This window comes from Schistocerca nitens, chromosome 2, assembly GCF_023898315.1.
Source record: "Schistocerca nitens isolate TAMUIC-IGC-003100 chromosome 2, iqSchNite1.1, whole genome shotgun sequence".
NCBI lineage: Eukaryota > Metazoa > Arthropoda > Insecta > Orthoptera > Acrididae > Schistocerca > Schistocerca nitens.
Window position 1 is genome coordinate 865,750,385 of NC_064615.1, and position 288,358 is coordinate 866,038,742.

Below are 288,358 nucleotides of genomic sequence, written 5' to 3' on the forward strand. Positions count from 1 at the left end.
TTCTCTTACAACACGGCATTAATAAAAGTTTTAACGGTGATTTTTCTAATGGAAGAAGATCAGTAGGCGATAAAACCAGATATTTGAACAAAAAGTATTTTTACCGTAAACTTTTAAATGGTAAATTAACTTTTCGTGTTTTTCTAGTATACTCCTGTAGCACCAGTGCTGTTTTTTGTACACTATGTAAATTGTTCGGAGGCCGCGATTGCTACTAATGGTATTGAAGATTGGAAACATATTTCAAATATTTTATCTCATCATGAGAATTCACACAAACACAAAAATTCTGAGTTACTACTCTTAACAAGAAAAAAAGTTACTTGGAACAATAGATAACCAATTGAGTCATACGTTGAGACAGAAAAAATGTAGTGGTGCAGTGTGTTGAAAAGCGTGTTTGCAGTAGTGAAGAACCTAACAAGTCGTGGATACAGACACGTTGAAAGATTCCATTCATTACAAAATGGTCAATTTATGATGTCTCTTGAACTTATAGCCGAGTTTGATTCTTTTCTCGCAGAGCACATTGAACGATTTGGAAATCCAGGGCAGGGACATACAAGTTATCTTTCTTCAACAATCTGCGATGAAATAATAGAACTTCTTTCTGAACAAATAAAAGAATCAAAATAAGTGAAATAAAACAGGCCATATATTTCTCTATAAAAGTAGAATCTACTGTAGACATTTCACACATTGATCAATTATCTTTCATATTAAGATACGTGAACGAGAATGTTGAACCTGTTGAACGTTTCCTTCTGTTTTTACCCAAACCTGGGACACAAGTGCGAAAACTTAGCTGAGGCCATACTAAAAGCCCTGTCTACAAATTCCATTGATATTACTGACTGTAGAGGCCAGTCATATGACAACGCAGGCAATGTCAGGAGCCTACACTGGTTTGCAGGCAGACATTGAAGTACAAAATCCGAAAGCGCATTATGTGCCTTGTGCAGCACATTCTTAGAATTTACTCAGCACTGGTGCTGTAAACTTTTGTCGGGAAGCATGTTGAATTTTCAATGCAGTGCAAAACCTTTATAATTTTTTTCTCTGCTTCTACACTGTGCTGGGATAAACTTCTTTCTTTCATGAAACCAGGAAGCAAAACGATAAAAAGTTTATCAAAAACACGTTGGTCAGCAAGAAAGGAAGCGTGTGTAAGTCTATATGAAAACTGGGAGGGCGTTATCAATGCCCTCATACATATTGCCAATAATACGTTTGAAAAACCACTTGTGCGAAATGAAGCTTCAGCTTTATTGAATCAACTCAGTACACTATGACAGTTTGGAAGGACATATTCAAAATATTTAATAGCGTAAATGTGAAACTGCAAAGTGTAAATATTGATACTAAAATAGTGCATGATTTACATGAATCACTTGTAGGACTTATTGCATCTATTCGTGGCATGTTCGACTATTATGACAGCAAATCGATGGAGATTGTGACTGATATAGACTATGAATGCACATATAAAGGATCACGAAAACGCAAACTTCATGATGACGAAGAAGCGGACTCTGAAGAAGTTTTTCTGACTGGAAGAGAAAAATTTAGAGTCGAAATATTTCTCTCGGTACTCGACAACTTGTACGCCAAAATAATGAGGAGGAAGGAAAGCTACTGTTGGTCTCCTTCACAGTTTTCAGTAAGAGCAGTTGGTGTGCCTATGGGCGCAAAATTTTTAAATCCGCCACTGTGTGTCTCTATCAACTGCCTGCGTAATGTTGAGACACTCCCAATGGCAACAAGTCCCTAAATCTATTCCAAACAGAACATCTTTGGGACCAGCTTAGACATCAAGTCTGTCCCAGTACAACTGTCCAGGATATCAAGAACTCTCTCCCAGTGCCAGTATCTGGCATATCAATGACCAGTTGTGGGCAAGCTCGCCTCAGGAGAGGCTAAAAACGTTTATGAAGCTCTTCCTAACTGAATTGGTGTATGTACCTGGGCTAGAGAGGACGTGCAACAACATACTGACTGTTGTGCTCATGCTACCTAGTTGTTTGTAGATTTCATTTCATTCTGTAATCACCGAAATGACATCATATACCCTCTTGGATTAAGAAGGGTGTAAGTTGCACTAGTTATTTGGAGGTGAAGAGGCTTGCTCTGGATGGAGTAGCTTGGCAAGCTGAATCAAATCAGTCTCTGAACTGAAGACAACAACAATAACAATCAATAACAACATCCCTCTCAAGCTGTGAAGTTTCATTTCATTTCCTCCTCACCAATTGGGTGTTTCACTTTTTTTTGTCACGCAGTGTACCATTTCAGCACAGATGTACGAGTACTAGCCACTGTTTGTAGTGAACCATATTACATGATCTCCCATCCCCTGACAATCTCATTGTCTCAAAGCGAAGAAACATTATAGTCATCAAAAATATTCTATCCTCCGCAACATTAAAAATTAATTGTAAGAAGTGGTTTGGTTTCATCTGTCTGATGTGGAAGCCCTTGTGAAACAGTTGCAATAAATGGCAAATGTAAGGCACAGGTGGAATTCCATTAAGAGTCATGAATGATGCATTGTCAATACTACTTGCTACCACTAAGTTCATAAATCCTTCCCAAGAAAATATTGGTACATAATTGGTACATAGATAGGAGCTGTCAAGAACTGCAAGCGAAGTATGAGGTACATACGGAGCCGGTTTAACTCCAACAAATTTGCTGACTCTAAATGTTCCAAAAAACAACTTCATTTCTTTAAGGAAAACAGTCATACTAAATATTTGTTCTTAGTCTTAATAGCTACCAAACAGAGTGGCTATGTACCACCAAATTTTTTGGTTTGCTTCTAGATGAAAACTATAACTAGAACGCCCATACTGTACATCTCACAAATAGCCTGAACTCAATTTGTTTCATTTTACTTCTACTCTCAAACATGCACAGCATAGAATATGCCAAGAGTTGAATTTTTTCATGTTTTTACTCCACAGTTGCATACTGGATCACATTTGGAGACGTGGTAAAACAAATCTCAAAACAATTTTCACCTTGCAATAGTGAAGTGCGAAAATATTTGTAAAACATTCCGAATTACACTTTTCAAACAACCATTTCTGCAACTAAATTAATTTTCGTAGCCATGTCTCTCCATCCAAAAAGGGTAATCAGCTTGACAAGCTGCCTGTTAGTACATATCTGGTGTGCATGATTGCGTTGGTTAATGAGGGATTGGGAGCTGCTTAATTTTACATAATCCCATATATGATCATTTATTGTTGATTTTTGTTATATGAGATCCCATTAGCTCATCAGATACTTTTACTTATCGTATCACAGGAGCATTCTATGTTATTTTATGCTATTTCATATTTGGCGTGTACTGCTTAGTGAAAAATTGATGACTATGAATGCTGGGTTACTCTGTTTGCTTTTCTCGATTAGGACATGACTTGATTTTATTGCACCTGATGATGCAGCTAAAATGCTGTGAAACTGATCATGCCTATAAATAAAGGACCGACAGTCAATCGGTCTTATCTTCAGAATGATAAATGCAGGCTGTGACTGCCTTGATTAAAAAGTCTGCTGCATAGGTATCTTTCAGTTAACCAGTTTCAATTATAGTGAGTCGCCATTAACATTAAAAAACTAGAAAAGACAAAAATGCAAAATTACTGTCAAACTTAAACAATTACAAAAATACTATAACTTTTGGTAGAATATCATCAGTAATAGTATTTTGTCTGTTTGGTCCACTTTGTTTAAAATGAATAATTTGGTTTTATGTATGTTTACTTTTAAGTTGCCTCTTTCAAAGTGAGCTCTTGCCTTTTTGTTAAAGTTTTCTCTCTTCAACTAGGCTGGGCTCACTGTCAGCATAGCAGTCACCAGATGTATCATCTGCATATGTAGTGATCAATTTGCTTATTTTCAAGAGAAATTGGGAAATTATTTACATAGCATATGAATAGGACTGGACCTAAAATGAAGCCCTGAGGAACACTAAAATTTATCTTCCTTATACTTGACGTTTTCCTCTCCAGTATTTCTATATTAGTGTGTATAGTCTCTGTGCACTGCTGTCTACCCTTTAAATATATTTCTAGCAATTGCATGAGTTCTCCAGTGACACCACTCTTTGCAATTTCTGATAAGAGCATGTAATGATGTGCTGTATCAAAAGCCCTTGAGAGGTCCAGTAATACTCCTGCTGCTTGGGATTTTTCATTAATTTTTTTTTGAGTACATGATGGACAGACTGTACTGCTGCTGACATAGTACTTTGATCTCTTCTGAAACCATGCTGGAAATCACTTAATGTGTCAACATTGTTGTAATGTTCCAAGATTTTTTAAATATTTCCTCTGTCAGTTTGCTGAAAGTTGAGATTAGGGCAATGCGCCCTTAGTTCTGCACATGCTTTATTTCCCCCTTTTTGTGTATTGGTTTAACTACAGCCAGTTTCAACTTTTCAGGGAACACACTTTATTTGAGAACACAGTTTATTAGATGTACTAGTGATTTCATTAGTTCATGTTTGCATTTCTTCAATAGATGTGGAGAAATTTCATTTCATCCTGCTGATATTTTGTTTCTGGGGCTATCAATAAGCTGCTGAATGTCATATGCGTTTACTGTGGATAGTATACTGCAGTTCTGATTGTTACTGGTCCCAAATGTGTGCCGTATATCCTGTTTCTTAAAGACATAATTTTCGACACTATCTATGAAGCAATTATTAAAAATATTGTTTACTGGAAGGGGATCAGAGATATCTTCATTATTCACAGTTAATTGTACTTTATTGATTTTAGTTTCTGTTTCATTGTTTCTGATTTTATTTACAACTGACCAGCAAGTCTTTGAAACATTATCTGAACCTCGTATCAGTTGACTGATTCTTTCTGATTTTATTCTCCTGACTTCTTTGCGGACTTATATTTGTACTGCTTGTAGAGTTCTTTATTTGACTCTGAGTTAATCAGTCTGTGTAAACTATACGTTTTCCATTTTTTCTTTCAGATCTTTTGTTTTAAAATCTAATGGCACGGGTTTTGAAGGTTGATTTTCCTGGATACTCAGTTTTTTAAATTCCATGGCTCCATTTAAGTGCTGTCAGAATTTCTGTGAACATGTTCCATTTATTGTTGACCCGAATGGTAGTTGTAACTGATTCCCATGGTTCCTGGCTTAAAGTACGTCATAGTGTAGCAATGTTTTTTTTTTTCAGATAGTATTCGTCTGTGATTGTACATTTTTGGTTTGTTTGAATTTTGTATTACCTTTTAGCACTAGTGTTTGGACTAAATGATCTGAGAGGTGATCATTTATGATGTCTGTTGAGATGATGTGGTCATAATTTGTGATAACATGATCACTTGAACTACTGTGTGTGTTAGCTATTCTGGTGGGTAATAGTCCAAGAAGATCTTTAGCCCCATACTTCTACAACCTGGCATTAATTTACAGGGTGTCCCACTAAAACCTCCCTGATTTCAAGGACCCAGGAGAGAAAACCCACAGTAGATACGACAATGAAAAATGCACCACATTGTAGATCATCTCAAAGAATTTATATTCCCGCATTAGAAGTGCCAAATATCATCGCCAGAGCGTAGCATGGTCGTGTGAAGTGAAAATGGAGACTCCACTGCAGCGCGAGCAAGCATAGTGTGGTTTGCAGAAACAAAATCGCCGATTACTGTACAAAGAAATTGTCGTCTTGTGTATGAATGTGATAAACCTGATGTGGAAACAATTAAGGAGTGGTATAGGAAGTTTCTGGCAACAGGAAGTGTTCAGAAACATTCTGGCGGTGCACATTACGGAGTTTCAGAAGGGACAGTGAACATCTGACAAACATTTCTCAGAAGCCCACAGAAGTCAATTTGTCAAGCATCTAGGCAAACTGATTTACCTCGATCAACACTGCATGGTGTAGTTCACCAGTGTCTTCATGTGTGTGCTTACAAAGTGCAAATTCTGCAACATCAGACGCCGAATGACAAACCACGCTGACAACAATTGGCTGTGGATATGCTGCAGCATATTGATATGGATGCCAGCTTCCTGGAAAGATGTTTATTCTCAGATGAGGCAACCTTTCATCTATCAGGAATGGTTAATAGGCATAATGTTTGGATCTGGGGTTCACAAAATCCGCACGTTGTCATTGGATATGTTCGTGATAGCCCTAAACTAAATGTCAGGTTCGGGCTAATGCATGACAGGATTGTTGGACCATTCTTTTTTGCAGAACAAACAGTGAATGGGTCAGTGTATCTGGACATGTTGGAGCAGTTTGTGTACCCTCAGATACAAGACTTGCAGCCCAACAACATTTTTCAACAAGATGGAGCTCCGCCACATTGGTCAACGGCTGTTCGCAAGTTCCTGGATAGGAAATTTCCCAATAGTTGGTTGGAATGTGGAGGACCCATTGCCTGGCCACCACGTTTATCTGACATTACACCGCCTGATTTCTTCATGTGGGAATTCGTGAAAGACCGCGTGCATGCGAGCAAAGTGGACGATATTCCTAAGTTGGGACATCGTATCACTAATGTGATTGCAACAATAACAAAGGAAATGTTACAAAGAACTTGGCAAGAAATTGAATATAGACTTGATATTCTTCGTACTACAAATGGTTCACATGGAGAGGTGTATTGATGATAAATAAATAAATTCTTTGAGATGCTCTACAATGTGGTGCATTTTTCATTTTCGTATCTACTGTGATTTTTTCCCCCCTGGGTCTTTGAAATCACGTAGTTTTGAGAGGGACACCCTATACATAAAACTCCATCAAGTGATTTCAGAAAAGCATCAAAATTTCCACAGGTGGATCTATATACACTTATGACATAGAAAGGAACAGTGCAAAATATTGCAATTTCAAAATTTTTGCAACACAGAAATTGTTCCCCATGGCACTTTTTCCGTGGTGGTTATCAACTTAAATTTTTTTTAGCAGATGGTAACACCACCGCCTTTATTGTGTGTTCTACAGTAGAATATAGCTAGGTTGTAGCCTTCTAATTTGCAATATTGAACATTGTTCACTTTTTTCTGGTGTTCTGTAACTATTATTACATGTGTAGATAGTACTGTAATAAATGATTCAGAACCATCTATTCTGTCTCCTAAACCCTGAACATTATAATGCAAAAGTGATAAACTATTCTCATGTGGAATGAAGCCTGTTTGAGGCACATATGAAACACATACACCTGCATCTGGTGTTTGGTTTTTTGTCCTAAAAAAACATAGCTCTTGTCCAGCTGATGTATTGTTTTACTGACCTGGGAGTTCGTGGTTGATTCTCCCAAGTATTCATTAGTTTTGTCCTTGAGAGGGATGGCCTCTGTAGCACAACACTGCACATTCAATTTGCTGTTCACTACATCTTGGATCCTTGTTATATTTAAGTCCTCCCCATACTAGTCTGTTGAGATGTAAGCCATGGGAAATGTGGAATCTTCTTCCTACGCAGCTTATGGTCACAAAATGTAACATTTTTTAATCTTGCACATATATTTATGATCTTCGCACTTGTTTGTTTACACACAACCAGATTGGCAAGTCATGTAGCCCTCTTTTGAGTGAGATCACTAGGTCTTTCGTTTCATTTGTTCCCGCTAAGAACACGAAGATGTCTTTATTTGTTGTTGCTGTTTTCATGTCGTGGTTCATGGAAGTCGCTGCCTGAAATTTTGCGCTTGGTTTCACTACATTAGTTATTTTGTGATTGCTTCTAGACTGAAATTCGGGTAATTTCCAAAATTATTTGTATATCGAAGCTGCAGGCTCCAAACGATAGGTATCGAAAGTGTGATTCTAAATCGATCACGAAACATTATTGTGAAGTTCTTGTCAACATTGTTACACAATTCTGTAAATAATGAAGTCTAACAATGTCATTTTAATTATTCTGCAGCTACAATGCAACAAGGTTCTTTAATATGAAGTACCAAAGTTTAAAAGCTCAAAATTTCTGATTTATTTGATAGTCTGTCCAATAAATCGTGGCTTCATCCATGACCGATATGGTCATTTACTTTCATATTGCATTTTAGTTATGCTCTTTTGTATCTTCTGATCTTTCTTCACCCTCACTAAGTTCGCAGAACCAATTTAGTTACGCACTCTGTCTTCAGGCCATGAGTGGCCTACCGGTACCGTCCGACCGCCGTGTCATCCTCAGTGGAGGATGTGGATAGGAGGGGCGTTGGGTCAGCACACCGCTCTCCCGGTCGTAAGATGGTATTCTTGACTGAAGCCGCTACTATTCGGTCGAGCAGCTCCTCAATTGGCATCACGAGGCTGAATGCACCCCGAAAATGGCAACAGCACATGGCAGCTTGGATGGTCACCCATCCAAGTGCCGAATACGCCCGACAGCGCTTAACTTTGGTGATCTCACGGGAACCGGTGTATCCACTGTGGCAAGACCGTTGCCAATTTAGTTATGAGATTGTTACAACCAACATAAAAATTATTAAATGTGTGACTAAAATTTCGTAGGAACAAAATACAATGTGTGTTTAAACAATAAGGAAACAATTAGGTCAGTCACCACAAAATTAATTTTTTCGTTAATATTGTAAAAACAGAAAGTAATGAAAAGGTAGGAGGGAGGTCACAGGGGAACTAGGGCCTGGTTTGTCTTTTAATTTGTGTCCCTCCCCTGGCCAGCAATAGCACTTGCAAGAGATGAAATTATATTTTAACTAAGAGCTTATGTAAGATGAACATCAATAAAAGCAAACCAAGGATAATGGAGTGTAATTGAACTAAATCAGGTGATAGTGAGGAAACCATTAGGAAATGAGACACTAAAAGTAGCAGATGAGTTTTGTTATACGGGCAGGAAAATAACTGATTACAGTCGAAGTAGAAAGGATATAAAATGTAGACAGCCAATGTCAAGAAAAGCATTTCCTAAGAAGAGAAATTTGTTAACATCAAATATATAGACTATGTGTTAGGAAGTCTTTCCTAAAGGTATTTGTCTGGATTGTGGCATGTACAGAAGTGAAACTCTGATGATAAACAGGTTAGACAAGAAGAGAATAGAAGCTTCTGAAATGTGGTGCTACAGAAGAATGCTGTAGATTAGATGAGTAGATCACATAACTAATGAGGTGTTGAACACAATTTGGGAGAAAAAAAAATTGTGGCACAACTTGATTAAAAGAAATCAAGGAATCATCAATTTAGTATTTGAGGGAAGTGTGGGGGGTAAAATCACAGAGTGAGACCAGGAGATGAATACAGTAAGCTGATTCAGAATGATGTAGGTTGCAGTGAAGATGAAGCAGTTGCACAGAATAGAGTAGCATGGAGAGCAGCATCAAAACAGTCTTTGGACTGAATACCACAACAAAAACAACAACAACAACAACAACAACAGCAACAGCAGCTCAAGGAAGGCATTACACAAAGAATGTATAAATTTCTACATTTTGGCATGGGGCATTACTTGCAACAGATTTTCAAGATCTGCTGGGAGAAAAGGTCTCGTATCAAATTCTGAAAGACTTAATCTTAGTTGATCCTTTGTTAGAGCTTCAACTTCAACAAATCTAACTTTGTTTGCGTAAACAGATACTTTCACATGCAGTTACTTCCTAGACACTTTATGGATAAATTCGGGGTAAAAAATAAAACATTTTCATTTATGTCAATATTAACCATTTTATATATATATTTATAATGTATAAAAACACAAAACATAACATCTTTCTTTATATTAAAGTATAAAATTATGAGAGCTAAAAATTTACAGGTTAGCTTTTTTCTTTTTTACAAAAGAGAACACTGGGAAAACCTTACAATACATTACATTGTTACCTTACACACTTGTAATCAAACTTCATTCTTGTAATGTACATAAGTCATTTGTAAATACATTTGCATTTCTGCTCAACATTTGTACTTAAGACAATGGTCTTGTAAAATTAAAAGTAATTACTATTCTACATAGGTAATCACACTATACAAAACAAGAACAAATAATTTCACACACAACAGTACACAGAAATGTGAGTTGAATTTCACAGCCTTCGGATTGGTACAAAGTCATTAAAAATTTGACAAACATAAAACGAACATTTCTTGCTAATAGCAAATGTTATTCTTTGCTTCTGATAACAATTGCTCATTCAGCATAAGAAAATACATGACACGTTCCACTTTGGCACACAGAAATATGAAATCGGTTTCTCTGGAGACAAAAAAATTCCTCTTGTGATGTAAGGAAACTAAATCTTCCTCCACAGTACAACATGTCAATGAAAATACTGTGCAAACTAATATACAACACTTCTGACACTACTTATGAAAGTGAAATAAATAAACTTAATAAATGTAGCTAGGAAAACACTGATTATCCCTTGCGTGCGCGCGCACACACACACACACACACACACACACACACACACACACACACACACACACAACACTCAATTAAACATTACTTTAAACAATAAACACCTTTAATATCTAAAGAGGAAGCCAGTACATGAACCTCAATGGTTTAAACAGAGAGAGCATATTAAGATACCGCAAAGTTTGGAAATGGGATACAGTGCAGCATCAGAGCTTGTGACACATGTATGAGAAATTACCTCTTGAATTTTCACAATCAGAACAATGCAAATATAATGTCCTTCAATTGATACTTTGGTTGTTTATAATTACATATTTGACAAAGTGTAATGTCACAATTTTATATGATACATGAATGTTAGACAATCATTGTGTCCCACAATGTATAAGATGTGTAAAAATTAATTATTAATTTTGGAGTTAATGAAGGCCACTGAAGCAAGCCATGACTATGACTTACAATACTACACGATATCAGCATTAGAATCTCATCAGTTCAAACATAACAATTATTATTTGTGTAATTTATGTACTACCCAACCGCGATATTATTGCACTTGGCCTCCTGTGATGACCTTTATCAGAAATATACTGTGACGTTGCAGTAAACAAACAGTATCAACATTTCTTTTTACTGTTGTATACAATGTGGAGTCTGAATAGCTTCAAGAACAAGTCGTCTGGTTGTCAGAAAAGCAGAGCATATTCTGAAGGACTTCAAGTGCAAAAGTAAACTCATGAGCTGACTGAAATGCCCTCACACTCAGGTGCAATAACATTGTGGTTGACTTGTAGACCATACAGTTTACTTTCTTCTACTGAGGCTGCACTGTTTCACAGTACCATTCAAGCTGATAAGGGTTCTCTGAAGCACAGATGGCAAATTTGTGTTAAATATTAAAAATAAATTTTTGTTTACTTGTAGCTAAACTATTGCACTCTGTGTTTGACCAGTCAGAGAACTGTTTTAAGGACTCTGTAGCAGCTAATGAGGTAATGTAAGTAACTAATATATTTAAGTTCAGAGCAGTATTCCTTTTATGAATCACTATGGAAGTCAGGAAATTATCATCAACATACGACGAAAGTGGTAATGACAGATTTTGTTACCATTCAGTAAAACTCAATAGTAAAGAAAGCTTGTAGTTGGACTGTTCCCCATTTGTTGGGCACAAATTTACTCTGTGCCAAGAGTGTACACGTGGTGTTACATGAATAAACTCTTCAATGGAAAACTCACACTGAAGTTCAGAACATGATCAGTTCAAGAGAAGTCAGTGTGAAGAGAATAGTAACTTATTTGTGAGTGTAGAGACAGTTTTGCTGTAACTCCATAAAATTTGAGAGACAGCATTGATGTCAGTGTAGCTGAAGTCGTTTGGGAAATGACCATATCCTCCTTGGAATTTACTGAGGGTGTGATGCCCAACTACAATCAATCAATCACATCTAATTAAAGTTCGTTTTGGAATGCATACTTGTAAGAGAAAACAGTGCTAGGAATTTTTAAATATTGACATGATCTCTCTATATTCAGGTGAATGTTCTCTATAAATAATGCACTTGAAAGTACTATGGAAGGAGGCATGTGAAAATTTTGTGTTATGTAATGAATAATTTGTGATCTGTTCTTCAAACATTATCAGCATTTGTGGATTATAATATTAGCTGTCAACAACTCAGGGAATATATTTATAATAGCACCTATTGTTACAGAAATGAAAACCTTTGCATGCAATACAATTTATAAAATAATTTATGAGTCACATTTCATAAAGCAATGAATTAGTGAGTAGTAAAACACTTTTGTTGTGTGTGGTGTGCAAGTCTTACACAATGGAATGAGAGTTAAAACAAAAGTAAGTGATTGATACAGAACAATGTCAATATGACTAAATGCTTCCAGTTACCCAATCACACAATACTCTTACAAATGAGATTTCTTATCATATAACAGCACCAAACTTTGCATTTAAAAATGTCCAACAGCATAATGAGAACATATCATCTATCAGTCCCTACAAATGCCCTTTTCTTATTGTACCTTACAGTTTTTGCAACTATAAATATACAGCAGTAACGTGGTGTCCATTTTGTGTTATCACAAATGCACTTTTATTTCTAGCAGAAATTTTATGTTCTAGTCAGTATCTAGTTGGCTGTTTTATTGCACTTGCCATGTGCACTCCTATGCATATGGATGTTTGCATGCAAGAACATATGCATATTGTACAATAAAAAATTCTACAAAAAAAAATTAATCTCAACTCTACCTTTTTGAACACTGCCACTGTGATTTCTGTCTTCTCAGAACCTCACAATTACACTTTTCTGATATTAAACATGTAATTTCACATGCTTAATTTTAAAGAACTGAAAAAATAAAAAATACCACTGATGTACCAGCTCTGTAATTTTACCACTTAATCTTCTTAAACATCAACTTCACAGCACCAAATAAGCTCTAGTTGGAGCAACAGTCTCCTGCAAATTGTTAAGGAAAAAATTAATATTATATTAGAAATTGAGGGCAATATCTAATTTAATGGAATTGAATTTAAAGTTGAATACAGCAGATTAAAAGAAAAGACAGAGTTTCAGATCAAAAGTGTCATGAAAAATTCACAGAAGTAGAGATGAAAGATAGAGATATTTCTAAATGAAAACCAATGAAGACTTCATACACATATTAATGTCCCATTCTACCAGACTGCCATGCCCCTTTTAACAGTGAAATCTATGAAATGTTTCCTTTCTGCTGCTCCATTTACGCTAAAATTACGTGCTTCATAAAGAATAACCAAAAGAAATGAAAGAGAACTGCATCTAACAATCATACTCTTAATCAAATTCAGAGCAAGAAATTTGCTGTAGAAAGTTTTTGTATGGTATTTTTATAGCTCCTAATAATGGTATCTATGACTTGGATGGGAAAAAAAGAGAACTACTCGCCAGACAGCAGCAGAACAAAATACAAAGAAAGATGTCGATTTGTCTGATTTCACAGCTAGTGCTCTTCTTCAGGCTTAAGAGTAGAGAGGAGGAAAAGGGTCTGGAAAGTCTTAGTGATATAGTAAAAGTCACGCAGGACATTAAGTTAAAGACGACTTATCAAACAGAATGAGAGGAAAAAATAGACCACTGGTATAGAACACCATCTTTATAAAACTTCCTGGCAGATTAAAACTGTGTGCCCGACCGAGACTCGAACTCGGGACCTTTGCCTTTCGCGGGCAAGTGCTCAACCAACTGAGCTACCGAAGCACGACTCACGCCCGGTACTCACAGCTTTACTTCTGCCAGTACCTCGTCTCCTACCTTCCAAACTTTACAGAAGCTCTCCTGCGAACCAAGCAGAACTAGCACTCCTGAAAGAAAGGATATTGCGGAGACATGGCTTAGCCACAGCCTGGGGGATGTTTCCAGAATGAGATTTTCACTCTGCAGCGGAGTGTGCGCTGATATGAAACTTCCTGGCAGATTAAGGCAAAGGTCCCGAGTTCGAGTCTCGGTCGGGCACACAGTTTTAATCTGCCAGGAAGTTTCATATCAGCGCACACTCCGCTGCAGAGTGAAAATCTCATTCTGGAACCATCTTTATATTTTGTGGCAGAGATTTCATAAGCTGCCACAGCCAGACTGCACAAATTTCAAATGCTATCCTGTATCAATAATCCACTTCTCCCTCTCATCCTCTCCAGTAAGTCTCCCTTAACTTGGAATTCCGGATGACTTTTCCTATTTCACTAAACTCCTCTCAACCACACGCAGTGGTTAGCACACTGGACTCGCATTCGGGGGGACGACGGTTCAATCCCGTCTCCAGCCATCCTGATTTAGGTTTTCTGTGATTTCCCTAAATCGTTTCAGGCAAATGCCGGGATGGTTCCCTTGAAAGGGCACGGCTGACTTCCTTCCCAATCCTTCCCTAACCTTGACTGAGTCTTCTGAATCTTATTATAACTTCAGTGTATTGAAGGGTTGTTACTAATGATAATTGAAACAGATTTGTTTCCATCTTAAGTTGATGAAAAATTTCAACATTTGCTCAAAGATGCTGAATAGGAAAATATGCAAACAAGTTGCTCCATACATGAGAGTAAAATGGGATAAGTGTGGGGGAATCGGAAGCACATGGAAGCTGACTAGGAAGCTAACAACAATGGAAGAGAGGGAATGAAGAAAAGAAATAAAGAAGAGATGGAAGGAAGAACAGAAGGCATATTTAAAACATGCCATTGTTGAAATAATTGGAGATGAAGCATACAACACAAACTCCTCAAATTCATATGTGTATAGGTTAGGAGAGGTAATGACACTGTCCAGCATTCACTTGGAGAGGTTTAAGGAAACCAAGGACAACTTGTCTCAGGTCGGTGAGATGGGAATTTCAGCTCTGTTGTTCTTGAATATCAGTCCAATCCATTAACTACTGAGCAGCCTCACTTGGTTAAGAAGGTAACAGGGCTCTGAAAAGTGTGGATCTTAACCCTTTAGCTGCTTCTGACACATATATCGGTAACATACTTGCACGCTCTTTTTGCTGACAATGTGTGTATGCGGCAGCAGTCGACAGTGGCATGAGCATGAATGTTGGATGTGTGTGTTTCAATGTTTTATTGCAACATACATACACAAGTTGAACTACAGCACATCACGTTTGTTAGTCGTACTAATAACTTCATAATACTGCTCTCAGATGTCAAAAGATGCTATTCTTATTTGCCTTTTGCAACTTTTGGTGATATTATAGAGTTTAAATGTGTACTAAACACTTAGAAAATGTGCAAATGTGGGCTGTCGAAGGCGGAAGTAGAAAGGTTGCTTATGAACAGTGGCAGTAAGACTGAAATCAATTTTATTTCATCTTCTAATGAGGATTTTGACCCTTAGCAACTCAGGGCTGAGAAAATTGTTTTTCATGTTTGATGTGTTCGCCTTCCATAAAAGAAACTATGATTATGACAAAGGACAGATGACAGCACAGAGCAGTCCCCTTCAGTGAAAAGAAAAGGCAAGTCTTTGGACAATTTTCAATGGCAGAGAAAGGAAATGTGTCTTGTGATACATAAGTCTGACTCATTAGATTCGGGTGTAAAACTTGCACTTGCAGGCAGTTGTAGTGTCTTGGAAATTTTCGATAAATCTATTTGTGTCTAATACAGTTTCACTTATACTACTACACAACACGAACAAGTATCATAAATACCCTGTGTAGAACATTATTATTCATGGGAATAGTTGTGTAAATGCTTCGAGAGATGTGTGTGTGGATGAAATGTACTGTTTACTGGTAGTAACCCTGATTCTGTCACACAATGACAAGTTGAACATGTCAAAATACTGGTCATGAGCTGCTCTTCATACTTTAATTTTTTGCAAAATAATGTTTCAAGTCAGGTATTAGCTGTTGGTCCATATGCTTCATTTTTGTGACAGTAACATTTCTTCTCAGGGTGACAGACTGTTCACAATATGGTCTGTAATAGTGTATGTGAAAGAAGAGTTTGGATTTACTCTCACACCATTTCAAAATGTGTGTGCTGACGAAAGCCTTCTCCTGTTCAAAGCGTGCCTCTTTTTCAAACAGTACATTCCGTCAAAAAGAAGACTTCTGGAATAAAAATGTTTGCTCTGTGTGACTGTGAAACTGGATTTCTTAGTTTCCACTGGTGCAACAAATGAAATAGAAACTAGCAAAGATTATTTGGGAAAATCAGGCAATATAGTGACAATGCTTCTGGAACCTCATCTGGGAAGAGGGCACCCATTTTTTGTTGACAACTGATACACAAGTCCAGTATTTGCATGACAGAAGAATTAATGCATTAGATACAGTTCGTATGTATAGAAAGAACATGCAAAATCTTGAACAAAAAAGGAGAAATGGAAGTAAAGTTGACGAGCACGCTACTGGTAATGAAATGGTGTGACAGGAGAGATGTATGCTTGTTGACTACATCATACAGCTGAAATGGCATCAACAGCAAAAAGGAACTATCAAAAAGATCTCGAAGAACTCAAACCAAAATCCATGTTGGATTATAATCAATCAATACGAGCAGTAGAAAAGTGTGACATGATACTAAGTACAACTGAATGTGTACGAAAAACCAATTCTCTTTTCACTTTCTAGACTTTTACTAAATTCCCAGGTTTCGTACAAAGCTCACACATGGAAAAATCTGTCAATGCTGAAGTTTAATGCGAGTCATATTCAAGAATTTTTAGAAACATACTATCACAAAACAACAAAATCTGGAGGCTGCTGATGAGAAGAGGAAAACCCCCTTGTGACTACAAGGAAGACACATTCCAAGCACACTGCCGAATCATCTCAAAAAGGAAGGCACCACATGAGAAGATGTGTTGTTTGCAGTAAGAGAAACAAGTGAAGGGATTCATGGAATTGTTGCAAAAGATGTGATGTTGGACTGTATTTTGTTCCATGCTTCGAAATGTATTGCACCAGAAAGAATTTATGAAATGTATTGTTACCTTCATATTTATTATTACCCTATATATATATATATAATAGAGGGAAACATTCCACATGGGAAAAATATATCTAAAAACAAAGATGATGTGACTTACCGAACGAAAGTGCTGGCAGGTCGATAGACACACAAACAAACACAAACACACACACAAAATTCAAGCTTTCGCAACAAACTGTTGCCTCATCAGGAAAGAGGGAAGGAGAGGGAAAGACGAAAGGATGTGGGTTTTAGGGGAGAGGGTACGGAGTCATTCCAATCCCGGGAGCGGAAAGACTTACCTTAGGGGGAAAAAAGGACAGGTATACACTCACACACACACACATATCCATCCACACATATACAGACACAAGCAGACATATAAAACCCACATCCTTTCGTCTTTCCGTCTCCTTCCCTCTTTCCTGATGAGGCAACAGTTTGTTGCGAAAGCTTGAATTTTGTGTGTGTGTTTGTGTTTGTTTGTGTGTCTATCGACCTGCCAGCACTTTCGTTCGGTAAGTCACATCATCTTTGTAGACACACACACAAAAGTGTGGCACTGCCTGTCATGCTTTCCTTGTACACTGTTTATGTAGTTCTACTCGGAACTTGTCAATGGAATTTGGAATACATGTCGCTGTTTCTGAAAACTGTGTTCTCATGAAAACTTGTTAATTACATATATCAATTTCAAACCAGCAAATGGTAATTACAAGGTTCAAATGTGTTGGCAGCACTGAGTGAAATTACTTCCCTGCACCATTTCTCATCTCACAGTGGTCACAATGCTCCTTCAACAGTAACAGCAATATCAATGTGGCACTAAAGGCGAGCCACACTGCATGCCAAAAAGGTCTTGCACAGCCACGAATGCTGCGAGACGTCCAGCTGTGCATGCAAGCTGTCGCGCTACTGCAAAGAGCTCTGCAGTGAATGGGTTAAATATGTTCCTTACATGAATATATTATTCTAACTTAATAATTATGACACCACCAACTACACAGACTAAGAGATTAACAGTAGAGAGGTATATAAAAAGTAGAGATTATTGTAGATTATGTATCAGAACCGCATTATTCATTTGTGATATTTTGACTTTCTACACTTTTCACCCCATGAACCATGGACCTTGCCGTTGGTGGGGAGGCTTGCGTGCCTCAGCGATACAGATGGCCATACCGTAGGTGCAACCACAACGGAGGGGTATCTGTTGAGAGGCCAGACAAACGTGTGGTTCCTGAAGAGGGGCAGCAGCCTTTTCAGTAGTTGCAGGGGCAACAGTCTGGATGATTGACTTATCTGGCCTTGTAACATTAACCAAAACAGCCTTGCTGTGCTGGTACTGCGAACGGCTGAAAGCAAGGGGAAACTACAGCCGTAATTTTTCCCGAGGGCATGCAGCTTTACTGTATGATTAAATGATGATGACGTCCTCTTGGGTAAAATATTCCGGAGGTAAAATAGTCCCCCATTCGGATCTCCGGGTGGGGACTACTCAGGAGGACGTCGTTATCAGGAGAAAGAAAACTGGCGTTCTACTGATCGGAGCGTGCAATGTCAGATGCCTTAATCGGGCAGGTAGGTTAGAAAATTTAAAAAGGGAAATGGATAGGTTAAAGTTAGATATAGTGGGAATTAGTGAAGTTTGGTGGCAGGAGGAACAAGACTTTTGGTCAGGTGAATACAGGGTTATAAATACAAAATCAAATAGGGGTAATGCAGGAGTAGGTTTAATAATGAATAAAAAAATAGGAGTTCGGGTAAGCTACTACAAACAGTATAGTGAACACATTATTGTGGCCAAGATAGACACAAAGCCCGCGCCTACTACAGTAGTACAAGTTTATATGCCAACTAGCTCTGCAGATGATGAAGAAACAGATGAAATGTATGATGAGATAAAAGAAATTATTCAGGTACTGAAGGGAGACGAAAATTTAATAGTCATGGGTGACTGGAACTCGTCAGTAGGAAAAGGGAGAGAAGGAAACATAGTAGGAGAATATGGATTGGGGGGAAGAACTGAAAGAGGAAGCTGTCTGGTAGAATTTTGCACAGAGCATAACTTAATCATAGCTAACACTTGGTTCAAGAATCATAAAAGAAGGTTGTATACATGGAAGAATCCTGGAGATACTAAAAGGTATCAGATAGATTATATAATGGTAAGACAGAGATTTAGGAACCAGGTCTTAAACTGTAAGACATTTCCAGGGGCAGATGTGGATTCTGACCACAATCTATTGGTTATGAACTGTAGATTAAAACTGAAGAAACTACAAAAAGGTGCTAATTTAAGGAGATGGGACCGGGATAAACTGACTAAACCAGAGGTTGTAGAGAGTTTCAGGGAGAGCATAAGGGAACAATTGACAGGAATGGGGTACAGAAATACAGTAGAAGAAGAATGGGTAGCTCTGAGGGATTAAGTAGTGAAGGCAGCAGACGATCAAGTAGGTAAAAAGACGAGGGCTAATAGAAATCCTTGGGCAACAGAAGAAATATTGAATTTAATTGATGAAAGGAGAAAAATAAAAATGCAGTAAATGAAGCAGGCAAAAAGGAATACAAACGTCTCAAAAATGAGATCGACAGTAAGTGCAAAATGGCTAAGCAGGGATGGCTAGAAGACAAATGTAAGGATGTAGAGGCTTATCTCACTAGGGGTAAGATAGATACTGCCTACAGGAAAATTAAAGAGACCTTTGGAGAGAAGAGAACCACTTGTATGAATATCAAGAGCTCAGATGGAAACCCAGTTCTAAGCAAAGAAGGGAAGGCAGAAAGGTGGAAGGAGTATATATAGAGGGTTTATACAAGGGCGATGTACTTGAGGACAATATTATGGAAATGGAAGAGGATGGAGATGAAGACGAAATGGGAGATAAGATACTGCGTGAAGAGTTTGACAGAGCACTGAAAGACCTGAGTCGAAACAAGGCCCCGGTAGTAGACAACATTCCATTAGAACTAATGACAGCCTTGGGAGAGCCAGTGATGACAAAACTCTACCATCTGGTGGGCAAGATGTATGAGACAGGCGAAATACCCACAGACTTCAAGAAGAATATAATAATTCCAATCCCAAAGAAAGCAGGTGTTGACAGATGTGAAAATTACCGAACTATCAGTTTAATAAGTCACAGCTGCAAAATACTAACGTGAATTCTTTACAGACGAATGGAAAAACTGGTAGAAGCGGACCTCGGTGAAGATCAGTTTGGATTCTGTAGAAATGTTGGAACACGTGAGGCAATACTAACCTTACGACTTATCTTAGAAGAAAGATTAAGAAAAGGCAAACCTCCGTTTCTAGCATTTGTAGACTTAGAGAAAGCTTTTGACAATGTTAACTGGAATACTCTCTTTCAAATTCTGAAGGTGGCAGGGGTAAAATACAAGGAGCGAAAGGCTATTTACAATTTGTACAGAAACCAGATGGCAGTTATAAGAGTGGAGGAGCATGAAAGGGAAGCAGTGGTTGCGAAGGGAGTGAGACAGGGTTGTAGCCTCTCCCCAATGTTATTCAATCTGTATATTGAGCAAGCAGTAAAGGAAACAAAAGAAAAATTCGGAGTAGGTATTAAAATAAATGGAGAAGAAATAAAAACATTAAGGTTCGCCGATGTCATTGTAATTCGGTCAGAGACATCAAAAGGACTTGGAAGAGCAGTTGAACGGAATGGACAGTGTCTTGAAAGGAGGATACAAGATGAACATCAACAAAAGCAAAACGAGGATAATGGAATGTAATCAAATTAAATCGGGTGATGCGGAGGGAATTAGATTAGGAAAAGAGACACTTAAAGTAGTAAAGGAGTTTTGCTATTTAGGGAGTAAAATAACTGATGATGGTCGAAGTAGAGAGGATATAAGAAGTAGATTGGCAATGGGAAGGAAAGCGTTTCTGAAGAAGAGAAATTTGTTAACATCGAGTATAGATTTAAGTGTCAGGAAGTTGTTTCTGAAAGTATTTGTATGGAATGTAGCCATGTATGGAAATGAAACATGGACGATAAATAGTTTGGACAAGAAGAGAATAGAAGCTTTCGAAATGTGGTGCTACAGAAGAATGCTGAAGATTAGATGGGTAGATCACATAACTAATGAGGAGGTATTAAACAGAATTGGGGAGAAGAGGAGTTTGTGGCACAACTTGACAAAAAGAAGGGACCGGTTCGTAGGACATGTTTTGAGGCATCAAAAGATCACAAATTTAGCATTGGAGGGCAGCGTGGAGGGTAAAAATCGTAGAGGGAGACCAAGAGATGAATACACTAAGCAGATTCAGAAGGATGTAGGTTGCAGTAAGTACTGGGAGATGAAGAAGCTTGCACAGGATAGAGTAGCATGGAGAGCTGCATCAAACCAGTCTCAGGACTGAAGACCACAACAACAACAATACTTTTCACTCTTTTTTTCTGCCCTGCCTCTTTGAATTATGCGTTTCCCTTTCAATTTTATTATAATTGGATTAACACTTTTGCTCCAGCACCTTGTACTTTGGGTTTAATAGGAATTTACAATAGAAAAGCAGCCTCCTGCTAATAAGTTACATACCCATACTTCACAGAAGATGAAAGAAGTAATTGTCAGTTAGGTATACTGCAAGTCTTTCTTAAGATACTGTTGTCCATACGTCCAAAACTAGCAGCAAGTAACAGGTAGTTGTCATCGCCAATTGGTGCTTGCCTAGAAAAACAAAGCCCAAAATTTACTGTGGTGTGCGCAAGCAGCAACATTTCAAATGATCAACATAAAAATATAAATCAAAATAAGTATTGAATGAATAAAGTGAATATGTAAGGGTATATCTGAAATGGCAAACAAAATGCTTGAAATATCAGATAGGAAATAAATACTAAATTCAGGAATTCCACATATGTGCTTCTCCAGGGGCAAACAACTTGGAGAAAATTCTACTCAAAACAGAATTTTTAGGTTTTTGAATTACTGCAATCTCTAATATTTTCTTTATCATCTTATCTTTTTATCTGAGAAATAATGGACTTCTTCCAAATAGTTTCTACGTATAGTGTCCAAACAGTACACAAGTAACGAGTGCAAAACAGTTATCAACTTACTTGCTCCCATACTTAGTTTCACGAGCCAAAGATCTTAAGTAATTTCGATGTTCTTGTTCCAATTCATAAGCAGCTTCACAGATTTGTGTCAGTGTCTTGAAACATGACTGGACATCTTCAATAACAAAATTTGGCAAGAAACACAGATCACCAGTATATACAGCTTGACATTCACAGGACTCTGTAACAAAAGCAGTCCAAGTTTAACCAAAAGACTCCAAGTGCATAAATACCCAAAACAAATGGGGTGTATATTGTGCTAAAGCAAACACAAATAAAAAGAAAGCTGTGTATGTATTTCAATTCCCCATCTGGTTAGTGCAGACTCTTAACACGAATCAGACTGAACAATTACTGCAAATTATGTTTGAAAACCAAGAGTAACAAAAAATTATTTTTAGTATGTGTATGTACCAGTAACACATTAAACAAATACACATTACTCCCAACCAGGAAAAAAACTTTTATATATCAACAGCAAAAGTACAGATAAGGCGGGGAGAAATATGGAACACTAAAGTTTCTGTAAGATACCAAGTGAAAAACCTATCAAGTGAAAGCAATACTGAACGTCAGCTAATGGGATGGTAACCTGAAAACAGTGTTGAGATGTAAGGCAGGAAAACAACACAGCAGCGCAGTTTATTTTATGAAATCCTTAATATTTATCGATAAACTATGAAGGCTGAAGACAATTTCATTAGTGTACTGGAAAAGCTATTCATTTTTGCAGTTTATATTCCATGGCATACCTGCACTCTTTACCTGTCTTTTTAAACAAATTTATGTACAAATTCGACGTCAAATTTTTATATAGATATAATACTTGACTCTGCATAAAGTTTAGTACTTCTGAAGTATTATCGAAAGAACTGAATTAAAAGAATGTTTCCAAGTGTTTGGGAATTGAAGGGTACAGGGAAAAAGAAAGAGTGTCCAAAAAATTTAAAATAAGATATTAGTATACTGCTTGCTTCTCAGTCCACTGTTGCATCTTGCTATATAGTACAAGGGAAAAACACAACATTGACCAAGTTACAGATGATTAAAGAATTCATGTACAATGGATCACATGACAAGAGTCAATCTGTATTACGGCAATAAAGAACACTGTCCGTTAAGGTACAATTGGCGCATGTGCGCACTGTGTTCCGATTCAGGGTCTACCGTCAGTATGTTTGAGGTTACAGCTTCTGATTAATTTGATTCACAATGTGTTATTGTGTTTCTTGGTTAATAGTTTTTCATTCATTGCAGCTTGGATTCTTTCTGCAATAATGTTGGGTGATGAATTTCAACTTCCTTTAATTGAAGGAAGTAACAAACATGTAACTGCTAATGATGAAAAAAAAAAATTGTAAAGACACAGTCGCCTCAGTAATGTTGGAAAAAAGCTACGCACCTCTTCATTTGAGACTGGAGCTCATGTTGACAATATGAATGCCAAGTATTTTTCTAGTAATGAATGGCATTACCTATTAACACAAAATGATCTTGGGTGTGATGCTGTTACTGATGCACAAAACAGTTATTAATCAAGCTTTATATCAGTGCATCTTGTAGCACATCACAGACCCAGGCAGAATGAAGATGCTAGGTTAAATGACAGCTCCAACAGCTAGCAAGTTAGGGTGACAAGGGACAGTGAAGCAGTAGAGGTACCAGTTTGTTTCAAAGCATTCCAGTCACTCTTTAGGATTAAACTTTCCACTTACACACAATTAAATCATCTTTAAGAAAAACTGGCAAGTCACCAGCTGATGGACGAGGAAAGCACACTAACTGACATCATAAGCTTGCCGAACAGACTTGTGAAGCAGTAATGTAATTTTTTAGTGCCTTAGAAGGAATTTACCACATTACAGCTTAAAACTCTCCCAAAAAGTGTATCTTCGAGAAGAATCTCCTTAACATTTTTCTGACCAAATATCCAGACATTCATATTTTTTTATAAAACATTCAGACACATTTTTGTCTCAAACTTCAACATCACTTTCAGCTGCCCTTAAACCGAAGCATGTAGATGGTGAGAGCAGAAAGCTAAAATAATTGAGATACAGAACCTCAAGAAAGCTGACTGGTTCTACAGAAAGGAAAGAGTGCCAAAAAGAAGGTAAACATCTACTGAGGCCACTGCAACAGACTGTGGTAAAAACCTCCTACAATGAATACAGCCTCTAGTGAGGTGAACTTCACATAGATTTCTTTCTGCATTTTCAATGTCCATATTTATCAACTAGCTCATCAAATATGTACATCCATAAGCAAACCATGGCATCAATTATGTACATCTATGACCAGCCTGTGGTGAAGAAGGGATCACATGCTGCTGAAACAATGCTCTGTAATTTTTCCTACAATTACCTGAACAGAAAGGTTCATGTCTTCACTGACTCGTGTGGGGGGCAAAATGAAAACATCCATTATTCCATTACTGCACTACATGACCGTTGAATTAATGCATTCTGAGAAGATGACTTTTACATATCCAGTCTGTGACCATTCTTTCATGGAGCCAGATAAAAATATGGCACAGATTCCCAAGTGTGCAAAGGTTGAAACTCCTGACAGCCAGAGAGAAGGGATTGTAGGGGCAGAGTCAAGTGATATCCATTTATTGCTCTCTCATGTGAATGGAGCATGAAAGCTGGAGTAAATTTCTTTCTTCCAAGTCAGACAGGAAAAGCTTTCTTATGCTGTTAGGCCAGTGAAGCAGTTATGATTCCTTCAAGCAAAATTAAAAATCATTGAAAAAAGAGACATTTATTCTTTGTAGCATGGACAAAGCATCAACGGAAGAAGCAGACCATTCTACAACATTTTCAGGACCCTGAGCAGCTCTACCATGCACCTATTATTCTGCCAAATAAAAGTCCAAGGACTTGCAGATCCAATAAAATTGTGTGAAGACAAGGAGTCCTGAGAGTACTATAGGTTGGATTACCATCTGAACAAGATACCTACTTGCAGATCCAATAAAATTGTGTGAAGACAAGGAGTCCTGAGAGTACTATAGGTTGGATTACCATCTGAACAAGATACCTACATCGATGAAAGCAATTTTTAAGGGGAATGTCATTTTATTACACACATTTCCTGAACTTTGATTATAACAGGTCAAAATCTTTATAAACATAAATATTTGTTGTCAACAAAAAAACAACACTCATAAATAGTGTTATAAGAAGATCTGATTTGTTTACTGCAAACTTCAGAGGAAACACCAACACAGTCCAGTCATTATTTACTTATGTAACTAATTATGGTGGTAAAATATACTTTCAGGGATAAACAAGAAAGAATTCAACTCAAGTTTAAAAGTACTGTTGAATGAAGAGGTCCAAATGTAACTGAGTTTAGCTCTTGAAAGTCATGTCTCTTGTCCTGAAAAATTTCAGTTTTTGAGCTCTATTGTTTTTTTCCCCCTGGCTCTTCAACTGTAATTAAGTTGTCTATGGACATAATGGCATGTGTACATTTTGCATGGTAATATTTTGTCAGCTGTGGAAGGTCCACATTTGTCCCTTCTTTCACCATCATTTTTGAAATATTAACCCTTCTCCTACAAACCAGTCATAGGCAGTCACCCCTACAAAGCCTGTATTGCCAAGCCAAAATCTGATGCAAAGTTGGATCACATTGCTTTTCTCTGAACTTTTACTGGTAACTGTGAAGTTTCTCTCAACAACCACAAGTTATGAGTTTTGATAAAGTCCCAAGTTACGAGTTTTGATGAGGTCATAGGATGGAATTGGCTTCTCTTCCTTTTATAATGAATCACCCTGGCAAGCACGTGGACTTACTTGTAAAAACAAATGTTGAAATGGCACGAGGAACATAAAAAAAAACAAAAACACAAGGATAAACTACATCACACCTGAGAACAGGCAATGAGAAGAAGTAGATCAGCTGAGCCGGTAAAATAATTTCACATATTTCTGGTAGATTAAATGAACTAGCCATTTCCTACAGAATTATGGTCTAAATCACAATACTTTTTAATACTTTAGAAGGAAGTCATAATCACGCACAGGAAATACATAAGTAATGACAACCACTGTCTTGAAGACAGGGGCATGCTAGTTATACATTTTTCTACACGGCACTGTTACTTAATAACCCTGTGGATCAAATAACCAAGTATTTTCTGCAAGAGAATTCAATGTGATTTTATTTGTTAGGACAGTGTTCTGCTCATGGGTGATTTTAATGCCAGGATGTGAAATCGAACAGAAGGGTATGAAAAGGTTATGGGTAAATTTGGAGACGATATGGAAGCCAACAGGAACGGGAAAAACCTCTTTGATTTCTGTGCCAGTATGGGCTTAGTAATCACTAACTCCTTTTTTAAACATAAGAACATTCACCGGTATACTTGGGAAGGCAGGGGAACCAGATCTGTCACTGACTATATAATAACAGATTAATTCAGGAAGGCTGTGAGGGACACACATGTATTCAGGGGATTCTTTGATGACACTGATCACTATTTAATCTGCAGTGAAATTGGTATTGTGAGGCCGAAAGTGCAGAAGGTCAGGTCCATTTGTAGGAGGATAAGAGTGGAGAAACTTCAGGATAAGGAAATCAGGCACAAGTACATTACAGTGATCTCAGAAAGGTACCAGTTAGTTGAATGTAGTCAATTACAGTCATTGGAAAAGGAATGGACAAGTACAGGGACACAGTACTAGAAGTGGCTAAAGAATGTATTGGAACAGTAGTGTGTAAAGGTAGGATGAAGCAAACAACTTGGTGGAATGACACAGTCAAGGCAGCCTGTAAAAGGAAAAAGAAGGCGTATCAAAAATGGCTACATACTAGAACTCAGGTAGACAGAGAAAGTTATGTTGAAGAAAGAAACAAAGCCAAGCAGATAATTGCAGCATCCAAGAAGAAATCTTGGGAAGACTTTGGAAAAAGGTTCCAGACTTTGGGTCAAGCTGCTGGAAAACCATTCTGGAGTGTAATTAGCAGTCTTCGAAAGGGAGGTAAGAAGGAAATGACAAGTATTTTGGACAGGTCAGGAAAACTGCTGGTGAATCCTGTTGATGCCTTGGGCAGATGGAGGGAATATTTTGAAGAGTTGCTCAATGTAGGTGAAAATACGATCAGTAATGTTTCAGATTTTGATGTACAATGGGATAGGAATGATGATGGAAATAGGATCACATTTGAGGAAGTGGAGAAAATGGTCAATAGATTGCAGTGCAATAAAGCGGCTGGGGTGGATGAAATTAAGTAGGAACTCATCAAACACAGTGGAATGTCAGGTCTTAATTGGCTACACAGGATAACTGAAATGGCATGGGAGTCGGGACAAGTTCCATCAGACTGGACGAAAGCAGTAATCACACCAATCTTTAAACATGGATACAGAGAAGATTGTAACAACTACAGAGGTATCTCTTTAATCAGCGTTGTGGGTAAAATCTTCTCAGATATTGTTGAAAGGAAAGTGCGAGTATTAGTTGAGAACAAATTGGGTGAAAATCAGTGTGGGTTTAAGCCTCTTAGAGGTTGTCAGGACCAGATCTTTAGCTTATGGCAAATAATGGAGAAGTGTTACGAGTGGAACAGGAAATTGTATCTATGCTTTATAGATCTAGAAAAGGCATGGAATAGGAGGCAAACTTTTGCAAGCAATTAAAGGTCTTTACATAGATAGTCAGGCAGCAGTTAGAGTTGACAGTAAATTGAGTTCATGGTTCAGAGTAGTTTCAGGGGTAAGACAAGGTTGCAACCTGTCTCCACTGTTGTTCATATTATTTATGGGTCATATGTTGAAAACAATAGACTGGCTGGATGAGATTAAGATATATGAACACTAAATAAGCAGCTCTCATATGCGGATGACTTAGTTGTGATGGCAGATTCGACTGAAAGTTTGCAAAGTAATATTTCAGAGCTAGATCAGAAATGTAAGGACTATGGTATGAAGATTAGCATCTCCAAAACGAAAGTAATGTCAGTGGGAAAGAGATATAAACGGACTGAGTGCCAAATAGGCGGAACAAAGTTAGAACAGGTGGACGGTTTCAAGTACGTAGGATGCATATTCTCACAGGATGGCAACATAGTGAAAGAACTGGAAGCGAGGTGTAGCAAAGCTAATGCAGTGAGCGCTCAGCTACGATCTACTCTCTTCTGCAAAAAGGGAGTCAGTACCAAGACTAAGTTATCTGTGCACCATTCAACCTTTCGACCAACTTTGTTGTATGGGAGCGAAAGGTGGGTGGATTTAGGTTACCTTATCAATAAGGGTGAAGGTACGGATAGGAAAGTAGCTAGGATGATTGCAGGTACTAGTAGATGGGAACAATGGCAGGAGGGTGTCCACAATGAGGAAATCAAAGAAAAACTGGGAATGAACTCTATAGATGTAGCTGTCAGGGCGAACAGGCTTAGATGGTGGGGTCATGTTACACGCATGGGAGAAGCAAGGTTACCCAAGATACTCATGGGTTCAGCAGTAGAGGGTAGGAGGAGTCAGGGTAGACCAAGGAGAAGGTACCTGGATTCAGTTAAGAATGATTTTGAAGTAATAGGCTTAACATCAGAAGAGGCACCAATGTTAGCACTGAATAGGGGATCATGGAGGAATTTTATAAGGGGAACTATGCTCCATACTGAACACTGAAAGGCATAATCAGGCTTAAATGATGATGATTTATTTGTTAGTCTGTTTTGTGTATTTACAGTTTGGCAAATCAATAGCAAAAATCACCAGTCTTTTGAAGACATATAAAAAAGAAACTGAGTCAACCACGAACTTACAAGTGATCCTCTCTCATTCTAAAAGTGGTTAATTATTGACTTAAGATGTACATATTGTGATCAGATCTATATAGAACTGAATCAGAGTATCTTTGAAGAATTTTTCTGAATGTGTCTGACAAATGTTACCAGAAAAATCGGAACTGAAATATATCCCAGAAAATGTCATCCTACGAGTACATTCCAGTTACCGAAGAGACGCGACAAAACCTGGAAGAATAGAAATAAATATGGGGATTTTCTCAAAAATCAAAAGAGGCAACAAATCATGATTTTGTGGATATGACCTAAGAATCAAGCAACAATTTCACCACTGAAAGACCGTTCTGCCATGAAGACAGAAAAAAGTAAGGAAGGTTCAATTAAACATGAAAATATGGTTGGTTCGCCTCTCAAAAACTAGGAAACTGTCCACAGTGTGCTCCACTATACCACTGTTAACCAACATAACTACCTTTGTGTGCCGAAACAAGTGCTGAGCCAGTGAGGAGAAACCTGCCTGCATTGTTGCAGTCTGGGGACTGGCTGCCACACCATGAGACTGGTTTTTCACCCACCCTTATAATTCCACCAGTCGCCCTGTGATTTCTTTCTGTTTTGTAGAATGGAAAGAAACCTGAAAGGGAAGTATTTCAGGTTTTAGAAAAGACAAAAAGAAAAAAACAATCGTGGAAAGTACTAGACAGCAAAATGTCTGAAGAGTTCAAACTGTATCTGGCACTGGGTAAAATGTTTGGACACTTATACAACTTCTGACAATATACGAAAATAACTATATGTTTGATATGTGATGCCCTATACAAAACTCGTAATGAAATAATTGTAATTACTTTCAGGTAACCTCAAGAAGTACCCAATCACTAACCAAAAGCAGTGCATACGACTGTATAATACAAAAAATCATGTTACTGCGGTTAGAAAGATTTGTACTGTAGTAGTAAAAAATAGAATGTAAGAAAGCAACTAAATACACACCTTTCAGACTTTCCACTTTAGCCATATGTGTAATAAATAAAGAATGAATTCTCTGTAATTCTCGGTCAGGATCTAAATTCATCTGAAGACCTGCTTCGGAACCTGGTGAGACATCCTTGCATCCTGGTTCAAATTCATTTGATGACCTACAGCTGCACAGGAGAAAAAAATTAGTGAAGCAGATCCTATAGAGCTATGTTATTATTGATAATTAATATTGTTTGTTGTAATTTCAAGACCATGAAGTTGCAGATTACAAAAAAGGTACATCAAGACAACATTTCTGAATTAAGATATGGAGATGACTATACTCCCCGCCACTTTTTTGCACTATTGCTGGTCCCATTAACACATGCACTTAAAAATTAGCAAAAGTGTGCCTTAGGCAGTGAAATTTAATAACATATATTTGGTTAATATAAGCCAAAGTGTATCTTACAGTACTTTCAAATATTATTAACACAATTTACGGTATAGTTCTGTGAACCTGTATAGTTTTAACATGAATGGGAAGAGGTGGCGTAGGGCAAAGGTAAAGGATAGGATGCAAGATATAAGAGCAATCAAACTGATGATTATATTTTATGTGTAGTTACCAAGTTGAAGATTGGTTTGAACACCCCAGAGCACTGATAGGGCTGTGGGTGAAGATATGCCTTGCCATCCTAAGGTCTATAAATTAACTCACCCAGCATTTATTGGTGCTCTACAGTTAACAATGTAATACACACTGAACTGCAACTACACTTTCTTCATATGTATAAACTGATCAATAGAAGTTTTGTATCTATTATCTGCACACCTATGAGCAGGTATGAGCTTAGATTCAAGGACAGCTGGGAGATAAGGAATAAGCCCAACAATATTCAGAAAGGCAACTTTGCTTAAGATAAGAACAAAATAACTAACAAAACAATAGGCAGCAATGAGAGAGATTGACGTCTGTACGTGATACGCTAGTCCCGCACTTTATCTTGGTCCCTCTGTGATTGGTGGAAGTCTGCTGACTTCTTGCCGCTCCGGAATATCACCGTGTTGCTGACCTTAGCTATGTAACAATACTGTGTACCACAGCAATAAGCAGCCACTGTAAATATAGTGTTGAGCTACATGTGGTGTCATGCATAGTGATTGTTAATATTAGTTACAGAAATGAGTGAAGAGGCCACATCTGGTGCTTATAGTGACTTGCCATTAAACCATTACGTGTTTGTTTCTTTTATAAGCTAGCTGCTCTGGGAGGAGAAGGCAGGGTTTGTCTCTGCAGCTAATGTGTTACACGCTGATCACAAGCTTCTGATCCCAGCATCCTCTGCTCAAGGGCCAGGTAAAAGTGTGTAATCAGTAGGCCCAAAAGATGAATGACCCTCTCCGCTAGTTAAATCATGGGACTGTGTGGCTGAGACATGCATTTATACCTGGCCACTGTGATAATTATCAGGCATCAGACAAATGGTGCATTTGTGTACTTATCCAGATTCAATTCAAGTGTTCCCTTGCTCACCTTCCAAACACATTATGGTGCTGCGGGGGGGGGGGGTTTGCACTGATGATACTTAAAAAGGCCAAATTGATCATGTAGAGATGATTGTGTACTGCCTGTGATAACACTGCTCTCCCAGTTGCCTCCAAAAAGGCAGCACAAAATCAATTGGGTTCTGTTCAGAGTATGTATAAGCCATAATTTGAAAATAGTGTTGTCAGCCACTGGTGTTAAACGTGGGCGAGCACAAAAGGGGCAGGTATACAATGTTTCGTGTATCACAATAGTGGGTGAATGGTCAAATGATTGTTGCTGTGGTGTGGATACAAAACTCTTTTCGAGCAGTTTATAACACTTTTAGAGGTCACAGTATTATCACAAAATGCAAAGACTGAAAATGAACTAACTCCCAAAACTCTGGATTTGTAGTGACACAGAAGATACAAAACTACACTTACTATCAATGACAAACATGAAATAAAGCCAAAAGAAGCCAATATAGACAACAGTACAACTATTAACAACAGTGTTACTGACAGTTTCATGCTGTTTGGTATTGAGAACAAGATAATGTCAACTGAATTGCAGATAAAGAAACCATGTGGAGTACATCAAAATAAAATGCTCATACATATGCACTGGCTCTTATATATAATTAGTATTATGAAATGTCATATTTGAATTATGCGTACAACATGAGAGTGTTTACTACAGTTCAAGTTATATTTCATTTATTTAGTGCCACAGGCTGTTCCAGCTTAAGCGCTCGCCTGTGGGCAGAGGGGGGCACAGGGGAGGGCAAACAGCTCATGTGAATGCAATCAAGAAATGTGCTATAGCTTGTGTGATTGTGTGCTTGAGCTAGGCTGGGGTGGGTAAATTGCTCGTGCATGCCACAGAACAAGCTGTGAGCATGGAGTAATAGGGTTCCTTGCAGGTGGTGCATACTATCTGTGCTTGCCTGCAAGCACCAGAGTCCCATGGAGTAGTGTTAGAACAGTCTACCCTGTTAATACTAGGATTTTTCTTCTTCTTTCAATTATTGCTTCTTCCAATTCTGACAACAATTTATGTAAGTGAAAAATGCCAAGATACACTGTGATTCACAGTTAAACATTTAAGCAAATGGCCCTTAGTGTGTCATGGGATTAGAATGCTCAGATGCTGTAAGACTTTACGAGGTGCGGCTACAAAAAAACCGGACTGATGCTGGAAAAAACATTTATTTACAATTATTTACAATTTCATGTTATATCCTTCAATGTACTCTCCTCCTCGGTCTCTACACCGCTCCATGCGAATTTTCCACTGTTCATAGCAATGCTGCAGATCATTTTCGGTAAGTCCATACATTACTTCCGTCGCTTTTTCTTTTACTACTTCAACAGTCTCAAATCTAGTTCCTTTCAAAGCTGACTTGACTTTAGGGAAAAGAAAAAAGTCACAGGGGGCCAAATCAGGTGAGTAGGGTGGATGATCTAAGATGGGAATGTTGTGTTTTGCCAAAAACGTCTTCACTGACAACGCACTGTGAGCTGGGGCATTGTCTTGGTGAAGGATCCATGACTTTTTTCTCCACAAATCGTTCCGTTTTCTCCGTACTCGCTCACGTAGGGTAGCCAGGATGCTAATGTAGTAATGCTGATTCACTGTTTGTCCCTCTGGTACCCAATCAATGTGCACAATCCCTTTGATGTCAAAAAAAACAATCATCAGTGCCTTGAATTTCGATTTTGACATTCGTGCTTTTTTTTGTCGTGGAGAACCAGGAGTTTTCCAATGCATTGATTGGCGTTTAGTTTCGGGATCGTAAGTAAAAAACCACGATTCATCGCAAGTAATAACATTTTGTAAGAAGGTGGGATCACTTTCAATGTTTTCCAGGATGTCAGAACAAATCATTCTTCGGCGTTCCTTCTGTTCAATTGTGAGACACTTTGGAACCATTTTTGAACACACTTTGTTGATGTTGAAACTTTCATGAAGAATCTGCCTAACACTTTCCTTGTCAACTCCTGTTAACTCAGACAGTGCTCTGATTGTTAAACGGCGATCTTGTCGAACAAGTTTACCGATTTTTTCAATGTTTGCATCAGTTTTTGCTGACAATGGTCTGCCAGTGCGAGTGTCATCACTGGTGTCTTCGCGGCCACCTTTAAATCGTTTAAACCACTCAAACACTTGTGTTCGCGATAAACAATCATCGCCGTACACTTGTTGTAACATCACAAACGTTTCACTTGCAGATTTTCCTAGTTTGAAACAAAATTTGATGTTAACACGCTATTCTTTCTGTACACTCAACATTTTCCGACGCACAGACAAAACATCAACTACTTAAAACAGACGCCACGGGCAGACTGAGTGCAGGAGGCAGATGAAACTCGAGCAGTAGGCGGAGCGAGAGTCACGTGACAGGCCACGCGACTTTCAGCCTTATTGCATTCGTTTTATTGTTTCGCCAGTACTAGTCCGGTTTTTTTCTAGCCACATCTCGTATACTGACTATCGGTACAGCAATTCAGCACTTGATGGGAAAGATATGACATACTGGAAAGTTTGAGCGAGCAAGACCACATAACTGCTGCCTAACACATGGCACTCTCAATATCTGAGATCTTGCAAGCATTGGGATTTTCATATGCTACCATGCAAAGGGTTTACTGCAAGCACTATTTGGGGAAATCTCCTGCTGCCCAAGAGTAATGCCATGGACACCAAAGTTTTGATGACAGGAGTTGCTATAGATTGTCTCAGAGTGTAACAATGAATGGGAAGGCAGCAGTGTAGCTTGTAATTTTAATGCTGAAAAACCTCAATAAATGTGTAAAAATACATGGTGGTGGTGACAATATTGATAATAATGGTGGTGTTTGTGATATTGTTTGTTGTGGTCTTCAGTCCTGAGACTGGTTTGATGCAGCTCTCCATGCTACTCTATCCTGTGCAAGCTTCTTCATCTCCCAGTACCTACTGCAACCTACATCCTTCTGAATCTGCTTAGTGTATTCATCTCTTGGTCTCCCTCTACGATTTTTACCCTCCACGCTGCTCTCCAATGCTAAATTTGTGATCCCTTGATGCCTCAAAACATGTCCTACCAACCGATCCCTTCTTCTAGTCAAGCTGTGCCACAAACTTCTCTTCTCCCCAATCCTATTCAATACCTCCTCATTAGTTACGTGCTCTACCCACCTTATCTTCAGCATTCTTCTGTAGCACCACATTTCGAAAGCTTCTATTCTCTTCTTGTCCAAACTATTTATCGTCCATGTTTCACTTCCATACATGGCTACACTCCATACAAATACTTTCAGAAATGACTTCCTGACACTTAAATCTATACTCGATGTTAACAAATTTCTCTTCTTCAGAAACGCTTTCCTTGCCATTGCCAGTCTACATTTTATATCCTCTCTACTTCGACCATCATCAGTTATTTTACTCCCTAAATAGCAAAACTCCTTTACTACTTTAAGTGTCTCATTTCCTAATCTAATCGCCTCAGCATCACCCGATTTAATTCGACTACATTCCATTATCCTCGTTTTGCTTTTGTTGATGTTCATCTTATATCCTCCTTTCAAGACACTGTCCATTCCATTCAACTGCTCTTCCAAGTCCTTTGCTGTCTCTGACAGAATTACAATGTCATCGGCGAACCTCAAAGTTTTTACTTCTTCTCCATGAATTTTAATACCTACTCCGAATTTTTCTTTTGTTTCCTTTACTGCTTGCTCAATATACAGATTGAATAACATCGGGGAGAGGCTACAACCCTGTCTCACTCCTTTCCCAACCACTGCTTCCCTTTCATTCCTCTCAACTCTTATAACTGCCATCTGGTTTCTGTACAAATTGTAAATAGCCTTTCGCTCCTTGTATTTTACCCCTGCCACCTTCAGAATTTGAAAGAGAGTATTCCAGTTAACATTGTCAAAAGCTTTCTCTAAGTCTACAAATGCTAGAAACGGAGGTTTGCCTTTTCTTAATCTTTCTTCTAAGATAAGTCGTAAGGTTAGTATTGCCTCACGTGTTCCAACATTTCTACGGAATCCAAACTGATCTTCACCGAGGTCCGCTTCTACCAGTTTTTCCATTCGTCTGTAAAGAATTCACGTTAGTATTTTGCAGCTGTGACTTATTAAACTGATAGTTCGGTAATTTTCACATCTGTCAACACCTGCTTTCTTTGGGATTGGAATTATTATATTCTTCTTGAAGTCTGTGGGTATTTCGCCTGTCTCATACATCTTGCTCACCAGATGGTAGAGTTTTGTCATCACTGGCTCTCCCAAGGCCATCAGTAGTTCTAATGGAATGTTGTCTACTCCCGGGGCCTTGTTTCGACTCAGGTCTTTCAGTGCTCTGTCAAACTCTTCACGCAGTATCTTATCTCCCACTTCATCTTCATCTACATCCTCTTCCATTTCCATAATATTGTCCTCAAGTACATCGCCCTCGTATAAACCCTCTATATACTCCTTCCAACTTTCTGCTTTCCCTTCTTTGCTTAGAACTGGGTTGCCATCTGAGCTCTTGATATTCATACAAGTGGTTCTCTTCTCTCCAAAGGTCTCTTTAATTTTCCTGTAGGCAGTATCTATCTTATCCCTAGTGAGACAAGCCTCTACATCCTTACATTTGTCCTCTAGCCATCCCTGCTTAGCCATTTTGCACTTACTGTCGATCTCATTTTTGAGACGTTTGTATTCCTTTTTGCCTGCTTCATTTACTGAATTCTTATTTTTCTCCTTTCATCAATTAAATTCAATATTTCTTCTGTTACCCAAGGATTTCTATTAGCCCTCGTCTTTTTACCTACTTGATCGTCTGCTGCCTTCACTACTTCATCCCTCAGAGCTACCCATTCTTCTTCTACTGTATTTCTTTCCCCCATCCTGTCAATTGTTCCCTTATGCTCTCCCTGAAACTCTCTAAAACCTCTGGTTCTTTCAGTTTACCCAGGTCCCATCTCCTTAAATTCCCACCTTTTTGCAGTTTCTTCAGTTTCAATCTGCAGTTCATAACCAATAGATTGTGGTCAGAATCCACATCTGCCCCTGGAAATGTCTTACAATTTAAAACCTGGTTCCTAAATCTCTGTCTTACCATTATATAATCTATCTGATACCTTTTAGTATCTCCAGGATTCTTCCATGTATACAACCTTCTTTTATGATTCTTGAACCAAGTGTTAGCTATGATTAAGTTATGCTCTGTGCAAAATTCTACCAGGCGGCTTCCTCTTTCATTTCTTCCCCCCAATCCATATTCTCCTACTATGTTTCCTTCTCTCCCTTTTCCTACTGACGAATTCCAGTCACCCATGACTATTAAATTTTCGTCTCCCTTCACTACCTGAATAATTTCTTTTATCTCATCATACATTTCATCAATTTCTTCATCATCTGCAGAGCTAGTTGGCATATAAACTTGTACTACTGTAGTGGGCATGGGCTTTGTGTCTATCTTGGCCACAATAATGCATTCACTATGCTGTTTGTAGTAGCTAACCCGCACTCCTATTTTTTTATTCATTATTAAACCTACTCCTGCATTGCCCCTATCTGATTTTGTATTTATAACCCTGTAATCACCTGACCAAAAGTCTTGTTCCTCCTGCCACCGAACTTCACTAATTCCCACTATATCTAACTTTAACCTATCCATTTCCATTTTTAAATTGTTTGTGATAATGGTTATGTTATACTGATTTGGGTACGTGACAGCAAGATCTTTAGAGTCTGTACTAAAATTGCTAACCAGATGAGCGTGGTTAAAAGTAACAAAAATAATTAAAACAGTAATCGAGTATTGGAAAATAAAAATTCCCTAAAATCCACGTGTGCACATAATGAGTGTACATTAGAGAGCCCGATCACACAAAAAAAGCTGCTATAATACAGGGTGCTACAAAAAGGTACGGCCAAACTTTCAGGAAACATTCCTCACACACAAAGAAAGAAAATATGTTATGTGGACTTGCATTCGGAAACGCTTACTTTCCACGTTAGAGCTCATTTTATTACTTCTCTTCAAATCACATTAATCATGGGATGGATACACACAGCAACAGAACGTACCAGTGTGACTTCAAACACTTTGTTACAGGAAATGTTCAAAATGTCCTCCGTCAGCGAGGATACATGCATCCACCCTTAGTCACATGGAATCCCTGATGCGCTAATGCAGCCCTGGAGAATGGCGTATTGTATCACAGCCGTCCACAATACGAGCACAAAGAGTCTCTACATTTGGTACCGGGGTTGGGTAGACAAGAGCTTTCAAATGCCCCCATAAATGAAAGTCCAGAGGGTTGAGGTCAGGAGAGCGTGGAGGCCACGTAATTGGTCCGCCTCTACCAATCCATCGGTCACCGAATCTGTTGTTGAGAAGCGTATGGACACTTCGACTGAAATGTGCAGGAGCTCCATCGTGCATGAACCACATGTTGTGTCGTACTTGTACAGGCACATATTCTAGCAGCACAGGCAGAGTATCCCGTATGAAATCATGATAATGTGCTCCATTGAGCGTAAGTGGAAGAACATGAGCTCTAACATGGAAATTAAGCGTTTCTGGACACTTTTTGTAACACCCTGTATAGTATTCCCAGAAGTGGCTGGTAGGTCACTCAAAGAAAATGAATTCTTAACACACTTTAATTTTGGTCCCAAGAGAACAGAAGGAAAAATAACAGAATGTTCCATGTTTCCTTTTTACTGTTTTGTATGCCCTTTCAAAGAGAAGAACAGAGCTCATTGCATAACATTGTTATTACTAAATTAATTTTATAAAAATGATTCTATCTTAAATCGAACATTTGCTTACCACAGCCAAGTTCCATTGATATAGGCGGAGGGATGGTATCGTTTCAGTCGATTGCTGTTCCTCTGGCATATCTTTGTCAAAATATCAATCCATTCTTTTTCTTCAACACAGTTATTTGCCTAAAAATAAATGGAATTACTGTATACAGTGCTATTTTTTTCAAATAATGAAGACACTTTACTAAATCAAGGAAAAGTCAAACACTAAAGCTAAATTATGAAAAATAATGTGATTTTTAGTTCCAACAAATAAAAATGAATAATGGTGTGCGCAACTTCACAATCGCACATTCTGTTCTCAAAATGTATGTTCCATTAATTAGACTCCTAACTGTGCAAAGCAGACCAACACTTGCAGGTATCCAAATTTTACATTTCTCAGTTTTTGGAAGTAGTTCGGAAAGGGAGTAGGGTTCCATTGTGGTTGCTGGTCACTCAGAAACATGCTATAGTTCCATTCTTTTATCTTGCCGGTTCGCACATGCCCGCCCAGACGCGGGAGATTGCTGCGTTGTCAGTTGTATGCGCCAAGAGAAGCAGCGCCATAGTATAGTTTGCAAACTTACGTTTAGGGGGGAGCATGCAGTTTATGAAGTAAAGCCACCACAGCCACATTAACCCTTTCGCTGCTACAGAGATGTGCTCCCCGCTTTCCGCGATGTGCGCGATTTTGTCATCATTGCACTGCTCGCACATGGTGTGTCGACTGCTTCGACACACTTTATCATTCGATTTCACAAAAAATATTTGGCGCAAAAATTTGATTTTTACACATCTTCTTGACTGATACCTTCCCCCCCATACATGACTTAATTTTGTTTCGAAGTTCAAGGGGTAAAAGTCCATAGCGTATCGAATAAAATTCATGAAGTAAGACACTTCGATATTGTTTTTAAATAAAGAAAATATTAAGCACCAAATAAGGTTTGAACACGGAACCTTTCGCTTAGCAGCCATACACTTTAACAATTACACTAACAAAGCTCATCATTCAATATGTCTCCCGGAGAACTTTAAACTATCACGCAAAATACCGACAAACACTGTTGGTATGACTATGAATTACTCACGCTTCGTCGAAGTACAATAGGAAATAAACAATTACCGCTGTTCTTTATTGCGAAAAAGCGGTTAGTGAGAATGATACAAACACCTTTCCTTGCTATCGTCTGAATTAGGAGGCTTATTGCTTGTTTAATTAATAGAATATGAAGCAATTGGTATGAAGAATGCTTTTCCCAAACTTTCTATAAAAGGAAGTCTGCTATCAAGACACTGCTTTTGTTCAATTACTTTATTTATGACTGAATGTTTCTAAAACTGAAGACACTCGTCCGTGCTCTGCACTGCAGTCGAGCTCTGGCAACGTCGTTCTCTGTTCATTGGCTGACTGTCTTTTGTGACATCAGATGCGCAGAACGAACCTAAACTCGGCCACCATCATAAATGACGCACACTTTAGTACATCACATGGAACATAATTTGCTACCACAGTTGTTTACAAAAATAGACATTCATAAAACTGTTACAGTAGCTCTGTTAGAACACAAATTTGCTGCCTTTTTCAATATGCTAGCCACGTTCTCCTGTCTGTAGTATACCTCAATATCCATGAACATGATACAATGCAAAAAGAAAAGTTTCATGTATGGTCTGTAAGGACATCAGCTTTTAAAACTACCATTACAATTAATGTGGCAAAAATTTACAGTTTACCTCTTCTTCTTCACACGATCTTGGCAGACAACTTTCCCCAAGCCCCTGTCCTCCTTATTTTGTTCAACACAGTCCACAATGTTGGGCGTTGTGCTGCATAATATGTCATACGAAAGGTCACATTGCAACTGTGTGCAACACTTGATCACTTCTGCTGTGCCTTCCACTTCCATGGGCATTAATGTTGTTAGTCATGTATGTGGAGAGACTGCAACTCTTTCTAATAAACTGTTCATCAATGTGCATGTTAACATGACCTCGTTATGCCAAAATATGGATATGGGTGCAGTGACCTAACTTTGGAATTCAAATACTTATCCACATCTTAGTTCCCCTCCACTGTTGCCTCCTTCACACTATGATAGACAGCAGATTCCTATTCTCGGCCAGTTTACTGTAGAAACAACATACAAGGTATTGGTTTGACCTATTACCTTTCTGTGGTAGTGGACAGTACATTTGTAGAAAATTTGTTTGGTTTGGACACTTTCTAGGATTTTGGATTTATGGTCTCTGATTCTGTTCATTTAGCACTGTATCTTGTGCCCTATCAAGTGTTAAACAATTTGTACAATGAATATTTGGCCCTTTTTTCATAAGGACTTTGAAAGCTACTGACTACATAGCGCACATAACTTCATCACTCTCAAATCTTTGGTGCGACCTTATTTTTTCTGTGCCAGGCCTGCTCCACTTGCACTTCGTGCTCCAGTGAAGGAAGAACTGGACAGATTAACAGCTTTAGGTGTCATGGAACCCATTTCGTCCAGTCAGTGGTGTATATGATTGCTCTTTAACAGGAAACTGAGGGGCAAACTCTATCTTCATGGTGACTTTGAGGTGACAGTTAATTCACAGTCCATGGCTGATACGTTTCCCATTCCTCAACTGAATGAATTTATGATGAAACTGATGTGCAGTAAATATTTCTCAGAACTTGATTTGTCAGAAGCGCACTTACAGATGCCACTTGATGGAAAATCACGCCAGCTTCTTGTTGTCACTACACTGTATGGCCACTAGAGATGCAACAGATTGGTTTTGGCACTGCAAGCATCCCTGACATTTTTCAATGTTACATGGAACAGCTTACTCAATGCTTACTGTGTTCTATCAATTACTCAATGACACTGTTATTACTGGTTCCACCACTGAGGGCCATTTCCTCAATCTATGTCTTTTGTTTCAGACCTTGGGTGATGCAGGTCTTGATTGCAATTTCGAAAAGTCACATTTCTTCCAACCCTCTACAGAATGCTTGGGACATGTTATTTCTCATTGGAGTAATCAGCAGACTGACAGCCACACAACAGTTACTGCGACCCTCTTGAACCCTTCGAATATGACGACGTTCCAAGCGTTCTTGGGCAAAGTCGCTTATCACTGCAAGTTCCTTTCATACCCAGCTTTGTTTTTCTATCCTTTCAATCAGCTGCTTAATAAAGGTGCAATGCTGAAGTGGGCACCTGCCTTTGACCATGCATTCAAGACTTCAAAAGACAGTTTGCATTCTGCTCTGTGATTGGCCACCTATCATCTGTGACTTCAGCTTAAGGTTGCAATGGAACATCACAGTATGGCATGGGTGTCATATTGTCTCAATATTGTGCTGATGATTCAGAACAACTCATCACTTTTGCATCAAAGATGCTTAATGAAGCACATGAGAATTGCTCTCAAGTAGAGAAGGAGACTCCTCCCATTACAGGGTGTATACGTGGACAAGGAAAAAAAATTCCCGGTTAAAAATACACTTTCTCCCGGGTGAAAATACACTTTTTGGCATTAAGTGACAGTATACTCTTCCTCGGCACAGTAAAACTCATCAATTCTTTGAATGTTTATGGTTTTATATACCGGAGTAGAATTTCCTGGCACTTTAGAAAACCCAGGGGGAAAAACAAGTTTTGAAAGACCTTTGATGTGCAGTAACATGTACACTACATATTTTCATATTACAAAGGTATAAATTTTAATTCCACTAAACACCGCATGTTACTTTCCGAAACATTGAAATCGAGATTGCGATGCACTTTTGTAAGACAGTCATAGCTCATGTAACGTGATCTCGCCAGCTGATGGCAGCATAGGACACGTGATGTAGTAACCCAATAGCAAGATCACTCTTCAGTAGCGCGAACACACGAATAAGAAAAGTTAATGGTTTAAATTAACATACATAGCATTCACATATAATATTGGTCTCCAAGATTAATAAGCTGGAAGAGAAGCTAAGCTTCCACATATAATGCTGATCTTTTTGCGCGTGTTACATTTTACGATACATCACACAAATGTGCCAGTAAAATTTTTAATAACGACGTAAATGTCTGATCTTCTGGGCTTGACATTCTTCTAAATGGTCGTCCTCAAAGAGTTGATTTTTAAATGAGAGTCAAACGCTTTGTGATTTAAGGAATTCATCGTACATTCTCGCACACAGTTCATCTTGCGTAAAAGGAAATCTGCTTTGAATGTAACGCTTTTCAAACCACCATTTGCAATATTTCCCCGCGACCTGTTAGAAATAGGTTTGTTTCAGCAAGAGAGCACCACATAACAGGCGTCATCGCGCTTACGCAGCTACGATGACGCAGGAAGCCCAATGTTCGTACGTGTAAAACATTAAAAGATCTTACATATGTCATAAAAGAAACAAGACATCAGACGATACTTCAAGAGCATCAGAATTTCGTGAACTATACTAAAGCGCATAATTCGGCTTAAAATGCACATTCGTATGTAAATTTTCTTGGAGCACCCGTCTGTATTATCTAATGTTTGGTTTTTTATTATGGCATAATTCCATACGTGCACTTGAAATGCAGCGAACAGTTGAAACTAGCCAATAGTGTGAAATTAAACACTTCGATTCACATAAATTGATTGCCTCAGCAGAAAAGATTAGTTTTGAGCCAAATCTCTTTAGCAAACCGGCAAAAATAACTTGATTGTTCTGTAAGGCGATTAATGCTTGACTGTCAAAAAGGTGGAGATAAAATCTGAAACTAATGACATATTTTAGCCTTCTGTAATTATGCAGACGTATTTTAATTCATTTGATAGCTCCCGGCCACAAAAATCCGTTTTGTTATCATTTAACATGAGAGCAATAAATGAATAGGAAACAAAAAAATCACTGAACATAAACACAGGTCACGTGGAGACTCCCCACCTCAACTCAGACTGCTTTGTGCATCAGCCCCAGATTTACTGTATTTCCGAACCGGGGCAATATTAAGTAGTGGCGTCCAGCCACACTTCTGTAACCAGAAGCGGGAGAATGTATTACTCATACGCGACTCAACTGTGCATGCTCAAGAGCCCGCCCACAACAGCTCAAACGAATCTAATTTAAACAGCTGTCACGTCACGCTCATCGGAGCAATTTGTTATAAAGCATTGCATAGTCTTCTTAAAGCCTTTGACACACATCGCTGTTGGCAGACGCTTGTATGAGCACTGTTTTGTTGTTCTATATGGCGCGTTTCCTTTGCAACTTAAGTTTTATTTTCGCCCCCCCCCCAATCGTTCATGTTGTGTTGTTGCAGTATTATTCTGCAGTAGCCGGATACAGTAATATCCTTGGTTAGAGTATTGGTTCTTACCAGTCAAAATCACAAAAATTTAACTAAAAACCAAAACAATGAAAAATTCCCGGGTTTTTCCCGGTTTTCTCCCGGATGAAAAAATTCCCGGGTTTTCCCCGGATCTCCTGGTTGTCCCGGGTTGTATATACCATGCATTATCTGTGCTATAAAGAAGCTTCATTTCATATGTTTCTATACAGTCTTAAGTTTCATTTGGAGACTGATCACAGACCATTAGCGAGTGTCTCTTTTTAGTACCATGGTACACTTCCCAGACAAGACAACCCATCGGCGTCAGTGGTGTGCCCTGTTCCTTAGTATGTATATTTATGAGATTCATTTCCACCCTTTGGCCCAGTACTCAAATGCAGATGCTCTTTCATGTTTGCTAATGGAACCTCACCCTTGTTTTGATCAAGATGAAGTACTTTGTTTTTACTTTGACAAGAAAACTTACTGGACAGCTCCCTTATTACTAAATCTCGCATCACACAAGCCATTGCCTCCAACCATGTTCTTCGTCAAGTGCGACAATATGTTCTAGTAAAGGTGGCCTGAAAAACCTCCTGCTCCTGTATTGGATCCCGTTCATAATTTTTTTTTATGTGATGAAGACTAATACTCGTCAATGATGTTCTCTTGTTGTTCACAAAAAACGCTGTTCCAATGGTGGTTGTTCCACCCGTTCTCAGGCTTGACATTCTTCATCTTCTATACCAAGATCATCTGGACATCTCGCACACAAAGGAGCTGGCTCGCTGCCTGTCTACAGGCTCAAAATCAATTGTGAGACTGAACATTTAACCGCTGCTTGCTCTAAATGAGCAGGTCATCAGGCCTCACTCCGGCAGTGTTTTTCACCATTGCCTTAGCTCTCACAGCCATGGGAGCAGGCCCATTTCAATCTCATCAGCCCCTTCTTGGATGCTTATTGGTTGGCGGTCACCAATGCCTCTCCCAGCTTCTGTACGTAGTCACCTGCCACTCCACCACAGTGGTGCAACGGCGCGGGCTCTCACTTGCATCTTTTCCATCAAAGGCATGCCCCACACCCTGGTAACTGACAATGGTCCTACATCCAACTCTCAAACTTTTCATGATTTTTACATGTACCATGGTACTCAACATGTTCATGCAGCAGAATGCCCCATCTACACTTTTAAGACAAAAATGAAGAAGTATACTGGTGACAGTTATGCAGATGAGGCACACAGGTGCTTTCTTAGCTAATACAGATTCACTCCCATTGAGGAGAAGAGCCTGATGGAGCTCTTGCATAGCTGCCAGCCATGCACGGTATCTAATCTCATGCTTCTCGCACTCAGGTTGTCGAAGGTCCCTCTTATGGGGCATTTCACACCTGCGACTCCGGTCTGGGATTGTGCGTTCGCTCTCCACAAGCACTGGATCCCAAAAGTCGTCTGCAGGCAGCATTTTTTCACACTGCAGACAGCATACAGGCTGGTGACCTGCCACCACAATCAACTCTACCCTAAGTAGAGAACTGGCCTCTGCTGCCTCTCCCACACTTTCCAGATAGTCCACTCTTCCCATGCCTGGTTCTCTTTGCTCACCTCCATTCTTGATGACCTTTCAACTGATTTTGCCCCATATGACAGTGTGCCTTGCTCACCCTCTGCTGTTCTCATTTCGAGCCTTCTGCCAGTTCATCAGAGCCCAGATGTGGAAGGCCATACATTACAGAGAAAGGCACTGCAGAGACAGTAGGTTCCGCTTCCACTGGAGGCATGTTCTGGCCCATGCCCCAAGTTGTCTCCATGGATCCAGTGCAAGCGTTGTGCCACCAGGCCGCAGCAATGCCATCACTGTCTGGATCACTTTTGGCCCTATACTCCAGTGCAGAGCAACAAGGGAGCTCTTTAGGACAGAGTGGGCATCCACCAACAGCCTTCCTGAGCACCAAGCACCATCCCACACGATGGGGAAGGGACACAGTTTACAGGAACCTTGATATGAGGACGACACTGTGGTAACCTGTAGTTACCACATCAATCGCACCAGCGCTTACCGTCCATCGAAGTTCAATAACTGATAGGAGATGGCACCTTCAGACAGTATGGAGAGTCACGCTTCCCCAGTGGCGTGCACCGACACCGTTCGGCACCATCAGGTGTTTTTCTATTTTACACTGGAACGGAGTGCTGCCATTCTCATTTTGTAATGTTCCGTGTGATAAATAGCTTCACTCCACTCATGGATTGCTCTTTTTTAAACTGGTACTGAGCTGGCAATGTAGATGGATAATGTATTGAACGTGTTTGTGGTCTAAACATTAAAGTGACTGTATTTTTACTGGCATTCTGTACTGTGTGTGTTGATACAATATCTACAACTGAATTTTACTTTCTGTATGTCTTTACTATGATGAAAATGATAAACTCTTTGTACAGATCCTATGCTTTACAAAGTGGTTAAGACATCCTTTACAAAGTGGTTAACACATCACATTCTCTTAAAGATTACAATATTATGAAGTAGAAACAGGGGAGGCAAAGCTGCAGATGCACCCATTTTGGTTATGGAACTTAACATTCAGTTCCAGAACGTACAAGAAAATTTCACTGAAGCCAAAATAATAATGTGTGTGAGCAATACCTCACTGGTTTACAAAGTACAGAAATATTTACCTGTATGTATAAAGCTCTCTCTGGCTGAACAATCTGAAACATATTCTTCATCTTGAATGAGTCTTCCTGTAGTCGTTCTACAGCCAGTATTTTGTCCAGTGGAATAGAACAAAGTGGTTCCTTTCCTATTATGAAACAGGAAAAGCATATTAAACATGTACTTGATTTCATGCCTTATAAATAACAATAAATTATGTATTCAACTTAAGTTACATGTATAACAGACAGAAACTTAGCTTTCCTTGTAACACTGTGTTTGTAAGATATAAATTTTTGCCCATCATTTAAACATATCTGAACAAAACATACTAACACTGTTTTTCAGTGTGAAACTTAGTCAACCAAGTGACAACTCCCTCCTGTGTGTGTACACGGACTGCAGCCAAGTGCCAAAATCACCAAGAACCTAAATCGCTAGTGTCAGTTGTGTCATAGATTGTGTAGAGATGTTGATGTGGAATAGAGAGAGAGAGAGAGAGAGAGAGAGAGAGAGAGAGAGAGAGAGAAACTGCAATTCAGAGTCTCAGTGTAATTTTTCTTTCTAGTGGATTATAACTTCTACATGTACATACATACACTGTAAGCCACCATTTAGTGAATGGCGGTGGGTGCCTGGTGGTTTAGTAGTGAATGCCAATGCCTCTAGATAGCCATGTCCCAGGTTCAATTCACAGCAGGGCTGTATATTTTCTTCATTTGAGGACTAGATGTTTTGTGTTGTCCTAAACATTTCAGCTCATTTTCATCAAGCACCTGAAGTGGCATCCAATGGAAAGACCTGCACCAGGTGGCCGAACAACCCTAGACAGTCTCCCAGCCAATAATTTCATTTCACTGCATCTAGCCATACGTTTTCCTATTTCAGTGTAAATGGAGCAAGGGAAAGTGACTGCATGCATCTGTAATAGCCTTTATTTTTCATATGCACACCACAAAGGTCCTTACTTTAAGTGTATGTTGGTAGCAGTACAACCGTTCTGCAGTTTGTCAGAAATGTCTGTTCTCTGAACTTTCTCAACAGCATTTCTCAAAAAAGGGCGTCTTCTTTCCTCCAAGGATTCACATCTGTGTTCACAGGGAATTTCTGTGATACTCTTGAGTAGTTCAAACCTACCGGAAACAAAACTTGCCTCTGAATTGCTTCTCTGTTTTCCTTTAATCTGACCTGGTGTGAATCCAAACACTCACGCAGTACTCAACAATGGGTCACAGAAGTGTTCTGTATGTAGTTTTTATGTTTACACCAGAGAAAATACTACAGAATCTGTGAATTCTCGACTGTCAAAGTGTAAAGACACTGGATTTGAGGAAATGTATTGTTTTGTTGCTGTTTGCCTTCTAATGGTGCAAGTTAAGAAGTTAAAATTAAGTGATTATTAGTCCAGAGATACAGTTTGAACACACCAGTTTTCAGCAAAATTATGTCCCGAGACCATTTTTGTCTACTTCTGAGAATGTTACACTTCAGTGATAACTCTGCGAGTAATGGAGGCGACAGTCTATTTAAAATTAGGATGATTGTTGGCAAAGTTTGTAAGACGTTTCGTAATTCATATTTGCCTACATCACAAGCTTTGTATAGACGAAAGCCTCTTGTTGTTCAAAGGACAATTATCTTTTAAGCAATTTATTCCAACCAAGCAAAGTAGATTCGGAATAAAGACGTTTGTACTGTGTGACTGTCAGAGTGGGTATATTTTAGATTTCATTGTATATACAGGTGCAACAACAGAAATTGGGTTCCACAATTTGGGCGACACAGTGGCAACTCTTATGGGACCATATTTGGAACAGGGTCATATTCTGTATGTCGATAACTGGTACTCCAGCCCGGACCTGTTCCCCTGGCTTCACAACCATGGAACAGCCGCATGTGGCACTGTCTGTAAGAACAGGCGCAACATGCCAAAACTGCAGAAGAAATTAAAACAAGGAGAAACTGAGTTAAGGTCCACTAACAAGGTCCTTGCTATCAAGTGGTGCAATAAGAGAGAGGTGTACATGTTGACCAAAAGTCACACAACACAAATAGTTGAAACAGAGAAGACTGGCAGAAATACTGGCAAAAAAATAAAGAAACTGGAATGTATTGTAGATTACAATTTGAGTATGGATGCAGTTGACCGTTGTGACATGTTACTGAGCTCAGTGGGATCATTGCGTATGACTGTGAAATGCTATAAGATTTTTTTTTTTTTTTTTTTTTTTTTTTTTTTGCATTCTGGATTTGTGCTTTCTAAATGCTCATGCTCTCCACCGGTCAGTAACAGGGTGAAAAATGGCACTCACAGAGTTTTGCCTTCTCTCGTACGAGAGATTGTAGCAAAACATGGTGCAGAATTCAAAAAAGCTGGTAGGGGAAGGCGCTACGATGACAAGAATCCTCTGCGATTCACAGGGAGACATTTTCCGGCTGTTATCGTGAGTGAACATTCGCAGAAAAATGCGCAGATACGTGGTTTGCATGAAACAGAAAGTGTGCTGGGAAACTAGATACCAATGCAAAACTTGCAATGTTCCATTATGTGTTGCACCCTGCTTTGAGACTTATCATACAAAGAAGCATTACTAATCACTGGAAACGAAATCTGAGAAGAGTTATTGATGCATCTGAATGAATTACTAAAAAAAGGCAAATATGTAAAAAAAAAAATTATAAATGTAATGGCCAGTGCCAGTCCAAAGCCCGGATTGAAAACAGGTGTAAAATTATTCAAACGAAGCCCGACTACTTCATATGTAGCAGTTTACTGGCAAATGAACGGACTTGGTAATTGAGATGGCGCAATATCTGTACTGTGGCAAATGTAATTACGCCAAGTACACTGTGGTAGTATAACAAAACCCATACATTAATCTGTGTACGATACATTTAAATTATTAAAACATAACATGGACAGTTATATTCTTTTATTTTTAGTAGTACAAATGTAGATCACACTCAGTTTACTTGCACAAAACATGTTCTCCATAACTGATTTAAACGCCTTTGATCAATGAGAGACAATATGGCAAAGCTAAAACTCTTTCCTCAGTGCGATTTTTCTTGCTACTTTGTCTCTGTTGATAGCCAATAATGAAAATTAAACTCACTGTTCTGGGGACGGTGGGTGGATTAAAATTTTGTTGTTCGAATGAGACTGGCTTTGGAGCATGAATAGAAAATGGTATTTGAAAAAGAAGTATTGAATACACCCTGCTTTCATCTTTTCATAAATATCAACATCTTTTTGACTAATTTGTAGATAGTTGGAAAATAGTAGTGGGAATAAAAATTTTTATTCCTTATCATTGTGCAGTCAATCTATTGCACTCGAAATCTCATTTTAATCATGCATTCACACTACTAGACATGCTAACCAGAAGTTTACATTGTTTTTGGGCCTAGTTTTCGTGGTCAATTATCATTCCACTTGTACAACTTGGTATGTTTCATAGAGCATAGTTTTTTAGCAAAATCGGAACAAAAATACCGCATTTTTGATGTTTTTACAAAATCTTCCATTTTGTGCTTAATTCATTCAGTACTGAAAACTGATATGGAAATGAATCTTTATATTTAAGAACCTTGTGCTGTTAGGTTACTACATGCCAAGTTCCACATTTGTCATAGCATTAGTTCAGGAGATGCAAGAAGCCAAACTTCGAAATTTTTTCGGGCGCCTATTTTTTTGGCTGATTTACCTACAATTTTCTGGTTCAATATGGCTTGTAAAATTCTTTCCATTATTATTCTTAAGAGAATGCGTAAAGTTGTACAAGATGGCCAAATTTTATTTCTTTACAAAAACTATTGCCTGAGATATTACAGCTCAAAGTTGCCAAAAATTTATGCTGCTCTGCACAAGCCGTATTCAGCCGAGAAATATTCAGCACAGGGCAGGTTGAGCAGCGTGGGCTGATCCGGTCCTGGCGGCAGCTTCAAGAGACAGGCACGCAGCACAGGTAGACTGATTACACCGCAGGCTGCAGCACCTCAGCGTGCCAAGCAGGTGGCGTGCCTTCAGCAGTCAAAGGGTTAAGAATACTATTTATAATTTTTGTGTGTATGTTCTTTTACCCTTCTTATTCACAGGAGTATTTTACCCATTTGCTAGGGCTATTGCTTGGGACTTTGTGTTATGCAAGGCATTTGCAGTATATTCAAGCAAAGTGATGGGCCAATGCCAAAGAGTACTCTCTGAAAACCAAAGTGGGATTCCATCTGAAATGTACCACATCAGCTTAGATAGCATACTGAACACTTTAATACCACATTTTTGAGCTCATTCGGGACTAAGCAACCACCCACATTCCATTTAACAAGGTAGTTAAAATGTCATTACCAGTAATCACTACACTGTGGATAATACAGGGCGATTCAAAAAGAATACCACAACTTTAAAAATGTGTATTTAATGAAAGAAACATAATATAAGCTTCTGTTATACATCATTACAAAGAGTATTTAAAAAGGTTTTTTTTTCACTCAAAAACAAGTTCAGAGATGTTCAATATGGCCCCCTCCAGACACTCGAGCAATATCAACCCGATACTCCAACTCGTTCCACACTCTCTGTAGCATATCAGGCGTAACAGTTTGGATAGCTGCTGTTATTTCTCGTTTCAAATCATCAATGGTGGCTGGGAGAGGTGGCCGAAACACCATATCCTTAACATACCCCCATAAGAAAAAATCGCAGGGGGTAAGATCAGAGCTTCTTGGAGGCCAGTGATGAAGTGCTCTGTCACGGGCTGCCTGGCGGCCGATCCATCGCCTCGGGTAGTTGACGTTCAGGTAGTTACGGACAGATAAGTGCCAATGTGGTGGTGCTCCATCCTGCTGAAATATGAATTGTTGTGCTTCTTGTTCGAGCTGAGGGAACAGCCAATTCTCTAACATCTCCAGATACTGTAGTCCAGTTACAGTAGCACCTTCGAAGAAAAAAGGACCAAAAACTTTATTGGCTGAAATGGCACAGAAAACGTTCACCTTAGGCGAGTCACGTTCATACTGAGTTGTTTCCCGCGGATTCTCAGTGCCCCATATACAGACATTGTGACGGTTGACTTTCCCGTTAGTGTGGAAAGTTGCTTCATCACTAAACATCTGTTGAGCGGTCGCCATCTTAGCATCAACTGACGCTGACGCCTAGTCAACAGCGCCTCAAGCGAACAAATGTACAACTAAATGAAACTTTATAGCTCCCTTAATTCGCCGACAGATAGTGCTTAGCTCTGCCTTTTGTCGTTGCAGAGTTTTAAATTCCTAAAGTTGTGGTATTCTTTTTGAATCACCCTGTATAGTATGCAAATGATGTACCTTACTGACATATCAAAGTTATAAAGCTTAGTCAACTGGTAGGGACATCTGAAACTGTCACATTCTGTTGTAATTAGAATATAATGAAATCACATTTCAATGAGTTGCTCACTTTCAGTTATCAGCCAAAATACTTCAGATGAAGTTTAGCTTGTATTGTGTACAGCTATTATTCATCAGTATGATCTACGAATCTAACTACATTCACTAATTCTTGTAATACCGTAATTATGAAATTTTATAATGACTGCCAATCAAAAACAATATAAACAAATGACTCAAGTTACTTTCTGTTTAAATGTTAAAAACATCCGTTAATAATGATAAAAAGGTCTGTTTAATTAAATGCTGAAAACATGATAGGAATGCCTTACTCCATTTATTTATTATGAAATTAGGAAAACAGAAAAAAACTGTGTGTTGCATATTAGATGTAAATGCCTGCGATAACTTTTTTTCAGACTGAATTGTGTGTATTGATCAAACAATAGCAATTGTAATTTTTCCAAATTTTTGTTAAATTAACAAGATGTTATGATTTTTAATTGTAACAACAATGTTATGACTGTCATGAAATATATAAGCGAGTGAGTTTTGGAACATTGGGTTCACCGTTGATCCAACATCCATAATGTAAGACCTATGTTGCATTATGGAATAAAATGTTATAAAAAGTTTCTCGGTGTATCTTGAATTCCTTATTTACATACACAGTACTTGACAACAAATACCAGGACATCAAGTAAGGAAGAAGTTATTTATCTGAGCCACATCACCCGTCAATACTGAGTACACATTGTCAAGTTTTAATCACAGTAAGTAACAACAATCTTATTTTTAAAAGAAGCATTACATTGCACATCTGGACCTAGCGACTTGTTTATTTTCAACTCTTTCAGTTGGTTTTCAATGCCAGGGATACCTATTTCTGTGTCTTCCATAAAGGGCTTTGTATGGCAGTTGAATAATGGTGTGTATGTGTGATCCTCCTGCATGAAAGAATTTTTAAGTGTAAAATTTCACATTCCAACCTTCCTTCTGCTATGTCCTATTGACACACTCTAGACTGCTGATAAGTGACTGGATAGAAGCTTTTGACCGCCTTAGTTATTTCACATAGGACCAGAATTTTCTAGAATTCTCTGCAAGATCTTTTGCTATCACACAACGGTGGAAATTATTGTATGGTTCACGCATCAAACTTTTAATTCCTCCACGTCCATCAAATTACTTCAGGGATGTTTTTTCAGTAGTTGGAGAGAACTGTCAGCATTACTTGCACATTCAGATGATTTATAGGAGGAAACTCCAATCCCAAAGACACTATCTGTTAAAGTTGACCTTGTGGTAATTAAAGAAAATGATGCTGCAGTGCAGAAAATAGAAAAGAAGCCTGTACCTGCTATTTATGTTCTGCAAGCCTACATTAATTCAAAGTAGTTTCACTCTGCAGCAGCACACCACTCTTTCTGTTGCAATGAAATGCCCAGAATGTGTGTGTGATGGACTCCACTAAGTTAACAACATTCTAACAAGTGTTTGTAGTTATGATCATCCAACAAAACTGCAAAACAAATTGTGGGATTTTGAAGGTGCTAATTTTGCAGTCCAAAATCACAGTGAATACAGTATAAGAATGACAGCTGTTTTTTTTATTGTGACAATGGTTATGATGAAATGTATGGTTTACAACTGTCACTATACAGTCACTGGTATGTGTTACGTGGAAGAATGTCTGCAAGTCACCGAGGCTCTGGGACCCTCTTAATATGAGAGACCTGACAGCTGATTTTTTTCAACTTGGAGTTAAACAATGTTAATCAAAGGCTGATCCAACACTGTGACTGTAGCAAGTTCCAAAGACATTGAGAGTGTCCTGTAAAACATTGAGAGTGTCCTGTAAAACACATGATATTCCACACAACACAAATGAAGACCCTGCTGAAAGAATAACAACTTTCTATGGATTAAGACTAGCTATAATAATGATGAAAATTGATATTCCAATAGCCAAAAAATAATTTGTGGGGAAACTGGTCAATGGATATTTTGCAAACAATTATCTCAACCTATTTGTAATTGGACGCATACAGCAGCCTGTCTTCTTCCTCTTCCACATCCTCTGCCATCCATCGTTACCTAGTACCCAAAGACGATGATCTCCATCTATCTACTGTCTTCACTCCTAGCAGTGTCATTTTCTAACTACATCCTCATTGTTAAATGGATCTATAACTCAGCTGTTCTGTCCAAATTAACAAGCTAAGTAAGTTTATTCATTTTTATTGCTGGATGCATAGTGGTAGCAGTGCTTGTTTCAACTTACATTTTACCCACTGTTTATTAGCAGCACAATCGTGTAAATTTTGATTTGGAACAATGAAACATCAGAAATAATGAAATACTTTACTTGCAAGCACAATAACTTTGCTATCAAACTTGACAAACAAGTTGCTGGAAAAAATTTCAACTATGCAGTGTTTGGCAACTATAAAGGTATCTATTAAATCAATAAAGTAATTATATACAGACTAGGCATACTGCCTTAGGGAAACACAGTGGTGGCCTTGTAAACTATTCTTGTTATGTGTTTCAACCTCAAGCAACACAAATGTTATCACCAATGTTAATGATATCTTTTGTGTCATCTGAGAATGAAATATATAAAAAAAGGAAAATAATTATAGACACATATCCACTATGTCTGTCTGCTGACCACTCACTCAAGAATCTGAATAACAACATTAACAGAAGAGCTATGTCTTTAAAGATATAGTAAGAAAAATACAAGTAGTTTACCATTTGTCACATGACACCATCTGTAACACATACCTTTGGTTTTTGAATATGTGAGATCTTGAGTAGTCAGTCTAAAGTACCGCTGCTTGAAGTTCTTACGCCCGAACCTTTTCCGACCTTGGGCCCGCTTTATCATAACTCTATAAGAAATAAAAAGAAACCACACAGTTGAAAGGCCTTTTCTTTTTTACATGGAAATGAAAGTATACATTTGGATTTATATATAATGTACATTGTGGCAAACAGTGCTTCATGCACAATTCTGGACAGTAATTATGTGTCTATCAGTGTATCTTCTTTATACAATTGTCAGTGGTTGCTGAAAAACTTAAACCCTTAACATTGTTTCCAAAGAGTACCCCTTAACAATGGAGTGCATTGATGTAAATCTCTCATAGCTAGGTGCTTCCAGAAGTACCAGATATGTGGGTTTGGGTCTCAGCCAACAACCGCTCTTATCCATCAATGAAGTTCGTATCAATATGTATTATGCAGTTTAGTAACTGAGTGCATCTAGGCATTAACTATGCTGTCGATGCATCACTGTCTACTGTGTTATTCTCCTTATGGGTACAAGTCCCACATGCTTTACATATATGTAAAACAAATTACTAACTTGGCTGTTTACACCTTTAAAATTCTCATTACATACTTTAAATAATTAAATGTGAAGAAAGGAAAAAAAAAAAGCCTTAGCTACCTAATGTCAACTAGCAACATATATCTCATAGCTACACATTTCAAATACCTTTCCTGCTCAACTTTCGTGTTTTGCAAAACTGCACATGACAAAATCTATTCACCAATTCTGACACAAAATATCCTAGCTCTAGAACTAAGGTTGCTAATGCACACTAACATGATGACATGTAATCACGGCAGAATAAGGATGTGCAAAATAACTTCATCAGCATTTGTCTGCCAAAGGGACAAGAGAAAGGAAAAGTTTTGGTTTATTAATTTCCTACTGGCAACACAGTATTTACATGCAGAGCACAGGCCCAAAACATAAAAGAATGGGGAAGGAAATCAGCCATCCCCTTTTCAAAGCAAGCATCTCTTTAAGCAAACTGGAATGCCAAGGAAAACCTAAATCTGGTGGCCGGGACAGATTTGAATCTTGGTCTTCCTGAAAGGGAGTCTAATCTCTTACCATAGCATCACCTTGCTCAGTACGACGACAGAATGGGATGCACAGATCCTGAACACCAGACAATGTAGTAATGTCCTGGGTTAAAAGTTATGCCATTTCATTATGTATCATGGAATGAGTGTATGTGACAACACTGTTGTTCAATAGATAGAGATGTAAACATTTTTGGGGCTCATGGCACAATTTGACAGGAGTGGGTTATGTGCCGACACTACGTTTCACACTCTCCCTTTCTTTCATTCCATTCTAAACCATGCAAAACACTACACAGCCCTGTACAAGCAACCACCAATCATCCACATGATAAAGACCTACAATTGATTTTTTATAAAAACTCAGAGAAAAACAAAAGCTAGGCACTATCTTTTCTATAACCCCTATGAGTGCATGTTCTTTCTGTATTATGATTCCTACTTGGCAAATAACTAGCCAAAAACATACTGCTGCAATGTATTTTATTCGTGATGCATATTTGACTCTCAAACTGTGTTAATTAATCCAATTTGGGCCACCAGTTGGACAACTGACCTAGCCATCTTCTTCAGGTGCTGTGAATAATGGTTCTATGTTTACTTGAAAGCCTGGTCTATAGTGATGGTAAATGTTTTGAGTGTCAAGCCCCAACTTACAGCATGGAGGCAAACTATTAGTGCTAACCGTATTTCACATTCTGCTCACAACTCAGGTAGGTAGCAATCAAAAGCCAGCTAGTTATACCACATTAAGAAGTTCACTCGAGCCTATTTAGTGGAGATAGTACAGATATGAACACCATCTATATACTGAAGTATTTTAGTCAATGTGGGAAGAGCTGTTTCTAGAGCCACGATGTACACAGCGCACAGGGTGTAACAAAAATGCACAGCACAAATTGCTGGACACATTCTTCACATGTGGCGATGAAATTATGTTATACGAACTTGGGCCTGGAAATGCTTTGTTTCCATGTTACAACTCATTTTCTTTAACTCATTAATCATGGGAAGCACACAAGCACAGAAAGTCAGAATCATGGGGAACATGCACTCTTGGTGACATCTCGTTACGTTGTGCACTGCCAGTGTTTTGTTTTGTGTGTCCCTTTTGCCAAGCGATGTATGTCATTGTTAGTTTACAGGTGACATCTACTGTCTCAGCCATCAGCATGACCATTGGAGCACAGGGGTAACTACATAGAGTTAATCACATACTTGGCTCGTGCAATGGCAATGTATACAAACGCAGAGATGGCAGATGCCCATTTGATGTATGGATTAGCTGACACAATGGTGCTCGTGCTCAACGCTTGTACCGGGAGAGACTTCCAGGGTGAAGGTGTCCTGACAGGAGAACATTTGAAGCCATTTATCATAATCTTGGGGAACATGGGGCTTTTAAGCCTGATACTTGCGACCGGGGAAGGCCTAGAAAGATGAGGACGACACCACAACAGGAAGCGGCAATTCTTCATGCTGTTGATGACCGACAAGACAAGTAATTGCAACACTAAATGTTGACAAGGATATCTGGTGAGTGTTACACAAAAACCAACTGCATCCGTACAATTGACACTGTGTGCAGGCACTATCAGCAGCTGATATTTCTGCACAGGTACTCTTCTGCGAATGGTTTATTCAATGAAGTTTGAACCCTAATGTGAGCGCAACAGTGCTGTTCACAAATGAAGCGTCGTTTCAATGAGATCAGATAGAAAATTTTCATTTTCATAATATGCTTGTATGGGCAGACATCAGTCCTCAAACAACTGTTGAAACAAGTCCTCAAAAACTTTCAGTCAATGCTTGGGCCAGTGTTGTTGGTGGCTGTTTGGTAGGGCCTCATTTTCTTCCACCCACACTTGACAGTAATTTCATAGAGAATGTTCAACCTGATTTGTTAGCAGATGTGCCTTTAGCTCTGTGACATAACATACTTTGTGCATGATGGAGCACCTCATTTTGGTGTTAATGTACAATGGTTTCTAAGTAACAGATACGGTGAGAGATGGATAGGTAGAGGTGGACCAATCGCTTGGCCTCCATGCTCTCTGGGCATAAACCCACTGGACTTCTATTTGCGGGGGCATTTGAAAGCTCTTGTGTATGGAGCCCCAGTACAAGATGTTCAGAGTCTCCTTGCCTGTATTATGTATCTGCTGTGAGAAAAAGTTGCCTATGGTATGCTGGTGCATTTTGTTTGTGTGTGTTTCCCATGGTTATTGAATTGGAGAAAACGAGTTGTAACATGGAAACAAAATGTTTCCAGATGCATGTTCATATGACATAATTTATTCGTTTACATGTGAGGAATGTGTCCTGCAGTTTGTGCCATACACTTTTATTACTACCTGTATAGTAAAGGACTGAGAACTGCCCCTTGTTGGAAGCCAGTTGAGACACTGCAGGGGCACATCATTTTACCTGGGAACTTTAAGAACATCTTCCATTTCAAAATCATACACTACTCCATAAATCATTTTTTGCAGGTCACCTACAGCTCTCAGTTTATGGAGCAAAAAATCTATGTTTACACTGCCATAAAAACTCCCTTGATGTCCTGGAACATAGCTGTGGACTTTCCATTCTTCAAAAAGACTGTCAACTTATGTATTGACAAAAGAGTAATAATGTCAATTGTGTCTTTTCCCCTTATAAACCCAAACTGGGAAGTAGCCAGGAGGTTGTGTGACTCCTGCGATCACCACTAAAATCGGTGTTTAACTAATCGTTCCAGTGTTTTCCCAATTCTACCTAACCACGATATTACTTCATATGACCTCATGTGGCCATTATTGCAAACAAGGGGTGATGTTACAGTTATAAAGTAAAGTGGTGCTTACGGAAGGCGCATCACATTGTGAATGATTTCATCAAAGTTGTGAATATACTATCAAGTGGTCCAGCATAACTAATGATAAGCCAACTGAAGTACTCTCATCCCACCTGCAGTAATACTGTGGTCAACTAATACAAGAGGAAAGAGCAATGAGTCTGTATGAAGTTGTCTGACAACTATCTTTGCCTCTTTTCAAGACTGAGACAATTGTGTGTGTTCTACAAACTTCAATCAAGTCTTTAGAATCCCGAAGTTGATTATAAAAATACAAGAGGAGTGGTAGCGCATTGGACAGCATGTTACGTATCATAGTGTAGTGTATATTATCGATCCCTGGAGAGCTGTCTGTGGCTGAGTGATTTGCTCTCTTCAGTTCTTCTACGTTAAACAGACACAACAAGCAGTCATCACTGTGGCGGAGGCCTGGTGCACAAGTGAGCGGTTGAGGATATAATGAAGGGGCAATGTTTGATCAGTGAATTCATCTAACCAAGGTGCTTCAATTGGAGATTGGTCAGATGCTTGTTCCTGAACTTATCAATTTTGTGCCATAATTCTGTGTTACTACTTTCTTTAGTTAACTCATTGTAGAGCAATGTAAATTATCTCCTCATTTTCAAAAATTCGTATCTTTGTTTACAGTCAGAAATCAGTGCTGAAATTTTTACAGTACTTTGCTATCATACAGGTGTACAAACTGCAAAAATCATATTTTTATATTCAGTCCCATCTGAGATAACTAACCCCAAACTTTGCAAAATATGAAAATTTTCAAATTTCAAAAATTCATAAAAAATTAATGAAACATTTGTAAGTGTGTTTGCTGTATATGAGGCTAGTAGTGTATGATATCTAACTATAGGAAAAAAATAGACTCTCATAAATCACTCCTTGTTTGTTATTTTTGGGCTTAAAAATTGGATTTTTGAAAATTTGGATACCAGACTTTGGAGGTCATATTGCCTGGTTATTTTTGAATTTAGGGTATTTTGTGTCATAGACAATGTTGTAGAAGGCACTTTTCTAAAAACAGTTATGTCAATTGCAATGTTGTAACTTAACCCAGTGCAGAGACATTAATATTTTTGCTAACATCTCTAAACTGAAACACTGCCGTGCACTTACAAACAAAAATGGCCACTATTCAGTAAAGGTGAAAGGTAAAATTTTTTAAAAAACTTTTTTGGAACTTCTCAATTGTAGGATAATCAAATATAAAAAAATTAAAATATTTAAAAATGGTCAAGCAACCAACTTAATTTTTATTGGACCACTTCATTTAGATTGACCCTATTAATGGTGCAGCACTCTTTGAAGAGGAAACTCGTTTCAAGGGTTTGCTAAAAGCAAAAGATTATTTTTTTAAAAATTTCATTATTATTATTATTATTTTGCAGCTCTTTCCCTTAGTTCTTGGTAAATGTTTGGAAATACATAGCTCCAAACATGATTCTGGCTCCAACAATTATTCAGAACATTAAATCCCAACACATTGTCTCAGGGAATCTTGTCAGTAATGAACAAGAAAACCACATAACAACTGTGCTGGTGAAATATTTAAATAGTGCATTCATATGGTTATTAATGACAAATACTTATTACTACTGACTCTTAAGCCACTAACATTAATAAACTGTACATAGTTATTGTCATGAGGAACCGGCATGATGGTATCACACTTAACTAACATCTGCCTTCTACATTGACATAACTACCACCAAATGATCAATTTGGATGAATGGGCATAGGCAGAGGGTGTATACTGGCATCTCGCAATATCCTGTTGCAGAGCATGCTCTACAACATAAAATTTGTGACCCGAGTGCCTGTTTCACCACATGTGCTATCTGGAATCTTCCCCCAGACACCAGTTTCTCAGAACTCCGCAGGTCAGAACTAGCACTACAAAATGTCCTTGGTTCTCACCACCCACCTGGCCTTTTTCTTCCATCACAGCATTTCTTTACTGTAACTACTCTTTGCTTCACTCTGTTTTAGTTTTCTACATCTTTCATTGTTTTTCCCATCTATTTTTTTCACCATTCCCTCTCACCCCCACATAAATGCACTAAGCTTCTCACCATTATTAACTCATGCATGATGTTTAAGCAGTAATCTATGTCCACACATTACCCTGTCTTCCACCTTTAAGCTATCAGGTTTTCAAATCTCGTCCGATGCAGTCCCCAACAATGTCTCTCCTTCTCATTCCATATGGCAAGTCTCCCCTGACCTACGGTTCTGGATGACTTCCCCGAAATCTACCCCTTTTCCTAGACCTCTCCAGTCCTTTTCCTTCACCCCTCTTCCTTCCCATTCAACCCTTCTGCCTGAAGGAGCCACTGGCTCTGAAAGCTTGACAATTATAACCATCTTTTATGTGTATGTTCTACCGCTGGTTGGTGAGAAATTTTTTTATCTATTCAATTAAATAATCACCTGAAGGTAGGCATATTAAAAAGAAAAAAAAAAAACTGATATCAGGTGACATGGACAGGGCACACACAACTAACTTAATGTCCACAGATTGTTCCTCCATCCACCCAAACACCATTTGGCACGATATGGTGGTGGCATTGTCTTGGATCCGAGTGTAACAGTATGGGAAAAGGAGGGGAGGGGTCCGCATGACAAACTATTGTCAACGAGTCAATTCTTCAGTTACTAATGTTAGTTCTACAAACTGATATTGCTTTGTGTCACCTAATTAATGCTTTTCATGGTAAATTAATTTTCTAAGATTTTTACACTGAAGAGAAATGACGATTAAATGAGACTTACATTCCTTTTAATAGTTTAAGTGATGAACATGGTCAACTAAGTATGAAAAATGACTTTTCTTGGGACTGATACAACTTTATGATGATTGTCATTTTCGGATGAAGTTTAAACTGACATCAACTTGTGACTCTTTTAGTCACATGTTTTCACCAAAGCATCAATGTCTTCTACCAGTTTCTGAGCACTGCTAATTTGAAGATAAACTTTTAAGTTGAAGTGTGCCAGTGAGCTTCTGTGGTTTGATTTTATTCTCTTCACTGAGGAAGAAAGTTACTTGCAGAAGTATGTAGGTCCAAACATCGACATAATCGTAGCTACAAACATATAACATTGTGGAAAGTTATGTTGAGGAAAATGTTTATCCAAGTCTATGAGAATTTATTGCACAACTGCCTGTGACACTGTAAGTCTATAAGTTCTAACCATAGCTGGCATTCTGCACTGGCATCTCATAAACTGATGTTGGTGTTTCTGAACTTTGCCTGCCATCATGGTGCTTTTCATTGATTTTAAAATGAACTGCTCTACACTAAGCACCGCACCATAAGAATACATGTTTTTGGGTAAGGCTAAGGCAAAACTTCTCTGAAGACACTGCTCAGTTTGTGCTTCCCTGCACTACATAATGATGTCCAACAGCCTCATTTTAATGGGGGCACTCATTACGCAGGCGGCAACCTAGAGCAAATGCTCATACTCGTCCAGCCACCTCCTGGACAGGCCTGCTGTAGGAAAACAAAATGACATACATTATCAAGCAGTATGTTGCTGTGTTATTCACCAGTGAGAGACCATAGCACATGTAAAATGGACCTCATGTCATCTCATTGAAACATTCCCCACGTAATAAGATCTCCGCTATATGCCTCACTGAAGCCCTACTGGCAAGCAGGAGGATGGTTTGCAACACATTCACATTCTGCAATCAGCATTAGCAATGTTTACTGCTACCGATCAGTGTGAATGATATTTTTCTGTCCTTATCCAACTTTGGTGTTCCTGTGTGCGCACGCCCACGTGCACATTAACCTCTTTACTTTTGACATTCAATGCAGAGGTACATGTATGGAGCACGTTTGTGTACATAACAGTGAAAGACGGTTCTGGATGATATGGCTGCTCCCTGCCTCATGATGATCGGCATTGAAACAGTGATTAGCTACATGGAGGCTCATGTCTCCATTGTTACAATATGTGACAGAATGGTGAACACTTTCAACATGTGATTGTTGTCCATGGCAGATTACTTTAGTTGCAATGAAATTTTATCCATTAAAAAACTCCAATTACAACCTCAATAAGGTGGGACATGAAAACCCCTCTGCGTGTACAATCAGAGAGATGGAATGACCCGTGCATAGGACTCATTTAATCTGGTCGCAACAAAATGTGCTGAAATTACATGTATGAACAATGGAAAATCCAGGGCACAATAATGACAATATTACAAAAAGGATACATTGCTACTCACTATATAGTAGATATGTTGAGTCACCGACAGGCCCACACACATTCATGCAAATGCAGCTCACACAACTGCCTCCAGCTGCTGAAGCCATGAGCTGCATTTGCGTGAATGTGTGTGTGTGTGTCAGTTTGTATTACAGAAGAAGGCCTTCTGTATGAAAGCTTATCTCTTTTGTAGTCTGGTTGTTGTGCCTGCTGTGACTCAACATCTCCACTACATGGCGAGTCTATCCTTTTCATAATGTTGAAATCACTTGTATCGTCATCCTGCATTGAACTGTCGTGTTGATGGCCAGCACAATGTCTGATAACTATCCAGTCACATGACACATCTGTTCCATTCATTGTTATGGTACAGTGCCCCCCCCCCCCCCCCCGACACTGCAGCTATCTAGCTATCTCTAGTTCAATTGCTTGTGAGTGCTACGAAATTTAATATGTATGGCCCATTCTTAAGATCATAATGCACTACACTTAAGTGTTACATCAAGCTGTATCTCACATGAGCATGCAGTTTTGTGAAGACACGAGAGGAACTGGTGTAGCTACAAGGGATTTATATGCTTTCTCTAACTTAAGCTACTGTATAAATACAGCTTTGTAACTAAACTAATACCAGCTTCTGTCTTACTAAATAAAGGTTCAGTAGTTCACATCTAAAAATATCATGACAGGAAGTCCAAGATTCCCAAATAAGATTGCCAAGTGGTGAATAAACTCAACAGATTTCAAGATAAAAGTACACAAATATTCATTATTATTAAAAATTCCTGATAAAAAATTTAAATATATTTGATAACAACAGAAAAGGTACAGAAAACGAAAATATTAGTTTCAAAAATGATCAAAATTTTTTTTCAGACTGTCAACAGCATCGATATACTTCGAAAAATGCACGATACACACAGTGTCTTACAATATATCGGGTGGTTCTAATTAAACTTTCCCTATTTAACATGTTATAACACAGAAACTAATTACTGTACGAGTACCAAACTTGGTGGCATTAATGTCAAGGGCATGGGGAAGAGAAATAATGCACAATAAATTCAATTGAAACACTTTTAATGTGCTGCTATGGTACATCATACCATTACAAACCGGAACCATTATTGCTACAAAAGGGGCTCAATACGGTGCCCATTAGTATCTAGAAGAGTCTGAAAGTGCAGGATTGCATTCTGCACAGCAGCATCAAGCATGTCCATAGGTATTCAGGCTACCTCTCGTGATATGCTGTGCCCTAGATCAGCACATGTGCGAATGTCCCTCTGGTAAACACTGTCCTTCAGGTAGTCCCACAACTAAACTTACAGGGTGTGTGATAAGGTGATCATGCCAGCTAAGCACCAGGAAAATATCAGCTGACAATTTGATCGTTTCCAAATGTGTTTCGAAGAAGCAGGTGAATTTCTTGAGCGTTGTGCAGTAGGGGTCCCATAAAAATTGTTGAGTTCAATGCTTCTCTCTCATGTAGAGAAGTTATTACATGCTGGCAAAGCGTATTGCAGTAACGCTGGCCAGTCACACTGAAAATCTTTGGTCCTTGAACACCAACCTGTTCAAAAAAGAATCAGCCAATAATGAACATAACCATGAAGCCACATGACACGGTGTCACGTGCACTATACAGAGGAACTTCATGCACAGTGGCTGGAGGTGAAGACCCTCACTCTCGGTAATTCTGTATGTTCACCTCACCTGCCAGAGAAAAATGATCTTCGTCTGTCCATAGGACGTTGAGAATGGTTCGAAGCACCTTCTGTACAGTGGACCATGCGATGTTCAACTGTTGTGACACAGTACACACACTGTCTGACGATTGGGAACTGTGCACAGTGTTCTCTGCCATGGCAACAGCAATTTCATCAACCACCTGTAGTGCACTGATCATCAGCCTCTTCCTGGAGCAATGCCCAGTTCTCCAGTTGATTCAAACATCTTCATCAGGCTCCGCATAGCAGGTGGAGAATAACGATCGTTCCATAATCCTTTCAGCTGCCGATGTTCTCGAAGTGCAGCTGCAGCATTACTGTTCTTTTCATAGTAGAACTTCACCAATAATGTCCTGCTCCTTTTATCCAATCTGGTGGGGTGTGAGAGACTATGAATGACAATGACTGATCATGGCACTTGGTGGCCACAGTTGGAACTGGATGATGGCACTGTGATGAATGGAAATCATGCATCCAATACTCTGGACATTAATGCTATTAAGTTTGATACTCATATGGTAATTAGTTTCCGTTATAAAATGTTAAATAGGGAAAGTTTTTGTAACCACCCGGTATTTATTCACAACCAATTTCAATCATCGATCATCTTCACAGTACTGGCACAAAAATGGAAACAAAATGAAAACTGTGAATATCAACACAAATTACCTTTTCATGAGAATTATTAGTCAGAAGAATTAACTGTACTTTCAAAAAATATCCACTGTGCCAACTTCACATGTCACACACACTATGTAACCAGAAAAGTGTACAATCTAGCTGACTTGCAAACATCAGAGTACGATACTTAATGCCGTAATATCAGCTTAAGCAAGCAGAAAACATACAGAGATGCACAGCACCATTGTTCAGGCACAACACCCAGCAGGTTAACACACAAGTGTTGATCAAAGAAGCTACAACCCAAAGTCAAAGAACAAGTTCCAAACTATGTGTACACTATAGTTTGGTCCCAGAGAGATACATATGCACTAAAATCACAATAAAAGAAATACAATAAAACATATCAAATTTATAAAAAAAATTCCTCCCTCTTTTTTGCATTTTTATTTATTTATTTTTCCTTTTTTATCTTTTCACTTCATTTCAATACAATAATATTGAATACAGTAGTCACATGATACTGTTACATGATATAATGCCACATGATAAAAACAAACCAACCATTTGGTGAAAACCACCACGTAACAAAATACAGTCATGTACAATAAAATGCAATACAACAGTCACAAGATGCTACTGCAATGTCACATGATGCTACTGCAATGTCACATGATGCTACTGCAATGTCACATGATGCTATTGCAATGTCACATGATGCTACTACAATGTCACATGATAAAAACAGACCGACTATTTATTAAGACCTACAGCATATGAAATGGTATGTGACATTGAAACAATCATATTAGGCAATCCGACTACCATAAATCATTCAGACTGGCAGCAGCAAATGACTAAAATGTGAAATCCACGTCAGAAGTGTGAGGATACGAATAGTGTAACCACATGAGGAGCTGCATAGTGTGTACACTATGATGTAATATAATAATCACATGATACCATTAAAAAAAAATCCAGTGGTATTACAATGTCACATAACAAATGAAATATTTGGTGAGAACACAACCACAATAAAAAAATGTACATAGACATATAATGTTAGAACATTATGAGAAGCAATAACCACAAAAAAAGAGTGCATAAAAACCAAACAACAACCAAAACAATTTCAGTGTCAAGTTCGTAGCAGAAGTTCTGGACAAAATCTAATGTAACCAATGGAGATGCCAAGGCTAAAATAACTTAACGGTGTCATACAGAAATTTAATCAATCATATAATTACAACACTCTATTACATAACATTGTGTTGAAATGAAGTGAAGTGAAAAAGAAAAACAGGAAAAATTAAACACACAAAAAAATCAAATGGAAAAATAGGGAGGAGAGAAAGAAATGTACTGAGAGGGAGAAAAAAAAATATTTATCCATTTGATTTGCTTTTATTGTATTTCTTTTTTGTAATTTTAGTGCATATGTATCTCTCTGGGACCACACTACAGTGTACACATAGTTTGGAACTTGTTCTTTCAATCTGGCTTGTAGCTTCTTGATCAACACTTGTGTGTTAAACTACTGGGTGTTGTTGTGCCTGAGCAATGGTGCTGTGCGCTTACTGCAGAGTTTATGTTTTCTGCTTGCTTAAGCTGGTATTATGGTGTGAAGTGTCTTTTTCTGACATCTGTAAGTCAGCTATATACTTTTCTTGTTAAATAGCATGTATGACATGCAAAGTTGCCACAACAGATAGTGCACTTAATTTTTCTGACTAATAAGTCTCATGAAAATGTAATTTTTGTTCATATTCACAGTTTTCACTTTGTTTTCATTTGTCTGCCTGCATTGTGAAGATGATCGATGGTCGAAACTGGTTGTGAATAAATATATTATATGACAGCACAGTGTGTATCACGAGTTTTTTTTTAAATTGACATGAACCAATAAATGAACAGCATTTGACTACACAGTCCAAACAATGAAGTTGTATTTCCAAAACTGAACTTCATACTGAAGTTTGTGTCTACTAATTGACAATATTTCACACTCTTTTTTTCTCTCTTTAGAAATACAAATTCTTACCTAACAAACTCATACAATGGTACCTCAATGTATTGGTGTTTCCTCAAGATCACACAACTGCAAGGACAGGTTTGTAATGGGACAGGTCTGGAAGGAATTTCACACATTTTCAAAATATTTTACTATGTGGTGAGTAGGAAGTTTTGATGGAAAATGATTTTTCTCAAATATGTTAGAAATATTCATTAAGAATTTACAAAGCTTTCAGATGGGTAAATTATATGAAATGAAACACAATAAGTAAGTCTGTCAATATGACATACATACCACTCTTGAATGTATAATTGCATTTTCACAATTAAAATATTGTTTTTGAGTTAATACATCTTAAATTTGAAACATACAGCAAATCATGTTAACAGCTGAAGACAAATTTATTACTAATGAATCTACGTTATGTGAACACACATGCAATGGTGCAGGTACAAACACAAGAAATAAAGAAAGCTGGACGAGGAGTGTAAGCAATAAATCAAGCTCTTCAAAACACACCCCTGAGAAACGCACGTACGCACGCATGCACGCACACGCACACGCACACGCACACACACACACACACACACACACACACACACACACACACACAAAGTGAGAAAAGAACTGTAAACATAAATCTGAACCACCCTAAACACAAAGCTTAAAAATAGACACTATATTAAAAGGTTTTCAGAGATATAACATATATATGACCCCTACAAGCATGCCATCCATTGACTGTCACCACTGCAACTACTAACATCGCACAAAATTGTACTGAAGATCGACTGTGTGACAGAAGAATAACAACTTCAATGATTTATCAATTTGGATAATATTTCTACCATTTTCTGACCACACCCAACCAGGGAAGTCTCATAAGAGGACTTTTATACTTCAATATATATTGATGTCCTACTGTGAATTTCTGATCCTTTTTTAATGCTGTTCTGTAAGCTGGCTTAAACTAAGGGGATAAGTCAATTATTATCTGCAAAGTAGTTATAAAATTTTATTGTAATCAAATAGGAAACTTACAGGAACATCATTTTTCGACATAGTCTCCTTGCGTTTCAACGCACTTGTCCATCCTGATGCTCTCAAAAAAGAAGGTTCTTGGCTGAGCTGCGAGCCATGAATGCACCGCTTCTTTCACTGCTTCGTCCAAGGCAAATCGATAGCTCCTTAATGCCTGTTTGGGTGGACCAAACAAGTGATAGTCAAAATGGGCACAATCGGGACTATATGGAGGATGATCCAGTACTTCAATTTGAGTTTCTGGAGCATTTCAGCAGTGTGGGCAGCAGTATGCGGATGGGCATTGTCGTGCAACAGCACACCACCTTTTGACAGCAATCCTCAGCGTTTGCTTCGAATTGCAGGCTTTAGCCTGGTAGTAAGCATCTCACGGTAACGTACACTTTTTACTGCTGTGCCCTGTTCCCCAAAATGTTCCAGTACTGGACCTTATGCATCCCAAAAAACCGTAAGCGTCAATTTTCGTGCGGATGGTTGGGTCTTCAACTTTTTCTTGCAGTGCAAAATTGGATGTTTCCATTCCATACTGTGCCATTTACTCTCCGGCTCGTAATGATGGATCCATGTTTCTTTCACCAGTAATGATCCTGTCTAAGGTGTTGTCCCCTTCGTTACATACAAATGTTTTTTTTTTGCAGATGTCCAAGAGCGTTTGTTTATGCAACTGTGTGAGTTGTTTTGGGACCCATCTTGCACAAAATTTATGAAACCCAAGTCTGTTGTGGATGATTTCGCAGGCTGAACCACGACTTATTTGCAGACGATATGCCACTTCATCAACAGTTAATCGTCTGTCTAAGAGAGTCATTTCACATGAACGTTCAATGGTTTCTTCATTTGTGGTGGTAAACAGTCATTCGGCTCCTTGATTATGTGTAACACTTGTGTGACCGTTTCGGAATTTTTCAATCCATTCGTAGACACTCCATTGTGGCAAAACACTGTTCTTCGATGAATTTCAGTCCCAGATACGCCTTCTGACCAGAAAAAATTGGATCACTGAACATTGCTCTTCTTTGGTGCAAATAGACAGTGGAGCAGCCATGATCAACAGCATGGCAGTGATAACGAAACTAACCTAGCAGCTTGAAAATTGCAATGATATAACAACAAATAAACAAAGCATGCGTCATCAACATAAAATGACAGTACTACCAAAATAAACAAATATATACCTAAATTGCGGATAACGATTGACTTACCCTCGTACATACATGTGAAAGTTTTACTTTGTAAATAAAAAAGAATATATATAATGCTAATTTCCAATACTACACTTCCTACCAAAGTTAGTTTGTACCAACAAACAATTTAGCACCATTTTCCTGTTATTTTTTCTTGAAATTACAAGTGCTTGTGCTAATCAGTTTAATCTTCAACCATTTATAAAGCATCTACACAACATTTGTAAATATATAATACACATTTTGCTATCCGCTTTAAAATGCCTCATTTTCTTCTCCTGGCTTGCTCAACTGTCTTCATGCCTATTGATCCTACCATTATCTAGGCTGTTTTTTCTGCTCATCATCATCATCATCATCATCATCATCTTCTTTCCAACACTATTTCTCCTGGCCCTAGGTATGCAATTATTTTATCTCAATTTATTTCTCTGAATTTGCAGCTCTGGTTAGGCAGTTACAGCCACACACTGGTGCTCAACATTATACCTCACGCAAAATCAATTGCTCCACCTCATGCAAAATCAGTTACTGGTTTTTGTGTTACTTTCTGTTCAGCTCTTAATGAAAAAACCTTCAAGCGATTGATAAGAAATCAAGTAAACTAACTGCCAAGTCATAGCAAGTTCTGATGAGTTTATTTTTTTAATCATAGATATTGCATTAGGACACCTGTTATGACAAAAGACACATTTTATGAGCAAATACAAATGCAGACAACAGTACAAGGAATTTGTAAACCTTTTTCACTTTAAAAAAGTGAACAATCTGAGATGGAATATATACTTATTTTTACTTTTTATCTTAAGAAACAACTGCAATTAATGCCTTGGTATAAATTTTAAGAAAAATTTGGTTATAGTACATTAGGATGTCTTTTTACAGAGACAGTTCTCATGAACTGTAGGACGCAACAGTGTAAATATTCATAAATGTTGCATACTGTTATGAGTTTGAAAGTAAGCAATCTCATAAAAGTTAGTGTTTGTACTGTTCTGCTAATACAGCAGCACTCAGTCTGAAGGCAGGCAAAGAAATTTTCATTGTCAATATTTCACAAAGAAGAATGGAAAACTGTGGTTTCGAGATTATGATCACCATACTTTGCATCAAAAGCTATTGTTATATCCCGAACTTCTTTACAGAGTCTTGTACAGCTGAGGGCATGCGACACTACTACTACTGTTGTTGTTCTTGTTATTGTTATGGTTTGGATGAAATATTATACCAGGTGGCCCCCCATGAGCTTATCCAAGAAAAGTAGGCTGCCGGCTGGTATCAGGTTTCACTCTTTCTATTCTCTATTATCACCACCACCATCAATATCCCAAAAACAACACTTAAACAGTACACTCACAACAAGCATCTACAAATGCACTGGTGACAACAGTCATATTTTGTTAAGGACATATGCTGCCAAGCACAATCATAAAAAAGCAATTCCAATTTCGTAACTGAAATTATCACTCTAATTCTACCAGATAGCAATGCCACATGACTGACCTCTTTTCTTGAAACTTATTACTATGTGTGTGTACTTACAGGACACAACCACATATATCCCAAAACTCTTCACCCACTAGAGATGCACAGGTTCTTACACATTAAACTGCTTCATATTAAACCTTATTTATATCATTTGCACCCACATCCATTAGTCTTTCAGACACAAAAGTATTTACTATATCAATCACTAATTAAGATCTTTGTAACATGCAAAGCACAATTTCTTTACTGACCAACTGTAATTACAAGGCTGGATTTTAATACTGCCAAGAAAAATTTCCCATTAAATACATGAGAACAAAATGTTTAAACCACTTACCTCCTCCTATACATCCAAATAAAGGAGCAAAAAGAACACACAGACAGAAAATTAATACTTTTTATACTATTACAGGGATAACTGTTCATCAAGTGTATTTATTAGAAATATATTTCCTATTCCCAGTAGGTTTGAAAATCCTTTGCAAATTTTTCACGTTTGTCCAAAACTTACAACTCACTTGCAATGGGTCAGCTGACAGTAACTATCAAGCGCTATTGTTGCCAAAAATCTACCATTATTTCATTATAAATGGAAGCTTTCAAATTGAAAATTGATATATACACAAATCATAAAAATTGTTTTACCAGATATAAAGCACCCCAGTTTAAACACACATAAGCTGACACACAACAATGCTAGGACAGAGTGACAGCACGGAAACTGGAAATAGCAAAGGTCACCAGTCTGTCTTGATGACGAACCATCCACCGCATCAGGGAAAGTCATTCAGTAATGGGAGTATGTGACAAAATGTTTTAAAAAATTTCAACAGGTATTAGAGAAGGGAGAGTATAAGGAGAAAATTTTCCACATGGCTGTATTTTTGGATAGCAAACGCATTTTTTTTTATGAAGCTGTATGTTTAACTTTTCAATGAGAATGTGCTTCAACCATGGGACGCGTTTCTGGAAGCTATGAAAAATACCCTTCCACAACCGTCATAACATCTTCAGTGGATTCTAAATTTTTTCAGCCACAAATTTCTTTATAGAAGGTGATTCCATGACAATGTTACAGATTTTCAGATGTGGTGGAAAACTGTGAATGTATCAATTTGAGGTAAAGGACCCTGGTCCAGAAACTATTGAATCTAAAGTTATATGGGAAAAATGTTCTGATGCTTCTGACAGTTGAATACACTTATTAATACAGTTGTTGCTAAAACTGCAAGGTAGTGATTTTTGGAGGTGGTGTTATGGACCAAAACAAGAAAAAAAGTTCAGTAAATATATTCTCTAAAATACATATCTTAAGAACTTTGAGCATTACTTACTCTTCACTATTGCAAAACACACCTCTTTTACTGACAAGCGCTCTTATGGTATGCATTTTATAGCCCATATTTAGTGGACTTTTTTTCTTGTTTTGGTCTGTACTATCACCTCTGAAAGTTGTCTACCCTACAATCCTACTAATAACAATACCAGTACATGTATTCCATTGTCAGAGATATCTTAAATATTTTCACTTACAATTTTTGACTCTGTTGTTTCCAGACCAGGGATCCTTACTTCAAACTGATACATTTATCCTTCTCCATCATCCATCGAAGTTTGTAATCCTGTATGCGGGTGTACATGGACATGAAAAGGTGCCTAATTTGCTGAATATTGTGTGTTTCAAAAATTTGTACTGAAATTTCCTTTGTTTTCCCACTGACAGCGTTTTAATGTGCATGTGTATTGGTCAGATGAAAAATAAAATTTTAATTTCTTTGCAAATTCAGCCTAAATCTCTGCTAGCCCCCTTGTGGCAGCCAACTGATGCCGAAGAGTTACACAGTATTTGCCAGGTTTCATTTTACACTGGTAAAGTAATCAATTAGAAACATTTTCTGAAGCACCGGTCACAACTTTACAATAGGTGAAACTGACTTAGCGTTCTTTTGGTGCAGGGTCACTGTGTTCCAGTCTCTAGTGGCACACCCATGTCTGATCTATCATCACATATTGATCCACAAAATCAGTTGTATTTTATTTAAATGGTCAAAATACTGCTGAAAAATTAGTTTTACTATATATCAGTATTTAACAATACAGTACCTCTCAGTGTACCATAATTGTTGTTCTGATGTGCTAGCAGTATAACCTATTTTGTACACTCGTCGCTGCCGACAGTCCAGTATAACACTGTACACATTCCTGTTTTCATTTCTGACTGCAGTTTTGCTATGTCCTTCACTTGGGCCACCTTTAGGTAAAACACGAGTATGTTTAAATCCACCACCAATTACTTAGCCATTGGAAATGAAAGAGAAAACTTCTTGCAAAACTCTGTGAACTTTGGATCAATTTTGTTTGGCTGTAAACCATACAACGAGCAGAATGTATGATGGCATACTATTCCAGTTTATACATTCAGCGGAGGGGCAGGAGAAGAAACACACATTGACAAAATGTTCATCTCTAACCTTCCTTCCTCCGTTTTGAACTAAACATCCAATCAGTTTAGAAAGCTGTATACACTAAGACATTTTGTGATCAAGTTAACACAAGAATTGTATCATCACACAATATGTATCAACATAGTCAGAACAAAATTTTACTGAAACCAATGATATGTACATCAGGCTAAGAACTTGTTACCTGGCCCTCTTCGATAAGACCTTCAACTAAAACTGCACCATCACCTCTATCTCCCGTGTATCCAAGAAAATTCTGATGATGTGTGTGCAGGTATGAAGCCAGAGTTCAAACCTGCACAATAAGTTGACTGCTCAGAACATCATGTATCCATTGCTTGTACAATCATATTGTATATCAGATACTGGCATGATGCAGTACTGTTTTTGAAAAGGAGATTATACAGCACTTTGGATGTAATGCAGGCCAATATCCATTGAGTAGAAGACCTCGCCTACTAAAACCATTAAAGTTTGATATTTGACTGCATAGTGCACAAATAACACTCTCTGGATGTGCTAATGTTAACTTCCCACACTGAAGTAAATTGAATATTTATTGGGCTCCAAGCAACGGGTGATTCTATCACTTCATTTCTCTATGTTGTTCACCACCACCACCACCACCACCACCACCACCACCACCACCACCACCACCTGCTGCAGCTTCTCCTCTGACACAAATTAATTTACATCAATACCTATATAATTAATTTCTATGCACTTTCTTCAGTGCGAGAGAGTAGGGGAGGGGAAGAAAACGGAATGAGATTTAAACTGTTGGCTCTACGCTACAATATTATTCTGTGAATTACAGAAACTTTCACTCTTTCTGAAAAGAAAAATTATCTAAGGCTTTGTGGCTTTCCCACAGTCACAGTAACAACTGAAAAACCATGTGTAAAGCATTCACTATGTGCTATAAACTATGTCACAGCAAAACCATTACACTGTATATTCAAATTTTCACTTTCCATTCCAAAATAAGATTTTTCGGTGTTCATTTTTTAAGTTAGTTAAAAAATACCTTTCCTGAATGACTTTTCCTGATAGAATGCTAACTGTTTAATATAACTTACTTGAATGAATACCCCAACTTCTATAACAAATTGAAATCATTCCTAATGAATGATAAACCAATAATAATGTCACAAGGCAATAGAAAATGGCTTGTTTATTTGATGTGTTTATTAGGAATGGACTCAATTTTTCTTTTTAATGAAACTAAGTTCTGTTACTCACCCTTCCTTGAGAACAACAGGAGAGTCTAAACTTCTATGACCTGGGTTGGACGAAGCTGAGATTATTTCCAAGAACTGTTAAGGAGAAAATAAATAAATAAATAAGTTAGGCTTAAAAAAATGAAAAACATGCATTTCTGGAAAAATCTTAACTAATATTGTTATTATTTTCTTAGAATTACCTTCACTAAATAGTTGGTTTCACATATGGGCTGGCAAAGATAGAAATTAAGTGCACTGAAGCAGTTGGATAATGTATGAGTTACAAATATCAATATATCTTTAACAGCTCACAAACTGAAAACATTTACCCTGATGAAAGGAGGAAGATAGTTGTAAGGGAGACAGCCATTTCTAGTGTGGGTCATTGCAGGACAGTGGGTAGAGATGTAAGAGGAAGGCTATGTTATTTAACCCAGTTGTCAAGAAACATTGAAAACAATTACACAATGTCAATTAAGATCACAGGAGATAGGCAATTGGACTGAGGATTTCCCAACAATTAAATTATTTTATTTCCAATGTTGGGTTATCAGAGAATAAAATAAAAGAGGACATGCTTCGGGAAAATATTACAGTATTGTTGCTGTTCACAGCATATATTAACAACAAATTAAATAAAATTATCAGCTCTCTCAGGTTGTTCACACATAAGATTGTCCTCCATGACACCTGTTAAAAATATGGGAAAAATGGTTAATTATTAATGCCTCGGTGTTTTCATTTGCAGTCAGCTCTAAAACAGATAAATATGATCTTGAATACCGCCTTCTTGTACCATCTGTCTTCTGACTGATTTGATGTGGCCATCACAAATTCCTCTCCTATGCCAACCTCTTCATCTCAAATTAGCACTTGGTACTGAGGGAATTAGATTAGGAAACGAGACACTTAAAGTAGTAAAGGAGTTTTGCTATTTGCGGAGCAAAATAACTGATGATGGTCGAAGTAGAGAGGATATAAAATGTAGACTGGCAATGGCAAGGAAAGCGTTTCTGTAGAAGAAAAATTTGTTAACATCGAGTACAGATTTAAATGTCAGTATTTGAATGGAGTGTTGCCATGTATGGAAATGAAACGTGGACGATACATAGTTTAGACAAGAAGAGAATAGAAGCATTCGAAATGTGGTGCTACAGAAGAATGCTGAAGATTAAATGGGTAGATCGCATAACTAATGAGGAGGTATTGAATAGAATTGGGGAGAAGAGGAGCTTGTGGCACAATTTGACTAGAAGAAGGGAGCGGTTGGTAGGACATGTTCTGAGACATCAAGGAATCACCAATTTAGTATTGGAGGGCAGCGTGGAGGGTAAAAATCGTAGAGGGAGACCAAGAGATGAATACACTAAGCAGATTCAGAAGGATGTAGGCTGCAGTAGGTACTGGGAGATGAAGAAGCTTGCACAGGATAGAGTAGCATGGAGAGCTGCATCAAACCAGTCTCAGGACTGAAGACCACAACAACAACTCTTTATTTGATGGATATATTCTAATATCTGTCTCCCTTTACAAGTTTTACCCTCAACAACTCCCTATAGCATCATGGAAGTTATTCACCAATGTCCTATCATCTTGTCCCTCCTTCTTGTCACTGTTTTCCATATGTTCCTTTCTTTGCCGATTCTGTGGAGACCTTCCTCATGCCGTATTTTATCAGTTCACGTAATTTTCAACATTCTTCTGTACAATCATGTCTCAAATGCTTTGATTCTCTTCTTTTCTGGTTTTCCCACTGTCCATGATTCACTATCATGAAATACTGTGCTCCAAATGCACATTCTCAGAAATTTCTCCCTCAGATTAAGGCTGATGTCTGATACTAACAGACTTTTATTGGTCAGGAATGCCCTCTTTGCCTGTGCTAATATGCTTTTTATGTCCTCCTTGCTTTGTCCATCATGGGTTATTTTGCTTCCAATGTAACAGAATTCCTCAAACTTGTCTACTTCATGATCATGAATTTTAATGTTAAGCTTCTCACTATTTTCATTTCTGTTACTTCTCATTACTTCCATCTTTCTTCAGTTTACACTAAATCTATATTCTGTGCTCATTATAATGTTCATTGCATTCAACATATTCTGTAATTTTTACTTCTCCTTTACTGAGGATACCACTGTCATCAGCGAATCTTATCATTGATAACCTCACTCCTCACCCTTTCTTTCACTTCCATCATTGATTCTTTGATGTATAGACTGAACAGTAGGGGTGAAAGACTTCATCTCTGTGTCTCACCTTTTTTAATCTGGCACTTTTTTCTTGGCCTTACATTATTATTGTTCCTTCTGAATGGTTGTGGGGAATGCTAACCAAAAACTGCTTTTTATTGGCAGGACACTTAGAAAATGTAACAGACCTACTAAGGAGACTGCCTACACTACGCTTGTCCGTCCTCTTTTAGCATACTGCTGTGCGGTGTGGAATCCTTACCAGATAGGACTGATGGAGTACATCGAAAAAGTTCAAAGAAAGGCAGCACGTTTTGTATTATCGCACGAAATATGGGAGAGAGTGTCACAGAAATGATACAGGATTTATATTTTGTTGACACCGACCTACATAGGGAAGAACGATCACCATGATAAAATAAGAGAAATCAGAGCTTGTACGGAAAGATATAGGTGTTCATTCTTTCTGCACGCTATACGATATTGGAATAATAGATAATAGTGAAGGTGGTTCGATGTACCCTCTGCCAGACATTTAAATGTGATTTGCAGAGTATCCATGTAGATGTAGATAGACATGTAGATGTAGACGATTAGTGATGTACATGATTTTTTGTTAAAACTGAATGTGGGAAAGAAAATGCTGTTACGTGAAAACACGCACTTGGTTTTAATAGAAAATGGCTTACAATAAGAATACTACTATGGAATCTGAATCGTTTGAAACATTGTAATCCTACCTATTTGCACATTAAAACTATGCTAAATACTGTCACTGAACCCTGCTATATTCACAGATCCAGCAGCAGGAGAGGTCTCTCATAGCCCATATAGCAAAGATCAGTGACTTCAATTTCCAAGTAAGGTTTCGTTGGGAACACAGATAAAGATGAGCAAGTGAACTTGAATGTTTTCTTGTACAGTCCCTTGGCATAACAACGGAATGCAGGATGAGCACGATTCATGATGACAGCAATCTGACTGTGGTCAGATTACAGTGCCCAACATATGAGATACTTCATTGCCAAGGTGATGCAAGCATTGGGCTTTTATGCACCGCTGTGTCGAGTGTGTACTCTATGTCTTGTATTGGGGAAAACTTACTGGCAGGAGGAGGAGGAGGAGGAGATTAGTGTTTAATGTCCAGCCAACAACGAGGTCATTAGAGACAGATCACAAGCTTAAATCAGGAAAGGATGGAGAACGAAAGCAGCCGTGTCCTTTTCGAAGGAAGTATCCCAGCATTTGCCTTAATGATTTAGGGAAATCACAGTATCTTGGCTCAGAGAAGAGGGGCATGCAACTAAGAGAATGGGTGTGCCATAACACTGGTGCTTATGTCAGACAAGAAAAGAAGAAGATTCATTCTATATGTCAGATTCATTCTATATGTCAGATTCAAACAGAACTGTTGTTAGTACTGTTAGATTGAGTTTATGTTAACATCAGATCATATGTATGAACATTAATTGTAAATATGGTGTTCCTTTGTATCATCAGTTGTAACTGAAGCCATACCGTAATATATCTGTTATCAGATGGTACGTGATGCTTGATAAAATGTATCAAACACAAGACATTGTTATGAAATTAAAATCTAAGTATTACGTTTAGAACACTAGGACAATCTCATATGCGCAGTGACCTCCTGGCTGCTATGTGCCTTAAATTTACCATGTTAAATGAACAGACTCATTTGAAAGATTTGCAAATTCTGGGCACTTTGTTCACACACTGCATCACATATCAGTTCTCTGTGGGAGAGTCTAAAATATTTCTTGTGCACTGAAACAAATCTTTTCTGCTGTGAACTTCATTAGCACATGCACACTCCATCACTTCCAGGCTATTCTAGATGAAATTTATTCTAGATTCTGCGACTCGCCATATCACACAGCAGTCAACTGGCCCAGATGCAATAAAGTCCTGTTTCGTTTTTACAAGTTCCCAAATGAAATAGATATTTTTCTCACTGAATACAGAGCTGGTCACAGCTGTCTGATCCTATCTGGCTCTCAAAGTTGTAATTTTTGGTTGACATAACATCCCATACAAATGAACTGAATTTGAAACATTAGCGAAATTATAACCTTACCTGTGACATGGTGTATACGCAGGGAAAAGAAGAAACAAATTTTCCTGGATTTTCCAGTTAAAAATACACTTTTTCTTGATTGCAAATACACTTTTTCCCAGGGGAAAATTCACTTTTTCTTGCGTGAAAGTAATTTTTTTCTGTGGTAAGTAACATAAGTAACAATATACTTTCCCTTAAAGCTGTAAAACTCATCAATCCTTTGAGCAGTGGATGTTTTATACACCGGCACAGAGCTCCCCAGCAATTTAGGAACCACAACCCAGTAAAAAACAATATGTTTTGTTCAAATGGATCAAATGGCTCTGAGCACTATGGGACTTAACTGCTGAGGTCATCAGCCCCCTAGAACTTAGAACTACGTACACCTAACTAACCTAAGGACATCACACACATCCATGCCCGAGGCAGGATTCTAACCTGCGACCGTAGTGGTCGCACGGTTCCAGACTGAAGCGCGTAGAACAGCTCGGCCACTCCGGTCGGCAACATATTTTTGTATTACAAAAGTATGAACGCCAATTCCACCAAATATAGCACTGAAATCTAGATTACAACATGCTTTTGTCCCTCAATTGTTGTTCATGTTATGCAATCTCGTTAGCCAATGACAAAAAACATTCAGAGTATAGGCACAAGTGATCTAGTCAGCCAATAGCAGCATCATGGTTATTTTGTGCAGACACAAAAATAAGAAAAGTTAATGATTGATTAATTGAGAGTGGTTATGGGACCAAACGGCACGGTCACCAGTCCTGCAATTCTGAAGTTAGTCACAGAAGAAAGAGGGTCTACTAAAAGTGGATGGGTCCAGTCAGGGGAGCCAATTATAAAATAACAAACATTAAAGACACACAGCAAAAGGCATAAAAGGTGACACCAAATCCAAAAACTGGAAAAAGGGGCAGTCATGGAGTCACAGACCGAGAAAATTGGAAAAGAGGTCCCAACTACAACCAACCTGTCCCTGCTCCAAGGCTAAAGTAGAATCTTATACCTGGAAATAAAAACTACTTTCATGGAGGAAACTGAGGACCAGTTCAACCATCCGTGAATCATCTGCTAATATTAAATGTAAGGAGTTGGGAAGACAATACTTAGCACAAGGGGCCAAAAGACAGGGAAATCCACCAATATGTGGGATACTGTCATATGAAACAACCACATTGAAGGGGTGGATCATTACATAGGAGGAAACAATGGGTGAGCCTGGTATGACCAATGTGTAGACAGCATAAGACAGTGGACTCCTTCTGAGAGGAATGGAAGGAAGAGCGCCAAACTGCAGTAGACTCCTTGATAGTGCAGAGTTTATTACTACGAGCAGTAGTGCACCAGATGTCATTCCATTTTTGGGCAGAGAGAGATTTGACATAGATTCGCATATCCACAGCTGGAATCATGACAGGAAATGGGGTAAGTATCTGCTTCTCTAGCCAAACGGTCAGCCAGTTCATTCCCTGGGAAGCCCACGACTTCGGGCCCAGAGAAAGACAACTGAACAGGTAGTACACCCAAGGGCAGAGGGAAGGTCATGGATAGCAGAGACCAAAGGGTGATGAGAGTTGCATTGGTCGATAGCCTTCAGGCTGCTCATTGAGCCTGAACAAATTAAAACACTGTGGAGGGAGGCCTGGGAAACAAAAAGGAGGGATCTGTGAATGGCTAGAAGCTCTGCTGTGAACACACTACATGATCCCAGCAATAAATGGTGTTCTAAGCTAGTAGATGACGTGAAAGCATATTCCGCCTTATCAATGGCCTTGAACCATCAGTGTAAAATATGGTGACACCCTGGAACTCTGTGAGGATCGCACATACAAGATGCCAGAAAACCATAGGAGCAACAGAGATCTTAGGACCCTGGAATATACTGGTCCTAATTCGTTGTCTAGGCAACATCCAAGGGGGCTATGGGAGGAAAGACACAGGGTGCATTCCAGTGAGTGGAAATGGAGATACCGACAGAGGGAAGTTAGGTGCATCTCAACCGGCAATCCCACCTGTGGGCGGGTGTTAGGAGGGACACATCCCTCTCTGACAAAGAGCACAGGGTACATGGGATAATCAGGGAAATTGCAAATGCATAAGAAACCAGGAGTTGGTTCTGTCGTATATGTAGAGGGGGAATGCCTGCTTCTGTGAGGAGATGGGACTACTGCGAAAGGCACCAATAGCCAGACACACCACTCACTGGTGAACAGGGACAAGCAGTTTCAAGGTGGAAGGAGCTTCTGAGCCTTAAAGCTGGCTACCATAATCTAGTCTGGACAAGACCAGAGCATGGTAATGGTGGAGAAGAGTGAAACAGTCCGCCCCCCCCCCCCCTCCAAGATCTGTTGGCCAGGAGGTGGAGAGCATTAAGCTTCCACATATATGTAGTCTTTAGTTGGCGAATGTGGGGCAGTCATGTCAGCTTGTTATCAAAAATAAGGCCCAAGAAACGGGACTGTGCTACAACATAGAGGAACTGCTCAACTAAAAGTTCTGGATTGGGGTGTACTGTGGGTTGAGGACAAAAATGTATAATCCGCATTTTGAGGGGAGAGAACTTGAAGCCTTGGGAGGTTCCTTCTCTAAATCCTCGCACGAACGAAAAAATGGCTGACATCGAAATAAGTGTCCAAGGAATAGAAAAGCAACTGAAATCACTCAACAGAGGAAAGTCCACTGGACCTGACAGGATACCAATTCGATTCTACACAGAATATGCGAAAGAACTTGCCCCCCTTCTAACAGCTGTGTACCGCAAGTCTCTAGAGGAACGGAAGGTTCCAAATTATTGGAAAAAAATACAGGTAGTCCCAGTTTTCAAGAAGAGTCGTCGAGCAGATGCGCAAAACTATAGGCCTATATCTCTGACATCGATATGTTGTAGAATTTTAGAACATGTTTTTGCTCGTGCATCGTGTCATTTCTGGAAACCCAGAAGCTACTCTGTAGGAATCAACATGGATTCGGAAACAGTGATCGTGTGAGAGCCAACTCACTTTATTTGTTCATGAGACCCAGAAAACATTAGATACAGGCTCCCAGGTAGATGCCATTTTCCTTGACTTCCGGAAGGCATTCAATACAGTTCCTTACTGTCGCCTGATAAACAAAGTAAGAGCCTACGGAATATCGGACCAGCTGTGTGGCTGGATTGAAGAGTTTTTAGCAAACAGAACACAGCATGTTGTTCTCAATGGAGATACGTCTACAGACGTTAAAGTAACCTCTGGCGTGCCACAGGGGAGTATTATGGGACCATTGCTTTTCACAATATATATAAATGACCTAGTAGATAGTGTCGAAAGTTCCATGCGGCTCTTCGTGGATGATGCTGTAGTATACAGAGGAGTTGCAGCATTAGAAAATTGCAGCAAAATGCAGGAAGATCTGCAGCGGATATGCACTTGGTGCAGGGAGTAGCCACTGACCCTTAACATAGACAAATGTAATGTATTGCGAATACATAGAAAGAAGGATCCTTTATTGTACGATTATATGATAGTGGAACAAACACTGGTAGCAGTTACTTCTGTAAAATATCTGGGAGTATGCGTACGGAACGATTTGAAGTGGAATGATCATATAAAATTAATTGTTTGTAAGGCGGGTGCCAGGTTGAGATTCATTGGGAGAGTCCTTAGAAAATGTAGTTCATCAACAAAGGAGGTGGCTTACAAAACACTTGTTCAGCCTATACTTGAGTATTGCTCATCAGTTTGGGATGCGTACCAGGCCGGGTTGATAAAGAAGATCCAAAGAAGACGGCGCGTTTCGTCACAGGGTTATTTGGTAAGCGTGACAGCGTTATGGAGATGTTTAGCAAACTCAAGTGGCAGACTCTGCAAGAGAGGCACTCTGCATCGCGGTGTAGCTTGCTGTCCAGGTTTTGAGGGGGTGCGTTTCTGGATGAGGCATCGAATATATGGCTTCCCCCTACTTATAACTCCCGAGGAGATCACGAATGTAAAATTAGAGAGATTTGAGCGCGCGCGGAGGGTTTCCGGCAGTCGTTCTTCCTGCGAACCATATGCGACTGGAACAGGAAAGGGAGGTAATGACAGTGGCACGTAAAGTGCCCTCCACCACACACCGTTGTGTGGCTTGTGGAGTATAAATGTAGATGTAGATGTGGTCCACACAGCGGCCCATCGGATGGCGCCTTGGAGCTGGCACTCAGCAGACGCTACCGAGTGGGAGCTACACCAGATGCAAAAATCGTCGACATACAATGCCAGGGTAACCAGAGGCCCAACAGAGGTCACAAGCAAATCGAAGGCAATGAGGAAGAGTGTGACACTTAGCACAGAACCCTGTGGGATACTGTTCTGAATCTGAGGGGTGCTGAGCGAAGTGCCAACTTGAAACCGGAAGGGCCAGTGAGATAAAAACTCGTGGATAAAAATAGGAAGTGGACGGAGGGTAACTAAAATGTGATGGCGCCAAGCCATGTCGCATGCCTTCAGCAGGTCAAAGAAGACTGTGCAAAGATGCCGGCAGTGAGTAACAGCCTGATGGCTGGCTGATTCTAATTGGAGTAAATGGTCAATTGGAGGATTGTCCTGTCCAGAAGCCACACTGATATGGGGACAAAAGGCCCTGAGATTCGAGTACCCAACATAATCTGAATCTGAACATTCTCTCGAGCAGTTTAAGAAGTACATTCGTCAGACTAGTTGGGCGGCAGCTGTCTAGATATGCTGGGTTCTTCCGAGGCTTAAAGAAGGGGATAACAATACTTTCTCGCCATTTTGACAGAAAAGCACCCATGAGCCAAATGTGGTTGATGACCCTGAGGAGATGTTCCCTCTGGGGAACGTCCAAATGTTGGATCATATGGTTGTGGATGGAGCCCAGGCCTGGGGCCATGTCTCACGAAGAGGTAAGAGCCTGCAAGAATTCCCATTTGGTGAAGGGTTTGTCATAGGGCTCAGCATGGTGTGGGATGGAACAGAGGGAGGTCTGTTCAACTCTGTGTTTCTGCAAGAGAAAGGTAATAGGATAGACAGTGGGTGCTGATGCCGTTGCAAAGCGTATCGTAAGGTGTTTTGCGAAGACCAATGGATCAGTGTACAGAGCACCTTGGAAGTGAAGATCATGGACAGTTGACCATCGCTGGTGGCCCAGAAGGATACGGAGCTTAACCTAAACCTGTGATGAAGAGGCATATGTCCCCAGGGAGGAAGGAAATATAGCACTCCCAGCATTCCTTTTTACTCTGATTAATGAGGTAATGAGCCTTAGCACAGAGACGCTTAAAAGCGAGGAGGTTGGTCTGTGAAGGTTGTCACTTAAATCACTGCACGGCCCGTCGGCAGTCCTGGACAGCGAATGCATCATCCTTGGTCCACCATGGTACTGGTCGACGATGAGGGGGATCTGTGGATGGGGGGACAGCAGTGCCAGAAGCATGAAGAATAGTGGCAGAGACACCTTGCATGACTACGTCAATGGAATTCGAGAAGGTGGTGCACAGCAGACGTATATAAAGGTCAACTGGCCCTGCGGAATGCCCAATGTGGTGGCCTGTCTGCCGCCTGATAAAATCACTGGAAAGTGTTCACTGTCACAAAGGTCATCATGGGATGACAAATGTAGGGAAGCCACGAGGGCAGGGGAGGAGATCATGAGATCGATAGCAGATTAGGTGCCATGAGCTGCACTGAAGTGGGTAGGGGAACCATCACTGAGGGGAGACAAATCGAGGTCCGTGATAAGTTGGTCAATTAGGAGACCCTTACCCATTAAAGTGACACTCCCCCACAGTGGATGGTGGACACTGAAGTCCATAAGGAGACAGTGCAACGCAAGTAAGTGGCCTACCTGGAGGGAGGTAGACAATCTAAATGGTGATTGCCAGAGTCGTCTACACTCAAACCACTATTGCTTCAAAGTTGGTCACTAATGACATAAGAGCGAACCAAAGTGCAGAACCCACCAGATGCTAACCCAGGGCCAGCACTGTCCCGACAGAATGCCCAATAACCATAAAACATTGGAGAGTGATTATCACAGAAATAGGTTTCTTGAAGAACAAGAGAGAACGTAGAATAGAAGGAGACTAGACGTTGCATTTCTCGATGGTGCCAATAGTATCTGTTGCAACTGCACTGGATGATCATGTGGCGAGAGTCCAGGTTAGGCGTAAAGAAGCCAAAAGGAGGTCATGTCATCAGTCAATAGTCGCCACTGACAAGGATGGGGTGACATCCATAAATAAGATGACAGACTCAGGTTGCAAGGTGGGAGATGGCACCTCTGGGGGGGCATGGGAGGGGGGGGGGGTGCTTTGTCATGGGATTTATATTTCTTCTTCTCCTCTTTCAGATGTGGAGGGGGGCTAGGGCACAGAGGGAGTACAGGAGTCTGCAAGATCTGGAACCGAAAGAGAGCGGGCAACCAGTCTGCCAGCCTGAGAGATGCTGGGGAGAGGGATCCTGGGAGCAACGGATGCAAAAGTTGAAGATAGTAACACTGTATGAATTCTCTCATACTTTTGGCGAGTCACAGCATAAGACATGTGATCCACGAACTTGGATCTTCTTTTCTGTCTTGCAAGCCAGGCAATCCGGTGCGTGGGGGAGTGGTAGTCAGCACAATTAATGTGGCAGAACACAGGGGCTTCCCTCATGGAGTGTGTGTCCACAGTAACCACTGTACAGCGGGAGGACATATGCCCAAAACGCAAGCACTGAAAGCACCGTATAGGTTGAGGGACATATGGCTTCACGTCACATCTCATATTTGTAGCACATAACCTTGACCTCTGGGAGGGAAACCCCTCGAAAGCCAGAATGAAGGCGCCAGTATTGGTGCAGTTGTCTTTGCAACCCTTCTGCACACGATTAGCCCGGAGTACCTCATCTGTTTGCAGGATGAGGTCCCTATGAAAAATCACTCCCTGGACCAGGCATAATAGACACTGGGACATGCCAAGACTATCACAGGCACGAAGAGCTGCGGATTGGATGGCAGAAGCAGCTTTGATCAACAGGGAGCCCGACTGCATCTTACTAAGAGACTCCACTTCACCAAACTTAATGGTTCAAAAAATATGCATACATGTAGCTACAAGACAAGCTAAGCTTTCACACATAAAATTGACTGTCAAAATGATTTTGCTGTCTTTTTCCAAGGGTGTGATTAGACAGGATCCTAAGAGCACAGATTAAATTGCAGCACCTGAACATTTCTGATGAGCACAATTATAAATTTCACTGGTGTGCACCGAACCTTCTGTAGGTTACCTGGCAGAATACATGTTCCATCAAGCACTTACTTTTCCAAGGGAAGAATAATTATGCTTTTTGCTATTGTTATTGCATTTGTAATGTATGAAAGAACTAAAATAAGTAAGACAAACTAACCATGAAACTTGGTCTTTTTTAGTGTGTGTTATCCTCTAAGTTGTACCAAACACAAATGTCCAAGCAAAATTTTAAGTAATGGCACAAATGACTGGTATTTTGGGCCCGAAATTTTTCAAGTATCTGGTCCTCAATGTTAAGTAAGTCTAACACTCCTTAATCTATGAATTCATGGAACATTCTCATACATAACGAAATTCATCTTGTGTAAAAGGAAATTTACTTTGAAAGTAACCCTTCTCAAACCACCATTCACAATATTTTCCTACGACCTGTTGGAAATGTAAGCAGTTCTGACATCACACTCATTGAAATGAGGCCCACGAGAAAGACACATCGAAAGCAGTTTGCTGTTACAAAGTATTCCATCATCTTTGACACATTTTGCTGTCAGCAGACGCTTGTGTGTGTACTGTGTTTTGCTGTAAATAGTGCATTTTCTTTGCAACTAAAGTTTTATTTCAGTGTAAGTCTTTTGTTTGTTTATATTTCATTGCTGTAGTGTTATTCTGCAGTAGTGGGTTCAAGTATCAGTTCTTACTAGTAAAAACTAAACAAAATTGACTAAAAACTAAAGCAATGAAAAATTCCTGGAGTTCCGCTTTCCCAGGTTGTACACAACCTGCATAATCTTTACAGAATCATCAAAAGATATCAGACGAATCTGTGATTATATGAAGCACAACTGGGAAAAGTTTTCTCATTTTCATTATTTTAAAGAGCTTTGTGCTATAATCCCCAAAGAAGTCAACCTCTATTTTCTGAAAAAATTAATATTGACTTGAAGATTGATTTTTTTGGAGAGACTGCCAGCTCTTAACAGAACTGAGTGTGATGTCATTCTATCCTAGTATCCATTCAATTGTAACACTGACGATGTGACAGTTGAACTTCAGTTGGAGCTCACTGATATGCAGATAAGTGACTTGCTGAAGGGGAAGGACAGAGAAGAGAAACTCATTGAATTTTACCACTGCTTACCTGATGCTGAGTTTCCAAAACTGAAGAAATCTGCTGCCTTATGGCATCAGTGTTTGGATCAACGTTTGTGTGCAAACATTTCCATAAATCAGCACATCAAATGAGATTGATTGATGAACATTTGAAAGCAGTGTTTGGATTGGATGCAGCAATACCAATCCAAACACTGGCGATATCTTGAAAGTCAAATAACTGTATCATAAATCTCTAATGTTTTCTTTCTGCTTAGTTTGTGAGATTCACATATGTGTACACTTGGTCTAAAACCTTTTTGCTGCTGTCATCTTCTTTGATAGCTTTTTAATAAATAAATATGGTGGTTGCATGCCATTCACTAGTGCAGATGGAATGCAGATCTTAGTTTTTCCATTTTTTTTTCCCGACATGTCATTCTGTCTTGCAATTATTGTACAGAATGGTGATGTGGCCTGCACTCGCTATTTTGTCAGTTATTCAGCCCACTGTGAAAAATGTTTGGTGACCTCTGATCTCGGTTCAGTGATGCTAATCACTAGACCATGGGTTGTGGACAACTGAGCAGAATTATATCACAACATCAGGTGAGAACACTTTTCCTTGCCCTCACAAGCCCAGATACATACAATGCAATAACAAAATAAGAAATACCATACATACTTATCAAATGAGCAATCTCTCAGGACATTTTATTTTTAATATCTTTAAGTACCTGTCTCACAGCTTCAATATGTTTTTCTGTATAAAACTCTCGGTGGATTGCAACCATATATTCTTCTTTGAATGTTTGCTGGGAAGACCGTGAACTTACAAGGTTTCCTAGACTTTGTATTGTTTTGGAAATAAGAGTTAAAGTTCTATTTGTCTGGGAGTCCTGTAAAGAATTTGAACAAAATCAATAATTAAGCTGACTATTGCTTTCAACATAACATTTCTAAGAGAAATTGTTAAATAAGTAATTTTTCAACTTATATTCAAGAATCTTGACAAATCTGTAATAAGTAGGGACAGGAAAATTTTGTGAAAATGATAATCTGAAATACAATGCAAAATTAGTGGATTTTAGCAAAATAAGGTGAAATCGGCAGTTTTTATGAGATACTGCAAAATTTGTAATTTTTCTGTATAAAAATGTTATAAATCCGAGGATGGAAGTTTACTTTCACTGGTATTCGTAACTGATAATTATCAAATGTTAAACTCCAACTTGACTTCTAATCTTCTGAAGTCTGTGTTTATGTATAACATTAAACTTGAGTTTGTCCTGTATAATGGTCTTCGATGTGATGATGAAAATACCATCAAAATTAGCAAAAATAACAGTACTGAGTGAGACCTGAGTTTCTCCTGGTGTATACAACTTTCAAATAACTTCCGGGAATTCAGCCAGGTAACACTTTCAGTGACCGCCGATATTTCGGCCATTTTCAAGGCAAACTGCAACGGACAGGCGATGTACATGCAAATTTAAAACCCCACTTCTCGGACTGATGCAGGAAAGATAACACACATTGAACACTAGTGCCACCAAAGATGACCAAAGTCAGAGCTATGGATACTGAGACTACGAACTCGCATGTGAGGTACCATTGACTCTGTCCCCCTGTGTTTTGACAAGGGAGAGAGCTGGATTCCACAGAGTTTAAACAAAAACCTCCATCCCTGTTAAAGAGGTTGCTCACTAATTTAATCCCAACTGCCCCCTTAATAAAACTGTCCCAATAGCTGGACGTGCATGCCAATATCTTGGTGTTGTTATATAACATGGGGTGACCAGTATCCAAGCAGTGTTCGGCAATAGCAGATTGCTGTAATCGTGTGTGTTGTTTATGATCAGTACATTGGTCCTCCATGGTCCTGATAGTTTCACCAATATAAACCATGCCGCAGCTACAAGGAATGTGATATACACCCACCTTATGCAGACAAAGATCATCCATTAACAGAACTCAAAAGCGCTCTAATTTTAGGCGGAGGTCAGAAAACACATTTCACATTGTATTTCCGTAAAATACAACCGATCTTGTTGAAAGTGTTTCCTACATAACGCTAAAAGGCAGTAGACTTAGATGTCGACTCACAATTATCATCAATCACCCAATGTACAGTTGGTCGATAGTGCAACGCACATTCAATCTGTCTATAACTATAACCATTTTGACGAAATGTAACTTCAAGATGGGACAGCTCAGCTGGCAAAGTCTCAGCGTCAGAAACGCGTGCCCAGTGTACCAACGTATGAAGTACCCCTTCACGCTGATCTGGATGATGACAACTATTAGCCTGTAAGTAAAAGTCGGTGTGAGTATGTTTCCTGTAGACTGCATGTCCCAATGATCCATCATCCTTCCTCCTAACCAACACATCTAGAAATGGAAGGTAACCATCCTCTTCCACCTCCATTGTAAAATGAGTCTTCGGGTGGATTGAGTTCAGGATGGATGGATGGATATGGTGTTATGGGCGCTCAACAGTGTAGTCTTTAGCGCCCGAACGGAAACAACAACGGACGAGTGTCACTAAAATGCAGCAAGTGCAGAAATAGGATTAAAATTATAGGTGAAAGTCTACAGAGGCAGTTTGGCAGTTTGCACGTCAACAGTAGCATAGAGGAAAGCAGCACATAATGAGGAGAACTGCAAGAGAACGGAGGGGAAGGGGTAAAATGAAAGACATAGCGCATGTTTGGAACTGGCCTATTACAAGAATAAAAAAGCAGTGGTAAGCCACTCGGCAACACACTAAAAATTCCAACCTAAAATTCTTGGCTGAAGCCCGGAAACATCACAGTACCTTAAAACTTTCTTGACACACACCTCGTCATCGGCTAAAATCGAGGGCAGATCTCCACTAATATTAACTTCCGCCCTGACAAAACGATATAAATCACACTCAACTAAAATGTGGCGTACAGTGATTCGTACGCCACAGGCATCACACAGAGGGGGTTCCTCTCGCCGTAGTAAGAAGGCATGCATAAGAGGACAGTGCCCTATGCTAAGACGTGTAAGGGTCACTTCGTCACGCCTAGGTGACCAGCAGGAGGAACACCACGGCTGGATGGTGGGTTTCACCAACCGCAGCTTATTTTCCCTCACCGCCAGCCATTCCTCCTCCCACAATTGCATATACTTCCGCCGCAGCACAGAAACGACACCTTGCAAAGGAATAGAACATTGTGTCACATCCGGTAACCTGCAGGCGTCCTTGGCAGCTCTGTCAGCTTGTTCATTTCCCCGTATGCCCACATGCCCTGGCCCCCAGCAAAAAGACACTTGCTTGCCCTGTCGTTGGAGGATGTACAGTTGGTCGTAAATCAGCTGTTCCAACTTCTCCGCTGGGTACAGGTTCTGCAGTGACTGTAATGCGCTCAGTGAGTCAGAGCAAATTAGGAAGTGTTTGCCCTGAGTAAACCATATCTGCTCCAATGCCTTCAGGACCGCGTGAAGTTCTGCGGAAAAAACAGTGTATTCCTGGGGAAGGCGAATCCTGATGACACTGTCGGGGAACACGACTGAGCAGCCAAGAAGATCTCCCTGTTGGGATCCATCAGTGTAGACTACTGTAAAATCATGATGCCTGTCTAAAATGTTAAAAAACAAAGATTTGAAAGTAAAATCTGATGTACTGTCTTTCTTAAAATTTGCCAAATCTAAAATCAGTGTGGGTCTCTGGAGGAGCCAAGGTGGATATCTGCTCCAACCTTGACGTGAAACATTAAAACCGGCCACACCCATCTCTAAAAGGCAATCCTTTGCACGAATCTCATAGGGCCTTGTTGCTCGTTGCCGGTTGCGAAAAAGCCTTTCCAGTGGAGGCCGAGCAACAGTGTGGTATGCAGGTGTGTATGGTGTGGATAATGTTTGATAGGCCTGGCGCACCATTAGTAGAAGCCGCCGGAGGTGAAGTGGCGGTTCACCTGCCTCTGCACAGAGGCTCGGTATGGGGCTGGTTCTGAACGCCCCAGTGGCCAACCGAATCCCCTCATGGTGCACCACATCCAACAGCTTCAAATAAATGGGTCTTGCAGACCCATACACCGTGCATCCATAATCAAGCCGGGACCACACGAAGTCTCTGTAAAACCGGAGCAGACAAGTCCTGTCTGCTCCCCATGTGTGGTGACTAAGACATTTTAAAATAGACAGCGCCTTAAGAGACCGTTTTTACAGTTCCTTAATGTGTGGCAGCCACGTAAGCTTAGAATCAAAAGTGAGGCCCAGAAACTTCACCGTGTCTTTAAAATTCAGAACGGTGTCCCTCATCCTCAACTCAGGCAAGTCAAAAATGGAACGAGAACGGTTAAAAAGAACACACACCGACTTATCAGTTGAAAACTTAAAACCACTCTTCTGTGCCCATTCATCCAAACGTCGCAGAGTGAGTTGCAATTGACGAGTCGTCGTTGCAAGGCTTGAAGAAGAGCAAAATACAGAGAAATCGTCCACAAACAAGGAACACTGCACAGGACTTTTCACAACAGACGTAATACTGTTAATAGCAATAGCAAAGACCGTCACACTTAAAACACTACCTTGAGGGACACCGTTCTCTTGTTCAAGGCGACTAGACAGTACGTCTCCGACTCGGTACCGAAAATAATGTGGCGACAGGAAGGACCGAATAAAATTGGGAAGACATACCCGAAAACCCCATTTGTGGAGCTGCCTGATGATAAGATGCCTCCAAGTAGTGTTGTATGCCTTTTCAATGTCAAAAAATATTCCCAACAGGTGATGCTGGCGCAGGAAAGCCTGTTGTATAGCCGCCTCCAGGAGGGCCAGGTTATCAAAGGTGGAGCGATACCTCCTGAACCCACACTGAAAGCGACTAAGGAGTTGTCTGGATTCTAACATCCAGACAAGGCGGCGGTTGACCATCCGCTCCAAGGTCTTCCCCACGCAGCTAGTGAGGGCAACACTACGGTAACTACCCGGGCACGTGCGGTCTTTCCCAGGTTTTAAAAGAGGAATTAAAATTGCTTCACGCCACGAGTCGGGGAAGTGACCAGACATCCAAACTAGATTAAAAAGTCGGAGGAGGATTTCTTTATTTCTCCCTGTGAGGTGCCGCAGCATGCTATAGTGGATTCTATCCTGACCAGGGGATGTATCACGAGCCCCACACAATGCAGAATCCAGTTCCCACATGGAAAATGGGCAGTTGTACTCTTCTGTATTGGGTGAGCGGAAGTCAAAACTGCTCCTCTCAGCAGCCACTCTGTGGGGCTGGAAAGCTGGATTCTGACTGGCGGTTGCAGTAATAGCTGCAAAATGAGCCGCCATAGACTGGGCAATATCTTTTGGGGTCGTTTGGAGAGTACCATTCCACATTATGGCAGCCATAGGGCACCTCCCACCTCTCCCAGAAATCCTCCTTATGGTCTCCCATACAATGGAACTTCGTGTAGAACGATAAATGGTGTTCAGGAACTGCTGCCACGACCTCTTCTTGCTCTCTTGTATAACCCGACGACACTTTGCCCTCGCCACCCGAAAGGCTGCAAGGTTCTCTAAGTTGGCCGGCATTTGAACCTACGCAGAGCTGCCCGCCTAGCCCTGACTGCAGAGCGGCATTCGTCGCTCCACCAAGGGACAGGCTGCCGCTTCGGTTGTCCCATGGACTGTGGGATGGACGCTTCACTGGCGCGGTGGATCACTTCAGCAATATGATCCACCCATTCCTGGACACTGACCTGATGTTCAAACTGGGCTAGTTGACTATACAGTGCCCAGTTGGCTCTACGGAGCACCCATCGAGGCGGTTTCCTTTCCGGTGCCACTGCATGTGGCAGGTGAATCCAGATGGGGAAGTGATCACTGCCGTGTAAGTCATCAACCACTTCCCATGCAGCAGTGTGGGCGATGGCTGGAGAGCAAAGCGATAGATCAATGGCAGAGAACGACCCAGTTGCAATGCAAAAATGCGTGCTTTGACCTGTATTTAGCAAATAGGCACTGGAAGACAGAAGAAGCCTCTCGATTGCTCTACCCCTGGGGCAAGTACTCACAGAGCCCCAAAGCACATTGTGTGCATTAAAATCACCACAGAGGATGAAGGGGTGGGGGAGCTGTGTAAGAAGATCACTGAGAGCCTCTTCGTCGAGCACATCATGTGGGGGCAGGTAAAGCGAACATACTGTTAGCATATGACGCACATGTACTAATATTGCAACTGCCTGTAAGTTCGTCGTGAGGGAGAGAGGCGAGGAGTGGTAGTCGGTGTTGACGAAGATACCTACTCCTCCTCGAGCTCTCTGTCCACTCAGGTCGTCCTTTTTGTGGAGGAGATAACCACGTAGCTCAGGGGTGTACGTTTCACTGAAATTTGTCTCTTGCAGACATACACACATAGGTCTATCCTGAATCAATAGACGTAGTTCCTCCACATGTGTCCTGAACCCTTGCAGGTTCCATTGCAATATGGGAGCCATCACGGTGGTTGTATTTTCTGCCTCTCTTTCCGCCGAGGTGGGGAGACTGCAGCAGGTGGAGGCTCAGTCTTGGGGCGAGATGATTGCCCCATATTCTCAGACTCCATCAGCTCTGGGGAAGAGTCTGATGAAGCGTCTAGTGGGACCACATTAACATGATCCGAGGGTTTACCAGCCGATTTAATCTGTTGGTGCTGCTTGATGTGTGCTTTCCTTTGTTTAGGCGGCTTTGCTAGAACTGGAGTAGGGGTGTTTATGACCACGCTGGGCTTTGGAACAGCCTCAGCAATCGGAGATGCCTGGGGCTCTTCAATGTTAGCTACTGTACCTTTCTCTGCTGTTCGAGGAGGGGCTACAGGCTCTGATACACTTGCTGCCGTGCAAGTGCACTGACATGTGCAGGTGTTCGTGCCAACACTAACAACCTCCGTCTGTGTAGATGCATCGACTTTTGGAGGCGGCTTCTGAACAATGGAAGCAAAAGACGTAACGAATGTGGGTGGCTGCATGGCCTTAAAGATCTTTTTGGCTTCACTGTAGGGGATACGCTTAGTTGTTTTTATTTCTTGTATTTTACGTTCCTCTAGGAAGATTCTACAGTCCCTACTCCAAACAGGGTGGCTTTCAGAACAGTTTATACATCTGACAGGCGACGAACAGTTAATTCCGTCATGGACAGCCTTACTGCAGTTGCCACACATTGCTTCTCCTTTACACCCTAGAGTTGTATGCCCAAAACGCTGGCACTTAAAACAGCGCATTGGGTTTGGGACATACGACCGGACATTTAGTCGAAGAAATCCTGCCTTGACGTGTTCTGGGAGTTTGGGGGTATTGAAAGTAAGAATGAAGGAGTCAGATTTCACCAGGGTCCCATCCACCCTTTTCATGATGTTCTGAACGTCAACAATTCCCTCCTGAGCCCACTCACTCTTTAATTCTTCTACAGGAATGTCAACAAGATCCCTACAGGTAACAACACCCTTACTGGAGTTCAGGGTGCTGTGAAGCTCTGTATCGATCGTGTATTCCCCCAAGCTTTTAGCTGTTTGAAGGTTAACTGCTTGCTGAGCGGTTGATGTTTCAACAAGCAGTGTCCCATTCCGTAAACACTTCACTGATTTTAAAGTGCCAGCTATTCCTTCTAGACCCTTTTGGATATAAAATGACGAAACCTTTTCAAAGGAACCCTCTTTCCTTTTTACTATTAAAAACACATTCTGATTGTCAGTATGTGCTCTGTTACTCTGAACTGCTGTACGTTTGCTGACGCCTGAGTCAGGAGGACTGGCTAACCGAGCCCTCTTGTTGGATTGAGTGGTAGTGCCTACCAGCGGTCCACCCATCCCACTGGCCAGCGAAAAATTAGGAGGAGGAAAAGAGGAAGAATTCGTGGTATCCATGGTCGTCCCACGAGCAGCTAGGGAAACTTATGTCCATCCAGACAGAGCCCCGCATGCCTGGATAAGCCTTATACAACTGGGGTGTGGCAGGTGCCCCAGAGGTTGCCCGCTGGCGACTGTTCCACCTCAACAGCCATGCATCTCATAGGCGTGGAGCACACCGGAAGATTGAGGGGTTTTTATAGAGGTTGGCCTTCCTCGCAATCCAGGCAGTCAAGCCAAGATTACTATTCCCTGCAGCACACAACATTCCACCGCCGCGGCATACAGTGGTCGCTGAAGCATGTCCAGGGGTTACGGTGACAGGAGACCGGCGGCGCCGACCAGTCCCCAGCTCAGGACCCCGGGGTCGCCAAGCCTGTAGCCAGCAAATGAATGCTGAGCCCCTGGGAGGGATTGAGTTCAGATGTTCTAGAAAGGCATTCAGATTCTCCCTACCATGAGGCCAAACAACAAAGGTATCATCAACATACCTAAAGAAACAGGTGAGGAGGAAATGTATCGGTGTTTACGTAAGTTGGATAAACTTCATAGCTATAGAGTTAGACTGCAATGTGCTTTGTCGTTTTTATTGAGGCGTTGTGATGAAAATCATGTCCCAACATTTGCCAAGGTTGTGCACCATGTTAATTCTCCTGTCACCAATTACATAAAGCAATGTGCTGGCTTGGCTCTTGTTTGTGAAAGGATTCGTTTTACTCATCGATGTTTGGATTCTGTTTCCAAAGAATTGTATCGTTTTCATTTAATGGTTGCATCAGAATTGTCTGACTTCACTTGGGATTGGTTGGACGGTGCCTCATGGACTCAAGCTGACTGGGAATACAATTCCGTTACTGGCCGGCATTTGGCAAAGTTTGAACGTTTTCATCACGTGGAGTCTGGTGATATGACGCTCCGTGATAAATCTCACAGAGAAATCTTTTGACGACGCAACCTTATCCATGCTTGGGAAGGGTTTAAATTTTGCACCCACTCCGAAGAGTTGGCCGTTATTTGATTTTATTAGTTCAATTGAACAGGCAGTTTGCAAATAACCTCCTGATGCTGCAGAGGAGGTTAGGAGGGAGGTATTTTGTGTGCTGACTAGGGCTCGTCCACCCACAAGTAATGTAACAGCAGCAGAGAGGGCTGCTTTATGCTCTCTCACAGTTGATCCTGATATTGTTATTTTACCTACAGACAAGGGCAATGCCACCATTGTTTTAAATAAACAGGATTATGTACAAAAGATGCAACATTTACTATCTCATTCAGCTTATCGCAGAATCGATGCTGACCCCACAAAAAGTGTTGAGAGAAAGACCAACAGCCTCCTGAAGAAAAGTGGTTTGTCGCAGGACACTATCAAGAGTCTTAACACCTACAGTGCTGTTCCCCCTAGTTTATATGGCCTTCCGAAGGTTCACAAGGGAGGGGTTCTTTTCCATCCTATAGTGAGTAACATCGCTGCTCCGACATATCCTGTAGCCAAGCATCTTCCTTCTCTGTTGAGTTCACTAGTATATTGGTGTGAACATCATATCAGGAACTCATCTGATTTTTTACGTCCTATTGAGGGACTGCGGTTGAATGACTCTTGATATTTTAGTGAGTTTCGATGTGGTCTCTCTCTTCACTCGTGTCCCTCTGTCTGATTCGTTGCGGTTAATTGAGGCTAGGTTTGGAGCTGAATTAACTAATCTCTTTTGGCATGTATTGACATCCACTTACTTTTTATTCAATGACCAGTATTACGAGCAGACAGATGGAGTTGCGAAGGGTAGTCCGTTGGCAAATTTGTTTATGGAAGACTTCGAGGAACGTGCATTGGAGTTGGCGCCTTTGAAACCCGCCTGTTTCTTTAGATATGTTGATGATACCTTTGTTGTTTGGCCTCATGGTAGGGAGAATTTGAATGCCTTTCTAGAACATCTGAACTCGATCCACCCGAACAATCGTTTTACAATGGAAGTGGAAGAGGATGGTTGCCTCCCCTTTCTTGAAGTGTTCGTTAGGAGGAAGGATGATGGATCACTAGGACATGCAGTCTACAGGAAACGTACTCACACCGACTTCTACTTACAGGCCAATAGTTGTCACCATCCGGCTCAGCACGGTGCACAGGGCACATCGTTTCTGACACTGAGACTTTGCCAGCTGAGCTGTCCCATCTTGAAGTAACATTTCGTCAAAATGGTTATAGTGATAGACAGATTGAACGTGTGTTGCACTATCGACCAACTGTAAATTGGGTGATTGATGATAATGCTGAGTCGACACATAAGTCTACTGCCTCTCTGCCTTACGAAGGAAACACTTCCAACATGATTGGTTGTATTTTATGGAAATACAATGTGAAATGTGTTTTCCGACCTCCATCTAAAATTGGAGCGCTTTTGAGTTCTGTTAAGGATGATCTTGGTCTACATAAGGTGGGTATATATCGCATTCCTTGTAGCTGCGGCATGGCGTATATTGGTGAAACTATCAGGACCATGGAGGACCGATGTACTGAGCATAAACGGCACACACGATTACAGCAGCCACGTAGATCTGCTATTGCCGAACACTGCTTGATACTGGTCACCCCATGTTATATAACAACACCAAGATATTGGCATGCACGTCCAGCTACTGGGACAGTGTTATTAAGGAGGCAGTTGGGATTAAATTAGTGAGCAACCTCGTTAACAGGGATGGAGGTTTTTGTTTAAACTGCTTGGAATCCAGCTCTCTCCCTTGTCAAAAAACAGAGGGACAGAGTCAATGCTACCTCACCTGCGAGTTCGTAGTCTCACTATCCATAACTCTGACTTTGGTCATCTTTGGTGGCACTAGTGTTCAGTGTGTGTGTGTGTGTGTGTGTGTGTGTGTGTGTGTGTGTGTGTGTGTGTTATCTTTCCTGGATCAGTCCGAGAACCGAGGTTTTAAATTTGCATGTACTTTGCCTGTCTGTTGCAGTTTGCCTTGAAAATGGCGGGGTGTTGTCTCACTGAAATATCAGCGGTCGCTGAAAGTGTTACCTGGCTGAACTCCCGGAAGTTTTTTGATAACAGTACTGAGTCTGACAAAAACACTAAATCTGACAAAAAACACCAAATTTGGCAAAGTAAACAACACAGAATTTGACAAACTAAATCACACTGAAATTGTCCAAATAAAAAATACCAAATTTGGCAAAAAATAACGGCGAATGTGGCAAAAAGTAACAGTGAATGTGGCAACAAATAACTCCACATTTGCACATAAAATAAAACTATTTTTCCTGTCCTTAGTAATAAGGCTATAAGATGCAGATACAGTGTTTTTTGACAGGAATGTGTCACTAAAACTAGTTTGTATCATTTTATTTTGTTTTGATATGATGATTTAGTGAAATGCCTGTTCCTTAAGATGAAAGCAATGTTTTGCTTTACAAGTGGTGGACAAATTTTTCTGTAACACATTTATGTTTAAAACTCTTGATCAACTTATATGTAAAATATCAATCAGATGACAGTAAGCTTTAAAATGTGTTAATCAGACAAACAAGCAACGACAAATAGCAAATTGAGAGGAAAATCAATAGCAAAGGTCTGTAAATATTTGGAGATATGAGAACAGCCTTATACGTACAAGTGCTAACAGAATGGGAGGCTGAATAGAAATACTGAACAAGTTTGTGAAGAACGTGCATGCAGAAAGAAAATTATTATTTGGAAAAAAAAAGGTCAGGAAGGGCACACCATACAAGAACAGTTACTTTAGTCCAGACTTCGTCAATAGTTTTTCACCTTACTAAAAGAGTTGGTATAGTCAACAACAGAGGCAATGAATGTACTGTTTACTATCCAAAAATTTCCTTCTTTGCCAATTTAGAGGCAAGTAGCAAGAAGAAGAGAAAATGTACTAATGAGGTTATGAGGTGAAGTAGTAACTTCCATCTAAACTCAAGTATTACTGCCAAGAAGAGAAATAATTTTTTTTATGCTTACTATCCAATTAATATTTGTATCCTTCATATACCTGACACTAATATAATTTGCTCCACACAAAGTACTTGGGACCTACAGAAGGCCAAGAATTACTTCACAAATCATTTTTGAATGAAATAACAGACATATAACACAACTAACACTAAATAATGAAACTCTACGATTGATGTGTTATTTCACACTGCAATACAGTATTACACTCCTGGAAATTGAAATAAGAACACCGTGAATTCATTGTCCCAGGAAGGGGAAACTTTATTGACACATTCCTGGGGTCAGATACATCACATGATCACACTGACAGAACCACAGGCACATAGACACAGGCAACAGAGCATGCACAATGTCGGCACTAGTACAGTGTATATCCACCTTTCGCAGCAATGCAGGCTGCTATTCTCCCATGGAGACGATCGTAGAGATGCTGGATGTAGTCCTGTGGAACGGCTTGCCATGCCATTTCCACCTGGCGCCTCAGTTGGACCAGCGTTCGTGCTGGACGTGCAGACCGCGTGAGACGACGCTTCATCCAGTCCCAAACATGCTCAATGGGGGACAGATCCGGAGATCTTGCTGGCCAGGGTAGTTGACTTACACCTTCTAGAGCACGTTGGGTGGCACGGGATACATGCGGACGTGCATTGTCCTGTTGGAACAGCAAGTTCCCTTGCCGGTCTAGGAATGGTAGAACGATGGGTTCGATGACGGTTTGGATGTACCGTGCACTATTCAGTGTCCCCTCGACGATCACCAGTGGTGTACGGCCAGTGTACGAGATCGCTCCCCACACCATGATGCCGGGTGTTGGCCCTGTGTGCCTCGGTCGTATGCAGTCCTGATTGTGGCGCTCACCTGCACGGCGCCAAACACGCATACGACCATCATTGGCACCAAGGCAGAAGCGACTCTCATCGCTGAAGACGACACGTCTCCATTCGTCCCTCCATTCACGCCTGTCGCGACACCATTGGAGGCGGGCTGCACGATGTTGGGGCGTGAGCGGAAGACGGCCTAACGGTGTGCGGGACCGTAGCCCAGCTTCATGGAGACGGTTGCGAATGGTCCTCGCCGATACCCCAGGAGCAACAGTGTCCCTAATTTGCTGAGAAGTGGCGGTGCGGTCCCCTACGGCACTGCGTAGGATCCTACGGTCTTGGCGTGCATCCGTGCGTCGCTGCGGTCTGGTCCCAGGTCGACGGGCACGTGCACCTTCCGGCGACCACTGGCGACAACATCGATGTACTGTGGAGACCTCACGCCCCACGTGTTGAGCAATTCGGCGATACGTCCACCCGGCCTCCCGCATGCCCACTATACGCCCTCGCTCAAAGTCCGTCAACTGCACATACGGTTCACGTCCATGCTGTCGCGGCATGCTACCAGTGTTAAAGACTGCGATGGAGCTCCGTATGCCACGGCAAACTGGCTGACACTGACGGCGGCGGTGCACAAATGCTGAGCAGCTAGCGCCATTCGACGGCCAACACCGCGGTTCCTGGTGTGTCCGCTGTGCCGTGCGTGTGATCATTGCTTGTACAGCCCTCTCGCAGTGTCCGGAGCAAGTATGGTGGGTCTGACACACCGGTGTCAATGTGTTCTTTTTTCCATTTCCAGGAGTGTATTTTATCACAAAAGTTGGCAACAAATTTTCCAAAGTATCTGATTCCAGGTAAGCGAGAACTAGGGTCAGACAGGTAAATAAAATGTGTGTAGCTAGTGCAATATTTCGTAGATTCAGAAATGCAGGGAGAGGAAGAACTCACTCCTTCTGACATGTGATTCAAGATGCACCATCTGTAGCTGACACAAAAAACATTATTCTAATTCAGTTGTCCATACAGTAGCAATCTAAAGAAGGGAAGCTTTACAAATATCTTCACCAGCAAAAAGTTTTGAATAAATAGTAGCTCCAGCTGTCCAATGTAAAAGATAAGGAGTAAGTTGGACAAGAAACAAACAGCGTTTAGTTTCTGTGCTGTTTCCGCAGAAAATATTATCTCTTAAACAGTGATAATCTATATGAATTAAACAGTCACTACAGAGATACTTAAGAGACAATTAGCGTTATATATGTTTAAGAATGTATCAACTTACTATTTGTTCTGTTGTTAAATCGAACAGCTTCGGTCCTAAAATGGCAGGGGCAAAAAACCTGAGGAAGATGAAACCAGATATAACTGAATACTTGACTTCCTTATTATCTGAAATGAAGGAAAACAACTGAATGTAGTTCTTAATACTACGTGTCAATCACAAGCAAATATAAATCAGTGACCCAAGAAAATTAAATTTAGCAACGAAACACTAGTGCCAAGTATTGTAATATTTCAAGAAAGGCAAAGTGATGTATAAATGTGGTATCAAGACATTTAATGCTACTCCTATCAATGGCCACATAATTTCCTCATCTGCAGCAATTTTTCCAACTTCTAATTGTCACATCTGATGAGCTATGCCTAATGTCCTGTTATTTTCTCCCTTTGACAAATCTCAAGTATTATTTCAGAGAGAGAGAGAGAGAGAGAGAGAGAGAGAGAGAGAGAGAGAGAGAGAGAGAGAGAGATTTGGCGATCTCCTTGTGTTTTTAACCATCTATTGCCTGGTGTTGCCAAGTAGCAACAAACGGTGAATTTATGTCTAATGTTTGTTGCTGTCTAGCAACACACACAGAGCCAGGGTGTATCAAGCTGGACTGTGTTGGCAGAAAAAGTTTAAAATCAAAAATCTTTGCTAAAGGTTGAGAGAACATAAATATATGTGAAAGTAGCTGAAAGAGAGGATTATTTCTGCCAGATAGATTTTTAAGGTACATAAAATAATACTTAATGATAACACTTATTGTGTTACCATATGTCTGTAACTGAACAATTAATAATTAATCAATACTTTCGGTTTGTTGCCACATGGCAACAAATCTAAAATATTGAATAAATCCAAATGAAATACAAATTTCTTTGTTCAACTGTTACTAGTATTTTGTCTGTCAGATCCTATGCCCAGATAATTATTTCAATGCAACTGGTTTCCTACAGAAAAGTCATGCAATAGAAGGTTAACATAAACGATGAGAAAAATGTGATCACAATTTGATGCAACCTACTATACTACATTATATTGTAGTTTATTATGAAAACAACCACTCCAGTTGGCGCAAAGGTAGTGAGTACACATAACAGCAAAACCAGGGATGGTAGAGAGTTTATAGTTTCACATCCTATCAACAGCACGGTCATTAGAGACGGAGCACAACAATACGAAAGGAAACCGGCAGTACCCTTCTGAAAGGAAGCATCCCACCATTTGCCTTGAGTGATTTAGGAAATCACAGAAAACTTAAATCTGCATGGTCTCTCAAATGCAAGTCCAGCGTGCTAACCACACCACCACCTCACTCGGTAACAAATCTAGTACCATCTGAAGACAATGGCTGGGTCAGTCATCTAAATATTGAACATAAAACGGTAAAACAACTCTGTAGAACACCCTTAAGAACTGAGACGAGCAGTAACTCTCCAAATATGCCAAGGCTACCACTGAGGCCTTCACAGATGAAAATTACCCACCCAACCTTGCACAGAAACAGATCTGTGCCTTATCTCTCCAGTCACCTAGTACTTCCCAATACCTACCAAACGGCCACAAAGGAGTGCTTCGTTCATGACTCAGAACCACCCTGGATTGCAGCAAATGAATCACATTCTCCAACAGGATTTCGACTACTTCTCATCATGCCCTGAAATGAGGAATATCCGACGCACTATCCCTTGCACCCCTCTCACAGAGGTATTCCACTGCCCACTGAACTTGCGCAATATCCTCCTCCATCCCTACTCCACTTGTCTCCAATGCCTTGCTTCATGGCTCATATAACTGCAAAAAACCAAGATGCAAGACCTGTCCCATAAATCCTCCCACCACCATCTACTCCAGTCCAATGAAGCCATATCCTATCTCATGAAAGGCAGGGCTACCAAAGCAGTCATCTGATGTACAAACTAAGCTGCAACCACTGTGCTGCTTTCTACATGGGCACGACACCTAGCAAGCTGCCTGTCCACATGAATGGCCACTGAAACTGTGGCCAGAAGACAGCTGGACCACCCAGCTGCTGAACATGCTACCCTACACTATGTGTTTCATTTCAACAACTGCTTCACAGTCTGTGCCATCTGGATCCTTTCTGAAACATGCAAGTGGGAACTCTCCCTGCAATACATCCTGCATTGCTGTACCCCCCACCCCCGTACTCAACCTTCACTAGTCCCTCCTGTTCTGCCCTAACCTGTCCTCTTCCCTACTCCCACTACAGCACAACAGCGCATTCCATTCCACCAACGCACCCGTTAGTCCTGTTCCCCTTCTCTCTTTTCCCGCTCCCCCCTCCCCAAATCTCCCATCTAACCTAGCAGCCCTACTCTGTCCCAACATATCCCTGCACACTCCCACAAGCTGCACTATAACACCACCCCTCCCCCTTTTCCTCTCTCTGCCCCATGTCTTCTCTTTTTCACTACCACTGGACTACTACACCCATCTGGTGCAGCAGCCAGAGACTGCAGTCACGCGCGTGTGCGTGCATGCCTGCCTGTTTTTCTACTTCAGAAGACGACCTTTTGGCTGAAAGCTAAAGACACTTCAGATGCAAGTCATTCTTTACGCAATACACAGTTAAGAACCCATGGACAATGATAATAAGCATTTAAGACGCTTAAGATGCAAATCTCTCTTAATTCTATTTAAAAAAGCTTTCACAGAAAACTAACTTCATTGTTATGGCTTATCAATTTCTTTTAAGGAGGGAGCCAGCTACAAATTTGTCATGATCTGTACTGTATACAGACAGACATAAAATCCACATTAAGACAGCTTACCAAGTTAGATGTATAATTCGGAAGTTACAGTTGTCACTAACAACTGATTTGCAAAAACTATGCGTCACATCATACTTCATAATGAATACATCCAGGAAAAACACCAATCTCTAGTAAAAGCAAGGAATTCTGTCAAGAGGACACCACTGAATATGAATTAAAAACTTGCCAGTTAGGATAGTCAAAAATGACTGCTCACTTAGTGTTTTTTTAGCAACTAAGTATCTAGGCTAATAAAACTGCAGTACATTCTGATTAAAATGTGTCAGTTTCTATGTTACAACAATTCCTGTAACTCAAAATGATTTCAGAGACAAAGAAAAGTTATAGCACAAATGGTTTAAAATTAATTGCAATCTGTTGAAAGTAACAGACATCTAATTAAAATTCAGCTTAAGGGGGTCGTTTTTAAAAATGAGTTACAATGTAATCACAACTGATTTCAAACATAATTTTGTGTTTCCAGCTGAGGGAATAGTTTGTTTTCTCAAGTGGTGATGACTGTGGTCCTGGGTATTTAGTAAAAGAGTGGAAAAAATGAATCTGATTGCTTTGTCCATCAGTCTCATAACTGTTCAGAATTGGTTTTTCATTAACTTTGGCTGACACACTAAGAAACTTTTAGCCACTTCAAACCTACACACATGCTTGGCGGAAAAAAATGTGCTTTTGAAAGAGAATGAAACAACAAGTTAACTATTAACAATCACAATTTATTTATATCCACAATGCCTTTTGGAGGTTTACACTACCAGGTGAATTTATGTGGTTGATAAGAAATGTACCTGTTGGGTTAAAATTTCGGGTAACCTGTGGCAGTATCTTCAGTGGACACAGGCTACTTTTTCTGTTGTGTTACATCACACACACCAACAGAAGGTGTATTTGATGCAACAGGACAGAAAGAAGAGCCTGTGGCTATTGATGACGGTGCCACAGGTTACTCTAAAGTTGTAACACAACAGATACACATCTTATCATATTCATATAAATCCTCCTGACAGTTCAAATCTCTGTAACACTTAGTTGAAATAAATAAACTGTTACTGATAATGGTTAACTTGTTGTTTCATTCAATATCAAAAATAGTCACAGTAAAGCATAGCCAAAAATGACCACATTTAAAATGACTTTGGAAAATTGTGTTTAACGGGAAATGCAAATTGAATTGAGTTTGACTCAATGGAATGCAAAGAAGTGGCATCAAGAGAAACCAGGCCAGGTATTTATTGCTGGTTTAAATATGCCTACAGAGAAATGATTACCTTTGAAGTGAGTACTTGCTAACTCTTTGAGATCATGGAATAGCTGGCACATGACGGTGGGGCACTGGAGAGCTGATGATGTGATGGCTTGAAATATAATTTCAACGTACTCCTGTTAAGATAACAGAAAACAAATCTAAGCAGCATTATAAATGCATAAAAATACTGACATATTACAATATTCCAAATGTATAGAATTTCGTTACCTTAAGATTAGCTAAATTTGTTTGTATTATACTAGGATCCTTACAACGGCTGGAATCTATTTCACATGGTTTGCGTTCCTGGAAAACGAGGTCAATGGCTGGTCTAAGTGTGTTATGTAAGTAGTGGCGACCAGCTAATCTCATGACTTCATCCATCATTTTTGAAACCAAAGTGTTACCGCGGAAAATTGTATTTGCATCACTGAAACAAACCAAGGAGATCTTTAAAATTTCTACTTCAAATCTTCGTAGAGCAAACAGCTTTCAAACTGCAAAGAAAAAATGTGTAACTATTTTATTGCCTACAATGTATACATAGGTAGGACTGTGACTTAAATTGTAACATAGGAAATTCTGTTTGACATTACTTTCAGTAGATGTAGACATTACACACTGTTGAAGAAATAATATTTTATGTTCAGAATATAAAAAATTCATGTAGTGGCTACCTAGTAGACTAGAAAGTATTCTGTTAGTTTTTATCAGCTGATACAAAATTCAGCATATTCCAACAGACCATTTATACTTTTTCAGATTTCATACTAATAATTATTTTCACAGGAACTACTAATTACACATTAAATGTTTACAAAATGGTCGAGTGTAACTTACGTGACTTTAGAAATCTCCCACTGTGCAAGTGCGCGAATCATTGGAACGATTTCTCCATGGTGCATAAACACTCTCACGAGTGGTTGGGCTGCATCCAACTTGCAAGGCACTATCTCTCCAAGTATATATGCTGCACTCGATGTGACTGGCTGTTAAAATAAAAGAAACTTTCATAATTACTTAAAAAGGAAAACTACAGTTCGAAATTTATTCAATTCAGGAGACAGGTATGATAGCCAGCTTTTCAAGGGATGCAACTCAGTTCACTTCAAGATGTGCAACATTCAATATAGCTGATTGAAATACTTAATAATAGCACTCTTAGCTCTCAGAAAGTGTGCTGCTGCTGTTTATTTTTATGCATATCTACTGTATATACTTCAGTTACACCTCCCAATGGCAAGTGCTGTCCTGCCTATTTGTATGTGTGTGTGAATTTAACGAACTGTTACATAATTCTACCTGCTGTTAAGTTAAGAAAGATAATAGTCAGGTACCAAAATACAAATGATGCTCACCTCAATATGAACACTTTGTAATATTAACGAACGCAGCTGGCTGTACACATGACTAGGAAACACATGATCAGCTGTGTAGTGAATCTTTAATCTGAGAGATCCAAGACTGTCGGATGGACTTCCCAACACGCCTGAACCATTGCCAACAGATTTACTTGGTCGGTTTTTAGTAGATCGGGGCTGCAGGAAATACCTAAAACAAAAGTTACATTTGGAGTGGCAGCAATGAAACAACAAAAAGAGAAATATAATTTTTCCTTCAAAACAACATGCAGCAACAGTTAACAACAAGGAGATCTTATGAATTTCACAATTATACAAGTTAACTGGATACAAACTTAAGCACTGTAGGCATCAAAGCTAACAGTAACTTAAAGTAACTGCTGGTATGGAGGGTGCAAAAAGAAGCAGCTGAAATTCCAAGGGGAGAATGATGTAAGATGTGTTAATGAGTGTTGTACAGCAGAGTATCCCCTTTGTAGGGGCCTGGAACATCCACATTTGCAATAAACGTGAATTTGAATGCAAATTCTGCCTCAAAAAGCGAAAACAAAATTACCTAATAAATGCTATTTCATAATGAATTGTATCCAGGTGAATTATTTTACTAAACAAAGTTTTAAACCTCTTTACTTTATGAATATAAATATTGAAAATACAAACAAGTTTTAATTACTGGCATTGCATATTGTCTCATTTAGTTAAGCCCAATTTGAAAAGCTGTGCATGAAAACATTTGCAAAATAAGAAGTACATGATTGCAATGACATATCAGTGTGGTCAATGCCCTGGAGCCACACCTACAGTGGTTGGCTGAATGGTCTGTATAAGATACACACCATGTAATGCAACATAGGGCTCAGTCTTGGGGCCTAACATCTTAGGACAAAGAAATGCACACATTTGTCTGCTACATTACGTTAAAATTTTTTTATCATGCGAGAAACTTAATGTGGCACTATTATGTAGCAGGTGTTTTTGAAACGTGGTTGTGTCAAATATTTGTAAAGGGTGGGCCTGAATTATCACATTTACAACACAGAATTTGATTACAATTCCAGAAGGGATCAGCAATCGCCATGACCATGTGTCAGTCCAGCTTCCGCAGAAACATGGAATATGAATGTGCCCTGCTAAAAGCAGGCAGCAAGGCTTGTTTCCTTGCATCATTCCTCTCCCCTCTGTGTGACTTAATTCTAATTTGTATGGGCTCACGGCAGTCTGTCAGTTTATAGTGACTGCACTCTGCACTATAATGGCCGGAGAACAAATCTGTCAATGAATTTCAACCACACTGAAACTCTTCCTGTAATGTGCGAATACAGTTATTTTCATTTCCACTTCTGCACTTAAGTACACTGTTGGTTCTGTCTGTAGCACTGTCAAGTACAGATTGCATGGCTATTCATGACAAAAAAAAAGGTAAAAACAATATTCTGCAGATTCTGTAATTATTAAATTGAGTAGGAAAATAAAAATAATGTTGAGGCCAAATCAGAGAAGCACTCTATTTGCTAATGGGAAAATGCTACAGTTCCACAGCAGAAACAATAATTTATTGAAAGTTTAAATAGCACTAAAAGAAGAAAACAAGTAAAGAAGATACGAGAAAAAAGAAGTTTTTGCAAAAGCAAACTTTCTAATCAAAAAGCTCCCCAATCATCTCCTTTTTAAAATGTAAATTTCAATGCACTAACGCTTCATCTTCAAGTATGTAGCATGACAACCTATTAATTTCAGAGGCAAATTGTTAAAAAATTATCAATGTTAATTTTGCCAAAAACAGATGCAACATTTTCAGATGCCATATGTAACAGTGGATCCAGGACCCATGTAACAGAATGTTATGGGGTTGGCTGCAGGCTGCTTGTACTGGTGCCCATGAGCCAGTTACAGTGAGAATGAAAACCAAAGTACAAAGAGCAACTAAAACAAGTAGAAAGATTGATATGTTCAGCAAACTACACAAATAAGCAGTAGTGTCATTTCACAATGAAAAACTTGCAACTTTGAGCTCAGGACAAGAGCAAGTACAAAAATTATAGCTGAAGTTTTAAAAAAAAAATTGTTTATGCACTGGATAGATATGAACCTAGTACAACAGTTCTCAATTAGGGGACCCTCCATGGTTTACTATCACTGTCAAGAAACATCTAAAGGAACAGAGACTATTGCCTAACAGATATAAAACAAAGCATTGGGAAGGACGATGCTGAACAAAACACATTTGGGAGTCAAGAGAATGATGTGTGAAGCCTTCAACACCTACTATAGAAAAACTGTCAAAAGACCTTTCACAAAACCCAAATAAATTCTGGTCATATGTAAATGCTGTTAAGAGGCTTCAAAGTTAGTATCCAGTCACCCAAGGACAAGTCAAGAACTGAAATTGAGAATAGCAAAGCAAAAGCAGAAATGCTTAAATCTATTTTCAAACAATGGAAAAATCATGGATGGAAAGTAACATTATGAAAGGGATAGTTGCTACTCATCTCACAGGACCGCAGTCTGCGGCAGCTGAACCCATACTTCAGCTATTTGGCGAGTAGAAGCTATCCCTTTCATGATCTTGTAACTCGATTTTCATATGTCCCTTCACAAATGAAACCCTTGAGTATTGCTCCAATTTAATTCTCGGAATACTGAAAAGATGATTGACCTAGATATTATTGTCAGAGGCACTGAAAAAAAACAGCTGAAACCATTCAAATTAAACACGGCCCAATTGCACAATGGAGTACTATCCTGTTATATACTCAGTTTATGGCTGAGTTAGCCCCTCTATAAACTACACTACTGGCCATTAAAATTGCTACACCACGAAGATGACGTGCTACAGATGCGAAATTTAACCGACATGAAGAGGCTGTGATATGCAAATGATTAGCTTTTCAGAGCAATCACACAAAGTTGGCGCTGGTGGCGACACCTCCAACATGCTGACACGAGCAAAGTTTCCAAATGATTTTTAATATACAAGCAGCAGTTGACCGGCGTTGCCTGGTGAAATGTCGTCGTAATGCCTCGTGTAAGGAGGAGAAATGCGTACCATCACGTTTCCGACTTTGATAAAGGTCGGATTGCAGCCTATCGTGATTGCGGTTTATCATATCGCGACATTGCTGCTCGCATTGGTCAAGATCCAATGACTGTTAGCAGAATATGGAATCGGTGGGTTCAGGAGGGAATACGGAACGCCGTGCTGGATCCCAACAGTCTCCTATCACTAGCAATCGAGATGACAGGCATCTTATCCGCATGGCTGTAACGGATCGTGCAGCCACGTCTCGATCCCTGAGTCAACAGATGGGGACGTTTGCAAAACAACCATCTGCACGAATAGTTTGATGGCATTTGCAGCAGAATGGACTATCAGCTCGGAGACCTAGCTGCGGTTACCGTTGACGCTGCATCACAGACAGGAGCGCCTGCGATGCTGTACTCAACGACGAACCTGGGTACACGAATGGCAAAACCTCATTTTTTCAGATGAATCCAGGTTCTGTTTACAGCTTAGTGATGGTTGCATCCGTGTTTGGTGACGTCACAGTGAACACACATTGGAAGCATGTATTTGTCATTGCCATACTGGCGTATCACCCGGCGTGATGGTATGGGGTGCCATTGGTTACATGTCTTGGTCACCTTTTGTTCGCATTGACAGCAGTTTGAACAGTGGAAGTTACATTTCAGATGTGTTACAACCCGTGGCTCTACCCTTCATTCAATCCCTGCAAAACCCTACATTTCAGCACGATAATGCATGACTGCTTGTTGCAGGTCCTGTACGGGCCTTTCTGGATACAGAAAATGTTCGACTGCTTCCCTGGCCAGCACATTCTCCAGATCTCTCACCAATTGAAAATGTCTGGTCAATGGTGGCCGAGCAACTGGCTTGTCCCAATACGCCAGTCACTACTCTTGATGAACTGTGGTATCGTGTTGAAGCTGCATGGGCAGCTGTACCTGTACACACCATCCAAGCTCTGTTTGACTCAATGCCCAGGCGTATGAAGGCCGTTATTACGGCCAGAGGTGGTTGTTCAGGGTACTGGTTTCTTAGGATCTATGCACCCAAATTGCGTGAAAATGTAATCACATGTCAGTTCTAGTATAATATATTTGTCGAATGAATACCCATTTATCATCTTCATTTCTTCTTGGTGTAGCAATTTTAATGGCCAGTAGTGTATAACCTATTGGAGATACCTCAAACAAAAAACAGTATCCATTAGTTGGGAGAAAGCACAGGTCGCATCCATCTAAACAAAGGGTAGCAGAAAATGATCCCCAACACTACCATCCAATATCCTTGACACCAATTGGTTGTAGAATATAACATAATTAGGTATCTCCAACAAAATGACCTCCTCCATGTCAACCAACATGTATTTTGAAAACATCTATCATGGGAAACCCAACTTGCTCGTTTCTCACACAACATATGGAAAGCCATGGATCGCAGCAGACTGGTGGATGCAGTATTTCTTGATTCCCGAAAAGCATTTGACTCAGTACTACATCTACGCTTATTGCCAAAAGTATGTTAATATAGGGTATCAAGTGAAATCTGTGACTGGATTGAGAATTTTTTGGTTGGGAGGGGACACAGCAAGTTATCTTGGAGGGAGAGCCGTCGACAGATGTAGACTTCAGGTGACCTCAGGGAAGTGTGTTGGGTACCTTGATTTTCATGTTGTATATGAATGATCCTGTAGACAATATTAACAGCAGCCTCAAATTTTCGCAGATACGATTATCTATAATGAAGTACTGTCTGAGAGAAGCTGCATAAATATTCAATCAGACCTTGATAATGTTTCAAAGTGATGCAAAGATTGGAAACCTGCTTTAAATGTTCTGAAATGTAAAATTATGCACTTCATAAAACAAAAAAATGTATTATCTTACAACTACGGTATCAATGAGTTACAGCTGAAATCAGTAAACTCATATAAATACTGGATGTAACACTTTGCAGGAACATGAAACGGAACTATCACATAGTCTCAGTCGTGGATAAAGCAGGTAGCAGACTTCGATTTATTGGTAGATTACTAGGGAAGTGGAGCAAGTCAACACAGAAGAATGATTACAAATCACTTATGTGATTCATTCTAGGGTATTGCTCAATTATGTGGGATTCCAAGCACATAGGACTAACAGGGAATACTGAGTGTATACAGTGGAATGCAGCATGAATGGTTACATGTTTGTTTGACCTACAGGACACTGTCACAGAGATGTTGAAAGAGCTGAACTGGCTGACACTGGAAGGTGAATGTAAACTATCCTGAGAAAACGTACTTACAAAGTTTCAAAAACTGACTTTAAATGATGACTCTACGAATACAATACAACCATGTACATTTCATATAGGGATTGCGATGGCAAGATTGGATTAATTACATCATGCAAAGAGGCATTTAAACGGTCGTTCTTCCCGCGCTCCAGAAGTGAATGGAATCAGGAAAAAAGCTCTAATAATTGGTAGAATGGGACGTGCCCTCTGCCATGGATTCACTATGGTTTGCAGAGCACAAATACAGATGAAGATACTCAATATCATTCTGTGATGGAAGGGGTAGGTTTTGCAGTCGTAACATGATGTGCTGACACACATGCTTACTGACAAGAGGACAGCACAAAGATACAAGCAAGGGATTTCATGTTAACTCCTGCCCACAAAGTTTTCCATTTACAGGGAGTGTATGTACATGAACAATTGACGGAAACATTTTATTTGGTCAGGTGTTTCCGTGTCCGCCGGCATGTGAACAATTTGTGCCATCATGTTTATCACACAAATTTTTCAGAATTGGGCACAATGGGTGGTGAAATGGATGAAAGTATGTGACAATCTAGATATGTTTAATTAACTTAAATAACAATGACTGCACTGGACAGTAAAAAAAATTAGATTTTGCCATCTGGCCCTCACCTTAATGAGTACTGTATCCAGTCCTGACTTAAAAAATAGACGAAGAAGAAGAAGAAGAAGAAGAAGACAGTTATCAAGTACACCTTATTAAAACTGCAACTGATCACTGTGGTTAATGTCCAGCACCGATCACACTTCAGCACTGTCTCACAAAGATGTAGAACGTGAACCAAATTGAAATCCCTGTAAGGTTGTCTCGGGAGTTGTTGGACAATGAATACTTTATCCAGTTGATGCCATAGCAAATCACAGATTACACCAATGCTTTTGGTTGTTACTCAGTATTAGCATCAAAAACATTATTTTTCTGTCCAGTGAGCTTAGACTTCCAACAGAAAACAGAAATACCTCTCATTTGGCATTCAATAATTAATTCTCATGCTTAATAACCCCCCCCCCCCATGAACATAACTTCTTTCTGTCAGTATTTGTTGCAAACCCCCCACCCCACCCCCACTTTTATTGGTATACATTGGCTTTTCTGTGTAAACCAAAAAACTTGCAATTTACGAGGGTAAGTCAATTATGATCTGCAAAAAAGTTATAAAATATTATTGTCATCAAATAGGAAACTTACAAAACATTTTTCGACATAGTCTCCTTGAGTTTCAACACATTTGGTCCATCGCTGTACAAGCTTCCAGATGCTCTCACAAAAGGTTCTTGGTTGAGCTACGAGCCAGGAATGCACCACTTATTTCACTGCTTCGTCCAAGGCAAATCGATGGCTACTTAATGCCTGCCAAACAAGTGATAGTAAAAAGGGGCAAAATCGGGACTACATGGAGGATGATCCAGTACTTCAAATTTGAGTTTCTGGAGTGTTTCAGCAATGTGAGCAGCAGTATGCGGATGGGCATTGTCGTGCAACAGCACAACACCTTTTGATAGCAATCCTCAGCGTTTGCTTTGAATTGCAGGCTTTAGCCTAGCAGTAAGCATCTTGCTGTAACATACACTGTTTATTGTTGTGTCCCTTTCCCCATAATGTTCCAGTACTGGACCTTGTGCATCCCAAAAAACCATAAACATCAACTTTCCTGCGCATGGTTGGGTCTTCAACTTTTTCTTGCAATGTGAAATTGGATGTTTCCATTCCATAATGCGCCGTTTCTTCTCCGGCTCGTACTGATGGATCCATGTTTCTTTCACCAGTAATGATCCTGTCTAAGAAGTTGTCCTCTACGTTACCACAGCAATCTAAATGTTTTTTGCAGATGTCCAAGCGCGTTTGTTTATGCAGCTGTGTGAGTTGTTTTGAGACCCATCTTGCACAAACTTTATGAAACCCAAGTCTGTTGTGGATGATTTTGGAGGCAGAACCGTGACTAATTTGCAGAAGATGTGCCACTTCGTCAACAGTTAATCATCTGTCTAAGAGAATCATTTCACATGAATGCTCGATGGTTTCTTCATTTGTGGTGGTAAACAGTTGTTTGGCTCCTTCATTGTGCGTAACACTTGTGCAACCATTTCAGAATTTTTCAATCCATTCGTAGACACTCCATTGTGGCAAAACACTGTTCCCGTACTGAACCGAAAGTCTTCGATGAATTTCTGCCCGATACGCCTTCTGACCACAAAAAATGGATCACTGAACGTTACTCTTCTTTGGTGCAAAAAGACAGCAGAGCAGCCATGATTAACAGCACGGCAGTGATAATGAAACTAACCTAGTAGCTCACCTCCTTTAAAAAAAAAAAAAAACACACACACACACACACATACGCGCGCTTACGTCGATTCTGCACAGCAAGGTGCAGTGTGTTCTCCGGAAGTTGGCAATGCTTTCTTTAATCTGAGTCTTGAGCTGTGCACAGTTTGTTGATCTAGTCTGATACACAATGGCCTTTATATGGCCTCATAAAAAGCAGTCACAGACTGAGAAATAAGTGCCTATCACCATACAACATGACACAGCACACCATGTGGTAACTTCAGCGCAGTTTAACGGATGCTAGTAAAGTGCAGCAGGAGTTGTTTGTGCCCAGTAATGCATGTTCTGCTTACTGACGTCTCCACTTAGGCGAAAACGGGCTGCATCTGACATCCAAACATTTACAGTAAAGTTAGCATTCTCACTGATTTTAGCGAAGAGATTTTCACGAAAATTTACTTGCAGTATAGAATTATTTATTTTTAGTTCTTGAACAATCTGAAACTTGTAACAATGAAGTTGAAGGCTATGGATATTTTTGCATGCTCTGACATCTGACAAGGGAACCTCCCCATCGCACCCCCCTCAGATTTAGTTATACGTGGGCACAGTGGACAGGCCTTGAAAAACTGAACACAGATCAATCGAGAAAACAGGAAGAAGTTGTGTGGAACCGTGAAAAAAATTAGTAAAATATACAAACTGAGTAGTCAATGCGCAAGATAGGCAACATCAAGGACGATTTGAGCTCGGGGGCGCCGTGGTCCCGTGGTTAGCGTGAGTAGCTACAGAACGAGAGGTCCTTGGTTCAAGTCTTCCCTCAACTGAAAATTTTACTTTCTTTATTTTCGCAAAGTTATGATTGGTCTGTTCGTTCATTGACGTCTCTGTTCACTGCAATAAGTTTAGTGTTTGTGTTTTGCGACCGCACCACAAAACCGTGCGATTAGTAGACGAAAGGACGTGCCTTTCCAATGGGAACCGAAAACATTTGATCGCAAGGTCATAGGTCAACCGATTCCTCCACGGGAAAACACGTCTGGTATATTCTATACGACACTGGTGACGGCATGTGCGTCACATGACAGGAATATGTTGTTGACCCACCTAACTTGTACGCGTGGCAAATGGGTAAAAAGATTCTTCTACCTTGCTCGATTTAGGTTTTCTTGTGGATGTGATAATCATTCCCAAAAAAGTGATGAAAACATAAGAGTTTTGTCACATAAACTGAAAATAAAAAATTAAAATTTTCGCTTGAGGGAAGAATTGAACTAAGGACCTCTCGTTCCACAGCTGCTCACGCTAACCACGGGACCACTGCGCTCGTGAGCTCACATTGTCCTTGATGTTGCCTATCTTGCACATGGACTACTCAGTTTGTATATTTTGCTTATTTTTTCATAGTTCCACACAACTTCTTCCTGTTTTCTCGATTGATCTGTGTTCAGTTTTTCAAGGCCTATCCACTGTGCCAACGTATAACGAAATCTGAGGGGGGTGCGATGGGGAGGTTCCCTTGTGAGCCCCAACGATGAGTTTGTGAAGAAGCCAACTGATCAAGGGGTGGGACATAATATTGGTGCTGAAACACACTCCATGCAGCTGTCACTCTGTCACCATGGTGGCAATATACACGCACGACAACCTCATGCTGTGTACCAACCTACTTCAACTGAATGTCTGCTGATACTGAACACTTACAAGGCTCCCAACATCTACTTCAAATGTTCCAATTCTTGGTGCCAACCTTTGCTATCTCATCTTATCCCGACTGAGGTAAAAGTAACAAATCACTCTCTTTTTGATCCCACAACAAATATCACTTCTGTACCTCGCTTAAATAAATTTAATAAGCAAATACAAATAACAAAAAAATAATTAATTACTATACACTGAGTGTGACACAGTCACACGCAGTATTCAATACTGGTAGAGAGCTACATGACATCTATATCTACATTTATACTCCGCAAGCCACCCCAACGGTGTGTGGTGGAGGGCACTTTACGTGCCACTGTCATTACGTCCCTTTCCTGTTACACTCGCGTATGGTTCGCGGGAAGAACGACTGCCAGAAACCCTCCATGCGCGCTCGAATCTCTCTAATTTTACATTCGTGATCTCCTCGGGAGTTATAAGTAGGGGGAAGCCATATATTCGATACCTCATCCAGAAATGCATCCTCTCGAAACCTGGGCAGCAAGCTACACTGCGATGCAGAGTGCCTCTCTTGCAGAGTCTGCCACTTGAGTTTGCTAAACATCTCCATAACGCTATCACGCTTACCAAATAACCCTGTGACGAAACACACCGCTCTTCTTTGGATCTTCTCTATCTCCTCAGTCAACCCAAAATGGTATGGATCCCACACTGACGAGCAATACTCAAGTATAGGGCGAACAAGTGTTTTGTAAGCCACCTCCTTTGTTGATGGACTACATTTTCAAAGGACTCTCCCAATGAATCTCAACCTGGCACCCGCCTTACCAGCAATTAATTTTATATGATCATTCCACTTCAAATCATTCCGTATGCATACTCCCAGATATTTTACAGAAGTAACTGCTACCAGTGTTTGTTCCGCTATCATATAATCACACAATAAAGGATCCTTCTTTCTATGTATTCGCAATACATTACATTTGTCTATGTTAAGGGTCAGTTGCCACTCCCTGCACCAAGTGCCTATCCGCAGTGACAAAAATACTTGTTCGCTGTTGTTATTTACTAACCATGCATTTGTACTTGCTAACTGCTGCTGTTGCTGCTCCCTCAAAGGTATGCGAACTTCTCCAAGAAATACATTGTCTGACATCCCTGGTGCATCATGCCACAGGCTCACACGAAGTTCATTGAATTCAACATCTTCTTGCTGAATTGAATATGTATCCCTGTCATGATTCTGGCCATGCAAACCTGGAAGCTACAAACACAAAATTCAGTTAAGGAATGTTTAATGTTTAGGTCCAAGACAGTTTTTAACAGGACATTAAACAGAAAAATGTACAACTATTTCCAGGCTGACTGGGGAGAATCTCAACATAGATGTATTCAATGAAATACAGGCCAAGCACTAAGCCATCGCCAACATCTAAAGTGAATATTTAGTTATACGTACATAAGTCAATGCAAACACTTAAATAACTACAGCACTGTAGAATATGCTGGGTGCTGTTAAAATATAATATTTTATTGTACTCTGCCACCACTACTCCCTTCACATTTTTGATGTAGCAAGAGCTGCCCCTGCCCATTCAGATCATGTGTATGCATTCACATTCTTATTTACACTCAAATATAACGATAATGAGTTACTCTTCCAGAGTTATTACTTATTTTTATCTGTGCTTTGAAAATGCCAGGATGGCAGTGACATGTGTAGTGCAGATAAAGACCTTAGACAACTGGCATTAAAATCATTTCCTTTACTTTCTTACAAGAAGATTAAGCTCTCATACGACTACTAGATAAACATTCGGTAATTCTAATTTTCATCCATGGTTTGGATATTACAAAACAGAAAATGACACCATTTAACGCACACTTAACTAAATAGCAGACATTCAGCACAATGTAGGCACTCAGTGGTGTGTGTGTGTGTGGGGGGGGGATGCATGTTCGTGTTGTGCATGTATGTGTAATGATTTCTTCCAAATGCTTGCAAAGTTTTCATCTATCCTGTGTGTGCACCTGTCAACGACTATTCAGTGAATGGTCTCCTTTACTTCAAATTGTTTACAATCTGCCCGAACTTTCTTTATTATATGTAGAATCTTTTATAGGCACATGTACACATTGCCTTTCATACTTGCTAACTGCTGCTGTTGCTGTTCCCTCAAAAGATCAAACACATTACAGAATGTCAGAGCTTTTGATACACCTATTCAAGCAGCTACTTGAAATACAGTCTTAAATATGCGAATTAATGTTGAATGCTATATTAGGTCACTTAGTTTTTAAATTACTCCACATGTAAATAATTTATTCCCACATCAACAGCATTTCCAGAATGGCCTTTCAAGCTCTTGCTACTATTTGGAACACCAATGACAGTACTCTGAAGTTCATCACTGTCTGCTTCCAATAGAAATGTCCCATTAAATACCCAATTTACATTTTTCGTGTCATCAAACACTGATTTGGTACTATGCTTTAGTTGATATGTTTTAATACACACTTTTATTAATTCCATCAGAGCACGAAATTTATCAATCCCTAACAGTTGCTTAGCAAAATCATTTTCTAGTTCCCCTAGTTTAGCTGTTCAACAGTATATTTTTGTGTTTACCATTTAGTTTTAGCCCCAATAGTTTGTGTAACTTTTCCATATATCCAATTAAATCTCAGTAAATATTCAGAATGCATAAGACGTTTATTATTCTCCTCGTTCCTAAGGGGAAGGGTTTTTTGTAAAGGTCTCTCTCCCTTTATACACAAACAAAACGAGGATTCCTGGTACCTGTAACACACAATGATCTAGTAACATAAACTTAAGCACTGTGAACACTGTTGCAGTCAGAGGACCAACAGTAAACTCTAATTCTCACATTACAGCTCTATTACAGATAACCAAAATCCAAAGCTGAGGTTTTTCAGATTAAAGAACAAACACTGGGGAATATTTTTTAGCCTCCTCTAAATGCAGCTACAGCCTCTGATGTTCTATTGGGTGCCTACAATAATAGAGAACTGTGTTCACAAAATAGCTGACGGCACTGTCAAGGTCAGTGCAGTTGCTACTGCCTGTACTGCTTAAAAAGATGGTTGGCAGAAAACAGTAAAACAACAAAAAGGAACTTAATAGAATGAGTTCCTGCACGAAGACATTGATGTCGCAGTGACAGTTTTCTTGTGGCCACTTGTCTGTTCACTTGCATGCAGGTCTTACGGAGTTATTAAATGATGAACATAAGCAACCAATTAAGCATCAATGTCTAACAACAAGCTGCCAATGGCCTGTCTGCCGGTAAGCTCAGCCCAAAGAGACACTTACATTCCAGATTCCAGGCAGTAGCTCCACTACAACTGACTCCTACAAATTAACCGAACAACCCCAAAAGAATTTTCTGTAGGGAAGCACTGCCCATTACAGACCACTAATTTGCTATTGTCTGCCAATTATCTGACTGAATAATAGAAGCAATAGCCTCCCATATAATTGCCCCCCCCCCTCCCAACTCTGGTCTTTAAGACAGTCCAAGGACATCCTACAATAATGACACTGGTTATCAGATAACTATCAATACACAGGGTAATACCTTTTTAAGAATGCAGCAATTTCTTTGCTCTAAAGAAAACACTCACTTTTGTTTTAGAGTTCTTATATATTTTCATAAAAAAAACAAGGTAGACTGCCTAATAGAACTTTACCAAATTGACACTGACCACGGAAGCCTAAACACACATACCCACAACGTGGTCAATCACAACATTAATCTGTTTCTACCTTCATGCTCCGTACATCTACTGATTTTTAATTTCTAACATCATTCTGTGGAACTACATTTCAGGTGCTTTGCAACCTAGTTGAATTTCTTTTGTATGTTACAATGCATACAATTTTTCCAGCAGATTGCAAGAAACTGTCTGCAGTAAATTGTTCATTCACTGCAACTGAGTTAATCAGTTTTGCTGAAACTTATCATAGTGTAAGTACACAGTTGAAGGTTATTTTAAAAAAGATGACAACATGAATTTGGACATTGCCTGCACTTAATATTTATGACAAAAAGTTCCTGGTAAATAATTAAATGTATATTCCCTGTAATACAGACGTACTGTGATACTCACTTCAAATGTCAAGACTTCGTCGAACAGAGGGGAAACAGTTTTTTTCTTAACTTTTGTCTTCTTTGTTTCTTGCTTGCCATTAGAATAGCACATAGTTACAGTTGCAAATGGATCACAGTTTCCATTTTTTATTGTCAGGTCACTGCACTCAATAAGCCTGCCAGCAAAGAAAGAGAAAACACAATCATAAATAAGAAACTACTACTACTACTACTACTACTACTACTACTACTACTACTAATAATAATAATAATAATGATAATAATAATACAGGAACTATAATGAAACTTAATTTTTAAAGTACCTAACAATATCATACATAATTTAATCAGAAGGACATAATATCAGTACAGGACACTTTGAAAATTAATGGAAAATAAAAAATGGATACATCTAACAATGTTACACAAGAACACCATATTTGTTTGAGCACCGACAATAGGTGAGAAGTAAGGCCATTTCCAACTAGCAAAATTAAGCAATTATCAGAATGTCAGTGCTGCCATATTGTGAGTTGGTAGGAGGCTGGATAGTCCTCTTGAAGGATAACCCAAAACAGGGTTTGCTTTGTTTTAGGGCATAAACAACGAGGGTCATATGCACCCACATCAGAACCGGAGAACAAGGGGAGGGGGAAACAGGTGCTTGGAGAAAGGTCCATAAAATACGTCAGAGAAACAGAGATCCTGAACTAAAGATTAAATGTCCATCGGCATATTGCTACGACAGATAAAAAGTAAAACGTGGTTGTCAGGCCACATGTCATTCACTAAAACTGCCGATAGCTCAGAAGGTAAACATAAATTGGAATGTAAATACGCATTCCATCAGTAAATGGCAAACCGTCAAAGGTTGAGGGCAATGACCACAAAATGGTGGGGAGCATCACTTAACAAATTGCGATGGCTAAAAAGACAATGCCCAATATACAACTTTGCTAAAATGATCTCCTTATGCCAATATGGCCAAGAGGAGGTCGTCCATGCTGCTGGGAGTGGTTTAATTTAATGGAGATTGTTTCCATGAAGGGTGGACCAGTGGTGATGCTTGTGATATCAACGTTCGATACCATACTTGTTAGGGGTTGCAGATATCAACCACGGTCCGTAATAGATATCGTTGCACCCGCAAGTCGTGACTAGTGCCGCTACGCGGCTTGTGACAAGTATCTAGCGAGCTCTTGTCCACTCTTGCTCGGGACGTCAACTAGGAATGTAGCATAGCCTTCAGCTGATAGGAGGCAACCTCTAACAAGGTGCTTAGTCAAGTCTGGCATAATTAATGCCTCTCTAGATATGTTTGTAATTATATGTATGCAGCATATGAAGAAGCCTGTAACACAAGTTAAGTACAATATATATTATTTTTTACCAATGACTACTAATTTTTCAGTCATTGCAGATACAAACTATGCAGCCAGCTCCTTACTGACTTCACCGTCAAACCTGCAATACATGTTCCTATTTAGCATTGGCCACCTGTCATCATAACAACTGTCAATGAGAATCATAACAAATGGCGACGAGAATGATGGTCCAGTTTTTTTAGGAAAGCTGAGCAGTGACAGCAGAGCTGATTCATCGATACATTGGAGAAGACGTTTATTTCATTTGTGTCTGCATTATTTCTAGAGTATGTACCCAGCTGTGCCACCCATCCTCTCCGATTTGTATGAGTGACGTGTGCACGAAATTTTTTCCTACTCCCGATTGTGATTCTTTGATTTATTTGTGATGGCAAATCTGGAGGAACAAAATGTACTGGCAGAACTGTTACAATTGCAGAATCAGCAGTCCAGTGCACTACTACAGGCCTTGGGACAGCTCGTCCAGGGACAACAAGAAGCTCTGCCACATGTACTGGCTGCACAGGAGCTGACCGTACAGTGGGCCACAGCACCGCCGTTTCGCGCCTTCGATGCCAGTGTAGAGACCTGGCAGGAATGGCACATGCAGTTTTCACACCATCTGGCTGCAAACAACATTCAAGGTAAAATGAGGCTGCACACACTTTTATCTTGTGTTGGCGCGGCCTCTCCTCAAACTATTCCTGAGAAGATTGGTAGAACAGTACAGTTACGAAGACCTTGTTAAAGCATTGACCAATTACTACTAGGAGAATATAAACATTGTGACACAAAAAGGTACGCATTTTTCCACACAAAACGTGCACCTCTGCAGAATTACTGTGAGTGGGTAGCAACTTTGCAAGGCCTCAATCACGACTCTGAATTTTCATGTTCTTGTGGAATATCATATTCTGACATCATGGTACGGGACACTATTGCGCAAAACGTGTCAGGCACATGCATCAGAGAGCAAATTCTTAAATTATCCAGCCCCACTTTAGAACAAGTGGTGGACATTTTGGACAGACAGGACACTTTGAACTTTGCTGCAAATTCTTTGGAATCAATTCCCGTTGTCTGTCAGGTTAGCAAGCCAGCTGTGCGCACATCACATATACATGCTGCTGTGCTGGCTCAGCGCACACCGGCCCAATTCACTTCCAGGAAATGAACACCTGTTAAGTGCCAGCTGCAGCTGCCTGCATTGCGATCATGCCCGCAGTGTAATTCCAAGCACTCACACCAGAATTGCCCATCGCACAAGGCCATGTGTCATTTTTGCAACAAAGTGGGACATGTCCAGGCAGTGTGCTTAAAAAGACAGAACTCTGAAAAACAGTATCACGTTTCCAGACAAAGTAGATTCCGCCGGCACTGTTCCTGCAATAAGACTTCCTATCACAACGAGCCACATGCAATGGAAATAAATGCTGTAAATTCGCCTCCAGTACCGGAGACTTTGCCCGATTGTTACACTTTTGTTTGTGATGCCAGTCGGCTGCACGCCGACAAAAGAAGTCCTGCCACGCCTGATCTGCCTGTCAACGTTTGTCAGTGAACATTGCTTCTCAGAACGACATTTTTCGCCAACGGCAGAACGAACTTTTTGTTGACTTGCACATTCAAAATCATACGATTCTTTTCAGTTGGACTCTGGAGCATCTATTTCACTAATGAATCGTAAAACTTACGAATTGCGGGGTTCACCTCCATTGCGTAATGCAAATGTTACGTTAGCTACCTACAGTGGACAAAGTATGGACTGTGTAGTTTGCCAGTGTCACACTGTGGACAAACTCAGGTGGTTTCTTTTCATGTACTGTGTTCACCATCATCTGTAAATATTTTTGGTCTTGATTTATTTGATGTATTCTCCTTCACTGTGCGCGATTTCATACTAGCCGTCACTGAAAGTGTTCCCACAAACATTGTTTCTCAATTATGTCAAGAGTTTGCTGACATTTTTTCGACAGGTTTAGGTTGCACGAACAATTTTCAGGTGCATATTCAATTGAAGGACAATGCACAGCCTAAATTTTTTCGCACTCGCACAGTGCCTCACATGCTTCAAGACGAAGTTGCTCAAACATTGCATGAACTTGAGGATCAAGGGGTGATTGAACTGGTGAAAGAATAATTATGGACATCACCATTGGTTATCTTAACGAAACCATCAGGCAAAATGCGGCTGTGCATGGATTTTAAAGTCATCGTCAATCCTTCCTTTGCCACGTCCAGAAGACTTGTTAGACAAATTGTTCTACTTTAGATTTGCAAGATGCCTATCTTCAGATTCCTGTGGATGAAGAATCCCATAAGATTCTCATCGTGAATATGCACTTAGGTCTCTACAAATTTAAAAGGCTTCCGTTCGGATGTGCCTCTACACCGGCACTATTTCAGCAGTACTTACAGACTCTTTGTGCGTCGATTCCTTCAGTGTGTAATTACCTACATGACACCGTAGTTTCTGGTTCTACGCTGCAAGAACATTTGCAAAATTTGAGACAGTTTTTTGAAGTGCTCCGAGAAAATGGACTTAGACTCAATAAGGACAAGTCTACATTTTTTCAGAACAGTTATCTTATTTGGGACATGTGATAAACTCTCAAGGCATCCATCCAAGTCTGGATCATTTAAGAGCAATCTCAGAGCTACCAGCACCCAAGACAGTTAAAGAATTGCAATCAGTTCGAGGCAAGCTCAATTATTATCACAAGTTTTTGTCTAACGTATCATTTCTTGCAGCACCATCACATTGACTGTGTCAAAAGAACGTTCCGTTCATTTGGTCGCCTGAATGTGAACGTGCCTCTGAGCAGCTTAAATCTACATTGTTATCTAGCACATGTCTTACGCCCTTCGATCCTGTAAAACCTCTTGTCCTCATGGTTGACGCTTCTGATTTCGGGATAGGAGCTGTTCTGGCTCACAAATTTGGTTTGCGTGACAGCCCAATCGCACTTGCATAGAAGCTAATCTCCTCTTTGCAGTGTAACTACTCGCAGATCAAGAAGGAAGTGCTCGCTTTGATTTTTGGAGTTACAAAATTCCACAACTTCTTATATGGTCGCTAGTTTACAGTTCACCGACCATAAGCCTTTGACGTCTTTGTTTCACCCGTCAAAGCCGGTGTCTCTGCGTACGGCTCAAAAATTTATTCGTTGGTCATTATTTTTGTCGCAGTACCGTTATGACATCTTGTATCGGCCTACTGCCCAGCACTGTAACGCCGACGTATTATCCCGATTGCCAATAGCTAAAGACGCGCTGTTTAACTCTTCCGATAAGGCTTGTATGTTCATCGATGTGCAAAATGATGATGATGTAGAAAGTTTTCCTGTTGACTTTCGTCGTATAGCCACAGCAACAGCTAACGACCCAGTATTAAGTGTTGTTTTGCATAATGTCACTATGCAGTGACCTTTGTCTAAAAATTGGATTGAAGATCTGTTGGTTCATCGTTTTCTTGTGTGCCGAAAATGACTTTGTACAACGTGGTGTCCTCTTGCTCCGCACGGAGAACGATCAGTCTCGTGTTATTGTTCCATGTTCATTGCAGTCAACTGTGCTACGACTTCTTCACCAAGGTCATTGGGGTATAGTACAAACAAAACAGTTAGCACGCCGCCACTGTACCTGGTTTGGAATTGACACTGACATAACCAAGATTTGTTGTTCTTGTTCTGTGTGCCAAAAACCAATCCACAACACTGCAGAAATTTCTCTCTTGGCCTAAGGCAACTTTGCCATGGAATGACTTGCATTTAGATTTTGCTGGTCCTTTTTGGGACACACGATGGTTAATTCTTGTTGATTGTTTTAGCGGTTTTCCATTTGTTGTTCGCATGTCATCAACGACATCGTCTGCTACCATCAAAGCCTTGTCTTCTACCTTTTCCATAGGATTGCCACAAGTCGTCGTCACCGACAATGGACCTCAATTTCTGTCTGCAGAGTTCGAAACCTTTTGTGAATCTACTGGTATTCAGCATTTAACTTCAGCACTGCTCTCTCCTCAATCGAACAGAGCTGCTGAAAGATTCGTTTGGATGTTTAAGTCGCAAATGTCTGAATTGAGCGACTCCCATTCTAGCGAGGACGCTCTTTTATCAATGACCAATCTCCGCCCTATGACGGTGCTTCGCCGGCTGAATTGTTGCACGGTCGTCCTCACCGAACTCTGATGAATTTGTTGGACCCTACGAACCACGTTTCTTTGCCACGGCAGACCCACAAATTCTTGCCAGATGATATTGTCTATTTTCGTCATTTCCGTGGCAATTGCCGGTGGTTGAAAGGGCACATTCTTCACCATCTTGGCCGCACTATGTTTGTCATATCAGGTCCATCTGATGAAATGCGCAGGCATCAGAATCAGATGTGCCTCTTTAGTCGTGGGGTCTCTGCCACTTGCCCTTTGTTTCCAGTGTCGGCACTGTCGGGGCTGCCCCCGTGGGGACCTCTTCCTTGCCCTCCTCACCCCTGGGTGTCGGTGCCAGCGCCACGCGACAATGCGCCACCGCGGATGCCATGTCTCGCGCCGGAGTCACCCACAGTGCCAGCATTGCTGTGGCGACCTGATGACCATATGGACCGCGTGCCTTCAACTGTGTTAGGGTACAGTGATGTTCCAGTTACAACGCCGTCCACTGACGTAGAACAGTCTGCGATTCCTGGTTTCCAGTCATTGTTGCCGGTCGGGTGCCCCAACCCGATGGAGGTCGACCTTTCAGCTCCTGCCATTGTTGTTGAAGTGCAGACACCTCATGTTGATGTGCACCCTGGAGGAGGTTTCCTGGCGTTTCCTGTCTCCCCTTGGTCCGAATGGCAGGGTGCGGGTGGGCATGCCTCGCCTGTAGTCAGGCTCCCCGCCTCCTCGACTACATCAGCATGGGGTCCTCCACCCAGCAGTCGTAAGCCATATTCAACGGCCGTTCACAGATTTGCGGGGGAGGAATGTGGTATCAACTTTCGATACCACACTCGTTAGGGGTTGCAGATATCGACTGTGGTCCATAATAGATATCATTGGACCCAGGACTCGCTGCTAGCGCCACTCTGCAGCTTGTGACAAGTATATAGCGAGCTCTCGTCCGCTCTTGCTCGATGTAGCATAGCCTTCAGATGACAGGAAGCAACCTCTAACAAGGTGCTTAGTCATGAATGGCATAAGTAATGACTCTCTAGATATGTTTTTAATTAATTGTAAGTATGCAGCATATGAAGAAGCCTGTAACACAAGTTAAGTACAATATATATTATTTTTTTACCAACAACTACTAATTATTTCAGTTGTTGCAGACACAAACTATGCTCCTTACGGACTTCACTGCCAAGCCTGCAATATATGTTCCTATTTAGCACTGACCACCTGTCATCCTAACAACTGGCGACAAGAATCATAACAACATCAAAGTGACACCACCTGCTAACAGACGGCAACACAGAGATCATTGGAGGGAATGGAAGGACTAGTGGGCTGAGGTACCAGAACTGAAGCCTTTGTAGCAGTATCAGCAGCCTTGTCTCCCCCAGGAACCCACATAAACGTCCAGTGGCACCATCAAGAGTGAGCGAGTGACAGCTTTCCTGGACCCGCTTGTGACGAAGCAAGCTGGGATAATTTTAATTCCCCTCTTGCTTTGCCATCTGCTTCCTTAAATTCGTTTTGTTACTTTTAACTAATTATCATTAACATAAGTGAATATAATCTGCATTTCCATAAAAGAAAGATTGGCCCTCAGTTTTAAAGTAAATAACACCAGATCTAATTTTGTGCTTATTTTTATGTATGTAAGTGATTTTCTAATTTATTTTGGCTATTCCTCGTTAGTATCGTTTGCTATAGGGTGAAATCAATAATTGTTTCATAATGTAAATTCTATTGTTGACATATAAACAAGTATAAATTCTGTAATAATTGTAAACATTTGGAAGACAAAATACTAATAATCTTAAAGTATCTATTTGGCTATATTCGAAAACATGTTAGCAAAACCAGCCCTTCATTAATTCCAAAGTAATTAACAGTTTTGTCAAAAGTATTGTTTGCATAACTATATATGCTAATTTCACAATTTAAACAAATAATTCGGCCTAACTCTTGCAGTAGAAGAAACTGTTAAAAAGAGCCAATTTCTTGATGTATTCAGTTAATTTAATGAGTTAAGTTTTAATTGTAATTTCTGTAAATCAAACTTCGAACAATGTTAGTTTCAGTACTGATTATTGTGATGATATATAAGGGCCCGATTTTGGTCACTAGACAGTTAAGTTAGCCCATGGCCAAGTTTCAGACGAGTTTCATGTGCTGGTTAGAACAACAATGCTTCAAATTAACCGTGGAACAAACGTTAAACAATTAGGCCATGTGTAAAAACAGTGACAGTGTCTGCTCCATACTTACCTGATTATTCATTAGGAATGTGAACTTTGTGGTTAAGTTTTAAAGTTTTACTGCTCGTAGATGTTCAACAAGAAATTATTGTAGCAGTATGTGGAGTTTCGCCTGCTAACTATTAATGAGGCTTTTCGAAGGTTAAATAATAGTGCACTGGCCATATCACTGCGTATTATTATGGGGTTGTGTACAGTGAAATTAAAGTACTGAAAAACATAACTGTGCATCTGTTGGCTACATCATTTAAAGAAGTCAGTGTCTGAATCCACAAACCCCATTTTTCAGCCAGTGTAGCAACACAGTATGTCGACCCTGAGGACAACAAACGAAGAAATAAAAGCAGGTGGAACCACCACACGCTGCACTAAGGGATGGACGGTGTACAGAACACAGAGGCTCTGAAGGGCACTGAGAGAGTCAGAGCAGATGACACAATTGAAAAGCCTGTGTGTCTGGATGTACTACATGGCCTGATACAGGGTGAAGAGCTTTTCTGTAAATACTAAGCAGTGTTCCGGAAGCAAATATTGAAAAACGTCAGTGTCAATGATGAGGGCACACTTGACACCATTGTCAGTCCGAGAGCCATGAGTGTACACAAAGGTACTATTTCGAAGCTCCGTGCGAAGGTCAGTGAGGCCTGAGTAGTGTCCTTAGGAAGCAAATGAAGGCCAAGATGAACATGGGCGGCTACACCAAACCAAGATGATGAAAGGTTCACACCCATCGGGAAAGTGCCTGGTCGCGTGAAGTTAAGCTGCCGGACAAAGAGCTGAAAGAACACTGCAGGAGTTAACAAAGAAGAGGGACATGCCAAATACTGGCGATCAAAGGAATCATCAAAGGAGGCATAGGATGGGTGGCCACCCATGGCAGACAAACAGCATGCATATCTGCTGATGAGGATGTCACGGCAGTAAGACAGTGGTAGTTTGGCAGCTTCTGCATACAGACTCTCAACCAGGCTATTGTAAAAGACACCAATGGCCAAACGGATGACACAATAGTGGATTACATTGAGACAGCGTAAGGTGGGCAGACTTGCAGATGGAGGGGGGGGGGGGGGGGGGGGGAACCAGTCTAGTTTTGAATACAAGGACCAGTACAAATGGAGGAGGGTAGTCCAATCTGCTCCCCAGGAAGTTCCGCTGAGGACACATAGAACATTGAGGGACGCATGTAGTACGTGGCCAGGTATGACACATGAAAGGACCTTGAAAACTTGGTCTTTTTAAAATTCCTAAAAGAAATTGAGCATGCAGTCACGGAAGTCTCGCATGTAGAGAGTACAGAGGATATCAGTCCTCCAGCCAGTGTCATAGGCTTTCTCCAAATCGAAAAACACGGCCACACTATGGTACTCATAGAAAACCATTTGTGACGTGGGTTGACAAGGTGACAAGATGATCAGATGCACAAAGGCGTATGTGTTTTAAATCCGCACTGTGCAGTGATCAGTAAATTGTGATACTCAAGCCACCATATAGCCACGCATAAATCATCTACATCTACATCCATACTCTGCAAGCCACCTGACGGTGTGTGGCGGAGGGTACCCTGAGTACCTCTATCGGTTCTCCCTTCTATTCCAGTCTCGTATTGTTCGTGGAAAGGATTGTCGGTATGCTTCTGTGTGGGCTCTAATCTCTCTGATTTTATCCTCATGGTCTCTTCGCGAGATATATGTAGGAGGGAGCAATATACTGCTTGACTCTTCGGTGAAGGTATGTTCTCGAAACTTTAACAAAAGCCCGTACCGAGCTACTGAGCGTCTCTCCTGCAGAGTCTTCCACTGGAGTTTATCTATCATCTCCGTAACGCTTTCGCGATTACTAAATGGTCCTGTAACGAAGCGCGCTGCTCTCCGTTGGATCTTCTCTATCTCTTCTATCAACCCTACATGGTACGGATCCCACACTGCTGAGCAGTATTCAAGCAGTGGGCGAACAAGTGTACTGTATGTAGTGGACTGACAAGGCAGCCAGTCCACAGGGACGGGTAGCCGAAAGGGCACACGTACACACACGCCGACTGGCGCGAAGTCTGGAACAGGATTCGTAATGAATGTGATAAAGAAAAGAACGTAGCTACTAGAACACTTAACTTTTATATCGTCCTTTGGTATACAGCATTCTTGATGATACAAGTGAGACTCTTTATATTCATGAAGTAACTAATGGCGCCTTGCTAGGTCGTAGCCATGGACTTAGCTGAAGGCTATTCTAACTGTCTCTCGGCAAATGAGAGAAAGGCTTCGTCAGTGTAGTCGCTAGCAACGTCGTCGTACAACTGGGGCGAGTGCTCGTACGTCTCTCTAGACCTGCCGTGTGGCGGCGCTCGGTCTACGATCACACAGTGGCGACACGCGGGTCCGACATGTACTAATGGACCGCGGCCGATTTAAGCTACCACCTAGCAAGTGCGGTGTCTGGCGGTGACACCACACTGTAACCTACTTCCTTTGTTTTCGGATTGCATTTCCTTAGGATTCTTCCAATGAATCTCAGCCTCTCGATACACCACAGCATCACCTGCAAAAAGCCTCAGTGAACTTCCGATGTCATCCACCAAGTCATTTATGTATATTGTGAATAGCAACGGTCCTATGACACTCCCCCTGCGGCACACCTGAAATCACTCTTACTTCGGAAGACTTCTCTCCATTGAGAATGACATGCTGCGTTCTGTTATCTAGGAACACCTCAATCCAATCACACAATTGGTCTGATAGTCCATATGCTCTTACTTTGTTCATTAAACGACTGTGGGGAACTGTATCGAACGCCTTGCGGAAGTTAAGAAACACGGCATCTACCTGTGAACCCGTGTCTATGGCCCTCTGAGTCTCGTGGACGAATAGCGCGAGCTGGGTTTCACACGACCGTCTTTTTCGAAACCCATGCTGATTTCTACAGAGTAGATTTCTAGTCTCCAGAAAAGTCATTATACTCGAACATAATATGTGTTCCAAAATTCTACAACTGATCGACGTTAGGGATATAGGTCTATAGTTCTGCACATCTGTTCGACGTCCCTTCTTGAAAACAGGGATGACCTGTGCCCTTTTCCAATCCTTTGGAACGCTACGCTCTTCTAGAGACCTACGGTACACCGCTGCAAGAAGGGGGGCAAGTTCCTTCGCGTACTCTGTGTAAAATCGAACTGGTATCCCATCAGGTCCAGCGGCCTTTCCTCTTTTGAGCGATTTTAATTGTTTCTCTATCCCTCTGTCATCTATTTCGATATCTACCATTTTGTCATCTGTACGACAATCTAGAGAAGGAACTACAGTGCAGTCTTCCTCTGTGAAACAGCTTTGGAAAAAGACACTTAGTATTTCGGCCTTTAGTCTGTAATCCTCTGTTTCAGTACCATTTTGGTCACAGAGTGTCTGGACATTTTGTTTTGATCCACCTACCACTTTGACATAAGACCAAAATTTCTTAGGCTTTTCTGCCAAGTCAGTACATAGAACTTTACTTTCGAACTCATTGAACGCCTCTCGCATAGCCCTCCTCACACTACATTTCGCTTCGCGTAATTTTTATTTGTCTGCAAGGCTTTGGCGATGTTTATGTTTGCTGTGAAGTTCCCTTTGCTTCCACAGCAGTTTTCTAACTCTGTTATAACACGGTGGCTCTTTTCCATCTCTTATGATCTTGCTTGGCACATACTCATTTAATGCATATTGTACGATGGTTTTGAACTTTGTCCACTGATCCTCAACACTATCTGTACTTGAGACAAAACTTTTGTGTTGAGCCGTCAGGTACTCTGTAATCTGCTTGCTGTCACTTTTGCTAAACAGAAAAATCTTCCTACCTTTTTTAATATTTCTATTTACGGCTGAAGTCATCGATGCCGTAACCGCTTTATGATCGCTGATTCCCTGTTCTGCATTAACTGTTTCAAATAGTTCGGGTCTGTTTGTCACCAGAAGGTCTAATATGTTATCGCCACGAGTTGGTTCTCTGTTTAACTGCTCAAGGTAGTTTTCAGATAAAGCACTTAAAAAAATTTCACTGGATTCTTTGTCCCTGCCACCCGTTATGAACGTTTGAGTCTCCCAGTCTATATCCGGCAAATTAAAATCTCCACCCAGAACTATAACATGGTGTGGAAATCTACTCGAAATATTTTCCAAATTATCCTTCAGGTGCTCAGCCACAACAGCTGCTGAGCCAGGGGGCCTATAGAGACATCCAGTTACCATGTCTGAGCCTGCTTTAACCGTGACCTTCACCCAAATCATTTCACATTTCGGATCTCCGTCAATTTCCTTCGATACTATTGCATTTCTTATCGCTATAAACATGCCTCCCCCTTCACTGTCCAGCCTGTCTCCATGTTCCATCACCTTTGCAATCACAGCTGGTGAGAGAAATGGGGCAGTAGCTAGAAGGAAGGTGTTTGTCCCTACCGGGCTTAGGTATTGGTATGGATCCTTGCCAGCATTTGGGAAACGTGCCCTCTGCCCAGATGTGGTTGTGCGTATTAAAAGAAATTGCTTGCCTGCAAGGGCAAAGTTCTGCAACATCTAAATGTGAACATTGTCCGGCCCTGGGGTGGAGGATCAGGATGAAGTGGGAGCATGATCTAGCTCCCTCATAGTAAAGGGGGCACTGTAGCACTCATGATTCTGAGAAGAGAAGGGTATCGCCCAAGCCTCTTCCGCTCGATTTCCAATGGAGGAAGGAGGAGGGTGAGAATGGAAGGAGCTCGAAATCTCTGCAATATAGCAGCCCAAGGTGTTGGAGATAGCAATTGGGTCCACTATGACATCATCTGCTACCATCAGGCTGGCAATTGGGGAATGGACCTTGGGCCCAGAGAGTCGCCAGAGGTTGGCCCAAATGGCAGAAGAGGGAGTGGAACTGTTAAAAGAACTATTAAACGAAATCCAGCTAGCTTTTACACTATCTCGAAGAACATGACAACATTGTGCACCCAACTGGATTTAACGAATGCAGTTTGTCATCATAAAGGGGAAGAGCAAGGAATGGAACAATCTGTGGCAGTAAGGATAATGTTTGTAAGATATTCTGCCTGGTCATCACAACTGGGGAAATGTGGTTCATCAAAGGCTGCCAGGGAGGAGTAAGGCCTCCAGTCGGCATTACGAAGCTGCCATTTGGGTGTGCACGTAGGTGTGATAGGAGTTAGCAAACAGATAGCACATGGGAAATGGTCGTTCGAGTACATCAGAGAGAATGGACCACTCGAGACAATGGGCAAGCTGGGCAATGCAGAAGGAGAGGTCCAAATGGGAATAGGTGTGCGTGAAATCTGAAAGGAACAAGGATGTTCCCGTGTTAAGGTGGATGAGGTTAAATTGATTGAGAAGGACGGCCAAGAGGGCACCTCTGTGAGAGGTTCTCAGAGAGCCCCAAAGGGGGTGGTGCACATTAAAGTCACCTAGCATCAGAAAGGGGTGAGGGAGCTGCCCAATAAGCTGGAGGAAGTCTGCCCCGGTGACACTGAATGACAGACGGATGTAAACAGTACAAAGGGAGAAGTTCAAGCGAGGAAGGAAAAGACAAACTGCAAGAACTTGAAGCTGGTTAGTCAGGGAGATGGGTTGACTATGAATGTCATCTCAGATGACAGTATGACTCCCCAATGAGTGGAATGCCCTCCTCGGGGGGAAAGGTCAAAGCAGACCAAGGAGAATTGCGGGAGCTCAAAATTGTCGTGAGGACACCATTTTGTTTCCTGGAGGCAGAGAACAAGCAGACGTTGCAATTCTAAGAGCAGCCGTAAGTCCTCTTTGTTGGACTGAAGGCCGCAACAATTCCACTGGAAGATAGTGATGACGAGGAAAGGGGAGGAGGGTAAAAATGGAGGGTTATCATATTGGTGGCTGCCGAGTGCCAGCCTTCGAAGACTCACTGCTACAGGGCAGAGAGGTTGGAGGATCCTGCTCCATGAGATCTACAGGTAAGTCAGCATTCTCCTTTGGTTGGTCTGTGGAGTCCAGGGCAGAAAAACGGTTGGCGGTGTGCACTGGCAACATGGATGTCGACTGGCAAGGTTATCACGTGGCAACACTGTTGAAGAGGATCTTTGAGTCAGCAAAGGAGAAGACCATTTGCCTTTGTTTGACTCCTTGGAGCCTTTCCGGTAGGCTCAATGGATGTATGAAGTCTTTGTGGTAGTATTCCTTCCCTCCTTTCCGGCCTGCTGGTTGTGCAGCAGGTGACTTCGCCCCCTGAGGCAAAAGTTTGGTGGCTTGTTGCACAGCTGGATGAGGAGATGGGGCTGCTACAATGCCATTGGGTGATTTTACAACTGCGGTGCAGAATTTGAGATCGCATGTCTGCGTGGCCATGTCCTTTGTGGAGCGAGAAGTAAAAAGATCAGTACTATAAGTGCCGGATGGTGGAATGCAGGGCTTCTGACTGTCCAACGATTTGTGAGCGACCGGGTAAGGCACTTTTTCCTTCAACCGTATCTCCTGGACAGCCCACTCGCCGAGATGCATGGGACAATCTTGGGAGGAGGTGGTTATGGTCGCCATTGCAGTTTATACAGTGGGGAGAAGGAAGCAGAAAATCACCCCTGTGAGCATCCCTACCACAGGTGACACATTTGGCTGGGTGTCGAAAGGACACACTAGTGTGGTTATAACTGGTAGCTGCACATTGGGTTCTGAATGTAAGGTCTAACCTGCTTTGATCTTTGAATGAAGAACAACTCTATGAAAAGTGAGAACAGTGCATGTGGGTACTAAGGAGGCATCTACCTTTTTCATCAATCGACGGACTGCTATGACATCCTCACAGAGAGTTAAGTTTGGATATCTGCCTTGGTCAGGCCATCAAGCAGCCTAGTGTAAATAATGCCACAGGAAGAATTCAGCATTCGAGGGGCCTCGACACCAGCAGTATAGCCATGGAGGAGCGAAGCTGCAAGCAGTTGTCGTGTTTGAGAATCAGAAGAAGTCTCCAAAAGCAAAGTGCCATTGCTTAAACAACAGCAGGATTTCACAGGGCCAGAAATTGCATCAACACCTTTCTGAATAATAAACAGATTTACCATAGCAAAGGACTGACCATCTTCAGCACGTGAAACCACGAGGAACCGCGGTGCAGCAGAGGGGGTCTTTGAATCATTAGCCTCATTCCTTTTACATTTTGTAGACTTTGACTGTAAAGAAAATGATTGGCTCATTGTGACAAAATCCCCTATGATTGATAGCATCTCCATGGTGCGCACCTTCCAACTGGGAGCTCCCTTCAGAAGGGGGCCCCACCCGCCTTAGGTGATGGTTCACACCTCCGGAACACCCGACAGAGGTACCAATCTGCAATTTGGGAAGGTAGCAGCTTAGACAATCACCCCTCCCTGCGACTGGTGTTTACCAGTGGTACTTGCAAACCCTACCTGTCAATCTGGGGATGGGAATTACACATTACCCAGTCACCTGTTACACGTTAGATGCATGGGCTGGCCTTCAGGAGCATACATGGAGGAATAAGAAAAAGAGGAACCTCAAATGCAGAAGTGGAGGAAGGACAGGAGAAGGGGAACAAAGAAAGAAGAAAGGAAAAACAGTGCAGACATTGGTCCGATACTGACTACTGAAAATGCAGAACACATTTCCAAATTCATCCCAGACATGTTCCCCAAGGGAGGGGAAAAAGAACAGCGAGAGGATAGACATGCAGCACGGAAGGAAAAAGATGCTGCAAAGGCTGGGGTCCCATTGTAGCAACGTATGACCCTGCCAAAGTGTGGCAAGCCCCCTGGTGAGCCAAAACAGAGAACATGAGGTGGTCAACTGTCAATCCATATTGGTACTACTGGTCCAAGGAATGAAACTCCAATGCCTGAGTCGACACAACACAAAGCTGCATACTGATCACACAGCACCCAAGGCACTAACTGACACAATATGGCACTACGAGTGTCAGTTAGGCTGGATCGCCAGACCCATGCCTCATTAAGCACGTGTAGGAATTTGATGGTATAGTGTCTGATTCAGCTACTTTCACTGACCAACTGTGACAACAGGAAGAAGTACAGTTTGTGGCAGAGTGTACTTCTATTATCACTGCCACTTCGTCCCTTTCACATTAAAGTATCTGGCAGAGAGAGAATGGGAGATAGAGAGGGGGGGAGGGGGAGAGGGAGAGAGGGAGGGGGAGAGAGGGGGAGAGAGGGGGAGAGAGGGAGAGAGGGGGGAGAGAGGGGGAGAGGGGGGGGAGAGGGGGAGAGAGGGGGGAGAGAGGGGGAGAGGGGGAGAGAGGGGGAGAGAGGGGGAGAGGGGGAGAGAGGGGGAGGGGGAGAGTGAGGGGGAGAGTGAGGGGGAGAGAGGGAGGGGGAGAGAGAGAATAAAATAACACATGCACCTGTATAACAAGCAAACAAATAATGAACTGCATGCAAACACTACAAAATGAACTCAAGATGACCGATTAACACAGTGACAGTTTGAAACGTTATGAACAGCAAATACATAAACAAAAGCGATAGTATTTTAAAAAAAGGAAAACCTACAAACAGAGAAAGTTATGTTTTTAAATGAGATGTATTCATATTGCTGAAAATCAGACATCTTGGTGTACGCAGGGCAAAGAGATACAGTTCCAGAACAATAAGTGTGACAGCAAGAGCTCAGAATATTTTAAGTAGAACAAAACATTTATTTAAATATATGAAACTTGCATTTAAAAAAAAAATGTTTCATACCTAATACGAGAATAATGAAAAAATTTAAATATAGTAACATATCCGGATATATTGTAAGACATTTGTTGTATGTATACAACCAACATGTGTTGAAGCCACAGAAGATGTTCTACAAAATGCAGCAAAATGGACACCGCATAAAAATGAACAGCTGTGACAGTCCCTTTGTGCACACAAAAAGCTAATTGTAATCCTCAATATTTCTCTTGGTTAAGAATGACGTGCTGCGGTCTATTTGGAAAGAATTCTCATGTTTTCAAAGCAGTCAACAAGAAATGGCTTAACAGTTAACACCAACTTTGTATGACCTTCCACAGGCAATAAAGAGTCCAGAAAAAAAAATAAAATGCTAGAAGTTATTCCAATTAATTCATTTTATGGTACACAAAACCAATGACAGAATACTAAATATGAGGGTAAGTCAATTATTATCTGCAAACTAGTTATAAAATTTTATTGTAATCAAATAGGAAAATTACAAGAACATCATTTTTCGACATAGTCTCCTTGTGTTTCAAAGCCCTTGGTCCATCGCTGTACAGGCTTCCTGATGCCCTCATAAAAGAAGGTTCTCGGTTGAGTTGTGAGCCAGGAATGCACCGCTTCTTTCACTGCTTCGTCCGAGGCAAATCGACGGTCCCTTAGTGGCTGTTTGAGTGGACCAAACAAGTGATAGTCAGAAGGGGCCAGATCGGGACTATATGGAGGATGATCCAGTACTTCAAATTCGAGTTTCTGGAGTGTTTCAGCAATGCGAGCAGCAGTATGTGGACGGGCATTGTCGTTCAACAGCACACCACCTTTCGACAGCAATCCTCAACACCTGCTTCGAATTGCAGGCTTTAGCCTGGTAGTAAGCATCTCACTGTAATGTACACTGTTTACTGATGTGCCCTTTTCCCCACAATGTTCCAGTACTGGACCTTGTGCATCCCAAAAAACCATAATCATCAGTTTTCCTGCAGATGGTTGAGTCTTCAACTTTTCTTGCGCGGCAAATTCGGATGTTTCCATTCCATACTCTGCTATTTACTCTCCGGCTCGTAATGATGTTTTGTCACCAGTAATGATCCTGTCTAAGAAGTTGTCCCCTTCGTTACCACAGTGATCCAAATGTTTTTTGCAGATGTCCAAGCGCTTTTGTTTATGCAACTGTGAGAGTTGTTTTGGGACTCATCTTGCACAAACTTTATGAAACCCAAGTCTGTTGTGGATGATTTTGTAGGCAGAACCGCGACTAATTTGCAGAAGATGGGCCACTTCGTCAACAGTTAATCATCTGTCTAAGAGAATCATTTCATGTGAACGCTCAATGGTTTCTTCATTTTTGGCGGTAAACGGTTGTCCAGCTCCTTCATCATGCATAACACTTGTGCGACTGTTTCAGAATTTTTCAATCCATTCGTAGACACTCCATTGTGGCACAACACTGTTGCCCCGCTGTACCGGAAGTCTTCAATGAATTTCGGCCCCTAATACACCTTCTGACCACAAAAGACTGATCACTGAACGTTGCTCTTCTTTGGTGCAAATAGACAGCGGTGCAGCCACGATTAACCACGTGGCGGCGTTAACGAAACTAACCTAGCAACTTGAAAACTGCAAACATATATAACAACAAATAAACAAAGCATTGCACATCAATGTAAAAAGACCTTACTACCAAAATAAACAGAAATATAACTAAACTGTGGATAATAATTGACTTACCCTTGTAGAATGGGGGACAAAAGAAATTTGTGGTATAACTTGACTAAACGAAGGGACTGGTTGATAGGACACATTCTGAGACATCAAGGTATCAGTTTAATATTGGAGGGAAGTGGGAGGGGCGGTAAAAATTATAGAGGGAGACCAACAGAGGAATACAGTAAGCAGGTTCAAATGGATGAAGGCTGCAGTAGTTATTTGCAGATAATGAGGCTTGCACAGGATAGAATAGCATGGAGAGCTGTATCAAACCAGTCTTTGGGCTGAAGAAAACAACAACCACCTCATACACATACCATAAAACTTCTTTTGCAGATGAAGTTGACTTACATAAATGAAAAGTGGGTATCAACATAATAAAAAGTGTATTTTAACGATTTCAACACCATTTAAAAGCCAGACCATGAAATAATATGCTTGAGCTTGTAAAATGAATCTCAATGTGTGTGTGTGAAAAAAAAAAAAAAAAAAAAAAAAAAAGAAAAGAAAAGAAAAGAAAAGAAAAGAAAGAAAGAGAGAGAGAGAGAGAGAGACTTTACAACAGCTTATCAGCCATTTGGAACATACTGGTAAGTCAGTAATAAATTTCAGATTATCTTAAACACAGTACAGAAATTTACTATCAGAGACTCTAAAAATAAGCCATTTGTGCTAGATAATCACGTACCTCACAACTGCTCTACTGTTCTGTTGCTCATTGTCAACTGATTTTACAACAGGTTCAATTTTAACTTCTATATGTGCTTTGCCCTGTAAAAGATATGCTTTTTGTACACATTAAAATGAAAATAAAGTTTTATTTGTTAATGACTAAAGTGAACTTGTTTTCCTCTTGGTTATAGAGCATAAATTCTGAACGCAACAATGTAGACATTCATACTAATGACTGCCAGTGAACAATTTCTACAGCAATACAAATTAGTAAACGATTTTCAGGGAATCCATGGAAGATAAAATTTGTTACACAGTACTGAAAGACATGAGACAAATTTGTTAAAATATAAACAATATTTTTTGGGTGCAAAACAGATGAGGTCATTACAGTTAAAACCCATTTTGGCAGCTGTGAAATTGGCAGAAATGTGTAGCTGTGAAATAGCATAGCGATGTGCATGACATATAAAAAATGACATACAAAATACATAATGTAGAGAGAAAGTGACTCAGCGTACTGTGCTCTACAGTACGTTTTTATCAAATATTTTCTCCCTTTAAGCACTTTTTATAATGCTGCACTAGTTTCTTCAAGCTCTCTTCATAAGAGTACAAAAATAAGCCAACTGGTCCCAGAACATGAAAGCAAGAATCATCTCAAGATTCAATTATAAGTCCTCTTCTGTATTTATTGTATACTTGGACACTACCCTCTGGCTCCTACCCTTGTAACCGCCCCCGGTGTAAAACCTGTCCCATGCACCCTCCCACCACCACCTACTGCAGTCCTGTAACCCGGAAGGTGTACACGATCAAAGGCAGAGCCACGTGTGAAAGCACCCACATGATTTACCAACTGACCTGCCTACGCCGTGAAGCTTTCTATGTGGGAATGACCAGCAACAAACTGTCCATTCGCATGAATGGACACAGGCAGACAGTGTTTGTTGGTAATGAGGATCACCCTGTGGCTAAACATGCCTTGGTGCACGGCCAGCACATCTTGGCACAGTGTTACAGCGTTCGGGTTATCTGCATACTTCCCACTAACACCAACCTGTCAGAACTCCGGAGATGGGAACTTGCCCTTCAGTATATCCTCTCTTCTCGTTATCCGCCAGGTCTCAATCTTCGCTAATTTCAATTTGCCGCCGCTCACACCTCACCTGTCTTTCAACAACATCTTTGCCTCTGTACTTCCGCCTCGACTGACATCTCTGCCCAAACTCTTTGCCTTTACAAATGTCTGCTTGTGTCTGTGTATGTGCGGATGGATGTGTGTGTGTGTGTGTGTATACCTGTCCTTTTTTCCCCCTAAGGTAAGTCTTTCCGCTCCCGGGATTGGAATGACTCCTTACCCTCTCCCTTAAAACCCACATCCTTTCATTTTCCCCTCTCCTTCCCTCTTTCCTGACGAAGCAACCGTTGGTTGCGAAAGCTTGAATTTTGTGTGTATGTTTGTGTTTGTTTGTGTGTCTATCGACCTGCCAGCACTTTCGTTTGGTAAGTCACATCATCTTTATTTTTAGATATATTTTTCCCACGTGGAATGTTTCCCTCTATTATGGACACTTAAAAACTTTGTTATGCCAGAAGTCATAAAGGCTGAATAACAATAAAAAATTAAATTATGTAATTTTTATTTGTTTGCACGTGTACGTCTACAGCCTGGTACACACTGAAGTCCCTACCTTACATTACCATAGCACACAGAAAGTAGCACCAAAACAATATGGTGCAACCCACTGAGAAAGTAGAGTATTCTGTGCTAATAGGTTTTCTGTATTTGAATGGCAACAATGCTGCAATAACCCACCAATCATATGACACACTGGTTAGATGCTGCACGCATTTCTAGTGTGGACAAATAACTCTGAAAGATGATGAACGAAATGACCATTTCCTGTGAAGAAACAAGACTCACATGAGTATTGGAGGCAATGGTGCTCTACGAGTGGCTTGTCACAATCATGGCATTATCCGAAAATTACCGAAAATTATCCGAAAATTACCTCGAGCAATTAAACAAAAACCGACTCGTGGAGATAACATCTTTGACCTACTGATAACAAACAGACCCGAACTTTTCGGCTCTGTAAGTGCAGAACAGGGAATCAGTGATCATAAGGCCGTTGCAGCATCCCTGAATATGGAAGTTAATAGGAATATAAAAAAAGGGAGGAAGGTTTATCTGTTTAGCAAGAGTAATAGAAGGCAGATTTCAGACTACCTAACAGATCAAAACGAAAATTTGTTCTGACACTGACAATGTTGAGTGTTTATGGAAAACGTTTAAGGCAATTGTAAAATGCGTTTTAGACAGGTACGTGCCGAGTAAAACTGTGAGGGACGGAAGAAACCCACCATGGTTCAACAACAAAGTTAGGAAGCTACCGCGAAAGCAAAGAGAGCTTCACTCCAAGTTTAAAGGCAGCCAAAACCTCTCAGAGAAACAGAACCTAAACGATGTCAAAGTTAGCGTAAGAAGGGCTATGCGTGAAGCATTCAGTGAATTCGAAAGTAAAATTCTATGTACCGACTTAACAGAAAATCCTACGAAGTTCTGGTCTTACGTTAAATCAGTAAGTGGCTCGAAACAGCATATCCAGACACTCCTGGATGATGATGGCATTGAAACAGAGGATGACATGCGTAAAGCTGAAATACTAAACACCTTTTTCCAAAGCTGTTACACAGAGGAAGACCGCACTGCAGTTCCTTCTCTAAATCCTCGCACAAACGAAAAAATGTCTGACATCGAAATAAGTGTCCAAGGAATAGAAAAGCAACTGGAATCACTCAACAGAGGAAAGCCCATTGGACCTGACGGGATACCAATTCGATTCTACATAGAGTATGCGAAAGTAGTTGCCCCCCTTCTAACAGCCGTGTACCACAAGTCTCTAGAGGAACGGAAGGTTCCAAATTATTGGAAAAGAGCACAGGTAGTCCCAGTTTTCAAGAAGGGTCGTCGGGCAGATGCGCAAAACTATAGGCCTATATCTCTGACATCGATCTGTTGTAGAATTTTAGAACATGTTTTTGCTCGCGCATCGTGTCATTTCTGGAAACCCAGAAGCTACTCTGTAGGAATCAACATGGATTCGGAAACAGTGATCGTGTGAGAGCCAACTCACTTTATTTGTTCATGAGACCCAGAAAACATTAGATACAGGCTCCCAGGTAGATGCCATTTTCCTTGACTTCCGGAAGGCGTTCAATACAGTTCCTTACTGTCGCCTGATAAAGTAAGAGCCTACGGAATATCGGACCAGCTGTGTGGCTGGATTGAAGAGTTTTTAGCAAACAGAACACAGCATGTTGTTCTCAATGGAGATACGTCTACAGACGTTAAAGTAACCTCTGGCGTGCCACAGGGGAGTATTATGGGACCATTGCTTTTCACAATATATATAAATGACCTAGTAGATAGTGTCGAAAGTTCCATGCGGCTTTTCGCAGATGATGCTGTAGTATACAGAGAAGATGCAGCATTAGAAAATTGTAGCGAAATGCAGGAAGATCTGCAGTGGATAGGCACTTGGTGCAGGGAGTGGCAACTGACCCTTAACATGGACAAATGTAATGTATTGCGAATACATAGAAAGAAGGATCCTTTATTGTATGATTGTATGATAGCGGAACAAACACTGGTAGCAGTTACTTCTGTAAAATATCTGGGAGTATGCGTGCGGAACGATTTGAAGTGGAATGATCATATAAAATTAATTGTTGGTAAGGTGGGTACGAGGTTGAGGTTCATTGGGAGAGTCCTTAGAAAATATAGTCCATCAACAAAGGAGGTGGCTTACAAAACACTCGTTCGACCTATACTTGAGTATTGCTCATCAGTGTGGGATCCGTACCAGGTCGAGTTGACAGAGGAGATAGAGAAGATCCAAAGAAGAGCGGCGCATTTCGTCACAGGGTTATTTGGTAAGCGTGATAGCGTCACGGAGATGTTTAGCAAACTCAAGTGGCAGACTCTGCAAGAGAGGCGCTCTGCATCGCGGTGTAGCTTGCTCGCCAGGTTTCGAGAGGGTGCATTTCTGGATGAGGTATCGAATATATTGCTTCCCCCTACTTATACCTCCCGAGGACATCACGAATGTAAAATTAGAGAGATTCGAGCGCGCACGGAGGCTTTCAGACAGTTGTTCTTCCCGCGAACCATACGCGACTGGAACAGAAAAGGGAGGTAATGACAGTGGCACGTAAAGTGCCCTCCACCACACACCGTTAGGTGGCTTGCGGAGTATAAATGTAGATGTAGATGGCCACAGTAGAAAATGTGAAAATCAGTCATGTATCACTTTTCAACATCTTGTACGAGACTTTGAACATGACTAAGGTTGCTGCCTAGTTGGCATCACAAATGCTCACAACACTTCAAAAAGCCCGCTGAAGTGAAGCAGAAGCAGAAGAAATGCTGGGACTGGGTTCAGCCAATCCAGATGACTCCTTCAGACATCTAATTGCTACAGATACCTGCTGAGATACAAAATCAAAGCAAGCAGTGGAAATATGCGGATTCACCACTGATAAAAACAAATACCCAAGCATCATTGGGAAAGATGATACTAAATGTATATTGGGGCTACCATAGTGTGGTGCTAACAGAGTGTTCTCATAAAGGGCAGACTGTCACAGGAGCATAGCACCAAAATCTCCTGATGAGCTTAGGGGAGGCTGTTGCGACCAAGTGTTATGTAATGGGAGGCTGTCCCAGGGGTCTTTTTGCTTCATAACAAAGCCCCAGTTGATTCTGGAAAGGGCACAGTAACACAAATTGCATGGCAACCATACATAGAATGACAAAGTGATTTTCAGGATGGATTGTTTTCTCAGCAGTTAAGATGCAGACTTCCACAAAGGATATTTTTGTCAAGTCAACCTCTGTTTTGGAAAACTGTGAGGCATTGAAGGATGAATATGTAGAGGACTATCACCATACCCGAGTTTCATGGTCGCAGCTTGATTTTATCATGCGAGTTAAATATTTTTTACTTCTCTTCATATATCTCCATGTGGTAACTGAACCAACTGGGAATGGCAGTATTGATTGTCTCATCATCAAACTGTTGCCAACCAACCCAAAGTTTCAAGTGCAAGAAGGCTAACACTTAAGTACTGGGAATGAGGTCAGTGCAGTAAAATGGGTGACAGAAAAGTTTCCAATGGAAGTGCTGAATCCTATGCTTTGTACAACCGGCAGTGATTGCACGTGTTTTTGAGGAGATGGACTTTCCGGAACGAAAGTTTTCTGTGCTATCATCTTGGATGACATCTGGTGTGTGGTGGGCAATGTAAAGTAAGACATTAATTTTAACTGTTGACCCACTTCCCCTGAAACGAACCAAAATAATGCCCTTTTCATCCCAAAAACGGTAACCATCATTTTTCAACTCTAATAAGAAGAGTGCTTGATTTTTTTAGTTTTTGGTAAAGCTAAATGGTGCCATTGTACTTTTGTAAAACATCCAAATCTTGTCACTTTTAACAATATTAGAAAACAAATAATTTCCATCTTGTTGACAGTGGTCCAGAACACCTTGTCTGCTTGACATTCTTTGGTGTGCCCACCTTGCACACAATTTGTGATATCAGGGCTCTTCTGTGACTATATCTGTACGTAGCGTGCTTCTAATAGGAAGAAAATCACCACCCATAACACCAACTACCAACTAGATTGCAATTGCTGGTCCACTTGTTGCAAAACTTCATTGGTTTGGATACTGGACCTGCCACTAAGCACTTCATCATGCACATTCGCACAACCACTTTTAGTCTCTGCAACATTGTCTGGGCTTTCCTGCTCTTAGTATTATAGGCACATAAACTAAGCACCCCCCCCATGAACCATGGACCTTGCCGTTGGTGGGGAGGCTTGCGTGCCTCAGCGATACAGATGGCCGTACCGTAGGTGCAACCACAACGGAGGGGTATCTGTTGAGAGGCCAGACAAACATGTGGTTCCTGAAGAGGGGCAGCAGCCTTTTCAGTAGTTGCAGGGGCAACAGTCTGGATGATTGACTGATCTGGCCTTGTAACATTAACCAAAACGGCCTTGCTGTGCTGGTACTGCGAACGGCTGAAAGCAAGGGGAAACTACAGCCGTAATTTTTCCCGAGGACATGCAGCTTTACTGTATGATTAAATGATGATGGCGTCCTCTTGGGTAAAATATTCCGGAGGTAAAATAGTCCCCCATTCGGATCTCCGGGCGGGGACTACTCAAGAGGACGTCGTTATCAGGAGAAAGAAAAGTGGCATTCTACGGATCGGAGCGTGGAATGTCAGATCCCTTAATCGGGCAGGTAGGTTAGAAAATTTAAAAAGGGAAATGGATAGGTTAAAGTTAGATATAGTGGGAATTAGTGAAGTTCGGTGGCAGGAGGAACAAGACTTTTGGTCAGGTGATTACAGGGTTATAAATACAAAATCAAATAGGGGTAATGCAGGAGTAGGTTTAATAATGAATAAAAAAATAGGAGTGCGGGTTAGCTACTACAAACAGCATAGTGAATGCATTATTGTGGCCAAGATAGACACAAAGCCGATGCCTACTACAGTAGTACAAGTTTATATGCCAACTAGCTCTGCAAATGATGAAGAAATTGATGAAATATATGACGAGATAAAAGAAATTATTCAGGTAGTGAAAGCAGACGAAAATTTAATAGTCATGGGTGACTGGAATTCGTCAGTAGGAAAAGGGAGAGAAGGAAACATAGTAGGTGAATATGGATTGGGGGGAAGAAATGAAAGAAGAAGCCGCCTTGTAGAATTTTGCACAGAGCATAACTTAATCATAGCTAACACTTGGTTCAAGAATCATAAAAGAAGGTTGTATACCTGGAAGAATCCTGGAGATACTAATAGGCATCAGATAGATTATATAATGGTAAGACAGAGATTTAGGAACCAGGTTTTAAATTGTAAGACATTTCCAGGGGCAGATGTGGATTCTGACCACAATCTATTGGTTATGAACTGCAGATTGAAACTGAAGAAACTGCAAAAAGGTGGGAATTTAAGGAGATGGGACCTGGATGAACTGAAAGAACCAGAGGTTGTACAGAGTTTCAGGGAGAGCATAAGGGAACAATTGACAGGAATGGGGGAAAGAAATACAGTAGAAGAAGAATGGGTAGCTCTGAGGGATGAAGTAGTGAAGGCAGCAGAGGATCAAGTAGGTAAAAAGATGAGGGCTAATAGAAATCCTTGGGTTACAGAAGAAATATTGAATTTAATTGATGAAAGGAGAAAATATAAAAATGCAGTAAATGAAGCAGGCAAAAGGGAATACAAACGTCTCAAAAATGAGATCGACAGAAAGTGCAAAATGGCTAAGCAGGGATGGCTAGAGGACAAATGTAAGGATGTAGAGGCTTGTCTCACTAGGGGTAAGATAGATACTGCCTACAGGAAAATTAAAGAGACCTTTGGAGAGAAGAGAACCACTTGTATGAATATCAAGAGCTCAGAAGGCAACCCAGTTCTAAGCAAAGAAGGGAAGGCAGAAAGGTGGAAGGAGTATATAGAGGGTTTATACAAGGGCTATTTACTTGAGAGCAGTATTATGGAAATGGAAGAGGATGTAGATGAAGATGAAATGGGAGATAAGATACTGTGTGAAGAGTTTGACAGAGCACTGAAAGACCTGAGTCGAAACAAGGCCCCGGGAGTAGACAACATTCTATTAGAACTACTGATGGCCTTGGGAGAGCCAGTCATGACAAAACTCTACCATCTGGTGAGCAAGATGTATGAAACAGGCGAAATACCCACAGACTTCAAGAAGAATATAATAATTCCAATCCCAAAGAAAGCAGGTGTTGACAGATGTGAAAATTACCGAACTATCAGTTTAATAAGTCACAGCTGCAAAATACTAACGCGAATTCTTTACAGACGAATGGAAAAACTGGTAGAAGCGGACCTCGGTGAAGATCAGTTTGGATTCCGTAGAAATGTTGGAACACGTGAGGCAATACTGACCTTACGACTTATCTTAGAAGAAAGATTAAGAAAAGGCAAACCTACGTTTATAGCATTTGTAGACTTAGAGAAAGCTTTTGACAACGTTAACTGGAATACTCTCTTTCAAATTCTGAAGGTGGCAGGGGTAAAATACAGGGAGCGAAAGGCTATTTACAATTTGTACAGAAACCAGATGGCAATTATAAGAGTCGAGGGACATGAAAGGGAAGCAGTGGTTGGGAAAGGAGTGAGACAGGGTTGTAGCCTCTCCCCGATGTTATTCAATCTGTATATTGAGCAAGCAGTAAAGGAAACAAAAGAAAAATTCGGAGTAGGTATTAAAATTCATGGAGAAGAAGTAAAAACTTTGAGGTTCGCCGATGACATTGTAATTCTGTCAGAGACAGCAAAGGACTTGGAAGAGCAGTTGAACGGAATGGACAGTGTCTTGAAAGGAGGATATAAGATGAACACCAACAAAAGCAAAACGAGGATAATGGAATGTAGTCAAATTGAATCGGGTGATGCTGAGGGGATTAGATTAGGAAATGAGACACTTAAAGTAGTAAAGGAGTTTTGCTATTTAGGGAGTAAAATAACTGATGATGGTCGAAGTAGAGAGGATATAAAATGTAGACTGGCAATGGCAAGGAAATCGTTTCTGAAGAAGAGAAATTTGTTAACATCGAGTATAGATTTAAGTGTCAGGAAGTCGTTTCTGAAAGTATTTGTATGGAGTGTAGCCATGTATGGAAGTGAAACATGGACGATAACCAGTTTGGACAAGAAGAGAATAGAAGCTTTCGAAATGTGGTGCTACAGAAGAATGCTGAAGATAAGGTGGGTAGATCACGTAACTAATGAGGAGGTATTGAATAGGATTGGGGAGAAGAGAAGTTTGTGGCACAACTTGACTAGAAGAAGGGATCGGTTGGTAGGACATGTTTTGAGGCATCAAGGGATCACAAATTTAGCATTGGAGGGCAGCGTGGAGGGTAAAAATCGTAGAGGGAGACCAAGAGATCAATACACTAAGCAGATTCAGAAGGATGTAGGTTGCAGTAGGTACTGGGAGATGAAGAAGCTTGCACAGGATAGAGTAGCATGGAGAGCTGCATCAAACCAGTCTCAGGACTGAAGACCACAACAACAAACAAACTAAGCACAACTCCAGATAAGTTTTTGGCAATTTTAGATCATTTAGCACACAAAAATCAAGTAACAGCATACACTTCACAATTGGTGGGAGCAAAAATTTTCACACGCAGTTATCTGTTTTCGACAGCAGCCAGGTGACTACTGAATTACAACAATGACTTCTGCGGCCTCATAAACAATCAATGGGTAGTGCTCCATATGTGAACTTTGTTATGAGCACCAAATATTTAAAACTAGGTAAAATGTCCTTACTTTTTAAATGTATGATTTTTCCATATTGTCAACTGTCAATTTGAGAGATTAATGCTACACTTATGGTCTAGATGCAAGCAAATTATATCTTCCCAAATATTTTAAGAAAAATAGGTACAAAAGGGAAGGCAAAAAATAAAATAATTACTTGTGGGACAATGTTTACAGGAATATTAAAGTTGTGACAGGAGCCAACAAAGTGTCTAAGATCTGGTAAGGTCAGGCAATCTGCCATCATTCTGAAACTGAGCCCTATCAGGCAGAAAAAAAAGAGGTTCAAAAGATAAGCCCAGAGTCTTAAACACCATGCCTACTCACTCAGTGATGCCAATGAGTTACCTCCAAACAACACTGAAGGAAATCCTATCATTTTTATCATAACAAAGCCTTACCTTTGTGTCACAATAATTTAATGGACGTTCAACAAATTAGGGGGTGGGAGAGGTGCTTTGATGCATCTGAATATCCCTTATTCTGCCTAGCAAACTCTGCTGGCCTATCTAGTTGTCACTCCACATATGTTGTTGCTACACCCAGCACCAAGGGAACCACAAGGAGCAATGCTATCATGGAACACTTGAAACAAAACTATCCCCTCTATGTATAACACACCAAATTCTGCCTCAGGATGTGACAGATAAATAGCTGCTGCAAGATCAGTTTAGATGGTTTCCATGAGAAATTATTAATCGACTAACAGAAAGAATCAAATGCCACATGAGAATGTAATGTCAGTGCTCATACCATAGTCATAACTAAAAAGCTATAAAAGGAAGGGGTAGCACAAGAAAACAAAAAAGACAAGCAGCAAGCATGCATGCATGCGCGCTCACACACACACACGCACACACAGAAGTAGCGAATGAGAGGATAGCAGGCTGAACATGTATTTCATTGGAATTTCTGATACAATTTCAAGGTATGCAACAAATTTTCAAAAAAAAAAATTTAGAAACAACTGTTATCAATCTGCAACAGCTACTACAGACGTGTAGAAAATGGTCACTTTAGTGACTTCACTTAGAAGTGAAGTCTCAAGGTGAAAAGTAAACAGACCCACAGGCTGTGCTACACGATCAATTAAATGCCAGTGCAAGATAGGACAGGTACCCTATATACAGCAAACTAACAGTATTAATACACCACATTTCTGGAACTTTATTGTCATGACTAGGCCATTATATTGTAATAACAGCCTAGTCATTACAAGAGGGAGAGGGTAGGAAGGAGGCTATTCATGGACTATATGGCTTGTCAATGGTTGGTGTCTGTCAGTGCTTGGCTTTCCGTGGGCATACACCGACATTTCCTATTTACCCGTTTGTTTAGGCTATTGCACCCATGTCCGGTGAGGCTTCTGCCCCACGACCACTTGTGCCCTGCTGGACTGCGAAAGCTGAAAACAATGACATCACAAGTTTGCAGTCATCCTCTCTCAATGCTGCTTAATAATTTCAACTGCCTTTCTTATTTTGTGTTGGCATGTTTGCTAGTACATGAGCTCCCTGCAATGTGATAAGTTAACAATCACAGGGGTGTTCCACTATTGGTGATCTAATGGCATGTAGCATTATTGCTCTGCCACCTGTGTGCTGACCGACCTCATTTTGCCCAGTCAATGAAAATAAAACAATGTTGATTTGGGAGAAAAAACTTGTGTAGTTGCAAATTTTTGTACAGCAGCGGGAAGAAGTTTCACGAACAACTTACTGAAAATTCTGATGAACAAGGCCTGTGTGTTGGGGTGAGTAGTGGGATTTAAAGGTAACTTTTTTATGTTTTTTCCTGAATAACTAAAAAAATGTGAATCCTAGCAAAAATGTTTCCCAGTACAAAATAAACTACATTAAATTTCTGACAAAAATGTTCCTGTTCATTTTTCTTCAGAACTAATAGTTTCTGTGTTGTAGGGGATGGAAAATCGCAGATTATTAAAAATATTGGTTTAATGGTATAAATATTACTGTTAATATTTAAATGAAGTGGGTTAAAAACAAATACTAAATGTGTATACTACATTTAAGTTCAATAGAACCTTATTAAGGGATAAATTGTGTTGTTATCTGGAGGTGTAATTGGACTGAGGGGCAAGATGTGTGTGGTAGAAGCATGAGGGAATGCAGGTTACCTGATTGTGTTTATGCACTTACCTCCAACATAGGTCTGGAAACTGAAGGTTGAGCAGGTGATGTCTCCACTTTATCTACCCCACTGCATCACAGGAAGAACTAATGAGCTTTTCACAAAGTTGACCCACCCATTACAGTGCATCTTATGAATCACTGGCGACAAAGTATGCAGACATGCATGGGAGAGAGGAAGGGACAGGACAAGTTGGAAGGGGGGAGATGTGTGTGTATGTGTTCTTCAGTCCAGAGACTGGTTTGATGCAGCTCTCCACACTACTCTATCCTGTGCAAGCTGCATCATCTCCCAGTACCTACTGCAACCAAAATCCTTCCGAGTCTGCTTAGTGTATTCATCTCTTGGTCTCTCTCTACAATTTTTACCCTCCACACTGCCCTCCAGTACTAAATTGGTGATCCCTCGATGCCTCAGCACGTCCTACCAACCAGTCCCTTCTTCTAGTCAAGGTGTGCCACAAATCTCCCAGTACCTACTGCAACCAAAATCCTTCTAAATCTGCTTAGTGTATTCATCTCTTGGTCTCCCTCTACAATTTTTACCCTCCACACTGCCCCCCAGTACTAAATTGATGATCCCTCGATGCCTCAGCACATGTTCTACGAACCGGTCCCTTCTTCTAGTCAAGGTGTGCCACAAATTTCTCTTCTCCCTAATTCTATTCAGTACCTCCTCATTAGTTATGTGATCTACCCATCTAATCTTCAGCATTCTTCTGTAGCACCACATTTCGAAAGCTTCTATTCTCTTCTTGTCCAAACTATTTATCGTCCATGTTTCACTTCCAAACATGGCCACACTCCATACAAATACTTTCAGAAACGACTTCCTGACATTTAAATCAATACTCAATGTTAACAAATTTCTCTTCTTCAGAAAAGCTTTCCTTGCCATTGCCAGTCTACATTTTATATCCTCCCTTACTTCCACCATCATCATGAGTTATCAATAATACCAACCCATGAAACAATTATGGACAGAATCTAAGTAAATCTCTTCACACTATTCTACACCAATAGAGGGGAAACTGATTCTCGGTTATCCTGTGTGGCACCTTTAGTGTTGTTCTGGGAAAAAACTTCCCCCACCACAAGCAGTGTTCACTTTTCAGTTTATAGACAACAGAAGCTCCCCAGCATTTTCTGTCCAATTCTCATATGTGAGGAGACAAAATAACTTCACTGTGCTTGTAATTATACAGGTTGTATATAAAGTCTGGGAACACTTTCAATTATTTATTGCACAAGACCCAAACATTGTATAGGTATTATAAATACGTCATGAAACGTCCCCTTAGAAAAATTTAGTGAATTTCTGTGCTGGTAAACCCCTTACATTATTTGATTTTCAAACAGCTGAGCAGAACTGAACGTACTCAGACATTTCTCTCTTTACTTATTCTGATCATCACTAAACTGACACACAATATTTTTAGTGCAACGCAATCTGACTTTTAATAATCCCTACAAAAGAATGGCCCTGGCTAACAATAACCTATACCTTTCATCAATCACTTACCTCACAAAAATCTTTGTTACTCAAACTACTGCAATACAGCGGGCGCCAATACTGCCAGCTGAATAAAAGATTCTAACTACTGAAGACACTACCTACTGATAGGCATAGTTAGCAAATGAAAGATTTTGATTAAGAACAAACAATGTATTTATTATAATAGAGGGAAACATTCCACGTGGGAAAAATATATCTAAAAACAAAGATGATGTGACTTACCGAACGAAATCAGATTGCAGTTATAAGAGTCGAGGGGCATGAAAGGGAAGCAGTGGTTGGGAAAGGAGTGAGACAGGGTTGTAGCCTCTCCCCGATGTTATTCAATCTGTATATTGAGCAAGCAGTAAAGGAAACAAAAGAAAAATTCGGAGTAGGTATTAAAATTCATGGAGAAGAAGTAAAAACTTTGAGGTTCGCCGATGACATTGTAATTCTGTCAGAGACAGCAAAGGACTTGGAAGAGCAGTTGAACGGAATGGACAGTGTCTTGAAAGGAGGATATAAGATGAACACCAACAAAAGCAAAACGAGGATAATGGAATTTAGTCAAATTGAATCGGGTGATGCTGAGGGGATTAATTAGGAAATGAGACACTTAAAGTACTAAAGGAGTTTTGCTATTTAGGGAGCAAAATAACTGATGATGGTCGAAGTAGAGAGGATATAAAATGTAGACTGGCAATGGCAAGGAAATCGTTTCTGAAGAAGAGAAATTTGTTAACATCGAGTATAGATTTAAGTGTCAGGAAGTCGTTTCTGAAAGTATTTGTATGGAGTGTAGCCATGTATGGAAGTGAAACATGGACGATAACCAGTTTGGACAAGAAGAGAATAGAAGCTTTCGAAATGTGGTGCTACAGAAGAATGCTGAAGATAAGGTGGGTAGATCACGTAACTAATGAGGAGGTATTGAATAGGATTGGGGAGAAGAGAAGTTTGTGGCACAACTTGACTAGAAGAAGGGATCGGTTGGTAGGACATGTTTTGAGGCATCAAGGGATCACAAATTTAGCATTGGAGGGCAGCGTGGAGGGTAAAAATCGCAGAGGGAGACCAAGAGATCAATACACTAAGCAGATTCAGAAGGATGTAGGTTGCAGTAGGTACTGGGAGATGAAGAAGCTTGCACAGGATAGAGTAGCATGGAGAGCTCCATCAAACCAGTCTCAGGACTGAAGACCACAACAACAAACTACAACCGAACGAAAGAGCTGGCAGGTTGATAGACACACAAACAAACACAAACACACACACAAAATTCAAGCTTTCACAACAAACTGTTGCCTCATCAGGAAAGAGGGGAAGGAGAGGGAAAGACGAAAGGATGTGGGTTTTAAGGGACAGGGTAAGGAGTCATTCCAATCCCGGGAGTGGAAAGACTTACCTTAGGGGGAAAAAAGGACAGGTATACACTCGCGCGCACACACACACACACACACACACACACACACACACATATCCACCCACACATATACAGACACAAGCAGACGTATTTAAAGGCCATTTTTTAAACAATGTATTTACCTTAATAGTGTTCAAAAGTAATAATATATATATATCAGTTCATGAGATCCAGTCTTACAAATTTACTGTCTCTGATGGACACACGTTCAGATCATCCGCTCTCAAAACTCCGCCATCTCTCTCCCCACATCAACCACTGCTGGCGGCTCACCTCCAACTGCACAACGCTACACGCTGTTAACAGCCAACTGCCCAACACTAAAATAGCAAATTCCAATAACGCCACCCAGCAACAGACTGCACACAGCACAGCCAGTGATTTTCATACAGAGCGCTACGTGACGTTACCAATATAAAAACCTAAACAGCCTACTTACAGTCATTTTGAAGAGAAACCCTGAAAGTTTATTTTTTTCATGTATACTGCCACAGTGTACTTTGGTAATTTGCTGATAGTCAGCTCTAGTCGCAAACTTGGCAAGTTCAGGTGAGGAAAGGGCTTTCTGTGTGTTCAACAAAAACAAGAGCGCTACAGCAGTTCAACAGGTGTTTAGAACCAAGTACGGTAAGAAGCCACCAACAAAGAAGGCCGTTTACCACTAGCACAACAAATTCATTACGATCGGTTGCATGTGCCTGGCAAAGAGAAGCGGACATCCCAGTGTGAGTGAAGTGAATGTGGAGTGCGTAAGGGAGACATTCATAAGGAGTCCAAAGAAATTTGTGCGTTGTGCATCCCATGAACTCGAAATGGCTCCAATGACAGTGCGGAAAGTCCTGCGACAGAAGCTGTCTATGAAACCATTCATATTGGAGCTAATGTAGAAGCGCAATGACGACGACAGAGACAAGCATTTTGAGTTTTGTTCGTAGTTGCAACAACTAAATGAGGTTGGGGATGGCACTGCTGATCACTTAATTTTTAGCGACGAAGCCACTTTTCACACTAATGGGAAAGTGAACAGGCATAATTGTCGAATCTGGGGTACAAAGCATCCACACGAATGCACTGAATTTGAACGCGATTCCCCAAAAGTAAATGTTTTTTTGTGCCTTGTCACATCAAAAAGTGTGCGGGCCATTCTTCTTCGCTGAGAGCACTGTCACTAGATATTCCTACTTGGACATGTTGTAGCAATGGTTGATGCCACAAATGCAATCGGTCTCTCCTTTCATTTTTCAGCAGGATGGGGCTCCACCCCATTTTCACCGTGAAGCTCATGGGTACCTGAACACGGAGCTGCCGCATCGATGGATCAGCCGTGCTACAGAAAGGGACAGCTGTTCCATGAAATGGCCTCCCCGATCACCAGATCTCACTTCGTGTGACATGTTTCTGTAGGGACACATTAAAGATCTAGGGTATGTACCACCTATACCACATCATGTAGCAGAACTCCGGAAGAGAATACAAGAAGCAAATGCCACAGTCAAAGATGCCATGCTTGGACGGGTACGTCAAGAATTTGATTACCATATTGACGTCTGCCGAGCCACTCAAGGTTTGCGTATCACATGTCTGTAAAAAAGACTTTCAGAGTTTCTCTTCAAAATGCAATATGTATGACATCTGTACAATATTTAGTTCTTGTGCAATAAATAATTGAAAGTGTTTCCAGACTTTATGTACACCCTGTATATTATGGAGTTATTTTCAGTTCATTAAGCACATACTTATTTGGAGTCATTGAGCGAGCTATTACGTAAAACAGCTCAACAGCTGGAACTGTTAACTGTCTAATGCACTAAAGATCCTGCCCAGGGTGTATATATGGACAAGGAAAAATATTCCCATATTTACATTTTTTCTCTACGTGAAAATACACTGTCTCCCACCAGGGGACAGAGACTTTTTTCACTTTAAGTGGCAATACAATTTTCCTTGGAGCTGTAAAATTCGCAGATCCTTTGAATGGTAAAGGTATTATATACCGGCATAGAACCTCCCGGCACTTTAGGAAACAAGACCCACCAAAAACCAATGTGTTTTGGAAAGATCTTTGATGTGCAGCAGCACACACACTGCACGTTTTCATGTTACGGAAGTTAATTACGAGTTCCACCAATTACAGCCTGGTAACATTCAAAGTACTGAAATTGAGATTGTGATCTGCTTTTGTAAAAGCCCATGACAGCAGATACTGAGAGCATAGGACTTGTGATGTAGTCAGCCAATAACATCACTGTTCAGCAGTGTGAAAACACAAATAGGAAAAGCTGATTGTTTAAATTAATATATGTTCAATATATCTACATGTCAAGCTAAGCTTTCACCAACAATGCTAGTCATCAAAATTTTATTGCTGTTTTTCCTGAGGGTGTGTTTAGACAGGATGCTAAGAGCACAGCTTAAATTGTAGCAGATGAATATTTTTGACAAGCACAATTATAAATTTCACTGCTATGCACCAAACATTTTGTGGGTTACTTGGCTGAATAAATGTTCTGATGAGCACTTTCCATGGAAAAGTCAATTCTGTGCAAAATTGCTCACTAATTCACCCCACACTTTTTTTTAATCATAATTATACTTTTTGCCATCATTATTGCACAATTACCCTGAAGCTTGGCCTTTTTTAATGTGTTACCCTTGAAGATATTTTAAACACACATACGCTGGTAAGTTTTAATAATGGCATAAATGGCTGGTCTTCTTGGCTCGAAATTTTCCTAAGCTGTTGGTCCTCTGAGTTAATTTTTAAATGACAGTCAAATGCTCCACAATTTAAGAAATTAGTTGCACATTCTCACATGTAACATAATTCTTCTTGGACAAAAGGATATTTTCTTTGAAATAATGCTTCTCAAACAACCAATCGCAATAATTTTCCACAATCTGTTATAAATGTAAACAGTTGTGACATCACACTCATCAAAAGCAGTTTGCTGTTATGAAGTAATGAACAGTCTTCATCCTATAGCCATTGACACATTTCGCTGTTGGCAGACACTTGTGCATGCGGTTGTTTTGTTGTAAAAGGCGCATTTTCTTTGCAACTAAAATTTTATTTTGCAGTTATTTTCTTGTTTATGTTTTCTTGCTGCAGTATTATTCTGCAGTAGCGGGCCAAAGTATCAGTTCTTACAAGTCAAAATTACAAAAATGTAACTGGAAACTAATACAATGAAAAATTCCCAGATTTTTCCCAGATGACAAAATTCCCATGTTTTTTCCACATTTTCTGGGCATATACACGCTGCTGTCCCAAGTTTAAGATGCTGTCAATATGTATTCAACGATCTCAATTTCACTGTCTCCGCGATTACTGTCTGGAATAATTTTCACAGCATGAGGAGTATCAAATGCATCACCCAGCCTCACCTCTTATTCTAAAAGGCCCAGAGGCTTGAACTGTCTGCCTCTAGAACAGTGGCAGATCATCTAGGTGCTATAGAACTTCTGGTACTTTGACATAAGTCAAGCAATGAATTACAACAGATTACTGTTCTAGACTTGAATATGATCAGTCCATCAGACATATTTACACCCATCTTGGAAGAAATACTGTGGATGTATGGGAAGTGACTCCACTCAGTGCAGCCTACTTTGCAAGCAGTCTACCAGTGCCACAATCAATGGTGAGATAAGTGTGACTACAATGCAAATGGCTTTACAATACGCTGTCAATGGGAGACAGCAGCAGGGTGCCACATTTGTCAACCCACTCCCTTTCCCACCGACACTACACAGGTCACCGACAACATAAAACTTACAAATTGAACAATTCTCAGCCACTGTTTACAGGAACTATTTGACATAAAAGCTCACATAACTAATGAAAATAAGCATTCATTTTATAAACTGAAAATAGCTTCATTATGTATACAGAGGTGACAAAGGTCATGGAATAGTGATATCCACATATGCAGATGACGGCAGTATCACACAAAGGGAATTGACAGACTTTGAATACAGAATGATATTGGGAGCTAGACGCTAGGGACATTCTATTTCGAAAATTGTTAGGGAGTTAAATATTACACCGATAAAAAGTGTCAAAAGTGTACTGAGAATACAAAAATTCAAGCATCACCTCTCAGCACAGATAATGCATTGGCTGACAGCCTTTACTTAACAACTGAAAGCAGTGGCATTTGCGTACAGTTTGTCAGTGCTAACAGACAAGCAACACTGCTTGAAATAACTATAGAATTCAATGTGGGATGTATGACAAACGTATCTATTAGGACAGTGTAGTGAAATTTGGTTATAATGGGCTATGGCGGCAGACGGCCAATGCAAGTGCCTCTGCTAACAACATGACATGCCTGCAGCGCCTCTCAGGGCTCGTGACCATATTGGTTGGACCCTGGAGGACTGGGAAGCCATGGTCTGGTCACACGAATCCCAATTTCAGTTGGTACGACCTGACAGTAGGGTTTGAATGTGACACTGATCCCATGAAGCTATGGACCCAAGTTGTCAACAAGGCACTGTGCAAGTTGTTGATGGGTCTATAATGGTGTGGGCTGTGTTTACATGGAATGGACTGGGTCCTCTGATCCAACTGTACTGATCACTGACTGGAAATTGTTATGTTGGGTATTTGAGACTGTCTACAGCCATTCACGGACTTCATGTTCTCAAACAATTGTCCAATTTTTGTGGATGACAATGTGATGTGTCAACAGGCCCCAGTTGTTTTTGATTGGTTTGAAGAATATTTCAGGCAGTTTGAGTGAATGATATGGCCACCCAGATTGCCTGAATCCCATTTATGGGGCATATTCTTTCCCAGAAGCAAACTACTGTTGTTGTACAAGATGTCTATGTTCCAATTTCCCCTCTACCAGTGTAGAACAGTGTGCAGAGATTAATGTAAATTCTGTCCATAATCATTTCTTGCATTAGTGTTACTAGCAATCATATCTGCATTACATGTAGTGTCAATTCATTTTGTGGAAAATAAAGACCCCCAAGCATGTCTGCACACTGCTTTGCCAGTGAATCCTGTAGTTGATTTTTGTGTAGTGGGGTAGACAGAACTTCAGTTTGCAGACCTACAAAGGACAGATGCACACAAACACAATCTGGTGGGTAACCTACTTCCCTCGTGCTTTTTCCATCCCCTGCAATGTGGAAACTATTAATTCTAGAGGAAGAGGAATAGGACCTTCTTTTGTAGGAAATTTAATGTGGTTTAATTTTGTACGGTGACACATTTTTGCTAGAAGCCATAGGAGCCACGCTTTTTGAATTATTCAAGTGAAATATACGAAAGGGACCTTAAAATACCCCTCCCCTCAAAATCCCAATGCTCGCACCCCATCGGTCAGGATTTATGGCACATTATTTGTAACACTCCCTCTTACCACTCTACTACGAGAATTTTTCCCCTAAGTTTTCTTCATTGACTGTACTACCTGTCTCCTTACAAGGTAACTCTGCACTCAGCACAGCTAATGTACTCTTGTATTAGGGCTGTTCGCTGTATCCTTGGTGGAACCTATCGTATCATGGATCTAGTGGCTGCTGTGGAAAATTGGTTTGAAATCTTTTTGACGGAGGACATCCCTAGCCATTCACTGACACTTTTTACATACAGTAAGTGCACTAGTGGAAGCTTTTATTCTGGTTGGCCTTGGTTGCCTTTCTTATAATAATATCACCCCCTTTGGTGTGAAAGGTATAGCTCCCCAACTCTTTCTTTTATATTACTAGTATTACTTAAAGGCTCACTGGACCAGCAAATACAATCAGCTGACATAATTGTTAGTTTTGACAAAGTTTCTTCTCACTGATATATCCATAAAGGAGACCATTCACATCCTACATGAGCAGATCCCACCTGGTATCTGTGATTTTGTGCCTTTATCCCCGTGATCAACATACTTCACCTGGTGGGAAAAATACTACAAGTATTTACAAGGAGTGGCAATGGGCTCTCCCATTGCTGGGGATTTCTTCATAGAAGCTTTTGATAAAACACCACCACCTCATGCACCCTATGGCCCCGCTGTTTTCTGTTGTATGTAGATGACACATTCCTTACCTGGTCACACAGAAAAGTGCAGCTGGGAAACATACTTGAGTATTTAATAGCCTGCATAAGAACGTACAGTTCATGTGTGAAACTATAAATAACAGTGTGGTACCATTTTTTGATGCCGAGGTACACAGAACCACCAATGGTTGAACGGGACACATTGTGAATGAATGAGAAACCAACACACTACCAACCAGTATCTGCATGAGGAGAACCACTATCATCCAATTCAGAAGTATTCTGTCCTTCATACACTGACTGACTGTGCCCACCGGATAAGTGTTACTGATAATATAAAAGAAGAATTAAGGTCCACTATACCACATCTTTCACACCAACGGATATGACAACGTTATAAACCACAGCCAACCAGAATAAAACGAGAAGAAAGCAAAGAAGAGAAGCTTCCCCAAGTGCACTTATCAACTGTAAAGAGTGTCATTAAAAGACTACGCAATGTTCTTCACCAATGGGGTTCCAAACCGATTTTCTGCAGAAGCCACATGATAAGTTTCAAGGATGTATTAAATATCTCAATGCTGAAGGAGTATGTGAATTACATGGGGGACACAGGGAGGCCAGTTACCACAAGTGTGGCAGAACAACAATGCTATGTGCCACTAGACTAACACAAAAAAAACAATGATAGCAGAACATCATGGTGACTGTGGAAAATCTATAATATTCTGCCATCACTTCCCTCAATATCTCTCAATTCAGCACACGTGCAGTGACTGAACCATATTACAATGGTCCATTGTGAAATAGTTTAAGAAAACTTTGGCCTTGCATCTGCTTCATCCCATTTTGGTGCTAGCATGTTCACTGAGTGACTAAACAGATGATTCAGAAACATTTAGTGAGTTCCGGCAAGACCAAAACTTCTTAAGAGTTTTTTGTCAGATTGTATGGAAAAACTTTAATTGCAAATTAATTGAATGTCCTGAAGATCTCTCTGCTTTTGTAGTAACTTTCTAATGAAGCCATTGAACCACAGTAGGTCTTTCCCCATCCCACAAAATCTTGCTCAGCACATACTGGTCTAATCCATACTGAATAATACTTTTGGTTTTTATCCATTTGTGCTCTATATTTACATCCTCGGAGTTGAATAGTAGATGTTGAACTACAAGTATTCTGTAATTTGTATCCTGTTACTCGTGCTGAGCAAAAATATTTTCCTGTCTTTCTGCACACTTTTACTACCGGCAGCATTTTGGTTAATTTTTCATTTTGGCCATGACTTTTTATCCTTCACCTTATTTTAAAAAACTAAAGCCAGTATATCCGATAATCCATGAAAAGGCAAAAAAATTGGTTTTAACCTGATAAATACGGTGTGCTCAAATATGATGCACACAGTCCATTTTAATCTTCAGATGCAAATAGAATCTTTATAGGGCCATGTGCATCACTCTTTATGGACACACATATCTGAGGAAGACGTTATTAATGGGAAATAAAAACTCCAACTACCAGTCATATAACTGCTTTAATTATCAAAACAAAAAAACATAATTTTTTACACATTTGTGCATTGGGGGGGGGGGGGGGGTGGGGGGGGGGGGGGGGGGGGGGGGGGGGGGGGGGGGGGGGGGGGGGGGGGGGGGGGGGGGAACAGTCCATTCACATAAAAGTCTTGAGGGCAGATTTGGTATTTCAATGACACCTGCTTGCTATGCTTGATATAGCATGCCTTTGTTCACCTGCTATGGAGAGTTTCTGGTAACGTCAACATCTCACTGCAGTTTCAACCAGTTTGTGATTCCCAATCACTGGTGTCTCCTGAACATCATCAATCCTGAGTAACTCATTTGCAACAGCTTTGTTGAAAGCAATGATACCCATTTTTTGTTTTTTTAATTTGAACATACAAAGCACAAGCATTTACAAACATAGTACTGAATAGCAATTCAAAGGCCACATTGCGGTACCACTTCAGCCACATTGCAGTACCACGTCACTGACTTCCTCAGGCATGAGCCGTAGCTTTTCTTTTGATCTGAAAGATCAATGAAGTTTTTGGCTGCAATGTAATCCACTACTGCATTTGGATTTTTCACTCCTCCTCGTTTTCACTGCCACAAGCTCAGCTTGTGTTCGGCTGTGAAAAAAAATGATGCCCTTGTCATGCCACAGTGTTGTGTTTCCACTACCACAATTTCCCCCTTCTTCAATGGTTTAGTGATAACAGTTTTTGGATTTGCCCCTTTTATTGCGGAGTATTCCCAAAAGAGGAGGTCGTATTTTTAATAGAACATATGCCAAGTTTATAGAAGAGTATAAGTTCTCTACAAAAAGTATCCTTTCAGAATTCAAAAGTGACTCCATTAAATCCACAGTAGTAGCAGTAGTAGTAGTAGTAGTAGTAGTTGTAGTTGTTATGTCTACAGCATTAACTACTTTTCCACAATACACTTTAACATTTAAGTACACCCACCTATTGCAGACACTTTATACAGTTTCATTCCCTATTTCAAACACTTTTCAGGAATGTACTGAAGAAAATCGTAACTGTCCATAAAATGGAACCATTGTTTCATCGATACAAACAACTTCAGCTGGAGTTAAAGCTTTGTGGAATTGTGTGTCCACAAGCTTCCCAATTTTGAACACACCATCATGTTCATCTACATTTCCTTTGTCACAAAAATGTATGCAACAGAGCAACAAATCAAACATATTTTGTGACATAGTAGAAGACATATGGTTTTTGTAAAGCTGATTCCGGCTTGAATAATCCTCCATTCTTGGCTTATGATCAAACCTCATCCACAACAGAAGACCCATAAATTTCCTCAAATCATCAACACTGATATCACCCCATAAAGCCAATCTTGACGATGATAATAATGTTGCTGCAGTTATTCGAATATCTATCTTTTGTTCACCCAAACTGTTTGTTTCCTTCACTATGAAATTGCATGTTTCCTCATCAAGGAAGAAATTGTAAATGTTAGTGAGCCCATCAGTAAAATACACCCCTTCACGTGACAGCTCGCTTCCACTATCTTTGTCAGTGGAAGATGAAACTTTGTTCATCCTATCTGTGGACATTATCATTCGTAACTTGCATGTGTATCCACAAAGTCTTTTTGAAAACAAGCACAATCCAATGTCACGCATGTAAACAAAACCAGTACCAGAGAGGAACATGTACTGGCACTACACCATAATGAGGTAACAACCCCTGTCATCTGGTGTTGCCACTACAAAACCAACATCACAGAACTTTTGTCACTGGCCAGTAGAATGTGGCACCTACTTGCTTTCAACAAAGTTGTGATGTGTATGCAGAACAGGCAAATATTCATGAGCCCTTGAGTGATTGAATATAATGCACATGGTGAAAATGGAAAAAACCAATGTGCATCATATATAATGCACATAGCAGTGGAAGAGTTTACATTTATTACTGATTCTTCTGTTATGTAAATTGAACAATACCATACTTTGTAAGCAAATTAGATGTTACATACATTTGGGCAAGAGCCATGCATCACATTCTCTCATTGTGAACATAAAACTATCCTCCAATTGGCTTTGTGAAGATGTTCATTACCGATCAAAGCGCAGCACAGAAAATCCAGTCTGCCTGTCAGTGCATCTTTCCAAAATTTTCACCAGCACTGTGTACACAGAAAAGTAAACAGAGGACAGCGATGCTAATGTTAAGCATAAAGGCACTGAAATGCATTTCATTCATTCCATTTATAGTTTTGCTGCTCATCAAGGTTTGTGGACTTTTGTTCTGCAATCTTACGTTTATACAAAGCATCATGGCTGTCAACGCCATTAAATGAAACTTTCTGCAATTGCAATTTAAACATATCATAATGCTTTGGTGTATGTTGCATGCATCTACTTAGAAATAATGGAAATGTGACAAGAATGTCACTGTCACAGCTCCAATATTATCCCCAGCCCCTTTTTTTTAACGAAGGTTGTGGTGATACACTGCTCTGTAGCAAGGTCCATGATCACGTTAGTAATCTAGTTGCAAGTTGAGATATCACATCACTTTGCAATGTAACTTCACCTCTATATTGTACACATCAGAATTATATTCATTATTATGGTGTATATGTCTTAAGGTATTATGGCCACTATCATTTCCCAATATAATCCCCATTCCATGAATCTGACAACACCTGCTACCATTCACAGTGCCTAACTGCTCCTCTCTGATTAACTACTTAGGATCACTTACTGACACACTCCCTACCATTCCCACCACATTCCACAGTGAGTGACGCCAATATACACTATGTGATCAAAAATATCTGGACACCTAGCTGAAAATGACTTAAAAGTTTGTGGCATCCTCCATTGGTAATGCTGGAATTCAATATGGTGCTGGCCCGCCCTTAGCCTTAATGACAGATTCCACTCTCGCTGGCATACGTTCAATCAGGTGCTGGAAGGTTTCTGAGGGATTAGCAGCCCATTCTTCACAGCTTCACAGAGGAGAGGTATCGATGTCGGTCGAAAAGGCCTGGCATGAAGTCGGCATTCTAAAACATCGCAGAGGTGTTCTATAGGATTCAAGTCAGGACCCTGTGCACGCCAGTCCATTACAGCGATGTTATTGTCGTGTAACCACTCCACCACAGGCCGTGCATTATGAACAAGTGCTCGATTGTGTTGACAGATGCAATCGCCATCCCCAAATTGCTCTTCAACAGTGGCAAACAAGAAGGTGTTTAAAACATCAAGGTAGGCCTGTGCTGTGATAATTCCACACAAAACAACAAGGGGTGCAAGCCTCCTCCATGAAAAACATGACCACACCAGAACACCACTGCCTCCAAATTTTACTGATGGCACTATGCACACTGGCAGATGACATTCACTGGGCACACCCTGCCATCGGATCGCCACATTGTGTACCGTGATTCATCACTCGACACAATGTTTTTCCACTGTTCAATCGTCCAATGTTTACGCTCCTTACACCAAACGAGGCCTTGTTTGGTATTTACCGGCGTGATGTGTGGTTTATGAGCAGCTGCTCAACTATGAAATCCAAGTTTTCTCACCTCCCGCCTAACAGTCATAGTACTTGCAGTGGATCCTGATGCAGTTTGGAATTTCTGTGTGACGGTTTGGATAGATGTCTGCCTATTACACATTACAACCCTCTCTCTTCAGCTGTTGGCGGTCTCTATCAGTCAACAGACAACGTTAGCCTGAACATTCTTGTGCTGTATGTGTCCCTTCACATTTCCACTTCACCGTCACCTCAGAGATAGGTGAACTAGGAATGTTTAGGAGTGTGGAAAAGCTCACACAGATGTAAGACACAAGTGACACCCAATCACCTGACCACATTCGAAGTTCGTGAGTTCCATGGAGCGCCCCATTCTGCTCTTGGTTGTTGGTTGTTTTGGGGGAAGAGACCAAACAGTGAGGTCATCGGTCTCATCGGATTTGGGATGGAGGCGGAAGGAGGTCGGCCGTGCCCTTTCAAAGGAACCATCCCGACATTTGCCTGGAGCGATTTAGGGACATCACGGAAAACCTAAATCAGGATGGCCGGACGCGGGATTGAACCGTCGTCCTCCCGAATGCAAGTCCAGTGTGCTAGCCACTGCACCACCTTGCTCGGTCCCATTCTGCTCTCTCACGACGACTAATGACCACTGACTTTGCTGATATGGAGTACCTGGCAGTGCATGACAGCACAATGCGTCTAATATGAAAAACATATGGTTTTGGGGGTGTCTGGATATTTTTGTCACATAGTGTAGCTCTGAGAAACCAGTACGAGAACTGCCACCCTTCATGGCAATTATCAAACATAGTAGTCAACGTGCCCGTCTTGAATCAAAATTGTATGAAGAATGGTAACATGAAGCCAAAGAAACTCCTTCAGTCTTAACAGTGATTTGCAGTGAGAGTCATTTATGCACAACATAAAACATAAAAGTGCCACTATTGATTGAAGACTATAGAACAGCACCACAAGATTGTACCAGTAATTAATCCAGACATTCTCACAGCTGGCAGAATGTGAAGTACTTGAGAAAAATGTTCACTTGTGATTTCTGTAAGTAGCTTATCAGATGCTACATCACTACAATAGCGTTACTGAAGAAATAGTGCTACTTTTAATTCAAATAGAAGGGTGTGCATAAAGGGGTGGGGGGAAGGACAAAGTTTAGTTTATAAAGAAAATTTTCTGTTCCTTTTTTCAGGATAATGACAATAAATGGGTCGACAGAAGCGTCCGATCCCACGCGTCGGCTTTGACCCGTGACGTAAGGGTGTTGTCGTGTGTGACGTCATGACGGCGCGCAGTTTGGTTTGAGTGTGGCTGTCTCCAGTTCTGTTTTATCTTATTTTATTTACTTTTCCGATCTGTTCGTTCTATCTCGTGAGATTTTTTTAAAATTTAAAAACACTTATTACTTATTTTAATTATCTGTTTCCTCCAATTGCTGTTTTAGTTTATTATATTTTCTTTCTGATCTGTTCGTTCTATCCTGTGAGATTTTTTTTTTTAAAAGACAAAAAACACTAATCAGCTACTGAAGCATCTTTATCTTCTATGGGTTGCAGAGGTTACGACCCCTGGGGAGGTGGGTGGGTATTGATGCACGGCTGTCTTCACTTACACGTTGTAGCTACGGAAGGCATCTAAGTTTGTTTATATTTAGTTTGCCCCCCCACCCAAAACACCCCATTTCCCGCGCTTGTCCCGTTAGTGTCATTAGGCTTCTTGTGGAAAGTGTGTGTGTTTGTTTTTGTTTCCGCCATATTTGTGACGTCATGGGTCAAAGCAGACGGGCGGGATCGGACGCTTCCGTATTTCCTAATAAATGACAGAAGACTGTTTGGTAAGCAATCACACATGTAAGTGTGGTCCTCTTAAAATATTGGTCTTCACAAGGCACACAGTAAAAACGATAATTTAAAAATTAGCAACATACCTGAACTTCACTATCTGCATCAACGGGTCGAATGAGGAACCAATGATCTTTATTGTGATAGCTATTCAGTTCCTCACGTTTCAGGGCTACCTTCCCCAGCACCTTGTCCTGTTTCAGATGACGGTCCCGGTCATAAACATACACTGACAGATAGCGAAATTTTCTTGGTACTTCAAATTGAAACTCCTCACCAAAGAAGGGGCTGTTAAAACAAGATTTTCTTACTGTGCATAAAATAACTGATACTGTTACAGAAAAAAAGAACAATAACTTTTGACATTTACTTTGATGAAAGAGCAATTTCTCAGTTGGCAGTTTCATTCTTGCAACAAAGTGATAAATTAACATCTTTACATCAAAATTAGCTTAACTGAAATACTATTCTAGCACCACCTGAACTTTGAATGAAATACAGGCAATATGATAAAGTTTGAATCAACAGCAAAATATATTTTAACAGTAGCTACACTAGTCAATATGACCAGAGTTATGAAAATCTTTAATGCTATTCACAGTTAATATTATTCCAGTCATATAATATTTTATGCACTTCTTTTCCCACCATTAGTAACAGAAATATGTTTGTGTTCACATCCATTGAGGTACATAACAACAACATACTGCAGCACAAACAATTATTAATATCTCACCGTCATCAAGCAACATAATACATTTACATAGCCAGTTATGTCAAATTTTTCATCATGAGATGACATGGGCAATATATGCTATGCTTTGTTTTCTTTTGCAAAAGCTGAATATGAAATCCAGTAAAGACCAGCACAAATTAATTTAAACTCCAACAGTAAAAAATGATCAAATAATTGAAATAGTGCTTTTGGAAACATCCATCAGATATAGGTAGCAACAGAGACATTTACTCTTAATATAGCACTTGTCTTCTAGCATAAGATTAGTGTTAAAATACTTACTTTAGAGTTCGTTCGATAGTAGTAGTGCGGAAAATTTCTTCCTGATCAAGTGTCAATGTGCAGTACACATCACGTTGACCAACTGAACCATGACTACGACACTGGAGATTTTTTGCTTCACCTAGCAGGAATGTGATGGAGTAGATAAGATCAAATAGTATTTAGATTGAAAAAAAAAGCTTTAAAACTGAAATAACATTCACTTTCAGTACATCTGTGCACAACTATTTACACACGCTAATTTTTAGTACAGTAATGTTTACCTAGTGGAGATAATCAAAGAATACAATTTATGAGTATCATTTGCCCAAACTGTTTGGTAACTAACAGATTCTCATATATATGACATTTGTCAACACGACTGAGTCACAACTGGAAAAAGACTTCCAGCCCTAATGCACATTAATTATAGGAATGAGATGCAATTAAATACTTGTGGTTTAATCAAACCAGAGGAGTATACAGTATCATTTGTGACTGACAACTGCTACTATTCAATAAAGGACTTGTTGAGCAAACATTATAAATGAGGCCTGTAAACATTAAAATTTCCTTCCATTGTTTATTTTGATTTGAACAGACGTTCTTACGCAGACAATCAACTTAACACACTTGTTAATTCAGAGCCAAATAAACAAAAGAAATAAGATATTCCTGATAACTAAACTGTATGTTCCATGTTAACAATAAGAAATTCAGATGCTAAGCAACAAATGTGCAATGAACTAATCGTAGTTAGTGAAAAACATTCGAAAAAATGACAATGCACATAATATCTTAACAAAAGTCTAACAAAAGTCTTCTCTCTCCAAGTCCTCAGTTTTCTTATAGAGAACGTTATGGTAAACGATCACACTGTTTACACATCTCAGACCCCCCCACTCTCCTAACCAAGAAGTCAAATTATATAGACGATTCTTATACTTGTGATGTGGCAAACATTAAAATTTCCTTCCATTATTTATTTTGATTTGGATTTTTGTCATCTCATAGATTAGAACCTGAAACCTGACTCTTTACAAAGCAGAAATATCAGAAATACGGATATGGTATCTTTTTTAAAGCATGCTTTACACTCCAATTGATAATTCATAACTAATATAAAATGTTATACAACAGCACAGTCAACAAGTTCCCAGAACAGATACCATCAATTCAAAATGCTGCTGCAGCAGTAAGTATAAGCCTAGTAACATTACTAGTGATTACTCATTTTTTGCTACATTTCATTCATCGTCGAAAGGAAGCAAGGTGTTCATTCAGTAATTTCCTGGGAATCCAATAGTCAATCAACACTTATGAATGGACGGCATTTATCATCACTCTCATAATGTCCCAATTGTAAAAAGTTAACCATTATCTTGTACAAGGTCTGGCTCTAGGATCTTAATTTTATCATTAATACAGTTTATGAAATAACGTGATATTATGTTATGTATGACTTCCTGATAAAGAGATTTTGACTACTGAAGTACTCGTATGAATGGACGGGTACAGTAGTAGCTTGTCTACACACCGTAGCTAACACAGCTAACCAAGCGAAATCGAAGCTGATAATTATTGAAAGCCTTCGTTATATAAGGATCTATTTCTAAACGTTACTGCGTTCTGATTCACAACTTCAGAAAATAATTTACATGCTTATGTTTATCTTATTCGCACCACCTGTTCAAATATCATGTTGACAAACATTAATGAAACGTATAACCGTTTACCGAAGCACACACCTCACAGACTGGACAAGGAAGACAGAACTTCATGCTTTAAACTTCAAAGTATTGAATAAAGATACTCTTAACAGTTTAAATAACTTACCGATTTTTATTTTTAAACGCTCTTCAACCCGTACTTCATGTCTCACGTCCGCCATGTTGCTCCATCCCGAATGACAAACGCGAGCGACGGAACGAGTGAATGGCGTGTGCTGTTGGGTCATGGGATGAGTTGCGGGGAGGAGGGAGAGTACTCATAACCCCTCGGAGGTAGGCTACTTCCTGCATGTCGCAACTTCCCTTCACCACAATTTTACGTATATGGTCGGAAACAGATTTGGTGGAGGGAGAGCAGGGCAGGGGGCCGGAGAGATAAAGAAGGGGACGGGCAAGCAGATCGGGCGTCTTGCTTACACTGGATTTCCGCTGTTGATAAGACGCCTTGGGATTATTCTGTGTCAAGAAAGGAGCTATTCTTTGAACATGTACCTGTAAATATTTACCAGCGACGGCAGTTACTCTGTGAGAATGATTTATCTGAATCTTATCTACTGCGTTAGGTTTTATGAATGAGACTCCTCTTTCACTGCTAGTAATGTGCTTTGTTAATGTCTGAACAGTAATATACATTACAATCCTTTATTTTACAGAGTGCGCGACTGAAAATTATACTAAACTGGTTACCAACATTGTCTCAGGTGTCTGGTCAGTAACTTTGTGCCAGAAGATAAAAAATATATATAATTGATTGGACGAATTATTTTTTTTTTAAGTCACACAGGACATCCACCTGACACATAATCCGTCTCTTTAGCTATCAAAGACGATTTCGTAAAGCGCAATTGACATTTCTATAAGAGACATATTGCCACTTTCCTTGCGGTTTTTTCCTGTCCCCTTTAGTAACTTTACTAAGATACCGGCACAAAACATGCTTCGTAAAGAAGATGCGGAACCGCTACTTGCGTTTGGCAGATGTTTATGTCCAGCTTCTGCAACGTGAATGAATTCAGAAGCGTGACAGCTACCTCTCCTAGCTCCCCTCCTCTTCCCTCACCACATCTCTCGCGCCAGCGCGCGCACACTCTCGCTCTCTCTCTCTCTCTCTCCTCTCTCTCACACACAGAGAGAGAGAGAGAGAGAGAAGATGTACACGTGAAGAGAAAATACTCTCTGTAAGAGAAGAAAAAACATAATTAAGGTAAAGTGGTCTAAGACACAGCGGCGGCCTATACTGACAAGAGCCTTGTCACACTATCTGCTGTTTTTACCTACCGAAGGCTAAACGCATTAAAATTTCTCTTACTTTTCATTTCGGAACAGGCTGTAATATCAAATATGTTGCAGTCCTCATCGCTCGATACAGATGACATATTTCACAAAAAACGAGCAAGAAAATTCGACACCGTAGAATCATTATTATTCAGTTTCTATTTAATCAAACACTAGTCATTGTTTGGAAAGAAATAGCCGGGAAATTTTACCAGTATAGACTATACAACAAAATACTTAGCCCCTTCATAATACCAACTGCAAAAATGTTCTGATAGTTGGAAACATATATGAAGAATTATGGTGACAAGGTTATATAGAACATGTTATATGTAACAGTACATGAAGAATCATACAGATTAAGTATCAGGACCGCATTTCTGCACAGGCTATGCAGGTCTAGGAGCCCTCACCACAAAAATCTATAACAAAGATGTCTTCGTTTTAATACTGATCCGCGGGATCCATTAATCGTAAAAGACATAGACGAAATTATTTTTATAGGCTTATTCTAATAATATTTTCAGTGGAAAGCTCTCTCTCGCCTCAAATCCCCACTGGCACCTACTCAAATGCTTGGCACCTCACCTGGCCAAATCGTAGAGCTTTTAAAATAACGGCTACAGTAATGGAATTTTAGCAGTGCAACTGTATTACGATGTCACTTGGGATTTTCAGATTAGATAAATTACACTTATGGACAACTGGCGCGCAATAACCGTTGCACTGGGAGTTTCAAATCAGTTTGATTTCGCGGAAAATTGACTCCTTCCATAGCTTATTTCATCCAAATGAGGTCCCGAATGCAGTGATTCGGCTGAAATGGTGTCCTAAAACCGTCGTATCCTCTTCTGAGGTAAGATGGTCCATAACTGCTGCAGTTGCTCTTTGACGTACCGGATGCTGGCACTTCAATACGCTTGGGCTGGTTTCAGATACGTGTCATCAGGAGCATATTTGGAATCTTGCTGGCCACGGGAGTACCTCAACATCACGCAGACAGTTCGTAGAGATATGTGTCATGCGTGGCCGAGGATTGTCTTGTTGAAAACTGGCACCACAGTACGAGGTGCATTCAAGTTCTAAGGCCTTCGATTTTTTTTCTCCGGACTAGAAAGAGATAGAAACATGCGCATTGTTTTAAAATGAGGCCGGGTTCATTGTCAATACGTCCCAGAGATGGCAGCACCGTACGGCAGATGGAATTTTACCGCCAGCTGCGAGAATGAGAACTGTTTTAAATACTTACAATGGCGACGTTTTCCTTACGTGAACAGTGTGCAATCATTCGTTTTCTGAATTTGCGTGGTGTGAAACCAATTGAAATTCATCGACAGTTGAAGGAGACATGTGGTGATGGAGTTATGGATGTGTCGAAAGTGCATTCGTGGGTGCGACAGTTTAATGAAGGCAGAACATCGTGTGACAACAAACCGAAACAACCTCGGGCTCGCACAAGCCGGTCTGACGACATGATCGAGAAAGTGGAGAGAATTGTTTTGGGGGATCGCTGAATGACTGTTGAACAGATCGCCTCCTGAGTTGGCATTTCTTTGGGTTCTGTGCACACAATCCTGCATGACGATCTGAAAATGCGAAAAGTGTCATCCAGGTGGGTGCCACGAATGCTGACGGACGACCACATGGCTGCCCGTGTCGCATGTTGCCAAGCAATGTTGACGCGCAATGACAGCATGAATGGGACTTTCTTTTCGTCGGTTGTGACAATGGATGAGATGTGGATGCCATTTTTCAATCCAGAAACAAAGCGCCAGTCAGCTCAATGGAAGCACACAGATTCACCGCCACCAAAAACATTTCGGGTAACCGCCAGTGCTGAAAAAATGATGGTGTCCATGTTCTGGGACAGCGAGGGCGTAATCCTTACCCATTGCGTTCCAAAGGGCACTACGGTAACAGGAGCATCCTACGAAAATGTTTTGAAGAACAAATTCCTTCCTGCACTGCAACAAAAACGTCCGGGAAGGGCTGCGCGTGTGCTGTTTCACCGAGACAACGCACCCGCACATAGAGCTAACGTTACGCAAGTTTCTTCGTGATAACAACTTTGAAGTGATTCCTCATGCTCCCTACTAACCTGACATGGCTCCTAGTGACTTTTGGCTTTTTCCAACAATGAAAGACACTCTCCGTGGCCGCACATTCGCTAGCCGTGCTGCTATTGCCTCAGCGATTTTCCAGTGGTCAAAACAGACTCCTAAAGAAGCCTTCGCCGCTGCCATGGAATCATGGCGTCAGCGTTGTGAAAAATGTGTACGCCTGCAGGGCGATTACGTCGAGAAGTAACGCCAGTTTCATCGATTTCGGGTGAGTAGTTAATTAGAAAAAAATCGGAGGCCTTAGAACTTGAATGCACCTCGTACTGTGACATTAGAGGTAACACACGAGGACGCACGATGTTCGTGACGCACCGTTGTGCCGTCACGGTCTTTCAGTCACTACCAGCCGTGACCTGAAGTCATACCCAACGGCTTCCCAAACCATGATGCCAATAGTAAAGCCGCTGTAACTCTCCAAAACACTGGAAGCATGCCCTGGTCAAAGGTGATCATCCAGGCTAGTGTATAACCGCGACTCATCGCTGAATACAGTGCGACGCCATTAATCAGCAGCCCATGCTTCTTGGTAACGGCATCATTCTTCAAACGCAGCGGTTCGTGTTTTAGTGATCGCACCAACCTAGCCGGCCGCGGTGGTCTAGCGGTTCTAGACGCGCAGTCCGGAACCGCGCGCCTGCTACGGTCGCAGGTTCGAATCCTGCCTCGGGCATGGATGTGTGTGATGTCCTTAGGTTAGTTAGGTTTCAGTAGTTCTAAGTTCTAGGGGACTGATGACCACAGATGTTAAGTCCCATAGTGCTCAGAACCATTTGAACCATTTTGCACCAACCTACGTATGGGACGGTAATTTCTGAGTTCGGCTGGTGGTAGCCTCCAACGACTGATGCGGGATGACACAGAATGTTGCCAGCAGTCCATTACTTTTACTCGGATGGCAAGTGCAGATGTGAAGGGTTACAACGTCGTTGGTGCACAGTGTGGCGATTCTCCCTTGTGTTGGTGAGACGTGGTCGATCGGGACCTTGAGGACGAGAATGCCTGCCCTCGCATTCCCATGCAGTCAAACACCAGACCATTATCAATTCCGAATACCTCACAAATCTGGATATGGCACGGTTCGACCGGCCGGCCGAATGGAGACCTACAGTTATGTCCCTTACAAACACTATTAGGTGCTGATAATGCTGTCTCACACGGGTACACAAATTCTCCATGTCCTTTACAATGATCACTCAACATCTGACTCTGGTCTCGCCTCTTATACAGGGTGATTCACGGAGATATGCAAATATTTTAAAAGTAAAACTAAAGAAAAAAGCCATATAAACATAGGTCCGTAAATGTTTAGTTACGAAGTTATGGCTAATAAAAGATTTTGCCTGGTATTTAGCAACTTCGCTAAAATGAAGCCATCGCAAAACTGTACGAGGTTAAAGTAAAGCACGATTTCCATGTATTTTATTTATTGGTCTGGTGAATCTAATAAAACATGTCCCAGACGTGTGTCTGCAGTAGGTAGAGAACCTGTCTGCTGTAAGATTCGAAATACTCCGCTAATGGTTCGTGTATTCGTAATCCGAGTCGGATAACGTCCGCGACATTCGTTAACTGCAGTCGTAGCATTACCATCACATTTGCCATAAATAAACACCATATCGGCATATTCCTCCGTCGTAAATTTGGAAAGCATCCATATTTCATAAATAATCTACAAACTACAACAGTTACTATGTGGTTTCATTTAAATACACTGTTATTATTACGTTCTTTCACTGAACAATACAGAAAAGTAACTAGTTTCAAGGTTAGGAGACGACTGAAACAACTTACTAACGGTTGCCAACAATGACGCAATCGTTTCTACATTGTTAATGGAAAGTAAACAAATTTACTTGTATTAACAATCCTAGCTTCTCTGGATGTTCTGGAAAATAACTGCAGATACTCGTTTGGGACATGTTTTATTAGATTCACCATAATAATGTCGTGTGACGAGGGCCTTCCGTCGGGTAGACCGCTCGCCTGGTGCAAGTCTTTCGATTTGACGCCACTTCGGTGATTTGCGTGTCGATGGGAATGAAATGATGATGATTAGGACAACACAACACCCAGTCCCTGAGCGGAGAAAATCTCCGACCCAGCCGGGAATCGAACCCGGGCCCTTAAGATTGACAGTCCGTCGCGCAGGACCACACAGCTACCGGGGGCGGACATTAGGTTCACCAGACCAATAACAACAAAATAAATGGAAATTGTGCTTTACTTTAACCTCGTAGAGTTTTGCGGCGGCTCCATATTAGCAAAGTCACTAAATATTCAGGGAAAATCTTTTATAAACAATAACTTCATAACTAAATATTTGCGGACCTATGTTTATATGAACTTTTTTCTTTAGTTTTACTTGTAGAATAACATATTAAAATATTTGCATATCTTCATGAATCACCCTGTATAGGCTAATAGGCCTGGTAACAAAATACAAAACACCAACAACAATAACACTCTGGTGGACTTTCTACCTGTTAAAGAAAATTGCAAATCTTATCATACTCGGCTATGGTGCTTACGTGGTGTCATGAACTTTCCGACCGCGAGTTTACGACTCGTGACATCAATGAAGTATTTCCAACAACAAACATTTTAGCCGTGGATCTTCCGGCCGTTTTAATAATGAGAACATCTTCTATCCCAGATTAAGACTGTCTTTGCACATGGTACACGGGCATGTTTAAGTGCTTTTTTTCTTTTTATATATTTTTAAGTTTTTTTCCTTTCTACCACATTACTGCAGGAAATGATTAAACTTTTTATCTTACGAGTTTTAATTTCTCCCTTAATTTTTTGTAACATCTTCTCAAATCCGTGAATCGTTACATGTATTTATAATGTCTTTTACACTTTTGCCAAGATTGACATATCCTTTTCTTCTCTTTTGAAGAGGAGGCCAATGGAAACGTTCGTAATTTCAAGTACAGCATTTACTACTTCCTCGTTCAACTTTTTTATCGGTAAGTATACGTTCAAATGTTTTCGATTTACTGAAGAGTTTAGTTTCTTATGCCAACCAATCGTAATTAAGAAAAAGAAAAAAAAGCTATTACCTCACTTAATTCCAAAATTTCTTGGAGCAGATGAATCTCTGAACTAGAGCCAGGTCCTAAAGCTTAGTTTACACGACGACACTAGGTTGCAGGCAACTATGCTACCGTCCACGGCGCATGCGCGCCGCTCGTTTGCGCAACTCGTTGGTGAAACTTAACACTTTCGGCGTTTTCCAACTTTAGCGACACTAGTTGCATGAGTTTTGAGGTTGTGTGTGTTCATAGAGTGTAGACAAACTAAAATATGAAATGGGGAGCGGAGGATATTGTTCGCTTTTTGGATATCTATGCTTTGCAGAGGTGTTTGTGGGATTTCAGTGATGCTGACTTCAAAAATAAGCACCATATTGCTGCTCCTGAGACCTTCACGCGCGATCAGAACATGGTTTGACAGTATCTGAGCTGCAGGGCAAAATTTATTGGGTTAGGAGCACATATACAACTGAATTAAGAAAAATACAAGTGATTCTCGATGTGGCAATGCTCTCGTCTACAAGACTAATTCCCATCGTTCGAGTTGGCCAACTCTTTGTTAAGGAATATTGTTGACAGGAGGAAAGGCTACACAAATCAAGAAGCTGCATTCTTTATTCAATATTCATCTATTTATAACGTCGCAGCAGTGATCCCCATTCACATATGTTAGAATTTTGAAATATTGTCACTGTACAGATCTATTTTCAAGAGAGTAGTTTGCAAACCATTATCTTCTTAATGCGGCCTGCTTCGAATAATTATTGCTGTTAATGTTAATAATTATTGCTGTTAATGTTAATAATTATTGGTGTTAATGGAAAAAGTGTCAGCACCAACTAAAACCGCATCTTATAACATGCCGAGTGTTCTCGAGTGTAATGCACGCAGTATGATATGTAATTTCAGTTCTGTGCAACAATGCTTCGTGCATTACAGTAGCTTTACTCCTTATCACATAATTAACTCTACTTAGAAGAAACGTGAACAGTTCTCGTGACATTCTAAATTCAAATAGCTCCGAGCACTATGGGACTTAACTTCGCGGTCATCAGTCCCCTAGAACTTAGAACTACTTAAACATAACTAACCTAAGGACATCACACACATCCATGCCCGAGGCAGGTTCGAACATGCGGTTCGAGACTGTCGCGCCTAGAACCGCTCGACCACACCGGCCACCGGCCGGCGTGACATTCTAAGATAACTGAAAGAACTTCTTGGGTCTTCCATTATAAATTATTTCAGAAAGGATGCTGAGCAGCTCCAGTCACGAATCGAACCACGTTTCTTATTTTTTCTTCTTCTTATGTAGTGATTCCACGCTACTAGATTTAACTCCATCACAACTCGTGCGACGTGCACCTGCCAAAACTTTCGTTTCAGACACGACAGAGAGACCCTCAAAACGGCGAAACTGAAGTGTATACTGGTGGCGCCGCGTCTACAGTCAAACATGAAACCATTTGCGTGCAACTCATTCCTCCCAACGAGTGGCGCAACCCAATGTCGTCGTGTAAACTAGGCTACGTCGTCCCAATACCTGCTCTTCTTGCTCTATACAATACAGTCTTGGAGTTATCATGATTTGGCATATTTGCGAGGAAAATTAAACCTTTATTTTCCAAAACTTGGATTTCCTCTTTAGAAATTTGAAAAGTAGGCACTGTCTTTTCTTCGCGGACTCTTTCCTTGCAGTTATGGATTCGTTTTTTATTCTACGCATCCGTTTCGTCAGGTAGTCAAGAATGTCGCTTTTCAGCCACGATTCTGCCACTTGCAATTTTTGAAGTCTTGGCACTTACTCTGTCCGGAACTGACACACAACCAGTTCGTATACTTCCACATTTTCTGTGCATCTGGTCGTGATGACCACCCTTGAAAAGAGACATAATTCCTTTCGTTGTTGTCATTACTCCATTACTCGCGGTGTATAGAATTAAAGTAGCATACGAAATCGCACAGAAACGAGGGCTGTGGGCGAGGACACTGCCAGAATGACGGTTACAGCACGTCCGCTGCTGGTGAGCGACTGACGTAAATCAGCAGTGGAGGAAGACCTGGCCGGAAATACCACGGTCCGAAACCGCTTGGTCGGAAGTGCCAAAAAAGGGTCGGAAACACTACGCTCGGAAAGTCCATGTAGCCATTTACGTGCACGAAGTTACCTTGACATCCGACCATTTCTTCTGAATGCTTCACTTTCATTGACAGTGGCGGCGTTAAGACGCCGGCGACCGCTGACGGCCTCGCGCCTGTTGGGGCCTCGCAAAAAAGTTGTTGAAGCTGTTTAAATTTTAGCTACTTAGTTGTTCGTCTCTGTTTCCGTACAAATGTAGTAGTATTTATCTAGGGTCGACTGGCAACATTATGACAGTTAACCCATATTACAAGTTGCATCTAACAAGGGAACCTCCCCATCGCACCCCCCTCAGATTTAGTTATAAGTTGGCACAGTGGATAGGCCTTGAAAAGCTGAACACAGTTCAATCGAGAAAACAGGAAGAAGTTGTGTGGAACTATGAAAAAAATAAACAAAATATACAAACTGAGTAGTCCATGTGCAAGATAAGCAACGTCAAGGATAATATTAGCTAAGAGCGCCGTGGTCCTGTGGTTAGCGTGAGCAAGTGCGAAACGAGAAGTCCTTGGTTCAAGTCTTCCCTCGAGTGAAATCTTTTATTTCTTTATTTTCGCAAAGTTATGATCTGTCCGTTCGTTCATTGACGTCTCTGTTCACTGTAATAAGTTTAGTGTCTGTGTTTTGCGACCGCACCGCAAAATCGTGCGATTAGTAGACGAAAGGACGTGCCTCTCCAATGGGAACCGAAAACATTTGATCACAAGGTCATAGGTCAACCGATTCCTCCATAGGAAAATACCTCTGATATATTCTATACGACACTGTAGACGGCATGTGCGTCACATGACAGGAATATGTTGTCGACCCACCTAACTTATACACTTGGCGAATGCGTAAAAAGATTCGTCTACCTTGCCCGATTTAGGTTTTCTTGTGGATGTGATAATCAGTCCCAAAAAAGTGGTGAAAACATAAGACTTTGTCACATAAACTGAAAATAAAAAATTAAACTTTTCACTTGAGGGAAGACTTGAACCAAGTACCCCTCGTTTCACAGCTGCTCGCGCTAACCTCGAGACCACGGCGTCCGGAGCTAATATTATTCAAGAAGTTGCATATCTTGTACATGGACTACTCAGTTTGTATATTTTGCTTATTTTTTTTATAGTTCCACACTTCTTCCTGTTTTCTCGATTGATCTGTGTTCGGTTTTTCAAGGCCTATCCACTATGCCAACTTATAACTAAATCTGATGGGGGTGCGATGGGGAGGTTCCCTTGTAAGGTGTACACCTATGCGGCAGCCCGCAAGCATACAAGTTTGGGACTGCAGACTGGTTCTGGTAGGTCTATTATACATCACACGATTCGCGCGGGGTATCTTCTCGCGAATCAGCGCTTGCGCACTAGACGGCAATAGCGCTTGGAATTCGAAGGAGCCGGCCGCGGTGGCCGTGCGGTTCTGGCGCTGCAGTCCGGAACCGCGGGACTGCTACGGTCGCAGGTTCGAATCCTGCCTCGGGCATGGGTGTGTGTGATGTCCTTAGGTTAGTTAGGTTTAAGTAGTTCTAAGTTCTAGGGGACTTATGACCTAAGATGTTGAGTCCCATAGTGCTCAGAGCCATTTGAACCAATTCGAAGGAGACTGTTTTGTTGTAAAGTCGTTCATACAGACTAAAAAAAATTTTCTAAAATAAATTATTAAATTATATACTTACAGAGGAAGCTGATCGCCGTAGAAAGATGGATGTTAAACGGAAAATACACTTACTTTTCTTTATACCATATTCACAGCCCGCTTAGTATGCATAGTTTTTCCGAACTGACACTTCTAATGCAATAGTGGTCTGTGGAAGAGACAATACAGACAGGAGCATTGTCTTGACCAGTAATGCCAACTCTTTGAAACCAATCCTACCAAGCGACACTTCACTCTCTTTTCAAGTTATTGAAATGGCGCGCGTAAACAAGTCTTTTATCTCTGAGGGTGTGGTTGTAGCAGTTTCAGCCATACATACTAAAGGAACCCCATCCTACGGTAAGTCAGAATACAAATACATTTCTTGGCGTCTTTATTTGACTGTTATCATACGTGATAGAATTATATATACATATATATATATATATATATATATATATATATATATATATATATTCTGCCATGAATGATAATCGCACAGGCTATTCGCTCTATACTATGACACTGAGTACTCTATGTACCCTACTGTACTTATCAACATTCTTAGCACAAAATGTTTTTTAGATAATCATGTCTGAGGACCCTGAAGAAACAGAGACATGGGAGTAAATGGGGATCTGGTGCATCAAAAAGAAAAAGAAAGGCTGAGATGATTATATCCAACCTAGCTACGAGTTCAAGTATGATGAAATTTTTTAAGAGACCTCCGATGAAGCTCTTAACTAAGTGTCTTTAGTTTCTGAAAAAGAATCAGCTTCAGGATCGAATGAATCTGTTACCCTTTCTGATACAGCATCAGAGTTGGGTGAAACTGCTGTGACCCGAGATTGTGAGCCGAAAACAGACTTCAAAAGTGATAATCAACAGCAAACCGTTCATGTAAGAGAGTCATTTATAGAATTAGATCCTGTAAAGTGGGTATTTCCAGTAAGAGATGAGCAGCACCATGATTTAATTCAAAATTGTCGCTAACAGAACCTAGAGAAACCTGATGAAAGTTACCACAAAGATGCAAGTAAAAGCATTGTACTACATTTCATTTTACTTGAAAATTCAGTAACGGCGAAAAGCAACATCGCAGATGGTTAGCGTACTCCATATCTCAAGACAAAGTTTATTGCTTTCCATGTCGACTTTTTTCACATTGCAGACACAGATGGTAAAAGAAGGATGTTGTAATTGGAAAGATCTGATTAGGATATTCCAAAGGCATGAACAAAGTCAAGGACAAATGGAGTGCATGAATAGATGGATGGAATACTGTAATGGAATTAAATACGGAAAAACAATAAATAAGGAAAACGAGAGACTGATTAGGGAATCACAAAAGAATTGGTATAACTTTTTTGAAAGATTGATCGATGTTATAAAATACCTAGCTTCACACAATCCGGCGTTTAGAGGGCATCGAGAATCCCTTAACATGAACGATAACGGAACCAGTGGAAATTTTATAGACCTATTTAAATTGTTATTCAAATATGATCTAAAACTAAAAGAGCAATTGCAACGTATTAACGAAAAGCGACTTTGTCAGCATTATCTGAACCACGACATACAAAATGAATTAATTACATTAATGTCCAAATCTGTTATGAACGAAATTATAAACAGGAGCAAAAATGGTGCAAATGGCTCTGAGCACTATGCGACTTAACTTCTGAGGTCATCAGTCGCCTAGAACTTAGAACTAATTAAACCTAACTAACTAAGGAGATCACACACATCCATGCCCGAGGCAGGATTCGAACCTGCGACCGTAGCGGTCGCTCGGCTCCAGACTGTAGCGCCTAGAACCGCACGGCCAAAACAGGAACAAATAAGAAAAATATTATGCCTTCATGCTCAGTTGTATCAGAGATTCGAGCCGTGTGGAACAAATGTCAATAATATTAAGATTTTGTAAATTATCAACTGGAGAGATAGAGGAATATTTCATTTAGTTTATTGTCGTTGCAGAAACAACGGGAGAGTGTTTAACAAATGCAATTTAAAGGAACTAGAAAATAATGGCCTAGACATCTAGAACTGTCGAGGACGGGGATGTGACAATGGTGCCAATATGGTTGGCATTAATAAAGGCGTTAGAACAAGAATAACTCGATATTAATCCATGAGCTTTGTTCACGCCCTGCGGATGCCATAGTTGGAACGTGCTTGTGCTAGATGCCGGTAACACTTCTACAACAGCTGAAGCGTTTTTCGGCTTCATTAATAAAGTTTATGTGACAAAATCAAGAAAGCGTTGAGATCGTATAAAAACTAAATCTGAAAAACGACGGGAAAATAGAATCAGATCTGTAAAAGCAATATTTTTGCAATTTGATGATGTCATCGAAAGCGTGAGTGACCTGAGAAATAGAACGGATGATTCTGAAACTCTTAGCGACTGTGAAGCGGTCTTGAAGGAAATGTTAACTCTTGAGTTTATTTTTGCAGTAGCCTACACGTGTGATATGAGATTTTACTACGCGTCAACAATATAAGTAAACTGTGGCAATCGGTTCAAGTGAACTTGAAAGTCGCTACCGTATTAATGCTTCAATTCGTTTCGTGACTGGTTTCAAGAATTCCGTAACACAGGATTTGAAACGCGTTGCAGAAGCTCGATCGTTAGTACAAAAATAGTAGTTACGAAACTCAGTCCCAGTTAAAAAAAAAGAATAGCACAGAAAAAAAACGAATGTTCGACTATGAACAAATTGATGAACCCATACAATCTGCTGAAATACAATACAGATTTAGCTTTTTTAACAAAATGATAGACGCTTTAATAGTAGACACTGAATGTCGATTCAAATCGCTCAACAAATATTTTGAGCGGTTGCGTTTTATTTACGATGTGAATTATTTGAAATCGATATCCAAGGACGCCGACCTTGTGGCCGATCGGTTCTAGGCGCTTCAGTCCGGAACCGCGCGACCGCTACGGTCGCAGGTTCGAATCCTTCCTTGGGCATGGACGAGTGTGATTATTAATTGCGGCACATCTCAAACCTGACACTACAGCCGGCCGCTGTGGCCGAGCGGTTCTATGAGCTTCAGTCCGGAACCGCGCTGCTGCTACGGTCGCAGGTTCGAATCCTACATCGGGAATGGATGTGTGTGATGTCCTGAGGTTAGTTAGGTTTAAGTAGTTCTAAGTTCTAGGGGACTGATGACCTCAGATGTTAAGTCCCATAGTGCTCAGGGCCACGTTATCCAAGGGCGACCTCCGCAAACATTGAGATGATTTAGGTACAATACTTCGAGAAGGCCAAAATAGCAACATGCAGCCTTTCAAACTTTTATGAGGAACTCCAGCTCTTAAAATCCAGTCTACAGGATTCAGTCAAAGACCCAAAGCAAGTTATTCAATACACATTAGAAAATAATTTGGTAGAAGTATATCCAAATCTTTACATAACAATCACAATAATGCTCACAGTTCCGGTCAGTATAGCTTCTGCCGAAAGAAGTTTCTCAAAGTTAAAATTGATTAAGACACAATTAAGAAGCACGACGTCCCAAGAAAAAATATCTGCGTTTTCAGTACTATCAATTGAAGCGGAAACAGCGGCTGGTATTAACTACGACGTAATCTTAAAAAAATTCAGTTAGGCGAACTGCCGGATGTTTCGTTTACTTTAATGTGTGTTTGTTTAATGTAATTTTTGTCATTGCAATAATCCTTGTACATTATAATAATAAAATTTGTATTTAATTATTATTAGTGTGTAATTCAGCTCATTTAATTTAACATTTTCTTTCTGACTGGTAAGTGAAAGGGGCTTCGCAAAGCTGACTCGTCGCCGACGTTCAGTTTTCGCCTAGCTCCGCCACTGTTCATTGACAGCCTGTGTAACCGACGTCACTGCGGGAAGATATCAGCATAAGGTATTTGTGACGCTTTTCCATTGCTTTTAGTGAAAAACCCCCATACCCGAGGTGCATATCTGTCGACTCTTCACTAATAAACCTGTCCATATTACTGTGTATCATTGTTAGCGTGCAACTAACGCTGCCGCAAAAACAGCCCCTAAACGAAACCGAGCAGTATTGAATGTAAGATTGAGGGCGAAGGTTAAAGTGGGCGCTACTGTTGTCTACAGCAAGTAAGCTGAATGAATGGAACAAATTTGTTACCAAATAAGACATAAAGCGCATACCGCCCCATTTGCACTGTTTCAGAATACAATGAGGCGGCAAAAGTCATGGGACACCTCCTAATATAGTGTCGGACCAGTTTTTTCTCGGCGTAGTGCAGCAACCCGACGTGGCATGATCTCCACAAGTCGTTGGGAGTCCCTTGCAGAAATTTTGAGCTATGCTGCCTCTACAGACGTCAATAATTACGAAAATGTTGCCTGTGCAAGATTTTGTGCACAAACTGACCTGTGAATTGTGTCCCATGTCGGACAATGTCGGTGGTCAGATCATTCGCTCGAACTGTCCAGAACGTTTCTACAAACCAATCGCGAACAGTTGTGACCCTGAAAACATGGCACACTGTCGTCCGTAAAATTTCCATCGTTGTTTGGGAACGTGAAGTCCATGAATGATTGCAAATGGTCTCCAAGTAGCCGAACATAACCAGAGTATCCAGTCCATTCCGTGTAAAAACAGCCTACACTATCATAGAGCCACCACCAGCTTGCACAGTGTCTTGCTGGCAACATGGGTCCATCCTACTATCACCTCTTACCAACTAGAAACGGGACTCATCTGACCGGGCCACGGTTTTCCAGTAGTCTTGGGTGAACCGATATGGTCACGAGCTCGGAAGAGGTGGTTGTCTGCCGCCGTGCTCCATCAACGCTAAATTTCGCCACACTGTCGTAACGCCCTAACGGATACTTTCGTCGAAAGTCCCACGTTGATTTCCGCGGTTATTTCACGCAGTGTTTCGTGTCTGTTGGCGCTGACAACTCTACACAAACGCCGCTGCTGTCGGTCGTTAAGTGATGGCTGTCGGCCACTGCGTTGTCCGTAGTGATAGGTAATGACTAAACTTCGATATTCTCGGCACACTGTTGATTTCCGCGGTTATTTCACGCAGTGTTGCGTGTCTGTTGGCGCTGACAACTCTACACAAACGCCGCTGCTGTCGGTCGTTAAGTGATGGCTGTCGGCCACTGCGTTGTCCGTAGTGATAGGTAATGACTAAACTTCGATATTCTCGGCACACTGTTGATTTCCGCGGTTATTTCACGCAGTGTTGCGTGTCTGTTGGCGCTGACAACTCTACACAAACGCCGCTGCTGTCGGTCGTTAAGTAGCCGAACATAACCAGAGTATCCAGTCCATTCCGTGTAAAAACAGCCTACACTATCATAGAGCCACCACCAGCTTGCACAGTGTCTTGCTGGCAACATGGGTCCATCCTACTATCACCTCTTACCAACTAGAAACGGGACTCATCTGACCGGGCCACGGTTTTCCAGTAGTCTTGGGTGAACCGATATGGTCACGAGCTCGGAAGAGGTGGTTGTCTGCCGCCGTGCTCCATCAACGCTAAATTTCGCCACACTGTCGTAACGCCCTAACGGATACTTTCGTCGAAAGTCCCACGTTGATTTCCGCGGTTATTTCACGCAGTGTTTCGTGTCTGTTGGCGCTGACAACTCTACACAAACGCCGCTGCTGTCGGTCGTTAAGTGATGGCTGTCGGCCACTGCGTTGTCCGTAGTGATAGGTAATGACTAAACTTCGATATTCTCGGCACACTGTTGATTTCCGCGGTTATTTCACGCAGTGTTGCGTGTCTGTTGGCGCTGACAACTCTACACAAACGCCGCTGCTGTCGGTCGTTAAGTGATGGCTGTCGGCCACTGCGTTGTCCGTAGTGATAGGTAATGACTAAACTTCGATATTCTCGGCACACTGTTGATTTCCGCGGTTATTTCACGCAGTGTTGCGTGTCTGTTGGCGCTGACAACTCTACACAAACGCCGCTGCTGTCGGTCGTTAAGTGATGGCTGTCGGCCACTGCGTTGTCCGTAGTGATAGGTAATGACTAAACTTCGATATTCTCGGCACACTGTTGATTTCCGCGGTTATTTCACGCAGTGTTGCGTGTCTGTTGGCGCTGACAACTCTACACAAACGCCGCTGCTGTCGGTCGTTAAGTGATGGCTGTCAGCCACTGCGTTGTCCGTAGTGATAGGTAATGACTAAACTTCGATATTCTCGGCACACTGTTGATTTCCGCGGTTATTTCACGCAGTGTTGCGTGTCTGTTGGCGCTGACAACTCTACACAAACGCCGCTGCTGTCGGTCGTTAAGTGATGGCTGTCGGCCACTGCGTTGTCTGTAGTGATAGGTAATGACTAAACTTCGATATTCTCGGCACACTGTTGATTTCCGCGGTTATTTCACGCAGTGTTGCGTGTCTGTTGGCGCTGACAACTCTACACAAACGCTGCTGCTCTCGGTCGTTACGTGATGGCTGTCGGCCACTGCTTTGTCCGTAGTGATAGGTAATGACTAAACTTCGATATTCTCGGCACACTGTTGATACTGTGGATCTCGGTATACTGAATTCCCTAACGAATTCCGAAATGGAATGTCCCATGCGTCTCTCCAACTCCCATTCCGCGTTTAAAGCCTGTTAATTATCATCGTGTGGCCACAATCACGTCGGACACTTTTTCATTTGAATCGCTTGAGTACACATGACAGCTAAGCCAATGCAATGCCCTTTTATCCCCTGTGTACGCTATACTACCCTCATCTGTATATGTGCAGGCAACATATTTCCAGGGCAATACAGATACAAAGATAAATGGGGGTAAGAAAGCAAACTAAATGCAATTACTCTGTAATAAACCTCTGGAGTTCACGGGTCCCTTATACCAGAATACTCAGAAAATGCCCCTGAACAGCCTCCAAAGTTTTGTCGGTGGAGTTCGGGTGCACCATATAGACTAAGACAGTAAGAGTAGTACATAGAGGAATCTCGCTGGTAAACAGTTTATCGTAAAACTATTTTGTGCCTGTTTACACCAATTATTTCAGGGGATTTTGTAATTAATATGTCATATGAATATCGGAAGTATTACAATATCGTGTCCTGCAAGATTATTAGGTTAAATTCCGCAGTCCGTTTCATCCCCTCTTTAGCAGAGGAGTATGTTTTGGCGTTTACTTTTTCCCTGAGAGGTTGTTGCATTAACAGCCTAAATTTTGCTGCCGTCTGGTTCATCATGAATGTTACCGACATTTATCTCTCTTTTCGTCACTGTCATTTCGGAAAAGTTTAGTAACACCTCGGTAACAGGAGCTGAATTCGTGGCCCCAAGCATTAGGCGATTCGCTGCGTAAGAACTGTACTTAAAGACTGGAAAATTGCACAGATCACACCAAAATTCAAGAAAGGAAATAGGAGTAACCCACTGAATTCTAGACCCGTACCACTGAAGTAAATTTCCAGAAGGATTTTGCAACATATACTGTGTTCGAACATTACGAATTACGTCGAATAAAATGATCTATTGAAAAACAGTCAGCACGGATTCATTAAATGTCTTTCTTGTTATCTACACGAAGTAATGAGTGCTATCGACAGGGGACCTCAAATTGATTCCGTATTTGTACATTTCTAGAACACTTTCGACACCGATCACCACAAACGACTTCTAAAGACATTGCGTACCTATGTAGTTGTACGACTGGATTTATGATTTCCTGTCAGAATGGTCACTGTTAGCAACTGAGGGAAAGACAAGGAGTTCAAAATGGTTCAAATGGCTCTGAGCACTATGGGACTTAACATCTTAGGTCATCAGTCCCCTAGAACTTAGAACTAATTAAACCTAACTAACCTAAGGATATCACACAGATCCATGCCCGAGGCAGGATTCGAACCTGCAACCGTAGCAGTCGCGCGGTTCCGGACTGAGCGCCTAGAACCGCGAGACCACCGCGGCCTGCAAAGACAAGGAGTAAAACAGAAGTGATATCTGGTTCCACAAGGTAGTGTTATAGGCCCTCTGCTATTCCTAATCTATATAAACGATTTAGGAGACAAGCCGGCCGGCCGGCAAAGACAAGGAGTAAAACAGAAGTGATATCGGTTCCACAAGGTAGTGTTATAGGCCCTCTGCTATTCCTAATCTATATAAACGATTTAGGAGACAAGCCGGCCGTTGTGACCGAGCAGTTCTAGGCGCTTCAGTCCGGAACCGCGCTGCTGCTACGGTCGCAGGTTCGAATCCTGCCTCGGGCATGGATGTGTGTGATGTCCTTAGGTTAGTTAGGTTTAAGTGGTTCTAAGTTATAGGGGACTGATGATCTCAGAAGTTAAGTCCCATAGTGCTCAGAGCCATTTGAACCATTTCCCCTATGTAGGTGTGTGTCAACGAAATATTTTTGGATTCGGAAGAGAAATTTGGCACTTCAAATTTCGTGGAAAGGTCTCGCCGCAGTGAAAAACGCCTTTGTTTTCGTGATTGCTACCAACTATTAAAGTTGGTGTGTAGCCTTGAGACTAATCGCGTACCATCAGACTTTCGGATAAATATCATCCATGCAATTTCGAAGATGGCAAGAGCGTATAGGAGTAAAAACTATCACACAATCAGCTTAACGCCCTACGCCTCCAAGCTGATGACAAGAATAGTATACAAAGGAATGGAACAGAAAACTGAGACTCTGTTAGATGACGATCAGTTTGGCTTTAGAAAAGGTGAAGGTACCATAGAGGAAGCTCTAACGTTGTGGTTGATAATGGATGCAAGACAGAAGAGAAATCAAGATACGCTCATAGTATCTGTCGATTCAGAAAAATTGTTTGACACTGTTAAAAGGTGCAATATGTTAGAAATTCTGAGAAGAATAGGAGTAAGCAACAGTAAGAGTCGGCTGATATACCACATGTAAAGAACCAAGAGGAAAGAATAAGATTGGAAGACCAAGAAGATTTAAGATCTACAAATAAAGGTTTGACCTTTTATTAGAAACAAATAAATGGCAACAGGAGGTGCTCAGATTAAAACGGGTCTAAGGCAGGGATGCGCTCTTTCGCCCCTACGGTTCAGTCTATACATCTAAGAAGCAATGACGGAAATAAAAGAAAGGTTCAAGAGAAAAAATTCAAGGTGAAAGGTTATCAATTATAAGATTCGATGATGACATTGTTATCTCAGTGAAAGTGAGCAATGAACAGTCTAATGAGTCGAGAAAAGACAAATAATGAGAAGAAGCAGAAATGAGGATAACGAGAGATTTATCAGGACTCCTGATCATGAAGTAGACGAAGTGAAGGAATACTGATACCTTGCAAGCAAACTAACCCATGACGGATGACGCAAAGAGGACACAAAAAGCATACTGGTACAGGCAAAGAGGTCGTTCCTGGCCGAAAGACGTTTACTAGTATCAAACGTTGGTCTTAACCCGAAGAATAAATTTATGAGAATGTACGTTTGGAGCACAGCATTATATGATAGTTGATCATGGACAATGGGGAAGCCTAGAAGCATTTGAGATGTTCTCCAGAGAGTCGGCGAAGAAAGGAACATACGGAAAACACTGGCAAGAAGGAGGGACAGGACGATCAGAAGTGTGCTAAGACATCAGTTAATAACGTCCATGGTACTTAGAGGTAACTGCGGAAGGTAGAAACTGTATGGGAAAACAGAGATTGGAATACATCCAGCAAATACACTGAGGTGATGATGATGATGATGATGTTTGGTTTGTGGGGCGCTCAACTGCGCAGTCTTCAGCACCCGTACAAAGTCCCAATTTTTACACAGTCCAGCTTTTACACAGTCCAATCTAGCCACTGTCATGATTGATGACGATGAAATGATGTGGACAACATAAACACCCAGGTCCCGGGCTGAGAAAATCCCCAACACGGCCGGGAATCGAACCCGGACTGAGGTGACAAAAGTGATGGTATACCTCCTAATATCGTGTTGGACCTCATTTTGTCCAGCGCAGTGCAGCAACTCGACCCGGCATGAACTCAACAAGTCGTTGGAAGTCCCCTGCAGAAGTATTGAGCCGTGCTGCATCTTTAGCCGTTCATAATTGCGAAAGTGTTGCCGGTGTAGGATTTTGTGCACTAACTCATTTCTCTGTATATCCCGTAAATGTTCGATAGGATTCATGTCGGGCGATGGGGTGATCAAATAATTCACTCGAGTTGCCCAGAATGTTCTTCAAACCAATCGCGAACAGTTGTGTCCCGGTGACATGGCACACTTTCATCCTTAAAAATTCCATTGCCTAGGCAGAATATAGAATTTCAAAAATCACTAGGCAGGGTACAAGATGAGCATTATTTAAAATTTTACCTAGGCATTTAATAGAACGTCTGTTACGTTTAAAGGTAGAAAATTTAAATATTTTGACAGTTACAAGATCCACAAGATTATTATTATATCAGTTTCAGTTCAGTTCTGTTAGAATTCAATGTTGTGCCAGAGTGTCACTTTCTCTAGAATGGAGGCTGCACGTAATGATTGTGGAACTGTTGTGGTTAACGTTTGTGCAGATACAATGACACAAAATTTTTGCAGAGAGCTGAAGACAACAGGAGTATTTTTCAAGAAACAGCTTTTCTCTAACGGACGATCGCTAGACTGAAATAATAAGGGACGTGAGTACATCTAAGACTGAGAAAAGAAGAAATCTCGTCATTATTGGTTAATGAAAAAGTACAGTGTAATGAACGTTCAGGGAACACAGAAACTGATACAACCGGTGAACTAAATACGTGGAGTAATCAGTTTTTACGTACCAGGCGGTCATCTGCTTAGCATACTTTATGAGACCCATTCTTCTATTGGCCACGGTGGACAAGACCATGATAAAGTCGTTGACTACTAGATATTTTAATATAGTATAGAACTGATAAAAGTCGTGGGGACGCTAGCAGCGTTTTGGCCGTCATAGTTGATGTGACAAATGACGGTTTTTTTATAAACTGGGTACCAAAGAAGGAATTACAAGGCAGTTGTGCACAACGTCACAAGTAAGAAATCTGTCGTAAAGCTCGAAGATGTTCTGACAGACAAAGAAGCATCTCTCTGGTCGGTTGCAACTCTGCCCTCTACAAAGACTGGACAAGGATTTGTGAAGTGGATGTACAAAAATAAATGCCAGAATCTCAGGTGTTTGTGTGTAAAAAGTAAAGTTATTTGCAATTCTTCATGGCATTTCAGTTCGGCTTGCTGCAATAAATTAAGCATAAACGAAGTAGGGCTACTGGTTTGAAGCGTATAAAATTGAAAGTTTAGCTTCAGTTATTGTTTGTTATATGTACATTTGTAATAATCGTGAGAACTGTTCATTACTAATTAAAGCATATCTTCTTCGGGATAAGCCAATTTTAAGACACACAAAAGTGTACTAATGTTCATTTTTTAATTTAACTTTCGTTAAATATGTAAATTTCTAGTTTGAACATGTTATTCCGTTGTAATTTTATACTATGTCTCTGTTCATCCAGCATTTTATAAAGTTCCTAGGCATTTTATACATTTCCTAGAAAAAGTATTAAACTAAAATTAAAATAAAAACTTCAAGAAAATGTTCTAGGCATCCTATATATTTCCAGGCATTCTATACAGTGCCTTGATTGCACACTTCGATGGTAATATATATACGGAGAAACAATATATATTGTTGGAGACAAGATTTATCTACTGGTTTAAATGCCCTGCTGTAGCAGGCAATACTGACAGCGAGAAATGAAACGAAACCACTCATTTTCACAACACTTGATCTACCATTTAAAATGCCCTGCTGTAGTAGGTAAAACCGACAGCGAGAAACAAAACGAAACCGCACATTTTCACAGCGCATTATAGGAAAGCATTTTCTTTCTCGCAATCGGTTTTAACAGAAAACCTGTACATTGTTGTTTAAAAAAATATATAGGCTACGTACGTTAGAATATCGTGTAAAAATATGAAGGAAATCTGTCAAGAATTTTTCGTGTCTTTACTTACTATACATATACAACGGTGCAGTTTTTGATAGATCTCGTCAGGGTGATAAGGAATTGGAAACTGAAAGAGGAGCCGCCTAGTGACATTTTAGATAGTCAAAACAAGGCACAGAGGAAGTTTTCGGATATTTAAACTGATAAAATGAAAAAGAAGTAAGTGTTAGTGGAAAATATTTTCACGACCTTAGTTTTACGGATGGCAGTTATCTTTTTGTCTCTTAAATCTCAACAATGAACGAAAGAAATTAATATTTTGGCAAAGGAGGGCTGCATGTAAGGAATTAATGGCCAGATAGGGAGATAAACGTATGGAACAGGTGACTGTATGGAAAAATGTACAATGAAATTCTGTATATATCCCAATAATTTCAGTAAAAGACATAGCACTTGTATATGATATGTATTGCCTGGAGTATCCTTAGCGTATAACGACCCATCCCTGCATACACGAGACAACCATGGAATTATAAGCAGGTATCGATGTGGCGCCGTTTCTTCCTTGAAAAACTGGTATAGCAGTAACAGCCAACAAGTTACTGCACTTTTCAGTGTGTCAGCTGAGGCACCTGAAGAATCAGTCAGTGCGATTTTGGAAACCTCCTGAACTAACATTCGTGCATTGGTAAACGGGGCAGTCAAAGTGCATCGCAGCATTGCAGATGAACGATCTAACACGAAGGGCAAGAGCGTCACGTCAGCAGCTCTCCTCAATGTCCTGCGGAACAAGACGCTGCTTGTTTAGCTTATCACTTTCGCACAAAGTGCTTCCTGCCCTTCACCCACTGTTATCAGTCAAGCAGAGGACATTCATGTTAGAATTTCTGGTAGTCTTCCGCTACGGTTTCCACCGATTTCCATATGTTGGCTAGAAATAAGATTTTTGCATTGTTCTCTAAGTGGTAGGGTCGCCAAAGTGGCGAAAACCTTCTCATTAAAAGCTTTAAATAAGGTGAAAGGCCTGTTAATTACAGAGCCTTCATACTTTCAGTATTGAAGCTTTGTAAGGAAATTCATTGTAAACTTAACTCATGAAGTGCCCCAGAGGGTAGATGAAGTGTATTTCCCTCTCCCCCCCCTCCTCCCTGCCCCCACCCCCTAGAGAATCATAATTGCCTGGGTCTGACCGGAAGCCCTATGCTGTCTCAAATAACTAATAGCAAGGAACTCAGCTGGTGCTAACACTCTGTATACGTATTACGAACGACGACGGTTCAATTTCCCACCCAGCCATCATTTAGGTTTTCCGTAGTTCTACTAAATCACGCAAGGAGAATGCCGGGATGGTTCCTTTGAAAGGGCACCGTCGATTTCCTCCCTCCATCCTTCCCCAATCCGAACTTGTCCCCCGTCTCTAGCTATCTCGGCATCGACGGGACGTTGGACCATAATCTTCGTACCATCCTTTCATCAATTAGTTTCTATTTGCAAGGGGCCTCCCGGCCAATGGCGCCAAACGCTCATTTCCATTTTTATTTGCTTAAAGTTTCTATTTGTTTGAGATACCGACCGAAAACTAAAGCATCATTGCGAGATGGGAATATGAATAGTGCTATTTCCAAATACCATTACAATGTCTTCAACACAGCCACTTCTCGTTCAGTTCTTCTTTCAAGTGTAGCTGCGTAACAGAGCAGATACTTCCGAGTTTCTTATTCTAGTAATAACGGTTTGTGTAAATAACCGAACATTAAATGGTAGTGGTCTGGTGGCAAGAGGCGCTGACCAGGAAACATGGTATCTAGGCGAAGTTGTTGCTCATACACATGGCATTCACGCCACACACTGAAAAACTGAGTTAAGTTTCCTATTCTTTCCTCGACGTATTTGGTCATATGAGTATCTGTGTCTTGCGGAAGACTGTTGCTAATGTGTATGCTGTGTAGTGTACCGTGGTGCTTGTGTTGTTGTTCGAGTAGATGATTACGAAAAGGGAAGAATGGAAAAGATAAAGCCTTCTATTGCCTTCTTTCCAACAAGACCATGCTAGCTGCCAAGCTCTTTCTTCCCACCCCTGTGGACGAATTACTGGCTCAAATGTTTCAAATAGCTCTAAGCATTATGGGACTTAACATCTGAGATCATCAATCCCCTAGGCTTAGAACTACTTAAACCTAACTAACCTAAAGGCACCAAACACATCCATGCGCTGCGCAGCGCGGTTCCAGACTGAAGACGAATTACTGCCATCAATGTACATAGGCTCTCACAACGTAAGCCGTTTTGGAAAGACCTGATACTTATAAACGCGACGTTGAAATCTGTACACTAGCACCTCTACTTCGCTTTATAGAAAAATATTGGTGATGTAAGTTTCTTCCATCGTCAGAATTCGAAACGACTTCCTAGAGGACGAGCACTGCCTTACTAGAGTGTGTTATCGACCTCAGCTGAAAAGCTGCATTGTAATGTACATTAACTCATATTACAAAACAGAAATTATGAGTTTATTAATCAGGTCACTACGTGAAAAATTATGCCATGTAGGTAACAGGCTTTACCAAATCATTACTGATGTCGCTTTTCTTAATTATGGTCTATCAGTAACATCTGACTTCCGCTTCTAGCCAATATCAAGTGATCAACATGTACAGAGAACTTACGAACATGCGTTTGAAACAAAACACAGATAATATGAGAACTGATTGTGATAGACTAATACGTACAGCACAATTACCATAAATAATTAATAAGAATGAATAATTAATAAATGCTTACAGACTATGGACCTCAATACTGAAAACCTCAACAAACTCCACCAGAATTCTGCCTAACTTGTTGCAATGTTGCGATAGCTCACTTTAACATGGGTCGGGCCTGGTGGTCTAGTGGAAAAGCGCATGACTGGAAACCGAAAAGTTGTGAGATCGAATCATGCCCGGACCGCGGGAATTTTCAGTCTCCCCTTTAGCCTACCTTTTCCCGCTCAATGATGCGAGGAGTCGCCAGGAATGACACCTGGTTCAGATTCAAAATTACATTGTAGGTTCCCTTTCACAGGTTGGATAACGGGGTGATACGAGATAATCAAGTCGACGAAGTGGCGTCCAATTTAAAGACTTGCACGCGCCCTTTGTGTTACACCTAATTCATTACCTAAATAGCTTAAGTTGCGCTGTTTGAGCCTCAGATTTCATAGGATGGCATACTTTGATACCCTTATGACCTAACAGCAAGTCCTGTGCAAAGCGATGAGAAATATTCTATGTATATGCTCACAAAACAGCTACTTTCGCAGAGTATTACATGAGCATATTTGTATTGGTATGCAATAATAAGTTCCTTGCTTCTCGTATTTTGCTGCCGTTGGTGGTTTGAGTATCGTGTATTTTTCAACAATGTTCAGAAGTTACATTTAACTAGTTCACTGTTATCTTGTTTCATTTTTATATATATATATATATATATATATATATATATATATATATATATATATATATATATATATATATGCAAATACGTACAGGGCGATTCAGTTGCCATTACCACTGTCGTTTTATGGAAATCACAATTTTTTTTACTTAAAAGTACTGGCCATCTCAGTAATGGAAAGACGATTCGACAGTTTATTGGAGACGATTTTCTTATCAGTTACGTAGAGGATAATGGAATGTAGTCGAATTAAGTCGGGTGATGTTGAGGGAATTAAATTAGGAAGTGAGACACTTTAAATAGTAAAGGAGTTTTGCTATTTGGGGAGCAAAATAACTGATGATGGTCGAAGTAGAGAAGATATAAAATGTAGACTGGCAATAGCAAGGAAAGCGTTTCTGAAGAAGAGGAATTTGTTGACATCGAGTATAGATTTAAGTGTCAGGAAGTCGTTTCTGAAAGTATTTGTATGGAATGTAGCCATGTATGGAAGTGAAACATGGACGATAAATAGTTTGGACAAGAAGAGAATAGAAGCTTTCGAAATGTGGTGCTACAGAAGAACGCTGAAGATTAGATGGGTAGATCACATAACTAATGAGGAGGTACTGAATAGAACTGGGGAGAAGAGGAGTTTGTGGCACAACTTGACTAGGAGAAGGGATCGGTTAGTAGGACATGTTCTGAGGCATCAAGGGATCACCAATTTAGTATTGGAGGGCAGCGTGGAGGGTAAAAATCGTAGAGGGACACCAAGAGATGAATACACGAAGCAGATTCAGAAAGCTATAGGCTGCAGTATGTACTGGGAGATGAAGAGGTTTGCACAGGATAGAGTTGCATGGAGAGGTGCATTAAACTAGTCTCAGGACTGAAGACCACAACAACAACAACAACACGATGATACGAACGTAAGAGCAACACAACACCCACTCCCCGAGCGGAGGAGATCTCCAGCCCGGCCGGGAATCGAAACCAGATCTTTCCGTTGGAACCCACGATGTTATATCTGTCCTTCAGATACCACGCGCGAGGCGTTCGTATCCTCTAGCTCGCCACGTGTAAACTGTGAGTCCTACTGAAAAAATGAACAGGATACATTTGTAGTATTTTTAATGTAGTTCAATTTTGTACTGGGATATGTTTTCGCTGGAGGCTACGGTTTTCGAGTTATTCAAGAAAAACGTACGAAAATGACCTTCAAACGCTCCTCCGCCCCACACTGATCCCTCACCAATCGTGATTTCTAGTTTGTTGTTCGTGGAACACCTTCGTACCACGGTACAAAAATCCGACTACACGAACTACTATCGATATTCGACCATCTTTGCCCTTTACTATTTGAGCTACTTCTCCACCAGCAGGTCGACTACTTCGTAAACATTATTCATTTAAACGTGACCGAGAGGGTCACGAAAGGAAATCGATTTTTCTAAACGTTACACTAAAGCTAATTACGTTTACAATTCGATCCAAAACTCACTCTGGCAAGCACAGTAGTAGGTCAGACGAATACAACGATGTAATTGTTTATTTTATGCAGTTACATTTCACAAAATTGTTAGGTAACATTTACGCAAACGTCAATTTTACAATTTTAAGTGCTCGACTAAGCCGGTGGTCTAAACAAGGCCATCAATGAAGACCAAAAAAGGTCGAAGCGATAAATAATTTGTGCAGTCGCAAATATTTGTACACTAGTAGAAGGGAGTGCCGTAACAGTTAGCACGTAGTGAGCAAGAGAATATGAAAATCTCACGCGTGTTTTAGGAAGGCTAGGAATTACACTGCGGGTTGCATAAAACGACAGAGGTAGGGGCAGTTGAATCACCATAAGAGACAAAGAAACTGGTACACCTGCCTTATATAGTGTAGGGCCCCCGCCCCGCGAGCTTTTACAGCACTCTGCTGACATGCAGGGTCCATGGATTCATGAGGTTGTCTCCAGACCCGTACACGGTCATCCGCTCGATACAATTTGAAGCAAGACTCGTCCGACCAGGCAATACGTTTCCAGTCGTGAACAGTCCAATGTCGGTGTTGACGGGTCCAGGCGAGGCGTAAAGCTTTGTGTCGTGTAGTCATCAAGGGTACACGAGTCGGCCTTCTGCTCCGAAAGCCAATATCGATGATGTTCCGTTGAATGGTTCGCACGCTGACACTTGTTTATGGCCCCGCATTGAAATCTGTAGAAATTTGTCGAAGGGTTGCGCCTCTGTCACGTTGAACGATTCTCTTCAGTCGTCGTTGGTCCCGTTCTTGCAGGACTTTTTCCTGCCACGGCGGTGTCGGAAATTTATCGTTTTATCGGAATTCCTGATATTCACGGTACACTCGTGAAATAGTCGTACGGGAAAATCCACATTTCATCGCTACCTCGGAGATGCTGCGTCCCATCGCTTGTGCGACGACTATAACACCTCGTTCAGACTCACTTGAATCTTGATAACATGCCATTGTAGCAGCAGTAACCGATCTCACAACTGCGCCAGCCACTTGTCTTACATAGGCAATGCCGACCGCAGCGCCGTATTTTACCTGTTTACATATATCTGTATTCTAATACACATGCCTATATCACTTTCTTTGGCGCTTCAATCTATATTCTCCTTCACTATTTACAAGAGTCCGCCAACGCTGGGGTGACTTTTCGAGTGCGCGACTGTAAAAATCACGCGGTTTTGAGGCGAAGAACTCGTTGAGCCACATTCGCAAGGAATTTCTTTGAAGGCTGTTCAACAGGGAGCGTAAAAGGCGAAAATCTGAGGATGCAAGATCAAGTGAATAAGGTGGGTGTGGAATGACTTCCCAACCCAACTCCTGTACAGCATTTTTTGTCAGTCTGGCAGAATGTAGGCGGGCCTTATCGTGGAGTCGCAGTCTGGTCATTTTTCTTGGACTGCGTCTTCAAGACGTCTCAGTTCTTGACAGTAACTGTCAGCACTGACGGTTACACATCGGGGAAGCTATTCGTAGTACACCACACCGTCACTGTTCCACCATATGGACAATATTATCTTTTTTGGATGTGCTCAGGTCTTTGTACAGGGAGTGTACAGAGAGTTGCTGCTTTGTTTGGGCTCAATAATTCTTTTCTTTTCCTTATGTTAGCCTATATACCATTTCTCGTCACCAGTAACGATACAGGATAGGTTATTTCCGAACCAATTGGTGACGAGCAAGTAGAGATGCACTTAGGGTCACTCGCTGGTTTTTGCGACTTTTGTTTAGAACATACCGTACCCATATATCTGCCTTTTGAACCTTCCTCATTGCATGATAATTTCGCACAATGGTGGAATGATCAAAATTCATCACATTTGCCAGTTCTGGAGTACAATGAAGTGGATAGTTGTGAATTAATGCATTTAAACGATCTTCATCAAATTCCGAGTGTCTCCCTGAACGTGAAGAGCCACAAATGTCAAAACGATCCTCCTTAAAACGAGGAAACCATTTTCTTGCCGTGCTCTGTCCAATGACATTATCGACAGACAGGGTGCAAATGTTTCTGGCTTCCTCCACTGCTGTCATCCCTCTGTTGAACTCAAACAGAAGAAAATACCGGAAATGTTCCGATTTCACTTGGCACTCCATTTTCTAGTGTCTACAGCTTCTCTCATTATGCTCAAACGACATAATGACAATAAGGTAAACTCAAATAGCAATACTGAACTGCACATAAAAAATGACAATCTATAAATAAACCCACAGCAACCGAAATGCCAACATGCAAAACAAAAACGCTACGTGCATACGTACCAACCTAATAGTTACACGGATTAGTTTTCATTTCTCGTTTTCGTACTCGATTTGCTGTGGGTCTACTTGCAGATTTTCTTTTTCGTTTCGAAGTTCAAGTTGTGAAGTTGTACTTGAGTTTACATAGGTGAATTTTCAACTGTGAGTTTGATCATCATCCGCTGACCAATTTTACTGCATCGTTTAAGTGTGCCGCAGGTATTTACAAATATGGAGTAAGCCGATATCGTATTTGTATAACGCTTTCGTAATGGAGACGTCGCTGCTGCTGCTTGCAGATAATACGGTAGACGATTTCCTAATCGTAGGGCACCAAATTCTAGAGTGTTTTCTCGTGTTTTCACAAAACTGTGCGAGAATCACTGCAGTCATATTTCGCCTGTTCGTGCAAATGAAGAGAATGTGGGCGAAGTAGAAGAGGTTATTCCGCTGATAGAACGTAATCCTTCAACAAGCACATCCAAATTTTCTACACGCATAGGTGTACCACATACAACACTATCGCGGACATTGCGTTTCCACAGCCTCCATTGTTCTTTCGCCCAGTCCGGAAAACCGATTTTACAGTAACTCGCACATGGCAACAAGACGTCCGACAGCGCTACCCATATTACACATGTCTGGCTGGAACTTGAAGAGTGAGACGAGAGACGTGAACAGCGATTCAACTCTGCAAGTTTATGCCAACCGCACTATCATCCTTGGTCTGGGTATGTGCAGTACTATAGTCCGGTAAATATGATGTATGCATTGGCACTCTGGATGATTCAGGTTGCTTTGGATACCAAAGGTGGACAACGCAGCGTATCAGAAGGGTGTACTTTGTCCAGTCCTTGAAACTTGCGTACGCCATCTGATCAAAAGTATCCTGGCACCTATTAGTGAACAGTAATACGAAGTACGTTAACCCTTCGCCTTTATGACGGTTTCATTTTTGTTGGTGCAATTTCAGTGAGCTGTCTGAATGTCCATGGAAGAATGGCAGCCTATTCTTCCACAAGAACTGAAATTAGTGACGTTGGAAGCGTGGGGCAGGAGCGAAGGCGATTTTCTAACTGTTCCCAGAGATGTTCCATTGGCTTCACGTCGAGACTCTGTGGAGGCCAGTCCATTTCAGGAACGTTATTGTGCTCAAAACATCGCACAGATACTGCCTTATGGCAGAGCGCATTGTCATGCTGATACAAACAATATCATCTCCGAACTGTTCCTCTAGTATTCGCAGAACACATTACTGTAAAAGCTGTTTATATCCTTCCATACTTAATGTGTTCTTAAGCGCGACAAGGGGATCACATCCTAACCACGAAAAGCACCCCCATACTGCAGCATCATCTCATCTAAACTTCACTGTTATAAGTAGGCTGTTTATGTGTTTGTATGTTGGCAGCGCTATGTAGCGCTCTGCATTAATAACTCTGATAGCGCTGTGCGCACTCTGTAAGAGACTCTGTTGCTGGTCGCACTGGCAGTCTGAGGTGAACAGCCAGCAGTGATGGAAGTTGGATGTGAGTAGTCAGCAGTGATGGAGGTTAGAGGTTAATGATTAGCAGTGTTGGAGGTTTGCAGTATTAGCGCGAGCGGACGGTCTGACTGTATCTACGTCTACATGGATACTCTGCAAATCACATTCGAAAGTCTGGCAGAGGGTTCACTGAACCACCTTCACAATTCTCTATTATTCCAATCTCGTATAGCGCGCGGAAATAATGAACAACCATATTTTTCCGTACGAGCTCTGGTTTCCCTTTATTTTATCTTGGTGATCGTTCCTCCCTATGTAGGTCGGTGTCAACAAAAATTTTCGCATTCGGAGGAGAAAGTTGGTGATTGGAATTTCTTGAGAAGATTCCGTCGCAACGAAAAACACCTTTCTTTTAATGATGTCCATCCCAAATTATGTATCATTTCTGTGACTCTCTCTCCCATATTCGTCATTGAGATTTATTACTGATGATTACATAATTTTTGAACTGGTTGTCACATTCTTAAGGTAAATACATTGTTTGCTCTGCAACAAAATCTTTCCTTTGCTAACCACATGCCTATTAGTAGTTAGAGCCTTCAGTAGTTAGAATCTTTTAATTAACTGGTTGTATTGGCGCTTGCTGTATGGCAGTAGTTTGTGTAAGTGACTTACGAAATGTATATGTTATTATTAGGATTTCTACTAATTCAGGGCCAATCTTTTGAGTTAATTTTAAAGCAGTTAGATCGCGTTAACGTTGAATATTGTGGGTAATTAAGGAATAGGAAATGTTTGAGTTCTGTTTGTCAGGGCAAATTCTGTAGGTCAGTGTTGAAATGATAAAAACAAGCAAAGTGAGAGTACATTCAGTTTCTCTCAGCAGTTTAAGCAGGTTTACTTGCATTCATTTGGACTCAGCAGTTGAAGTAAAATCAATTAAGTTTCAAACTGTGTGGCTTATGAGGAGCTACTCGACCGTTGTACCCCATCCTTTTTAACTTTTAAATACAGTCACGGTTCTAGCTAGACTGCTGATAGCACTTTGTAGCTCACGAGTGATTCTTTCTGCTGATTTCAGGCGATTCCACTTTGTTGTGTTGGCTACTGAGGGAGTCAGCACTGACATAAACAAGAATGGAGAAAAGTTGCGACGGCTGGCGGCAGGAATCTGAAAATGATATATACATTTAAACTTCAAATTATTACAATACTTTATTTCTAATAAAAAAATAAATATAACTTAACTTGAGGTGCTGCCTGTACCTCCTACAAGCAATTACTGTTCCCCATTACCACTCGCGGAACGCAGGCTAAGTAACGTCTTTGGATTACTCAGTACTGATGCTCTCAAAGACTGCGACCGAACTGTGCCGACCAGCGATGAGCGGCTGGTTAAATCAGCTTTGACAGCGGGCACTAACTCTGTATTCCTGGGGGTGTGGTGCTACCCGTCCTTCCCATTGGCGGACGGGTCAGCGCCTTCTTGACGCCGCTTCGCGGTGCTGCGCTGGTCGGTGTGCAGTCGATGCCTTAGGACTGCACACACTTCACAATCAAATCACTGGAAGCCGACTTGGGAAGGTTTAGGAGAGTTGAAATTTCGCTGATGTGTTGTTACTCTGGTGACATCCAACGACCAGCCCACATTCGAAGTCAGTGAGCGCTCCTGACGGACCCATTCTACATCTACATCTACATAGATACTCTGCAAATCACATTCAAGTGCCTGGCAGAGGGTTCATCGAACCACCTTCACAATTCTCTATTATTCCAATCTCGTATAGCGTGCGGAAAGAGTGAACACCTATATCTTTCGGTATGAGCTCCGATTTCCCTTATTTTATCGTGGTGATCGTTCCTCCCTATGTAGGTCGGTGTCAACAAAATATTTTCGCATTCGGAGGAGAAAGTTGGTGATTGGAATTTCGTGAGAAGATTCTATTCAACGAAAAACGCCTTTCTTTTAATGGTTTCCAGCCCAAATCCTGTAGCATTTCTGTGACACTCTCGCTCATATTTCGCGATAACACTAAATGTGCTGCCTTTATTTGAACTTTTTTTCGATGTACTCCGTCAGTCCTTTCTGGTAAGGATTCCACACCGCTCAACAGTATTCTAAAAGAGGACGTACAAGCGTAGTGTAGGCAGTCTCCTTAGTAGGCGTGTTACATTTTCTAAGTGTCCTGCCAATAAAACGCAGTCTTTCGTTAGCCTTCCCCATAACATTTTCTCTGTGTTCCTTCCAATTGAAGTTGTTCGTAATTGTAATACCTAGGTATTTAGTTGAATTTACGGCTTTTACATTAGACTGATTTATCGTGTAACCGAAGTTTAACGAGTTCCTTTTAGCACTGATGTGGATGACCTCACACTTTTCTTTATTTAGGGTCAACTGCCACTTTTCGCACCATTCAGATATCTTTTATAAATCGTTTTGCAGTTTGTTTTCATCTTCTGATGACTTTGTTAATCGATAAACGACAGCGTCATGTGCAAACATCCGAAGACGGCTGCTCAGATTGTCTCCAAAGTCGTTTATATAGATAAGGAACAACAACACTACCTTGGGGAACGCCAGAAATCACTTCTGTTTTACTCGATGACTTTCCGTCAATACTACGAATGTGACCTCTCTGGCAGGAAATCACAAATTCAGTCACATAACTGAGACGATATTCCATAAGCACTTAGTTTCACTACGAGCCGCTTGTGTGGTACAGTGTCAAAAGCCTTCCGGAAATCCAGAAATACGGAATCGATCTGAAATCCCTTGTCAGTATCACTCAACACTTCATGTGAATAAAGAGCTAGTTGTGTTTCACAGGAACGATGATATCTAAACCCACGCTGACTGTGTGTCAATAGACCGTTTTCTGCGAGGCAATTCATAATCTTCGAACACAATATATGTTCTAAAATCCTGCTGCATATCGACGCTAACGATATCGGCCTGTAATTTAGTGGATTACTCCTACTGCCTTTCTTGAATATTGGTGTGACCTGTGCAACTTTCCAGTCTTTGGGTACAGATCTTTCGTCGAGCGAACGGTTATATATGATTGTTAAGTATGGAGCTAATGCATCAGCATACTCCGAGAGGAACCTAATTGGTATACAGTCTGGACCAGAAGACTTGCTTTTATTAAGTGACTTAAGTTGCTTCACTACTCCGAGGATATTTACTTCTACGTTACTCATGTTGGCAGCTGTTAGTGCTTCTCTGCTGACAAAACAGTACTCCCCACTCCTTTTATACTGGGCTTCTGACTCTCGTGACATCTGTTGGTCAATTTCGCATTCCACAGAAGTGTCCGGATACCTTTGATCAGCTAGTGCTTGCTGGAGGAAGTAGCGTGAAGTTCCAGCAGCATTATGTGTGACGTCACGTGTGCTGGACTGCTGCTGAAATTGCTCATCAATATTTTAAAAAGTTTTCGTCTTCGGTTACATATTTTAAAGTTTATTTATTTTAATATTTGCTATAAAAATGACTTAGTGGATTTTTATTAATCTCAGTCTTTTTTCCTGTGTTATTGACTCGAGTGTCTGTTATTCGTGAGTGTGCTTACGTCGTTCATCCAAGCCTCACGCCTCAGTAGTGTGTTTACATTTTGCGGCGTGCAGTGGCAGCTGTAGCGGCTATAAAGCTAAGTACTGACAAAGTTATTTGTGCACTGTTAGACAGTTATTAAATTTAATAGTTTTCAACGGTGTTTCGTGCTGTTTGTGGCGAAATAACGACTTAATAAACTTTTGGAAACGTTCGCTCGCTGTGTTTTTCGAGTTTTCTATGCGTTTAAGTCATTTAGTAAATTTTGTGTTTTACTTTTCAGCAGACGTTTGTTATTGTTTCTAGTGAAATATTTCAGTAAAATTTTCATTCAGAGTTTTAACTTCGTTGAGTGTTCCAGTGGCCGCTTGAATTTTTAGCTTTAGCTAATAATTTTGTAAAGTTTTGTTGGTATTGGCATTATCTATGGTGTATTAGTATTAATATAAGTAGTTGCTTTCTTAGTAGACAGAGAATTTCGAGACCGCTATTGTTAATTCTATAAATACTCTACCGGTGTAACTGAACTTAGGTAACGTAGACATATAGTTTTTTTTTTTTCAGCAACTGTAAAATTTTCCCGTGAGTGAGAAGTGTGGGCTCTGTTGTTGGTTTGTGAGTAGTGGGTTACGGTGTGGGATTTGTTCAAAGTATTTTCATTCGGGGGAATGCAGTTGGGAAGCCAGTGGGCATTCTAGCGAGCTCTTCTCCTGGAAATGCAGAATCTGTAGTAGAAATAAGTTGACTGAAGAGCAGGAGCGTAAGATCTGTGCCTTTCAGGTGCAGTTAAAACGCGCAAAGGTGGAACTAATAGGTTTAGGAGGGAGAAGGGTGGTGGGTAATGGGAACTGGCTTTTGTCAAGAAGGCAGCTAGGAGGAGGAAGTATTCAGATAGACTTTGCGTATATGCAATGGATTTGACCAACTGTTAGAGTTGAGTGGAGAGGAGTTTCTTGTAGCTGTAGACGTAGGGAACATGCAGCAGTCCTCGGCAGTTACGAGGCCTAGGTCAGTTGCAAAGTCTAACAGAAAGAAGAAAGTTCTGCTGCTAGGTAGTTCTCACGGCAGAGGTGTGGGCCAGCAGTTGCAGGAAGTGTCGGGGAGTGAGTACCAGGTCACCAGCATTGTGAAGCCTACTGCAGGGTTGGCTCAGGTGAGTGACAGCATAGGGGAGTTATGTAGGAATTTTACGAAGGAGGGTCAGGTAGTGATAGTGGGTGGAGCAAGGAACAGTCTTGATAGGGACGGGGAATATGATGCAGGTGGTGACATGGTAAAGATAGCTACTCAAACTGGTGGCACTAATGTGCATTTCGTGCACCTGTTTCGGCGTCATGATCGGCCTCATCTTAATGCGGCTGTTAGAGGCGTTAACATGGGGCTGGAGAGGGCGCTGATGGCAGAGGGCATGGGTCACATTTCAGTGGTGTCAGGTAGGTCTATCAGTAGATCAGGTTTCCCCAGGCATGGCCTGCACCTCAATAGGTATGGGAAGGGGAGGCTGGCAAAGCTTATAGGTGATTGTGTAATGGGTCGTGGTGGCATCACTCATGAAAAAATTCCTGTAGTAGTTGGTGTTAGAGCTGCATCTTTTTTAGATTGAAGTCAGCTGATAGCTATACCTGCTTAAAGGAAGTTCCTCTAACTAAGGGCTCACCTTCAGAGGACATCATGTTTCCAAGTAGAGTAGGAATTAGCAAATTTCATCACAATATAAGAGGTACTAGAGATAAAGTTATTGAACTACTTATAGATGGTGACTCTAATATTATTGGTATGTCGGAACACCACTTAAATAATTTGACAATTCAGAGGCTTCCTTTACCAGGATGCAGATTAGCTAGATGTTTTTCAAGTAGTTCCTTGCGGAATGGGGGAGTGGCCATGTACGTAAAAAACAGTACTCCATTTGAGTCCATAAACATATCTCGTCACTGCACTGAACAGATATTTGAATGTTGTGCAGGGGCAGTTGAATTTAGTGAAACTAAACTTCTAATTGTTGTTGTTTATAGGTTCCCTAACTCTGACGTCAGAGCATTTCTGCTCAAGCGAGAGAGGGTTCTTGATTCGCTTTGTAGTAAGTACCAGAAATTAATTGTATGTGGTGGCTTCAATATAAATTTTGTACATGATGGTGCAAGAAAAAGGATGTTGGTAGATCTCCTAAATTTATATGATATGATGCAGTCTGTGTTTTTTCCAACTAGGGTACAGGAGAACAGTAGCACAGCCGTAGACAATATTTTTATTGATGCTCTATTACCAGATGGGCTTCTGTTAGTAAAAGGGTGAATGGCATTTCAGACCATGATGCACAAATCTTAACACTAAAAGGCTTTTGTACTCAAACAAATGTCACGTATAATTACAAACTATGTAGGAAAGTTAATCCTACAGCACTAGAGAGTTTTTTTAAACCTTGTCAAGGAACAAGAGTGGCAGGATGTTTATAATGCCGATAACATAGATGATAAATATAATGCTTTCCTTAACAGATTTCTCATGCTCTTTGAGAGTTGCTTTCCATTAGAACGTTCTAAACGGGGTACTAGCAGTAATAGGCAGCCCGGGTGGCTGACTAGTGAGATAAGGATATCATGTAGAACAAACCGGGAATTACTCGTATATCAAAATGTTAGAAGTAGTCGCAATCAGGCTACAGTGACCCATTACAAATAGTATTGTAAGGTGCTTAAAATGTTATTAGGAAGGCAAAGAGTATGTGGTATGCAAATAGAATAGCTAATTCACAGGATAAAATTAAAACCATAGGGTCAGTTGTGAAGGAAGTGTCTGGTCAGCAGCACAAGGTCGACAATATAAAGTCAGTTCGTAGTAAAAATATTTCTGTTACTGGTAAATCAGATATATGTACGGTATTTAACAATCATTTTCTGAGCATTGCTGGTGAATTAAATAAAAATTTAGTTTCTAAAGGGAATCATATAACTTTCTTGACAAATGTTTTCCGAGTCTGATGTCTGAAATACTCCTCTGTGATACTGACAAGGGGGAGATTGAGTCAGTAATTAAATCACTGAAGACTAAGGACTCTCATGGTTATGATGGAATCCCTAGCAGAATATTAAAGTAATGTGCTGCACATGTTAGCCCTGTATTTAACCATATTTGTAATTTTTTCTTTAGAAATGGTCAGCTTCCTGAACGATTAATGTACTCAGTAGTAAATCCGCTTTATAAAAAGGGAGAAAAGGATAATGTAGACAATTTTAGAACTATTTCTATACCATTAGTGTTTGCTAAAGTTATTGAAAAGGCAGTGTATGTAAGGATAATTGATCATTTTATATTACACGATTTGCTATCAAATGTACAGTCATGCTTTAGAAGTCGTTTAACGACTGAAAATGCTGTATTCTCTTTTCTCCGTGAGGTACTGGATGGGTTAAACAAAAGGTTTCGAACGCTAGGTATATTTTTTGATTTAACTAAGGCGTTTCATTGTGTTGATCACAAAGGTCATTGTTCACAATGTTGCGAATGGGTGTGATGTGTGGTCTGAGTGGGGTACAGTCAAGTGGGGGAGGGGGGGGGGGGGCGTGCCCCAAGGATCAGTGTTGGAGCCACTCCTGTTCCTCGTTTATATAACTGATATGCCCTCTAGTGTTACAGGTAACTCTAAAATATTTCTGTTTGCTGATGACACTAACTTGGTAGTAAAGGATGTTGTGTGCAACAGTGGCCCTGTTTCAAATAGTGCAGTTCATAACCTAAGTTCATGGCTTGTAGAAAATAAACTAACGCTAAATCAAGTAAGACTCAGTTTTTACAGTTACTAAGGCACAATTCAACAAAACCTGACGTTTTAATTTTAGTGAATGGGCATTTGGTTAGTGAAACTGAACAGTTCTGATTTCTAGGTATGCAGACAGATAGTAAACTGTTGTGGAAAGTCCATGTTCAGGATCTTGTTCAAAGACTTAATGCTGCCATTTTTACTATTCGATCGATATCTGAGGTGAGTGATCGTTCGACACGAAAGTTAGTCTACTTTGCTTATTTTCATTCGCTTATGTCGTGTGGTATTAGATTTTGGGGTAACTCTTCCCATTCTAAAAGGATATTTTTGGCTCAGAAACGGGCGGTTCGGGCAATAAGTGGTGTAAGTGCACGAACCTCTGGTCGACCCCTGTTCACGGGTCTGGGTATTTTGACATTGGCCTCTCATTAATTATATATATATATATATATATATATATATATATATATATATATATATATATATATATATATATATATATTCCTTACTGTCATTTCTTGTTAACAATATTAGCTTATTCCCAAGAATAAGCAGCTTTCACTCAGTTAATACTACGCAGAAATCATATCTGCATTTGGATCGGACTTCCCTAACTCTTGTATGGAAAGGTGTGTAGTATAATGCTGTATCCATTTTCAGTAAGCTACCGCTCGAATTAAAAAATCTTAGCAGTAATCTACGCGCTTCCAAATCGAAACTGAAGAGTTTCCTCACGGGTCACTCCTATTCTGTCGAGGAGTTCCTTGAGAAAGAAAGCTGATTCTTGTTGTATTGTTGATTGCGTTTACTTGAACTTGTGGACTGACTTTTTTCGGGTTAATAAACATTTTATTTTTATCTGTTAGTACTTTTATGTTGTAATTTCACGTAATGACTCGTTCCATGATCTTGGAGATTTGCTCCTCAACTTGGTCTTACGGAACGAGACATGTACATAAAACAAAATACATAAGCCTGGACGTCTGTGCCGCCCAGGAAGAGAGAGAGAGAGAGAGAGAGAGAGACAGACAGACAGACAGACAGAGAGAGAGAGAGAGAGACGGCACACCTTTTGGGTTCGTCAAGGACACTTGCGACAGTACAGTCGCGATAGCAGAGCCACGCCACGCTCTGTCTGAGGCCAGGCACCAAGCAGTCTGAGCGCCACGGTATTGTGTACACAAGACCCGGCAGAGTCGCTGTCGAGATGCATAGTGCGAAGTCATACTGCCTGTGCCTACACCGTCTGTTCAAAATGTATGACAAAAGCCTGCATAACGGCCCCTAACCACTCATTTTAATTTGCAAAAGTAAGCACACTGCACGCTAAACATGTCATCCCCCCCGCTTCCCCCCAGGAGACATCACGTCAATACTGTGTAACACCGGTTCTGGCTGGTAACTGAAGAAAACTACACAAGCCAAGATAGCTAAAAATCATTTACACTGGATGCCCAGTTCCGACAGAGCTATGCTGTCATCAACGGATCTGCAAGGGAATGACCGGAAATTGATAGGAAAAGTATTTTGTAATCATGATATCGTAACTCGATAAATTATTTTGTAACTCAAACTACGGAATTATAACATCTGTTACTCTTTAAAACATTAATACGTATTTTCCGTCATTGTTGCAAGTCGTTTCTCATTGCATATGTACTTCACCAGAAATCGGCTTGTCACATGTAAAATTACTGAGTACAGATGGAAAAATAACTTATTGCGTCGATTACAAGTGTTCGCGTTCACCACCAGCTGGCGACTATCAGAGATTTTTTTTTAAATACAGTGTGTAGTGTGGACTGAAGAGATCATTCTTGATGACTTATTCTTCTAGGATGGGATGTAAGGATAAAAGGAAAACACTTTATTTATTACACATTCAGTTAGGTTTGGGCACGCAATGGGTCCTTTAGCCTGCTGTCTTTGGTGATGTCTATCTCCTGTGGAGGATGAAATGTATCGAGGCTGTTATGTGTGACTGCTTCCTCGTGTTATGACAGATTGCCTATGGGGGGTGAAACGTTATTGACTTCGGTACTCGATACTTGTGCCATCTTGCAGGGTTTACCGTTCCTACCGATTCTAACTGTCGAACTTCGTCCCTAAGGGCATCGATTTTGTCAAAAACTCGTAGAGCCTTGTCATGGACCTCCATCGATAGCATATCTTTTGCAGCGCTTGGAGTTTGTTGTAGTTGGAGACGCACGTAGTTCCCCACGAGGTGGAGCCATATAACATTGTGGGTTCCACCGTTGCCTTATACAATTGGAGTTTAGTCTTAGGGTTGAGATCCATACTCTTCAGGAACGGAATCAATGACCTGCCATCTTCTGGGCTGCCGTCTTCTTGTCGTCAATATGCTGCGTAAAGAGTAATTTTTTGTCAATGTAGACACCGAGATATTTCACTCCCGACGACCATGGGATAAATTGATCAGCTATTTGGAGTCTGTCGTTCAGAACTGGTTTCCTCCGTGTGAACAGAACGGCTGCCGTCTTCGTCAGGTTGATCGTTATCTTATTTTGCAGCGCCCAGCGTTCCATTACAGCAAATTGCCGTTGCATCCTAGCGATTAGCTGGTCCAAGTGTCGTCCAGTTGTCAGAAAGGCCGTATCGTCCGCATAAAAACTCGCGGTAACAAGGGGGATTGTTGGGATGTCATTTATATATAAGTTGAAAAGCAGAGGCGAAATGACAGAGCCTGCGGAATTCCTGCGGAGATCAGTTTCATTTCGGAGTTTTTATCGTCGACTCGGACATACAGTTTCCTGTCCTGCAGAAAGCTATGAGTCCAATGTAACAATCCGCAATAGGAGCAGTGCGATGCAGTTTGACGATAAGGTTGGACCGCCACACCTTATCGTAAGCTTTTTCGATGTCAAGGAAGACACCAATCGTGAAGTGCTACTTGTTGTATCCTTCTTGTATCCGTTCGGTGATCCCTAGAAGTTGAAGTTCGGCAGATAACTTGTCCTTGAAACCGAATTGTTCGGGTCGTATAACATCATGCGCTGTAAGCGTGTCATGGAGCCTCTTCAACAGTACTCTCTCGAGCACCTTGCCAAGGGTCGGCAAGAGGCTAATTGGCCGGTAACTGTTGGGTTCTGCTGGGTCTTTACCTGGCTTGGGTATTGGAACTACTCGAGCCGTCTTCCATGCCGTAGGAAAATATCCCTGCAGAAGACAGCTGGCTTCCTGGGCCACTGTTTCAAATCGGTGTTGTTTATGGAGTTGTTGCCCGGCGATTTATTCCGAGTCTTCCGGATAATTTTACGGATCTCTGCTGGTGTGGTGAGTTGTGGGCGGATCTGCACAGGAGCAGTACGAAAAGCAGTCCATTCTGCTGTAACGACAGCTTCCTGTTCTTGCAGGCGGACGTCGTTCACGGGGGTCGCTGGTGTAGACATCTATTCTTGGTAAGTCGTAGCATACAGCTCCGCCCGGGCGAGTTCGTCATAGAGGAGGCCATCTGGTCCTCTGATGGCTCGTTTAGGTGGGCGCTGGTGTCGTATGTTCTTGACTACCTGCCATTCGTTCTTGGTTCTAAGCAAGAATTCATCCATCTTATCTTCCCAGACCTGCTGTCGCCACTCGACCACTCTCCAGTGCAGTTCTCGTGTTAAGACGTGTGTTTCTCGTCGATCGATCGGGTTTCTATAGCGGAGCCAACGTCGCCTGCTCCTGTTTCTCTGCGTCTTCAGTTCTTGGAATAGAGGCGGGAACTCGTCGAAAGCTACTACAGGGTAGACCGTGTGAGTAGTTGCCCTCCGTTTGGCTACCTTTATCTTCTGCGTCAAAGTTTGTAACGTGATGTCGATGGCTTCCGGTGTTGAAACGTCCTGCGTCGGGCAAATATAGTTGTCAAGATATGTCCGAAATTGACCCCAGTTCAGAGTTTGTGAGGTAGGGGGCGGAAGGTTGGCCGCTGCGTTTTCCACTATGCTGATAACAGGTCGGTGGTCAGACGAAAGATCGTCGACGGTGCGGAGCTGAGGTTCGTCTCAATATTTTTGATGATAGCAATATCTAGGACGTCTGCTTCTTGCCGATCGACGCAAGGAATCCGTGTGGGCTCTCGTGGGCCATGGACTGTGATGCCCAGTTCTTCTTCCATGGCAATCAAAGTTCGTCCACGAGGGTTCGTACGCCGGGAATTCCACGCGACGTGCTTGCTGTTGAGGTCACCTCCTAGTAAGATTTTGTCAAAATTGGTGAAGATACTCCGTAGGTCGTCTGGCACCAGGTTTTTACCGGGGCTATTGTACGCCGCAATGAAAGTGATGTTGCCTGCCGCCGATCGAACCGTTACTGCTGTTGCCTCCAGATGCTGGAGGTGTGGTAGTGTTTCATGATGGTGCCGCAGTTCCCTTTTAAGCAGAACTGCGGTCCCTCCACCTCGTTGGCCTTGTCTGTCCGTTCTATAGACGTACATGTTACGAAATCTGAGCTCAGCTGTTGGACGAAGGTGCGTCTCCGATACAAGTGCGATGTCGATTTTGTGACGTTGTGAAAATTCAGTGAATTCTGTTTCCTTGTGTTTCATTCCTTTGGCGTTCCATATATAGATTTTCAGGTTTCTCGTGGTCCCAGAGCGATCCATCTTAAGGTGTTCCAAAGGCCTTCAATACACTTTCGATTAAAGAAAGTATCACCACTAGTTGTTGCTGCACGGCGGTGAGAAGTTTGGCGACATCAGAGAGCGCTGGAGCTATAGATTCCATCAAATGAGCTGGTGAGACGTCGGTTTCCGATTCCGGTCGTCGTGGTGATGCTGCGTGGGCGTATGAATAATGCTGGCGGTGCTGTCGAGGTGGAAGTGTTTCAGGAGGAGGCTGTGTTACTGGCTGCCGTGTCGCCGCCGGCTGTTCTTGTGGCGTTTGCTGACGGTGAGGCGGAGGGTGTAGCGTCAGGTTGGAGTTCCGTATTACACGAGTCCTCCGTTGAGAGGGCTGCGGGGAAGAACGTTGTCTGTATTTCTTGAGAAGTTCCTGGTACTTCTGGCAGCCACGCCATGTGGTATGATGATCTTTTTCACAGTTAGCACATTTCGGCGAAGCCCCTCGGGGATGAGTACATGCTGAAGTTCGGTGTTGCCCTCCACATCGAACGCAGCGAGCAGGCAAGCTGCAATAATTAGCTGTATGTTCGAATCGCTGGCAGTGGCGACATTGAACAGGTCCTTCTTGTCTGTTGTAGGTTTCAATAACGACTTTAATATACAGAAGGTATTTGATGTCGTAAATCTTGTAGGTTTCCTTTTGGGCTTTCAACGTGACACAATAAGCAGCTTGAGGTAATTCCTTCGTGTTTTCGTCTCGATTTTTAAACTGGTGGATGTTGATGACAGGGGAACCCTTCTCTATCAGTGCGTCTTTCAGTTCTTCCTCCGTAACTTCGGCAGGTAGACGTTTGACAACCACTTTGAGGTCCTTGTGCTCTGCGGCCTGATGTGTAAAAAAAAGAAGAAAAAAAAAGGTTCAAATGGCTCTGAGCACTATGGGACTTAACTTCTAAGGTCATCAGTCCCCTAGAACTTAGAACTACTTAAACCTAACTAACCTAAGGACATCACGCACATCCATGCCCGAGGCAGGATTCGAACCTGTGACCGTGGTGATCGCGCGGTTCCAGACTGTAGCGCCTAGATCTGCTCGGCCACATCGGCCGGCATGTGTAAAAAAGTGGATGTCATTCGACACAAAGAAATTGATGGCCCGCCGTTGGTCTCCATAGGAGTCAAAGTGATATTTGATCCTGTCTCGTTGGTAGATGGCCTTAAGACTGCCGTCAAGCCGGCCGAAGTGGCCGAGCGGTTCTAGGCGCTACAGTCTGGAACCGCGTGACCGCTACGGTCGCAGGTTCGAATCCTGCCTCGGGCATGGATGTGCGTGATGTCCTTAGGTTAGTTAGGTTTAAGTAGTTCTAAGTTCTAGGGGACTGATGACCTCAGAAGTTAAGTCCCATAGTGCTCAGAGCCATTTGGACCATTTTGAACTGCCGTCATTATTTGCTTTCAGCGCTCTGTTGAGTTCCATGTAGTTCTTGGTATGGTAAATAGTAACGCGCGGGACTTTGCGTAGTAAGTTCCGGCCAGAGCCATCTGTCCCATCTCTATCTGCTACGAGATTGACGTCACTCGTCTGGTCCATACGTTCTGGAGCATCCGTAGTATCTTCCGTCGCAATAGCCGCATAACGGTTGGAAGTTTTCAGTTCTTCTGGACATTGTCGCTTCCGAGAGTTGTTCTGCTTAGGAGAAGCGTTGAGTCGTTTTCTTTGCCGAACTAGTGTAAAATCGCCCTCTTCGTCGGTGGGGTGCATGGTCCAAACTTCTTCAGAGGAGACTCCCTCCATTTCGTCGTCGTCTTCTGGTGGAGAAAATTGTTCCACGTCGCCTACTTGTTCTTCAGGCTGTGAAGCAGGAATTGTACTAGTGCGGTTGTCGTATACTTCCTAACTTTGCAGAATCATGTGTTGTATTTCACGTCTTAGTTCCGGTTGTTGCCGATCTTCCTGTGTTATCTGATGCCTCTCGTCATAGGGATTTGACGTATGTTGTCCTCCGCTCTGCATTCGCATAGCGCTCGTCGTGGTCCTGTCCTCATTATGTTGCCTTTCAGAATCCGTTGTCGTTGCAGGGGTCGTCGCCATTATATCCGTCCTGTGAGGAGCGGCGGCGGGGCAGGCGCGACCGACCGGCCAGCGGCCGGCCCGGCGCGACCGAGCCGGCTGGCTCGGACGCGCGCGCTCCGTTGTCGGCACTCAACGGCATCGCGCGCTCAACGACTGTCAGAGAAGTGGCGTAAACACAACGAGCACCACTTACATCCAACAGGTGGCACAGTGACGGTTAACTGGATTATCATCTTGTATACTGCATACAACATAAATACATAATTCCATATAAATGTTAATACATTGTTAAGGACCGTTTTTAATTATATTAATATATAATCCAAACAGAGAAATATAGAAATAAACTTCTGTGACAGTCGCCAGCTGGTGATGAATACGAACACTTGTGATCGGCGCAATACAGTTAAGTTTCGTCTTGGGTATTAATTAATAACCGCCTCAACTGTATTTAGTCCTTTATTGCTGGATCACAACTGTGATGTACCTTTTGCATTTCTTGCTTTTATGTTTTCGTTTTCTTCGAAGGCAAACAAGAAAGGTGATGCGGTAGCCCAGCGTAGAGCTTGCGCCTACCGTCAAGTATTTTTGATTTTCAAGTATAAAAAAAAAACAAAAATAAACGTAAGATGGTTTCCCTGTTCCTCGGTAAGAGGAAGGACTCGCTCTCTGTTAATGAAAAAAGGTAGACGCGCGTTATTTTAGAGGGAAGTCGGCAGTAGTCATTTTGGTTGTGAGAATAAGTAAAAAGTCTGTATTTTTGATGTGTGCAGAAGAAATAATATAGTGGTATTTCACTAGTGAAGAATTGAGTTATTATTCCAAGTAGTACTGTAATATATAAAAATCCAAGAAGCCCACCTGTGTACTTCGGAGCTATTACGAAGATCTGATTACAAAAGAAATGATGGACACGGTCAAGATTTTGTAGGTGGATACGCAGATCGGACGTAGTATTATTAACTGGTAAGCGTAAATCTACAATAAGAGAAAGACTATGTCGTTTATCTGGAATTTACGAAAAGATTGTTTACCCATTTACAGGCATAGCTCAACTTATTGTTCTTGTCCGATACGCCGAAAAATTAATCTCATTATTCCCATATATTTAAACACTTATTATATTTTTATTAGATTTTACAATCGGTGTCGTGACACTAAAAGCCACATCTTCAGGTGAACATACACTATATGATCAAAAATATCCAGAAACCCCCAGAAATATACGTTTTCGTATTAGGTGCATTGTGCTGGCACCTACTGCCAGGTACTCCACATCAGCTACCTCAGTAGTCATTAGACATCATGAGATGGCAGATTGGGGCGTTCCACGGAACTCACGGACTTCGAACATGGTCAGGTGATTGTGTGTCACTTGTCATACGTCTGTACGCGAGATTTGCACACTCCTAAACATCCGTAGGTCCACTGTTACCGATTTGATAGTGAAGTGATAATGTGAAGGGACATGAACAGCTTAAAAGTGTACAGGCCGACCTCATCTGTTAACTGACAGAGACCGCCAACAGTTGAAGAGGGTCGTAATGTGCAATATGCAGACATCTATCCAGACCATCACACAGGAATTCCAAATTTCACCAGGATCTACTGCAAGTACTATGACAGGTGAGAAAACTTGGACTTCATGGACGAGCAGCTGCCCATAAGCTACACATCACGCTGGTAAATGCCAGACGACGCCTCACTTGGTGTAAGGAGCGTAAAAATTGGACGATTGAACATTGAAATAACGTTGTGTGTGGTGACTAATCACGGTACACAATGTGGCGATCCGATGGCAGGATGTGGGTATGGCGAATGCCCGGTGAACGTCATCTACCAGCGTGTGAAGTGCCAACAGTAAAATTCGGAGGCGGTGGTCGTATGGTGTGGTCGTGTTTTTCATGGAGGGAGCTTGCACCCCTTGTTTTTCTGCGTGGCACTATCATAGCACATGCCTACGTTGATGTTTTAAGCACCTTATTGCTTCCCACTGTTGAAGATCAATTCGGGGATGACGATTGCATCTTTCAACAAGATCGAGCACCTGTTCATAATGCACGGTCTGTGGCGGAGTGGTTACACAACAATAACATCCCTGTAATGGACTGGCCTGCACAGGGTCCTGATCTGAATCCTACAGAACACCTTTGGGATGTTTTTGAACGCCGACTTCGTGCCAGGCCTCACCGACCGATATCGATACCTCTCCTCAGTGCAGCACTCCGTAAAGGATGGGCTGCCATTCCCATAGAAACGTTCCAGCATCTGATTGAACGTATGCCTGCGAGAGTGGAAGCTGTCATCAAGGCTAAGGGTGGACCAACACCATATTGAATTCCAGCATTACCGATGGAGGGCGACACGAACTTGTAAGTCATTTTCATCCAGGTGTCCGGATACTTTTGATGACATAGTGTATGATTAAAACATTACAGTGTAAAAGGCGTGTATCTTTTTACCCATCATTCGTTGTCTGTCAGAATAAAACACCGCTAAAAGACGATATGTCATAGATGAAAAACTGCCAGATTTTAATACAGTTGTGCATGGGTCCAAAACAAATCGTAGCATAGTGATCGCTTCTCCGACCTGTACGGAACCGCGTACATGGGACGCGGCGGCATGCTCTGTCATACTGTCGGCAAGAAAACAGGATCAAGCAAACACCTCCACTTATCCGAACTCATTCCACCAAACTCGTTTTAGTTTGGGCCGTGAACACCACCGCACACCGCGACTATACCGGCGGGAACCATCTAAAGTTCATTCTTGTAATGGATACACAGTACACCGTGGCCCGGTACAGGCCCCGCACCAAACAGTCCTTGTACTACTTCATCAGCTGAAACGAAGGCACGCGAGACTGGCTAACACTTCCGCCGAGGCACAAGGCAGAGAGCAACGATAGACTCCTCCCGAGCCTGCCCGTGTACCAACTTTTAACTATCAACGGCACGATTCGCACCTTCCCAGCTGGAAGCGATACCATGCATCCACGAGGACGTAATAGTGGCCTCATGTTGGACTCCATGGGAACGCGAGACCGTGTATAGTCGTCGTCAAGATTCCAGTTGACCACGACTGAGGACTACAAGGGAAGATCGCCGTATTCACTTCTGCGCCTTCCATCGCAGAACAAGTAATTTACTATCTGCAACAACTGTATAATTTTGCACAATTGCTCTTTGGCTTGTAGCAGCTTGACTAGAGAATTGTCGTCCAATGCGCAGGCTGCTGTTAACATCAAAATGCAAATTGCTGCTTTAGAAGGAAGATTAGGGTTTACCGTCCCAGACGAAGATGCGATTGGAAACACAAGGGCACAAGATCGGATAGTTTCGAGGAGGGGGAAGGAATTCGACCGTGGGCTTTCAGAGAAATTGTCGCTGCATTTGGAGCGATTTAAGGAAATCACAAAAAACTTAAATCGTTATGGTCGGACGCGGATTTGGACCGTTGTCCTGCAGAATGTGAGTCCAGTGTGTTAATCATTGTACTGATGAGTGGCGTCGTACTGCGTTCAAAGATTACTTGCAGTCCTGGGCTATCCTGGATGGCCGTTCTCGTTGAATATGCGGCGATCCGGGAAGAGGTCCCGTTCTTCCAATGTTTTGGAGAGGCTCTGCTGTGATACTCCTGGCGTCTAGGTGTGAGCAGCCAAGGGGTACGACTCCACGTCACGGCTGGTAGTCATGGAGGGAACGGCGCGTTGTGGCCATCCTGCGTCCTCATGCGTTATCTCTCACGAGATTGTAGCGTAGTGCCATAGGTCAACAGGACAGTCATCGTGTACACATGGCACGTGTTTCCGTGAATTGACTGCTTGATGTTGAGATACTCCTGTGATCAGCAAGACCCCAGATTTGTCCCTGATAGAACAGGTGTGGGACCAGCTCGGATGTCAATTTCGCCCCAGCGCTAGCATCCAGGATATCAAGGACCGCTTACAACAGTTGTGAGCAACTAGCCTCATGAGAGGATAGAATGACTTTATGACACCCTCCCCAAACGATTCAACGCATGCAACCAGGCCAGAGGCGGTGAAAGGTCATACTGAAAAGTTGGCTAATACTGTCAAGTTCTTTGTAAAATTTAGTCGATTTTGTAATCACTGAAATAACATCACATGCACTCTGTACCTGTGGAATCCCATTTCGTTTCCTCCTCCCATTCTGCGGTTTTCACTTTTTTGTCAGTAGCATTACTATTACTGAAATCGTCGACGCCTGTGGTATATTAAAAACGGGGCACGGGCAAGTTATATTAGGGGGGGGGGGGGAGAGGAAGGGGGAAAGTGAAAAGGGGGGGGGGCGGACAGAGACTGTAACAAACTGAGACCCCTGTTGGAAGCGGGACCTGGATGTGTTCCTGGTTGATGGTTTAGTACCGATCCTGTAAATATCGTCCAACATCTCGCAATGCATTGACGGCTAGGACTGACGACTGCTCTCGGCTGATGCTCGTTTTATCTCGGAAGGTTCTGTGCTTCTAGCTGCTTCGCCGGCAAGAGTGGCCGAGCGATTCTAGGCGCTACAGTCTGGAACCGCGAGACCGCTACGGTCGCAGGTTCGAATCCTGCCTCGCGCATGGATGTGTGTGATGTCCTTAGGTTAGTTAGGTTTAAGTAGTTCTAAGTTCTAGGGGACTGATGACCTCAGAAGTTAAGTCCCATAGTGCTCAGAGCCATTTGAACCATTTTTCTAACTGCTTCGCTGAACATCCCTAGTCTAGAGACAGAAACAAAACGAACACCGTCCTAACATACCTTGAAGGCCCAATGGTACCGACCGGCCGCCGTGTCATCCTCAGCCTGTAGGCATCACCGGATGCGGATACGGAAGGGCATGTGGTCAACACACCGCTCTCCCAGCCGTTCTCAGTTTTCGTGACTAGTGTCGCTAATTCTCAGTCAAGCAGCTCCTGAATTGGCCTCAGAAGAGCTGAGTGCACCATGCTTGCCAACAGCACTCAGCAGACTCGCACGGTAGCCTTCCAAGTGATAGCCAAGACCGACAGCACTTAACTTCAGCGATCTGCCAGGAACCGGTGGTACCACTGTGGCAAGGCCGTTGGCGTGGACTAGTGACGTGTACTGAAAAAGTGCTAGACATCTATTTGTTTGCACGCAAGGGAAACTGAATAGACTGCTTATGGCGCCAAGTCGTGTCTACAGAGATGACGAGGTATTACTTGTGGATACCAGGAGTAGGTTGTTTGAGTATGAAATTGTGCTTACATTCTAACATACCTGACTGTATGCTGTCCGTTTTCACCCGGCAACATATTGTGTTGAAGCCGGTTACCGTGAGTAGCGTCGTGGTCAACCGCGACTACATCCTGATCGATCGCTACTGCCGACGACTGGGTCGAAGAGCCTGGAGGAATCAGTAAGTCATTTTAACAAAAATGGTTTTATAATTGACTGCGAAAGCTATTAGGAGGAATTTTTTACATTAACTTTGACAGTATTGAAAGAAATGATCCAGCGGAACGTAAAGACCACTAGTACAGTTTGTGCAGCAAACCACTTGCAACGCATCATTTCGCCAGATGTAAGCGAGGGTAGCTTGTAATGTGCAAGGGAATGTATTTTGATGCTGGCATTTCGGGATGTGCTTTCTTTTTCGCTCTACAAAAATAAGAAAGAAAGTTTTCGCAGAGGGACTTGGTCCCACGACCTTCGGATTACGCTTCCGTATTTTTTTCGCTGTGTCACCCACTGCTTGTAAACTACACTAACGTAAACTGCTCATGCCTCACCCGTCACTCACCACAAATGCTATTTTCTTTTCTAAACGGTTGATCACTTCTGTCACCATAGTTTTTGACCAAGCCCTGAAATACCATAAATTAGGGTGATGAGGGGTAGGCGCGGTCCCCTTGTTACATAATGCGGTAGGAATTCCTTTTTTTAACTCCCCTGGGAACGCAAGCCTCTTCAACGTATACTGATTTTAGTTGCGCAGTTTCCGTTTGAAGTTTCTGCAGGGGGAGGGGGATTGTAATTATCGCCAATACAAGCTGAGGCAGATGCCAACGGCTGATGGGCTGACAACGGCGCAGTTTGTTTGCACCTGCCCCATGGCACTCACTGACAGACAAGCTGTGCAATCTTTTAAAGAAAAGGTCAACTTTATTTACGACCGCGAGATAGTTAATCTACAAGATGTTTGAGGTATTGACGTATCAAGCTAAGCAAGTGTATATGTGGACGGAAACGAAACCCGAGTGCACCAATTGCTGCCGTTCGCAATACATGTCGGCGGCAGGTGAGAGAATTGACGGGGACTTCTGATGAAAATCTACGCGCATTTTTTAAATTACCTGTTGCCACCCACAACACTGTTTAATACTGAAACATAAAAAAACTGTCTCTCGTGATCTCACACTGTGACTGAAAGAAATCATTCCTGCAACCTATCGATTTGACGCCATTAATTGTAATCTAAATGTATTTTTTTCGACAACTCTTCATTCTAAGCTGCGCAACAGAATTCAAGGATTACTTTCGAAACCTCGTAAAAGTCTCCCATTCCAATGCGTAAGTTTTAAATTTGCTTCAAAGGTGCCTACAAGCTCCTCTGTAGAGGGCAAAAGCGGCGCCCTGCGACTTCTCCCTTGGGCTCGAAGACGCTTCGAACTCAGAAGTTCATGTGACGGGCAGAGGGGGTTATGAAGTCACGTGGCACCAAACTTCAAGTCTGCCTACCGCCACCATTAACGTGTCACACGAAGGGAATTACAATGAAATGAATACCCCCTAACTGCATACAGGCGTTGATATAAGTCAACGGGGACAGTTGAAAATGTGTGCCCCGTCTGGGACCCGAACCAGGGATCTCCTGCTCACATGGCAGACGTTCTATCTATCTGAGACACCGAGGACACAGAGGATAGTGCGACTTCAGGGACTTATTTCTGGCACACCTCCCGTAAGACCCACATTCCCAACTTATTGGTTCAAATGGCTCTGAGCAATATGGGACTTAACTTCTGAGGTCATCAGTCCCCTAGAACTTAGAACTACTTAAACCTAACTAACCTAAGAACATCACACACATCCATGCCCGAGGCAGGATTCGAACCTGCGACCGTAGCGGTCGCGCGGTTCCAGACTGTAGCGCCTAGAACCGCTCGTCCACCCAGGCGGCCCCAACTTATTGTCCCGCACTATATTCTTAGTGCCCCTGCCCATTATGCTCATTACTCGCGGCTTTTTGCCGACTCCCGTAAGAGTTCGGGCACTGTTTGTGCATCCGCACACAAGAAGATGGTCAAATAGCTCGTGAGCCTTATATATATATATATATATATATATATATATATATATATATATATATATATAAAAAACAGAGGATTGGAACACATCCAGAAGGACATAGGTTGCAAGTCGTACTCTGAGATGAAGATGCGCAGGAGAAGAATTCGTGTGGTTCTGTTCTCCCTCACAGAGGTGTCACAAGAAACAATGAAATATGGCAAAGGGATTTTACGACCTTCCCATCGTATATATATATATATATATATATATATATATATATATATATACGGTTAAGGCTCACCGGCCATTTGACCATCTTCTTCTGTGCGGATGCACAAACAGTGCCCGAACTGTATATGATGGGAAGGTCGGTAAATCCCTTTGCCATATTTCATCGTTTCTTGTGACACCTCTGTGAAGGAGAACAGAACCACACGAATTCTTCTCCTGCGCATCTTCATCTCAGAGTAGCACTTGCAACCTATGTCTTCAGTTATTTGCTGGATGTGTTCAAAAATGGTTCAAATGGCTCTGAGCACTATGAGACTTAACTGCTAAGGTCATCAGTCCCCTAGAACTTAGAACTATTTAAACCTAACTAACCTAAGGACATCACACACATCCATGCCCGAGGCAGGATTCGAACCTGCGACCGGAGCGGTCACACGGTTCCAGACTGTAGCGCCTAGAACCGCACGGGCACCCCGGCCGGCGCTGGATGTGTTCCAATCTCTGTCTTCTCTATAATTTTTACCCTGTACAGCTCCCTCTAGTACAGTGCGAGTTATTGCGTGATGTCTTAATACATGTCCCATCATCGTGTCCCTTCAACTTGCCAGTGTTTTCCAAATATTCCTTTCCTCTCTTATTCTGTGCAGAGCCTCCACATTCCTTACATTATCATTCTACCTAATTGACAACATCCGTCTGTAGCACCACATCTCAAATCCTTCGATTCTCCTCTGTTCAGGTTTTCCCACAGTTCATGTTTCACTACCATACAATGCTGTGATCCAAATGTACGTTCTCAGAAATTTCTTCCTCAAATTAAGCCCGTGTTTGATACTAGTAGACCTGTCTTGGCCAGGAACGCCATTTTTGACAGTGTTAGTCGTCCTTACTCCGTCCGTCATTGGTTATTTTGCTACCTAGGTAGCAGAATTCCGAAACTCCATCTACTTTGTGACCATCAATCCAGACGTTAAGTTTCTCGTTGTTCTCATTTTTGTGACTTCCTATTACTTTCGTTTTTCTTCGATTTACTCTAGATCCATATTCTGTATTCATTAGACTGTTCATTCTGTTCAGCAGATCCTGTAATTCCTCTTCACTTTCACTCAGGATAGCAATGTCATCAACAAATCGAATAATTGATATCCTCTCACCTTGAATTTTAATCCCACTCCTGAGCCTTTTTTTTTTTTTTAAATTTTCATCTTTGGTTCTTCAATGTATAGATTGAACAGTAGGAGCGAATGACTACATCCCTGTCTTATACCATTTTTAATCCGAGCGCTTCTTTCTTGGTTTTCCATTCTTATAATTCATTCCCTCATGGCTCTTATACATGTGTATTACCCGTCTCTCCCTATAGATTGCCCCTATTTTCCTTAGAATTTCGAACATCTCGCACAACTTTATATTGTCGAACGCTTTTTCCAGGTCGACGAATCCTATGAACGTGTCCTGATTTTTCTTTAGTCTCGCTTCCTCTATCAACCACAACGACAGATTTGCCTCTCTGGTGCCTTTACGTTTCCTAAAGCCAAACTGATCGTCATCTGACACATTCTCAATTTTCTTTCCCATTCTCCTATATATTATTCTTATCAGCAACTTGGATGCATGAGCTATTAAGCTGATTGTGTAATAATATTCGCACTTTTCCACTCCTGCAGTCTTCGGAATTGTGTGCATGATACTTTTTCGAAAGTCAGATGGTATATCGGGGGACTCACACATTCTACACACCAACGTGAATAGTTATTTTGTTGCCACTTCCCCCAATGATTTTAGAAATTCTGATAAAATGTTATTTACCGCTTCTGCCTTATTTGATCTTAGGTCTTCCAAAGCTCTTTTAAATTTTGATTCTAATACTGAATCCCCTATCTCTTCTAAATCGACTTCTGTTTCTTCTTCTATCACATCCACCTATCTCATCTGCATTTAACAGTGGAAGTCCCGTTGCGCTCTTAATGTTACCGCCATTGTTTTTTAATTTCACCGAAGATTGTTTTGGCTTTTTAGTATGCTGAGTCAGTCCTTCCGATAATCATTTCTTTTTCGATTTCTTCACATTTTTCGTGCAGCCGTTTCGTCTTAGCTTCCATGCAATACATGTTTATTTCACTCTTCAGCGACGTGTATTTCTGTATACCTGAATTGCGCTGAAAATTTTTGTACTTCCTTCTCTCATCGATCAGGTGAAGTAATTCTTCGTTTTTTTCCTTCTGATTTATTCGCAGTTACCTTCTTTGTACTTATTCTTTCCAACTTCTGTGATCGTCCTTTTTAGAGATGTCCATTCCTCTTCACCTGAACTGCGTATAGCGCTGTTCCTTCTCGCAGTATCTATATCATTGGAGAACTTCAATCGTATCACTTCGTTCCTAAGAACATCCGTTTCCCACTTCTTTGCGCACTGATTCTTTCTGACCAATCTCTTAAACTTCAGCCTACTCGTCATCAGTACTACGAGGGTCGTTGAATAAGTAATGCCAGACAATTTTTTAAAAAGCCATTAATATACATAGATATACGTCCTCGTTGGTGCTTAACATTTGATGTTTGTTCTGTGCGCCGGTGAAGTTTCGAACTGTGCTGGCAGAAGGCGGAGCCGTAGTACAGCGTCAAAATGGCGTCTATATACGACTCACGTTACAAGCAGCGTGCTGTTATTGAATTCTTGTGTGCAGTAAAAGAAACCACCCATAAACGTTTGTGTATAGTGTATGGCGATGCTACAGTTGATAGGAGTACAATTGGGCGATGGGTAAAGATAGTTACAGCCTCAGGAAATACAGAGACAGAGCTCATGATCAGCCACGCTCGGGTCGTCGTGTTGCAGTCACTGCTCCTGACATGCTGAATGGTGCGGATGCCATTATTCGTGCCGACCGGCACATCACAACTCGACAGTTGGCTCTACAACTGTCTGTCAGCATTGGAAGTGCGTCTGCAATGATCGACACTTTCCAACATTCAAAGAGGTGCTCACGATGGGTTCCACGAATGCTCACAGCGGACCACAAGATTCAAAGAAAAGCCGTTTCATCTGAATTGTTGGAGCGTTTTGAGACCAACGGAGAGGCCTTTGTATCACGGATGCAGTGAGAACATGGCTACGCCTACAGGACAAGAGCTTCTACCAGCTGGGAGTACATGCTCTCCCACAACGTTGGCGTATAGCGATAGGACGTGATGGAGACTACATAGAAAAATAGGATATGGACAAGACATGTTGATGTATATGGTCACCAAAATCTGGCTCTTAACAATAAATATGTTCTGAGAAAAAAAGGGGCATTACTTGTTGAATGACCTTCGTACATTGTGATCTGAGTCTATATCTCCTACTGGGGACGATTTACAATCCAGTATCTGATTTCGGAATCTCTGTCTGACCTCGATGTAATCTAACTGAAGTCTTACCGTATCAGCGGGCTGTTTCTAAGTATACCTCCTCGTCTTCTGATTCTTGAACAGAGTATTCCCTATTACGAGCTGAAATTTATTGCAGAGCTCAATTAGTCTTTCTCCTCTCTCCTGCATAGTACCGAGCCCATATTCTCCTGTAACCCTTTCTTCTACTCCTTCCCATATAACAGCATTCCATTCCCCCATGCCGGCCTGTGTGGCCGTGCGGTTCTAGGCGCTTCAGTCTGGAACCGCGTGACCGCTACGGTCGCAGGTTCGAATCCTGCCTCGGGCATGGATGTGTGTGATGTCCTTAGGTTAGTTAGGTTTAAGTAGTTCTAAGTTCTAGGGGACTCATGACCTCAGCAGTTGAGTCCCATAGTGCTCAGAGCCATTTTTTTTGAACTTCTGAGCTGTTGGCTTTTTTCGGCATGTTTCTGTTTAAAACGTCGTCGAGTCCAAGGGTGACGTCGCAGGGTGCCACTCTTCTGCACCATTACAGAGGAAGGCTATAGACACTTTTGAGTCAAATGTCAAAGTTATGCAACATTGGGAGACAATTACGGGGTTTCAACGAAGTGATCCTTCAGTTCTGTTGCGCAGTGTAGTATCTCGAAGCTCCAAGAATTTACAAGTACATTATCCATTCCGTTCTTAAGATATGACTTTCTTCGTAGTTGCAGATATCTCCAGATAATTGAGTTTGTGAACACTATAAATACTAGCGATATCCATGAGTAGTTCGTAAATTGCAGTACACTTGTTTTTGGGCACATCCATTCGTATTTTCAAGACCTAAAAATTAGCTTACACGCTGCGTACCTTGCCACTTTCGCCTATGACAACACTAAATCAATGACGTCTGTCCGTGCCGGCCGGGGTGGCCGAGCGGTTCTAGTCGCTACAGTCTGGAACGGCGCGACCGCTACGAAGTTCTAGGGGACTGATGACCTCAGAAGTTAAGTCCCATAGTGCTCAGAGCCATTTGAACCATTTCAACGTCTGTCCGTGTCTGCTGGGAAACATATTTTGTTGTTTAACATAGTGATACAATGGGACACATCTTTCTTGTTTTTATTTGTCCTTGATTGCTCTGAGGTGGAGGAACTCTTGATACTTATTTTCGGAAATGATAGGGAGAAAATCAGTGGGAATGAACATCTGAGTCAGATCCTTTTTCTTTCATTTTATTGGCTTTCAGACCGTGCCCGTTCAGCCACCTCAAGAGTGGAATGTCAAATACGACAATACGATTGTAACGACAACACAACACGTTGTCCCCGAGTGGAGAAAAACTCCGAGGCGATGAGTCAGGTCTGCAGGCGTGCACGGATTGCCTATTGGTCAAGGCAGCTGCTAACAATAGCAGAAAATTGTGCGCTAGTCACGGTGTGGTACAAATAAGTATTCTATTGTCACTACACATTCCCACTACGTCCGAGAGGACAGAGCAATGTAGGCGAAACTAACTATAAGCACACTTGGAGGATCATTGTATAATATAATAGTTTAAGAAGGATTAGTCCTATCGTGACCACACAAAACATTTACAGGACCATTTTTGGATATTACAGTTCTTATGATTTCCGTGATTGCAAAGATGTGATCAAAACTCAGCCGTACCACAGACTTTACTTTTTAAATTTTTTCCTCTTCTTTCCATTCGCCCATACATTTTTCTGCACCTATTCTACCTTTAATATGACTTTTACATTATAAGACAAAAAGAAAAAAGAAAAAAAACTCACTATGAAGGAAGGACCCAAATGGGTCATTAATCGGTGGAGGTGATAAACGTGTGCAGACAAACAAATGACTAAAATTTTAGAAAAATTGCATCATTTATTCAAGAGAATGTGCTTCACAAACTAAGAAAGTCAAGAACGCGTTCGTCCACCTCTGGCACTTACGCAAGCAGTTACTCGATCCCTCCTGAGGGATTTGTGCCAAATTGTGTTCGATTGGCGCCTAAGATCGTCAAAAAGGAGTGTCGTGCCCGTAATGCTCCAAACGTTCTCAACTGGGGAGAGTTCCGGCGACCTTGCTGGCCACAGTAGGGTTTGGCAATCACGAGGATAAGCAGTAGAAGCTCTCGCCGTGTCCGGGCGGACATTTTTGTTGTTGTTGTGGTCTTCAGTCCTGAGACTGGTTTGTTGCAGCTCTCCATGCTACTCTATCCTGTGCAAGCTTCTTCATCTCCCAGTACTTACTGCAACCTACATCCTTCTGAATCTGCTTAGTGTATTCATCTCTTGGTCTCCCTCTTCCACGCTGCCCTCTAATGCTAAATTTGTGATACCCTGATGCCTCAGAACATGTCCTACCAACCGGTCCCTTCTTCTTGTCAAGGTATGCCACAAACTTCGCTTCTCCCCAATTCTATTCAATACCTCCTAATTAGTTATGTGATCTACCCATCTAATCTTCAGCATTCTTCTGTAGCACCACATTTCGAAAGCTTCTATTCTCTTCTTGTCCAAACTAGTTATCGTCCATGTTTTACTTCCATACATGGCTAGACTCCATACAAATACTTTCAGAAACGACTTCCTTACACTTAAATGTATACTCGATGTTAACAAATTCCTCTTCTTCAGAAACGCTTTCCTTGCTATTGCCAGTCTACATTTTATATCCTCTCTACTTCGACCATCATCAGTTATTTTGCTCCCCAAATAGCAAAACTCATTTACTATTTTAAGTGTCTCATTTCCTAATCTAATTCCCTCAGCATCACGCGACTTAATTCGACTACATTCCATGATCCTCGTTTTGCTTTTGTTGATGTTCATCTTACATCCTCCTTTCAAGACACTGTGCATTTTGATCAACTGCTCTTCCAAGTCCTTTGCTGTCTGTGACAGAATTACAATGTCATCGACGAACCTCAAAGTTTTTATTTCTTACTGCTGTAGTAGGTGTTGTGGCGTAACAAGCTAGCTACGCCACATTGAGAAGGAAGCCGAAAGGCACGCGCTAAGCTACAGCAGGATGGCTTGAAGTCTGGAACAGGATACGTATTGAATACTATAAAGAAAATACGTAGCTTTGGAATATACTTAACTTTTAATCAATCCTTGTGATACATCTCTCTTGACTATACAAATGAGACTCGTAAGATACATGCACTGTGACAATTGGCGCCTTGCTAAGTCGTAGCCATTAACTTAGCTGAAGGCTATTCTAACTGTCTCTCGGCAAATGAGAGCAAAGGCTTCGTCAATATAGTCGCTAGCAACGTCGTCGTACAACTGGGGCGAGTTCTCGTACGTCTCTCGAGACCTGCCGTGTGGTGGCGCTCGGTCTGCGATCACACAGTGGCGACACGCGGGTCCGACATGTACTAATGGACCGCGGCCGATTTAAGCTACCACCTAGCAAGTGTGGTGTCTGGCAGTGACACCACATTCCTCCCCCGCAAATCGGCGAACGGTCGTGTTATAAGGCTTCCGCCCGCCGTGGGGAGGACCCCATGTTGACGTATGCGATGAGGTGGGGAGCCTAACAACAGGCGAGGCTGTGCCACCCGCACCCGGCCATTCGGTCCGAGGGGAGCTAGGAAACGCCTGAAAACCTAGTCCAGGGTGCACGTCAACATGCGGTGTATGCGCCCGTAGAGAGACAGGAGGGGCCGAAGGGTCGACCTCCATGTGGTCGGGGCACCCGACGGGCGAAGACGACATCTGGTCCGGAGCGGGCATGTGTTCCATGGTGGAGGACAGCCGGTCACGGAAGCGAGCGGCGGCGCGTGACCCAGGGAGGCGCCAGGCGGTTGCAGCGAAGCGTCCACTGCGGGCGGCGCCGGCGGGAGCACAGGCGGCGGCGGCGGCGGCGCGTCGCCATGAGGCAAAATGGAAGGCAGCGTCGGTAACACCTGGGGATGAGGCGAGCCAGTAGATGGGTCCCCAGGGCGCTGACCGGACGGCACCGTCGCTGAAAGCAGACGGGGAGCGGCAGAACCCAGGCGACGACAGAGGCGCAGCTGATTGAGATGCGGACGCACCTCACCAGAGGCCCCCAAAACCAAATACATCGCGCGGCCGAGGCAGCGAAGAATGCGCCCTGCGAGCCAACGCCGTGAACCGCGATAGTTGCGATAGAAAACAACGTCGCCAGGAGCAAAAGCAGTATTCTGCCGCTGCACTGGAACCTGATGCGGCGGATGCAGCAAAGACATCAAGGTTCGATGAGGACGACCATGGAGCAACTCAGCCGGCGAGCAACCATCGCGGGGCTGAGAGCGATACGAAGACAAAAAGAGCAACAATGCGTCCTCCCTAGAATGCGACTCTTTCAACTTCAACATCTGTGACTTGAAAGTCCGGACCAACCGTTCAGCGACACCGTTTGACTGAGGCGAAAACGGCGCGGATGTCAGATGTTGAATACCATTGGCCTTGCAGAATGACTGAAATTCTGCGGAGATGAATTGCGGGCCATTGTCGGAAACAATAGTCTGTGGAAGGCCTTCAATGCAAAAGATAGCGGACAACGCTTGGATGGTGGCAGATGACGTCGTGGAAGACATCCGGACAACAAATGGAGAATTACTGAAGGAATCGACAACAACCAACCATCGAGCATTCCAGAATGGACCAGCAAAATCGATGTGCAAGCGTTGCCAAGGGGAAGTGGCGTTTGGCCATGCAAAGAATTTCCGCGGTGGGGCGGATTGTTGTTCGGCACACGCCACGCAAGAAGAGCACATAGTCGTAATCGCAGCATCGATTCCGAACCAAGTACAGTGCTGACGAGCAAGTTGTTTCGTGCGCACTATACCCCAATGTCCTTGGTGAAGAAGCCGTAAGACAGAGGACTGTAACGAACGTGGAACCACGACTCTGGACTGATCATTATCCAAACGCAACAACAAAACACCACGTCGTACAAAAAGTCTCTCCTTGTGAGCAAAAAATCGGCGAACCAGCGGATCCTCGATCCGTGACTTTGACAAGGGCCATTGCGTAGCAACAAAACGCAAAACAGTAGCAAGGACAGGGTCAGCAGCTGTGGCTGTAGCGACACGACGAAAATCAATCGGAAACGATTCGACCACGTCATCGGTTTCCGAATCAATGAACATGCAAGCAAGTTCGGAAGAATCGAATGCTTTATCCTCAGCAACAGGCAAACGGGACAACGTATCAGCGTTTCCGTGCTTAGCAGTGGACCGATACAAGATATCGTAGCAGTACTGCGAGAGGAAAAGAGACCAGCGAATGAATTTCTGCGCTGTACGTGGAGGTACAGGCTTGTTCGGATGAAAAAGCGATGTCAAAGGTTTGTGGTCTGTGATGATGGTAAAGTGACGCCCATACAAGAAATCATGGAACTTAGTAACACCAAACACGAGAGCTAAAGCTTCTTTCTCTATCTGTGAATAATTGCGTTTCGCAGACGAGAGCAATTTTGAAGCAAAGGCAATAGGGCGATCATGCGAACCATCTTTGTGCGCAAGCACAGCACCGATCCCGAAATCCGATGCATCTACCATCAACAAAAGGGGTTTCTGGGGATCGAATGGCGTAAGGCAAGTATTTGAAAGCAACGCCGATTTCAACTGGCGAAAGGCGCGTTCGCATTCCGTCGTCCAGACGAACGGAACACCTTTACGGCGTAAGCGATGAAGCGGAGCTGAAATGGAAGAGGCATGGGGAACATATTTATGGTAGTAATGAATTTTTCCCAACACACTCTGTAGCTGCTTCACATTCTGTGGCGAAGGTGACTCCTGTATGGCACGGAGGTGCTCTGGACTCGGATGTATGCCTTGGGCATTGATGACATGTCCCAAATATGGTAAGTCACGAGCAAAAAACATACATTTGTCCTTCCTCAAGCGAAGACCATTTTGTCGCAAGACCTGAAATAACGTTTGTAGGTTGGCTAAATGTTCGGCTTCTGTCTTTCCGGAGATCACAATATCGTCCAGATAGTTCGCAGCAGTAGGGACCGACGCACAAACAGTTTGTAAATACTGCTGAAACAATGCAGGGGCGGATGCACACCCGAATGCCAGTCTTTTGAATCGGTACAATCCAAGATGCGTGTTAACCACCAAGACGCGCTGGGATTCTTCGTCCACTGGTATTTGCAAGTACGCATCTGCTAGGTCCAATTTCGAAAAGTATTTACCCGGGCACAGTTTATCAAAAAGATCTTCTGGGCGAGGCAAAAGAAAAGTTGCAGTCACAAGTTGTGGATTCACAGTTGCCTTGAAGTCCACGCAAAGTCTCAATTTTCCGGAAGGTTTTGGCAAAATTACTAAGGGTGAGGCCCAGAGAGAAGCCTGCACACGTTCAATTACACCTTGAGATTCTAAACCGTGTAATGTTCTTGCAACCTCATCACGCAATGCGTGGGAAACATTGCGCGCTCTGAAAAATTTCGGTTGCGCGTCTACTTTTAGTTCCAAATGTGCTTCATAGTTCTTAGCGCAACCAAGGCCCGGTGCAAAAATGTCTGCAAATTCTTCACATAGACGAGAAACACTGGCGGAAGGCACAGTCTGGTGCACTAATAGGACCTGATTTACGATTGACAAGTGAAACAACTGAAATAAATCTAAACCAAACAAGTTCACTGCCGTAGAAGAACGAAGAACGTAAAATGACACAAGTTTTGTTTGTCCCTTGTATGTGGCAAGAAGGCTGCACTGTCCTAACACAGGTATCTGCTGTCCTAAATAACTATTGAGCTGAACATTTGCGGCACGCAACGGAGGTTTGCCCAGTTGTTTGTACGTGTCTTTATTGAGCAATGAAACTGCAGCTCCGGTATCGAGCTGGAATGGTATCACTTTGCCTCCAAAGTCTAAGTCTACAAAAAGTTTATTGTCCTGCTGACGACAAGAGCGACTTTCACGTGCAATTTGAACTGATACAGGTACAGAAGGCCCTTGCGACTTTACGGGATTTCCGGCGACGTCGACGCACACTTTTTGTGGGACGAACACAGTCACTGTTAGATAAAGTGGCACTGGACGGGGTGGAATTAACGACATGAATGTCCATGGGCGAAGGTCCACGAGCCTGATTGTCCCTGGTTCGATTCCGGCGCGAAGCAAAGGGCCTGGAATGGTTTTGATTGTCTGATCTTAGCTTTTCTGGCAAACACTTTGAACATGTCCTTTCTTATGACAGTAAAAGCAAATAGCTTGGCGTGACGGGCAATTGTCACGCGAATGTCTAGTTGCACACCGCGGGCATGATTTTAGAACTGCATTGGCATGCTTACGCGGCACACGTGTTTGCGAGCTAGGCTGCAGCTGCGCGGACGTGCGCGAGGGCCATTTAGCGTCCCGTGCTGCGCGCCTGGCGGGCCGGTCAATGCGACACACTGCTGGCGAAGTTTCAAATGATTCCTGAGCAAAGTCAAGTGTGTTTTGCCTATCCAATATGTCTATCACTTGTTGAATGGAGGGATTAACTAGTTTCAAAATCTGTTCCCGTATGCGAACATCAGAAACGTTCTGTGCTATTGCATCAGGCACCATAGTATCTGAATACGGAAGTCCACATTCACATGCAAAATCACAATCCCTAGTAAGTCCTTGCAATGTTGCAATCCACTCCCTATTAGTCTGACCGGCCGTACGTTTGGTACGAAAGAACGTATACCTTTTTGCAACTACATTAACTGTTTCTTTCAAATGGGCATCTAAAGCAGACAAAATTTCTTCGTAGGACAGAGTTGCTATGTCGCGTCGGGGAAACAATTTCACTATTACACGGTAGGTGGACACACCGACACAAGAAAGCAAAAACGGCTGCCGCTCATTACCTTGAATTCTGTAGGCGGCTAGATGAAATCCAAATTGTCGGGACCATTCTGGCCACGTTTCTTGGGTTGAATCAAACTACGGAAGGACGGTGCAACTGCTTGTTGTGGCTGCGGTAGTGATGAAGCGGCGGCGGCCGCATCGGGGTGCAGCGCACGTTGACCCTGGACGAGCTGTCCAAGGGCATCCAATAACGCCTGCGTCTGCTGATTCTGCAAGCGATAAAATTCGGACAGTACATCTGGAGATTGTGGCGAAGCCATGACACAAATAATGCAGAGCAAAGCAAGTAGAAAGAACACGATCCTGTAATCCTCGTCGTCAATCTGTTGTGGCGTAACAAGCTAGCTACGCCACACTGAGAAGGAAGTCGAAAGGCACGCGCTAAGCTACAGCAGGATGGCTTGAAGTCTGGAACAGGATACGTATTGAATACTATAAAGAAAATACGTAGCTTTGGAATATACTTAACTTTTAATCAATCCTTGTGATACATCTCTCTTGACTATACAAATGAGACTCGTAAGATACATGCACTGTGACAATTGGCGCCTTGCTAAGTCGTAGCCATTAACTTAGCTGAAGGCTATTCTAACTGTCTCTCGGCAAATGAGAGCAAAGGCTTCGTCAATATAGTCGCTAGCAACGTCGTCGTACAACTGGGGCGAGTTCTCGTACGTCTCTCGAGACCTGCCGTGTGGTGGCGCTCGGTCTGCGATCACACAGTGGCGACACGCGGGTCCGACATGTACTAATGGACCGCGGCCGATTTAAGCTACCACCTAGCAAGTGTGGTGTCTGGCAGTGACACCACAGTAGGCATGGGCTTCGTGTCTATCTTGGCCACAATAATGCGTTCACTATGCTGTTTGTAGTAGCTTACCCGCACTCCTATTTTTTTATTCATTATTAAACCTACTCCTGCATTACCCCTATTTGATTTTGCATTTATAACCCTGCATTCACCTGGCCAAAAGTCTTGTTGCTCCTGCCACCGAGCTTCACTAATTCCCACTATATCTAACTTTAACCTATCCATTTCCCTTTTTAAATTTTCTAACCTACCTGCCCGATTATGGGATCTGACATTCCACGCTCCGATCCGTAGAATGCTAGTTTTCTTTCTCCTGATAACGACGTCCTCTTAAGTAGTCCCCGCCCGGAGGTCCGAATGGGGGACTATTTTTCATCCGGAATATTTTACCCAAGAGGACGCCATCATCATTTAACCATACAGTAAAGCTGCATGCAATCGGGAAAAATTACGGCTGTAGTTTCCCCTTGATTTCAGCCATTCGGACATTATCTTGCTGAAGTGTAAGCCCAGGGTCGCTGAAGCACCAGTTGCACGTCAGATCGATGATAATGATGAATCCGGGGCTCTGGGTGCCTCTTTGAGGGTTGCTCGGTCCCCTCGTTCTATTCGTCTCTCTTGGTCGACCGCTTCCTTCTTGACGCTGTGTTCCGATACGGTTCACACATTCCTGTCGTCGTGGCATCGCACCTATTCAGATGTCGAGCGATGCGCCGATTACTCCAACCAGCTTCTTTGAGCTAAACTACAAGTCCTCTCTCAAATGCTGACATCTGCGTACATCGTTCACGCGCCTCTCTCCGAAGCATAGCTACTGTCCAGCTGAGTATAAGGAATGAAGTTCGCAAAGACTTTATGTTCCAGTATCGACACGGCCCCTATTCTTGCCAGCTGGGTGGTGAAAGTGCGCTGCAGCGTCACACATTCATCCATCGGCTGCCGAAGTTTACAGTTTTGCATTTTCCATTATACGAATATCAGTTCGTGATTAATTTGCATAACTCCTTCAAGGTGCGTCGTTTTATATGTCTTAGACTGTAATTTTATTTTACAGGTTGAAAATTTTGACAAACTATAATGACTTCTGCAACTTTATACACAGCTTAGCGTAAAAACATTTCTCGAAAACAGGTAAAGTATGTAAGTTAATTCTTCAAGATGGAGTCCAAACCTAAGTCGTAACAAGGCTGCTGGAGTAGGCGACATTCTCTCAGAACTACTGAGAACCTTGGGGAGGCATCAACGATAAAAGTATTCCACCTAGAGTGAAAATATTTGAGACAGGCCAAGTATTCTCAGATATCATGAGGAACATAATAATTTCAGTTTCAAAGAAGGCAGGTGGTGTCAGGTGTGAATATTACCGAGCTGTTAGACTAATAACTCCTAGATAAAATACTGACACGAAAAATGGAAAAACAGGTACAGGCCCACCTTGGAGAAAATGAATTTGGGTTCTGGATAACTGCAGCAACACACAAAGCAATACTTGACTCTGAGACTTACCACGGAGGAAAGGATTAAGAAGGTTAGGTATAGCATTCGCAGATTTAGAGAAAGCTTTTGACAATGCTGACTGGACTACTCTTCGAAATTCTGATAATAGCACGGCTAAAATACAGGGAACAAAAGGTATTGGCAATTTGTACGAGTACAGAAATCAGACAGCATTTATCAGGATCGGAACATATGAAAGGGAAGCTGTAGTTCAGAATGGAGTGACATAGCGTATTATGCTAAGTCCCATAAATGTTCGAGGTGATTCAAGTCGGGTTGGCCAAATCATTCCCTCGAACTGTCCAGAACGTTCTTCAAACCAGTCGCGAACAATTGTGGCCATGTGACGCGTTTGGGAACATAAAGTCCATAAATGGCTGCAAATGGTCTCCAAGTAACCGTACATTACCATTTCCATTCATGATCGGTTCAGCTTGACCAGAGGACCCAGTATGTTCCTTGTAAACACAGCCCACACCATTATGAAGCCACCACCAGCTTGCACAGTACCTTCTTGACGGCTCGGGTCCATGGCATCGTGGGGTCTGCACCAAACACGAGGCCTACCATTAGCTTTTACCAAGTGAAATCTGGACTCATCTAACCAAGCCACGATCTTCCACTCATCTAGGGTCCAACCGATAAGGTCACGAGGCCTGAAGATGCACTGTTGGCGATGTCGTTGTGTCAGCGAAGGTACTCGCGTCGGTCGTTTGCTGCCATAGCCTATTAACGCCACATTTCGCCGCACAATCCTAAAGGATACATTCATCGTACGTCCCACATTGATTTCTGCAGTTATTTCACATAATGTTGCTTGTATCTGAGCAATGATAACTCTACGCAGACTTCGCTGCTCTCGGACGTTAAGTGAAGGCCGTCGGATACAGCGTTATCCGTGGTGAGAGATAACACCTAAAATTTGGTATTTTCGTCACACTCTTGACACTGTGGATTTTGCAATATTGAATTCCCTAACAATTTCCGAAATGGAATGTCCTATGCGTTTAGCTCCAACTACCATTCTGTGTTCAAAGTCTGTTAATTCCCTTCCTACGCCCATGATCACGTCGGAAACCTTTTCATATGAATCATCTGAGTACTATTACAGCTCCCTGCCGTTTCATACCTTACGTACGTGATACTATCACCATCTGTATAATTCCTTTTTGCTATCCCATGACTTCTTTCACCTCAGTGTAGAATACAGTCTGGCAATAGCAAGAAATGTTGAAAAAGAGAAACCTTTTAATATTGAATATAAATTAATATGTTGGGAAGTCTTTCTGAAAGTATTTGTGTAAAGTGTAGCCATGTACAGAACTGAAACGTGGGCAGTAGGCACTTTAGATAAGAAGAGAATAAAACCTTTTGAAATGTTGTGCTTTAGAAGAATTCTAAAAATTAGATGGGTGGACAAAGTAGCTAATCAAGAGGTACTAATCAAGTTGGAGGAAAAGGACATTTATAGAAAATCTGGCTAAAAAAAAGGGATCAATTTTTAGGGCATACCCTGAGACGTCAAACAAACATCAATTAGGTAATGGAGGGAAATGTGTGAGAGTGTGTGTGTGTGTGGGGGGGGGGGAGGTGGGGGGCGGAAATTGCAGAGGAAGACTCTAATACAATAGCGGTAGCGTTCTCGCTTCCCACGCCCGGGTTCCCGGGTTCGATTCCCGGCGGGGTCAGGGATTTTCTCTGCCTCGTGATGGCTGGGTGTTGTGTGCTGTCCTTAGGTTAGTTAGGTTTAAGTAGTTCTAAGTTCTAGGGGACTTATGACCACAGCAGTTGAGTCCCATAGTGCTCAGAGCCATTTGAACCATTTTTGAACTCTAATACAATAAGTAGGTTCACATGGTTCTGGTTACAGTAGCTATGCAGAGACGAACGAACTTACGTACATCTAGGTAGCGTGGAGAGCACCCGTTTGAATCTGCTTAGTGGTCTCCCTCTACGATTTTTGGCCCCTACACTTCCCTCCATTATTAAATTTACGATTGCTTGACGTCTCAGACTGCGCTCTATCAACATAACGTTAATTTTGATGTAGTTTGGCTTTTACCAAAATTCGATTGAGTTCCTCCTCATTAGCTATTCGACCGACCCTTTTATTTAATTAATTAATATATTTATTTAACCTTATCTGATTAAAGCCATAAGGTCCTCTTCTACATCAGACCCAGGTTTCACACATACAGTGTCTTTTTACATCGTAATTACATAAGAAATAACAATTTTAATATCATAAATTGTATTAAAATGATGGCGATGTGAGTAAATACTAGTGACTATGAAGTAATAAAGTTAATAATGGCAGTATTTGTACTACTGCAGCTGCTACCACTAACAATGATAACAGTAAAAATAGTAATAGTGACAATAATAACAATAATGATAGTGGCAGATACAAAAAGAATTTATATGTGTGCAAAATATATGTTTTCCGATATAGCGAGTTCTGGGGAAAGGAAATTTAAGGAGACTACATCGAGTAAAAATACTGGGATATAATGAAGATTAGAGTGGAAAAACCGATGTAGAAGAGTAACGAGTGCATACAGGGACAATGGTAATCCCTATTGTTGCTTTAGTAGAGATATCCTTAACTGTCTTCTGAATCTGGAGACGTTATTCAGTTCTCTAATACAATGCGGGAGGTATTTCGCGAGTCAGGTTCCTGCTACAGAGAAAGACATTGAGAAAGCGCCTGAGCGATGGAATGGGGCAGAAAGTATTTGGCTCTGATGGGAGCGGGTGTTTCTGCCAAGCTGTTCAGACAAGAGCGTTAAGCTCGAGATATGAGGGACAGTGTTCATTGATGAGACGGCAGAGAAGACAGATGGTATCGAAATTTCTGCGCTTGTCTCCACGCAGCCAGGATAGCTGTGATGATCAAAGGGTCGAACATCACAGATATAACGAACATAGGCATTCACGACCAGTTCCAGCGCCATGAGCTTCCCTGAGAAAGACCTTAGAGTATAACATCGCTGTAATCATTAACTGGAAGTGTAAGTATTCGTACAATTGTCTTTTTCAGGTCATGAGGGAAGAGCTTTTTATATTTTTGTAGGGCCTGGAGAGAGACTGATGCCTTCTTCTATACTGCAGTCTTGTGCTCAGTCCAATTTCGATTTTCATCTGTATTACTTCTAGACTCTTTGCTGAAGGGAAGAAGTTAATAAATGTCCCATTTAGAGGGAGTGTCGATATTTGGGCTAGTGAGCCTAGAATGACCAACCAGTACCGCTTTTGGATGGATTGAGCTTTAATCCTATATCCTGCGCCAGTTTTGACAGTGCATGCAGATCGGTATTGAGGTTCTCCATTGCTGTCTTCAGGTTTATTCGTTTTGCACTTAGATACAACTGGAGATCATGGTATCTGCAGTAGGACGGAACGTGCAGTGAAAAGAGTATAGGAACTAATACCGCACACTGGCGGACGTCTGATACTATCTGCCTCCATTTTGACTTTATTGTGCCGGATATGACGCATGGCAGGCGAGACGTCAAGTACGAACGAATCTATGAACACCACATTACAAGAAATTTAGGTTGCTAAGTTTGGCAAGTAAACTATCAAAGGCGACAGTATCAAAGCTTTGCTTATGTCTCTTGTGCATCCATGGCAAGCTTCATGTCATTTGCTACCTTTATTAAGATAGATGTTCTGCTGCGATGTTTATGGAAGCCTGATTGTATTGGTCTAGTAGGTTGTTTATAGTTAGGTAGTTCGTTAGCTGGTTGCGGACTATATATTCTAAGGTTTTGGACAGTGCAGGAAGAATGCAAATAGATCGGTAATCAGAAGGCGCTGTGGCAACGTCCATTTTAGGTTATGGCTCAGTTAGTCCCTCTTTACAAGTCTCAGGCAAAAAACTTACAATTCAGGAGTAGTTGAAGATATTTTTTATAGCGAGCAGTACCGGGTCAACAATTAGCTTCACCATTTGTACTGTGACGCCATCGTGTCCAATAGATGAAGATCTGATACGCATGATGGCTTTTTTGAAGTATGAATTGCTTGTAACAAGCTCTGGATATAATTTTTCGTCGCTACACTCGTATATCCCAGGAATTAATCAACGAGTGCCGCGCGGGATTAGCCGAGCGGTCTAGGGGGCACTGCAGCCATAGACTGTGCGCCTGGTCCCGGTGGAGGTTCGAGTCCTCCCTCGGGCATGGGTGTGTGTGTGTTTGTCCTTAGGATAATTTAGGTTAAGTAGTGTGTAAACTTAGGGACTGGTGACCTTAGCAGTTAAGTCCCATAAGATTTCACACACATTTGGACATGTTTTGAATCAACGACTCTCTGCTTCGTTTGTGGCCCAACTGTGGTTGTTGCTAACGTGAAGTGCTGGTTTAGTTCTTCGGCTGGGACAATGACATCAGTTGCAGCGTTTACTTTGCTTATACCAAGATCACGCAAGTTTATCCGTAGAACAGCTGATGTATTTCCGTTGACTGTTAATGTATGGGCCTGTTTTGCATTTCTCTTTAATCTTAGGTATTCTTCCGTAGCGCCATACTTCAAAACCTTCCCTTCTTGTTTGAACTGCTTATCCTCCATGATAGGTTTAAATTTGTATTCGATGTTAAAAAATTTCTCTTGTTTTTCTTGCTACTGCCAGTCTTTATATCCTCTCTACTTTGATCGTCACCATTTGTTATACTAAACAGTTAAATTCATCTACCACTTTTAGCGTCCCATTTTCTATTCTAATTCCTCAGCATCGCCTGATTTAATTCGACTACATTCCACTACCCTTATTTTACTGTTGGTGATATTAATCTTATAACTTCTTTTCAAGACACTGTCCAATCCTTTATAAAACTTTGTCATCTCAGGGTCACCACAATGGCCATGTTGTCACGTTTCTCACTTGACACCACAATGGCCATGGTGCTAAATGAATAGTGTACGTCGGGACATCAGCACAAGATTCTGTGTGTTTCAGTTGTGTGGCATTTTATTTGTGACATACTGTTGTCCCCGCCGCCTTTTATTACAATTTGATGCAAAATCACTATGTGACTTCCAGTGTTGTAAAAAGCATATACATCTAAAAATGTTACAAGATCCGATGATGACAGCGCAGATCAGTCGAAAACGGTAATGGTGGTAAAAAGAATTACTAGAAATCATGGCAAACTTGATTCTTCATGAATAATATAACTTCAGATCGCCTCCAACGATTGATGCAATGTCAAACTTTATACAAAAAGTCACATTCTGGAGGTCTGACCGTATTTCGCAGGCAGATATTAAGAGAATCTTGTCTACTCCAGACTTCTTGTTTCGATTTAGGTTTTACAGCTGCTTCTCTCTTCTCTAAAGGTCTCTCTAATTTTCCTAAAGGCTGCATCTTTATTTCTCATAGTCATGCACATTTTGTTCGCTTTTCTATTCTCCTTGCGAGCTAACACCCCAAAGATGTTTGGGGCTCACATGCGCTTCCTCTTCGTCGAAATGTCTTGGCTCAAACTCGTATAGGGGTTGAACCGCAAGTGTCACTTTACACGCCCTAAATTACTCTTGTGACTCTGGTTAAATTGTCTGGCTGAAGGCAAGTTTGTGAAATACAAGGCTAACATAACTTATAATAACAGTAATAATAATGGTTCAAATGGCTCAGTTCCCGGGTTCGATTCCCGCCGGGGTCAGGGATTTTCTCTGCCTCGTGATGGCTGGGTGTTGTGTGCTGTCCTTAGGTTAGTTAGGTTTAAGTAGTTCTAAGTTCTAGGGGACTTATGACCACAGCAGTTGAGTCCCATAGTGCTCAGAGCCATTTGAACCATTTGAATAAAATGGCTCTGAGCACTATGGGACTTAATTGCTGAGGTCATCTGTCCCCTAGAACTTAGAACCACTTAAACCTAACTAACCTAAGGACATCACACACATCTATGCCCGAGGCAGGATTCGATCCTGCGACCGTAGCGGTCACGCGGTTCCAGACTGAAGCGCCTAGAACCGCTCGGCCACTTCGGCCGGCAGTAATAATAATATAGGGAACTAAATTAACGACCCATAAATAACGTAGGCCACACAGTTGCGATTTTGTTAGAATAATGTTTATTCAGACAGCAAACTAATAGCGAAAGTCGTCGTATTTAGAATTACTATTACCATCGAGCACATATGCATTTGACACAGTTCGATCATTCACAATCTCATCGCGAAACACAATACTCCACCTCGATATTTACACGAAAAGTTAGAGTTCATTCCCGACGCGAGGCTGCTCACCGCACAGAGACTAAGTCCCGCGATACCACACAATGCGAAATTTTCCAAGTCGTTTCACTTCCTAGCTGCCTAAAGACCGACTGTCCGCTTTCGCGTCTCAATACGAACTGTATCCTTTGGTGTCTCCAGCCGAACTGTACTTCAAATGGCTCTAAGCACTATGGGACTTAACATATGTCATCAGTCCCCTAGACTTAGAACTACTTAAACCTAACTAACCTAAGGACATCACACACATCAATGCCCGAGGCAGGATTCGAACCTGCGACTGCAGCGGTCGTGCGGTTCCAGACTGAAGCGCCTAGAACCGTTCGGCCACTCCGGCCGGCCGAATTGTACTCTTTCGCGTCTGCACCAGCACTGTTCACTTCCCCATCGGAGGTTCGAGCCCTTCCTCGGCCATGGGTGTGATGTTAGCGTAAGTTAGTTTAAGTTAGATTAAGTAGTGTGTAAGCTTAGGGGCCTAAAACCTCAGCAGTTTGGTACCATAGGACTTACCACCACTACCTAATGCTACTTCTGAAACTTTCGATTTTTTTTTCAATCTACATATTGAAAGGTGGCTACACTGAGCCACAGCGCCAGAGATCGCGCTAGAGAGTATTGTTCTGCCGCCTCCACTGGCAGTGATTATTGAGAGCTCGTAGTGGGCAGTGCTTTGGGAGAACTCGTGGTAGTCAGTGCTGAGATGTCGTAGTGAGGAGTGTTTGTTGAGATGAGCTAGTAGGCAGTGCTTGCTGAGATGTGATACTGAAAAGTTCTTGTTGAGATGTGATAGTAGCGAGTCGGTGTGGAGAGATTGTAATGTCTAGAGTGCTTTTCATCAATATAAATTAAGGTAACAAACTACTTTTCTTTTCTTTCTCATTATTTCAATGTCCTGAATAATGCGTCATTACAGGTTCAGTCAACAAAGCATCTGGCTTGTGTTCTTGTATTAGAGTGTAATTCTGGTTTTCTTGAGTAATTATGGTATTTCTATTTTCTTCAATTAATTCAGTATAAATGATATTTAAAATTTCTTGTGTTGTTGAAGAAGAACCGTGCCAGATGCGTACGTTGAGTCATACTTCCACACACAGAACAGTTACACTTGTGCTTTGGTTTCGTAGGTTTTATAGTTGCTGGGGACTTAATTAATTAATTGTGTTAATGAAAATTTCCATTTCATTCTTTGTTGTTGTTCTATGCAGTCAGATTGTGTAATAATACTAGTCAGGGCCAACTGTTACGAGACTTCGTAATCGGACAGACAGCTACTAAATCACGAAAAATTAAAAATTATTTTCATATTTTTTAATTAAGCCCCCATGCAATATATTTTATTTTCTTAATTTTTTTAAAAAATCTAAAGCAGTCACCAATCCGAAAATTGTTTAAAACACCACAGTGCTTTACCAGACGTGATCCTGTTGCAGGTGTATGCCCTTTGCTTTCACCGACCTTTGAATTGACTTCCCCAGCCAGTTATAGGGGGACCTAGAGTTTATCGTGGATTCCTAACCACCTTGCAACTCAGCATTTAGTACATCAATAAACACTGAGAGAGGGGAAAGAAGTGTTAAGTGGCAGATAAAAATACTTCGATAGACAAGGGTCGAACCCCAGACCTTTGGATCTGTAGTTTGGTTCATTACCACTTTATTTCGTCTTATCCGTTTCTACGTCAGTTTTCATCAACACTTGTGAGCGAATATTGCATGACACCTCCCCCCCCCACCCCACCCCTCCAGTGCCGGCCGTTGTGGCCGTGCGGTTCTAGGCGCTTCAGTCTGGAACCGCGTGACCGCTACGGTCGCAGGTTCGAATCCTGCCTCGGGCATGAATGTGTGTGATGTCCTTAGGTTAGTTAGGTTTAAGTAGTTCTAAGTTCTAGGGGACTGATGACCACAGATGTTAAGTCCCATAGTGCTCAGAGCGATTTTTGAACCCCCTCCAGATTCCTTCAATGAAAACTCCACTTAGTTCTTCGTTACAGAGGACGGTCACGCTACTGACCGAACAAGCTGAGCTACGGTACTGGCGGTCACTGAGCTATTTAGCAACTCTTTATTTCTTACCTCTCTGCAGCTTCTTCAGTTTTAATCCGCAGATCATAACCAACAAGTTATGATCAGAGACCTAGCTGGCTTGTGGAAATGTTTGACTTCTTAAAATCTGAATTTGAAATCTGTCTTATCGTTACGTAATCTATTTGAAACCTTCCTGTGTCTCTAGGTCTCTTCCATGTATAAACCTTCTTTTATGATTTTTAAACCAAGTATAGCCGACGATTAGTTTATACTTTCTCCAAAATTCTACCATGCGACTTTCTGTTTCATTCCTTTCCTGCAGTCCACGTTCTCCTACAACTTTTCATTCTTTGCCTTTTCCTACAATTGTGTTACCTTCTTCCATCTCAATTAAATTATCGTCTCCCGTAATTACCTGAATAATTTTGGAAGAAAATCTGTGTACCAGTTACACAGGTCACGGACGCCTGACATATACCACTGTATAATGGCCCTGGGCACCGAAACCTGTCGTGTTTATAAAGAAAGAGAGAAGTGGAACTGGCTGCGGACATTTTCTTTAAAACCATTACCACAGTTGTGAAATCATCGCCAAGGTGCTCCACATGCTGGACAATAAATTTTTTATGAATAATTTCTTTCACGTCGTCATACTTTCTTTCAGTCTTTTCATCATCTGTGGAGCTAATAAGTGTATAAACTTGATCTTCTGTGGTGGGTGATGGCTTCGTGTCTATTTTGACTACGATAATGCGTTCACTATGCTGTACATATTAGTTTACCGGCATTCGTACTTTCTTATTTCCAATTAGACCTACTCTTGCATCTATTGTTGTATTTACAACCCTGTACTCACCTGACCAGAGGTCCTGTTCATCTCGCCACCGTACTGCACTCATTCCTGCTACACAGGGCGTCTCTCCCAACAGGCGTCAGGTGGATTTTCTTTGGTGTTCCGGCAGGTATTTACAATTTTGTTTTTTTAATGTGTGGCTGGAGTCAGCCTAATCAGACAATGCTTATCACGTCTTTTATGCGACGTATAGTGTTGACGGAAATCGTCCGATTGTTTTCCGTTACAAATAACATCATTTTTAAAGCGGAATTTTACGTGCCCGTTCAACAGAGCAGTCACAGATTACTCTAGTGCGGTATTTGTTTTGGCGATATCTACTAACAGCGACCGAGCAACGCTGTTACTGCATGGTGGCAGCAGTGAGCGGGGGCCGAGGCTATCTCTGCGGGAGTACTAGTTATTCTTGGCGTTTCACTGACTCGGTTAATACATGTCGATAACATAAATATCGCACTAGACTAACCTCGGGCCGCTCTGTTGAATGGGCACGTAAAATTACACTTTAAAAATAGTTTTATTTGCAAAGGGAAACAAAACGACGATTTCCGTCGACACTGGGAATTGCGTAAAAGACGTGATGAGCAATATTTGTCTTGGCCGACTCCACTTACACAACGCAAAAACGAAATCACTAGAGAAGGACCTCCTGACATCTCTTAACAGAGAACCCTGTGTATAGCTTCAATCTATTCATTTCTGTCATCTACTTCCCAATTAAGGGATGGCTACAAGCCATAGAGTCCCGTCCTAAAGATCCAAACGGGGGACCATTTTACCTCCAGATTGTTTAGTCAACAGGATGCCATCGATATTAAGCCGTTCAGTAGATCCGCATGCTCAAGGAAAACACACCTGCATAATATCGTGCAGGGCCACCATGAACACGAAGAAGTGCCGCAACACGACGTGGCATGGACTCGACTAATGTCTAAAGTAGTGCTGGAGGGAATTCACACCATGAATCCGTAAGAGTACGAGAGGGCGGAGGTCTCTTCTGAACACCACGTTGCAAGGCCTCCCACATATGCTCAATAATGTTCATGAGTGGGGAATTTGGTGGCCAGCGGAACTGTTTAAACTCAGAAGAGTGTTCCTGGAGCTACTCTGTAGCAGTCCTGGACATGTGGAGTGTCGCATTGTCCTGCTGGAATTGCGCAAGTCCGTCAGAATGCACAATAGACATGAATGGATGCAGGTGATCAGACAGGATGCTTAAGTACATGAAACATGTCAGAGTAGACGTATCATGGATCCCATATCACTCCAACTGCACACGCCCCACACCACTACACAGTTTCCACCACCTTGAACAGTTCCCTGCTGACATGCAGGTTTCTTGGATTCATGAGGTTGTTTCCATACTCGTCCGACGGAGCAACATGTTTCCAGTCATCAACAGTCCATTGTCGGTGTTACAGGCCCAAGCGAGGCGTAAAGCTTTGCGACGTGCAGTCAACAAGGGTACACGAATGTGCCTTCGGCTACGAAAATCCTTATCGATGATTTTTCGTTGAATGGTTCGGACGCTGACACTTATTGATGGCCCAGTAATCTGCAGTAACTTGCGGAAGGGTTTCACTTCTATCACGTTGAACGATTCTCTTCAGTCGTCGTTGGTCCCGTTCTTGTAGGATCTTTTTCCGGCCGCAGCGATGTCGGAGATTTGATGTTTTACCGGATTCCTGATATTCACGGTACACTCGTGAAATGATTGTACGGGAAAATTCCCACTTCATCGCTACCTAGGAGATGCCGGCTATAACATTACGTTCAGACTCACTCACAATAGATCTGATAATTCGCCATTACCGGCCGGAGTGGCCGAGCGGTTCTAGGCGCTACAGTCTGGAACCGCACGACTACTACGGTCGCATGTTCGAATCCTGCCTCGGGCATGGATGTGTGTGATATCCTTAGGTTAGTTAGGTTTAAGTAGTTCTAAGTTCTAGGGGACTGATGACCTCAGAAGTTCCTCGCGGTACAGGTTTCTGTATCGTTGAGGCAAACTAGCTACTCCATCTCGTCAAAGACTGTGGTTAAGTTACCTTACATTAAAAAACAGATGATTCCCACATTCGAAAAACTGTGTTCTGGAATAGCTAGCATTTTTTATCTCTCTGTTGACACAAACACGAAACAGATAGGCGTTGTCCTATATTTTGTAGGGCGACAACTTTTATCATGGAAAGTATATGTTGGCGCTGAGCCTCGCCAAACTCCGAAATTTCTGTAACATTTGGTAACATAAATATCTCTGTCTTCCGTTTGCCGACATGGTGGCTTCCGTTTTACATCATCTGATAACTTCCGTCTTCTTACTGCGTTATCTTCTACACCATTTAGACAGTACGCTGCTTAGTTTTGTGGATGTATTTGTAAAATTCTCCACTTATCAATTCTCCACTTCAGTTTCTGCGAAGGATTATTGATTACCGAAAGAGAGGCAAAATAATTTTCCTTTATACAAAAATTTTAAATGTCTAGAACTGGACAGAAATTGGTTGATAAATAGGTATTAGTAGAACGTCTTTTAAATATTAATCATAGCTAGATGCGTGCATTATTAAGGTTCCTTAGAACAAATAATAAAACAATGAACTGCAACAATATCGAGTAACTGGAATGTGTTTAGGTGCTCTGTGTCTAACGAATCAGCAAGTTCGCTGGACGAAGTGGAACGCTTCACACAGAGTTTTTCTACTTTCTTTTTTATTTAGCTGTAGATGGATGGATTGCCTGTAGAGTCAGTAATGTGTGTACTTGAGTGAAGAAGTCGGAGTTGGCTGTAGAGCATCGTTCGCAGTGACTGAGTTTTTGAGGTACGTGAATACTCACATACAGCATTGAAGGCCAGAACATTTGCGTATGGAGGCGTAACTTAACTTTTGTGTGTAATGCGCAATCGTCTTCCTCTCTCTTCATTTTTAAGCAGCAGATACACCAGATAAAGGCAGTGTGACTTGTTACCAAGGTCTAAATATATTTATGGAATCACTCCATTACAAGGTTTGCGACAGGGGAAGTTCATGGATACGTGCCTTTTCCAGAGTGTGTTGAAACACAATTTTAAATATATAGCTGCTTCGAGAATTAGCAAGAGCAATAGCAATATAAAAGACTGCAGTACAGTTAACAACCACATTCGCGATCACTTATGGTTTTTTGCCTGCTGGTGATTCATGCAGAAGTTTGATGACTTCTAAGGTGCGCTTTTCACCGATGTGCCACTTAGTACCAGACGTTTGCAACGATTTGGGAGAGGGACTCGAAGAACTCATTAAAGTAATTCGAAATAATGCTCGAATGTTTTTGGTCGACCAGTACATTGAGAGATTTTGAATTTCGTAAATAGGATGCATCCACGACTAGAGTCATGTGACGTAGAAAGTAAGATATACAAAGCCCGTAAGAGAAAAGAGGGGCAGTTGGCAAGTTACTTCCGATGAATATGGGAAAACGCTTTGACTCTTACAAAATATTCAGAAGTGACATATTATTTTAAATCCAGAATTCCACATGGAGGATAAAATCTTACGCTCTGGCTGTTAAGATACTTTTATTTAAAAGTTACTACTGTTTTCGCTTCAACAGAGATGCAACTTCTGGTTACAGGTGCAACAAAGTGATTGCTTAGAGACAAGCCCCATATTTCATCGTCAAGACAGAAACTGCCAGAACGCTAAAAGCTGTAGTCCAAGCAATTACTTTACCTGAAGCTGCATCTCTATTGATGCGAAACCGTCGGTGACTTTTTGATAAAAATATTTTAACAGCTATTGCCGAAGAATTTATTTACTATGTTCAGAAGCCATAAGTATCTATACAGAATACAGTTATGGAAGTAAGGGAAATTAGAGTTTAACGTGAAGTCGCCGGAGCACAAGCTCGTATTGAGGAAGAATGGGGAAGGAAACCATCATTGCCCTTTCAAGCCATACCGGCATTAACATTAAGCGATTTAGGGAAATTACGGAAACCCTGAATCAGGATGGCCGGACGAAAGTTTGAACTGTCGTCTTCCCGAATGCGAGTCGTGTGTGCTAACCAGTCCGCTACCTGATTCGGTTACAATTACGGCTCACTACTGCTTATCATCTAACATGACAGCAGCGAAAATGTTTCTTTCCATGTTGCTGTCTGTTTACCAGGGTTGCCCTGAAAGTAATGTACCGCGTGTTTTTTTTTTTCTCAGCCGAAAACAATGCTACGAATGCGAAACGTTACGTGTGTCTTATCTGAAGTCTCCTGAGTGAGCGCTCCAAGTTTCCGTCACTCCCGAGAGATAGAACGGCTACAGGACAGTTTGAAAATGACGTCTGTAGGTGATGTACGTTACAAGCAACGTGCCGTCATTGAATTTCTCACTGCAGAGAAGTAAACTGTGGGGAATATTAACAAAAGCTTGTGCAAAGTCTATGGAGCATCTTCGGTCGACGGAAGTACAGTTAGTCACTAGGTACGGAGGGCGAGGTCATCAGAAGGCGGTTGGACGGAGCTCCACGATTTGCAGCGGTTGGGGAGACCATCCACGGCTGTCACACCTGACATGCTGCAGTGAGCTGATGTTGTCATTCGCGAGGACAGACGCATTACGACTCAGCAGTTTGAGCTGCATCTGTCAATCAGCGAAGAAAGTGTGGATGCAATTATCCGCATTCTTGGATATTCAAAAGTGTGTGCAAGATGGGTCCTGTGGTATCTAACGGTGGATCACATATCACACAGAAAACAACATTTGTCTTGATTTGTTGCAACGTTTCGAAGCTAAGGGGGAGGCCTTTTTGTCCCGGTGTGACAGACGATGAAACCTGGGTTCACCATTTTGAGCCCGAAAAAAAGCGACAGTTTATGGAATGGCGCCATTCCCACTCCCCACAGAAGAGAAAATTCAAAGCAACTGCTTGTGCCGGTAAGGTCATGATTACCGTTATCTGAGGCCGTGAAGGTGTGATTCTCATTGATGTGATGCCAAGAGGCGGTACCATTAAGGGGCTCCGGAACGCCCTACACTTGCAATGTTAAAATAACCCTTATAAATTACATCTTTCCTCACAAAGTATTTGAGGTAGGAAGTTGAACTTTTTACAGGTTATTTATTGGAATATGGGCTACAACTTAACATAGGGATTTTACAAAATTTTAGTTCAGTTATTAAAGATGATTTTTTTTCAATTGTAATGAAAATTCACAACATTTTTTTGCAATTTTTTATTCATATATTCAAAAATATACAGTTTTTTGGAAAAAGGCTGTGTTAAATTATGCAGAAGGTACTGTGTAACATTTACTGAAAGTTTGAAACAAATATGTTTGGAAGATCCTTAGAAAACATGTAATTAGTATGAGAAAATAAAAGTTTTGGGAATCGAGCGACAAAGATTGGATTAACTTTTTAGTGCATTCCAGGTCCATAGGATGGATTATCTTCATCCTCTGCAAACTCCTCCTCCAGCTTCCTCTTGTTCCTCCTCCTGTTTACTCTTGCTTGTATTTCTAGACTCTTTACAGCCCTGTCTGCAGCCCGAAGGCGTTCCTTGTCTAAAGCAAGCATCGCTCGTACCATGTTAGAACCCATCTTCATTCCCATATTTCTAAATACCTTGCACCTTACAATGTTGCCATCATTGAAAGTCGCAACAGCATCATACACACCAAAGTGAAGTGTTTCTATTCCAACAAATACAGTCTTGGGGATTCTCGACCATATAACACTATTTACACTTTCATTGGGGTTTTGAGTTTTTCCGTGAATACACTTTTTCAACAGTTCAGGTGCTGCTAAGTCTCTGAAAATAGGTTTTATCACCTCCATTATTGCATGAGGCAGACTATGCTTATGAGTGTACACTTCACCAGTTAGCAATCCTTTGTTATATTTACACCGTCTTCTTCTTTGGGACACAAGCTATGTTGGGGATTTTCATCGGTTGAAGAAGTATGAAAAAAAAGAGCCCAAACAGCCTTCTTCATTTCGTCGACACTTTGTGTATTTTGCCTAATAGCCATTCCATAATAGTTCTGTATTTTGTCAATTACACTGTCAGTTAACCTCCCCTTCCCATCCAACCCTTTACCATCACTGAGTTTTTGTTTTTTGTACGAAGCTTTCAGTCGCCGAAGTCTTGTTCCCATTCGCTTCTGTACGTGTCCAATACACTCAAATTTCTGCACTACAACATCATCACCATAGGGCTTCAGTCCTTGAACATGTTTGAAACTTTTAGAATCGCCGTCACCAAGGTAATTAACATATCGCACTTTATCACACGCCTCAGAACGCTGGAATATACTGGCAACACCAGCCACTTCCATTCCTCCACTACTGCCACTATAGTTAGCTTTGCAATTATTTTCATGTGTACCTTTATATTTTTGTGGACATCTACAATACTTTGATATTACTGCTACATCTAAAACTTTCCCTGTATACATACTGGTGGCAGATACTACACCATGAAGAGATGTGTGTCCCCGTTTATGCCAGGTACCATCGAACGCTGCAGTCAAATCTCTGTTACCATTATTTTCCATTACTGCCTCTTCCACAGCGTTCTTCATAGATTCTATATAGACATCTTCTACTTTAGACCCTATTAATTTATTATAGGTCGTAAACTTGGATGGGGGATTTGGAAGATTCATGATGCCACAGAAAATTGCACCTGCAGTAGCACCCTTACCAACTGAACGCAAGGAATAAACAAATCTAATGTTGTGTTCGTAGATTTTGCTAATTTCACTAGCAAGTCCTACGTGCTTTATTATGGAGAGTTCCAGACCAACTTCACTACAATGAATACATCTTACACAGTTTGAAAAAATTCCTTTGAGAACCGACATATCAAATATTTCATTCACATCCGATTCGCCCATAAAACATTCATAGTTTTCACTCATTGAACCAAGATTCTTCTGTGAAGTATTTTCTTTCCCACTTTGACTGCTATGGGAGGGTGTACTTGAGAGGTTAGGTTCACTCACTTGGTTATCGTCTTTATTGTTTACAGTAATAACACATACCTTTGGCTTTCCAACATTTCTCCTTTTCTTAAAAGCCTTCAGAGGATTTCTAATAACTTTACTTTTACTCATTATTATACTTCAACAAAACAGAGACTCAAGAAACAGAATTAATTACGAATATTTTCGAGATAATGACAGAGTAAATAAACATGAAACAATCGACAATCACACCAGCGATATATATTGAACCATCACAGGTTAGCCACAACACATACTTTATCTCACATCACTAAAATGTACCTGATGAACACGGACGTTAATAATAACACCATTTGACAGCAGTTTAACAGCGCCACAGTGGGTCACGCCCATGTAGAACACATTTCAAAAAAAATTTAAAAATAGTTGTAGTCTTCGGAATTGAATAAATTATATATCTATTAAAAGGTAATAGTCTGCAGATTCAGAAAACGCAAAAAAGTAAAAATTGAACTTTTCATGATTTTGAGCCTTTCCGGAGCCCCTTAATTCAGAAGCATATGTCAACACATATACAAAACCCAGGACGTTTCCGGCGACTTCGGCCCCACAGCGACCCAGCATATGTTTTGCTGGAACACGATAACGCTTGGCACCACACAAGTCTGAGGATTGCTGAACACACTGCAAAACAGGATTGGACAGTGCTACCCCGGCCACCCTACAGCCCTGACCTAGTCCCTTCGGACTTCCACATATTTGGGCCATTAAAGGATGCCATTCGTGGAAGACATTTTGAGGACGATGAGTAGGTGATTCGCACAGTGAAGCACTGGCTCCGCCACCAGAACAAGAATTGGTAGAGACAGGGCATATACGCCTTGTTTCGCGCTGGAGGAAGGCCGTAGAACGGGACTGAGATTACGTGGGAAAAAGGGGTGTGTAGATAAAACACCATTCTTTCGTGTGTATAATTCTCTTTATGTTCAATAACGAATTGTTGAAGGAAAATAATCCAGTGCATTACTTTCTGGGTTACCCTCGTATATGTAAGTATTACTTTCTGTGTTTCATAGCACTGGTCACAGATGAATCACATTTACGAAATCCGCAATTTTCTCGTTTGTCCATGCCTACATTCCTGCAGACAACAAACACATCGAGTGTGTCTAAGTACGCGCGTCAGTTTTCGAACCGAAGCGAAATAATGTTATTTCACTGGTCATATAACGTGACGTGTCAGTGGAGTGGTGTCAGTGTGAGAAGGAGGAAACAAGTCTGAGAGTAAGGGGGAAGCTTTTACAAACGAATACAGTGGAACATATGGGCCAGCCACACGGAATATTCTCTACTCTTGGTAGACAACTCTGGTCACATCTCGGCCATACCCGCCATCTACCCACAATAGTCCGCCTGATCAGCAATACTGCCTGGCTACACCGCAGTACTGTCGTGTATTACTGCCAAATTGCAACAGTATTGCCGACATCACTACTGCGGTAACGCACTGCCTTAAAATATGTCCGTTACAAACTTAGATAAAATTGGACAACTAGCAACTCGCGCATAGGCACAGAAGTATCGTTTTTCCACGATCCCTCGTTGAACTGAATGACACGTAACTTCATTCAACGGCACAATAAATACGTGCCTTTTGCCACGCAGAACTTTGCAGAGTAGTTTTTAGCGTACCACAGGGGCTCATTGTGGTAAATCATTTGTTGATAGTGTGAAAGTACAAATCTCGCGGCTGTATCATTTCATGGCAATATTCATTGCACGAGTCGTCTTGACAACCGTGTGTGTGGTTATTACGGTTGTTTACGTCTTGCATATTTCACAACAGTGTGGGCACAGAGTGTTATCAACATGTCTGAGTATGAATGGAATATTTCCTGGCTCAGCATTAACAGCGCGACCTTAATACTGGAGAATCACAGGTATTGCGCTATCTTACGGCACACACGTGCACTTATCACAATACACAAGCTAATTTCAGCCATATAATTGTTAACATGGGATGTGGCGAGCGATTTACATTAGAGATAACGAAAAAGAATCATTTCCGAAAATGGAAAACAGTGCGTGCTGCGGATTATCGTACAATTATCACTATTACATTATACTTTGTTTTGTGTTTTGAAACACAGTATAACTCGGAATAATGAAGTTTCAGAAAGAGCAAACTCCGTATGTATAAGAATTATTGCATCCCTCGCGCATAGGCACAGAAGTATCGTTTTTCCACGATCCCTCGTTGAACTGAATGACACGTAACTTCATTCAACGGCACAATAAATACGTGCCTTTTGCCACGCAGAACTTTGCAGAGTAGTTTTTAGCGTACCACAGGGGCTCCACCTATGTTGGAGAAACATGGACAATGACAGAAAGGGACTGGAGCAGACTGCAAGCAGGGGAAATGAAATTTCTCAGAGCAGTTAAGGGAAAAACAAGAATGGACAGAGTAAGGAATGTAGAGATTAGAAAGGACCTGAAACAAGAAAGTCTGAGAGAAGAAATTGAAAGAAAGAGATTAAGATGGTATGGGCATGTTAAGAGGATGCATGAGCAGAGACTCCCCAAAATTATGGAAGAACTAAAGATGGATGGGAAAAGACCTAGAGGGCGCCCAAGAACACGGTGGAAAATGGGAGTGAGAATATCTGTAGAAAGGAGAGGTGCGACCTGGCAGCAAGTGGAGGAAGAAAAGTGGTGGGAGGACCGAGCCATATGGAGAGGACTCGTCAGCACCCAGACCCGGCAGTAGCTGGAGCGGGATTCGGATATAGATAGATAGATAGATAGATATTATACTGACGAAGGTATAGGAAAACGTAAAGGATTTCTGGTAATCTCTCACTATGGAGCGCAGTAAATACACAGAAAAATGTCGCTAGCAAGGAAGACCTGTTTACTCATATTTCAAAAACTGCGTTTGAGAAAATTAAGTAACAACAGCGAAGATCCTCCTGAATGCTCTACTCATCTTCTGATTTCTCTGTTCATAGGCATATTTCTCTATCTCATTAACCTGTATCGTCTGCTCAAGATACTTGAAAGTGTGAGTTCTTTTGATGTCATTATATTTTGTACTGATATTTTCTGGTACATCTTTCCCGTTTGACATGTATTCTGTTTTCTCGAGGGAGATCTGCAGTCCGACCTTTCCAGCCTCCTCTTTCAGGGCACTGATTTACCTTACTGCAGTATCCGTGTTACCTGTACTGCCAGATCATCAGCGAATGCCAGCTTGTAATATCTAGTCCTTTGGTTTTCCTCCCTATCTTGACTGTGTTGTGGCCTCCCTGTATCTTCAATTCATTTTCACATTCCCTGACAAAATCGTATAATAGTGAATTCAACAATAGTGGCGAAACACCATCGGTCTGTCTCACATCTATTCTAATCTCGAAGGACTCTCATAACTCTTCCATGAATTTAATTTTGATTTGGTCTTTGTTAGTATCTGCTTGATAATGTTTACTGTTTTCTTGTCGAGGCTCCTCTCTTCCACTTCTTGAATTAGTGCTGGTCTGTCTATAGAATGGCATGACTTTTCGAAATTTACAAAGGTGCACATGGTCTCTTTGTTTCTTATCCCGCAAGATTGTGTTTAAATTATCTATTCAGCACAGGAGCTTCCCAGCCTGAAGCCTGCTTGAGATCCTCCTATCTTGTTTTCAAGCTGGAACTGTGTCCGGTCTAGTAGACGCTGATAGAATTCTGTATGTGCCGGGCAGTAAAGATGTCCCTCTGTAACTACCCTCTTTCTTATGAGGTTGCATAACTGCGCACTTCCCATCTTCCGGTATTACATCGGTCTCCAATATGTTTATTATGATATCTGTTATTGATCTGAAGGGGCCAAGCTTCTTTCAGCAGTTCAGCTACAATACCATGTTCTCCTGCTGTCCTGATGTTTCCCTGTTTCATAATTTGTCTCTTGATCTCCAATTCGTGTGGTGCTTTGACTTGCCGTTTCTCTTGATCTCTTGGCCCCTTGAGTATCTCTCATCCGATTCACTACAATTCAGTAGTTCCCTGAAGTAGTTCGCCTCTGGCTCGTAGTCGTCTTTGTTGTTCAGTGCCAGTTCTCCATCCTTTTTTCTGAAACACAGATTTTGGTATCCTATGATTCTGGTTTTAAATGTCTTGTAGAAGTCTCTTGCGATATTGTTTCAGACAGTCTCTTCTGTTCCTTTTAACAGATCGTTTTCATATTCTCTTTTGATTCTCCTGATATCTCTTGTCGTTTGCTATCTAGCCTCTACGTATGTTCATCATCAGCATCATTATCATCTCCTTCCAAGGATCAAGTGTTGTAGTCACTTGTTCCGGACTCTATCATCCATCCATGCATCTCTTACGAGGTCTACATACTTCTCTCTTTCCACTCTGTTTTCTGTCGTTCTAGCAACATGATCTTTCTTCCATTTCGTTTTATTCTCTTTTATCTTATCATGAACTGAAAAGTTTTTTTGGATCTGATCATATTGTTTCATTTTTTATTTTATTCATTTTATTAGAGTCTCTTACATATCTCATGAACTTCGTCTCTGCTGCCTCTATACGTGATTTTTCTTTCCTTTTTTTACTGTCTATGATTGGGAACAACGTACAAGAGAAGGTACATCCATAACTTTATAGGATTTTTGTGTTTTTTCCTTGTTTTTCTTCCCACAGTTCCTCAGATTGTTCCGCAGATAGCTTGATATTTATCAACCTTCTTGTCGATGTCTTTGTCATAGTTAAAACTAATACCACATACTATACAACTGAAATGGGATACTTGTTCTAAAATTTTCTCATTTATTATTATTTTCTATTTGATCGGATTCTTTCCTTTGAAAGCCATGATCTTTTACTTATTTGTAGATGTAGTCAAGTCGTAATATATCGCGCTTTGACTAAATTTACATACTGCTCTTTGTAATTTATCTTCTGTTTCCTCGTCATCGCCAAATAACAGAGTATTTAATGATACGCTAGATCCTATTTTAATTCCTAAGTGTATCTCATCTTTCCACTTCATAATAGGTCGTCAATATATAAATGAAATAGAGTGAGTAGTTTATTAAAATTTCATCTGACGTTTTAGAAACTGTACTTATAACTATTTTTTTATTTACAGATAGACTCTGTATGGTGTTAATAAGGTAATTAGGAAAACCTTCTATTTCGATTTTCGAGAAAAAAGGTCATTTTACCTTATCAAAGGCTTTCTCATAATCAATAAAAAGTAAATGCGTTTCTAAATCAAATTCCCGTCGTTTTTCACTAATCTGTATTATTATAAATATATCATCTTTACACGAACGTCCCTTTCTGAAACCTGATTGTTCTTACGTGATTGTTGCGTTGTTAGATTACTTTCTGTTTTGCTGCTGTTCCAATCGTTGATTACTGTTTTTCTTTTCTCAGCTGGTTTATTGCACGTGTCATTCCACCATGGATGTCTTTTTTGGTTAGAAGAATTTTCTCTTTCGTTTTACTGGCTATCTTCTCTTTGAATTCTGCCCAGGTCGTGGCTGTCTCTGTCTCCCATTCCTCTCAGATCCATGGTAATTTTAATTTTGTCATACCGAACTTTGGCATCACCGTGGTCTTGTTATTCGTTCTGTTTGATGTCAGCTTGATTTTCATTCTAGTGAGGTAATAATCGGAGTTATGTTTGCCCCCTTCTGATTTGTAGATTCATGATTTCTCTGTGGTTCTCGTGCGTGAGTGGGAATTGGTGGCTTCGGTATTCTCCTAGGTATTTGACTGGTGACCTCCACGTCTTGGTTTTCTTGGTCTATTTTTCGTTTTTTTGTTTTTTTGAGCTGAGTTGACATTGTTCTCATACTGTGTTAGTAACGTAACTCGACCAGTCTCCGCCCATTCTTGCTACTGGGTATTATCCTAGCGTTCCCCTGATTCTCTTTCCTCCACCTACTTGTGGGCTTGAAGCACACAATAAAATATTAACACCCACTGTATGGAAATGCTTCCCAAATATTTAGATATGTCTACTCTTTTAAAGAGAGGAGTTGACGTCTCTAAAAGGGTCAACCACGGTGTTGGACTTTCAGACATTAGTACAAGGAAGGTAGCTCCGAGATAACATAGCGTAATAGAAGAAATACTTCAATTGGTCGACGAAAGAAGCAAGCACAAAAATGGTCAAGGAAACATCAGAATACAGTAATATAAATTACTTAGAAATGAAATAAAAAGGAAGTTCAGGGCAGCCAAGGCGAAATGGTTGCAGAAAAATTTCAAGAAGTCGAAAAAGAAATTATCGACGGAAGGAATGACTCAGTGTATAGAACAGTCAGAACAACCTCGGTGAAAATACAAACAAGGGTGGTAACATTAAGAGTACAACAGGAATTCTCTGTTTAACGCAGAGGAAAGAGCAGGTGGATGGGAAGTACACTGAAGGCCTCTATGAGGAGGTGGGCTTGTCTCATGACTTGAAAGAAGAAGAAACTGAAGTCGATAAGGAAGATATAGGGGACCCAGTATTAGAATCAGAATTTAAAAGAGCCTAAGAAGACTTTGAGATCAATTAGAGCAGGAAGGACAGATAAAATTCCGCCGGCCGCGGTGGTCTAGCGGTTCTGGCGCTGCAGTCCGGAGCCGCGGGACTGCTACGGTCGCAGGTTCGAATCCTGCCTCGGGCATGGGTGTGTGTGATGTCCTTAGGTTAGTTAGGTTTAAGTAGTTCTAAGTTCTAGGGGACTTATGACCTAAGATGTTGAGTCCCATAGTGCTCAGAGCCATTTGAACCATTTGTTTGATAAAATTCTCACGGAATCCCTAAAATCGTTGGGGAAAATGGCATTCAAACGACTATTCAAGTTGACGTGTAGAATCTTTGAGGCTGGTGACTTATCATCAGACTTTCGAAATCCGGTGCTAGCAAGGACAGATAAGTGCGAAAACTATCGCACACTCAGCTTAACATTTCATGCATCCATGTTGATGAAGAGAATAATATCCAAAAGAATGGAAAATAAAACAGAATCTGTTAGATGATTATCAATTTCGTTTTACGAAAGGTAAAGGCACCAGAGAAGCAGTTCTTACTTTGCGCTTGATAATGGAAGCAAGACTGAGGAAAAAGCAAGGTAAGCTCATAGGATTTGTCGATCTAGAAACAGCGTTCTATAATGTAAAATGGTACAAGGTGATCGAAATTCTGAGAAAAGTTAAATTAAGTTACAGGGAAACACAGGTGATGTACAGGAACCATGAGGGAACAAAAAGACGGGAAAATGAGTTGATAGAAGAAGAAACTGGAGTCGATAAGGAAGATATAGGGGGCCCAGTATTAGAATCAGAATTTAAAAGATCTTAAGAAGACTTGAGACCAATTAGAGCAGAAAGGATAGATAAAATTCCGTCTGAATCCTTAAAATCGTTGGGGGAAATAGCATCCAAAGGACTATTCAAGTAGATGTAAGAGGATATGGACTATCAGACCAATTGTGTGATTGGATTGAAGAGTTCCTAGATGACAGAACGCAGCATGTCATTCTCAATGGTGAGAAGTCTTCCGAAGTAAGAGTGATTTCAGGTGTGCCGCAGGGGAGTGTCGTAGGACCGTTGCTATTCACAATAGTAAAATTCTATGTACCGACTTGACAGAAAATCCTAGGAAGTTCTGGTCTTACGTTAAATCAGTAAGTGGCTCGATACAGCATATCCAGACACTCCGGGATGATGATGGCATTGAAACAGAGGATGAGACGCGTAAAGCTGAAATACTAAACACCTTTTTCCAAAGCTGTTTCACAGAGGAAGACCACACTGCAGTTCCTTCTCTAAATCCTCGCACAAACTAAAAAATGGCTGACATCGAAATAAGTGTCCAAGGAATAGAAAAGCAACTGGAATCACTCAACAGAGGAAAGTCCACTGGACCTGACGGGATACCAATTCGATTCTACACAGAATACGCGAAAGAACTTGCCCCCCTTCAAACAGCCGTGTACCGCAAGTCTATAGAGGAACGGAAGGTTCCAAATGATTGGAAAAGAGCACAGGTAGTCCCAGTCTTCAAGAAGGGTCGTCGAGCAGATGAGCAAAACTATAGACCTATATCTCTGGCGTCGATCTGTTGTAGAATTTTAGAACACGTTTTTTGCTCGAGTATCATGTCGTTTTTGGAAACCCAGAATCTACTCTGTAGGAATCAACATGGATTTCGGAAACAGTGATCGTGTGAGACCCAACTCGCTTTATTTGTTCATGAGACCCAGAAAATATTAGATACAGGATCCCAGGTAGATGCTATTTTCCTTGACTTCCGGAAGGCGTTCGATACAGTTCCGCACTGTCGCCTGATAAACAAAGTAAGAGCCTACGGAATATCAGACCAGCTGTGTGGCTGGATTGAAGAGTTTTTAGCAAACAGAACACAGCATGTTTTTATCAATGGAGAGACGTCTACAGACGTTAAAGTAACATCTGGCGTGCCACAGGGGAGTGTTATGGGACCATTGCTTTTCACAATATATACAAATGACCCAGTAGATAGTGTCGGAAGTTCCATGCGGTTTTTCGCGGATGATGCTGTAGTATACAGAGAAGTTGCAGCATTAGAAAATTGTAGCGAAATGCAGGAAGATCTGCAGCGGATAGGCACTTGGTGTAGGGAGTGGCAACTGACCCTTAACATAGACAAATGTAATGTATTGCGAATACATAGAAAGAAGGATCCTTTATTGTATGATTATATGATAGCGGAACAAACACTGGTAGCAGTTACTTCTGTAAAATATCTGGGAGTATGCGTGCGGAACGATTTGAAGTAGTATGATCATATAAAATTAATTGTTGGTAAGGCGGGTACGAGGTTGAGATTCATTGGGAGAGTCCTTAGAAAATGTAGTCCATCAACAAGGGAGGTGGCTTACAAAACACTCGTTCGACCTATACTTGAGTGTTGCTCATCAGTGTGGGATCCGTACCAGATCGGGTTGTCGGAAGAGATAGAGAAGATCCAAAGAAGAGCGGCGCGTTAGTCACAAGGTTATTTGGTAAGCGTGATAGTGTTATGGAGATGTTTAGCAAACTCAAGTGGCAGACTCTGCAAGAGAGGCGCTCTGCATCGCGGTGTAGCTTGCTCGCCAGGTTTCGAGAGGGTGCGTTTCTGGATGAGGTATCGAATATATGGCTTCCCCCTACTTATACCTCCCGAGGAGATCACGAATGTAAAATCAGAGGGATTCGAGCACGCACGGAGGCTTTCAGACAGTCGTTCTTCCCGCGAACCATACGCGACTGGAACAAAAAAGGGAGGTAATGACAGTGGCACGTAAAGTGCCCTCCACCACACACCGTTGGGTGGCTTGCGGAGTATAAATGTAGATGTAGATGTAGATGGATATACATAAATGACTTTGTGGATAACATCGGACGTTCACTGAGGCTTTTTGCGGATAATGCTGTAGTATATCGAGAGGTTGTAACAATGGAAAATTTAGGAGGAATTGCAACGAATTGACGCAGGGAATGGCAATTGAATCTCAATGTAGACAAGTATAATGTGCTGCGAATATCTAGAAAGAAAGATCCTTTACCATTTAGCTACAATATAGCAGGTCAGCAACTGGAGGCAGTTAATTCCAGAAATTATCTGGGAGTAGGCATTAGGAGTGATTTAAAATGGAATGATCATATAACGTTGATCGTTGGTAAAGCAGATGCCAGACAGATTCATTGGAAGAATCCTAAGGAAATGCAATCCGAAAACAAAGGAAGTAGGTTACAGTACACTTGTTCGCCCACTGCTTGAATTTTGCCTACCAGTGTGGGATCCGTACAAGATTGGGTTGATAGAAGAGATAGAGAAGATCCAATGGAGAGCAGCGCGCTTCGTTACAGGATCATTTAGTAACCGCGAAAGCGTTACGGAGATGATAGATAAACTCCAGTGGAAGACTCTGCAGGAGAGACGCTCAGTAGCCCGGTAAGGGCTTTTGTTGAAGTTTCGAGAACGTACCTTCACCGAGGAGTCAAGCAGTATATTGCTCCCTCCTAGGTATATCTCGCGAAGAGACCATGAGGATAAAATCAGAGAGATTAGAGCACACACTGAGGCATACCGACAATCTTTCATTCCACGAACAATACGAGACTGGAATAGAAGGGAGAACCGATAGAGGTACTCAAAGTACCCTCCGCCACACACCGTCAGGTGGCTTGCGGAGTATGGATGTAGATGTAGAAATCAAGAACGAAGTGCTCGGATTAGAAAGACTGTAAGAGAGGGACGCAGTCTTTCGCCCCTGTTCTTCAAAGAATAAGTCGAAGGACCAATGACAGAATGAAAAACGGGTTCAAGAATAGAATCAAAATTCAGCGTTAAAGGCTATCAACGCCAAGATTCGTTGATGACATTGCTGTCCTCGGCGAAAAGTGAAGAAGAATTACAGGGTCTGTTAAATGGAGTGAACAGTCTAATGAGAGTAGAATATGGATTGGGAGTAAAACGGAAAAACGCAACAGTAATGAGAAGTAGCAGAAATGAGAATAGTGAGAAACTTAACACGGAAATTGGTCGTCACGAAGTAGACGAAGTTAAAGAATTCTGCTACCTGGGAACGAAAATAACGCGTGACGGACGAAGCAAGGACATAAGAAGCAGACTAGGACAGGCAAAGAGGGCACTACAGGCCAAGAGAAGTCTGCTGATATCAAACATAGGCCTTAATTTGAGGAAGATATTTCTGTGAATGTATATCTGGAGCACAACATCATACAGTAGTGAGGCATGGACAGTGGGAAAAACGGAACAGAATAGAGACGTTTGAGATGAGGTAATACAGAAGATGTTGAAAATCAGACGGACTGATAAGGAGTGAGGAGGTTCTTCGCAGAATCTACATCTACATAGATACTCCTCAAGCCACCGTAAGGTGCGCGACAGAGGGTAACCTGTACCACTACTTGTCGTTTCCCTCTTCCTCTACTCGCAAAGAGAGTGGGGAAAGAACGACTGTCTGTACGCCTCCGTATTAGCCCTACTTCCTCCATATTATCCTCGTGGCCCTTACGTGCGATGTATGTTGGTGGGAGCAGAATCGTTCGGCAGTCAGCTTCAAGTGCCGGTTGTCTAAATTTTCTCAATAGTATTTCCTCAAAAGAACGCCGCCTCCCTCCAAGGATTCCCATTTGAGTTCCCGAAGCATCTCCGTAACACACGCTTTGCTCGAACCTACCGTTAACAAATCTTGCAGCCCTCCTCTGAATGGCTTCGATGTTTTCCTTCAATGCGACCTGTTACGGATCCCAAACACTCGAGCAGTACTCAACAATAGGTCGCACCATCGTTTTAAATGCGATCTCCTTTACAGGTGAACCAGTTTTTCCTAAAATTCTCCCAAAAAAACCGAAGACGACGATTTGCTTCTCTACCACAGTTTCACATGCAACGTCACGCCCAGATATTTTAACGACTTGACTGTGTCAAGATGACCACTAGTAATACAGTATCGGAACATTACAGATGTGCTCTTTCTACTCACGCGCGTCAACTTACATTTTTCCACATTTAGGGCTAGCTGCCATTTATCACACCAACTGGAAATTTTGGCTAAGACGCCTTGTATCTTCCTACAGTCACTCAACTTCGACACCTTACCGTATACCACAGCATCATCAGCAAAACTCCGCAGATGGCTGCTCACCCTGTCCACCAAATCATTTATGTATATAGATAACACCAGCGGTCCTGTCAGACTTCCCTGGGACACTCCTGAAGATACCCTTGTCTCTGACTAACATTCGCTGTCGAAGACAACATACTGGGTTCTATTAGTTTAGAAGTATTCGAGCCACTCACGTATCTGTGAACTTATTCCGTATGAACCACTTGTATGAATATCAAGAACTCAGATGGAAACCCAGTTCTAAGCAAAGAAGGGAAGGCAGAAAGGTGGAAGGAGTATATAGAGGGTTTATACAAGGGCGATGTGCTTGAGGACAGTATTATGGAAATGGAAGAGGATGTAGATGAAGACGAAATGGGAGATAAGATACTGCGTGAAGAGTTTGACAGAGCACTGAAAGACCTGAGTCGAAACAAGGCCCCGGGAGTAGACAACATTCCATTAGAACTACTGATGGCCTTGGGAGAGCCAGTCATGACAAAACTCTACCATCTGGTGAGCAAGATGTATGAGACAGGCGAAATACCCTCAGACTTCAAGAAGAATATAATAATTCCAATCCCAAAGAAAGCAGGTTTTGACAGATGTGAAAATTACCGAACTATCAGTTTCATAAGTCACAGCTGCAAAATACTAACGCGAATTCTTTACAGAAGAATGGAAAAACTGGTAGAAGCGGACCTCGGGGAAGATCAGTTTGGATTCCGTAGAAATGTTGGAACACGTGAGGCAATACTAACCTTACGACTTATCTTAGAAGAAAGATTAAGGAAAGGCAAACCTACGTTTCTAGCATTTGTTGACTTAGAGAAAGCTTTTGACAATGTTAACTGGAATACTCTTTCAAATTCTGAAGGTGGTAGGGGTAAAATACAGGGAGCGAAAGGCTATTTACAATTTGTACAGAAACCAGATGGCAGTTATAAGAGTCGAGGGGCATGAAAGGGAAGCAGTGGTTGGGAAAGGAGTGAGACAGAGTTGTAGCCTCTCCCCGATGTTATTCAATCTGTATATTGAGCAAGCAGTAAAGGAAGCAAAAGAAAAATTCGGAGTAGGTATTAAAATTCATGGAGAAGAAGTAAAAACTTTGAGGTTCGCCGATGACATTGTAATTCTGTCGGAGACAGCAAAGGACTTGGAAGAGCAGTTGAACGGAATGGACAGTGTCTTGAAAGGAGGATATAAGATGAACATCAACAAAAGCAAAACGAGGATCATGGAATGTAGTCGAATTAAGTCGGGTGATGCTGAGGGAATTAGATTAGGAAATGAGACACTTAAAGTAGTAAAGGCGTTTTGCTATTTAGGGAGTAAAATAACTGATGATGGTTGAAGTAGAGAGGATATAAAATGTAGACTGGCAATGGCAAGGAAAGCGTTTCTGAAGAAGAGAAATTTGTTAAGATCGAATATTGATTTAAGTGTCAGGAAGTCGTTTCTGAACGTATTTGTATGGAGTGTAGCCATGTATGGAAGTGAAACATGGACGATAACTAGTTTGGACAAGAAGAGAATAGAAGCTTTCGAAATGTGGTGCTACAGAAGAATGCTGAAGATTAGATGGGTAGATCACATAACTAATGAAGAGGTGTTGAATACGATTGGGAAGAAGAGGGGTTTGTGGCACAACTTGACAAGAAGAAGGGATCGGTTGGTAGAACATGTTTTGAGGCATCAAGGGATCACAAATTTAGCATTGGAGGGCAGCGTGGAGGGTAAAAATCGTAGAGGGAGACCGAGAGATGAATACACTAAGCGTATTCAGAAGGATGTAGGTTGCAGTAGGTACTGGGAGATGAAGAAGCTTGCACAGGATAGAGTAGCATGGAGAGCTGCATCAAACCAGTCTCAGGACTGAAGACCACAACAACAACTCGTACCTTCGTTAACAGCCTGAAATGGGGTACCGTGTCAAACGATTTCCGGAAATCTAGGAATATGGAATCTGCCTGTTGCCCTTTAGTATGTCATGTGAGAAAAGAGCAAGCTGAGTTTCCCACAAGCGAAGCTTTCTAAAACCATGATGATTCGTGGACATAAGCTTCTTATCTTCAAGAAAATTTATTATATTCGAACTGAGAATGTGTTCAAGGATTCAGCAGCGAACAGAAGTTGGGGATATTGGTCTTCAATTTTACGGGTTCCTTCTTTTACCTTTTTTATATACTGGAGGCACCTGCGCTTTTTTCTAGTCGCTTGGGACTCTTTGCTGGGCTAGAAATTCACGATAAATGCAAGCTAATTAAGGGGCCAATGCCGTCGAGTACGCTTTGTAAAATCGAACTGGGATTCTATCCGGACGTGGTGATTTATTTGTTTTCAAATGTTTAAGTTGCTTCTCTCCGGTGGGTATGCTTATTTCTATGTCGTCCATACGGAAGTCTGTCCGATGGCCAAATGACGGTATGTTTGTACGGTACTCCTGCACCAACGATTTCTTGAACGTGAAATTTAATACTTCGGCTATCGTTTTGCTATCTTCAACTGCTACACCAGTCTGGTCAACAAGGAACTGAATGGAAGTCTTAGACCTGCTTAGCGCTTTTACACACGACCAGAATTTTCTCGGGTTCTCTGTCGAATCTTTTGCTAAGGTGTGACAGTCGTAGTTGTTGTATTCTTCGCAAATAGATCTTTTCACAGACGCACGAATCTCTACTAACGTTCGCTTGTCGTCGTTTGTGCGTCCCCTTTTGAACCTAGAGTGCAACAGCCTCTGCTTCCACAGCATCCAATCTTTTCCGTCCTTTATTCACTTACTAGGCACGTAACTCACCAAACCACGATTTACAATCTGTTTAAACTTTTCCCATAATTACTCTACACCCATCTTACTCGTACTAACTGATGCCAGTTCACTGTCTAAGTAAGATTATAATAACTGCTTGTCTGCTCTATCTAGCAGGAACACTCTCTTAGCCTTCATGACTGATTTATTAACTTTCTCAATCATAATTGCTCTAATGTCATCATGATCGCTAAGTCCCGTTTCTATAGTGATATCGTCGACAAGGTCCGGCCTATTTGTAGCTACAAGGTCTAAGATTTTTCCACTGCGTGTGGGCTGCTGAGCTAGCTGCTCAAGACAATTTTCAGAAAACGCGACCAAAAGTATTTCGCATAATTGTCTGTCTTTACTCTCCCCCCCCCCCCCCCCCAAATGAATCCATAGACATCCCAGTCTATACTCGGCAGGTTAAAGTCGCCTCCAACTAGTATTGCATGCTCCAGTATTTACGCGCTATTGACCGTAGAATTTCCTTGAATGACTCTAGAACTGCCACAGCGGAATCGGGTGGCCGGTAAAAAAATCCAACAATTAACTTAGTTTCACCTACACCTGTTATAAGCGACCAGACGACTTTACTTTCACACTCAACTTCGACGTCAATAGAGACAATGTTTTTGTCAACTGTAATGAAAACTCCCCCTTCTATGGCCTATAGTCTGTCTTTTCGTTATACGTTCCACGACTCACTAAATATCTCAGAGCACTCCACTTCAGTTTCCAGCCAGCTCTCAGTCCCAAGATTAATTTGAGCCAGAGAACTTTCCTGGACGGCAGTAAATTCTGGAACTTTATTACGAATATTTCGACAGTTTACTGATAAAATTGTGACATTCGAAGGGCCTTTATTCTAAAAGCCGTCAGATTTCTCTTGCTGTGAATCGACCGGTGAGTGTTCATCAGAGCACTTCAAACTACCGCCTAGCCTTAAAAAAACCTCATTTGCGCTCCACAAGTACTCTGCTACCCGAGTAGCTGCTTCTTTTGTGTAGTGCACCCCGACCTATCAAGGGGAGTCCTACAAAAAATGGTTCAAATGGCTCTGAGCACTACGGGACTCAACTGCTGAGGTCATTAGTCCCCTAGAACTCAGAACTAGTTAAACCTAACTAACCTAAGGACATCACAAACATCCATGCCCGAGGCAGGATTCGAACCTGCGACCGTAACGGTCTTGCGGTTCCAGACTGCAGCGCCTTTAACCGCACGGCCACTTCGGCCGGCGGAGTCCTACAAATCCCCACACGATAACGCAGGTCCAGAAATCTGCAGACAAGACCGTCACATAGCTGGCGAAGCCTTTGGTTTAGACCCTCCACTCGGCTCCTAAACCAAAGGACCCTGATCAACCTTGGGAAAGATGCTGCGAATTGCGAGCTCTGCTTGCACCCGCGGGTGAGGCCAGCAGTTTTCACCACCTCCGGCAGCCGCCTCTACAAACTGAGGATCATCTCGGAACCAACGCGACAGGCGTCGTTGGTACCTACGTGAGTCACAACTTGCACACGACTGCAACCTGCACGCTCAATAGCCACCGGTAAGGCCGCCTCCACATCTCGGATGGGGCCCCCCGTCGGATATACCGAGTGAACATTGGCTTTCTTTCCGGCTCTGAACGCTATCTGCCTATTGGGCTTCATAACGCGCCTAATACTGGAGTTCCCAGTAACCAGTAAACTTCTCCCCAGGTGTGCCTGCTCGGACCCTGCTGAAGGATCGGCCACTTGCCCACCCACAGGATGAATGGGCGTGGCCAGGTGGCCAGTCTCCACAATGGCTGTCCGCGAACGCGTTACCACCCGCACTCACCCTGCTATGAGTGCAGAACCACCGCGTCCTGTGCACTAGGAGGTGCCTCGGAAGCAGAGCTCTTGGGCAAAACAAGTGACACCTGAGGTGCCCCATGCGACGCGGCAGGTTTTCCGCCACGGCTACACACCGAGGCAGCTGCCTGAAGGTGACTGACCGTATCCAACAGCACGCTCAGCTGATCGTGAACTGTGGCCAGCTCCCCCTGCGTCCGCACACAGCATGCACACATCCTACTCATCCTAGCAAGACTAACTGAAGAAGTGTACTATAAAAACAGACAATCCTAGATATGCGACTTGCTATCCTCCTGATGTGTCACCAATGGACGCCGATGCGTTAAAGAGCTACGTAGCAGGCTGTTCAGTGAGGAACTATTGCGCTAAAGACTGAATGAATTTACACTTACAAAAACACAAGATTAACCCTCTTAAACAGAGAAACGCGCATGAAATTTAATATATATACTACGTGGAAAACACAGAAAACAGTGAATCGCCGAAGAAAGTAACATATGGAACATATGGAAAACACTGACAAGAAGAAGGGACAAGATGACGGGCCATGTATTAAGGCATCAGGGAATAACCTCCATAATACTAGAGGGAAATGTAGAATGTAAGAGCTGTAGGGGAAAAAAGGGATTGGAATACATCCAGCAAATAATTGAAGATGTAGGGTGTAAGTGCTACTCTGAAATGAATGGGTAAGAAAAGATTTCTTCTAGGACTGAAGTGCTCAGTCGTCAATGGTGTTCCACCAATATTGGGTGCTTTGCTAACGACTTTGTACTCTGTTTTTTCCTCATTAATTTGTAACCCTGCTTTCCTTGTAATATTTTTGTAAGATCTTATCATGAGCTGCAGTTTCTCTTTGCCATCACTTATTAGAACAACATAGTTCATATACGCAAGCCGATTTATTGTGTTATTACCAAGTCTTATGCCAGATTGGCTTCAATTTTTGTTCTCTGTCTTATTTAAAATTAAATTATGTGTATCGGAGATAGTGGGTCTCCATGTCTAAGATCAATTCTGACTTCAAAATACACTGATATTTCTGTTCTGTTCTGTATTCTGTAACAGGTCTCCTCTAAACACATATGTACTAGACGTATTAACTTTTGTGGAAACTGAAACTCTTGCAGAACATTGGTGATTGGGATTCTACGTGTATTGTCATAAGTTTTTTTGAAGTCAACGAAAACCATGTGCATGTCAACGTTACGTTTCCAGTCTTTCTTGGTTACTTGTCTGAGCGTAAAAAGCTGATCTACATTTGATCTATTCCTTCTACGCCCACACTGATAGACCACTTCTGTAAATGGGATCATTCTCTTCAGTAGACACGTAGATAGAATTTTGTAGCTTTTATGAAGAAGTATAATCCTTCTATAATCATCACGTAGCATAGGGTCGATCTTTTTTAGTATGCACTTTCAGAAACATTACCGTCTTCAGGTGTACACATCCATGTTGTTGCTTCATGTTTTCTATCGCAATCTACTCATCTTCCTTTAGATTGCCATCTCATTCCTTCCCTGTCCTTCGGAATTCAGCGAAGAACTTCCCTTGTCCATTCCCCTTGATACATGTTCCACTCATCTCTACGTCATTTTCATTGCACTTATAATAACATGTGTCGCTCGAGGCTGTTCCCTGAAGCATTTGTTCCTGTCCGTGTCTCTCCTAGTCTGACCAGTTACCAACCTGCATCTCGCCACACTCGCTATGCAGACCTCAATTCCGAATGTTTTTCCCAGTAGAAGTCACTTTATAAGATAAAGTTGCAGTGCGTACTGATTATTCTGATAATTTGTAATTTTCGTGATGAAAAGTCAGTTTAATTTTACAACAGCGCTCTAGATCATTTTCACTTACCTGTATATTCCTTCTCCTAGAAAAACCCATCGTACTGGGCAAACCACCTCTTTACTCATGAACTAATAAATTAATCGTGTCGTGTGCTTTAGGGCATATTTGAAGTTTGAATACAATAAGTTTCCTTGAGACAGGAAAGGTTCTGTCTAAAAATCAGCAAGGAATTAGAGACAGTCGCCCCTGCGAAACTCAACTTGCCCTTTTCTCGCACGATACGCTGCCACACATGGATGAAGGACAACAAGCAGATCCCATATTCCTAGATTTCTGGAAAGCGTTTCTCTCAGTGCCACACTGCAGGTTGTTAACTAAAATCGAACCGTACGGAATAGGTTCTCTGATTCACTCGAAGATGTCTTACTTGGGCCTCATCGAGACAAGGGTATCGTCAGGAATGTTCCAAGGAAGTGTGATAAGACCGTTCTTCTCTGTATACAAAAATAACCTGATGGATAGCATGGGCAGCAATCTGTGACTATTTGCTGACGAAGCTGCAGTATACGGTATATGTCGTCATCGAATGATTGTGGGAGGAAATAATGTGACTTACAAGGGGAGGCCGCCAATTGTGAAATTCAGATTCGATTCATACTGCGCATAATAAAAGCTCATGGCCAGAGGTGTAATGTGGCAAAGCACCAAGATGCACTTCACAGCCGTTGTCGAGAAAATCGACAGTTAAAAGAAACCGTTGCGGTGAAATACTCTCTACGATTATTAATTTTCTACAGCGTCGTGGCGCAGCGATAAGCGCTCGGGTTCGTAATTCGAAGGTCGCCGGATCGATTCTCGCGCCATGCAACTTTTTTTTAGTATTTGTTTTTTGTAATATATATATATATATATATATATATATATATATATATATATATATATATATATATATCCCGGCAATCAGTTGCAACAATTATGCATATAATAAGTTGTTGAAAGTCGTTTGTCGTGGAAAAACTGGCGACTTCGAACATCATTATGTTTTCCGCAAACAAAGTTGTATTTCACTAATGTTATTGTCTTCATAATGTTAACCACGTATAGTTACCGGAAGACGTAGAAACGATATTCCGAAACGAATACGTATAGCGTAAGTCAAACGTTCGAATTACAATAGAGACACCACGAACACAAATTTGCTGTGGCAGGTATGAAATATAAACTCCGTTACTCGCTCGATACACTTGAAGGACAGATGTTGAATGGGTCGAAACGAGCCGCCGCATAACAGCGTAGTTGCCTGCTAACTTCCAAAGAAGGTACGTAGATGCGGTCCCTAGCGCAACTTATATCGTCGAAAATCAGTGAGGACGGGAGAGCTTTGGTACACCCTGTTAAAAAAACGGAAAAATGGAGGCGGTACAATTGGAGAGCGATCCGCCTTCACCAACATGCATAAGCAATTCATTAATAGTTTATATATATATATATATATATATATATATATATATATTTATTTATTTATTTATATGAATTACAAAAAACTAATAATAAAAAAAATTGCATGGCGTGAGATTCGATCCGGCGACCTTCGGATTACGAACCCGAGCGCTTACCGCTGCACCACGACGCTGTAGAAAATTAATAATCGTAGAGAGTATTTCAGCGCAACGGTTTCTTTTAACTGTCGATTTTCTCGACAACGGCTGAGAAGTGCATCTTGGTGCTTTGCCACACTACACCTCTGGCCATGAGCTTTTATTATGCGCAGTATGAATCGAATCTGAATTTCACAATTGGCGGCCTCCCCTTGTTAGACGGAGTATCAGTATGAATGGCAGTTTGCTCAACCTGTAGACAGATGTAAGTTAGTGCGGATGAGTAGGAAAAACAATCTTGTGATATTTGAAGACAATGTTAGTGGTGTGCTACTTCACACGGTCACGACGGTTAATTATGTGTGCATAACGTTGCAAAGCCACATGAAATGGAACGAGATCTAAAGTATGGAAGGCGAATGGTCGACTTCGGCTTGTTAGGAGCATCCTAGAAAACTGTAGTTCATCCCTACAGGAGACCGCGTGTAGAATGGTACGACCCATTCCTGAATACTGTTCGATGTTTAGGATACCAACCAGGTCGGACTAAAGGAAAACATCGAACCAATTCAGAGGCGTACTGCTAGTTTTGTTTCAGGTCGGTTCGATCAACACCCGAGTGTTACGGAGATGCTCTGTGATCTCAAATGGGAGTCGCTGGAGCGAAGACAACGTTCTTCTCGCGAATCACTATTAAGTAAAATTACAGAAACAGCAACCACGAAGACGAGAGAAATCAGGATTTGCACACAGGTCTATAACAGTGGTGTTTTCCTCGCTGCATTTGCGAATGGAAGGGGAAAGAGAATGACTATAGAAGTGGTACATGATAGTCTTCGATATGCACCGAATGGTGGCTTGCAGAGTATGTATATAGTTGTGAATATAGAAAGGGGGTAGCGGGTAGGGGGTAGAATTTGATGCAGCGGCGAACATGAAGCATCTCTGTGTCTTGCCATTTTCTCCAGTAAGATCCTGAAGTATACTGCACTCTAGTTGTTGCTTATGCAGATCACTCGCCAGTATGAAGAAGCCATCAGCTGCCACTCAGTTAGTGCAGAGAAATGATACCTGTTTTGTCACCGTTTGTTGTAATTTTTCTACTGTGGATTTAAAGGGTAAGACCAATTATATAATATATTATTAAACGCATGTACAATAAGAATACTCTTCATATATTTCTAAATCAGTAGATAGACTACTTAATTGATTGTATTTGATACTTTTTTTTTGAAAGTATATAATCAACCTATGCATACTGGGATAATATGGCGCATAGTGGTTGAGTGTGTCACATATACTCACGGTATTACGTGTTAATTTTGTATTACGATTACACGGGAGAGCGAAAGAAACTGGTACACCTGCCTAATATAGTACAGGGCTCCCGCGAGCACGCAAAAGTCCCGCAACACGACGTGGCACGAACTCGACTAATGTTTGAAGTAGTGTTGGAGGGAACTGACACCATGAATCCTGCAAGGCTGTCCATAAATCAGTAAGAATAGGAGGGGGTGGAGATCTCTTCTGAACAGCACGTTGCAAGGCACCTCAGAAATGCTCAATATTCTTCATGTCTGGGGAGTTTGGTGCCCAGTGGAAGTATTTAAACTCAGAAGAGTATTCCTGGAGGCACTCTGTAGAAATTCTGGACGTGTGGGGTGTCGCATTGTCCTGCCAAAGCTGCCCAAGTCCGTCGGAATGCACAATGGACATGAATGGCTGCAGGTGATCAGACAGGACACCTACTTAGGTGTCATCTGTCAGAGTAGTATCTAGACTTATCAGCGGTCCCATATCACTTCAACTGCACACGTCCCAGACCATTACAGAGTCTCCACCAGCTTGAACAGTCCCCTGATGACATGCAGGCTCCATGGATTCGTGAGGTTGTCTTCATCCGCTCGATACAATTTGAAACGAGACTCGTCCGACCAGGCAACATGTTTCCAGTCATCAACAGTCCAATGTCGACGTTGACGGGCCCAGGTCAGGGGTAAAGCTTTGTGTCATGCAGCCCTCAACGGTACACGAGTGGGCCTTCGGCTCCAAACGCCCATGTCGATGATGTTCCGTTGAATGGTCCGCACACTGTCACTTACTGATGGCCCAGCACTAAAACCTGCAGCAATTTGCGGAAGTGTTAAACTTCCGTCACGCTGAACAATTCTCTTCAGTCATCGTTGGTCCCGTTCTCGTAAGATCTTTTTCTGGGCGCAGGGATGTCGGAGACTGGATGTTTTATCGGATTCCTGATATTCACGGTGCACTCGTGAAATGGTCGTACGGGAAAATCTCCACTTCATTGCCACCTCGGAGATGCCTCTTCTCTCGTGCGCCGACTATAACACCAGATTCAAACTCACTTAAATCTTGATAACCTGCCATTGTAGCAGCAGTAACCAATCTAACAACTGCGCCAGACACTTGTCTTATATACGCGTTGCCGACCGCAGCGCCGTATTCTGCCCGTTTACATGTCTCTATGTTTGAATGTGCCAGCTTAAAACAGTTTCTTTGGCTCTTCAGTGTAAATTAATGTTTTCATTCTATGTGCCTTGAAACTGAAGTAGTAAATATTTTTCAATCGTTTTTCGATATCAAAGATTATTACAGGAATAACAGAAATAAAAAAACGAAAATCGAGTGTTTCATTAACTGGTTATTTTGAGCAGTTTTAAAAGTCCGGTTAATCGGGCGTTGAAAAAAAAAAATTGGTATAACTGAAACGTGGTTGTTTCAGCGATAACCGCCATCCCTAGGCCCGAGTGGTAGAACGAGTGACGGTGCGGCGTGGCGTGATGGCAGCAGGCGCGGCGACCGCACGTGACGCCGTGGTTCTGGGAACGCGCTGACTCCTGCGGCCGCCGCGCGGAATGGCTTCCGGCTCAGCAGGGAGGAATGTCCCGCACTCTACGTCCGACGGTTCATTAAGCAGCTGCCGCTTTGTCCGCTTCCAATATCCGCAGTCTCTACGCCGACCGGTTTGTTAATTAGCTGACGCTACTTTGTCTAGCTCCTCCTCATATTCACGTTGCTATCTTTCCTTTTCTCACCCCACTCTCTCCGCCCTGTCGTCGCATGGAGAAGCCCGTTTCACACGAGCTATTTTCTGGCAAAAATAGGCTACTGCTTGTGGACGTGCGTCACGTGCTTGCGTGTAAATCGGTCGACCGATACGTCACGAGTGGATCAATGACGTCAGTGATCAATTGGCTGTGTCGAGTGTGACGATCTAAACTCATGAACGTGCTGGAAACTGCGCGTGGGCGAAAAGAGGGGGGCTGCCATCGTTTGGTAATATAAGACGGGCGTTCACTAAGTAATGCAAAACATTTTTTTCTCTTCCAGTTTCGGCTGAAAACAGCGAAATTTGTTGTGGGATGTTGTGGAATATTCCTGTTGTGTTGGCAGAAGAGCCAACACCGTGTTACTAGTGGAGGCCGAAATGCACGCGTTTTAGCTCACGCAGGCTGGCGTAACTATACTGACGTGAGGTCTGGAACATTACAAGGAATTAGAATTCAGAAAGCGGACGTAATTAGTTTGATACTTAACTTTAATCCATTAATGATGAAGGCGCTCTTGACGGTACATGATTCACAATATTATCTGTTCAGAATACATTCCTAGTAACTGAATATGGCGCCTTGCTAGGTCGTAGCAAATGACGTAACTGAAGGCTATGCTAAACTGTCGTCTCTGCAAATGAGAGCGTATGTAGACAGTGAACCATCACTAGCAAAGTCGGCTGTACAACTGGGCGAGTGCTAGGGAGTCTCTCTAGACCAGACCTGCCGTGTGGCGGCTCTCGGTCTGCAATCACTGATAGTGGCGACACGCGGGTCCGACGTATACTAACGGACCGCGGCCGATTTAAAGGCTACCACCTAACAAGTGTGGTGTCTGGCGGTGACACCACAATTCCCGCTTCAGCTCCTATAGTTTCATGAAGTTCCGATAGGTGGCGGCGCTGTACGTAGCCTCCAAAATGGTATCTGTATTCCAAGCAGACAGCTGTCACTGAGTTTCTTTTGATGGAAGAGTAGAACATCGCAGATATTTAAAAGCGCGTGCAGAATGTCTACGGAGACCTGGCAGTGAACGAAATCACGACGAGTCGGGCGAGGCGTCTGTCATCATAGCAAAAAAAGGTCGTGAAGACTTGTCTGATGTTCCGCGTGCTGGTTGGCCGCAAACAGCTGTGACTTCTGTAATGTTGGAATGTGCGAACACTCTCATTCGAGGTGATAGACGGATCACAATCAGACTCCTCGCAGCACAACTGAGCGTCTCTGTTGTCTGTTGGCAGTGCTGACACACTCGTCCACCAGTTGGGGTACTCAAAGGTGTGTCGCCATTGAGTTTCTCGCCGCAGGCGATGAAACACTTCGAACAGGTAACAAAACAACACTCCATGGCGCCACACCACCTCTCCTCTGAAGAAAAAGTTCATAGACTCTCCCTCGGCCTTCTGAAGGGGTTACTTTGTTTGATGTCCTCCTTCGTGGTGTAACGATCAACTTTGATGTGTTTTGTGCTACACTCAGGAAGTTGAGGAAATGACTTCAGCCTGATTGTCGTCACAAAACTGGAAAATATCTTTTCCATGAGAACGCAAGACCTCACACAAATCTGCGCACCTGGGAGAGCTCACAGAACTTGATTGGACTGTTCTTCCTCGTCCAACCTATAAGACGGATCTCGCACCTTCCGACTTTGGCCCAATGAAGGATACACTCCGCCGGAAGCACTATGAGGATATGGATGCAGCAAGACGGCTGAGAGGTCGACCACTAGAGTGGTACCATGCGGGCGTGCTATGCCATGCCATGGTATGCCAGTAAGGTAACGGAAGGGCGTCGCAGTGAACGGAGATAATGTTGAGAATATGATGTATCGGGCCCGCTTCGTAGGAACTTGCCGTGTATTCGCCGAGTTTATTCCAGTCATAGCAATGAATTTTGTGTCCTCTCAAACTTTGTTTTCTTTTCGTGGTTGCTCGATGCCCTATCATTTTCATACGAGTATCTTCCCGTAACAGACATGAATTATGTGATCATGGTGATCATGTTTCGCAGCAAGTTGTACTAACAAATAAGGACGCAAATAAACGTTTTTTAACGAAATTCACCAGTGAGAAAGTCAAATCTGTTTAACAAGGAAAATCATTTTCGTTCCACTTACAAAGGATAAAGTAAAAAAGGTGCTTTTTCTGCCTTCTAAATATTGTTTGATGCTTTTGTAAATATATATTTTCTGAGCAAATAAATTTACAGATTTTTAAGTGTTTGAACGACACTTGTCTTTCAGTTCTCAGGAGTCTGGAGAATTTACTGTAAGAACATCCACCATTAATTTTGCTTTCGTCAGTAGAAAGCTCTGTTATTATTCTTGCTCCTACATTCTATTGTTATATTTCGATTTTTTCTTAAAAAGGGTGGTACCTCATAACCTCATTTTCACCATTCAATTTACCAAACAGCACAACAGACAGTTCTGACAGCACGCAATTCTGGTGCTGCCGAATAAACATAAGCGACCCCTAGTAACGGAGGAGACAGTACAGGAATAAAAAGCTAGTGTCGCAGCAGTAGACTTCTTTACCACAAGTAGCAATTATCAACGGTACGATGATGCGGTAGAAAACGGAAACTACTACATTAAAGACACATAACACGCATCCACAGGGCATGTGGCCTGTAATTGAAGAAATGTCGTGGTGATCTCTCCAATGTCAAAGATTCCGGACCAGTCCCTCACTCGGATCTCCGGAAGGGGACTGCCAATGGAGATGTGCCCATGAGAAAAAGATTGAACAACCAACGAAAGATTAACGTACTGCTAGTCGGGGCGTGAAATGTCAGAAGCTTTAACGCGGTAGGGAAGCTAGAAAATCTGAAAAGGGAAATCCTACTGGTGATCAGTGAAGTGAAATGGAAAGAAACAAGGATTGCTGATCAGATGAGTCTAGGGTATTACCAACAGCTGTAGAAAATTGTATAAGGGGAGTAGTACTTGTTATGAATAGGAAGGGAGGGCAGAGATTAAATTACTTTGAACAGTTCATTGATAGGGTTGTTCTCATCTGAATCGAAAGCAAACAGACACCGATAACAATAGTTTAGGTATACATGCCGACGTCAATAGTAGAGACTAAGAGAAAGTATATGAGGATATTGAAAGGGTAATTCAGTATGTAAAGGGAGAGGAAGATCTAGTACTCACGGTGGAGTGGAACGCGGCTGTAGCGGAGGAAGTAAAAGAAAGAGTCACAGGAGAATATGGGCTTGGTCGTAGGAATGAAGAGGTGAAAGACTAATTGAGTTCTACATTAAATATCAGCTAGTAAAACGTCGACTGAAATAAGACTTGCAACTCGGCGGCCGAACGTCCCCAGATGAAGCCTCCTGGCCATCAATGCGACACGATCATTTCTTTTTTATACTTGGAAAATGCAAGGAGGCGTGGGAAGCTTTCAGTGAGATTGCATCATGGTCAGGCAGAGATACTGAAGTCGTATATTGGATTGTAGGGTATAACCAGGAGAAGATATAGACTCCGATCACAATTTACTAATGATGAAAAGTAGACCAAAGTTAAAGGGACTAGTCGGGAAGAATAAATGTGTAAAGAAATGGGTTACAGGAATATTAAGCAATGAAGAGATCTGTTGAAGTTCTCCGAGGCTATAGATGTGGTGATAACGAATTAGCTCAGTAGGCAGTTCAGTTGAAGAGGAACTTCAGTTTATCGACGAAAGAAGGAAGTACAAAAATGTTGCCGGTCGGTGTGGCCGTACGGTTCTAGGCGCTTCAGTCTGGAACCGCGTGACCGCTACGGTCGCAGGTTCGAATCCTGCCTCGGGCATGGATGTGTGTGATGTCCTTAGGTTAGTTAGGTTTAAGTAGTTCTCAGTTCTAGGGGACTGATGACCACAGATTTTAAGTCCCATAGTGCTCAGAGCCATTTTTTTTTACTAAAATGTTCGGAGATAGGCAGAGATACAGAAATATAAGTCACTTAGGAATGAAATAAAGAGGAAGTGCAGGAAAGCTAACGCGAAATGGCTACATGAGAAATGTAAAGAAATCTAAAAAGAAACTATGGTCGGAAGGACTAACCTAGCATATAGAAAAGACAAAATAACCTTTGGTGAAATTAAAAGCAAGGATGATAACAGTAAGAATGTAATGGGAATTCCACTGTTAAATACAGAGGAGAGAGCGAATAGGTGGAAAGGGTACATTGAAGGGATCTGTGAGGGGAAGACTTGTCTAATGATGTGATAGAAGAAGAAGTGGAAGTCGATATAGAAGAGATAGGGGATCCAGTATTAGAATCAGAATTTAAGAGCTTTGGAAGATATGAAATCAAAATAAGGCAGAAGGGATAGATATTATTCCATCAGAATTTCTAAAGCCGTTGAGGGGATTGACGACTAAACGACTTTCCGTTGGAGTGTAAAATGTATGCCCTCGTGGAGTTGCTGGTCTCCCATCGGACACCTCCCCAGGTGGCGGATAGGGGAACGTTCACCAGATAAGGTGGACACAGAGGAAATAAAATACCTGGAGCGGACCGAAACTAGCAAACTGCAGGCTTCAGCTGGCAGTTTGGTCTCCAAAGGCTAGGGGAAGAAACCCTTGAATGAAAACTACTCGTCTTCCGGTAGAGGTTGGACGTAGGGTTGACAGCCCACACTATAAAACAAAACACGTGTTACGTGACTTCAACAAAGAATAGCCGGATGGATAAAGGCTGACAGACATGGCAAGGACAAGGTTGTGGAGGACGGGTAACCAAACAAGGGAGAAAAGAAAAGAAAAAAAGAAATAAAAACAATATAAAACGTAAATCGGATTTATTCTTCGGTACTTGGAATGTGAGATCACTATACCGCCCAGGAGCCCTGAAAGTGATGCTAGACCAAATAATGAACCTGAAACAGAGCATCATAGCATTACAAGAAGTAAGACTAACCGAGAGTGGAATTCCAGAAAAGAAAAAAGCGAACATATTTTATAGCAGCAACGAAAGGAGCCATGAGTTCGGGACAGGATTTGTGGTGCATCACGAATTAAAGCGCCAAGTAATAAGATTCAACCCTGTAAACCCAGGACTATCAACACTTAGGATAAAAAGGAAATTCTTCAATTACTGCATACTTAATGCCCATGCACAAATTGAAGAATCAGAGGACAAGGAGAAAGAAGCTTTCTACGAATCTCGGAAAATAGCATATGGCGAATGACTTAGGTATGGTACAAAGGTACTAGCCAGAGACCTAAATGTTACGCCGTAAAGTCAAGAGCTGGCACGCCTGTCGGGAACGTTAGAGCAGAGAGGGCTGTGAAGAAGACGTCGGCCAATAGTAGGCTGACCGACCCTTCTCCAGGACGACAATGCGACAGCAGCGGCCTCTATGCGGAGAGGACATAAGCGCCGCACCGACTGTTCGTGACCCAGTTCTACAGCAGCATCAAGATTCGGCACTTCAAGACCAGCGACTTAGGAATTGCGTATACTGAAGAACATTGTTTATTTAATCTGTCGCCCTTTGCTTGAGACACTTCTGTGTTATTGTCAAAGTTAAGTATTGTCATTATCCATTTCGTAATAAAACTCATTAATACAATTTGCTTGAATTGTTATCTAGCAATCCGAGAAGGCAGGCTTCCTAGACCCCACATATCTGACGTCAAATGCCCAGGTGGGAAAGAGCAGATCTATAGACTAACACTCGGTATTTCCAGAAATCTAGGAATATGGGATCTGCTTGTTGTCCATCATCCATGCATATCGTGCGAGAAAAGGGCAAGCTCAGTTTCGCAGGCGCGACTGTTTCTAATTCCTTGCTGATTTGTAGACAGAAGCTTTCCTGTCTCAAGGAAATTTATTGTATTCAAACTTCGAATATGCCCGAAAGCACACCATTAATTTATTAGTTCATGAGTAAAGAGGTGGTTTGCCCAGTACGACGGTTTTTTCTGGTGGGCTCCACATTGTTCCCACATCAGGAAATACATAAAGAAACATGGACAGCACCAGACAGAAATACAATAAATCAGGTCCACCATGTACTAATTGACGCAAGGTACAAGTCAGACCTACTGTGTGTAAGGAGTTTAAGAGGTCCAAATACAGACACGGATCCTAGTTTCGACACATGTGAGTGGAAGAATATCTAATGCAGTGAAAGGAAACCGGCCCAGGACACAGAAATATAACATCCCAGCTTTAGAATCCGAGGAAGCAAGGGAATGATACGAGGAGTGAATAGTTCAGGCTCTTGAAAACGATGGACATTGAAACAACATTGGAGATCGATGGGAAAAGATAAAAAAGGCAACGCAAACAGCAACAAGCGAGATATTTTGGAACAGCCTATGACAAACAAGAAGCTCGTGGTTCGATACCGAAAGTGAAACAGTAACAAATGAAAAAAATGAAGCACACAGGACATTACAATCACATTTTACCAGTAGGATAATGGAATAATATAAGGGAAAACGGAGAATTGAAGAAGGACCCACCAAAGGAAAAAGAAGGAGCCGATGAAAGCAAATATTGAAGAAATAGAGCTTCTGATAAGTGCAAACGAGGCAAGGAAATTTTTATAGAGAAGTGAATAAGACACGGAAACCTTTCATGGCAGAACATGTTTAATAAAAGATGAGAACGGCGAAATTATAAGCGAACAGAAGGAGATACGTGGGGGTGATGTCGCTATTTTGATGAAATCCTTAATCCAAGACCAGTTGCACCAAGGAACCCAACAGAAATACAGGAGGAAGAGGAACCAGATAACAGTGTGGACCTGCCTAACTTAGAAGATACGAGCAATGTAATGAGGAAATCGAAGAACAACAGAGCGACAGGGACGGATGGCATTCCAGCAGAACTTTTCAAGCATGGAGGCTCTGAATTGGAAATTAACATGCTGAATCAGGCTAATCTAATATGGGGAGAAGAGTAAATGCCTCAAAACAGGAATGAGATACTTAAATGCTTTATACATATGAAAGGAGATGAGATGGAATGCGGTAACTGTAGAGGGATTACACTGCTTAATCTGGAATATAAAATCCTCTCTAACATACTGTACGACCGACTCCTTCCAATAATACAGAGGGAAACCAGGTCGTACCAACGTGGATTTATCTCCGGTAAGTCAACTATCGACCAAATATTTACCCTAAGACGAAGTCTGGAAAAAACAAAGGAATATAGGGTCGGAACATATCATCTTTTTATTGATCTCAAAGCAGCATACGAAAGTATAGTAGTATAGCCAGAGACCAACTGTATCAAGCACTTGCTGAATTGGGTATTCAAAAAAAAGAAAAAAAAGCTTATCAGGGTGGTAAGAGTGACAATGAGAGGATCGCAAGATAGCGTAAAAAACTGGAGGAATGTTGTCCAATACTTCGGAAAACATCCAGCTGCTGCGAAAGCGCACAAGGAGAACATGCCAGCCGAAATAAGGATGGGTAGTTATACCTTTGAAAGAGTCGATCATTTTAAGTAGCTGGGGTCGATTGTAACCAGCCTAAATGATACCTCATATGAAATAAAGCAGAGCCTAATTGCAGGCAATAAAGCTTATTTCGCCTTAACAAATCTTCTGTCTTCAAGGCTACTGACTAGAACCACTAAACTAACCATGTATAAAATACTGATCAGATTAGTGCTTACACACCAGGGCTCTGACAGCAAAGGATGCTATATCGCTGGATTTATTCGAGAGAAGGATACTCAGGAGAATCATCGGCCCAATTTGCGAACGGGAAAGATGGAGGACGAGATACAACCATGAGTTGTACGCCATTTACAAAGATGAGCATGTTAGAAAAATTGTGCCTGTGGTGGGCTGGACACGTGACACGGACGACTGATTTAGAAGATCTTCGGAAGACGGCTACAGGAGCTGAAAAATGCTAACAAGGACCGGGATAAATGGAAGGAGATAATTGACGAGTCCAAGACTCATCAGAAGTTGTCGTGCTGCAGAAGAAGTAGTGGAATGTGTGAGTCTGGTGATATACGAGGGCGGTTCAGAAAGTAACCTCCGATTGGTCACAGTGCGGGTTGTGGGGGGAGTAGCGACGCCATCTGTGCGTTCACGCACTCAACAGGTCAGTCGGCATCAAGCCGTGGTCGAGTGAACGTCGTACCTGCGCTAGTTTAGTTTTTGTGGCAGTTTGAAATGTGTGCTGCAATAGAAAACCCCGCCAAATGTGAAGTGCGTGCTGTCATAAGGTTTTTTTACAGCCAAAGGATATTCTGCAGCAGCTATTCATCGTGAGCTTTGTGCCGTGTACAGACCAAGAGTTATGAGTGAAGGAGTTGTCCGTGAATGGGTACGTTTATTTAAAAGTGGACGAGAAAACGTTCATGATGAAGAGAGGAGTGGTAGACCATCATTGGTGACTGACGAACTCGTTCAGACAGTTGATGCAAAAGTTCGTGAAAATCGACGTTTCTCAATGTCGGAGTTGTCTACTGGTTTTCCACAGATTTCTAAGACTCTCTTGTACGAGATAGTGACAGCAAGATTGGGTTACCGTAAGTTCTGTGCACGATGGGTGCCCAAAATTCTTACCGACCACCACAAAACTCAAAGAATGGCCTCTGCATTAGACTTTCTGTCACGTTATGAGGACGAAGGAAAACCATTGTTAAACAGAATCGTGACCGGTGACGAAACCTGGATTAAGTACGTGAACCCTGAGACAAAAGAACAATCAAAGATGTGGGCACATTCAAATTCGCCTACCAAACCAAGAAAAGCCTCGCAAGATTTTTCTGCCAGAAAACTGATGGCAACGGTGTTTTGGGATGCCAAAGGGGTGTTGTTGGTTGAATTCATGGAACGTGGTACGACCATTAATCAAGACCTGTACTGTGAAACAATAAAAAAGTTACGACGGGCTATACAGAACAAACGCCGTGGTATGCTGACTTCCGGTATCGTTTTTTTGCACGATAACGCCCGTCCTCACTCTGCTCGCAGAACAACGGCCCTTCTTGAGTCCTTCAAGTGGGACGTTATCAACCATCCACCTTACAGCCCAGACCTGGCACCAAGTGATTATCACCTCTTCATGCATTTGAAGAAATGGCTCGGGTCACAGCGGTTTGATGACGACGAAGAGCTCAAAGATGCGGTCACAGGCTGGCTCCAGGCACAAGCGGGTGATTTTTATGCAGAAGGAATTTCAAAGCTTGTGAAGAGATACGATAAGTGCCTCAATCGCTATGGAGACTATGTAGAAAAATAGTGCAAAGATGTAGTTGTAAGATGTATATATTAAAATATTTTTATTTAACTTGGTGTATTTTTTTAAATCAACCGGAGGTTACTTTCTGAACGGCCCAAGTACAATCTGACTTTCGGGAAAACATCATCCACATAATTCTGAAGACTACAAGAGCCGACAAGTACGTGAATTATCGCACAGTCAGCTTGAGAGCTCATGAATCCAAGTTGCTGACAAGAATAATACACAGAAGAACGAAAAAGAAAATTGGGGATCAGTTAGACGAAGATCGGTTTGGCTTTAGGAAAGGTAAAGGCACCAGAGAGGCTGTTCTGACGTTGCCGTTGATAATGGAAGCAATACTGAAGAAAAATCAAGTCAAATTTATAGGATTTGTCGACCTGAAAAATCGTTCGAAATATAAAATGGTGCAAGGTATTAAAACCCTGAGAAAAATAGGAGTAAGCTATAGGGAAATACGGATAATATACAATATGTACAAGACCCAAGAGAGAACAATAAGAGTGGAAGACCAAGAACGAACTGCGCGGATTAAAAAGGATATAAGACAGGGATGTAGTCTTTCGCCCCTGCGGATCAGTCTATACATCGAAGAAGCGATGACAGAAATAAAAGAAAGGTTCAAGAGTCGGATTAAAAATCGGGGTGAAAAGATATCAGTGATAAGCTTCGCTAATGACATTACTACCCTCAGTGAAAATGAATAAGAATTGCGGGAGCTTTCCAGTGAAATGAACACTCTAATGAGTATAGAACATGGACCAAGAGTAATTCGAAGAAAGACGAAGTAACGGGAAGTAGTATCAGGTCTCCTTAGAAAAATTAATGAATGACTGTGCTGATAAACCTCTTACATTATTTGATTTTCAAACAGCTGAGCAAAACTGAACGTACTCAGACATTTCGCTCTTTGCTTATTCTGATCAACACTAAACTGACACACAATATTTTTAGCGCAACGCAATCTGACTTTCAATAATCCCTACAAAAGAATGGCCCTGACTAACAATAACCTATACCTTTCATGAATCACTTACCTCACAAAAATCTTCATTACTCGAACTACTGCAATACAGCGAGCGCCAATACTGCCAGCTAAATAAAAGATTCTAACTACTGAAGTCACTAACTACTGATAGGCATAGTTAGCAAATGAAAGATTTTGATAAAGAACAATGTATTTACCTTAATAGTGTTCAAAAGTCATAATATATATCAGTTTATGACATCCAGTCTTACAAATTTACTGTCTCTGATGGACACACGTCCAGATCATCCGCTCTCAAAACTCCGCCATCTCTCTCCTCACATCCAACACTGCTGGCGGCTCACCTCCAAATGCGCAACGCTACGCGCTGTTAACAGCCAACTGCCCAACACTACAATAGCAAATTCCAACAATGCCACGCAGCCACAGACTGCACACAGCACAGCCAGTGATTTTCATATAGAGCGCTACGTGGCGTTACCAATATAAGACCCTAAACAGCCTACTTACAATAGGGGGAATGAGAGCAGTGAGAAACTTAACATCAGAATTGGGTATCACGAAGTACACGAAGTTAAGGAATTCTACTACCTAGGCAGCAAAAGTAACCCATGACGGACGGAGCAAGGACATCCAGACTAGCACTAGCAAAAAGGGCATCCATGGCCAAGATAAGTCAACTAGTATCAAATATAGGCTTTAATTCGAGGAAGAAATTTCTGAGAATGTACGTTTGGACGACAGCATTGTGCCAGCCGAGGTGGCCGAGCGGTTCTAGGCGCTACAGTCTGGAACCGCGTGACCGCTACGGTCGCAGGTTCGAATCCTGCCTCGAGCATGGGTGTGTGTGATGTCCTTAGGTTAGTTAGGTTTAAGTAGTTCTAAGTTCTAGCGGACTGATGACGTCAGCAGTTAAGTCCCATAGTGCTCAGAGCCATTTCAACTTTTTTGAACGACAGCATTGTAGGGTAGTGACATACAGACTATGGGAAAACCGAAACAGAAGAGAATCGAAACATTCGAGATGTGGTGCTACAGGAAAATGTTAAAAATTAGATGGACTGAGAAGGTAAGCGACGAGGAGGTTCTCTGCAGAATCGATGAGGAAAGGAAATATGGGAAACTCTGACAAGAAGAAGGAACAGGATTATAAAATATATGTCAAGGCATCAGGGAATAACTTCCATGGCACTATAAGGAACTGTAGAGGATAAAAACTGTGCGGGAAGACAGAGACTGGAATGCACCCGACAAATAATTGAGGACGTAAGGTGCTACTGCTACTGCGAGATAAAAAGGTTGGCACAGGAGAGGAATTCGTTCCGGGCAGCATCAAAACAGTCAGAAAACTGATGATCCAAATAGAAGAAGTTTGACTGAGACAAGAAAGTCGCTCGCGTAAAAGGGCTTGAGGAAACGTTCAATTGCCCAGAGAACTGTTCGTAGATCCTCGGGTTCAAAGATTATTTCCCATGCATGGTTGAGAGCTGCACACTTACATTCTGTTTGGTGATTTCAGTACAAAGTAGTACTTTATGACTTTCTTGCTGTGTCATGCTTAAAATTAACAATGAGCATAGTGTGAAGATCGTCTGATTTAAATTATGCGTCGTTGCTGTCAAAGTTATTATTATTACGTTCCATTAAAAACAGTTCGAAGCGTTTTCCTGCGAGGATTTCTCACACACTTGACATTATTGCACAGTGTTGGAGCACTGTTCCGAATGTTACTGACAACGGTAGTAGTAGGGCAAAGCACATTAGTTTAGTGCAGATTGCCTACATTCAGTGGCAAGCAAACATTAGGGGACAAACCTATTGTTCTTTTTTGATTGACAGCTCCATAATCTATTATTCTGCTAAGTGGATTATGAGCTCCTGGGGATAATCCTTCATTTTGATTGACAGTCATTAACCTATTGTTGGGTTAAGTGGTTTTCCATGTCACCCCTACTCCTCCCACCCTCTCAGAAACTCGGCAACACTTCTGATATCAAATTAATTGACTAATTAATAAAATTGATTGAAAAAATGGCAGGAAATAGCGAAATTGTGTCACTTTTAATATTCACGAGCTGCTTCAGGTTATATGAATAGTACCCATGTGACAATATGATTGATTAATTAATTAAATCGATGTCCATCAATTTTCCTTGCCCCCCCCCCCCCATTCTGGAAATATTGATTGACCGATCATAGTGTATGGAACATTGTTTAAAAAATTTAGATAATGTGTGGAATATTGTTTATTGAGACAATTTACAAGGCACAAGGTGGTGCATGGAATATAGTTTATTTAAAGAAAATGCCAGGAAATCGATTGCATTGTGTGGAAACACCTAATTATACCATCACAGATCGCTTAAGCATATCCGAAAAACTTTCTCCAATCTCTCCACCCATGCAAGCTGATTGGAGTTGGGGTGCACCAGGGCCCACCGAAGTGACGTGTCCATCAGTGGCCGCACCATGCGCCAGCCAGCTAGCTGCACCACTGTTCAGTGGCTACGTGAAGTACCGCCTAATCCCTGAAAAAAAAAGCGTTGAGTGGCGTCAACCCTTTGATGTTGATAACTAAGAAACTCCTGTCACCGTCATAACCTCCTCCCCCACCCCCCGCCCTTCCTCTGTCATCTCAAGTGGTCTGTATGCATGAACCAACCTGTCAGATACCAGCCCAAGTGAGAGACAACCTCCATGCAAAGCAAATACATGACAGGGAATCGACCCAGAAATACTGCTGAAGTTAATAAATAATTAATGTTATATGTGGTAGTTACTTCACGCATACAAATCAATGATGTCACAAAGTCAGTAGCAGGATGGCCCGAAATACACTTAAAAAAAAAAAAAAAAAAACGATCTTTCCATGCAAAGAGAAAGAGAGAGGGAGAGAGAGAGAGAGAGAGCTGTAGTTTGCTTTGCAGTTGACATAGGAACTAGTATAAGATTTTTCATTTTGCCATGGGCTCTAAGCTACTCCAGCCTTCCTGGCGCACTTTCTTTTGTTGCATTTCGCAGACTACTTCTGGAGTTATTAAATCTAGTGCAGAATATCCCATCTTGGAGATGTCAAAAATGTTGATTTGGGAGACGTGCCATGGGAAATATTAAATAAATCTTTAACATAGTGTTGGAACAATTTATTTCACACAGTTTAAAACCACTCGAAATAAAAAATGCCAACACTCCATAGTACTCTGCATGCATAAACAACAGTGCTATGTTTTTTGACAAAAAATTACATTAAATAATCCCAACCTATTATTTTTTCACAATTGAAAATGGTATGAAATGAAGTGACGGCTGGAATGTCAAATTTTGATGTAAATTTATACCATCATGGTTATAGAGTTCCCGACCACTACAGGTCTGCTAAGTGTATTTTCTTTTTTAAAAGTAATACAAAATTCCTAAGTTGACTGGGTCTCTCAGCTACACCAGGACGAAGGAGGAGGTAGGAAAGGATCTACCACATGATAGAATAGCAATGTTGAGAAACACAATCCATTCACGGCTAGATGCCTGATACCGTCGTACCCACCTTCCGGACGCCCACACGCACCGTGCCGCAGTACAGCGCCAATGCCTAGGGACCAGAGGAGACTACCACCATAAATGCAGCCCATTACCATGGCCGCGGAAGCACATGTCAGCCAGAGAGAGGCCTGCTGGCCGTGGAGTATCCTCACCCCTGGAGGACCTGTGTGGTAGGAGTTCTAATGCTATCATACTCCCAGCGCAAACATCATATTGAATCTTCTCAAATTTCGAGAGTGGTGCAGCTCACACTAAGTGAAATTTGAAGTACCAGCTACCAAGGCACAAACCCATTTACCTCAATAATTTAAGCAGGTATGACACTCACTTTCTAGTTGAGCACTTGACAGATTTCAGCATGGAGAAAGATCAGGTCAGTGTCCTAACTGAGTGTCGAGAAATACATTTCATTCTCTAAACGAATGACGCCAAGAACCACACTCCGCTTCCTTTATACGCTCCGTTTTATGCAGGTGCCACTCCAAAAACTCGTTGAAACTCTATGCTTATCACTCAAGCTGCATTTCTCAGTGAGGAAAAGTTTCAAATTGTGACTAGGAAGGGGTTTTCCCATACGAGTATGTGGATAGTATGGTGAAACTCAATGAAACCAGACTACACAGCACAACTGCAATCTTCAGCAACCTTACAGGCGGTGCCATAACAGATGCAGAGTTTGAGCATGCGTGAACATCAGGTGGGAATTCAACATTCCCACTTCAGGAGAGTATGCACGGCTTCACAAGGACACAGATGTGCACTTGCTTGCGGGCGTTTTCGAGAAATTCCGGAGTCTATGCATGACCACATATTCTCTGGATCCCGCCTTTTATTACACAGCACCTGGGTTACCTTGGGACACGATGCTCAAGAAAATGAAGTGCAGCACTGAATTATTGATTGAAGTTGATGTGCTTCTTTTCTTTGAGCGACGAATCTCTGGGGGACTTTGCAATGTGTCCATAGGCCTGCAAAGTCAAATAACCCACAGATGGGTGACAGATTCAACGCATCCCTTGATTACATAATGTACTTGGATGTAAATAACTTATACAGTCACACCATCCAGCAATCACTACCGATTAGTGAGTTTTGATGGGAACTCGAAGATGAATGCAAGGGATTAGGTGGAAAAATGATGGGGGTATGGCGAATGATTGTGATGTAGGGTATGTGGTGGAGGCAGAACTCACATTCCCTATTAATTCGCAAGATTCACACTCTGATTTGCCGCTGTGTCCAGAGTAACTAGCTCCACGAGGAGGCTCCACACCAAAACTGATGACAAAGCTGGGGAATAAGCAGAGATACATTATTCACTATCATAATCTCCAGCAGTGTCTTAGTTTGGGGATGGAGCTGGTTAGGATCACCCGGGCTATCTCTTTCAAGCAGTCCCTTTGGTTGAAGGAGTGTATTGATTTGAATACGAGACAAAGAGCTTCCACGATGTGTAGCTTTCAGAAAGAGTTTTATAAATTAACGAATAATTCAATTTTCGGCAAAACAATGGAAAATTTGGAGGAACGACGTGAAATTTTGATTAGAATCGAATGGGTTGGGCGTTATGCCGCAAGAAAATACATTGCCAGACGAATTTTTTAGTGGGTTACCATATTCAACAAGAACTCAGCTGCTGTGGAGATGGCGAAGACTGCAGTAGAGTTTAAAAAACCTATTTATACGAGGATGTGCATACTTGACCTCTAAAAACTCCGCATGTACCGCTTTCTGCAGATTCTAAATTACTTCATATCAATACAGACAGCTTCATGTATTGGATGAAGAATAGCAACACATATGAAGTAATGAGGTACCACAATAATGAATTTGACACATCCTCATACACAGCCAATGATTCTTATGGTATTGTTCCACAGAACAAGAAGGTTATCGGCCATACGAAAGACAAGGTGAGTGGATTACCGACTGTTGAGTTTTTAGGTCTGTGATCAAAACTGCAT

The 288,358-nt window shown here is 41.5% G+C and overlaps 1 protein-coding gene across 1 annotated transcript; it reads right to left on the reverse strand.

The window, feature by feature from the left end:
• Positions 1–10,989: 10,989 nt before the first annotated feature.
• On the reverse strand, positions 10,990–168,404 carry LOC126237142 (GTPase-activating protein). Its single transcript, XM_049946973.1, has 20 exons — positions 168,261–168,404; positions 166,446–166,566; positions 165,514–165,715; positions 138,091–138,173; positions 119,272–119,428; positions 116,214–116,404; positions 105,881–106,073; positions 105,363–105,511; positions 104,751–104,952; positions 104,545–104,656; positions 100,503–100,609; positions 87,329–87,490; positions 74,034–74,107; positions 54,085–54,191; positions 45,951–46,075; positions 37,998–38,116; positions 29,681–29,832; positions 21,929–22,109; positions 21,405–21,536; positions 10,990–12,849 (listed from the first exon to the last, which is right to left on the reverse strand). Exons 1-19 carry the CDS (start codon positions 168,379–168,381, stop codon positions 21,437–21,439), a joined length of 2,658 nt encoding a protein of 885 aa, XP_049802930.1. The 5' UTR covers positions 168,382–168,404; the 3' UTR covers positions 10,990–12,849; positions 21,405–21,436.
• Positions 168,405–288,358: the final 119,954 nt, after the last annotated feature.

What these genes read in the sequence shown, in the direction of transcription:
- LOC126237142 (XM_049946973.1), bottom strand. Translation starts at nt 168,381, where the DNA reads ATGACCCAACAGCACACGCCATTCACTCGTTCCGTCGCTCGCGTTTGT. An exon ending in AACAGTAGAGCAGTTGTGAG is followed by an intron (nt 119,429 to 138,090) that starts GTACGTGATTAT and finishes CTTTGCTGGCAG; the next exon opens with GCTTATTGAGTGCAGTGACC. An exon ending in AGAGAGCTTTATACATACAG is followed by an intron (nt 38,117 to 45,950) that starts GTAAATATTTCT and finishes ATTTATTTTTAG; the next exon opens with GCAAATAACTGTGTTGAAGA.